At 36.7% G+C, this 245,040-nt stretch overlaps 13 protein-coding genes across 15 annotated transcripts; 8 read left to right on the forward strand and 5 right to left on the reverse strand.

Moving 5' to 3' along the window:
• Nucleotides 1-6,464: 6,464 nt before the first annotated feature.
• Nucleotides 6,465-37,124, forward strand: LOC137393956 (uncharacterized protein DDB_G0286591-like). Its single transcript, XM_068080670.1, has 11 exons — nucleotides 6,465-6,582; nucleotides 6,897-6,966; nucleotides 9,434-11,607; nucleotides 11,894-12,008; nucleotides 12,811-13,007; nucleotides 16,809-16,931; nucleotides 27,293-27,373; nucleotides 27,548-27,700; nucleotides 34,549-34,739; nucleotides 35,056-35,149; nucleotides 36,925-37,124. The coding sequence occupies exons 1-11, from the start codon at nucleotides 6,465-6,467 to the stop codon at nucleotides 37,008-37,010; spliced, it is 3,402 nt and encodes a 1,133-aa protein (XP_067936771.1). The 3' UTR covers nucleotides 37,011-37,124.
• A 3,065-nt stretch (nucleotides 37,125-40,189) lies between these two features.
• LOC137393957 (uncharacterized) lies at nucleotides 40,190-43,914 on the forward strand. The gene is made up of 4 exons (XM_068080671.1): nucleotides 40,190-40,227; nucleotides 40,730-41,042; nucleotides 41,359-41,452; nucleotides 43,726-43,914. Exons 1-4 carry the CDS (start codon nucleotides 40,190-40,192, stop codon nucleotides 43,809-43,811), a joined length of 531 nt encoding a protein of 176 aa, XP_067936772.1. The 3' UTR covers nucleotides 43,812-43,914.
• Nucleotides 43,915-46,142: 2,228 nt separating this feature from the next.
• LOC137395299 (uncharacterized) lies at nucleotides 46,143-52,631 on the forward strand. The gene is made up of 11 exons (XM_068082189.1): nucleotides 46,143-46,281; nucleotides 46,593-46,772; nucleotides 46,938-47,009; nucleotides 47,239-47,268; nucleotides 47,375-47,568; nucleotides 47,877-47,974; nucleotides 48,258-48,515; nucleotides 48,679-48,806; nucleotides 50,188-50,349; nucleotides 50,495-50,645; nucleotides 51,156-52,631. The coding sequence occupies exons 2-11, from the start codon at nucleotides 46,648-46,650 to the stop codon at nucleotides 52,296-52,298; spliced, it is 2,361 nt and encodes a 786-aa protein (XP_067938290.1). The 5' UTR covers nucleotides 46,143-46,281; nucleotides 46,593-46,647; the 3' UTR covers nucleotides 52,299-52,631.
• Nucleotides 52,632-52,803: 172 nt separating this feature from the next.
• Nucleotides 52,804-67,478, reverse strand: LOC137395300 (uncharacterized). Its single transcript, XM_068082190.1, has 4 exons — nucleotides 67,280-67,478; nucleotides 57,212-57,484; nucleotides 54,276-55,269; nucleotides 52,804-53,008 (listed from the first exon to the last, which is right to left on the reverse strand). The coding sequence occupies exons 1-4, from the start codon at nucleotides 67,293-67,295 to the stop codon at nucleotides 52,972-52,974; spliced, it is 1,320 nt and encodes a 439-aa protein (XP_067938291.1). The 5' UTR covers nucleotides 67,296-67,478; the 3' UTR covers nucleotides 52,804-52,971.
• A 612-nt stretch (nucleotides 67,479-68,090) lies between these two features.
• Nucleotides 68,091-78,287, forward strand: LOC137392746 (protein PBDC1-like). 2 transcript variants are annotated; one of them, XM_068079067.1, is made up of 6 exons: nucleotides 68,091-68,190; nucleotides 74,298-74,363; nucleotides 74,619-74,678; nucleotides 74,771-74,911; nucleotides 75,415-75,526; nucleotides 77,953-78,287. In XM_068079067.1, exons 1-6 carry the CDS (start codon nucleotides 68,131-68,133, stop codon nucleotides 78,042-78,044), a joined length of 531 nt encoding a protein of 176 aa, XP_067935168.1. In that variant the 5' UTR covers nucleotides 68,091-68,130; the 3' UTR covers nucleotides 78,045-78,287. The 2 variants fall into 2 exon arrangements, with proteins under 2 accessions (XP_067935168.1, XP_067935169.1); XM_068079068.1 differs by lacking the exon at nucleotides 68,091-68,190 and adding an exon at nucleotides 71,517-71,657 and having other exon boundaries at nucleotides 77,953-78,285.
• On the reverse strand, nucleotides 77,952-89,866 carry LOC137392744 (uncharacterized). Its single transcript, XM_068079066.1, has 9 exons — nucleotides 89,788-89,866; nucleotides 87,835-88,851; nucleotides 87,412-87,497; nucleotides 86,198-86,448; nucleotides 85,831-85,907; nucleotides 82,747-82,867; nucleotides 82,186-82,309; nucleotides 80,606-81,045; nucleotides 77,952-78,534 (listed from the first exon to the last, which is right to left on the reverse strand). Exons 2-9 carry the CDS (start codon nucleotides 88,812-88,814, stop codon nucleotides 78,415-78,417), a joined length of 2,199 nt encoding a protein of 732 aa, XP_067935167.1. The 5' UTR covers nucleotides 88,815-88,851; nucleotides 89,788-89,866; the 3' UTR covers nucleotides 77,952-78,414.
• A 276-nt stretch (nucleotides 89,867-90,142) lies between these two features.
• On the forward strand, nucleotides 90,143-116,934 carry LOC137392981 (programmed cell death protein 4-like). Its single transcript, XM_068079358.1, has 10 exons — nucleotides 90,143-90,561; nucleotides 90,948-91,051; nucleotides 93,210-93,323; nucleotides 96,062-96,283; nucleotides 102,348-102,445; nucleotides 107,270-107,384; nucleotides 113,612-113,719; nucleotides 113,824-114,074; nucleotides 116,222-116,334; nucleotides 116,516-116,934. Exons 1-9 carry the CDS (start codon nucleotides 90,312-90,314, stop codon nucleotides 116,298-116,300), a joined length of 1,341 nt encoding a protein of 446 aa, XP_067935459.1. The 5' UTR covers nucleotides 90,143-90,311; the 3' UTR covers nucleotides 116,301-116,334; nucleotides 116,516-116,934.
• A 2,630-nt stretch (nucleotides 116,935-119,564) lies between these two features.
• On the forward strand, nucleotides 119,565-123,345 carry LOC137395145 (neuronal calcium sensor 2-like). Its single transcript, XM_068081967.1, has 4 exons — nucleotides 119,565-119,754; nucleotides 122,037-122,192; nucleotides 122,521-122,637; nucleotides 123,136-123,345. Exons 1-4 carry the CDS (start codon nucleotides 119,635-119,637, stop codon nucleotides 123,343-123,345), a joined length of 603 nt encoding a protein of 200 aa, XP_067938068.1. The 5' UTR covers nucleotides 119,565-119,634.
• Nucleotides 123,346-123,370: 25 nt separating this feature from the next.
• On the reverse strand, nucleotides 123,371-135,279 carry LOC137395144 (copper homeostasis protein cutC homolog). Of its 2 annotated transcripts, XM_068081965.1 has the most exons (10): nucleotides 135,100-135,278; nucleotides 131,545-131,672; nucleotides 131,350-131,409; nucleotides 130,939-131,107; nucleotides 129,770-129,810; nucleotides 129,607-129,654; nucleotides 128,694-128,827; nucleotides 125,920-125,947; nucleotides 124,956-125,072; nucleotides 123,371-123,821 (listed from the first exon to the last, which is right to left on the reverse strand). In XM_068081965.1, exons 2-10 carry the CDS (start codon nucleotides 131,594-131,596, stop codon nucleotides 123,709-123,711), a joined length of 762 nt encoding a protein of 253 aa, XP_067938066.1. In that variant the 5' UTR covers nucleotides 131,597-131,672; nucleotides 135,100-135,278; the 3' UTR covers nucleotides 123,371-123,708. The 2 variants fall into 2 exon arrangements, with proteins under 2 accessions (XP_067938066.1, XP_067938065.1); XM_068081964.1 differs by lacking the exons at nucleotides 123,371-123,821; nucleotides 124,956-125,072; nucleotides 125,920-125,947; ... (4 more) ...; nucleotides 131,350-131,409; nucleotides 131,545-131,672 and adding an exon at nucleotides 132,238-134,405 and having other exon boundaries at nucleotides 135,100-135,279.
• Nucleotides 135,280-135,373: 94 nt separating this feature from the next.
• On the forward strand, nucleotides 135,374-152,753 carry LOC137395119 (eukaryotic translation initiation factor 3 subunit B-like). The gene is made up of 14 exons (XM_068081923.1): nucleotides 135,374-135,529; nucleotides 135,830-136,025; nucleotides 136,352-136,529; nucleotides 138,986-139,114; nucleotides 141,049-141,350; nucleotides 142,439-142,505; nucleotides 143,973-144,019; nucleotides 144,259-144,493; nucleotides 146,701-146,893; nucleotides 147,033-147,253; nucleotides 147,634-147,759; nucleotides 148,025-148,102; nucleotides 148,662-148,770; nucleotides 152,323-152,753. Exons 1-14 carry the CDS (start codon nucleotides 135,394-135,396, stop codon nucleotides 152,418-152,420), a joined length of 2,115 nt encoding a protein of 704 aa, XP_067938024.1. The 5' UTR covers nucleotides 135,374-135,393; the 3' UTR covers nucleotides 152,421-152,753.
• A 16,125-nt stretch (nucleotides 152,754-168,878) lies between these two features.
• On the reverse strand, nucleotides 168,879-185,891 carry LOC137392729 (caspase-2-like). Its single transcript, XM_068079048.1, has 8 exons — nucleotides 185,327-185,891; nucleotides 185,057-185,128; nucleotides 178,358-178,560; nucleotides 175,075-175,248; nucleotides 170,645-170,867; nucleotides 169,814-169,951; nucleotides 169,384-169,493; nucleotides 168,879-169,287 (listed from the first exon to the last, which is right to left on the reverse strand). Exons 1-8 carry the CDS (start codon nucleotides 185,838-185,840, stop codon nucleotides 169,126-169,128), a joined length of 1,596 nt encoding a protein of 531 aa, XP_067935149.1. The 5' UTR covers nucleotides 185,841-185,891; the 3' UTR covers nucleotides 168,879-169,125.
• Nucleotides 185,878-199,973, reverse strand: LOC137393958 (leucine-rich repeat protein lrrA-like). The gene is made up of 10 exons (XM_068080672.1): nucleotides 199,771-199,973; nucleotides 199,203-199,343; nucleotides 194,887-195,027; nucleotides 194,662-194,802; nucleotides 194,436-194,576; nucleotides 194,210-194,350; nucleotides 193,985-194,125; nucleotides 191,084-191,221; nucleotides 185,972-187,290; nucleotides 185,878-185,921 (listed from the first exon to the last, which is right to left on the reverse strand). Exons 1-10 carry the CDS (start codon nucleotides 199,971-199,973, stop codon nucleotides 185,878-185,880), a joined length of 2,550 nt encoding a protein of 849 aa, XP_067936773.1.
• A 32,056-nt stretch (nucleotides 199,974-232,029) lies between these two features.
• LOC137393959 (uncharacterized) lies at nucleotides 232,030-235,825 on the forward strand. The gene is made up of 5 exons (XM_068080673.1): nucleotides 232,030-232,471; nucleotides 232,663-232,894; nucleotides 233,327-233,991; nucleotides 234,441-234,684; nucleotides 235,750-235,825. The coding sequence occupies exons 1-5, from the start codon at nucleotides 232,030-232,032 to the stop codon at nucleotides 235,823-235,825; spliced, it is 1,659 nt and encodes a 552-aa protein (XP_067936774.1).
• Nucleotides 235,826-245,040: the final 9,215 nt, after the last annotated feature.

A 245,040-nucleotide genomic window follows, 5' to 3' on the forward strand; every position in this document is an offset into this window, starting at 1 on the left:
TTAAACTTTACATTAGAAGCATTTAATTTGAAACAAGCCATTTGTGCTTTTGATTTATATTATAGTTTGTATATGTACATGTATCTACTAATAAATAAGTAAATATATGGACTTGTGACAGTGCTCTGATAACTTGAACGCTCTGATAATTCGTACACTTTTGCTCGGTCCCTTGAAGTTCGAGTTATCCATGTTTGACTGTACTTTGAAATCGGCAAAGATGAAACGATTTCAGTACTCCTACGTTGGTGATGAAACCGTCGACAATGCCATAGACTGGTGAAATGTGCACGTTATTTTTTTCGCGAAATGCGCACGACTTAATCGTTCTATTCTCTGTCGCCCGCCGTTTCAATTTCCGGTCTTAACTGTTATTAAACCAAGCTTTTCAAGCGTTTTGTGACGATTTTCATCCTAATCTGTCTATTTGTGTATAATCCGATCAGATGGGTAAGTTTTTAGAGAATTTCGATAATTTACAAAGACTTGGTAACATATTTAAATAGGCCTATATGTGTTTTGTATCGTTATTATACTTTAACTAATCTACAAAATGATGGTTAAATTTGTTGATGAAATTTTAATACAAGGGTTCGTCTCATTGTTGATGAATAATTTTCGTAAGTTATGTGCACATGCATTTATCATAAAAACTCCCAAACTTTGCATCCGCTCGTTTTTGCATCCGCTCGTTTGGTCGTGGGATAATGAGACCTACCTTAGAGTATGCTTCTCACTTGTTGAATCATTCCTGACAAAATCAAGTTACAAAGCTTGAAAATTTCCAGAATAAGACCCTACGATTCATTTTCAATATCAAAGGTGTCATCTCTTTTACTGAACTAAGAAAATATACTGATATTCAATTATCAAAAGGGGTAGTACGGATAGGCAGGTTCAAACCTCTTTTTAAATGTTAAAGTGAAGGCATTGCGCCTTCTTTTAAATATTCTCAAAGGAGGCTGCATCACACTCATCAAAAGCAGAACACCTATGTGGCCACATACTTGGACAAATGCTTTTACACTTTTTGGCCTAGAACTCTGAGCGATTTTAAGACAGAAGCTCTGATACCCATCTGAATAATCCTATGAACAATTAAATACATATATGTCCATTTATATAACATGTAGTAATTTTGCGAAACCGTAACTCGTTTTTGTTGTAATTGCGTTTCCAAAACTTTTACGCACTCAGTGGAAAACGTTCTAATCTAATATATACCACATTATCATTTTGTTAAAGCAGTTTTATTGGTAAACTTTGTACAATACTAGCATCTACTAGTATGTACGTATACGACAACAGTACATTACGTACAAATGTTGCGAACAGTAAAATGTGTTGTTGTAAATTTTCTATCGCAACTTATTTTAAGGTGATTTTGTGATAAGTTTTACAATAAATCACTATGAAAAGTCATATAATTGTGTGTATTTATTGTATGCATATGCAATCTAACAATAGATTTTCAAATGTTTAACATGAAACAAAAATTAAATTGTACAAGCACAATTTATCTGATTTATCTTATGCATAGCAGGCAGAGGTTTAACTTTGATAAGTGATTTCAAGCTGCAGCTGTGCATCCTCACAATGAACAGCAAAAATATTCAATGTCTTAAACTGACTTTGTTGTTTCAAATTTTGTGAACTAACATTGAAATATACATTATTTTTATAGCGCTTATGTTAACGGTGAATCAGCAACTAAATGCTTCTGCAGCACTAATTTCTAGTTAAGCTGGCCCATGACTACCTTACAATGTCAATATTGCATTCACGTGTTTGTGACATCTTAATCAACATTGTATATAATATAATGCATGGCATTGTTGTTAAACGTTATATCGCAGTAATACATGTAAGTTATTGTGCAGTGAAGTCAAATATTGCATACATAGCAGTATCAACTAATGACTACTAAAATTACAAGATACTGCAGTTACATAGTATATAAGAGTTATGTTCTCTTGAAGGGTTAACAATGTTGATAGTTTATGAATTTAACTAATAGCATTCAATTATGACTAATAGCCTGTCGACAACAGCGGCTCTGCCCATTATCTTTTTGATTAAACTTCCAATTTTTTCCAATTCAAATATTGAAAAGCTACAAACAAATCCTAACAATTTACCAATTGAAAAATTACATTTTTCTTGTAATTTTTTTCAATCTAGATTATTTTTTTATTCGGCCAACCATGCACCGATCAAAAATAGCTTTTGTGGTGTTCCCTATTTGTCAACATCACTGCCGTGATTTGATCGTACTGACACAAAGCATATATTCTGTCAGATAGTTCAAGCAGTTGTGTATATCAGAGTGCACCACTCTTCGACTTATATATTTCTCCGATGCACTAAAGCGTTACCTCTTCTACTGCATCTTCATTAATAGGCTGTCGAGCATCATCAAGATCAAAGCCATGAAATTGCTCAGGCTCATATGCAATTCCTGTATCATTGTCATCCAACAAACTAGAGTGATCATCTTCCTCTAAATAGCACTCTATATTTCTATGAAACGTAGCATCTATCAAATATGCACAATATTCCACATAGCAACACCAATATGGAACTGCAGTTTTGTATTAGATCATGATTACAGTTATGCGTAAATTTATACACTTGAAATAGATGATGGGATCACTGACCAACACCATTCTATGCTAAGGTGACACTCAGAAGGTTAAAACTTTATGAAATAGAACAACAAAAGTATGTCTATTTGTTTGTTCAAGCCATTGCGTGTTGGGGCAAGAATTCTTATAGGAATACAGCATATTTTATTTAATTCCGATGTATATCCCAAAAAAATTCATGATAAATACATCAGGTTATTATAGCATTAAAACAAATGCTTCATATAAAGCTATGTAAAAAAGCTCAATGTTCAAAAATAAAATATATGCGGAAAAACAAATTAAATGAAACAAAATGATAATCAATATTTTTTGTTATTGTCATATTTCCTTCACATTAAAGACTAAGATTGAGATGTAGAATGAAAAAATATTTATAAAATAACAAATGTAAGAACCAAACATACACAAGTTATATCTATTTATAAAGTTCGTGTCTGCCATTGATTTTCTTTCTCATGGTAACTATTAGGCTACTTAAATAGTTGAGTTGAATCTGAAATATTTGCGCTTGTTTTTCTATTATTAGTTATTTTTAAAATGTATACACTATTACGAGAGTTCAGTTTTGTTCCAGCCCAGACATGTGCAGCTAGAGCTCTATAAATACAGCAGTTGTAGCTTGCAGCTACAGTTGTAGCTTAGGATGAGTCATCCCCTATCTTTTGATTACCTAACCAGCTGGCCTTGTTCAGTGTTGAGTTAGCTAGTGTTAACTGTGGTTCAGTTGCTAATAAAGCTGTCTAATTAAAATGTTACATATGTGTATTGCTTCCTACTACAAACTGTAACAATTTTAATTCTAAAGAAGCAAAATTTGACTTGAAACAAAAATTACAGTATGGTTATCTGGTATCAAAAGGTTCATCATGTTTTACTCTGCTGTGTTGCCGGTTCAAAATATGTAGAAATGTGATTACAATGTCCTACAAGCTCAAAAACGAACAGTTAATCACAGCCATCACGAAAATGGCCGTAGGTTGGAATCCCTTATTTTGATGACGTATTCAACTTGAGTGGTTATTATTTTGACACGTGATGTTATCACATGAAATAAAAGGCTCAATATAAAATGTTTCGTAGAATTAGTTTTGCTACAAACACTTCAGGTTCTACCAGAAAGCCCTTATCAAATATAAATGCTGGCTACTTTAAAGTTTCATTTCAGCAATTAGCAATAGATAAAACTTAAACTGAAAATAACATAATCTAATCATGTGACCCATATTTTCCGCCAGATGGCGTGAACAATTTCTGCGGCATTTTTCGACCATCACAGGTGACCAACAGGCTCCTCATGTTTATCAGAAGATGATATGCACCTCCTCGAACAAAGGTTAGAAATTAAACTGGTTTTTAGGCTAGGTTTTGTGATATCACTGATAAAAGTGACAGCATTACAATGATAATAAATAGACGCGTAAGGACAATAGATACAGTTTTATTGAATGCGTTAAGTTTATTTATTAAACTATTTCGGGGAATGAGGTTGCATGAAAGTGTGAACAGAAGCACATCATGTTCAACTATGTCACACTTGAGCCATTTTAAGAGGGATGCCAATATATAGCCGTTTTCGCGATGGCTGCGATTAACTGTTCGTTTTTGAGCTTTCAAGAGCTTGTAATCACATTCCCATATATGTTGAACCTACAACACAGCAGAGTAAGACATGGTGAACATTTTGATACCAAATAACTGTAACGTGAATTTTTTTTCAAGTCAACCTTCAACTTTTTGGTACAATCTGCTTTAACTTTTGACGGTTTAAACATGAAGCAGATCTCAGCAACTGAATTAACTTCATATGTAGATGGCTGAATGTCTCAAGTAGAACGGTTGAAGTGTGCTTGGGTTAGTACAATGCAGGGTTGTGATGCATTAGTGCTCCACCGCTTCATCATTTTGCTCTGCACAGTAATTTTGCTGTTCATTGCTACTTTCTAATTCCCTGCAGACATTGTTACTGCAAGTTACTGCAACTTCCCTCCTATTGCAAATAGCCCGTTGGGATCTGCTGCGCATTTGCTTCCATGATGATTTGTCACATAACATTTGCTTCCAGTAATTCGTGCATACCAACATTTTTCAAAACTTAAAACTGTACGAGGTCTGATTTAAAAGTTCCCGGAATGGACTTGTATACACTTGCATATTTGCATGATGGAAAAACCCATTGCAGCGTTTGCTGGAAAACACCCCCGGAGTGTTGTCCCAAAATTTCAGGTTGCTATGACAACAGTGTATTTGCATTAAGTTTTGTGTAAAATTAGGTAAAACAAGGATATTATGACCTTCGAAATAAAGTTTGATCGTTCCTGAAAGCTTCCTTAAAATCGTTGCAAGCGTGCATCCTGAGCTCTTTTTGGTCATCATTTAGCAAACGTGGCACAAACTTTGCTGCGACTTGTCTCATGTTTAAATTGTCAGTTAAAACTTTTTGAACAGTTTCAAAACCAAATCCAGTCTCTCCAGATATCTCTAATGGTTAAACGTCGGTCTGCCATAATTAGTTACCTCACATTGTCGATTTACGAGCAGGTTCTTGACGACGCTGGTCTGCCAGACCTCGCGCCATCTTCAGTGCTGTCTCTACCTTCACAAAAACGTTTGTACCACTCAAAATTTGTGTTTTCTTTAGAGCAGCATTTCCAAAAGCAATAGTTAACATTTCAACTGTCTGAGTATTTTTTTTCCCAAATTTCACGCAAAATTTAATTCAAATACGCCGTTCCGGTTTATTAGACATGACGATAAATTTTTTGAAAGAAGCGATCAATGCACCTAACAGACTTTGACATATCGTCAGCTCATATGAGAATGCTTTGTCATAGCAACCTGAAATTTTGTGACAACACTCCAGAGATGTTTCCCAGCAAACGCTGCAGTGGACTGTTCCATCGAGCGAATATGCAAGTGTATACAACTCTATTTTGGGAACTTTTGGATCAGACTTTGTAAGTGTGCTGTAACTGTGTACTAGTAGGAAGTTTATAGTGTGGGTCAACTGACACTGCTGGCTTTTCAAGCATCTGTACTACATTGTACAAAACTGTCAGATGCTATGTTTAGCAAGCTCATGACCGTGCACTCTAACTCCCATATAATTTCAGAATAGGTAGTTTGACATTATCATCATTTGGATGAAATTAGGGTTTTTGTATTATATTCTCATAAGCTTTATATATTAAAACCGTGATTAATTCTCATTTCAACCATATACTACATACTCATTGAGGTATATTTGTTAGCCCACATTCACTCGAGTTGAAGCAGCATTTACCTCTCACAATTGGGGGGTGGTTGCATCAAAGTCAACTCAATGCATGATTCTGTGATGAGTTTTCGGTGTAATTCCAAGGTTACTTCATCTAGCGCTGCAATGTATTCTAGCAACACTCTCTTTGTATATCCAGCTCTGGATGTAGTGCGCAAGTGGGTAATACCGCCACTGCACCAATAATGCTTACCGCGCATTTAAAAATGGTTTTACTGCGTGTACAACATATACAACGCAGTAGTCAAAATGTGCAATGCAGTTGTACTGCATCTTCATGACATGATTACAGTCACACTGCTAATGCAACTACATAGAAATCCAGTCCAAAATTTACTGGAACTGTAGCCTAATGCATTATGCATGTGGGCATTATTAATGTGTCGTTGTGATTTTGTCGTAATTCTCACAACTCTTGTACAATATGGTAATATATTGTACAAGTATATAAATTAAGCAAAATGCGTTTTCTTATTATACAAGATTCTATATAGGCCAATAATTTTTTAATAACGTTTTTCAGCTCTTATGAAATATTGGAGATGGCTTTAAGTAGAAATGCTGTCGTGTTAGAGAGGATCATCGAAGCGAGCGAAGTTAACAGCATACAGGAGTTGTTCTCAGGGGATAATGTCTTGCTTAAATTCAAAGTTCCTAAAAGTAAGTCATTTTGAACAAGTTAGATTGTGGTATTAGTTTCTACTTAGCACAATTTGTCTTAAAGATTAGATATATCAATTGCAGCATTCTATGCGTTTCCGCTTTCTCTAGGCTTCATGGTATGCAAGTAACAGCTAGTAGCTTGTCAATTTGTCTTAAGGTAAAGTTATAGTTCTTTAATGCATAAAGTTCATTATAATTCCGAATTTTGTTGGCTTAAAGTTTATTATGAAGTGTGTGAAACTTGAGACATAAAATTTTGTTGAACTTCATTTGGTTGGCTATATGTATTTACTACAAGTATGTTTCTTTAGAGAAATGGAAAACTCGCTTTTGTAAAAAGAAGATTGCACAAGAACTGGAGGAAGAACCTTTGCGCACGGGGTTTGTTTTGCAAGTTCTTATATAGTATAGCAAAGTGGTTGACAGCAGAATTGGCACATTATTCCCTGGGTGGTGAATACCAGTGGTATTTACTGTCTTGGGAAAAAGGTTTTTAGTATGAAAAACTGGGGACAAAGTATAAATAAATAAATTATATATTAAAAATTTATTGATATTTCGAACAATTTTATAACTTTGTTTCTAGTAATAATATGCATGTATTGTAATATATGTAATGTATAATAGATATTCATGGTGAAACATTAACTTTCAAATTCCATGTAAATATTAAAACACGTAACTTCCGAAATCGAACTAACTCAGATGAAAAAATAGTGCAATAAAATGATAACTGTAGCCTCGTGTATGGTGATTACACAGATAGTATACCATAGTCTCTCTCACCGTCATATGTCATGGAAGCCGGGAAGTTTTTTGCGCCTGTTTTTCTAATTCTATCTCGCCCTGGATAAATGATATTTCATCTCAGAAATTACGATGGCCTATTGTGTAAAACATATCAGCATTCCTAACTGATCAAAGACAATTATTACATTGTCTTTGAAATAGCTACCCGTATTGAGCTGAATTTAGCATAGGTATGCTCACTCATAAATAAAGTCTCAGCTCAATAGGAACTCACAGACTAAGGTCAATCTATCTAACTTCTTAATCCACTCAGAATATCAATCCAAATTGTGCCCAGACAAGTATTTTCCAATACAGTAATACTTCAACTTACGAGTGCTCCAACGTACGAGAAACTTAAGATACGAGCCAGCTTTCTAGCAAGTTTTAGCACTAACATACGAGCCATGTTTGAGATACGAGCACTTGAGTGAGTTGCCAAGTATGCCGGAGGTGTTTTATTAGAACAGCATCACTCTGTATTTTTCAACTGCTCAGGTTATACTGTTGTACCGTGTTTTTTTGTGCACGATTTTCTGTGCAGAATTATGTGAATTAAAAGTACTGTGCGTAGACCGAAAGTTTGCCAGTAAAATGAAAGATAATACAAAGAAAAAGCAAATGATAACAGTCGATATTAAACGGAAAAGTATTGAAAAATATGCGAAATGTGTATGCGTGATTCAGATAGCTCGGCAATATGACAGAAATACATTCATAATTATCAAACAGAAGGATTATATTCAGGGCATTTAGTTCGCAAAAGGACTAGCCATAATTTCTAAACGGTGCAGCAATCTTCACGACCTCTGATGGCATTGGACAAACAATTGGCCGGTGACAGCGTAACTGAAACGATGCAATGTGAAAAGGCCGGCGCTATCTATCCAAACTGTTTAATAGACATTCGGACAAGTTGGCTAGTGATCGTGTGTTAACCATTTGTGACGACACCTGTGTTCGTCCTAATCGCAACATGTTGCAAGGGCGACAAAGGCAAACGTCCTTAGATAGGTTTATCTTAAAACGGCCGGCTAGTCGTGAAAGCGAAAAAAAGGAAAGATTTCTCGCTAACCAGTGAGAAATTTCTAACTATGAACGCCGAAGAAATTTTAATTACATTTAGTTGAAAATGAAAGTTTGCTTTTAGGTTTGCTTCTAAGTTTGTCTTTTAACACTTTGATAAAATTTAAATTTATCAAAGTCAACTGTTGTAACGAAGGATAACTTATATCTCCCTCCCTGGCAAATGCGAGTGTTAACTGCTATTGTATGTATTTAATTTTACATTTTAATTAATCACATTTCCTTGCATTATTTTTTATTTGTTGCTTTTTGAAAGCATGTAGTACGTAAGGACAATAGCCAACATGTTCTTTCTGTTACAACATCTTGTTTTGAGTGTTTTATTTGCCTTTTTTAGAGTATGGAAACCAATCAATATATATTTAATTGTTCTATATATAAATTAATTGTACCAACATGCGAGTAAATTGACATACGAGCTCAGTCTCGGAACGCATTAAGCTCGTAAGTTGAAGTATGACTGTAATAGCTTATGCCTGGTAGCAATAAACTGTATGCATGAACTAAATCGTTTGAAATCATCAAAAATATTTACTCAATTCTCAATATAATTCAAATTTTTTATTTTATTCCACTTATTGCCATTTTTTTCTCGCTTTTTCCCAATTTTTTCTTGCTTTTTCTCCACTTATGTTTGGATATTCCTGCTGTGCTTGCAAAAAGTATTTTTCCTGTTCAAAATGCCAACCCTGGTTGACAGTCCTTTTTGATGTCTGCTAATCAAAATATTTACTCAGCCCCATATTAAAGCATTACATTGGTGCTTGCATAACTTGGGAAAGCTGTGTAAAAGTTGCATCTCCCAATGCAGCCTGTCAAATCCCATCGGTTGTCAATACTTGCAAGGTGAGAATCTTGCAATGAGTGCTAGTAGCATATTACATTTTCAAGTTTAGAAGTCTATAGCCTTGATAGGGTAGATATTTTTGTGTACATTTACATATATATGACATACAAAGTTTTTTTTTCTCAGGTCCAGGGAGAGTGATGATGAGCATATGACATCTGCGGATTGCATTGACAGTTTAGAGTGGAAGACTATTGAGTCATCCTGCACAGACACTCTATTATCCAGTACTAAATATGGAGATCAAGCATTGAGAGACAGAACTAATAACTTTCAAATTTATACACGATTTTCCACACCTATTGCTGATAAGGCTACTGAATCGCATACTCAGCGGGATGGAATTAGAGATGAAAGTCAGGGTGTGGATCATTCTGAAAAGACTATGGCAGCTAGCAGCTCACCGCACGCGCAGGCCCTGCAGACAAATTCAGATTCCAATGAGCTATCACATTTGATTCCTCCTACTAGACAAACTATTTCAGAAAAGCATTGTTCTTTAAGCCAGTTAGATGAATCCTCTTCGATGGTTTCAGGTTTTGTTACAGAAACTGTACGCAACCGTAGCAATAACTGTCTGCAGAATGGAAGAGATGATGGCTTTGAAAACAATGGTCTGCCCAATCAATATGCTGTGGGATCGATGAACCCTTCCAAAACCCTTTCTGTTTCTAGTGATTTCCAGGATTTGTCTAGTGTTAAGAATAACCGAACAACTGACACAAGTGTAAACAGCACATGCATGTCCAAGGGGAATGACAATTCTTTCAATGGTCAACATGGAAATCAATTACTGAATGCCACATATACACCTGGTGAAACGCGTGTAGGTCATGCGTACAGAGAAGGAAACCTTAGTCGCAGGTCAGACACAATAACGGATATCTCTCACATCACTTCATGTGCTGTGGAAAGTGAAAGTGGAAGTAATTTGTATGCTTCAAAAGATAACCACAAAGATGATTCTCACGCTGCCCATGGCAACTTGAAAAATAATCCATACACAGTAGAGGACAATTCCCAGGAAAGCTCACACACAAAGGAAAATACATCCAAAGGCATTTTACATTCTGCCAGCATTGTTGGCAATGATCATACATATAATAGGGTTTACTCCAGCGATAGTCTGCATGTCGTAGATGCTGATAACGCTCAAGGTGAGATGTACGCAGGAGAAGACAACCACATGGACAATTTTTATACTACAAAAGAAAACTTAAATGAAGGTACTTACAGGGTCGATGACAATTCCCAGGACAGCTCTCACAGAAAAGAAAGCGTGTCCAAAGACAGTTTACTTGCAGCAAGGGATGCTGGCAATGGTGATACATTAACAACAGAGGACATTTCCAATAGTAGCTTGCATATGGCTAATGCTCAAGGTGAGACATACACTGCAAAAATCAAGCACAAAGATGGTTTTCATACCCCGATGGGCAACTTAAAAGAGTCTACATACAGAATAGAGAAAAATTCACAAGACGGTTCATACATGAATGAAGATATCTCCAAAAGTAGTTCACTTGTTACAAGGGATGTTTGCAGTGATGGTCCATGCAGCAGAGGGTTTAACTCTAAGGGCAGTTTGCATGTCGTAAACGATAACTCTAGTGATGGGATGTACGCAAGAGAAAACAGCTACAAAGATGGTTCTAACTTGAAAAATGGCACATACAGAGTACAAGACGATTTCCAAGACAGTTCGTACACAAATAAAGATACATCAAGAGGTAGTTCCCTTGCAGCAAAAATTATTTACAATGATAGTACATATACAGCAGAGCATAACTCAAGCAGTCCATTGTCCATAGCAGATAATGATAATATCAATCATGAGAGGTACACAGCTGAGGATATGTGTAAAGGAAAAGCTAGGGCTGCAACGAATGATTCCCTTCAAGTCACTTATGCTCAAAATATGAGAACTAATTTTCTTAACATGTCTTCAGCGACAAACTCTCTCAATCACAATTATGCAACAGAAAGCTCTTCTGACAACTCAGATAATCATGTCGGTGAAGACAAACTAGTTGGCACAAGAAAGCGTGTTAAAAGGTTATTCTTTACAAGTGATGCTAGCTCTGCTTACACAACAAACAGTGATGATGAAGGTAGAGGCAAACATGCGAATTTGAATGGTATTCATAGTGGTGCAGCCCGCAAAGAGGTAGCAAACAACTCTCAGGTTGACTATCACCCTAACTCAAGTAATTGTAGTGCTGGTAGTGGCTCAGCCATGCGTGAAACCTCTGGACCTTTTTCCAAATTTGCTGGAGACTCTCCATCTGCAAGATTTACAGGTGCTGACACACTTTTATACACTGAGTTATACATATATATTTAGGGTTTTTCTCATTGTCCTACCATATAGTTACTTTGCAATGAAACAATTTTTCGTTTGTCGAAGCGGATTTGTCACAAAATAAAGTGGCAATAAGATTAATTACATTGACTTTTGGAATAGTTAGCTACGATGAACTGCAAACAGTATCCATGATGAACCGATTGTTAAGTTTTCTTGGTATATTGTTATCAACACCTTTCGTGCATCAGATGAACAGTGCACCCTCTCTCGTCCATTTTCAGATGATTACGAGAGCGCAAGCAAGGTGTTTGTTACAGAAAAGAGTGTTGTTGAAGAAAAGTCTCAAGTTGAAAAAAACAAATCAGTTTTGCTTCGTCGGAAATCCGAATTATTAAGGTAGGTGTAGTAGCAGATTTGATTCAGACATAATAGCCATGCTGATAATTGAATAAAACTGGACACACAGCAAATAGGGCTCCTCTGTGAGCCAGTGGCCAGCTAGCTAGAGATGGTGTCTCATTAAAAACATCCAACAAAAGACAATGGCAATCCACCGTTGAAACCGTGAAGAATAGTCATAGTTATAGGAAGGGGAGAACCATGATCCTCTACATTTTCACAAGACATGGTAATGAGAGAGAGAAAATTGAATGCCTGATTTGACTCTATTTTTATCCAAACCGCCCTTATGTTTTTATCATTATCCATTGCATTTATATCCATTATTCCAAGCAAATTCATGCCATGAGAACGAGCTACAATGCTTGTCTTACTACAAACATGATGGTTGCGACATTGTTAAGGAAGGCGACTAGATTTGCATATGTTAGCTTTGCCTCTACATTGCGTGGTATTGCTTTTGCATTTGCCGGTCACCCTCTGGCATATATAAGGCTGTGCTTATGTTCATAAATTTTTCAAAACAAATATTAAATCTGTACCTCAAAAGTTTTTAAGAATGACACTTTTTTCCTTCCACACTAGTTTAGTTGCCTCGTGGATAGCAAGCTGTTTATGTTCAAGTAGGAAAAGAGCTAACGGTAACAGTAATCTAGAACTAGGAATCCTTTAGTCGTGAAGGATAGCATCACTTCAGACTTGCCCTATACTAACACACGTTTGAAAATAACTTGTCTGTATCACTTTTATTTTGCTAACTGGACAAACATGACTGCGACTGGCTTGGCAACTCTCACAGGTTTAAGAGGACGAAACCGTCATCTAAAAAAAAAACAGGAAAAAGTCATTATTCAGTGTACGATCCAGATCTTTCATCCCCTAATGCTTCACCAAAGCATTACGCAGAGACAACTCATTCAAACAAAACTCCAAAGCCGTCACGACTGAAGCACGTGGGGCTAAAAGGAGAAGTCACATACAAAAGCCCGAAAATCTGTGAGTTGATAAACAGTTTGTCATCTGGAAATTTTAGATTTATAAATGCTAACCTAATCAATTTGTTTCAGGCTATACAGTAGACGCTTCTATAATGTAAATATTCTGTTCCAAGAACGTTTACGGTATCAGGAATCTATGTTATAAGAACAGTAAAATACATGTAAATTGTCTAATCCGTGCCAAGACTTTTCCAAACTCACCCCTCGGACAGTTCAAGAAGGAAAAACTTTACTCAACTCTTTAAATTTGTGGGCTGTACAGTAACTGCAGAAATATTGGTTTGCATAAACAACTTTTCTCTTTTTTATGATCAATCTCACTGGTTTTATAGACCATGATTGCGGTAAATTTACAACAAATTAATAGGGACTGCACATTTTCGACGTTCATTTACAATGATTAGCTTATTTTTTCTGAACAGCAGTTTATGCTGCAAAGTATTACCAATAACAAAAATGTTGTGTCTATAATAAGACAAAACAACAAAATCTTTTTACTATATAAAAAGCAGCTCTACCTATTCATCGTCTATCACTAACCAGTGTTCAAGGTTAGGATAAAGATAATTTTTTGACGATACTCCAACTCGTGACATTCAGACTGGTAGACCGAGGCTGTAACACCTGAACCAATCGATCGCCTTTGTATATATGAACAGCTGCGCAGCTATCCTATTCGCCTTTTTGTTGACACATTTAACGATCTACAACGACAAACTAAAATGTCACGAAAACTATATATAACGCTATACAGAAGGCGTCTTTTCTCTTGCAATTGCGGCAAAATAAGCTAACGATCAAATTGAATTTGAAAACTCGCTCGACTTGACACTTTACATTACAGGGAATTTTTTACATTGTAGGAAACAACAGCGTAACAAAAAGTTTTTACGTTATTTGGAATTTACGTTATGAGATGTATACGTTATAGGAAAGCCTACTGTATTGATTTTTTTAGCTCAAGTTCTCCACAGAAAGTTTTACTTATGTTCTCACTAGATGAATGCCCGGCATTGCACTGGTAATAAAAAATGTTTTTGTATAGATATTTTATTTTTATTCAACATTTACCATGCTAATTTTTAAACTGAGTTGTTTGTTTATTTTTGTGTGTGCTATTCGTTTAATTACCGTATATCCCAGCACATAAGTCGAGTCTGGACAGCTAAAGTTTTTTACCAAGCTAAGGGGTTCAGCATATACCCGCATAACTCTGATTGAAAGCAAGTAAAATGACATGCTAACTTAATTTTAACAACTACAATTCGAATATTTATTAACTCAACTTTATTAATGAAAGTATAACATAACAAGAATGGTTACCACTATAATTAACTCTTTGGCCACCAAATAAATTTTTATGGAAACAAATATTCGGTAAACCAATTATTGACATTGATTATTGACATGAAGTTGTCATAATATTTGACCAAATTAACTTAAAACCTTTATTTGAATGCCATGGTGCTCTATTTTTCAACCCTTTCCTTAAAATGGCGCCTCATTACAGGTGACGTTCAAATAAATGGTGGCATTTTATTTTTCAAACACTTCGTCAAAATGCTGAGAAGATAAATTTAACCCTTTCACGGGCGAATCAAGTGTCGCTTATATTTTTTACTCTCCTTCGGGCTGTGCCACATTAGCCCTTTTTGAAGCAAGAAATTTGCTAACTTTTCTCCAACTTGTCATAGACATTGATATAAATATACATAAGGAAGCTGATACATATCTCTATCAGTTGATATATATTTCTTACAGTTAACCTACGATGATCTTATAGGCCTAACCTGCGTTGCAATTTGTTAAAGCAGTAAAGTTCTTTATTTCAATTTAAATCTGAAGGCATATTTTCATTCGTTAACTGTATTTAATAAGGCTGCACAAAAGCTCATTGCGTTCATCGATATGTTTGCTACAGTTTGCAGCCAAAACTGGTTTTTTAATGTGCAATAGAACAGGAGCACGAGCGTTCATCCATTGTACGCTGGGTTCAGATTATTGCAATCATGCTGTCAAATAACATGTTATCAATCTGCAATTGTTATAATAATATTAATTTATCAAATGCTACGAATACATATTCAAAAACAAGTGACATAAGCTAACCATAATTATAATACATGCAGCAACAAAAATTAACCTTTTTAAACAAATATTAAAATTTTTAAAACATCATTTGCTCGGCGAGTTGAGTTTTGATTGTTGCTTCTGTTTGGAATCATTTCATGTTCTCCTGAATGTTCAATATCTTCCATAATGTCTTCGGATCTCAACACATCACCTGCACAGCCGAGCTAGTCGATATTAAAGTGCAAACAGTTTTTTAGCAATTTTTCAACTTTTAACTGATGCCATTTTGAATAGAAACTTCTACCATAAATAAAGAGAAACCTCGTGTAATCAGTGTAGAAATCTTTTTCCATCATAAATGCGAACACTTTTTCCTACATACCTCGAAATATCAAGACCGCATTAAAAAGGAACTACTATTAGCCTGATACAGTTACTAATTATCTCTATGGTGTTGCTATCAAAGTTTTTAGCAAAAAGACCGAGAGATTTTGAGTTGAAAATCCGACTTCGATACGAACAGAAACAAAAAATGAAGTAATTGTTATTGATGTGATCGAGTCATTATTATTATGGTTTTGTGGACACTTTTTTACTGATCACTTGCTATTATGTGAATGTCAAATAGTATCGGTCAAATTGGAGTGGCGAACAAATAGAAGGGCGTTCAAATACAAGTTTTACGGTAAATAGCATAATTGTACATCATCTGATACCATAAAAAGGCCACAAATGTGTTGCAAAATCAGTTCGGACACATTTTTGTCCTCTTCACACTATCATGGTGGAAAACATCTATCGTAGTTAACTATTTAAGCATGTTCCGAGTCTGACGAGTTATTACTATAGCTTACAGTAGTATTGTTACTGTTAAAAATACATACTCATTTTCACTACTGTTATTACCCAATAGATAATCATCAAAAGTTCATTGATCTACAATTTGTGAAACCTATGTAGCTGTAATGCTTCTGATCATCGCGAAAAATAAATAGCTATAAAAATGTGCTTTTGAAAAGCGAAATGAAGGACAGCGTGAGATGCAAACATGTTTTTAATGACGCAACGCAAGCAGATGATTGTTTCCTTTAAATTAAGCGAAAACAAGATACGCTAATTATACAATTACTCGCCAATCAGAAACGTTCTGTAGCTCGCAAAAACCGCTTTATTTCCTCAACTTTTTGCACTGATGGGTACATGTTATGATTTATAGGATCATCTTATATGCGAGTTCCTATAAATCACCTCATTTTAGGACTGTTTTTTTAGGGTCGGCTTATATTCGGGGACATGCGAAAAGTTAGTGTTATATGTACACAAATATTTATAGCATTTGGGAAGTCTGGGCGCATATTTTGTCTGTATTTTATCGATATAACTGGACCTATGACAGACCACCAAACCAACAAACAAACATAGATTTATACATATAGATGCGCTTTAGTCTTGTGTTATTTGCTAATATCACCACTTTGAGTTTCATAAAAAGACTTGGCTCTTTCTGAAAAGATAAACTGTATTACAAAAAAGTAAAATGGTTTTTAAAGGCAAGGCTGACAAATTAACAATTTTATTGTGTAAATATTGTTGAAATTTTCACGCGCTGACTTCCCCATGGTCAGGCATCACGTAGATTTAAGCTTCACAATTGTATCTATTGTTTTGGCATTTATTCTTTTGATACATGCGTACACTCAGTTTACATTGTATGTATATTTGCTAGTAAAACCCAACACTGCTTCTGATGAAGAGCTGAAAGGCTTGCGCAGGAGCAAGCGTACGAGACTGCCTTGTCTGCGTCACTTCGTTGGAGAAAGGCCAATCTACGAGCGTGACAAGCAAACGGGTCTGTATTCCGGCCTTATATTTTTCATTCAATTTTTACATGCTTTATTCTTCACCATTTTCCTTGCCTTTTTTTGTACCCAAATAGTTTCTAGTTTTCATACAGGCTTGGCTACTGTAGTTATGCCAGTTGCTCAACAAATGATAGCTCGTGAAGTCAATTGCTGTGTTTCCTTCGAATGGCTTCCATGCCTAATCATAGAAACGGTAAAATCTGAACACATTTGACACCATTTCGCTTCGCTAAGTTTTTGCGCAGGAATTTGCTGTGAGGGTACTATTCCACATTCTAAAAATGCTCACTGCTGATGGATCCAAATCAATAATCTCAGCCAAGCTCTCCCCAGTAGAGGTGAAAAAGATTTTAGCACACCAATGGTCCTAGACTCTTCCTAGACTTAACTCTTCTAGCCTCTAAAGTAGACCTGTATACTAAGTAGTAAATTCTGTTGATGTCTTGTAATAAGGCTGGCTCGTTCCGACTTAGTGTAACTAGTTGACTACGCATTAAAGATGTGGTTGCGTCAAATTTGAGTTGATCTTAAAAGAAAGCATTTTTTTGTCTATCAGTTGATATGTTGTTTGTTGTGTTAGGCGATCTCATTGCCAAGATATTTGAAGATTAAAATCGAAAAAATCTGATCGTGGTAAAAATGCTCAGGCCAAAAAAATCATGCCCAGACTTGCCAAAAATGATGTCACGCGTGATATATCTGTCAATATATTTCGTATTCACATCGGCTATTTGCGATAAAAGTCTAGTCCTACGCGGCTCTATTGGCATATATTTTATTTTGTATTTGCTCATGTTGGCTAGAATAAAATTTTAAATCCAGCTACAGATACACTATTACCAATGTCTCAAACAAGGAAAATTAAAAACTTGTCATATTAGCTTCTTCTAAATGCTGTGTAAACATCTCAGTACCGACTACCAATTCTACCGGTGATTTTGTCAAGCAAACTATGTAGAATAAGGTATTGTATCGGCACAGTTCCGTCGCTAGCCACACTAACGATATACAGATGGTTCCCAACCTACGAACGAGTTACATTCCAAACGATTGTTCGTAAGGTGAATTTGTTCATAAGTTGCTTCAGTGCTATATTTTGTATTATAATTTATGTTTAAGGCCTATATAAGTATATTGAAGGTTTGTATAAGTATGTTTAAGGCTTGTATAAGTAACCTGTATTGGTTTGTACTGAAAAAATAATTTAATAAATTGGAGATAATACTTTGTTGGACGCCGGGCCATGACACTGCATTTCTTATTTATTGTATGTCTTGTCCTTTTTATTATATTGTTGTTTTAATCGTTATGCTATCACTTATCATTGTCTTATTTTTTGTATATGTTGTCCGTTTATTATATCGTTGTTTCACTCGTTATGCTATTGTTATATCTGATATACCGTCATAACGCTATCGCTTATCGTCACTTATATTGTTGTCATAGCAACGCACTAACGGTCCTACTTATTCACCTTGTTAGCCGGTGTTCTTACCGTTTGCCGTTAGCCGGAACTGTTGATATTATTGTATATATAGGAATGCGCTCATTTAGTTGAGCAGAGCAGATAGCCGTACGCTCCTCGGTTAGTGAAATTTCCTTCACTAATTAAAAGCTGAATGAAACTACACACACACACTCTCTTCTCTTTATTTATTAGTCTAGATCGTGCCAAGTAAAGGCCGGCAAATCCCTTTACAATACGTACAGTAAAAATAATAAAGTTCTTTGCGCACTGGAGATACGTTCACGCACCTATGCACTGCAACGAACTGGGCAGAGAAATGTGGATGCTGGGTGGTGCTTCTGAGTAGTGTAAAGGTCTGGCCCCGGTAGCTGAGCCAGCTTTACTTTCAGGCAGGCTTGCCGACTCAATCCGTCGGCGTTCCCGTGTTTGATCCCGGGTCGGTGCTCCAATTGATAGGTGAATTCCGACAGGATCTCCAACCACCGGGCCACCTGAGCCGACGGTTCCCTTCTTCGGCACAGCCATCTCAAGGAGGCATGGTCCGTTCGGAGTAGGAAGCGCTGCCCATACAAGTAAGGTCAGAAGTGTTTGACGGCCTTTACCACCGCCAGGAGTTCCTTACGGGTTACACAATAGTTCTGCTCTGCGGGGCTGAGTGTTTTACTGTAGTAAGCTACTACTGTCTCCCTACCATTCTGGTTCTGAGACAACACTGCCCCCACTCCCACATTGCTGGCGTCGGTATCCAGGATATACTGGCTCTTGGGGTTGGGATAGCCCAAGACCGGTGCCGTGACCAACCCACGTCGGAGTGCCTCGAACGCCACTTGCTCCTCGTTACCCCACTGCCATGCTTTCCCCTTTCCTGTCAAAACAGTGAGCGGTTTGGCGGTAGTGGCGTAGTCCTTCAAATACTGCTGATAATACCCAGTGGTTCCCAAAAATGCTTGTAATTCCTTCACATTTCGTAGGACTCGCCATTCTGCCACTGCCTTGACCTCTGGATCCGTCGATACTCCTTCCGGGCTTACTACATGTCCGAGATATCTCACCTTCTCCTGGAGGAGCTCACACTTTGAGTGTTTTAGCTTCAGCCTGGCAGTTGCCAGTCTCTGGAAGACTTCCTCCAGGCGAGCCAGGTGAGTCTGGAAGTCGGGGGGCGATGACGATAATGTCATCCAGGTAGAGCAAGAGAGTTTTCCAGTGGAGTCCTTGCAGCACCGATTCCATCAATCTCTGAAAAGTGGCGGGGCCGACGTAGCAAGTACGACGAACAGCAAGCCGACGAACGGCAGTACTTTCTACTTCCATAGTCCACTCCGGGTTGCGAAAGCAGATCTTTCCTGGGCTTCCTGGTCCATTGGCACTTGCCAGTACCCGCTGGTCAGGTCTAGCGTGCTAAAAAATCGACTTCCCGCCAGGGCATCCAAGCTCTCGTCGATTCTTGGGATTGGATATGCGTCCTGTTGTGTGATGGCATTTAGTTGCCGGTAGTCAACGCAGAACAGCCACTCGCCATCCTTTTTTCGAACCATCACCACTGGTGAGCTCCAAGCCCCATTTGCAGGTTCGATCAGGCCCTTTTCCAACAAGTCGGTCACCTGTCTGTCTGCCTCCGCCTCCTTGAGGGGTCCCAACCTATGGGGAGGTTGTCTAATGGGTCTGGCTCCTTCTATCAGTGGTATGCTATGCTTCACCAGATCAGTTCGCCCTACATCGCCCTCGTATTTACTGAATACGTTCTGGTATTTAGCCAGCAGGGCGGCTAATTTCCGTCTTTCCTGGTCGTGGGAGCAACCTCGGACGGCCTGATTGTAGAGCTCAACTAGATGCTAAGGCACTGCTCTCCCGGCTTGTACAGCTGCACACCCTACTCCGGCCACCTTGGTGTCGAAGTCTTCTTGTTCCGCCCAGAGCTCGGCGCGCACATCCTCTGCCCTGATGGCGGTGTACAAGCCTATCACTTGTCCAGCCGCCAGTTCGATGGGGTGGTTGCCCGGGTTCAGGCATTGTACGGCCACATTGCCCTGGTCTCCGGGCTGATTCAGGCTACGCGCCACGGGAAGGTGCGGGTCGGATCCCTCTATTATGCCTACGTGTACATAATTTCTGGCTGATATTTTTCCCACCACCGTTATCTCAGACAATGGTGGAATGGTGACCTTCTTCCAGGTGTGTACTTTCGACACCATCAACCTGCCGTATTTATCGGTGCAGGTGAGTTTTCTATCCCCGATGGAGATGACTGGTTGATCGAATTCCATGTGGCATCAGTGCGAGATCAGAAAGGGCATCCCCAGAATGGCGTCCTCGCTGATTTGACTCACAATGAAAGTCTCCTCAATCGGCACATCGCGGACTCTCTCGGTTAGTCAGATTAGTCCGTAGAATTGGAGCTTACTTCTGTCCGTCATAAGTCCATACCGGTCATTTTCCTCCAGTTGGGCTTTGATCCTTTCCGGCATCCTGTCAAATATCTTAGACAACAGGTTCGTGTTGCAGCCGGTGTCTATGAGAAAGAGCAGGTCCTGTCTTTCCACTTTCCCTGGCAGGAAGTAACTGGATTTGTGGGGCTTTTCCAAGACCCCGATCCTTGGTAACTCCCCCATTCCGCAGGCGTCGTTATGCGCCTCTTCAGAATATCTCTTTCGTGGCAGACCCCGAAGCCTGTCCGGTGGTGGACTCTCTTCGAGCTGGTCCGCCAAGCTTTCCTCGGGAGTAGCTGGCTTTGTGCTCTCCCCGTACCAGCCTGTCGGACCCGACCCCGGACTCAGGCGTTGGCCTGGGTCTCCACCCCGGAACGGGTCGACTTGGTTCGACTCTCGTCCTTCTTTCAACCCTGATCCTGGGGGGTAGTAGGCTCGATTCCAGCCCCCCATTCCTGGATCTGCGATCCCCTGCTCTCTGGAAGTGCTCCACCATGGCTGGTTCCTCTTCCACTCCCGATCCGGAGGGTCTAGATCTCCTGAGAAGCTCAGCTCCGGATGAGCTGGCTCTCGCTCCCAATCTACCCCATCCAAATCTCTGGGAAGGATCAGCGCCGGCTGGGCCTTCTTCCCCCGACCTGGGTCGTTCTGATTCCTGGAAGCGTTCGACCGAGGCTAACTTTTCCCTCCTTCCCGATCTGTGCTTAGGTCTCTCGAAAGCTCCAGCTGATGCTGGATCGGCTCCCTGTTCCGACCTTCGCGGCCCTGATCTCTTAGAGTAGTTCCTCCCGATCGTACTCTCCTCCCGATCGTACTCTCCTCTAGACTGCCGACATTTCCCGATGTCGCTTTTCGTTTAGCCCGCCTTTGGATCTGTCGGGTCACCTGTGGGGGCTCCCGATGATCCATCTCTTTATCACCTTCGTCTTCGTCTAGGCCCTTTAGGCTCTGGTACGGGTTGTATGTGTGAATCCTCCCCACCGGAGGCCTCTGCGTGAGAGCTACCGAGTTTGCGGGATGGAGCCAGCCTTCCGGGTCCACCTCCGCCTTCCTTCGGCCTGCCTCTCTCCTCTTTTTGCGATTATTAGTTCTTGGCGCTCTATTGCAACCAGCAGGTTGCCCTACTGCTGCGGGTGGTAGGCGTTTCCCTGGTTCTGTCCCTGGGTGGCGCGGCTACTGGGTTGGTTCTTGGGGCAGTTCCTCTTCCAGTGACCTGCCTGATCACACTCCCAACACTTCTTCACTCCTTTTTTCCGGGTCACCTGTCGGGGAAAACTTTGTGGTTGGCCGATTTGTCTTTTCAGATCCGCCATCTCCTTTTTTAGACCTTCCATTGTGGTCAGGAGTACACCTAGTGGGTCAGGGGCAGTTCGGACAACTACGGCCTGCTCTACATCCGCCTGCTCCTCCATGGCCTGTTCGGACTCCTCTGGCTGAACTGCCCTTATCCCGGACCTCATCGGGTGGTTCCGCCGGATGGTCATATCGGGCCGTATCTGTAGGTACTCATTTCCTGCTCTCACGGCGGTCTCCAGGGTGGGGGTGGGTACTGCCAAAAGGTGTCTTTGTAGATACACGTTACCTAGCGACCCGCAGAATGTGTCCACCGCCATCTCCTCTCTCATGCGATCGGACAACTCCTCGAACGCAATGCTCGTGAGCCTTTCTATTCGAGTGGCATGCTCGAATAACGTAGTGTGGGGTTCCTTCCTCAGGCCTTGTAGCTCCGATCTCGCTTCCTTGGGGTCATGCCGAACCTTGCTCGGAGGGTGTTAAACACCGTCTGCAGTGTGTGCCCATGTCCACATTCCTTGGCCTGCTCTTTCAGCCTTCCTCGAATGTGTAACAGGGCGGATCTGGCTCTCCAGTCGTTGGCGATAGCCACATCATTGAACTGCCTTATGAAGGCCTCCACATCACCATTCCCATCGTATTCAGGAGCCTTGAATGTTCCTCGGGGTACCGGTTGTCCCTGATTTTTCTGCACCTCTTGGTTTACAATCCTTCTCTCCAACGCATTCGTCAATCGCTCTACACCCTCTAGTCCTTCCCTTTGGGGGACTCCCGGTCGTTCCGCGCTGCGAGTGCGTCTTGCCATGATTGTGCCTTGCTAGTTCTCTTTGTGGGTTGATTATATCCCACTGCTGCCACCAGTGTAAAGGTCTGGCCCCGGTAGCTGAGCCAGCTTTACTTTCCTAACAAGGCGGTCCAGTCTGAACACTGGGCCTTTCCCTCGTCGGCCTGCCTGACACACCTAGTGGTCTGGTCAGGCCGCAGTTGGTTGCCCTCAGTTCAGGCTCACTTGGAATGCTAACACGGCCTGCTCTCTGAGACCCTATCTTGGCTAGTCTAGGTCCCGGCTAGCTTACTGGAGGGCCTGATCTCCAATGCTATCGCATTTCTGATCAGGTCTGGTCGTAACGCAGCCAACCCCTAGCCTTCCTTAGGTGTTTCCCAAAGCAGTTCGTACTTGAAGCCACATCAGTTCTGGCAGAAGGATCCTTACTAAGCCAACCAGGCAGGCATCAAACGTAGTCAGTTCGTAAGAATAAATGTAGTCTATTTAATGTATATAAGCACATATGCAACACAGTGTTAACTGCATCGAATTCACAAGAAAAATCCCTCTGAGTTGGCCTGTGCCTTCTCCTTATATACGGTTTTACTCCGCCCACTTATATAATAATTATGTAACACCAATTGTATCGTGGCAGGCCTGTGAGGCAGGCCTAGATAATAATATATAAGAGTATGCTGGCAGGCCTGTGAAGCAAGCCCAAAAACACAGTATTACATAACAGGGTCTGAAGAAGTACACACAAGAGTATTACATAACTAGACAAAGGAAGCACACCCAAAGCCACCACAAGGAATATCGTTGTCCAAAGAATACGGCCAGTGTTTGTCCAGTCCTCCACAGTAGTGCCTACGCACAGACCTGTTCGTATGTACTTTTGTTCGTAACTCAAATGTTCGTAAGTAGGGAACCGTCTGTAGTCTCCCAAAAGCCCCGCCCACATTATGCCCGTCGCCTGACCTGGGGGTGGGGCTGTATATCATTGCCCACGCCGAAAACTAGTTTCTTACTACCGTAAGTAAAATAAGCAAGCTGCGTCTTTGAAAAGAATATACATAGGGATTAGAGTTTTAAGGATGAGAAATCTGCTGCAAACTGGATTTGAACTCACATTCTCCAGTTCTGCGGACATCCATATACCGTATCCAATTCACTACAATATTCTGCAAATCATGTTTTGCATTATCTTCAACAATATAATTTTATTATATAATTTTCACAAGCAAAAAGATTTTCATCTCGTCATAAAGCTTTTATTAAAAATATCAAGTCATGGCCACTCATATAGTTTTAGCTGATACAATAAGACAAATTCATCTACTACAGCAAACTCAAACAAAACATCATGGTTTATGCAGCACACATTCAAGTCTCTGTTTCCCATTTATGGCAGTTTCCACACTGACAAAGCTGCTTCGGCGGGTGGGACCACATAAAAACATCCTTTTTTCAATCAAACAAATGCAATAAATATATGTCATTCATAGATATGTCATTCTAACGCTTATCTACTGAAAGCTTTCAAAATTGGGAGTTATATAGATTTCGAGTATAATTTTAAAAACGAATAAGTGTTTAACAAAGGCATAAGTACGCCAAGCCAACGATTCGAAGCTTTGGTTTTGGAAGTTAAAGATTTGCATTGATCAATCGATTTTCTTCACTTTCTACAAGTGAGAAGGGAACATCTAAAGTCAAATCATAAATCTAATTTTCTAGATAAAACTGTCACAGAAAATTTGAAGCAAATGTAGCTAGGTGAACCGATAAATTATAAAACGATGATTAGTGATAGCAAAAAGTTATAATTTTATTAATTAGTACATGTATTAATGAGTACTAAACATATTACCTTTAGTATATTCATCAGTCTAAGCCATTGTATTGCTAGATGCCATGGATTAAAAAGAAGCCGTCAAGAACTCACTGCACATACGTATCTCGCATGCGCAGGAAATTACATTTTAGCCTCAAATAGGGAAATATGATCTGAATGTAAACTCAACAGTATATCTATAGGAGACTCAAAGTAAAAGATAAATTTATCTCCATTCTCCTATCTTCCTCCGTAGCACTTTAACCACCTGATGCCCAGAAAACTCGGAGTCACCTTCGCAGTAACTTCACAGCAATTTTTGCAATTCTGTTGTTCGCCAATAAAACGAGTCGATCGAGTAATTCATTAAAGTAACGATGTTAATTAATTTAGTAATCATCGATGCCCATGCGACTTAATAATAGAGTAAAATCCCTAAATTTGAGATCACAGACAACGCGTTTTACGAGTGATAACATTTATTACGACCTATATAAAAATTTCGTGCTGATGATTGGCTAATGAAGCGACCTTATTTTTATCGCTCATGGACTCTTTTCAGATGTATCACTAATTACGTCACGAACCAAGCACCTGCTCGAATCTGAGCTTTTTAAAAGATGGCCTCATTCAAACGCATATATCTCTGGACAGGATTGGTCTACAAAGACAAAAATGACATAAAATTGTAGCTTTCATTGGTCTTAATTTCATTAAATCGACCTTTTTGACGCAACCACATCATTAATTGAAAAGTGACCATGACACAAAAGCGAATCTACTTTAACAAGTTTTGTTTTGAAGGATACATCTTGGAAAGATCTATAGTGCAAATCGGAATCGTCGAAACGGTAGGGTGCGAATTCGATGGCAGCGAGTAACTTCAAACCTATTTGAAGCATAAAATCGCAGTGAATATGTACTTGAGCGATTATACATGCAGTTTCTTGAATTTGATTATGAACTGTTCAGCCTTTCAGTGGCAGTCACTTACACAACCATAAATACACTTTAATTCAAATAATTTTAGCTTTTCTAATTTTATGACTATTTTGGTGTAGAGGTAGCCTATGCATTATAATTGTTGCAATGTATGACTATTTATTTGGCGACGCGATCTGTGGACTCACACTTTAATAGCTATGACGATTTATGAGAATCCATCACATAAAGTAGTACAAAGTGCCTTCAAAATTTGGAGCTAGCAGTTGTGAAAACATAAAGGCGACAATTTTTTATTATTCAAAAGCCAAACACGTTAACCCTAGGACTTTTATGTATTCGCCTCATCTAACTTTCGCGTGTTCGCGGAGTCATCCTCTCGCGAAACTAAACTATCATAACGAACGAGCGAAAACGCGAAATTAAATGGCTTTGTTCATTGATTGTCCAAGAAACAAATAGCAGCAAGCGATCAAATTGCATCATCGATATCGCCCACACAATTCTACCTGCGATTCACAATTACAAACTAGTCCCAAATTGAAAAGTTTTTCCTACCAGTGAACTGGACTTGGGGAATCTAATTATGTTTGTTCCACTGCATTTATTTTCACATCACTATATTTTCGCACTCATCAGAGCTGCGAAATTAAGTTGCAGCGAAATTTTACTCTGTATGCTACTCACGAAACTAAATACTAGCAAAATATAAGTGTCTTAGGGTAATGGACATCTGCAAAAGCATTAAAGCTTCAGATGGATAACACAGGATAAAGATATTCTGTTAGGAGCTGGCTAGTACATCTGCACTGGGAATATTAGTCTTGCTAATGGTTCATGGTTTCTCATAACGCTTTCACCTGTGCTGGTTGTATCTTGACTAAGGAAGTTTCTCGTTCAAGGTCCTTATCAACAATTATTTTGCATTCTTATTAGAAGTGAAAAATTCATTGCTATAGCGCCTTATCAATTTCAACAACTTTTCAAAACAGCAATACTGTGCTTTTTCTTTGTAAACAGTGAGAGCAATTGGCACTCACATCATCAGTGCCTGCATCGAATCAAAACATTAACTTGTATACCCATTGCAAAGTGGTCTTCACTCACAGAGGATGAATAACAGTTTGCTAGCTAAATTGTGTGGTTGGCTCAGAACAGTTCTGGCAATTAACAATGGATCCAATTGCCCAGCATGAATAGTGAAGCGTTCAGTCTGAAATGTCTTGCGTTAACCCCTTGGTCAGTTAAGCTTGTACTATCTTATGTAGCATGGCTATGCAGTACGCTTTGTTAGTCTATCGTTACCATGCGTTGTGGTACAAAGCTAAGCAACCAAAGTCGCTGATGCAATAACAATATATAAGCACCGCAGCTCGCTGGTCCATTAATCGCAAGTGTATTTGAATATTCTGTACTGTCCGTCATTGATCATTTTCACCTGCTTCATGGTCTGTGCCAAAAGATACACTCTTCAGCAAGCACTCTGTGTAGCTTCGCTCGGGAAAATCTTTTTTCACAAGCGGAGCTACACAGAGCGAAAAAGGAAACAATACGGCTGATAGATTATAAAAACTAAAAAAGAAAGCTAATTTGTTTGAATCTTTTTGTGTTTATTTCAGGTGCTTCTATCATAGTTGGTTTAGAGAAAAAGGACCCAGCAGAGGATTCTATTATCACATTTTTCACGTCTAAACTCAATGGTAATGTGCACCTAATAATAGCTTGATGACATTTATGCCAATCTATACTATATATGTATATATAAATACACACATGAACGATACATGGATTCTAAAAATTATATAGATATTATAATAAAAGTATGTATATATGTATGGTTTTTCACATGGAATTTTACTTGTTCAATCTTACAGTTAAGGGTGCCAAAAGGAGGAAGGCCGGCAACAAAAGAGAGAAAACGAAGAAGAAGCGTCTCTCTTTGCCTGCAAAAATAGACAGTGACGTTTCAATGTCTGATGACGAGATGAGGGTGCGCGATCTCAAAACAGGCAAGGATGTTGATAGAGGTCAGTTATGCCACATTTCTATTTTCACATTCATTTATTAAAATAACTTTTAAGCCATGTTCAGGTAAAATAATCTGCTCATACTGTGCTGTTAAATGGCCTTTTTTGTGGAATGACCACATTTCAAGTTATTTTAAAAGTTGACTCGCAACAAAATTCACCTTACAGCTATTTGGTAGCAAACGATTCACCATGTCTTACTCTGTTGTGTTGTAAGTGCTAAATATGTGGAAATGCGATTACAAGCTCTTAAAAGCTCAAAAACAAAAAGCCGCCGTAGATTGGAATCTCTTTACTTCGATGACGTAACCACGAAATTTGGTTATCGTCTTGTCACGCATGTTCTCACGTGAATTAAAAGGCCAATGAAAAGTTCAATATAAAACTTATCGTAGTACTAGTTTATGACAAACACTTCGGATTTTACCGAAGACCCCGTATCAAATATAGATGCTCGCTACTTTACAGTTTTGTTTCGGCATTATTCACTCGCCAAGTCGTAATCTGATCATGTGACCCAATACTGCGCAAATAATTTTTGCAGCACTTTTCGATTATCACAGGTGACCAACAGGCTCGTCATGATTATCAGACAATGATATGTACTCCTTCGAGCTAAGGTTAAAAAGTTTAACGATTTTTTACGGTGAGTTATAAGATATCACTGCTAAAAGTGACAGCATTACAATGACGATAAAACAGACGCGTAAGAACAATAGACATAGTTTTATTGAATGCGTGAAGTATATTCATGAAAATATTTAGACTAATAAGGTTGCAAGAAAGTGTAAACAGAAACCATCTCTCACAACTACATCACATTTGAGCCGTTTTGGAAAGGGAATCCAAACTACGGCGGTCTCGTGTGGCTGCGATTTTCTGTTCATTTTTTAGCTTTTAAGAGCTTGTAATCACCTTTCCGCATATTTTGCACCTACAACACAACAGAGTAAGACATGGTGAATCTTTTCATATCAAATAACGGTAATGTGAATTTTGTTGCAAGTCAACCTTTAAGCATAAGTTTTTGTTGCAATTGGTTAAAATTTACATGCATCTTTTGTTTGTACTGTATGTTGAACACCGTACTTTTCGGACTATTAACCGCACCCTTATATAAGCGCATCTGCTTTATTTTCAAAAATACGATAATAAAACAATACATAGGCCGCACCTTTGTACAGACCGCAGAACTCGGACGGTGATTTTTAACACGGCAGCAATTTTGCTAGTTAAAACGGAACAGTGCCATTAGACACTGTTTCGTATTAACCGATGCCTTTTAACCTAGTCCCTAACGGAACAGTACTGTTAGGCATTGTTTCGCTTTTTCTTTCACCGCTAGAGGCGCACCAACCGGAGATTCTGGTTAATGCGCCCTAGCGGTGAAAAAAGCCACCACAGAATAGCCGCGCCCTTATATAAGCCGCATGGCTCAAAACACCAGAAAAAAGTGGCGGCTAATAGTCCAAAAAGTGTGGTATATACAGTACAAACAACTATGGTTTTGTCAGGACATTATCCCATGACCAAACACGCGCGGAGCGAATGTTTGAGTAGTTTTATGATAAATGCATGTGCACACAACTCACAAAAATTATTCATCAACAACGTCGCAAACCCTTGTACCGAAATCTCATCAACAAATTTAACCATTTTTTCAGTGGATTCGTTTAAGTATAATAACGTTACGAAACACATAAAACCTATTTAAATATGTTACCAAGTTTTTGTAAATTGTCGACAATATCTTAAAACTGACCCATCTGATCGGATTATACATAAATAGACAGATTAATTTGGCCGAAAATCGTTATTAAACCTTGCCAAGCCTTATTTTTATCAAAATTAAGACCAGCAAACGAAACGCCGAGTGACAGAGAATAGAACCATTAAGTCGTGCGCATTTCACGAAAAAATAACGTGCACATTTCACCAGTCTATAGCATTGTCGAATTGCCGAAGGTTTCTGTAATTAACGTAGAAGAACTGAAATATAATCGTTTCTTTTTTGCCGATTTCAAAATAACTGACATTTTGGACACTTTTGAGTACTTTGGTATTCTAACTGATGTCTAAAGCAGTGAAAGTAAAGGAAATGACGATGGTATTTTTTTCTAACGATTCTTATGAGACTATTGCAATATTTAATTATAAGTTTAGATGACCATTGAAGTGTTATAGTCACACTAACAACATCGATGATGGGCAATATGTTACTGTTATTATTTTTTCTAAATAGTTTTATTAAATAGATTTTCTAAAAATCTATATAAATATCACAACTTCTTGATATTGGTAGCTATGACGTTTTGAAATGTAAAAAAAATTGTGCATTGGTTTTCTATTATTACTGTATTACTATATTAATAATATTGGTTATTCTAATAATATCAGTGCATTTTACTTCTAATATTGCATTTCTCCTATTGCAGGGCAGAGATATAAACATATAATCTTTTTCTTTCATTATTGCTGTTATACATAATAACACCCACACCCATTACATTACAGCTACCAATGCAGTTATCCTATTGCACTGCAGTGCCATTTGACTGCTAATATTGCATTTCTCAACCATCAGTATTCTTTCTTTTTTCCAATATCACTTTGGTCGTGGGCTGTTGTATGACAGGGGAATTCTAGTGTATGTATGTCAAATATATACAGTAGAAACAACTATGGTTTACTAGAAACAACTAGAAACAACGACATTTAATGATGTATAAAAAGAACTAGTTGAATGCCCTGGAAATAAAGTTTTTGCACCGAAAATTTATTTAACATATACAGTATTTGCCATTGTCTGACTGAGGGGAGAGAAAATGTAGATGCCATTCCTACTCGAAATAGCACGACACACAACAGTCCATGTGAAATGTTTGTAGATTGTAGTCTTTAGTGATTAACTTTAGGGTTTGTTGCATTCAAAATTTGAATGAAAGCCGAACTGGAAGTTGAAGACATGTAAATTGAAACTTTTAAAAGGAAAACACTTCTAGTTAGTACTTAGTTATAAAAATTATTTTCAATTAAATTAGGTAAATGTTGAAACTGTACATAAAGAAAAGAGGCAAAGTCTTGTTCGTGACACACTCAATGATTGAGGCACGCGAGCTGTCCAGAGCTAGGAGTGTTGGGGAAAAAGATTGCATCTCACAGGAATCGAAGCAGCACATTTGTATGCATGGATGCAAAACCAAGCGCTTTGAATGTTAGCAGGACGTTCCGAGTTCAAACCCAGTGTGAAGTGGTTTATTGTTGCTAGAGTTGAATCACCATAACTGGACGAACCGACAGACACTCACATCTATATATATTTCTCAAAGTCCGTCTGTTGGAAATCCGGCTATAGCTATTATTAGAACAGCTGAGCTGGACAACAATACAGACTCAAAGTCATGGCTTACCGTCATTGGAAGCCTAACCTTATTAACTAGCTTAGTGGAGTTTTCCATTGGCAATATGCTACTAGCTTGAAAGGTACAGTTGTTTGACAAAGTTTTAAAACCTTTACAGTTGTTTTTATTTTTCTCTTAATTTATTTCAACTACACGACACACTTTTCTCATGATATATAGTTTGAAAGTTATAATGGCAAATGTTGTTATATGTTAAATATAAATCAACTTTCTGTCCAAAGACTCTTCTATTACGCGGGCAACGCCGGGTGGCACAGCTAGGTTATATATATACTAGTTGTACTACCTGGTGTTGCCCGGGTAATAAAAAAGTCTTTTGACAGAAAATTGATTCGTGTTTAACATATGTAACAACATTTGCCAGACTAACTTTCAAACTACATATCATGGGGAAAGTGTTCCGTGTAGTTGAAATAATTTAGGAAAAATAAAAACAACTGTAAAGGTTTTCAAACTTTGTCAAACAACTGTGACTTTCAAACTTCATATCATGAGGAAAATTTTTTGTGCAGGTCAAATAAATTAATGAAAATGAAACAACTATAGGTTTTGATGTAAATGGGAAATAATTAGCAATAGCTAAATTAAATCTGTTTTACTATGATTACAATAAAAGATGATTCGATAATACAACAATTAATACGAACTGAGAAAACAAAATAAAAATCCAGAATATGTTGGATTAATAATAACAATTCTTGCATAGAAGTGTGTGTTTATAAAAACAGGTTACGGTTCCACCAGAAGCTGTTCATCAAAACTTTGAATACGACGATACTCGTATTTCTCGATACTGGTACAAATGTAAAAATGGGATATCGTACTGTCTTTGTCTGACCAAATGGGGAGAGAATGTCGAGGCTCTTCCTACGGAGATACTATAATTGTTCGTGTGAAAAAAATTGGCCTTGACCCCAGATATAGTAATTGAACCTTATGAAAAATATTTCTAAACAAGGGCATCGCAATATACGAAATATGATAACGTGTTTGATCAAGATGCCTTATGTAGCTCAGTGGTACAGCGCCTGGATTAAAAACTTGAGGGTGCATTCGTAGTGAGTTCTAATCCCTCAGAATGCGGAATTTTAAGCTCAAAGATTTTAATAGCTACTTACCCACATACGACCAACTTTGAGAAATATATAAAGTGGAACCTCGGTTCTCGAACATAATCCGTTCCAGAAGGTAGTTCGAAAACCGAATTGTTCGAAATCCGAAACAATTTTTCCCATTAGAATAAATATATGTAACTTTTAATCTGTTCCAAGGCAAAAAAACAACTTTAGTAAAGTATTTTTTTAACATTTTACACCATAAACTGTACAATGTACTGCATACTATAAATAAAAACCGGTAGATATAGATTGTGTTTGATTTTAATAAAAGGTTTTCTATTTATGATGATGGAAAAAGAGAACAAAAATAAACATTAAAAGCAAAACATTATATGTTTTGCTCTTAAAACATCAAAAACATTAAAGGTTAAGATACAGTACCAAAAATTGCAGAAATTGATAATGAGACAGGAAAATTTGCAACAGATCAGTTACATCAAAAGTCGTAGAAAAAATAAAATATTAACAGCAATGGCATGTTTACTTCACATCCTTAAAGAAGAATCCTCCTCCAAAACAGTTTAGGGTAATTCGACTGGAGGGGTTATCTCCCTAGCAAATCTCTTCAGTAGAGAAGACGTCGTCCCAGATGGTTCTTCCCTTTTTGTAAAGAATTTATGAAGCGTAAATTGCTTCTCCATTTGTTAACGAATGTTTCCATGCTGTTTCTGGAGCTGTTCCAATTCCAATGCGCATGCTCCGGTTTGGTCGAGAACGGAATTTATGTTTGAGATCCGAGACGAACAAATCTCAAAATCTTTGTTCGCAAACTGAGTTGGTCGAGAATAAGTGCTGTACATATTGAAAATTAGTAACAAAATAGTATGATGACCTTAGTAACTGTAGTTACCTACAGTAACTTCATTAATTTAGTGAATTTATTAATTATGATCTGCATTAAAATGTAACGTTACAATGTCTATGAGTAGTACTACATACTGAAAAAAGTTTTTACCTTCAAGACAACTGTATGAATAACAAAAACTGCACTTCAAATAAGTTTACCTTACTAAACACACTAAGTTTTAGTATGTATTTTTAACTGTTTTATGAAATTTCAACTTATCATCACTAAAATTGTATCACTCATCAGTTTCTATCTTCGCTTTCACTATAATTTTTAGCGGACCTGTCTGAAACATTTTTCAACTTAATTCGGCAAAAAACCTGAATGATGCCGTTTTCGCAATGAAGTGAATTTTTGTTAGCGGCTAAGAGAATTTGTCTAACCACTATAAGTTCTGTATGAAGAGATCGCAACTCCAACTTTGCTTCTGATTTTAAAGGAAAAATGTTACCGTTTTACACACCAGAATTCCTGAACTGAGATAAATCAGTCTTCTTGTTTTTTTCAGGCATCGTGAAAACGTTTTCGCAAACAGCATTTCGATGTCTTTGGCATTTTGACGGACGTAATAAGCACACCAGCCCCAAAATTTGAACTCGGTTGAAAATTTTGTCGAATTTGTATGGTAAAAAAAGATTTGTTTTGTGAAGTGAAAAAATCATTATGTTCCACTTTGTAAGGTAAAAAATTGTATATCAGGGCAATTGTATCCTGAGAGTACACTGTACCTAGATTATTGTTTACAAAATGCTAGCGTTTTTTTATAAACCCCTCAACCCCATTTATGCAGGCGCCGATAATGTATGGCGGATCTAGCGCAAGATCTAACCTTCAATGGTAAACTCCACCCCTGCACTGCCAGAATATTTTACTTTTTCGACATCTACATACTTTTTGAAAGAGTGATAAATTATTATCATATTCGAGCAAAAGAGTTGCAAGCGTATGTTGTCCTTCATCTGCCTCTGTAATGATTTAGCTTTGTTAAATTGGATAACAGACCAAGTCATTTACCGGTTTTTGCGCATTCGATCTATAGGAGGTATGTAAGGTTTGATCTATAGGAGGTATGTAAGGTTTGATCTATAGGAGGTATGTAAGGTTTGATCTATAGGAGGTGTGTATGGTTTGATCTATAGGAGGTATGTAAGGTTTGATCTATAGGAGGTATTTAAGGTTTGATCTATAGGAGGTATGTAAGGTTTGATCTATAGGAGGTGTGTATGGTTTGATCTATAGGAGGTATGTAAGATTTGATCTATAGGAGGTATTTAAGGTTTGATCTATAGGCGGTATGTAAGGTTTGATCTATAGGAGGTATCTAAGGTTTGATCTACAGGAGGTATGTAAGGTTTGAACACCTGCAATTTATTGGTCATTTGTCCCAAACAACAAACTTGCATGATTTGACCCAAAGCCATGTTAAAGTTCCTGCCACTATTTTACCAACTCTGTTTCTAGTGCTCACATCCAGTGTTGACAAAGCTCCCTTATTCTGTCTGGATGGGACTATAGCAAGCGAAGACGATCCAGTAAAGATATGTAAATTATTGGACGGTAGCAACAGTGGAAATGACAAGACATCATTCGGCGCCATCACATTGGCCGCATCAGCCGAAAAACCGAGTTCTTTTCTAAGAGGTTATTCTCTGGTATGTTCAGCAATATTCCCCAGCACTCCAATATCTAACACCTTACGCACCAGAGTGTGGTAGTTAACTGACATGTTGTAATAGTCATGGCTCCAGCTGATAAGTATTCTTTTCAAGTGCTGGTATCTTATGGGGAATAGTATTTATTAATGAGTTTATTTCATTACTATAAAAAGTGTGTAACCTTACTCTATACTTCAACATTTCTATATAATGAAATCATTTTATTAGCATATCCATTTACGTAATATTGACCAGAAGTTTTTAAATAAATTGAACTTTCTGAAAATTAGCTAAGTATTTTGTATAATTTTAGACTTTTTACCTGCAAGAAGGCATGGTGATACTCTGCATTAATGGAGCATACAAGAAGTTTCTAAAGAGTGGTGGTTGCTTCATTGTTCCTGATGGTAAGTTTATTATTGGAATAAATATATGAACACTTATAAAGTTTGCTATCCTCATATATCTATACACAGTCGACGCTCCTATAACATATACCTCCTATAACGTAAATTCCAGATAACGTAAATAATTTATGTGAAGTTTTTGCTTCCTACTACGTAAAAAATTCCATATAACGTAAAGCCTCAAGTCGGTGCAACTTCTCAAATTCGATTTGAATAACAAGAATCTTGTAGTTAGCATAAAACGTAATTTTATCTCTTGGCGCACTTAAGAGGGAACACGATATACGTCTCGATTATATATACAAGTACCGTAGCAGTCTGATTCAGCGACACATGCACAGAGAATGAGTAGCCCCGCTATTCGGAAATACTTGAAGACGATCAATTGATGCAGATGCTAGTGTTGGTCTGAAAGCTATCTTTTATCATAACCTTAAACCCTAGAGACAACTAGATGGACGGACAGATGGACACCGCTCTTATTATAGTAAAAAAGTATTTTGTTTGTCTTCATAGCAGGTGTATAAAATATTTTTTATTACTTTTCTATTGCAGAATAAACTTTGCTGTCTATCAAAAAAAACTAATCGTTGCAAATTGGAGTCAGAGGCGGGTGCTCTCCTTAACGCATCTTAAAATTACTGTAATCATGAACCCTAAACCAAACTAGTCTTAAGAAAAACAAGAAAAGTTGTTGATACAAACCAATAATACTATAGTTACTGTACATTCAACAAATCAAAAGGTTGTGTCTGATTTTTTTTAGTAAGGCTAAAGTGTTGAGTATGGATAGATCTTGTAACAGATTAGGCGATTTACATGTAAGTTACTGTTCTTATAACGGAAAATTCCAATAACGTAAATGTTCTTGGAACAGACTATTTACGTTGGAGGAGCGTCTACTGTATATATATATAATCTCATATGCAGTAGCATTCATTTAGTATGACATATTATTCATCGTTTGATGATCGCTTTAGCTGCGCTGAACTTCAAGCAGTAGGTATAAAATCTTCTACAAATTGGTATATAAACCAAATTTTATATATGTACATGTATCGACATACATTATTAATCACTAGTTCATTTTGTGAGCCCAAAGTTGTGTGTTGTACAGAGCTATGTAATTGAGGGCCCATCATCATGTTTTGTTAAAATTCTAACAATATTGAAATAAGTAAAATTAACAGTCTAGTTGAAAATGTGGTTGTCATGCTACACCTTACCTTATTGGTTTTAATAACTTGATGTCTTATGCAGTACTTAGCTTGACTCTAACAAAGGATAATAAGAGAAATAAATGGGACATATTTTAATCACACCATCTTTGTCCTTTTTAATGTTTATTTTGCACTCGCCTGAGCAGTGCAATCAGCTCAGCTATTTGACAGCTGTCGAGTTGCTCGCATACCATGGAAGATGCATACAAACTGTTTTGGTTTTTATTAGAAGATAACCAGACATAATTATTATAAAATAATAAGTATTATTCTATGAAATTTATAACTGATAAACCAGTCAAGGTCAAATGCCAAATGGTATGTCATTGGCGTAACTGTTTACGAAGGTTACTTAGTTCTAAGATATATTTCCTAGGATTTAGCATGCATTTATTGGGTAACCAGGAGTCTGATAGTTTTCAAGAGTTATTTATGGAGTAATCTATACATGACATTGATTACGTTGACTAGTAATTTTTACTGTATATAAAATATTTAATGCATGTAATAGTAAAGGACTTATTCAGTGCATGACAGCATTTATTTTTGTTGTAGGCAACTCTTATGAGCTGAAGAATGTTGGCAAAGTTCCAGCCAAGCTAGTCTTCTTCACTCTGAAAGATGATGACTCCCTCACATAATATCAATCGCATGCACTTTAAGAACTTCATGTCATACATTTATTTTCTAATATAATTATTATATTTTACATTTGTTTCTATACGTGGCAGGATCAACGAAATACCTCCTCAGAAATAAACTTCATTTTTTGTTTGTTACATATCTTTTTATGTCAATTGAACATGTATTAAATAGAAAAATGTACTTACAAATCAGTATTGAAATATAGTTACGTATCAGCAGACATTGTACCTATTTAATTATGTGTGTGGATATTATTGCACTTTCATTACAACCTATAGAGATAAAGAGCTAACAATACTGCCTTGCGAAGTTTCCAACCATTGTAGAGAAATGAGTTGAGCCTACCATCTAGTCTTGCAATCTTATTTCATATACAAATATGTACATAAACATGAAGCAAAGCCTTGATCATTCTGCAATGATTGTCATTTCAGAACAAGATCAATCCAATAATCTATCTGTCCATTGCAATTCTAAAATCTGCTAATGCGATTAGACCAACATCCTGGAAGTGACGTTTTCAGCGGCAACTAGGGAGATATTTTAGCAATAGATACCTAGTTCACGCCGTATAAGTAAGTACTAGTAAGTTTACATATTAATATACACCTAACTCTGATGTCAAACTAAGAAAAGATACACAAACAAGATGCGCCGACATTGTCAAGTATAAAAACCACCTTTAAACAAAATCTCGCTGGGCTTTCACTCTCAACTTTCATCCCCAAAGGCTCGACAAAAAAAGCACGTTTTAGGGGTGTTTTTTGGTGGCCAGACACTAGTGTTTTCATAAAAAAGGTATGTTTTTTTAGCTTGGTGCAGTGAATGGGGGCCAAGCCTGTCTTATTGAGTTCCACACAGTGGAAAGGGGTATTCATGACCTTGTTTTAAATAGGGTAAATCCCTGTTCTTATTAGGTAGGAGCAGTGATTGAGCCAAAAAGGGAGCAGTTAGTCTGTGGTGATAAAGGGCAATTTTTTATTAATGTGTAAGTCAGCGGAAAGGGTGCATTTTATCTCAGACTACCCCTTGAGGATGAAAAGTGAGTGAAACTCCTGGGCAAAATCTATTTTGGGCAAAGTTGTGTGCGATATTTGTCAATCTCTGATGAAAATCTTGCCAAGGTATTTCTGATTCATAATGTGTATCACCTTGGTACTTATCAAAGCAATTCTAGCTGGTACTAACTTTTTAAATCATCCAGTCAGCCAATTTGCCCTTTCTCCATAACAAACAATTGTAGGCACATACCACAGAAACTCTAATGCAATGGTGAATGGGAATTGTTGATACAGAAGTTAAAACAAAAAAAATTGGCCTTGACCCCAGATATAGTAATTGAACCTTATGAAAAATATTTCTAAACAAGGGCATCGCAATATACGAAATATGATAACGTGTGTGATCAAGATGCCTTATGTAGCTCAGTGGTACAGCGCCTGGATTAAAAACTTGAGGGTGCATTCGTAGTGAGTTCTAATCCCTCAGAATGCGGAATTTTAAGCTCAAAGATTTTAATAGCTACTTACCCACATACGACCAACTTTGAGAAATATATACAGTGGAACCTCGGTTCTCGAACATAATCCGTTCCAGAAGGTAGTTCGAAAACCGAATTGTTCGAAATCCGAAACAATTTTTCCCATTAGAATAAATATATGTAACTTTTAATCTGTTCCAAGGCAAAAAAACAACTTTAGTAAAGTATTTTTTTAACATTTTACACCATAAACTGTACAATGTACTGCATACTATAAATAAAAACCGGTAGATATAGATTGTGTTTGATTTTAATAAAAGGTTTTCTATTTATGATGATGGAAAAAGAGAACAAAAATAAACATTAAAAGCAAAACATTATATGTTTTGCTCTTAAAACATCAAAAACATTAAAGGTTAAGATACAGTACCAAAAATTGCAGAAATTGATAATGAGACAGGAAAATTTGCAACAGATCAGTTACATCAAAAGTCGTAGAAAAAATAAAGTATTAACAGCAATGGCATGTTTACTTCACATCCTTAAAGAAGAATCCTCCTCCAAAACAGTTTAGGGTAACTCGACTGGAGGGGTTATCTCCCTAGCAAATCTCTTCAGTAGAGAAGACGTCGTCCCAGATGGTTCTTCCCTTTTTGTAAAGAATTTATGAAGCGTAAATTGCTTCTCCATTTGTTAACGAATGTTTCCATGCTGTTTCTGGAGCTGTTCCAATTCCAATGCGCATGCTCCGGTTTGGTCGAGAACGGAATTTATGTTTGAAATCCGAGACGAACAAATCTCAAAATCTTTGTTCGCAAACTGAGTTGGTCGAGAATAAGTGCTGTACATATTGAAAATTAGTAACAAAATAGTATGATGACCTTAGTAACTGTAGTTACCTACAGTAACTTCATTAATTTAGTGAATTTATTAATTATGATCTGCATTAAAATGTAACGTTACAATGTCTATGAGTAGTACTACATACTGAAAAAAGTTTTTACCTTCAAGACAACTGTATGAATAACAAAAACTGCACTTCAAATAAGTTTACCTTACTAAACACACAAAGTTTTAGTATGTATTTTTAACTGTTTTACGAAATTTCAACTTATCATCACTAAAATTGTATCACTCATCAGTTTCTGTCTTCGCATTCACTATAATTTTTAGTGGACCTGTCTGAAACATTTTTCAACTTAATTCGGCAAAAAACCTGAATGATGCTGTTTTCGCAATGAAGTGAATTTTTGTTAGCGGCTAAGAGAATTTGTCTAACCACTATAAGTTCTGTATGAAGAGATCGCAACTCCAACTTTGCTTCTGATTTTAAAGGAAAAATGTTACCGTTTTACACACCAGAATTCCTGAACTGAGATAAATCAGTCATCTTGTTTTTTTCAGGCATCGTGAAAACGTTTTCGCGAACAGCATTTCGATGTCTTTGGCATTTTGACGGACGTAATAAGCACACCAGCCCCAAAATTTGAACTCGGCTGAAAATTTTGTCGAATTTGTATGGTAAAAAAAGATTTGTTTTGTGAAGTGAAAAAATCATTATGTTCCACTTTGTAAGGTAAAAAATTGTATATCAGGGTAATTGTATCCTGAGAGTACACTGTAGCTAGATTATTGTTTACAAAATGCTAGCGTTTTTTTATAAACCCCTCAACCCCATTTATGCAGGCGCCGATAATGTATGGCGGATCTAGCGCAAGATCTAACCTTCAATGGTAAACTCCACCCCTGCACTGCCAGAATATTTTACTTTTTCGACATCTACATACTTTTTGAAAGAGTGATAAATTATTATCATATTCGAGCAAAAGAGTTGCAAGCGTATGTTGTCCTTCATCTGCCTCTGTAATGATTTAGCTTTGTTAAATTGGATAACAGACCAAGTCATTTACCGGTTTTTGCGCATTCGATCTATAGGAGGTATGTAAGGTTTGATCTATAGGAGGTATGTAAGGTTTGATCTATAGGAGGTATGTAAGGTTTGATCTATAGGAGGTGTGTATGGTTTGATCTATAGGAGGTATGTAAGGTTTGATCTATAGGAGGTATTTAAGGTTTGATCTATAGGAGGTATGTAAGGATTGATCTATAGGAGGTGTGTATGGTTTGATCTATAGGAGGTATGTAAGGTTTGATCTATAGGAGGTATTTAAGGTTTGATCTATAGGAGGTATGTAAGGTTTGATCTATAGGAGGTATCTAAGGTTTGATCTACAGGAGGTATGTAAGGTTTGAACACCTGCAATTTATTGGTCATTTGTCCCAAACAACAAACTTGCATGATTTGACCCAAAGCCATGTTAAAGTTCCTGCCACTATTTTACCAACTCTGTTTCTAGTGCTCACATCCAGTGTTGACAAAGCTCCCTTATTCTGTCTGGATGGGACTATAGCAAGCGAAGACGATCCAGTAAAGATATGTAAATTATTGGACGGTAGCAACAGTGGAAATGACAAGACATCATTCGGCGCCATCACATTGGCCGCATCAGCCGAAAAACCGAGTTCTTTTCTAAGAGGTTATTCTCTGGTATGTTCAGCAATATTCCCCAGCACTCCAATATCTAACACCTTACGCACCAGAGTGTGGTAGTTAACTGACATGTTGTAATAGTCATGGCTCCAGCTGATAAGTATTCTTTTCAAGTGCTGGTATCTTATGGGGAATAGTATTTATTAATGAGTTTATTTCATTACTATAAAAAGTGTGTAACCTTACTCTATACTTCAACATTTCTATATAATGAAATCATTTTATTAGCATATCCATTTACGTAATATTGACCAGAAGTTTTTAAATAAATTGAACTTTCTGAAAATTAGCTAAGTATTTTGTATAATTTTAGACTTTTTACCTGCAAGAAGGCATGGTGATACTCTGCATTAATGGAGCATACAAGAAGTTTCTAAAGAGTGGTGGTTGCTTCATTGTTCCTGATGGTAAGTTTATTATTGGAATAAATATATGAACACTTATAAAGTTTGCTATCCTCATATATCTATACACAGTCGACGCTCCTATAACATATACCTCCTATAACGTAAATTCCAGATAACGTAAATAATTTATGTGAAGTTTTTGCTTCCTACTACGTAAAAAATTCCATATAACGTAAAGCCTCAAGTCGGTGCAACTTCTCAAATTCGATTTGAATAACAAGAATCTTGTAGTTAGCATAAAACGTAATTTTATCTCTTGGCGCACTAAGAGGGAACATGATCTACGTCTCGATTATATATACAAGTACCGTAGCAGTCTGATTCAGCGACACATGCACAGAGAATGAGTAGCCCCGCTATTCGGAAATACTTGAAGACGATCAACTGCTGCAGATGTTAGTGTTGGTCTGACAGCTATCTTTTATCATAACCTTAAACCCTAGAGACAACTAGATGGACGGACAGATGGACACCGCTCTTATTATAGTGAAAATGTATTTTGTTGTCTTCATGGCTGGTGTATAAAATATTTTTTATTACTTTTCTATTGCTGGATAAACTTTGCTGTCTATCAAAAAAAACTAATCGTTATAAATAGAAGTCAGAGGCGGGTGCTCTCCTTAACGCATCTTAAAATTACTGTAATCATGAACCCTAAACCAAACTAGTCTTAAGAAAAACAAGAAAAGTTGTTGATACAAACCAATAATACTACAGTTACTGTACATTCAACAAATCAAAAGGTTGTGTCTGGTTTTTTGTAGTAAGGCTAAAGGGTTGAGTATGGATAGATCTTGTAACAGATTAGGCGATTTACATGTAATTTACTGTTCTTATAACGGCAAATCCCAATAACGTAAATGTTTTTGGAACAGACTATTTACGTTGGAGGAGCGTCTACTGTATATATATATATATATATATATATATATATAATCTCATATGCAGTAGCATTCATTTAGTATGACATATTATTCATCGTTTGATGATCGCTTTAGCTGCGCTGAACTTCAAGCAGTAGGTATAAAATCTTCTACAAATTGGTATATAAACCAAATTTTATATATGTACATGTATTGACATACATTATTAATCACTAGTTCATTTTGTGAGCCCAAAGTTGTGTGTTGTACAGAGCTATGTAATTGAGGGCCCATCATCATGTTTTGTTAAAATTCTAACAATATTGAAATAAGTAAAATTAACAGTCTAGTTGAAAATATGGTTGTCATGCTACACCTTACCTTATTGGTTTTAATAACTTGATGTCTTATGCAGTGCTTAGCTTGACTCTAACAGAGGATAATAAGAGAAATAGATGGGACATATTTTAATCACACCATCTTTGTCCTTTTTAAAGTTTATTTTGCACTCGCCTGAGCAGTGCAAACAGCTCAGCTATTTGACAGCTGTCGAGTCGCTCGCATACCATGGGAGGTGCATACAAACTGTTTTGGTTTTTATTAGAAGATAACCAGACATAATTATTATAAAATAATAAGTATCATTCTATGAAATTTATAACTGACAAACCGGTCAAGGTCAAATGCCAAATGGTATGTCATTGGCGTAACTGTTTACGAAGGTTACTGGGCTCTAAAGCCTGGTTTCCATATGACAGCGCAATGATCGCGCGCGGCCCAGTGATCGTGCGCAATGCATTTTTTGGGCCGCGAGGCAGTGTTTCCATATCGCGCATAAGCTCCATGCTTGCATTGGACAGGGTGGATATTTTCCTTACTTTTTCGTAGGAGAGACATATTTCTTCGGAAAAACAGACCTCCGTTGCGAAATTACGCTGTCATATAAAAATCAGGCTTACTCTTTCGTACGGGAGACCGATTTCTTCGGAACAAAGCCCTTCGCTGGAATTGTGGGATAGGTTGATAAGGTCTAGCGGTGTATTGTGGGATACATAATCGCACGCACCCATCGCAAGGATCCATTCTGTTGGATACTTGCGATCAGCGTACGCACGTCGCGCAACCGTGTGTTGACGTTTCCATATCACAACTGGCCTACGCACGACGTCGTGCGCCTTGTTGCGCGCCTTGTGCTGTCATATGGAAACCAGGCTTAAGACATATTTCCTAGGATTCAGCATGCATTTATTGGGTAACCAGAAGTCTGATAGTTGTCAAGAGTTATTTATGGAATAATCTATATATTACATTGATTACAATGACTATTAATTTTTACTGTATATAAAATATTTAATGCATGTAATAGTAAAGGACTTATTCAGTGCATGACAGCATTTATTTTTGTTGTAGGCAACTCTTATGAGCTGAAGAATGTTGGCAAAGTTCCAGCCAAGCTAGTCTTCTTCACTCTGAAAGATGATGACTCCCTCACATAGTATCTATCGCATGCACTTTAAGAACTTCATGTCATACATTTATTTTCTAATATAATTATTATATTTTACATTTGTTTCTATACATGGTAGGATCAACGAAATACCTACTCAGAAATAAACTTCATTTTTCGTTTGTTACTTATCTTTTTATGTCAATTGAACATGTATTAAATAGAAAAATGTACTTACAAATCAGTATTGAAATATAATTAGGTATCAGCAGACATTGTACCTATTTATTGTGTGTGTATATTATTGCACTTTCATTATAACATATAGAGATGAAGAGCTACCAATACTGCCTTGCGAAGTTTCCAACCATTGTAGAGAAATGAGTTGAGCCTGCCATCTAGTCTTGCAATCTTATTTTATTTACAAATATGTACATAAACATGAAGCAAAGCCTTGATCATTCTGCAATGATTGTCATTTCAGAACAAGATCAATCCAATAATCTGTCCATTGCAATTCTAAAATCTTCTAATGCGATTAGACCAACATCCTGGAAGTTACGTTTTCATTGGCAACTAGGGAGATATTTTAGCAATAGATACCTAGTTCATGCCGTATAAGTCAGTACTAGTAAGTTTACATTTTAATATACACGTAACTCCGATGTCAAACTAAGAAAAGATACACAAACAAGCTGCGTAGACATTGTCAAGTATAAAAACCACCTTTAAACAAAATCTCGCTGGGCTTTCACTCTCAACTTTCATCCCCAAGGCTCAACAGAAAAGCGCGTTTTAGGGGTGTTTTTTGGTGGCCAGACACTAGTGTTTTCATAAAAAAAGGTATGTTTTTTAGCTTGGTGCAGTGAATGGGGGCCAAACCTGTCTTATTGAGTTCCACACAGTGGAAAGGGGTATTCATGACCTTGTACTAAGTAGAGTAAATCCCTCTTCTTATTAGGTAGCAGCAGTGATTGAGCCAAAAAGGGAGCAATTAGTCTGTGGTGATAAGGGGCAATTTTTTATTAATGTGTAAGTCAGCGGAAAGGGTGCATTTTATCTCAGACTACCCCTTGAGGATGAAAAGAGAGTAAAACTCCTGGGCAAAATCTATTATGGGCAAAATTGTGTGCGATATTTGTCTAGGGCTGATGAAAATCTTGCTAAGGTATTTCTGATTCATAACGTGTATCACTTTTGTACTTATCAAAGCAATTCTAGCTGGTACTAACTTTTTAAATCATCCAGTCAGCCAATTTGCCCTTTCTCCGTAACAAACAATTGTAGGCACATACCACAGAAACTCTTTAATGCAATGGTGAATGAGAATTGTTGATACAGAAGTTAAAACAAACTGGCACCAGCTAAATAAGGGTTATAGAACTAGAAAAATAAGCTATATAAGAAAAAAGTGCCTGCTAGTTAAAAGAAATGCACTGACTAATGTCATATTTACAATTGGTAGAACCATTGAAGAGTTGCGGTATATCAACCAACCAATAAACATGTTTAGCTTTCATGTGCTAAGCCTAGATAAACTAGATGAGACTTATTATACTGTTTCTCATCTGCATTAGCCAGCATTCTCATCTGCTGTAGCTAGTATTCTCTAACGTTTTATTAATGTGGAGTTTGGTTGCCAATTCCAACTTTACACAAGATATTGCTAGCATAATTATCAGCACACCAGTTGTATCACTACAACCAATCTTGACAGTACATAACTGCCAGACGTAGTTGATTGTGAACACTTTGTTTTCCCTCATGTTCTTTAACATAAAACCAGTTGCATTTATGCAAAGGAAATATAGCTATGCAACAAATGCAAAGCTTAATAAGGGTTTTGTGGAGGATCTTCTTGGTCGGCAGGAAGAATCCTTAGAAGCTGCCTTTCAAAGCCAGTTGGGGTTTGGTCAGTAGGGCATCAAAATTAGACACCACCACACATTCACTCGGCAGCAGAAATTCTATAAATAAAACAATCAGGTAAGCTTAATGAACAAGCCAACATCTATTTTCAGAGATACTCAACAGCGATGTACCACTTTACTAGGACCTGATTGACTCAATTCAATATAAAAAAGGACAACGCATGTGTAAAACGGATTATTTGCTGGGCATGCTGAATTTAAAAACTATGAGAGACCGTGTCAGCGATTATCTACAAAGCTGCTAGTAAAACCATCAATACTAAGCCTTTTGCAAAGCGCCTAGTTCCGTCAACGGAATGCTGAAAACAACCTTTCTTACTTACACGAACTGACCGAGTGAATTTCGCGGCATCGTAGACTGTGAAAGTGCTCTAAATAATTATCGTACAATAGCGACATTTTCGGAAGAAATAGTCCTAGTTAATAAAATGTTCACGTTCAGTCGATATGCGACGAGAAGAGCAGGTGCGTTTCTTAGCAACCAATAAATCATCCTTGGCTTCTTGGTCGGCACTGAGTTGAATACATTATTCTTCTGGAGTGCCAATAAGATTAACAATATACAGTGTAGCAACTTTTCAGACCAAGGTAAGACGTTTACACGCTATTGTTATTAAATTATTTGGTGTTGTTTTTATACTTTAAGTTACTTATGACTAATAATAAACAATTTCTATTCCGATCTATTACTTACTGCTAAGTACTTTCACTAATTGTCATATTTGAACTGACCAAGCTACATGGCAAAAGAGACACTACGTTTTATATGATATTTTGATTTAGTTAAACAAAAACAGAATTTAAATGCAGCAATTTAGACTAATGTATATGCTCTAAAACTATAGTAAAACTTGGTATTTTATAAGTTTACATACAATACATTGTTGTCTGGCTTGTAGTTGCCAAGCTTAAGTGAGCTGGACTCTCAAAGAGTATAGTAAAAATATTTCAACAATGACCAGTTTATCTCTTACACCAAAAGATGGTTTTTTCCGATCATCAGTGCCAGAATGGGGTACTAATCGACAGGTAGAAAAAGTGCCATTATGGAGTGCCAAATCACCTACATGGCATCTGAGGTAATCTTGAAAATGCTGTTTACAGCTTTTGTAACAACAGTGTATTTTGAAATACCTTGACTTTATTTGCTTTTTAATAAGAAATACATTGTATGCCGTATTGCATCTTTTGACTCAATTGAGTTGAACTAGAACTCAAGCTGAAGTTTCTGGATTTGCTTTTAGCGGAGAGCCAATTAACCAGTACTATGAGTTGACTCAACTGAAGAAAAGCAATGTGAGGATAAATGATCAGCTGTAAGTTTTTATCATACTTTATAATATTAAATAATAAGTTTTGTCTCTTAAATGCATTGTGACCAGTTAAATTATTATATGACATAATTACAGTATTACATCAGTTCACATTATCTTTTTGTTTTTGATAAACTAGCAAATATCTATATGTCAACACAAAATGCTAAAGCACGGTAGTTTATCACCGAGTAGCCATTTTTATGTAAAAAGGTGTTCCAATTTGTTGCAGATTACCAAAGCCACAAGAAAGCACACTCGGGTTAGTATTATTACACTTACGTAATCAAGTGACGCTGTATTTTATTGGACCCTCAACAAAATTCAGCTAGATTTTATTTTAAGGATGTGACTGATTGATATTGTAGAGATAGAATGATACAAGAGCCTTTTCCATCTGAACATCCTTATGCATCACATGTGCCAAGACTCAAAATGTTTCCTTCTTATTCAAACATGGCGGAAGAGCCAAAAAGAGGTGTGACCGCATTGGAGAATCAGCCATTGTCATCAGAAACACCTGCTTCAAATTATGACGTCCTTATCAAGTATAAAACCAAAGGTTAGCAGAATAAAATTTATTATTATATTTGTAAAAATCTGCTGATTTTGATACAGGCAATCAGGCATAATATTATCAGAAATATAATCATTTTGTGGAAATAATTAGCAGTCTGTCAATACAAATTGCGTCATACTTGTTTATCACATAGACATCACAAGAAGCATTATTGATTTTAGTTTATTTGTTTAGTGTTCTCCATTTACTGCCTGAGGCGGTTGAGTTTACAAAAACAATTTGTCTGGTGGCTTCTATTCATAAACTATTCAAAGCCTAACTGTGGCTAGCTTCTTTTATCAATATATTAGGAGCTGGCGATCGACATGAAGTGCAATCACTTCCACCTGAAAGCTTGAAGCGAGGATTAAGCTGGCATGGGGAGCAAGGCTTTCACCATACTTTTAAGGTTATTGTTATATCTGCTTATCATGTTCATTAAAATCAAAAATATTTTATGTTTTAAAATTTATAAAAATTTTAATCTCAAAAACGTTTCCTATTTTTTTGAACCTACTGGTTAATGCATTAGTGCAAAAATTATGTTCTTTCATAACAAATGTGGCAATGTTTTATACACCCATGTTTTAAATTCTTTACCTGAAAAAACTTGCAAAGCGAAATGTCCATCCCAATGCCTAGATGCACGTTGAATATGCTAAATTTATTACAGATCATTTTTTATTTTCTAGTCACCTGGGTTGAAAGGTCAATCCTTTTACCCAACTCCGCCTTCACTGGTAACACCAAACCTTCAGAACAGAGAAGGTACTGTGCATGCCATTTCGGACAAGAATGCGAATGCTACGAGAAACCTGGAGCGGCAGCAGTGGAAGACTACTTATGATCTTAACCATTCGGGTATTGGACCTCGGAACCAATACAAACTAGACAACCTTGAAGACAAAGAAGTGCATAAGAGCACGTACGGATGGGAAGATGATAATATCGTAAGCACAAAATGCTCAATTTACTTTTGCATCGTAAAACAATAATCTTTCTGTAAAGCTTGTATATGGTAGCTTGCTAACAAAACATTAATTTTTATGATGTCAGCTTTTGAATGCTCTTGCTGTGATTCTGAATAATATTGATGTGTATTGGCTGTTACAGTACCCTTGGTTCACAAATACTTATGAGCCAGCCCGCCCTCAGAATGGTAGAATTGCTGACACTCAGAACCCCAACTATGGTGTACCATCATCTCGTGGAGCCGCTCAGCCTGACACAGGATATATTCGGTAAGCACTGGTTGTCACTTATTGGAAATTTTACATAAATGTGAAAACATGCAATAGGAAGCTAATTTTTCCTCTAAAATCATTCTGATGATATAAAAATTAGTAATCAGATTCCACTATTGATTAAATGCAGGAATCAAACATACAGCATTTCTGTAAGAGTTATCAGCCTATTCTTATACCCATAATATGCACGTCTGATGATACTTCAAAGGCAATCTTTTTGAAGTGAAATTCTGTTCGCAAACACTGTGTATTGTATCGCCGGCAAATTTAAAATATTATTTTGTCATAAAACTCGGTTCTATTTTAAAGTATGCCATTCTGAGTAAATTTGTAAGAGATCATTGGGCATAATGAACAAGTATTGATAACTGCAGCTCGCAAGTTGACATATAGAAAGAATCAGATATAATAAACTTTAGACAGCTTGATTACTTAAAATGTGCCGACAAAACATGTTTTTTAAACTTTTATGTTTTTGTGTTTGTTTAAAACGCAACTTTTTGTATCTGTATTTTTGCGAAACGTGCTAATTAAAAAACTTTTGCAAATAAAGATTTTTGCAGCTAACCTTTTGCAAATTTTTGTATTCGTTCATATTATTCCCCTTTATTAGCAACGTGTGGTAATCAACTAAACCTAAAGGCTCAATTGTAGATACAATTAGGATAGAATCAGGCCTGGTTAGGAGACTACAATAAACTGCTTCAACATTATTATGCATGTAAAAGTGTTTTATTTGCATTTGAGCTTTTAACAGGCTTTTATGTAGCTATCGCTATTCCTGAGTTATTAAAGCCAGTTTTGTGTCAAGCCCTCTGAATAAGTGACTCTTACCATTTGATGGCGCAGTTCTGGAAACTTATATATTACAAGTATTTGTAAGAATATAACAGCCGCCACCATGACCATATATTTTTGTCTCTATATATCTTTTTGTCACTATATTTACATATAGTGACAAAAAGACAAATTCAGGTAAATTTGGATTAACAACCTTTGGTATAGGCATACATATCGAAAAAGGATTCCCTTTAAAATAATTTAAAAAAGAAATTGTGGTTGATAAGATCTACAATTAGAGAGCTAGCATTCAGCACTAAATGATCCCAACTAATAGCATTGTTATCTACACAGCTGTTCATAGCTGAGTAGCGGCAAACTCAGGTTGTCATGCAACAGTTGTTAAGAAATATTTGTTTCAAATATAAAATGCACATGTTGATGTATGACTAATATTTTACATCCTGTTAAAAAAAATCACGTATTCCATTTTTTGCAAAAAAGCCAACATCAATCAAAAGAGAAGAGGATTAGTTACTTAACGGAATTTCACTCCCTGTTTATAGAAAAAAATCATACATTCCGAATTTTGCAGAAAACCAACATTAAACGAAAGAGAAGAGGATCGGTTACTCAATGGAAAAGAGTATGCCAATTTACCTTCTTCTCAAGAGGGTAAAGATGAACAGTGGAAGGAGTGGTCAACTATGCATCATCCTGAAGACAGATTTAAAGTATTGATAGAACGACAAATGAGGTACATTGAGCAATCATGCCTTGGCACAGGAGCTTGCGAACTTGAAGTGTTAATCAGAATGCTATCATTAGTCCTTGCTCATTAATCAGCATCTAATGTATTATTGCTGATAGAAATAAAAAACCTAAATTTTATTGTTTTTAAGAGATGCTCCCAATCCGTTGCCAGTCGTGGAACGAGGCACTGATGTCCTACATGAAAGACAGACATCCTACATGGATGTGTTAGCTGAAGAAGATCATGATAAAAAACAGCAAGCTGAAGCTGACAACCGCTGGAAAAATCTGGAAGCATTGGTAGGCAGGATATGTCAATAATTTGATGCATTGATATGTAAAACAGCTTATTATTGTAAAAAAATTAAGGCTTCTAACATAAATCTGATTGTTTCGTATGTTAGGAAATGTTATATATCATTGTAATACCATGACTATTCCGAGCTAACATATGGTAGAGCAACTTGTAAATTTCAAAAATGCCATAATACATACCTTGATCAAGAAGTAACTGAAAAGAGATGTTGCCGTAACAGTTCTTAAGATATCCATCTTCTTTGTTCTATCGGAAAACTGTTTATTTCTAATTAAAATCCAAGAAAATATGTTGAAATGTAAAATAGAATATATAATTACATTATAAAAACATATTGTATGACATAATGAAGCTCTTAATACGTATGGGACACTATGCGGGGAGGCTGCACATTTTTGAGTTACAAAGACTAGCATGGCTTGAATTTTGCCAACGTTTTTTAGCTTTTTAGATTCGCCTACAAGATGTAAAACATTAATAAATATTCTGTTTAGGGGCCTGGCCATTCACTAAGTGTGCTGAAACGTAAGGAAGAGATTTGTACACCAGAAGAGAAGGTTGGTGCATTCTATGGCCACGAAGGAAAGTATAATGAAGAACGAGCGGGATTATACCAAACTAGCTATGATCCAAATAAGTTATCTTTCAAGCTGAACAAGGATCCAACCAAGCTTGGTATTCGCAACAATGTGGATTCTGCAGGAAATGCTATACAGTATCCAAGTAATCTTAACCTTGAAGCTGATCTGGTACGTTCAGACATCCGGACTGATCCAAGAAGTGTGCCAATGCTCAGTGAGCGACCAGATATATTTGAAGTATTTGAGCCGTTCCAACGAGACAGGCATGTCAGGGAGCAACAGCTTCAACCTACTTTGGTTGATGCGCGTAGAAGAGTACAAGAAGGAGGAGTTGTCAACACGGAATCCACTATGGGATCATCATACAACACGAAAAAGTTCCTTCAAGAGAACTCACTGTTGCCTCATGCAAGATCTGAGCCACTCGCATTGATGTCTAAAGAGAATCAGAACTTAGGAAATGTTCGCATTAATGCTAAAAAGCATGTCAAGTTCAATGAGCAAGTGAGCGTAGGTGAGGGTGCAGGAAACACTCCTTTACTAGTAACGAAAACTCATATTGAAACTCCAAAGCAGAGGATGGTGCAAGTACCAGTAATGAGGAGAGAGAAAGCAAGTTTGGATCAGCAATCGATAGAAAGATCCATGACTCCATTTCGAACCTCTTCGGCAACAAAGCTACCTGGAGGTGAGGATACATTTCAAAGCTTTGATCAGATGAAGCCCGATCTATTTGCGAGCAAATCGAGTAACCTTGGAATTGGAGCAACTTCCTTTGATCAGTTCAAGTCATCATATATGAAAGACACTGAAAGCAAATTCCAGCTGCCACAGGATATGCGATATAGCTGGGAACCAGGATGTGGCGTACCACGACCACAAACATCTCTACTTAAAATACAAAATAGCTTTAGCAAAACAGGAACCTACAATTCATTGAGAACCAGCTTTCCAGAAGCCAATCCAAATCTTATAGAGAATGTGACAAAAGGAAGGAAGCACAACTTTGGAGCTCTAAACGCGCAGGTCCTGCGAGGAGCTCTTATTAATGCCTAAAGGCGGTGTGTATTGACTAGGCACATGCTTAGTATATTATGGATAGGGACACATTTCAAATGTTGATTTTACTAATGGGTATTTATAGTCTGGCTCCATCATTATTGCACTTGATTTGGCAAACATTTCGAAGGGTCCTGGAATATAATTCTTTAGGCACACATAGATAATGTCACGATGCGCTGCAAACAATTTATGTATATATCATAGTAATATTTTTGTCTCTCTGGTTTTGTTTTAGCTTTATATGCAACTGTCATTGCTCAATCTGTCTCGATGCATAGCTGCTTTATCCCTGATCATTGCTCAAACAAATCTCTAAGTTCTTTGATGTTATAAATATATGAATATATTTATGTAGACAGTTTCCAGTACTAGTTACATTACATTAAATTTCATGATAAACTATCGACTGTTGACCCTGTCAGAGGTTACTACCAAGCTTATAAAATACAGAAGCAGAAAATATGTATATTTCAGGCAAATTACCTTATTATCAAGCATAATCGTGATAAATATGTTATTGTAAGATACCCGAGAGAGCTTAAAATATAAAATTCTAAAATCATTCTCAAAATATGGCAAGAGATGAATCCAAATGAAGAAACTGTGATCCCAACCGACCAAATGTTATATTGCAAGCGACGCCGCAGCAATAAACTTGGGAGAAAGCTCATCCGCTCTCGCCTTGATCCATATCAGATATTTCGCTGTAACATATCAGTAAACACGACATATCAGTAAACACGACATGTCAGTAAACATGACATGTCAGTAAACATGACATATCAGTAAACACGACATATCAATAAACACGACATACCGGCAATCATGACATATCGGTAAACATGACATATCTATAAACACGACATATCAGTAAACATGACATACCAGTAATCATGACATATCAGTTAACACGACATATCAGTAAACACGACATACCGGCAATCATGACATATCGGTAAACATGACATATCTATAAACACGACATATCGGTAAACACGACATATCAGTAAACACGACATATCAGTAAACACGCCATATCAGTAAACACGACATATCAGTAAACACGCCATATCAGTAAACACGACATATCAGTAAACACGACATAACAGTAAACACGCCATATCAGTGAACATGACATATAGGCAAACCTGTACACACCATCACCTGAGCTTGCTAATATTCCAACTTATGACGTAAAATTGGAGCAAATATTTGATTCTATATCCGAACTACCTTTGACATGACATTTAAAAAGTCACTATGCAGAGGAAAGTAAATACTGGAAAGCTATATAAGCAGTTTGTTCAAACTTTACTGAGTCCATGCTAGAGTAAGTTGTACTTTGTTCATCTGTTTCCGAAATAAAGTATCAGAAAAAAAACTCTTCACTGATTACTACTTCCATTAATTCAGTTTTTACACGTAATATAGTTTTGTACAAAGTTTAATAAAATAAACTTGTTTTAATGCTATGAGTTATTACTTGCAGTAGTTAACCTAGAGTTTAAAATGTGGAATGAATTAAACTAATCAGTGTGTCGCATAGAGATCTTTGCTCAAGCATAGAACGGTTTGAATATAAAGAAGCTGATCTCGGAATGAATTATCTTCATATATATTAATTCATATGGTCTCAGTTGGGCTGCTTTAAAATAGTGCCGTATCCATTCTAGAGAAAGGAAATTTGCTCCATTGTGACATTGTTTGTTAATAAGTTGCAAGTTTCTGGTTTGAATAACATTGAAAAGCTAAATATGCCATTCAAAAACTATAAATGGCAAAAGTACAATGTTAATTAATTAATAATTGAAATGTCTAAAAGGTCATATACCAGTTTGTTTTAACGCTTTTCTGCTGCTATCAAGGATGCTGTTTCATTCATTGACTATGAAGTAAATTCAAAAGTAAAAGAACATGGAAAAAAATGAATAACATGTATGATACTTTGAAATACTCGTTCAGGAACCATACCTTTGATATGGACTGCCTCCATGTTGATTTTCTGATGAACAATAATTGGTACTTTCTCCAACTTCCTCTCGAGAAAATGTTGAGGAGGCGGCGACATTAAAATCACTCCTGCTGGCGGCAGCAGCAGGAGTGCTGTTGCCGTCCTTTTTTTCCTCTTCTTCGTCTTCATCATCACTAAATGTAACCATGAACTTCAAGTCTGGCTTCTTCACGGCACCGTTAGGTCCGGCTCGAATGCTCTCCTCTACCACCCGCTCCAACAAAGACCTGAGGTTGAGTTTAGGTGCGCATTCAGCAGATTCGTGTTCATCTTCGCTTTTCATGAATATCATCTCTGCTAAATTCAGAGTTTTTCCACCAGCCATCTTCTCACATTCTTTAGCCAACGACTGGCCAAATGTCTTCTGCGACAGCGGTGAAGCTGTTGAATAACCAGTACTAACGAAACTAGTTGGCGACGAGAGATGATCAGAAGAGCTTGACATAGAGGCACTACGACGCCGATCAGACGACGAGCTCGGAGAGCTTCCAATTTTCAGAAGCATGCTGTCAGGAACTGATTGCGGAGATCGTTTCCCATTGGTGTTAGATGTTGCCAATCGTGGGTGACGCTCAGCCATATGGGCTGTGTGGGAGAGCTTGAGCTTGAAAGCCAAACCACAGATGGTGCAAATATGAATATAGAGAAGATCGTGAAGAGGTAAGTGCTCTTGCAAAGCTACAGGGTCACTAAACAGTCTACTGCAGTGAATACAACAAGGTTGTGACTTGTGCTCAAACACGTGTTGTTCAAAAATAGCTTTGAGATGCACTTCACACTGATATCCACAATATGAGCAGTGCAACTTCCTGTCACTTGAGTGTGGTAGGACATCGAACCCGCATTGCATGAAGCCTGGAGAAGTATTTACATTGCACTGGTATTGTTGGGGGTGGGGCAGCACAAGCCCTGTCTGAATGCTTGAACCTCTTGTATGAGATTCTTGAGTACTTTCTACAAGAACATAAAATGTGTTCAAACCAAAGAATTATCATCAAATTATGATTATATAAATATTATTGAGTATATATAAATTAAAATATTAATAATAATAATTAACAATCATATTTAATTAATAATAATTTCAATATACTAATTAATAATAAATTTACAATATTAGTAAATTATTTATATAAATTATAGTTGCATTTTATCCAGTATATTGCAGAGTGAAAACAAAGGTTTACAGCTGCCAATCAGTTAATTATGCTGCTGAAGAGATCCACTACCAATCATGTAATTTTAAGCAGATTCTTAAAAATCCAGAATACAAATATGTTTGTAAAGATGATAAACTTGATTGGCGAATTCAACTAAGTAAAGTGGCATATCTTGCTTTTTAAAAAACCATGTCGATACTATAGTGAAAGTTGGCAGACTGACAATATAAGATGACGTTTGTAAATAACGTATGAATTTCCCTTTCCGACTTAAATACCAGGCAGCATCTGTCTGGAGCTAGTTCATGCAAGACACAGCAAATATCGACTGTTTGATTGTGTGTGAGCAATCGCTCGAAGATCGAGTACGTCTGCTTGCTAACTGCCAGCAGAGGTTGTGTGTGTTTTAAGAGTATTGGTACAACGAACAATAGCTCTGTGATCTTGGCTGAACATGTCTGAGTGTTGCGACAAAGGAACCTCGACGGCTGGAGACGTGACCAGTTGCAGAAATCAATTTAAGGTGGGCTGTCATTCCTGTCACTACCAGTAGCATTTTTTAAGAATTCAAGTCCACACTGTTGTGTGAAGGTTAGGCGTTCTAGACCAATAGGCTGTGACTTTATGATTATTGGATACTGAACTAGGATAATTTATACAGTCAAGCCACAAAACTCAATGTTAATTTGTTTTGAGATTTTCTCCGAATATTAAAATACCAATCACTGAAGCAAATATTGTCAACTGAATACAGTAAAACCTTGAATTTACAAATTTGTCAAATTTGAGCGAGCAATTGTCTAACCAAGAGGAGTAATTTCCAACGCACGACATCCAAAATTTTTCTAAACATTAATGTTTTGCAACTAAAAGCAAATCAGCTGGTAGAAAGTGGTAATCCAACACGTGCAATGAGCTCCACTTTCAGTGTTTTATATAAGCTGCAAAAGCGGAGTGCAAAGACGCCCTATCACGAAGCAATTAGAGAATACTAACCTAGCGGTTGTAAGTTAAAGTTAGTTACACCAAGAATTAATATCATTCACTGTCTCATCAAACTTGCACATTTATAATGTTTAGGTGGTAAAAATGAGCTGAATTGACCAAAATTGTGAATAGAATTGGACACAAGCATTGCAGCAAGATGAGCAGGTAAAGCAATTTCAGCTCAGTTATTAAAACGAGCAAATCAATCCTTTTCTTCGACACCAATAAAAATATCAACTATTGACCTTGATAACCTTCAAGTGCAAATTACTTAATATCTCGAATAAAAAACATTTAAAAAAGAAGACAAGTTGAAAGAACATTATTGACATATTAATCACCTCCACAAGGGGCATATTAATCACCTGCACAAGGGGCATATTAATCACCTGCACAAGGAGCATATTAATCACCTGCACAAGGGGCATATTAATCACCTGCACAAGGGGCATATTAATCACCTGCACAAGGAGCATATTAATCACCTGCACAAGGAGCATATTAATCACCTGCACAAGGAGCATATTAATCACCTGCACAAGGAGCATATTAATCACCTGCACAAGGGGCATATTAACCACCTGCACAAGGGGCATATTAATCACCTGCACAAGGGGCATATTAATCACCTGCACAAGGGGCATATTAATCACCTGCACAAGGAGCATATTAATCACCTGCACAAGGAGCATATTAATCACCTGCACAAGGAGCATATTAATCACCTGCACAAGGAGCATATTAATCACCTGCACAAGGAGCACAGCTAGCTGTCTTAGCAACTGACAAGTCCAGAGGAACTGAAGAGTCGGAAGGCTTGGCAGGCTTAACACTCAAGTCCAAAGGTTCAGCAGCAACAGCAGGGGCAGCAGCGGCAGCAGGAGGAACAACAGAGAAAGGATGCATCGTAGAGTTAGGTCGATGGAGAGCCTCCTTGAATGGATCCTCTCTTCCGAATGGAAACGATCTTAACTGCTGCGGCCCTCTTAACCATGAGTGAAAATTGGCTGGGTTCATAGTGCCTAACAAATAGATATTGTGGTATTTGATGAGGCACAAGGCCCAGGAACACTAAATATCGGTGTTAAAGTCACTCATAAAAATAATCTCTTATTTCCTGTTGTCTGGATGTTTAACAACACATTAAAAATATCTAAATATCCATGTCGTACTATCATGCTGGCCTCCGAGAAACAATGTTGAAACCTTGAATACAAATTTTGCTACTGATAGAAACTTGAATGTATCTTTTGACAAACCGTGTAAGTTTTTGTGAAATAGCAAGTGGGTGTGACTAAAGAATATCTCTACTTTTTAGTGTTGGTACATATATAATGCCGGTGTAATTATGGCAACTGAAAACAGGCTATCAAGGGTGTTACTATTATTATAATATTATGTAATTATCTATGATAATTTTTCATCACTATATAAAAACACAAAACAGTAGAACAAACAAGTTTTAAATGAATGACATCATATGAATTAATTACATTAATTAAACTGTTAAAAGGTGAACATATTTTTCGGTGACCCTGAAAAATTAGAATGAGGAATGACTGAAATTGTTGAATCATTTAATGTTACTAAAAATTATTCAAAGGCTGTTGAACACTTTGGCATATGAGGATGAGATGGAAATGTGTTTTTGTCGGGGCCTTGATTACCTGACCACTGCACTGTGACCTTGACGCTTCTCGACCATCTTAAGCTGCTCGTAATCACCCAACATGTGCAATGAGCTCCACCTTCATTGTTATATACAAGCTGCAAAAGCAGAGTGCAAAGACACCCTATCACAAAACAATTTTCAGAAAGTTCTGCCTATGCAAACCAGTCCTCTACCAAAAATAGCAAGTAAATTGGAAAAACACGGACACATATATACGTAAATTGCCTAGTTTTGTTTAAGAATGGAGTAAACGAATATGAAAAATCTGTAATTGATGGAATATTATCCTCTCTCAATCTTACACTTTTTTGCACAATGTCTGGTATTATGTGTTAAACCAATGTGATGCACTGTTAAAAAGACCTTCATTTGTCTGGGTGGCAAACTGCATTTAATGGACATTAGTATCTAAAGACTACTAGTTAGCCATTTAAGACTGTTAGTAAGAATGGCCATTTCATGTGATCAATACATAGCACTTTGTCTATATGATACCCTAAACATCTTGATGTTAAATACAGAAAAATGTGCACCAGTATGGCCATTAAAGGACAGTTCCCGCAGAAGTTCATTTTAATCACTCGTCGACTTTCGATGACCGTCGAAAGGAACCTTCTACAACAGTCGAAAAGAATTTTCGACAGTTGTCGAAAGGAAGCTCACAACTTGCGAGTTCTGAGACTTATATATATAGATGAAATGTCTCAAAATACACTGTCCGTGCATGACAAAACCTCAAATGTTGAATTGCTGAAGGAAACACTACAGCTAATGACCATGAATGTGACTACCAATGACGCATATATTTCCGACACTGAATGCAAACTGAAGGTGACCAAGCACAGCTGGCGTAACATCCTGCTATTGAACACTACAAAAATTGCTGCCAAACTCGTGAACACATAATAAAACACAGTCAGACCCCTACATACGAGTGCCCCAACATATGAGAAACTCGAGCTACAAGCTGACTTTGGAGCAAATTTTTTCCTTGAGATATGAGTAATCTTTGAGATACGAGCACACGGGCTGGTTTCTCGATGGCCACTAAATGGCCAAGCATGTGAGAAGTCATTTTCGAAAACAGCATTGCTCAGTCTTTCTTCTATCAGTTTGAAAATTTTTTAAAGGTTGGCTAAAAGCTACAGTGAACGCGAGGTAAAACATGGCTAAATGAAAACAATTACTTAAAACCAAACGTCAAAATTAAGTAAGTTTTGTGAAATATTAAAACCTCGCTTCAAGTGTGTATTTAGTAAGCTATATTCATTCAAGTTAAATTAAAAGTTTCTATTACGTATGGTCACAACAGTTAAGTGTACAGAACCACAGCGTCTGTCTCAAAGGTAAAAACTCCATAAAGTAGTGTACATAGTGATGTTACATTTTATTGCAGACCATAACCACCAATAAGAATAACAACCAAATAAGTATGTTTTTGTTAACACATGGACTGATTTACAACAATTAAAAACACGTTTTTCCAAGGTAATATCCTGTCTAGGTATTTTTTCATAGTATGCTAACAGATTAATTTGTACTTAGATATTTTATATAGGAAATAGAGCCTTGAGATGCGAGTAAATTGACATATGCGCTCAGTATGACCGTGTTAGGTTGCTTCAATTATCATGGTTGGTTTCAAAAAATTAAATGTAAAGCTACATGCTGCTAAGGCTTGGTATAATGAATGGGTCAACAACTGCAAAATGCTCATGAATTTTATGTACTTGTTCAAGGTCATTTATAAAGGTTAGTAAGTACTGCTATGATTAGAGTTCATATCGAAAGTATTAATATTAATTTTATCAATGATATAGTCAATTGTGAGGGAGTGAATTAGGGAAACTAAGTCCTAGTATATTAAAGATGTGGTTGCGTCAAAAATGTCGATTTAATGAAATTAAGACCCATAAAAGGCTAAAACATCAGCTACAATTTGGTGCCATTTTCGTCTTTGTAGACCAACCCTGTCCAGAGATATATGCGTTTGAATAAAGCCCTCTTTTAGAAAGCTCACGTTCCAGCGGGTGCTTCTTTCGTGACGTCACTAGTGATGCATCTGAAAAGAAACCACGACCGATAAACATAAGGTCGCTTCATTAGCACGAAATTTTTTATATAGGTCGTAATAAATGTTATCACTCGTAAAATGCGTTGTCTGTGATCTCAACTTTAGGGATTTTACTCTATTATTAAATCGCATGGACATCGATATTTACTAAATTAATTAACATCGTTACTTTGATGATTTACTCGATCGACACGTTTTATTGGCAAACAACATAATTGTAAAAATCGCTGTGAAGTTACTGCGAAGGTGACTCGGAGTTTTCTGGGCATCGGGTGGTTAAAGTTCTACGGAGGAAGACCGGAGAATGGAGGTAAATTTATCTTTTACTTTGAGTCTCCTATAGAGTTTCCTGTTGAGTTTACATTCAGATTATATTTCCCTGTTTGAGGCTAAAATGTAATTTCCTGCGCATGCGAGATACGTATGTACAGTGAGTTCTTGACGGCTTCTCTTTAATCCATGGCATCTAGCAATACAATGGCTTAGATTAATGAATATACTAAAGGTAATATTTTAGTACTCATTAATACATGTATTAATTAATAAAATTATAACTTTTTGCTATCACTAATCATCGTTTTATATATTTTATCGGTTCACCTAGCTGCATTTACTTCAAATTTTCTGTGGCAGTTTTATCTAGTAAATTGGATTTATGATTTGACTTTAGATGTTCACTTCTCACTTGTAGAAAGTGAAGAAAATCGATTGATCAATGCAAATCTTTAACTTTCAGAACCAAAGCTTCGAATCGTTGGCTTGGCGTACTTGTGCCTTTGTTAAACATTTATTCGTTTTTAAAATTACACTCGCAATCTATCTAACTCCCAATTTGAAAGCTTTCAGTAGATACGCGTTAGAATGAAATATCTATGAATGACATATATTTATTGCATTTGTTTTATTGAAAATAGGATGTTTATGTGGTCCCACCCGCCGAAGCAGCTTTGTCAGTGTGGAAACTGCCATAAATGGGAAAGAGAGACTTGAATGTGTGCTGCATAAACCATGATGTTTTGTTTGAGTTTGTTGCAGTAGATGAATTTGTCTTATTGTATCAGCTAAAACCATAGATATATATACCTAGATTGGCCAATAATAGCTAGTCCCATTGGTGGCCTTGTCAGACTTAAATGCCATGACGCAACGTCACTGTATTGTACCTTACGCTTGACTGACCGCAAGATTCATCATTAGTTTACAATGGCTGAAGCTGAGAAGAGTGTGTCAGCTGCTACTAAGGTGAGTTTTTTACTACTTTTAATATCAAAGATAGGCTTGGAACTCCTAAATATTAGCTGTAAGGCTTTATAGTAAAAACTAGAACAGTTTTCATACCAATAGTGGACATATTTTCCCCATATTTGACACTTTGAAAAAATTATTGAAGACAATCAAATCAGCAGACATCATTGTTTGTCAAGTTACTATCAACTTCAACTTGTTTGATTCATTAACTGATTGACTCTCTCTTGGAAGGTTTCCTTAACTTTGCCCAAGGAGCTGCTTGTGTAATACTGCTACTTTGTGATGCTTGAGTCATTAATTTGGATACCATCTTGCTATAAATCACTAAGTCAGAATGGAATTCATATTCATTGCTATTTTGGCAGCGATCTCACCATTATTCATCAAGCTCACAGACATCTGAGAGGACTAGTAAGAATTGCTGCGTTGCTTTTGGATGTTCCAATTATCCAAGAAAATGCTCAGAGAAAAGCTTCCACAGGTAGGACAATATAACAAACATTCACCCTGCTAATCGTTGGGAGAATTCATGAACATACTACATAAGCATGGCTTGGAGCATGGTTATCTTTGGCTATAATCAGGCTTAAAAGTTTCCATTATTGGACAAGGTTAATGCTACACTTCTCAAAGGCAAAAAGTCAATAATCCAATGAGCAAAAAACACCACTAATTGTATGTATCTTTTATTACTTGTTAAGTTTTCCTACTGCTGCTGATCGCAAGGATGCCTGGATTAAAGCAGTGAGACGAGAACAGTGGGCCCCAAGTAAATCTTCTGTACTTTGTTCAGACCACTTCACTAGTGAAAGCTACCAAGTATCACCTGGTATTGGGAAAAAAGCTAGATTGAAGGCCAATACCATACCAACATTAGAGTTTGTCTTTTAAGGCATTGATAAAATTCAAATTTATCAAAGTCAACTGTTGTAATGAAGGATAACTTATATCTCCCTCTCTGGCAAATGCTAGCGTTAGCTGCTATTGTATGTATTTAATTTTACATTTTAAATAATCACATTTCCTTGTATTATTTTTTGATTGTTGCCTTTTGAAAGCATGTGGTAAATTATGACAATAACCAACATCTTCTTTCTGTTACAATATCTTGTTTTGAGTGTTTTATTTGCATTTTTAGAGTATGGAAACCAAGCAATATACATGTATATTTAATTGTTCGATATATAAATAAATTGCACCAACATGCGAGTATATTAACATACGAGCTCAGTCTCGGAACGCATTAAGCTCGTAAGTTGAAGTATGACTGTATAAGTTTTTAGCTTTTAAGAGCTTGTAATCACCTTCTCATATATTTCACACCTACAACACAACAGAGTAAGACATGGTGAATCTTATGATACCAAATAACTGCAATGTGAATTTTGTTGCAAGTCAACCTTTAACTTGCTTTTGCATATTGTACAAATAACTTGGTATTGTCCTTTCGTGGCTGGCTTCTTAGTGGTGGCAATTAGTGCTAGCCTGGCAAAGTTTTTCATCAATCCAGCACTACTAAGCAACACTCTTGTCGCTTTCTCGCTGTGGTTGCAAACCTCAATCACCACAGGCGAAGACAAAGTCAAGCCACCCTGATTCTTAACTGTAATTAGGGAATTCGTTGCTTGGTTTACATCAACGTTGGTAACATCCACGATGCTAGTGATACAATCATTACACTTCAGCTTTGGTGACCTAGCCAGCTGTAAAATAATCATTCTGTCTCATTTTTGACTTCAGACATACTTGCATACTCATCATATTTAGTCATGTTTAGTTCAGCATATTAGTCTATTTACCTAGCCAAGGTCTGGCTCTTTGAGTGGGTGGGCTATTTCCCCTCCCCTCTCCATTCCCCTTCTCTCTTTTCCCCTTCTAACTTATTCTTTGGAGAAGGGGAAAAGAGAGAATGGGGATAAGAGAGCGTTGCAAATAAAGCCATGATGGCTCATGATTTGTGTGCAACAATTCATAGCTTTTATAGTTTTAATCTATGGTGGTTATCAGATATTATCACAGAATTGCTTTAGTTTACTGGATTATGTATACAAGAAGGTTTTTATGTGAAAATAAATGTAATTTTGTAACCTTCTTCCCATTAGATTCATTGTAAACAGCAGTGCAGTCAAGCGTGAGGTACAATACAGTGACGTTGCGTCGTGCTATTTAGGTCTGACAGGCTTTTTCCCTATTGGCCAATCTAGGTATATATATCTATGGCTAAAACTATGTGAGTGGCAACGACTTGATATTTTTAATAAAAGCTTTATGCCAAAATGAAAATTTTTTTGCTTGTAAAAATTATGTAATAAAATTATATTGTTGAAGATAATGCAAAACATGATTTGCAGAATATTGTAGTGAATTGGATACGGTATATGGATGTCCGCAGAACTGGAGAATGTGAGTTCATCCAGTTTGCAGCAGACTTCTCATCCTTAAAACTCTATCCCTATGCATATTCTTTTCAAAGACGCAGTTTGCTTATTTTACTTACGGTAGTAAGAAACTAGTATTTGGTGTGGGCAATGATATACAGCCCCGCCCCAAAGATAGGCGACGGACATAATGTGGGCGGGGCTTTTGGGAGGCTGTATATCGTTAGTGTGTTTAGCGGCGGAACTGTGCCGATACAAAAACCTTATTCTACATAGTTTGCTTGACAGAATTACCATAGACCGGTAGAATTGGTAGTCGGTACTCAAATGTTTACACAGCATTTGGAGAAAGTGAGTAAGACAAATTTTCAATCTTCGTTATTTGAAGCTATTGAAACATTCATAATAATGTATCTGTAGCAGGATTAAAAATTTTATTCTAGCCAACATGAGCAAATACAAAATAAAATATATGCCAATAGAGCCGCGTAGGACTAGACTTTTATCGCAAATAGCTGATGTGAATACGAGACATATTGACAGATAAATCACGCGTGACATCAATTTGGGCAAACCTGGGCATGTTTTTTTGGCCTGAGCGTTTTTATGGCGATCAGATTTTTTTGATTTTAATCTTCAAATATCTTGGCAATGAGATCGCCTAACACAACAAACAACATATCAACTGATAGAGGAGAAAAAATTCTTTCTTTTAAGATCAACTCAAATTTGACGCAACCACATCTTTACCAGGGAGCAGTTCGGCATTTAAATTTGGCACATCTGACTTGAAGTGCATAAAATAAGCAACAGCGAGTGAGGGCTGTTACTACTGTTTGGCATCAAATTTTGTGATTATTGTCTGGTTTAATTGCGCATATATTTGATTTTGCAGTTTAATTATGGGGATTGATTATAGTTGCTAAAGAAGCAAGCATACAAATAGCACAGCAAACCAAGTTAGCCAGGTTGCAGTAAAAAAGAATCTACTGCAGCAAGTCAATTTTATAAAAGAGTTTTTCATGCATAAACCAGCTGTAACCTTTTATTGCTTTTCAGTCCGCTACCTTACATTTTGATGTTTTCTTTTGTTACAAGAGCTGTTTATCCAAATCACCCCTACTGTGTGTTAGTTGCTTTGACTTTTTAGAGGTTGTTGAATAATTTGCAAATGATCAGGCCGATAAACAACTAATCGAGTAATAATTGATAGTAATACGTAATTGACTTATTAAATCCCTGGATACGATTCTTATTCCGAAACATATTTACAACTGTTTCCATACTTTGATGAAAGATTTGCAATTTCATACCTATATCTGCATTGATTTAATGAAGTTTGCAGTTTACAAGTTTGTTTTATTTATAATTTGATTGGTGTGTATTATTTTTTTAGCTTTCGCTTGAACAATTTGAATGCAGGTATACCTTATAGTCACAAGATTCCAGTGATATCTACAAAGCACACCAATTTTACCTGCTCAAGTTACTCAATGTCAAATTTTGTAGTTTCGAAAATAATAAAATCTATTACACACCATTCTAGCATACCTCGACTGAGCAAAACATACATTAGATAAGTTCACCAGGTCTTTATGTTATGTATGTCTTTATGTATGTCGTTATGTTTGGAACTGGATGAATGCCCGGCATTGCCCGGATAATAAAAAATCTTTGCACAGAAAATTTATTTTTATTGAATATGTAGTGTAACAACAGTTACCCATTTTAATTTTCCAACTTCATATCATGAGAAAAGTGTTTTGTGCAGTTTAAATTAAGAAAAAAAACAGCTGTAAAGGTTTTCAAACGTTGCCAAACAACTGTAACTTTTAAACTTCATACCATGAGGAAATTTACATGAATTTATATTTCGCAAGAATTGATAGAAATAACAATGGTTTGAATCGCAACATAGTGCTCTCATCTAGTGCAACATTCATCATAATTTGTTTAAGTTCATGGTCTTCGCTCATAACGCTTATTGGTATATACTAAAGTGCAGTCACATGCGCATTCATTAAACTATAAATCTGCCATTGGCAACTCTATCACACAAATGATGCACATCTTTTGATTAAAAAGGCAACAGAAATAATCTAAATTGCAAGACTAAGCTTTTGACTAAGTGCTTAAAAATAAAGCGAAACATATCTCACAAATTTTTATTCACAAGCAGTTAAATGCAAACTTTTCCTAATGCCATTCAATGCAGAGGTCGGCGATGTAGTTCATTGTAGTGAAATGTATTCAATTGAGCTACCACGCCAAAGCTAAACGTTTGCAACAAAAGTGTGTCCATCACTCAGTTATATAAAACTGATGTTATTATAAGTGCAAGTACTGATATTACATATTTATATGACTAGCTGACTACTAAAACAAAGTTTGTAAAAACAATAATGAATAATTTCGACATCTGATAAGATTTACATATTAACATATGACATTTAATCCAGAAAAGTGTATCCACATGCAGGTGGGCAGGTCGACACCAGATTTTAAACTTTTTATGAACGGAATTTTTATACCACAGGCGAATGGTCTGAAATATTTGGGGGTTTTCATACAAAGCGACATCAAGTGGCACGAGCATATTTTAAACATTACTAAGAAAAGTAATAAGGCACTCGGACTTATCCGACGCTGCCTTTTTAATGCAAGCATATCAACAAAAATTGTCGCCTATAACACAATTGTTCGACCATTACTCGAATATGCCTGTCAGGTATGGTCACCGCACGCAAAAGGCTTAACTGACAAATTAGAAACAATTCAAAGACGGGGGGTTCGATGGATTTTCAGACTCGGGCCTATGGATAGTGTCACAGAGTGCATGCGTGTAAATAACATCCAAGAACTAAAAGATAGAAGAGAAGATTTGGATTTGAAATTTTTAAAAAGAATTGAGTTTGGTCTATATGAACTAGACCTCAATAACTATATCTCTTTTAACCCATCCCACCAAACCCGTCATGGAGTAGTCCACCCACATTTTAGGATAGACCAATATAAGCACTCTTTTTATAATAGAATGGCACCGAATGTTGTGGGTCAGGGCGTTGATGACTCCCTCAGTTTTTAATGCGATCTTAGTGTTGCAGCAAATTAGGTTTTAGCGTTCTTATCAATCATTTTATCTCAAATTTTATGTTCATATAATGCCCTCGGGCGTATTGGACAGATTCGAATATATATATATATATACATTACATTTAGTATCACACATCGCGCTGAGTAATTTTTTGTAGCTACTTAAACACGCTACCGACTGTTGTAATTTGTTCCACACTAAGCTTTCACACGTGCAAGCGTTATGTTACTTATGCCACTATAGTTAAACATTTAGGTTATTTTGTCACAATACGTTAGTGGTGAATTTCTTTGGTAGAATAAGTAATTCGTGGTATGTCCACAATCCATCAATAACATAAACGCTGCCTACCGTTGGTTTTAATCATCCGTCTTTACCAAAAATGTTTTCCTAAAGAAAACGAGGCTGGGATCAATAAGTTTTGTCATTTAGAAGGACACTTGTATACGTTTTTTTACAGCGACCTTGATGCAAGGTAGTCGTTTTGGAAGCGATTAAAAACACGCTCAGTCTCATTTACTGTTTTTAGCTCTTAGCCCTCGAATCTAACTTGCTGCTAACTAGCCGTTCTTGTAATAAGATCTGTACGTCAACTAGCGTTTATAGTCGGTAGGACACATGTTTGAAATAGACGTAAATAGTTCGATAAAACCTTTGGATTGGGCATTACGATTTTTCATGCCGGTATACCAGACAGAATTGATCGCTGATTATGTTTGCTGGTAGCTTTATGGAATTAAACCAGCGCTGATTATAGTACATACAGCGCTTTACGCTGCTAAGCACTGCCCATTTTTCAAACCGAGTTAGGAACTGCGGGCTAGAAACTCACAAACCGTGATCATTTTTAGATCTGACCTTGATTACCGTATAACTACGTACGCATAATGAAGAGGTGTGTGTGTGATACATGTACTGTGATATGAGAAAGACACTGCGTTTGATGAACGATAAGCACTCAGGATAATCGGGACGGGTATAACTGGAGTGTCTCAGAACCTACATGCAACCTCAGAACCTCTATGCATGCATAGAGGTTCTGAGGTTGCATGCAGGTTCTGAGACACTCCAGTTATACCCGTCCGGATAATCGCGCTTGGAATTAAATCAAAAAATCATCTCCCCCTTCTAAACGATCGACATCAAGAGGGATAATTCCTTGTCATTCCCTATACGTACATACATGTGCGTGCTTAGCAAGTATGGCAGCCCCCAGCTCGTGTCCCGCTGAAATTGCTCAACACCTTGGCATCAATTCTTTGGTAATGTAATATTTATTTAATACTTGTGTGTTTTAAAACAAAGCATTTACTAATTGATAACTAGTGTTTTTTACAATCCTTGTGACAAAATAGTTTCCACGATGGTCATAATATGCCTAGAGTAAAATTCATAAAACCAATTCGTTACATGTATTGAATAACCTTTGTATCATAAACGCTGAAGTAAATCCGATAAAAATGTAAGCGATCTGTTGTCAATTCATGACTGATTCTTGCCCAGACACTGAGTCCTAGTCTTGGTAAAGTCAATGATAGACAGCCCCACGCACTGGGGGCTGTAGACCTATATCATTGGTAAAGTTGTCGATTCATCGTATGACTTTGTTAGAGCTGGATGGGTCTCTTCCCTGCCGAGGGTTCTCATTAACAAACGCTGTTGCTGACTTCTTTGTTGACGCGGGATCATATCAAGTTTAAGGGCCAGATAAGTTTTAAAAAATTACGAGAAGATACAAGTGTTCTGGATCTGGATGATGTTTAGTCCCTAGAGCCTCATGAGAAGCAAGAAAGGGACCCTCCGATCGCTAGCTTTTTTTTTGTTTTTTTTTTTTTGTTAGTCCGCTACAATCACCCCAGTACGGATCTCCCAAGATGTCCTGAGGACGAATCCCTGCAAAAACTGACCAGAGTCACAGGAGAGGGCGTTTAGATTGTTAGAACGTGTGGTCATGTAGTGAGTAGATGCGTTCATTTTGGTCAGTGTGTCATGGATGGATGGAAACGTATCTTTGTTTGATACGATATTAATGTACAAAGACAATCTCTGTTGCTGTCTTCTGTGTTTTAAGGACTTAAAGCCACACATGAATTTTTCTTCTGAGACGGACACCTCTCTGCCTTTAATATTTTTAATGAACCTCACAGCTTTATTTTCTATGCGTTCCAGCATGTCGGAATGCGTGGCTGTATGAGGGTCCCAGACCTCGGCTGCGTATTCAAGAACAGGTCGACACAGCTGCTTATAAGCAATCAATTTCACTGCGACTGGGGCATCACTAATAGTATTTTTTAACAATCCAAGGATGCGTAATGCTTTCATACAAATACATTCAATATGTGTATTCCACTTGTTGTCTTTTGAAAGGTACACACCAAGGTATTTTACAGTGTCACATGTGATTAAAGGGGTGTTCCCGAGATGGTAATTTATGGGGTATTTGTCTGTAAGCGATGTTTTCCCGAATGAAACAATAGTGCTCTTTTTGGCGTTAAATAACATACCATTGGACTGTCCCCATTGAAATAGGTTATCGAGGTCAGTTTGTAACAGTGTCATGTCGTTTGAGTTTGTAATAAGGTGATATACTAGAGTATCATCGGCAAAGAGGCGTATAGAACTATTGGTAACACAGTCAACTATATCATTTATAAACAAGATGAACAGAGTAGGGCCTAGTACGCTCCCCTGCGGGACTCCTGATGTGACCTGTACTGGATCCGACATCCCACCTCCTACCAGAACTCGCTGAGACCTACCTTGGAGGAAGGATGCTATCCAACGTATAAGTATGGGATTTATACCGAAGCCTATAAGCTTAGTTAGGAGTTTGCTATGATTTACTACATCGAACGCTTTAGAGAAATCTAAAATGGCTGCGTGTACAATGGATCCGAAGTCATTAAATTTGGGTATGTCATGGTTTACTGTTATCAGTTGGGTACAACACGAGAGACTTTTTCTGAAGCCGTGCTGGTTTGAGGAAATTTTGTTTGTAAGCTGCGCATTTAGCTGGTGAACGATTATATGTTCCAATAATTTACAGCATATATAAGTTAGAGAAATGGGGCGATAATTGGATGGTGAAGTTCGACTACCTTGTTTATAAATAGGAGTCACGTGGGCAATTTTCCATTCTTCGGGCAAGGTACCTGTTTGAAGTGAATAGTCAAATATGCTCGTCAAAATAGCGGCTGTTCCTTTGGGGTCTAGAGTGAGTTGATTTTTTCCAATCTTGTCTGGGCCTGCGGCCTTACCAGTTTTCAGGTTATCTATTAATTTTAATACTACGTTGGTTGAGATCGAAATATTTTAGGGATCGGCAATAAATGGCAGTGTAGGTAGAGGGGAAGGTTTCGAGAAGACGCTCTGAAAAAAAGAATTTAGTATATTAGCAGTTTCATAATCATTTTCAGCCAATACTCTATTGTCTTGTTCCATCGACACAATTTTGTTTGCATTTCCTTTTAATTCTTTTATATATCTATAGAAGGGTTTGGTGTCACCCTCCACCAGTGGATTGTATAGTCTATTGGTCATGTAGTCTTTTTTGAGGTTTTTAAATAACTTTTTGTTACTTCGACGTAGTTGTTTGTATTTATTAAGTAATTCACTGTCTCCTTTTTTCTTATACAAGGAGTATAACTTACGTTGCTTGTTGCATGCACGCTTTGCAGATTTATTAAACCAGAGTGGTTCGTTTGGCCTTTTAGGCTGTCTTTGTCTGGTAGGAACATGATCATTTATTGCATTATGTAAGCCAAGTTTAAAAATGTTCCAAACGTTGTCTATGGTACCTCCAATGCCTATACACTCCGTTACCCGTTTGTGAATTTCAGCTAGTGACTTCTCAAAATTGGGCAAGTCAACTTGCTTGAACAGTCTAATAGGAGGTAGGTCTACATTGTTTTGAAGTTCCGCTGTCTGCGAAGTGGATATGTTTATTTCGATCATATAGTGGTCACTAAGACCAGGCTGTATGACGCTTGTATTCGTTATTCGGTAAGACAGGTCTGTACATACTAAGTCTAATGTGTTTCCAGCCACATGAGTGGGATCAGTTATTAGCTGGTCAAGTTGTAAGTCAAACAAATTGTCAAGGAAGTCTTTGTAGTGGGACCGGTTTGCCCCAACTATAACTTTTTGTTTCCAGTCTATGCCTGGTAAATTGAAATCACCAATGACTAGTAATTTGTTTGCTGGGTATGTTTGTTTGAGCTTATGTATGTGAGAGAAAAGATCATCAATACTGTTTTTGGTAGGTCGGTAGTAACATAATAAAGTACGAAATTGTTTTTCATGTTCTTCTTCTCTCCTGTTGAGTCCTTACAGGAGAGAAGAAGAGAGGGTATGCATAAACTGTTTGTAAGATGTGCTGCCGAGGGCATAGAACCACCATTCAAATGCGAAAACATAGGATACAATACCCGCCAAAAATCAAACACCTATACTCCATATATAAGAACTAATGTATTCTATCAGTCCTTTTGGCCCCGTACACTAAGAGAGTTAAGATCCTGATAAGATGATGTAAATATATATATATGTTTATTATACAGACCTGCCAGCCCAAGAGTGGGGCAATGCGTGAGATTTGGTTTTGGGGCAATTGATGTATCAATGATAGTGTATATAAAATTGTGGAAATTGGGGCAAAAATCTCACGCATTTTCATTTTTTCTTTGGGGTGATTGCGTGAGTCTCACGCCCAATGCGTGAGAGTTGGCAGGTATGTGTATATATAAATAAATAGAAAAACACAATATAATTTTTAAGAAAATCTTATTTTGAAACCACTTATTAGTGTAAACACACCGAGTTCCCACGCCCCTTACGCACTTGCTGTGCGGTCTAAGTGGGAAAATATAATAATAATAATAATATAATAATAAGTTTTCCCATGATATCGGTGATTCCTCTAGAGCCTTTGATTTCTGGTATAAACCTTAACACTTGTTTTTTAAACTGCTACAAACTAGTTATTTCTCCCTTGTTACTTGGATCTCAGACTGCAGCTGTGTACTTTAGATGAGACATACAAAGATATTTATATCCTAAGAGTTTAGCCCTCTGAGACGCCCAATGATGTGCATGCTTGATCATGCCTAGTTGCCTCTTCACTGTTGTAATTTAGACTGTATGCTTATTGAATCTCAAATTCTCTTGTGGTGACATTCCTAGGTACCGGCTTTCTGCTACTTGCTTCAGCACATTGCCTCTGAGCTCGTATACTGGCATAGAATCCTTGAGGGGGTGGGGGGCAGTTGTTGAATGCTAAGATTTTGCTTTTGTTGACATTGAATTCCCCATCTTGCAGCCCATGTTCCAAGCTTAGATAGGTTTTTGCTGGAATAATGTAACATCTAGGGTGGGTGAGACTTCCGGATAGAAAAGAGTATAATCAACAAATAGAGCTACGAAACAGTCTATACTTTCTGGTTATTCGTTTATGATTAGTAAAAATAATACTGGTTCAACAGATCCTTATGGAACACCAGATGAAACCAGGAGAGAGCTAGACATAAAGCCATCCAGTTGTCTCGTTGTGATCAATTGACTCATTGTGATCTACCAAATATAGAAGGCTGAGGATCCACTCAATAGTTAATCATCTATTTCTTCAATCTTCTTAAACTTATCCATCAGTAGAGCATGTGGCACTGTGTTGAAAGCTTTTGAGAAGTCTAAAACTGCTGCGTGGATACTTTTAAGTTGATCAACAGAACTGAGGATGTTGTTGAGCATTGCACATATCTGCGTCTCACAAGGTAGTCCTCTCCTAAGTCCATAGTAGAGGCATTTCTCTACTTTTTGCGAGCAGATTTCTTTGTACGTTGTACTGTAAGATCTCTCATGGGATGCCAGTTAGTGAGATACATGTAGGTCAATAGTTATTTACTTCGTCTGTGAACCCAGATTTGTGTATACGCGTGACATTGGCTATTTTCCATGCTAACGGCAATTTCCCTTGCTCTAGAGATTTAAAAAAATCTTAGTGAGACAGCTTGTGTGGTGTCAATCATTAGGTCTTGTTTTTTAATGCCATTGGGGCCAGGAGCTTTATCAGGTTCAAGGTCTTGTATCAGTTTTATCCCGCCTTCTACATCTGTTTTTGGAAGATTAGCAACATGAGAGATTGTCTAGTCTGCTAATGAGTGATCCTTGTTAACCTTTTCGCAGGTGAGTTTTTTGGGGCTATTTGGGATATTTAGTCATTTAATTGCAGCCATCACAAACATTTCATAGATTGGAATCCCTTTCCAACACGGCTCAAATGGGACGTAGTTGAACACGATGGCTTCTGTTTACGCTTTCATGCAACCTTGTTCGTCGAAATATTTTCACAAATATGCTTCACGCATTCAATAAAACCATGTCTATTGTTCTTACGTGTCTATTTCATCATCATTGTAATGCTGTCACTTTGAACACTGATATCTCAAAACCTACCGTAAAAATTTGTTCAATTTTTTAACCTTAGCTCGAAGGAGTGCATATTATCTTCTGATAAAAATGAGGAGCCTGTTGGTCAGCTGGGATAGTCGAAAAATGCTGCAGAAAATGTTCGCGTCATTTGGCAGGAAGTATGGGTCACATGATCAGATTACGACTAGATGATTAGACCAGGCTGAAACGAAACTGTAAAGTAGCGAGCATCTATATTTGATACGGGCTTTCCGGTGGAAACGGAAGTATTTGTGTCATAAACTAGATGAGACGTTTTATATTGAGCCTTTTATTGGCCTTTAATTTCACGTGATAACATCACGTGTCAAAACAATAACCACAACGTTTGAGTACGTCATCAAAGTAAAGAGATTCTAAACTAAAGAATTTTCGCGATGGCTGCGATTAATTAACTGTTCGTTTTTGAGGTTTTAAGAGCTTGTAATCACATTTCCACATATTTTGCACCTACAAAACAGCAAAGTAAGACATGGTGAACCTTTTGATACCAAATAACTGTAATGTGAATTTTGTTGGAAGTAAACCTTTAATGTTATTTTACTTTATAGCAGAAAGAAGAATTTTTGTTGATTTTTTTAGTAAATTCCAATTTTACTGGTTTTCTCCAGCCGTTTGGAAAATATTGAGCTTTTCACAAGAAAATTGCAACCCTGCTAATAAGTGTCTATTCTAACTATCGTACTTTCCTTACAATGATTGGTCTGCCATGAAAGCTGGTTACAATAGATCTAATAATCTTCTTGGCTGTATTCCATTATCGTATTCGGAGAGCAAAAATATGCAGCCTTTCTGGGCCTGCACCTTTGATTTTCTAATATATGGATTAAGCAAGTGAGTACACGAGTTCATTTAGTATTAGTTCTATGATGTCTGCAGTTACATGCAACAATCTTGATTTTAGAACTCAACTGAACTCGCATCAACTGCCAGTGTCCTATCTAGGCCTGCCAATGAATTTGGAAACAGTGTGAGTATGTTTTTGTAGTCTTTTTTACAAACCAGATTAAGTTCTTCTCGATGATCTATATGACTGCGAGCAGTTTTGGATAGTCTATCCAACAGTGAATGTTTGGCCGAAAGGTAAAAGTTCTCAGTTGAGTTCTACCATGTAACCTTACAAAATGTCGGTTGAAATTTTGTTTCTCTTTGATTTGTCTTCATTAGTTTACTGTTCATGCTGAATTTGCTTCTTCTTGAATTTGTTTTCCTTTTTTCATTGTAGACTGATATCGAAATGCAATGGGCGATGAAGTCATCTGCTCATGCGGAAACATATTTCAACGTAAGCAGCTGGTTTACATTATGTCTCCGTTTGGAGTAGTATGCCACTAAAAATGGATCTGGTGTAAAAAGACATTCTTCTTGATGTTGTAGATTCTCACCTCGACCGAACCAAAATTTTTGAAGCTGACAAAATGTGACGATGAAATATACAACCGGTTTAGACAAGAATTCCCAGATGAAAAGATAGACCAGCTGAACATTGATAATATAAAGTCCGACAAAGGAAAAGAGGTAAATTTTTTATGAAATTATTTTTCAGTTGCAATCTATCACCCATCTGATCAAATGATAGATTGTTTCATTAAGGTAAAGGTTATTTCAGATATTGACGAATCAACTACATTAATTACGAATGATCACACTGGCGAGTAGAAGGCGTTACGATTAATAACTGAATTTTCTATAACATGTTTTTTTTATCGACAACTGATGAGCAATCAGTTAACAATTAAGAAAGCGGTAATGAATGCGATGTATAATAATAATTCGTTATAGTATTTGATGGCATGATCAAATTAAATTCTAGTGCTTTTGTTTGTTAGTCAGTCGATAGGGCAAAATTGTTTAGAGTTATCAGTTAAAGGTGAATTGGCTAATGGAGAACTCAGTGATGCATATCAATGTGGCAAGTTACCTCAGTCAATAATGATTGACTGCCTCAATTCTCTCTAGCATTAATGTTAGTTTTATTTTACTTGGTGGTTTGTATTTGCATGCGTAATTTGTGCATTTAGAAATGGCGACCATTCTGTGAGGCATTCAAGGATCAAGTTGATGAATACAACTTTTTGTCACTTATCAGAACTGATTGCACAGGAGACTATACAGAAGAGAATACTTTTGTTGGTAAGCATCTGTATTGCCAATCCCTTTTCAGTTTTGCTGATTTTATTTTCATGCACCGTACTTTTCGGACTATTAACCACACCTTTATATAAGCCGCATTTGCTTTATTTTCAAAAAACAATAATAAAACAATACATTAGCCGCACCTTTGCATAAGCCGCAGAACTCAGGACGGTGATTTTTAGCACAGCAGCAAATTTTGCTAGTTAAAATGAACCAGTGCCGTTAGGCACGGTTCCGTATTAACCGACCCTTTTTAACCCAGTGCCTAATGGAACATTACCGTTAAGCGTTGTTTCATTTTTTCTTTCACCGCTATTACGAGGCGAACTAACCGGAGATTCCTGTTGATGCGCCCTAGCGGTGAAAGAAAAAAGCCACAGAATAGCCGTACCCTTATATAAGGCTCATGGCTCAAAACATCAGAAAAATGTAGCGGCTAATAGTCCCAAAAGTACGGTACATATTTACCCTTTCTTCAGTGTCTATATTCTTAATATTGACTGTTCTTATCCACAAATCACGTGCAAAATATGGACTTGAGGATGTGTTTAATCTTTGAAAAAGCTAAGGAGGCTTATACCATTTGCAACTCACCTAAGTAGAGTAGCTAGTAAAACTTACTATTTGATGAAGATCCTTACAAGTGATGTACTGTTGTAATGCCTCCTTCATATTGCGACACATTCAGGTTGTTACTTAGGACCAGAGCTGTGCTCAAGTACTTTTTTTTAGTTCAAGTAGAGTAAGCGAGTGCTCAAAACAAAATCGAGTACAAGTACAAGTATACACATGTTTTTGCCTTCCGAGTACAAGTAGAGTATCATAACTTGGTTCCGAGTACAAGTAGAGTTATCTCTCAAATTTCAAGTTCAAGTAGAGTTTTCCTTCTGAATTTCAAGTACAAGTATAGAGTACATTAATCAAATATCAAGTGCTTTTTATTAAATTAACGTAAAACGAACAAACAAGTAAAACAGCCAAATTAACCAGTACAGGTAGGCCTATATATATATAATATGATAATGATTAGGGTATGATAATAATATGATAAAATCATATGATAATATAAAAGTATGATGTCCAACTATCCCCGGGTTCTAGTTTTCTTTATTTATACTAGGCCCTGCAGCCTGCTGCATTTGCAGAAAATGAGGTTCTCCAGAACGGCATCGATCATTGAGGCGTGATGTGGCCTCATCAAGATGCCAGACACTTCTCACAGACACTTAACTATCATACCATGTTACTTGCACAACATTTCAGTAGTCTATGTGACCTTGGATTGACATTTCAATAAGAAAAAGCCCTTGTTCCAACATACATTACACACGTACAGAGTACAAACAGAGAAATTGTGGTGCTGAACAAAGCTGGTAGTACACAATACAAATTGGATCACAGTTTAGGTAAAGTAAAGAGAAATATTGTGTCAACAGGGAGTTGACAATTCCCTGGTGCAAGTAAGAGTAGAGTATATTTGATGTAGAGTAGAGTATTTTGATGTAGAGTAAAGTAGAGTATTTAAGTTTGCAAGTAGATTCCGAGTACTTTCTTCCCAAGGGAGTACAAGTAGAGTATATTTATCCCATATTATGGCCCCTTCGAGTAGAGTAGAGAGTAGTTGAAATCGGTACTCGAGTAGTACTTGTACTCGAATTTGTACTCGAGTAGCACAGCTATGCTTAGGACGAGACAATAACTCCAAATTTAGACAATTATCAAGTTTAGACAGATGAGTCTTTTACTATTATGTACGTCTGCCAAAGGCAATGTTACGAGATGAGTGTTTATGCTAGAAGTTGATTTACACTAAATGATGCCATGCAGAGAAGTTTTCCAATTAACACTCATGAGATAATTTTTAGTGAATAGCGCTGCTGTATGCATAATCTCACCATAAAACCACGTGTCCTATGTATTTTTATTGCTTTGAATCTAGTATTGGTGCATTTGCTTTTCAAGAGTATTGTATGTGCATGAGTGAAATTTATAATGGAGCAGTTAATGTAAAGCTATTTCAATTTTTTGAGTGAAGGATTATTTTTAGCCAACAGTTATATTTTATACTATTGCTTGAAAATGCTGCTCTTTTCATTATTACAGTTTGATTTATAAAACTATCAACTAATTATTAACTAATTCTAATTTTCAAAACAGCATAGCAAGACCTTGTTTTAATGAGCATCATCAACTGAGCGGTCCGCTAAAGCATAGACACATCACCATGTTGTGTTTTCCTAGTTGATCATTTGATTTCGTTGAATGTTAAAGGTTATACTCAGTTCTTAATACTGAGTATAACCTTTAAGTATTTGCATGTTTAATTAATTCTCAATTTTTTTGCTTTATTAAATGTTTATAAATACTGTTACCCTTTGTCATGTCACGAGAATGTTAGAACGTATTGACTATTTTTGTTTCAGGGCCAAAAATTCAGTTTTTAGCAATTGAAATTGCACGGAACAGAGAAGGACTAAATAGTGGGCTCAGAGCCAAATTTGGCAAGAAGACGTGATCCTATCAATACAGCTAATGTATATTCTGTGCAATTGTCGTGTATTGCTGAGATATATCCGTGCTGAGATATTTCCGTGCTGAGAACATTCAAGGTGACAGTGTTTGTATTGTATTTTTATATAAGCTTTCACCATCAAGTTGGTAGTGATTATGAGAATGCCAATTCTCGCATTTGAATACATAAATAATTTAAATATTAAAAAATAAACAGCACTTTGGATTTAATCACATTTTGTCACATTTATCTCCTCAGTACCATAAATGCACAAATCGACTTGAAATGAACCTATCAAACGCTGACACGCACCAACATTCAATGTAGGGGAGACCAGATTCATTTGACGAAAATTTGACGTTCAAATTTATCGCTAGAAATTTATGACACCAAATAGTGTGGGAACCATTTTGAGATTGTCAATGCTTGCGGCGAGCTGCATTTGCCACTGCTTATTGCTTTGAATTTCCTGCTTTACCTTCACCACGTTCTCCTGCAACAAACAAAACTACCAGCTTAGTTTATGCATTGACAAAGCTGTATCTATTAATATCCTCATGCAACATTATTTAATAGTGATGCAAATGTAAAAACCTCAGCAATAAAACCAATTTTATTTACTGGCTTTAATCTGCAGTTATAGCTAGAGGAGCCGCTGTCAGTTATTCTAGACATACATGGCTTCTGAGTACAGTTTGCTTTGTGTCTGATAACCATATAAACACCTCAAAATATCATACACTAGTATGCTTGCCAGTCTCATGCACTTTGAGAGATCCTCATGAGTAACAGTACATGTATATGGAGAATTATCCGTAAAGCGGTAAGGTGTTTGAGGGGTGTAGTGATAACGCTCTTGCTTTTAAATCCGATGGCCAGGATATCACACCCAACTCCCATGCGAGCAGCCGTTTTCCTAACGCTCATAGCATGGCTTCGGACAGACAGACACTGCCTTATTATAGCAAAGACTAGATGAACGCTCAACGTTGCCCAGGTAATAAAAAATACAGACAAAATGTTTGTTTTTATTTAACATACAACATTTACTATTCTTAACTTTTAAACTTCATATCATGAGAAAAGCAGTTTTTTGTGCAGGTCAAACAAGTTGGGAAAAAATATGAAACAACTAAAGGTTTTCAAACTTGCAATCAACTAACTTTTAAAATTCATTTAGTAAAAAAAGGGTTTTGTTGAAACAAATTAGGAGGAAAAATAAAGCTGTAAAGATGTTTAAATGTAAAATCGTTAGCAAGTCATGGCTAAACGCAATCCGTTTTGCTCCAATTACCATGAAGAATTATTACCTTGAAAAATTATTTGGTGTACAATATGATTTTAGTTCGTTTCGGTGTTGGCATCATAAGGCGAAAATATCGTTTAGACGCAGAGAGTGGTATAGAAACCCGTAGTAATTATCTAATGCAATCATCTCCTGGTAAAGGTAATCAAAATCATTAAAAATAGTAACAAAACAATGTTAACCTTGGTAACTATAGTTACCTACAATAACGTTAGTGCATTTGGTGGTTATGATCTGCAAGAAAATATAACAGTACAATTTAGTACATGGAGAGTTCTTACTTTCGAGACAGACATGTAATATAAATGCTGAATTTAACTTGAATGAATTTAGCTTACAAAACACATAATTAAAGGAAGTTTTAGTATGTATATTAGTATAATTCAAACTTTCAACTACAATTTTATCACTTACCTGTTTGTGAATCTGTTTTACCATAACGGATAAAAATGAACACAGATAGCGGCAAAGTAACATCGACATAATTGTTATTTTGTTGTAATCTGTACAACCGCCGCCAAATTTTAATTTCGAGAAATTATTGTTGATATCGTATTGAGGAAAACAAATTCACCCTAGTATGGCGAGGATGAAAAAACACCTTACCTTGTTTCAGTCAGACGAAAAATATTTTATAATAGATGGACATCGTAACCCGTGGGTGCAATGTATCAATTAATACGTCATTTATCATGTGAAATCGAGAAAAGGGTATACGGTAAATGATAATAGCGATAGAATTCTAAAGACTAGCTCATAGGTTAAATGCGTGGTTAGAAACTTGCAGTCGCAATTTTTGTGAGTTCAAATCCAGCAGGAAGCAAGCTTTTTATTCCAAGATTTTAATAGCTATAGCTGGACAGACGGACAGACAATGAGATTTATATGGATTTATAATTTTAGAGCTTGTCAATTTACATCACTGTAACACATTTTTTGGGCAGTTCACCGACTCATGGTTTGCAAATTACAGCAGCTGATGGAAATGAAAATTTTGAAAACTATAAAATAGAATGGCAAATTTGGCAAGGAAACTTTTGTAAAAAAACTGAGGGCGCTTGAAACATCCGCCCACAGAGGCACCACAAGTAGAAACACGCTTAATCAGCACATAGCGGTTGTGATCTATTGCTAACAAGATTCAAGTCCAGTTAGCTATATTACATTCCAGTTGGCATTGCTATATTACATGCAGACACTACTATAACGAAAGGAAGCAAACGTGAAAGGACTAAAATAGATGTCGCAACCCACACACCTGCACTGTGATAAGTTCCTTGCTTAGCTGGCTATTCGTATCTTTCAGTAGCCTGAGATTCTCCTTTAATACCTGCACCTCGAGTTCACGCTGGCTATGTCTATAGAGGAATGACTCCATGTGACTGTTTATGTCTAGTGACACATCCATCGAAGGCCCATCCAGAGATGGGCCAACCATTTTGTTAACGCAATGTTCGCAACACTCCGGCTCACCCTTGCGCTTATTATTTTCATCCTCCTTTGCCACCTTTGTTCCTGACTTGCTTACAGGAGGTTCTTGCTGTTTTCTTAGCTCAGATTCCAGATTCTTGAGATGAACTCGGCCTGCTAAGTGTTCCTTTCTATTGTGCCGGCTACTGAAACGCTGGTCACATATGTGGCAGAAAAGGGTATATTCTTCCTCGACATATCCGAGGTCCTCATCCATCGTACTACCTACTGTAAAAACATGGACCACTATTGCCTCAAAGGCTATCATGCTTAACAAAAGACAGACAAGCAATGTAATTATATCGTGGTAGCTTCTTCTAACAATGTGATGACTTACTAATGCTTTGTTCATAGTAGGAAGGCAGGACATTAAAATTTACTGTGGAAAAATAGCTGTATTTGTAGCCATCACCGACCGAACTTACTGCGCATGATATAGCCAGCACAATTTATATTATGAGAAGATAACTCCGCATATCTCCAGCTAGTACATTGTCAGAAAAAAAATTAGTAACTCGAATGCAGTTGCAACCATCGTATGTAACAGCAAATACAGCTTTAAAAGTATTCTATTATTTGGTCCGATCCACAGAAAGAAGATGTAATGATAAATACTTAAGGTAAATACACACAGCATTAAAAATGTATTATAATAAAATACGCCAACAGTTTAATGTAAAACAACTAGATTATATGTAATAAACTGAACAAATGAAATGATAATCAATAAAATGGAATTTTTATTGTCACTTCATCTTCACAACAAAGACAAGTAAACTATGGAGTAGTCTTGGAGATGGATGGTGTGAAGGTCGACGTGGCAATAGAAATAGTGAGCTTGTTGAATGTAGGTCATGCAAGGAAGCTTTTAATTCAAATAACGTATCTTTTGGTTTTATATATTGGAAATTTTTATTACATTTTAGCTTTAATTGTCACAGAAAACCCTCTACTTTCAGGACTTAGACCTTCACGTGACAACTACTAGAAACTTTCAGAGAGTTTTTAATTTTTAAACAGATGATTTAACGAATATTTGCTCATGCTTTTCTTTTATTTGTTGGTTTAATTCTACAAGGACAGCCTTTTTACCTCTACTAAACTTCAAGAGACTCCATAATATTTGAAAGGAAAAGAGGCATAAAACACTGTTCAATACTATTGAAACATTGTACAACCTAACTAAGGGAAGGAAAACTGTACATATATACCACTTTACAAAACAGCCATGTGTTTAGAAACTTTGGACTTCGCAACTTGAAAATAATTTCATATCTCGAGACAGAGAGCTGCTGAAATTTTTTCTCGTAATAAAAAAGTGTGCATGTAGAGGAGATGAATGAGTTGACTGTATTGTTGATAACTTACACTTGGCAGAAGTCTCGTCACGCTTCCGCTTCAAGAGCGTCTTGTATTCCTCTGTCTGCTGATACTCTCTGAGCTCGTTGTTAAACCTGGTCTGGTCCTGGTCAGCGAGCTTTTGATATTCTTTCTGAAATAAAAAAGAGCGGTGAAGGAAACTCAGACAATTATTTCAAGAGTACTATGCATCTCAACAGTATCGATAGGCTTTGATTGTTGCTTAATCAACATAATGATCGAAACTTTCATTCTTGTCGCTATTATAGAAAAAGCTATGTCTCATGTAATCTTGGCTGCATAAACATCATTACTTCATAAAGCCTGATAAAGCTGATTAGCCTTCAATTAATGCACTTTATTGGTGGTAAAACATATACCACAAAAATGGTGAAAGTGGAAAAGCTACATTCCAATTATGAATAGCTCAAACGTGGATATAGTAAAATACATGTAAAGGATTACTTATACACTTAATATGTTCACAACATATGTTTTAACTTAAGACAATCATGAGTCGAAATATATTTGATTGGCAGAAATCGTTGCAACGATAAAATGGACTCATACCTTGAGTTCTGAATCGAGGGCAGTCCAGTCCTTGCCCATAATTACGGTTGCTTCACTGAAGGTGTAAGCAGGATTCTCTATCATCAGCTCTTTGCGCCGTTTCTTAGCAAACAAAAGATACCTGCAATAATGAAACTCTTATCTTGACAAACCAAAAGAATGCTAAAAAAACTTTAGATTTGAATTGAAATGGCAATCCTAAAGAATAGAAAACATGCTGACAGTGCAGAAGAGATTTAGACAAATCACAAGCATTAAAATACAGCAGGGCTTGTTATGCACAAACTGCTTAAAACAATAAACATTTTTAACCATTCAAAGTCGACATTATTTACTGGCTTTTTAGTTTATATAGGCCTGTATATGTTTAGTTTGTATATACATGTTTAGTTTGTATATATATATATACCATATATATATATATATATACATATCAGAAACCCTCTTTTTGAATGCCACTCTCATTTGTAAGCCACCTCTATTTGACCGTCACTATAGGAGAAGGGTTGCACAATACAGTGCCATCCTTTAATTGAACACCACCTCCATTTGACCCCATGTCTATTTGAATGTCACTATAGGAGAAGGGTTGAAAAATACAGTGTCACCCTTTAATTAAACGCCACTTCTAATTGACTGCCACGTCTATTTGACCGCCACTATAGGAGAAGGGTTGAACAATACAGTCCCATACTCTCAGAAAACACCACCTTTATTTGAAGGCCACCTCTATTTTACCGCCGTTATAGGAGAAGAGTTGAAAAATACAACGCCACCCTTTAATTAAACGCCCGCCACCTCTGTTTGACCGCCACTTTGACATTTATTGATCTTTACGAACCGGTAATAGTGAGTGATCAGCAGAAGTGTCCACAATTGGTACTAATAATGACTCGGTTACATCAATTCTTTCGATGTTGCTATGGAGGTTGCCTTGGCTTTAGTAATGGCGTAACTGAGAAGATCGATAGTTACAATCATTATAACTACACTCTGATTCAAAGTCACTAAGGTCTAAATCCAATCCATTGTCTTCAGATTCATTCATAATATGGTTTACAATTTGACCTGGATACTTTCAATCGTTTCGACGAATGAGAATACTCTTCAGGAACACCGTACGACGTGATAGCAGCCATTGTTAATGTATATCGAAGCGGTTTTCTAACTCCAAAGCTTTATGGTCTTTTCTTTAAAACGACACCATCAAAATTACTGATAACTGTATCCAGCTAATAGGTTTTACCCAAGTAGCACCTTGTTTAACTGGGTCTGATACTTTGACGCATATGAAAAACGGTCACCTTGCCTGAAGTGGAGTGCAAAATAAAGGCGACATTAGCATCGCTTCACCCATAAAAACGTTAAATTTGTCTTCTCAAAATTCAGACAAGTCGGAAAATACAGCGCCACCCTCTATTTGCAAGTCACTTCTAATAAAGCCCCACTACAGGGCACCCTCGAGTTACGATGACACTGCTATACAATTTTTGAGCCTTGCGATGTAGAACACGATGTTTTTCCACCCTCGCCATACAACGTTTTTCGCCATATGATATCAACAAAAATATCTCTCAAAATTCAAATTTAGCAGTCGGTGCGCTAAATATGTCGGAATAACGAAGATACTGATATCCCTCCCACAACATATGAAAAAGATACGATTCTTGCTTTCTGCCAGTTCAGCTTAATTCGTTATATGTTATAGCGAAAACGAAACCAGAAACAGAATGGTGATAAATTTTAGCCAACGACAATGTTGAAGTTTAGTAAAATACATACTAAAACTTAGCTTCAGGTATAAGTTTAGTAAGCTAAATTCATTAAAGTCAAATTCAATGTTTATGTTATACGTCTGTCTCGAAGGTAAGACCTCTCTACGGTATGTACTATATGTATGTCTATACTGCCACATAATACATTGTAATGCTACATTTTATTGCAAATCATAAACACTAAATAAACTAAAGTTACGGTAGCAACCTGTAGTTACTAAAGTTAACATACTATTTTGTTACTAATTTTTAATATGTACAGTACGTACATAAAATTTTGATGATTTTTACAAGGAAATGTTTGCATTAGATAATTACTATGAGGTTCTAAACCCTTCGATATGCCATTCTCGCCTTACGATGCCAACACTGGAACAAATTAAAATCGAATGGCGAAGGTCCACTATGTAATGGAATGGTTGAAAAATGCAGCGCAATGACATTCAAATAGAGGTTTTACAGGTATACATGTATGTTTTTAGATTACATATAGTGTAGATATTTGAACATAAGACGGCCACAGAAACTCCAACATAGTTCCAATACCACTCAATTTCAACTTATGCTTAAAGTTGGAGTTTCTTCATTTTAAAGATTACATTATAAATCAACAAATATACCTATTAAAGCAACTACCTTGGAGCGATCCCCTGAGCTTCTCATCTAAATGTCACGGACCCTTTTATAAACATCATAATATATATGTTTATAACAATGCATTGTAAATTGAATTGTTTTATTTTCCATGGATCTTAGTATATCACTGAAATTGAAGAGGGAGAGAGAGAATTACATGTTTGCAGGTTACAGGTTTTGTACTACTAACCAGACATCAGGTACTATCCAGCGATTGATGCACATAGGTGATAAAAATCTGGACCCAAAAACCTAACAAGACAACGCGACCACCCCGCGGGAATTGCATTAGCCTCGAAACCCAGGCTAGCACATCCCCAACAGAGCTCGATCATTAAACCCTGCCCATATGATAGCCGTCGCCTATCCTTTTAGGGTTTTATATCATTGATCCAACCACTATAAGACAGAAATAGCTGTAAATAACTAGCTAGAAAAACCAATACTGGCACCAGGCTGTGGACCCCCTCAAAACCTCCTGTGGACCCCTAGGGATCCATTGACCACCAGTTGGGAACCACTGTATTAAAGGATAAAAGAATGGCAAACCAGAGCCTTACAGATATTTGGTGGTTTAAAGAACGTAAAATCTATGCACAGTCGTAATACGAAAATATTTGAAAACCTAATATGAAAAAAAATGAGGAGAGGCCAAGTTTCAAAATGAGCTTACGCTGTCTTGGGAGCCTTGATGCGAAATCTGTCAGATTTTCTTTTCTTGCCTTTAGGCCATCCACCACGCCGACGAGGCTACAAGTTTCCAAAAATACCATAAATAAACTAGTCAAAGTTCACGGAACAAATTTTTCAGACAAAATACAATTTTTACGTTTTATCACAAATGGCTAGCCTCACTACGCAAAGTTGCACTAAATATACATCGGTGTGTTCAGCATTCATACCTATACCATACCCAAAACCTCGTCATACCCACCACGCTTCATAGCATTAATATGGAACTACGAAGAAGTTATGAAGCATCAGCATGCTCCATTATTATTTACCATAGTTGAACACGAGTCTTATATTTGAGATCATACCACAGATATCAGGCCTTTAGGTTTGGCTACGGGGATCTCGACAGGAGTTTCAGAGGTCAGGCTGATTTGTTGTAAACAGTTTTGGGAATCATTTGAGGACGGGACAAGACAGGCGGAACTAGCATTTGAGGTGGGTATAACACGTGGTACATTGAGCGAACTCTCATCATCAATAGGCTCAAGCATCTCTGCTGGTTCATCACTACGGACTGAATCAAGTATTGGCAAAGCAGTTCTGTAGTATGTTGACTCTACAAACATAGTTTACACACGAAGGAATGATCATAAGAGAAATTCGAACGGTGAAAAGATGGAATCATTACTTTTTAAAGCACCTGTTCTGCAGACTACAGTACAGAATTACCAGATTAGAAATTGTTATTTCAGACGTCCTACTCAATCAGTAACTTGAATCAAGTTTTTTTTAAAACAATGATGTAAGCGCTGTCAGCGGGTTATGCTGCCTTTGAGTGCACACTTGAACAATCTAGACTGATATTCTATATACTGCTTTTACAAGACTAAGGCATTATACATAAATGAAATAGCGTTTCAATATATGTAACTAGATTCCATGTTAGTGGAGAAAATAATTCCCTTGGTCCATACAGCCAGCTGAGCTAGATTAAATAAACAAGCCATTACCACAGCTTCAAACCACACAAATATTAATATGAACAGACGTTGAACACTAACCGATTTTAAAGAAGTTAAGAATATAAGATTTGAAAGGTCAGAGCAGTACAAAAATTGGTGATGGAAGTAGATACAAATTGTCATGCCTTCGAGGATGAACTCAACTAGTATGAAAGTATACATAGCCATGCGTAGCTTTCTGTTAATTGCAGTAGTAAAAGACTAATTTTTGAATTGTGGATATAATTTTACCGCAGTAAAAATGACTTCCATTTTTCTTTGAATAAGCGAACAAAAAGCAAGCATCTAATATTTATCATTAATTTATAATCTTTACTATAATAACAGCTGTTTCCACCAGAAACAACGGTTGAAAGTTGTGAAAAATGACTGCATCATAGAGGATTCGAACTTGCAACATTCAGCTCGGCTGACTGAAACTCCAACATCTGCGTCAATTAACCACCTGCAAGCGTGTCTGAATAATTGTATGTATAATTATTACACTTGACAACCTCTCACAGCGCAATGGACTGCTGGGGAACTAGCTTATATATAAACTAAAAACACAACCTCACCTAAAATAGCTGACTCTTCAGGGGCAGACTGTTGTGACAAGGATGCTGTGGTGGGACTGTCTTCACTAGGCTGTATGCGAAATGTCCTGAAGATATTGTACAACATGTCATTACTGTTATTAATTTACTGCTGTGGTACAATGCCAAACATTGCGCATAAACCTTTGTAAACTTACAATACTGGCTCAAGCACGGCTAGTAAACTAAGCCAATCAGGCACATTTCATTAAATACATAAAATTTTTGTTAGGATTAACCGCATGAGTCTTTTTACAACAAAAACCAAAAGGCTTTGCATCAGGGCTGTAAATCAATTCTAGTCGTAGTATATTTCATTTATACATGTTTGTCCAATATTTCAGATTTGCTGTTTACTAAAATAGATGACCCTATACCCAAAATGATGAAACAACGAAAGCTCACCTTCCATCACTATCGACTAATTCAATACCGCCATCATCTGTCGTAACGGCATTAACGAAGTGCAATGGTTCCTCAGGATAAATCTTTGAGTCTTGTTCATTATTAGACGATAGTTGAGGTAGCTCATCCACATGATCTACTCGAGAAGTGTTGTGGTCATCCTTATTTACACTAGCAGCATGGTTTTGGTCAATACCACCAGCTTGAACAATAGATGTATTATTGTTATTTACTATGCAATGCTTAAAAAGATTGCTAGAGATTTTGTTTGGTACATCTATAGCCTTTTCAATGGTTCTTGCGCATGGTGTAGGATGACGAACAATTGCACTTGGAACAGTCATCGCAAGAGGTTTATTCCAAAGATTATCAGGCGTTGTAATGATGCAAACAGGAGCACTTGTTGCAGGACTACAAATAGTTTTACCATCTACAGAGGCTATTGAAGTGTCACTGTTAGATAAGCCTAAAGAATTATCTTCCATATCCACAGAATTGTGTAAACTGGTGGCAGAAGATTTATTTATTAGGGAGTTTGAGTAAACGTTGTCAGAAAAATTGGTAGACACCTTGGATAGCCGACCAGAGTTAGAGATGATTGTGTTTCTATTGTAGGGTAGATGTTCTACTTCTTTAGGAACATCTTCAGCGTGGACAGGAATATGTTCTACTTGTTTGTTTGAACATATAGAAAAAAGTTGATCTACGGAGTCTAGTTCTTCTGTTTCTATAACTGTGCTTTGTAGTTCCATTTCTTGATCATGTGGAAGATTGTCCACGACCACAACATTCGAATCGTTATACCCGCTATAATGCAAGCATGAATCCAAAGTTCCTCCCTCACTTTCATCATAGACTTCTCGGCTATTAGCAGGAAATGCTTCCGTTATGAAAGAACCATTATGCAAAACTGCACTCTTTGGTCGCTGTTTTTGTTGCTTAGTGGAGAAGTTTATATGGACCATTTTACGGTTCATCATGGTTGTTCTGTGGCTTTTTTGAAGTAAGCGAAATGTCCTAAAGAAATTTTACAAAATGTCATTACCTCCACTCTGTATTGGAATTTGCTACAAATCATTAACAATTTCCAAAAGTTGAACAAATGTATGAGAAAGAAATATGTTATTGGATTTCTGTATATATTCATGAGCTATATTGTTCTGATTACACATTAGCAGTAGATTTTTATTCTGTCATTGAGTATGGAAATGGGAAATATAAAAACAAGCTATGTAGAATTGCCTGTAAAAATATATTAAGTTTTACTTCAAAATGACGTCACATACAATGTTTAGATTTAAGAAGATGAGAACAAATATGTAGGTACTCAACAGATGATTTTAATGTTTAGATTTGCATGATAAAAGCATCTCAAAATTGTTATCGAGATGAAGTAGAAACGTTGACATTAGGATATTGATCAACAACAACAGTAAAGCAGCACAATAACAAAATAATTAACGACGATTAACTACACACATTAATGAAACTATATTACGGGAAATCACTGTCTTCTAACAATTGAGTGGCTTTATACTTTTATTTATAATATTACACAACATCAGTCATGGAGGTTTTATAAACGTGCATTCCATGTAAAATACTTTCATATTACAAGTCATTTAGAAAAAACTGAAGGCCGCGAGAATCTAATATTATATTAATATCATGCAGCTTTTTATTGTTAAACGGTCTGATCAGAACGTTGCTTCTGAACTGAACGTGAGTTACTAGATACGACGATAACAAAGTTCAAATATTTTTTTATAAACGTAAATAAGGATTTGTCTATGTTGTGAACATTATCACAGGCATTATTTATATAAATATGTGTATTTTTCCAACGTGAACTTTATTGCGCGAGTAGTCATTTCGCTCCAACGCAACAGTTACATAATACAGACTGGCATCAGATAAAATAACTGCTGTTTTACGACTTGCCGCCTAACTCACACTGTTCGTTTTGTCCTGCTTCTCGCAGGGGGTTTTACCTAGTTAACCTTGTTAGACCGCGCACATGGGATTGGCTACGACCAAGACAATCCGAGATCAAAATGTCTAATTTTTTCTTCGTAGCTCTATGTTTATGCACGTGCTTGATTAAATCAATCGACACCGAAACCTTTTTCGCATAAACTATGTATTGGCGATGAAGAACATCTTACCGGTGCTTTATCTATAACTAGAAAACAGAAGTACATACGTGGTGTAGTAACACATTAACGACATTATTACGATTGGTATGAGGCCGCATATGATTGTTTACGCTTTCGCGAATTTTTATTACTAAAACACTTGGGATGTGACCATTGTATGTATCACGTGACTCGAAAGATCATAACAAACTTCGAGAACAACGTGGACACAATTGTTTTTTGCAAATTTTATGCAATTGCTGGTTTCACATATTTGTGAATTAGTCTTATTTCATACTAGGGCGTAGAAACTAATACAGTTGTGCATCAAGCGTTCTAAAAATGTCAGCTGAAGGTGATTCCATTAATCAGGCTGGTGATGGACCCGTGCAAGAAAATGGCGGCCCTGGCGTGCTCACTGCTTCGGAATTAGCAGAAGGAGACGTTGGAGCTCGCAGGGTTATTACTGGGGCAAAAGCTTTGCGTAGGAGCCCTTCCAAAGAAAATGCATACGCAGTTGCTTTGAAAAAAGCATTAACCAAAGATCGCCATCAAAGTCGATCCGGCAAGGGCAGAGGTGCACCAAAGAAAGGTATTCGAACTGATAATAATTTTTATGTGCACTACTTTTCAAGATTTATTTGCTTTTAAATGATTTTTGTTTAATCATGTGAATCTTGACGCCCTTTGGTGTTGTCACGGTTGATTGAAGTCCTTAATTCCATAACTTTGCAGACTGTATACCCTTCATTATTGCACCAACTTTTATGAGTTTCGGATCTTGCTATAAAATTTTATAGCGTTCTAGTGAATTGTCTACCGAAGACATAAACCTAATTTTTAGTCGGTTAATATACTTTGATAACAGAGGCAACTTTTTTCATTATGCATTTGAAGTGGTATCTTCTAGTCATTCTACTAGCAAGGTTTTCCGATCAGTTTCGTCGACATACAAGAAATCTTTACTTTTTCTTCAAGGTGGTGCTGGCGGTAAGGGTACATGGGGTAAACCTGGTGATGAACTGGGAGTCGACTCGACCACTACAGATATTCATGATCCAAACTATGATTCTGATGGCCAGGTAGTTTATGGAGATCATTTCATTATTTAATAACATGACATGTACTTTTTTGCAATTTTTAGCTATACACAGCATTTAGCACAATTGAAATTGCATAGCCAATCTGCTTCAGTTGATTGTTGGTGATTTTATTATGGCGTATGTACTGATTTGATTCAGGATGCAGGAAAATGACGAGTTCAGCTTGTGTACCTTAAATTGCATTCAGTTTTATGTAAAAATTTGAGAATCTTGAAAACACTGCATGATGTGAAATTGACATGAAGTGGCACTTGTGAAAGTAACCAGACAACGTTGTTCAATGCAGAAAGTTAGAGTGACTAAGCCATTATGTACACGATGTAATGGTAACATACATCTGCGTGATCTCTTTATGGTAACGTTTGATGTGTCATGAGACTCACTTTGCGGCCACTTATGTAAAATGTATTGGTGTATAGCTTAAAGTGTGCCACAGTTTATTCTCTTTAATATGGTTGCCATTGCTTCTCATCTACATTCAGAATTTTAGCTCAATGATGCCTGATTGATCACTTAACACAAAGGGATGGGAATTAATTACTTTAGCTAGATAGAAAAAATGCATTGAAAAAGGTGATGACGTTGTAGAAAAACAAAACAAGTATGTTTCTATCTAAATTTAAGGTAAATTTATGACAAAATTTAAATTTTGTCGTAATTTTTTTTAATTGAAAAAATCATAAAATTTGGATTTTTAAAACATAAAAATCCATAAACCGCTATAGTCACCGTCACATGATTTTAACCCGTAGATTCTCTTCTGACTCTCATGTGCTACTGTGGAACATTTTTGCAGAATGTGGAAAATAGTGCTAGCTGTTGGCTGTATTTAAACCATAATTGACACGAACGGCTTTCATCATTTCTTTAGTTAGATCAGACACGTTAATTCCGATTTTGTACTCAAAGTAAAGATTGGTCCACTAACTTTCAAAGTCATGAAGGCTTTTTTTACAGCGTTTCAATATCGGTCTCTAAAACAACACAATCGACACAACAAGTTCGCCCATAAATATGTGACGCATGCTAGCTTTTTAGGAGCGGAAGTTGAGGATGTTTAGTCCGATTTAGAATAATAGAAATGGTTGTATTAAAACCCGTTATTATTTAAATTCGGTGTTCGAAATAATCGCAGTCTTTCATGAAAGACTTTCATAAATAATTTCAGTCTTTTATGTTTTGCACGTAGCCCTATAACCTTTTGATCGGTATTCATAAATCAACAAAAAATGATGTTTTTCGTTGCTTGACAAAAAACATAATAAGACAGGCATCAGGAATTATTGAGTGAGTTTGACAAAATTCTGGATATTTATAAACTCACTGTCATATTCAAACTTTAGTTTTTAAAATTTAATTTTCTGTTTTGTGTTAGTGTTTTAGACGTGCCAATTGCGCAGAACTTTATCTTGCGAATTAAAAATATTTTTCCATCCATCTTCATTTTTAGTTATTTCAAACTTGTTGCCCTTGACCTCCTACAGTTTTTGGTTAAACTCAGCTAACCACCACAGATTGCTTGGCATGACAGTCTATCGGACCTACATATTAATATTTGTTATTCATTCAGCTATCATCTTTTTACTCCAACGTTCTCTTGTTACCATCTGCAATATTTAACTTTTTTTTGATGAAGTAACAAAGCATCTTAATAATCAATACTAAAAATAATTATTGAACATTCAATTTTGCCGTCTACCAAAGAGTTTGGCATTTTAACTTTAGTAATATAATGTTTGAGTTTGTAAAATTAAATGCTATCAGATTTGTTTTGTAGAGTTGCGTGTCTACATTTTCCTAGTTAATTATATGTTAGTTAAGACCCTGAATAATACAATAACCATTTAGTTACTTGTTAGCATGATGCCCGTATGTCTCGACTACAGGTCATAGGTTTTAAATAATTGCAAAAAGCATATTTTGGTAAGTTGAAATGTTATAATTCATTGCATTCTTTTACTACTAGTGAGAATGACTGCTAATAGATAGTGCATAGGTTATACCCATAGACCTATTAACTATACTATAGTTAATATAGTTAATAGTATAGTATAATAGTTAATAGGTCTATGGCTTATGCCACTCAAGTCAAAGAGCTGATCCTAATAAAGACTGTGTTTTACTATTGTACTTCTAGGAGGAATACAGGATGAAGACAGTCCGACCTGTAATGGATGATGAACAGTTCAAACAGTTCCTCGAAGACATGTTTCATGAGTACTTTGAACATGGTGACACTTACGAAGTCATCGTACGTACTTACAAAGCTCTGTGCTTCTTTCAGTTAAAGAGTTTTTGTTCATAATAACTTATTACTCCAGTACTGCTGCCTTGGACACATATTGTAAAGGCTAGACTTTTACAGAATGTTCTGAATTACGGTCAACATAGGAATTCTAATAGCACAACTATCAGAGTGTAAGCGCAGGCATCTGTCTAGCTGGTCTCTGTATGATTATGTTTCCGATACGACTGCTGCAACCTTGACTAGGTGATTCCTCTTCTTTTCCAGGTGGATAACAGTTGATAACTATTGCTACATGCTTCGGTGTAACATGTTAACACATTGTGAATAATGCTTATTTATTCGCTTTGAATGCAGGTTTTTGTTATAAGAAGACCTGTAAATGTTTGCTACTACCAAGCGCTAGAGTGTCAGGGTGCATCCATCAAAACAGTTATTTGACGCACCTTAGCTAAAAAATTAACTGATTGTCGACGGACCACATTCGATAAACTGACTCATTTTCTTATGTTGATCAACTGTTATCCAGTATCACGTAATGGAAACTTACTGATTTGTACCTATTGACTTTTTTTCTCACTTTGCGTATTTTCCATCCAACTATACATGTAGTACGTGTAGTTGATATTTTATTGTGCAGTTTTTGAATCAGTTTTAATGACACCCAATTAACACTGTCAGCTATTTATCGGACACATAAAAGCGGCTAGCAGATTCGATTTGTGAATGATCGCCGTACTTGTGTGGAGCTTGCTGCCTCAGAAGTCATTGAATCCTTGCATTGAAATCAGTTGCATGCCTATAACTATTCTTCGAAGTTGTATTTATTTGCTAGTTAAACTGAATGTATGTATTTGAGAGCTTGCATGACTTCTAGTCGGTTTGCACCAATGACAATGACAACGACTAGTCTTAGCAATAGTTATGTTCAAATGATGATCGTTTCAGCGTGCCTAAATTGGATTTACTTCGACACTATTTCTAAATATTTATGCCGTAAGCAGTAGTACTAAAAGCTTTTACATGTAGACCAAGGACATTTGTCATTGTTTTGTTTAACTTATGTGTATTTTGGAATGTAAATGATCTCACAGTACAGGTGTTTTTTAATGCTGTTACCCGCTATCGGAGTGCATCGGCTAATAATTTAGGTTTAGCTAAATTCTATGACAAGCATTTTCCAATGAAGCGATAACGTCTGACAGCGCTATGAATGATATGTTTGACGCATTTTTCTTCATTATTAATGTTTATGTTGGTAATAATTTTCACCTGAACTTGAGGATGTACGGCTTTGTTTTAATACAGTCTGACAACAGAGTCATTGCAACGGAGCGATAATGCCCTTCTATAATGATAACTGTTCCACACATGTGAGCTGTTTTTAAACATTCCTGTGAATATTTGCTTTAATGTCCAAGCTTACAAGTAGCACAATATATGAAAGCTGAAAAAGCAGTAGTGTTGGAAAATCTTCAAAAAATATATATAATTATCGCAATAAATGAATTTGTCTGTAGATCACTGGCTAATAGCAACAACTTAATTCAGGTAAATAATGTAGTTTTCATTAATTACAGTAGCCAACCATGCAAACCTATTCTCAAATTCCTTGCAACTTCCTGTGGCATTTAGCGTATTGAAGTTACTCTGGATTAGTATAACGTTGTTTTTTTAATATCATTTGTACCTGTATTTGCTAGCGTTCAGAGAGTTGGAAGTGTTGCAATAATCATTTGTAATAACATAAATCTAGCAAGCTTCATGGTATTTTATAAAAAATTTCAATGATGAATTGTACCACTGGCAAGCAAGTTTTAACATGAAACTTCATTGTTTTTACTTGAATGAAACCATGCTAGGTGAGTGTGGAAATGTTCTGAATTGGATATGAGATGGTATAATTGTTAGACAATTGAGAATGAAAATCCTAAATTTCGATTGATTTACTGGCAGATTTTTAATCAATCGAAACGGCTCTGGTTTCTCAGGGAATCAAGTTTTAGCAAAATACAGCTGGCCGTCGGCTAGTGTACACTGTAGCCAACCATGCAATAATTTTATGATAATTCTGTTGACTATTACTAGATTGATAAAATTATAGCCATTCGCTAACATCATGCTAGCGTGTAGGGATAATTATTTAGTCGATACAAATTGGCACAATAAAATTTAAATATATATATTATATATATATAAATTAAAATAAAAAATAAAATTTCAAGTTAATATTGCTGAGAAATGTTGTTCATGAAAAACATTTGGGCTATGAGTATTATCTGTCAGTTGCCAAAAAGTAGTCGTACTATTCATAAATAAATAAAGCAGCCCAATATCATTATTTATTTATCACCATTTATTTGTTCGCGATAAAAATTTGTAATATATTATCTCTTAATTTTGTATTCGTTCATTTAATTTCGTAATTTTCATGCTCTTTTTTAAACATGGTACAGGGCATTGAGCAAAAGAATTTATGATATATTTCTTCACGAGGGCAGGCATGTTTAGCACAGGCAGTTGGTTGTTGGTACACGTAATTGGTTACTGACAGATATAAGTTAGTTCGCCTCACCAACAAGTCATCTCATGTGTGTTTCTGAGATTCTCATCACACTCAGAGCACTCTTCAATGCAAAAATGCTAGCAAAGAAACCTAAGCGAAAAGTGCGAGCAAAAATTTGCTAGAGTGGCGAGGTGTTTATACCATGATTTGTGGTTGAAGTAGCTATGGTTGTTGACAGGAGTCACTGAAGGAACTGAATGCTAAAAAGAGCTACCATAAGATAATTCAGGTGCTCATCAATCTAGCCTTAGATCGCAAGGCCACGGTTAGAGAGCTCTCCTCGGTCCTCATCTCTGATATGTACGGTAACCTCCTTTCGCAAGAAGACGTCAGTCGAAGCTTCTCCGGCGTTCTCGCTGAGCTGCCCGACCTGACTCTAGATGCACCCGAGGCACCAGTGGTGAGTCTGGCTTCAATTAGATTTACCAGTAACTAGTTGTGGAGTATCTTTTCAGTGAGAGGGAAACTCAGGTCAGTGAGAGGGAAACTCAGGTCAGTGAGAGGGAACTCAGGTCAACGAAGGGAGTGAATCTCGTTTCCTTCTAGCGATAGTTGCATGAAATGATGCGGTCAGATGGTTAAACAAGGTTACGTTCAAAAGGAGTTGCAGTTTTAATTGCATGCGCGTAACATTTCTACACGCTTGTGTAGTTTGATGCATTTATTTTAGCTGCTATATCTGTCAAAACCCTCATTACGCTTTACAAACATCAGATATATATTCTGTATTTTAGCGGAAAACGTTTCACTGAATAGCTATGTTGACTTGAATTTTTCATTCCGTAACTAAAACTTTATGACAAGTTCAACAGCTTTTGTCTAATACTGAACCTCACAATAACTATGAGGAGTCGTCAGTTAGGTGTAGGCCATTATAGAACTGCTGCAGATAGTGAACATTCCTGAACAAGCATGGCTTGAGTTATGTGACAAGTGTCGCATGTGGCATCTAATCCAAGCAAGGTTTGGCTTTGGACAGTTACAGTTAGTCTTTTATTCAGACTTCGGACCAAACTAGTTCAAGTCATGGTACACACCAAATGTTTATTAAAGACATTTAGTGTGCTTTCTCCAGACGCGTATTTTCATGGAAGTTGTATTACTCCAATGCATACCTGAAGAATGGCCTTGTGTAGCAACTTTTATCAATTGCCATGGCAACAATTTGGCAAATTTCGCCAGGCAATCCTTTTAGAAGTACAGTCAAACATGGATAACTCGCCCACGGATAGCTCGAACACATGGTTAATTCGAACGGTTTCTTTGGTCCGTTCCCACATAATGATAAATTGCTATAGATAACTCGAACTCAACACTGTTAACTCGAACTGTTTTTTGCCCAACGGCTACCGAAACGGTTGTTTTCGCTTTAGAAAATCACTTTATTCCAAGCCATAGTGGTAAACCTCAACTTTTAGTAATTCATAAGCGTCGTTATTACCACCATCGGCAAAATATTTTTGTCAACGACTTTTCTAAAGGTTTGGTGAAATTTGATTTATACCAAACATCCGCTTAGCGATCGCCCTTCGGAATCAAGGAAAGTGGTATTCGTTAAGAGCAACACTCCGAGGCAGTTCAATTAGAAGTTTTACGAGGTTTTACGGTACATTGTATATCACTCTATCACTCGAGCTTTTTGAATGGATACTTATTGAATGTACATGTATTCTGTGTTTAGGTCAAACGATGAATAGTTTTCCGACATTGATTCAGTGTTGAATCAATGTCGGAATGTTGAATGTTTAAAACGTCTTAAAAATTGTTGTAATTAAACGTATACGTTGTCTTGTACCTTTCGGAAGCAAGTTAAAGTAAGGTAATCTTTGCATAAACTTCAAAAAAAATCGGCAAAATTGATCGTGGGTAAAACGCTCAAAAGAAAAAGATGTCTTTTCTTTTGAGCATTTCAACAACGATCAAGTTTTGCCAATGTCAATGTAAAAAACGTCCTGGCAATAACATCACCTCAAACAACAAACCAATCTCAAGTGATAGAAAAATCTCTACTTTTTAATAAAAGCGTTTTAAACTTTACATTAGAAGCATTTAATTTGAAACAAGCCATTTGTGCTTTTGATTTATATTATAGTTTGTATATGTACATGTATCTACTAATAAATAAGTAAATACATGGACTTGTGACAGTGCTCTGATAACTTGAATGCTCTGATAATTCGAACACTTTCGCTCGGTTTCGTGAAGTTCGAGTTATCCATGTTTGACTGTAATTCCTTAAAGGTTGACTTGCAACAAAATTCACATTACCGTTATTTGATATGAAAAGATTCACCATGTCTTACTCTGTTGTGTTGTAGGTGCAAAATATGTGGAAAGGTGATTACAAGCTCTTAAAAGCTCAAAAACGAACAGAAAATCGCAGCCACACGAGACCGCCGTAGTTTGGATTCCCTTTTCAAAACGGCTCAAACGTGATGTAGTTGTGAGAGATGGTTTCTGTTTACACTTTCCTGCAACCTTATTCGTCGAAATATTTTCACAAATATACTTCACGGATTCAATAAAACCATGTGTATTGTTCTTACGCGTCTGTTTTATCGTCATTGTAATGCTGTTTATTTTAGCAGCGATATCTTATAACTTACCGTAAAAATCCTTTAATTTTTTAACCTTAGCTCGAAGGAGTACATATCATTGTCTGATAATCATGACGAGCCTGTTGGTCACCTGTGATACTCGAAAAGTGCTGCAGAAATTATTTACAAAGTATTGGGTCACATGATCAGATTACGACTTGCCGATTAGACCAAGCCGAAACAAAACTGTAAAGTAGCGAGCATCTATATTTGATACGGGATCTTTGGTAAAACCCGAAGTGTTTGTCATAAACTATTGCTACGATAGGTTTTATATTGAGCTTTTTATTGGCCTTTCAATTCATGTGAGGACATCACGCAACAATACAATAACCAAACTGTAATGACAACGTCAGAGAAATAAAGCGATTCCAATCTACGGCAGCTTTTCATTTTTGAGCTTTTAAGAGCTTGTAATCACATTTCCACATATTTGGCACCTACATGTACAACACAACAGAGTAAGACATGGTGAATATTTTAATACCAAATAACTGTAATGTGAATTTTGTTGCAAGTCACACGTTCTGGACCAGATGGTCCAATGTGTTCAAAACATGACAACACATAATCCATGTAGCAAGTAAAAAAAGAAGAAAGTGGACTCGGTACAACAACAATATTGGCAGTAGCAGAGAAAGTTTGGGATTGATTGTAGTTGGGATTTTCTGTTGTTTTTAAGTTTTGTAGCTGCCACTTTCTGTTTATCGTAACATTCCACTTAGGCATCCTCTGCAATGCACAACTGGAAATGCATTGCATAGTTCAGCCAAATTGTAAAAGTATATTATTTAGTTGAAATTTAATCTGATAGCCCAAGGATTAAACAGTAGCAGGTCTTTTAACGAGTTAAGTTTTGCTACTTCTAAAATGCAAACAAATCTTTCGTATATAGAAAAGTAATACCAGTTTTGTTCTAACCAACGCATACTCTATTTAGACATATTTCTTATTTGCACGCTCTATATCGTGTAAGCCGGTTTTATGGCAGGTCAGTGACAGGTCCTGCAAGTCCTTTGACCCATTATATGATTCCAGTCAAGTCAATACCCTTCATTTCTAAGGTTATTGTTGCCTTACTGATTTGTATAATGAGGTGTTGGCTTGCTGTGGCTCGCAGTTGGAATGTTATAGCGTAGTTTCATAACAAAAACAAGTCTGTTATTTAAACATGCGCATACTGGGTGAATTATCTTTAAAGAAATTGATTCCATTGACTTGAAGTGTCCTGCTGCTCCCTTGAATACTGTAAATATTATAGTTTTATGTATAGGAGTGAGCAAATTCATCACTTGAGAGACAACTTCATGTCATGCGCTTCTTTGTTGAGCAGCATGCATTTCTCTCCTATTTTGTTCTACCAAAATACCTTACATCTTTGTATTTATGATATTTCTGTTCCTTGTACCGACTCTCAAGTGACCTCAAGCTTCGTTCTTCTGTAGTCACCAGTAATAATCCCAACTTTATCACATCACACCGAGTATTATCACCGTGTTTATAAATATCCTTGGTTTTGCGCTGCGATCTAAACATATAATTGAGCTTTTGTGCTAATCTATATTCTATATATATATGTCTCAAAGTATGTTCGTATGTGAATTTGTACGCATTCCCGCTATAGATATAATGTAGCTATAGCGCACGTTGATTATTTTACCGATGCAGCCACGCGTTATGACGCCTCTGTTAAGAAATATTTTTATAAAGTTCAATTACTATATCTGGGGTCAAGGCCAAATCTTTCCGAGCAGACAATTACATTGTCTCCATAGGAAGAGTCTCCGTAGAGTATGAGTGTCTTTGTATTCAAAGTTTTGATGGATAACTTCTGGTGGCACAGTAACCTTTGTTACACGCACTCACTCACTCTTCTATGCAAGAATTGTTACTATTAATTCTACATATTCAGGATTTTTGTTTTGTTTTCTCAGTTTGTATTAATTGTATCATTACTGTAGCAAAACCAACTTAATTTAGCTATTACTTGATAATTATTTCACATTTACATCTTAACCTTTTTATAGTCGTTTTATTTTTTTAATTTATTTGACCTGCCCCAAACATTTTCCTCATAATATGAGGAAATATGAGTTTAAAAGTTGTTTGACAAAGTTTGAAAGTTTTTACAATTGTTTTTGTTTCCTATTAAATTATTTCAACTAACACTTTTTTCATGATATGCAGTTTGAAAGTTAGAATGGCAAATGTTATATGTTAAATACAAATCAATTTTCTGACCAAAGACTTTTTTATTACCCGGGCAACGCCGGGTGGCACAGCTAGTCGATAATATATTGAGAGCTGTTGTGCGACTTGGCGCCTTTTTACCGTTCAACAATGTTTTAAATATTGTTGTATCTAGTATAAAATGATTAACCGCACATTCTCTAGCTATTAGCAGAATGCGGGTTTACAAAAGCATTCTATAATCCCTTCTTGCAACACATTCAAGTAACCGCTCACCAATAAACCATGTTGTAGAATTTAAAGTCATTTTTGTAGAAATTATTTGATCAATTATTGAGTTAGTTTTGTTAATGTGGTTTGTACTTATTCATAAATGTGTGGTCCAATTACCAGTCTGTAAAAAGGATCATTTTTTTGCCATGTTCAGTTGTCCTATGATTAATGAGCTCGACTTTTGGAAATAACAAAACCAAAAGCTTCCGATAGAAAAGTGACAATATGATTATTTCATAACAAAAATGAACTAGTAAAAGATTGGATTTGACTCGTCACTGTCTCCTCAAATCGATCAAAGCCACTCACAATTAGTTGCATGTAAATTGCTTACAAAATTCGATGGCTACACTATTGCATATCCTGCTTTCATATTGTAATTAATACTATAGTATATGTCATGAGGATGCCGTGTGCTTTGGAGCTCCCAGGAATTAAAGTTCAAGGTTAAAGACTTAGCTCTTGAGTTTAATTGTTTTTACATTAAATTAGGGTAACTGTGTTCAAAGAACAAATAGTCAATCTTATTTCTTTATTAATAAAACTTGGAAACAATAGTTTTTGTCATAAGTTGATGTTAGATTGGTACTTGAACACGGGGTCAGACTACTTTTAATACTCTGGCAGCTCTGTTTAAAGCAGTTGAAATTGTTACGTAATAGATTATAAGGAATGGTAAGGACATTTTGCTTGATGTATTATTCGTTTTAGGGTAACCAACGGTTGGGTAATTAACATCCTCACCATTTTTTACATTTTATTTTATGGTAATTACTAATTGTTGTTTATGTAACTGACTCATAAAGATTGGCAGTATTTTTGTATTTTATGTCGCAGTCACTGTTTGGCGAATTAATTTTTACAAAACTATGCACGATTATGCACATGTTGTTTTCACTTTCCTTTGGTCAGTAATTGACGGCATATCTCATTGCAGAAAAGTTTTTTGACAATAAAAATTAAACACAAATGGAGGAAATTGACATAAAAATTATATACAAGTTATAAATAAACAGTAAATAACGCTAGTTATTATTCAATATTATAATTACATAGTGGTATATGCGCAACCACGCCGCAGTTGAACAACTATGAGCACGCCTAATATTTTTATACTGGCCTACATTTTTTGCGAAAGTTCAAACTCTACTGATAATATAGTTTAACTAAAACAGGAAAATTGCTGAACATACTAAATTATTGGCTATTTTTGATTATCAATCCCATTGATTTATCGCTGATGACCAAGTCAAGGTGCTGCATTAAGGTCTATTGGTGCTTGGTCGGAAAAATATTAATATAACTGCTGATGACTTGGTCAATTCAAGAGTTTTGTATTGATGAAAATGTGACACCCTATTAATGTGTAAGTACAGATAAGTATTATTGCTTTGTGTATTGCAGATTGTTGGACAATTCATTGCACGAGCCATCGCTGATGATTGCCTTCCTCCAAAGTTTGTCAGCAGTTTCAAGGGAGCTGTCGAGTCAGCGGAGGCAACGTTAGTTCATTAATTCCATTATCTTAGACCGGGTTAAACACTTACAAAATGCATTACCACCAGTACTGTGGGTATCTGTCTAGGTTACACATACCAACACTACTTTATAACGGGTTTTTTGACTAATAGATTGACCAATCAGAATCAGGCTTAGTCAGGTTAAAGCTGCGACATCTTTGCTAAATTTCTATTTTTACTGAAATACAGTAGATGCTACTATAACGTATACATCCTATAACGTATACCTCCTATGACGTATACCTCTTATAAATTAACGTAAAAAAATTATGTGCAGTTTTTGTTTCCTACTACATAAAAAACTCCATATAACGTAAAGTGTCAAGTCGGGCAAGTTTTTAAATTCGATTTGAACGTTAATCTATCTCGCTGCACTTGCAAAAAAAAACTACATGCGTATTGCGTTATACTTATTATATATACGACTTTTGCAACAATCTAGTTTGTCAAGATAGACGGCCAGATGTGTCGACAAAACAGAGAATAGGATAGCTGCGCATTGTTCATAAATACAAGGCGATCAATTGGTGCAGGTGTTACAGCGTCGATCTACCAATCTGAATGTCACGAGTTGGAGTATCGTTGAAAGTTCTCTTGTATCCTAACTCTGACCCTTGGATACTAACAGACAACAGGTGATACCGCTTTTTTGTAAAATATTTTGTTGTTTTGTTGTAGACGTATAAAATACTTGTTATTAGTTTTACTTGGCAGAGTATACTGCTGTTATATATGCTGTTTAAAAAATAAGCAAATCGTTGTAAATGAACATCGAAGATGTGCGTTCGCCATCAAGTTATTTTAGTAGAATTGCTGCGATCATGGTCTATAAAACCAGTGAGCTTGATCATAAAAAGGAGAAAAGTTGTCGATGCAAACTTATAATGCTGCAGTTACGGTACAGCCTAAAAATGAAAAGTCTGTCTAGTTTTTCCTATTTGTATGCCCAAAGGGCATACAAATAGGAAAAACTCAAGATCTTTACAAACTTGGGGTCTGTTTGGAAAGATCTTGGAACAGATTAGGCAGTTTACATGTATTTTACTGTTCTTATAACATAAGATCTTGGAACATATTAGGCAGTTTACATGTATTTTACTGTTCTTATAATGTAAGATATTGTAACAGATTAGGCAGTTTACATGTATTACTGTTCTTATAACATAAGATCTTGGAACAGATTAGGCAGTTTACATGCATTTTACTGTTCTTATAACATAAGATCTTGGAACAGATTAGGCAGTTTACATGTATTTTACTGTTCTTATAACATAAGATCCCTATAACGTTAACATTACAGGAGCCCTTCTACATTCTAGGAGCACGCGCTGTACTGTCATAATTTGTGCAACTATTTGTCCTGCAATATTTTGGCTCAAAGTAAAACGCTAGACATTAATAATAAAAATCAGACTAATATAAAAATAAACTTAAATTGATATAACCAGCTGACAAATTTTGAATAAAGATTTCAAGAGCAGTTCCATTTTACACTAACGACCTTCAGATACAGTCAAACATGGATAACTCGCCCACGGATAGCTCGAACACATGGTTAACTCGAACGGTTTCTTTGGTCCGTTCCCACGTAATGATAAATTGCTATAGATAACTCGAACTCAACACTGTTAACTCGAACTGTTTTTTGCCCAACGGCTACCGAAACGGTTGTTATCGCTTTAGAAAATCACTTTATTCCAAGCCATAGAGGTAAACCTCAACTTTTCGTAATTCATAAGCGTCGTTATTACCACCATCGGCAAAATATTTTTGTCAACGACTTTTCTAAAGGTTTGGTGAAATTTGATTTATACCAAACATCCGCTTAGCGATCGCCCTTCGGAAGCAAGGTAAAGTGAGGTAATCTTTGCATAAACTTCAAGAAAAATCGGCAAAATTGATCGTGGGTAAAACGCTCAAAAGAAAAAGATGTCTTTTCTTTTGAGCATTTCAAGAGCGATCAAGTTTTGCCAATGTCAATCTAAAAAACGCCCTGGCAAATAACATCACCTCAAACAACAAACCAATCTCAAGTGATAGAAAAATCTCTATACTTTTTGATAAAATCATTTTAAACTTTACATTAGAAGCATTTAATTTGAAACAAGTCATTTGGGCTTTTGATTTATATTATAGTTTGTATATGTACATGTATCTACTAATAAATCAGTAAATACATGGACTTGTGACAGTGCTCTGATAACATGAACGCTCTGATAATTCGAACACTTTCGCTCGGTCCCGTGAAGTTTGAGTTATCCATGTTTGACTGTATCTGTTACAAGTGAAAGTATCTTTATCATAGTTAGTAGATTGCCTGAAGCTCTGTCCCATTTGAAAACAAATCTCAAATAAAGTCAGCTGGCCCTGAAAAGGCATAAAAGGAAATCAAGATTACGTTCGCTGACAATAGCTTGTTTCACCAATGGCAGACGTTCGTTCAAACACAACATATTGTCACTGTCTCGGCTACACAAATAATGCATGTCATTGGTTAGCCTTTCTTGACAAACTGTTGTTTTGCGGAGTTGTTCCCCCGTCCGCGAGCGATCAATACAACAGCTTGTCACAAGACGTACTGCACCTGATGCATCGGGTGCACTTATAGGGAGTTGTTCTCTTCCGTCTACGCGGCTTGGTTGCGATGTTATGACGGTCGTTCCATTAGTAATCTTAATGAATTTCGCGTAAAAGTTTATGCAGAAAAAAATAAGATTACAACGTTTAACCAAATGCCAGTCTCTGTTGTACACGTTAGTAGAATTTAAGAATAAAATAAATTGAAAATAAAATCTATAAGAACAAACAAAACTGACTGATACAAAAATAGAATTAAAACTGACTGAGCGCACAAATAACGACATGTTTAGTCGCTGTTGTTGTTGTCTAAGTTCTCAAGTTCTACTAAAGTTTACCGCAGAGACTGGTCGCTGGTTAAACGTTCTAATCTTATTTTTTCTACATAAATTTTTGCGCAAAATTTGTTAAGATTACCAATGGAGCGACCGACATAACATCGCAGCCAAGCCGCGTAGACGGACGAGAACAACTCCCTATAAGTGCAGCTGATGCATCAGGTGCAGTACGTCTTGTGACAAGCTGTTGTGTTGCTCGCCCGCGGACGGGGGAACAACTCCGCAAAAACAACAGTTTGTCAAGACAGGCTAGTCATTGGTGTGCATAGCCGCCCCATTAGGCTACATATCTTGCTTTACAACTATGGATGCAATGAATGTCTGTACACATATATACGTCGGAATAAAATAGCTATAGCTACAATTGTAATCAAACAATTCTTTTAGTGATTTTGCAGTTTTTAATCACATACGAAAGCATGATAAACATACCTGTAAACCATAAATTTGGAGTCTCGCTCCCTGCACCAGGGATAATTGTCAAGCTTATTTAAAATTATTAAAAAGGAAAGTAGTATGAAGCATTGTGTACTATTTTGAGAGCTGCATACATACAGTATGTTCTGAATTACAAAACGGCCATTTTTTGAGAAACTCTATTGATTGTATCAAACTACATGTAATGCCGTATATTTGCTCATAATATATTTATCATCATCTTTTTTCAAATGTTTGAATAATTTGGATGTTGACGATCTCAAGGGATTGTAAGTAAGACTTGACTGTATCGGTTTGTGTAAATGTTCTGCGGACAGCGGTGACTATGACTCTGTCGTATGCATGAGCAGTCATTTTTGGTTGCACAATCAAGTCTGTGTTTCGTGCCATGTGATAAACACTTGTTCATAGCATTTGCAATCCATTTCTTGCAAGCTTGCTTCCCTTCCCCAAGTCTTTTTCTTCTTTAATGGCTAAGTGAGCCGGCAGCTAAGTCAGCCGGCAGCTAAGTCAGCGGGCAACTATAGAATGCATAGTCAGCAGTGTTCGAGCATACCATCACGCAAGCTATAAATTTACTTTTACCATGAACAGAAAGTGAAAGGGTTATTGCTTCATGAATATTTGAACGGTTATCTGTAGGCCTCTGTCACTAACTCACAGAGTTTATGTTGTTAGTGGAAACCCTGGCAGCTGTTACTGATAAGCGTGTGCCCCTCTTTCATTGATTCAACTTTCCATGATCCTAGAGTTTGGCTACCAGCCAAATTTGTTCTACATAACAATCAGGCTGGCCTTGTTCGTCTCATACACGCCTTCAAATATAGATAATGCGTTGAGGGATGCTTTTTTATTAAGTTGATTATATATTCATAGCCGACTAACACTATTTAATAACACATATTAATAGATTTGTTAGCCTAGTTTCCTCTAGCCATAAAAGCTGCAGTACTGGTATGTAGAAATAGCACGCAACTGTCAGTTGTATTTTAGAGTCTCTATTGACAGATTCATACACAATAAAATAATCTAGCCTTTTATGAACCTGTGACAGTTCAGGCATTTGTTTTTTTTTCTGCTACTACTACCAGGACTGAAATAACCTACAAGTTTGACAGGATTTGTCTCATGTTTACTAAGTACCCACTTTAAGTTATTTTTCGATTCGAAGGTTAAGTGAAGTTGTCTCCTTATGTCAGTCTTTTGCAATATGGTATGTGCAAGCACTGTTTACTATAGGTAGTGGAAGCCCAGCACCGACATCGATCTCACAAGCAGTTGATAGGATGCATAGGTTGTTTTATGCTGTGAGGTTTTCAAACTAGTAGATTTTGGCAAATTATTTGTGAAAGCTTAGTGCAAACTACATATATGTACCTTTAGTCAACGGTATCACTAAAAAATGGATCTGAGCTATGAATTTGTCATGAAATTCTGATCATGTGTTGTTCAGGTTGGCTTTGGAGAAAGCTGAGGTGTTACTCAGTCTCAAACATGGCATTGTGAGGCTTGACAATGTTTGGGGCGTGGGAGGAGGCCTTCGACCTGTAAAGACTCTCATAAAAAAGGTGAGGCTAGTAGTGAAACAGAAACCTAGTAATTTCGTACCAAACAAGTGCCATAAAACCTTTAATTAAATGCCACCTCCATTTGTACTCCACTTTGACATTCTTAGATTTTCACAAACCCATAATAGCGAGTGATTAATAGAAGTGTCCACAAAATCGTATTAATGATTAATCATTAACATCAATAACAATTGATTCTCTCATGGCCCAACTCTAATGCTTTTTCGTATTTTTTGTTAAAACTTGGAAAGTAACACCATAGAAATAATTAATAACTGTATCTGGCTACTAGTAGTTTCTTGTTTAACAGGGTCTTGATACTTCGACGTATGTAAAAAACAGTTTACATTTATGATGGTATATGTACGACTAGTTTTAGGCTGAATTTTGTGCTTAGAGCGCATGTGGCTGAAATTTTATCATTATTTGTGTGAAATGGAACGTGTAAAAGTTCTGTTCTGCTAAAAACGGTTGTCTCAATGCTAATATCGACTAGTTCAGCAGTGCAGAAAAGTTGAGGTTGGAAGACATTGTAGAAGGTATTGAACAACCAGAAGATGCTCGGTTCATCGAAAGCAACGATCAGAACACAACTGGCGAGCAAATAATGCAAATATTTTGTTTGAAAAACATTAATTTTGTTTCTGCGTGTATCATCCCACGACCAAACGAGCGGAACGAAGTGTGGGAGTTTTTATGATAAATGCATGTGCACACAACTTGCGAAAATTATTCATCAACAATGAGACGAACCCTTGTATAAAAATTTCATCAACAAATTTAACCATCGTTTTGTAGATTAGTTAAAGTATAATAACGATACAAAACACATATAGGCCCATTTAAATATGTTACCAAGTCTTGGTAAATTATCGAAATTCTCTAAAAACTTACCCATCCGATCGGATTATACACAAATAGGCAGATTAATTTGGACGAAAATTGCCACAAAACGCTTGAAAAGCTTGGTTTGATAAAAGTTAAGACCGGAAATTGAAACGGCGGTCGACAGAGAATATAACGATCAAGTCGTGCGCATTTCGCGAAAAATTAACGTGCACATTTCTCCAGTCTATGGCATTGTTTACTTGTAATCAAGTTTATTCGAAGGTTTCTGTAATAAACGTAGACCGTTTGAGGCGTTGACCGATTTATAGGTACGAAATTGTGGTACACAGTTTATCAGCTTATGTTTTTGTCTAATCACCGAAGGCTTCATTATTTAAAACGTTAGCCGAAATTCTTTACAACTTATGTACAAGTTAGGGCTGAACTACAATGCCCCTTTATGACGAGAACCTTTTTTATTTTGCTCCAGTTTGCAGAAAACATTCAGACGCGTGAACGCTCATACTTGCTTTCTGTTAAAGATCGCTGCAAAATTGTGCATTGGTTTTCTATTATTACTGTATTACTATTACTAAGTTTGGATATTCTTTTTGATACTTCTTGATATTGTTAGCTATGACATTTTTAAATGTAAACAAAATTGTTCATTGCTTTTCTATTATTGCTGTATTACTATATTAATAATATTGGTTATTCTAATAATATCAGTGCATTTTACTTCTAATATTGCATTTCTCCTATTGCAGCGGGAGAGATATAAACATATAATCTTTTCCTTTCATTATTGCTGTTTGTCATGACCAAACACTTTTTTAAATAGATTTTCTAAAAATCTATATAAATATCACTTCTTGATATTGTTAGCTATGACGTTTTGAAGTGTAAACAAAATTGTGCATTGGGTTTATACTATTACTATATTAATAATATTGGTTATTCTAATAATATCAGTGCATTTTACTTCTAATATTGGCTTACTAATATTGGCTGGCTAATACTTGCTTTCTGTTAAAAATCGCTATCAAAACCATTCTACAGTCAACGCAACCAACTCTCAAACTGTGTATAGTACCCAGTAGCTTGCCATTTTACTTATACTTTTGCATTTTTGAGTTATAATAAACATATTTCCTTATCGTTGTTGGTAAAATACATACATTACAGTAGGTTAGGCCTACAGCTTAAATTAATATTTTTTTATCGTTGTAAAACAGGTTTGAGATAGTAGTAGATTAGGTGCGATTGTTTGTGTGATTTATTATTGTATTAAACCAAGCTTTTCAAGCTATTTCTAGAACATCTCTATTTCAAACAAGTTTCATTTACACTATACTCTGTCAATTCCTGCTGAGAACTACTTTTTCAACAGCCAACAGTACCCTTTCTTTTTTCCATTATCACTTTGGTCGTGGACTGTATGACAGTGGAATTTCTAGTAAATACATGTATGTTTTATTTGTCATTTTCTCATGAATATATATTTATAGCATTTGATAGATTGTTGTTATATAACTTGTAAATTTGCAGATTTATAGCGTATTATTTGATAGCATCATTGCGGTAATCCGATCTTTCAATGAATCGATGCTCGTAACTCATCTTCTATTGCACATACAAAGCTAGTTTTGGCTGCAAACTTTAGCAAACATATCAATGAGTGCAGTGAGCTTTTATGCAACATTGTTAAATGTAGATATAACATAAAATATGTCTTCAAATTTAAAATAAAATTAAAATCTAACACTCCAACAAATTGCAAAGAAAGACACAGGCTATAATATCATCGCAGGTCAATTGAAAGCAATAGATATCAACTGGTAGAGATATTTCTTAGTTTTTCAATGCATATTTATTAAGAGTTCTTCGACATTTTGGAGGTAAGTTAGATTTATTGCGTTCAAAAGGGTTAATGTTGCTTTACCGGAAGAAGGGGGCAAAATAGAAGTGAGATTCACTTCACCCGCAAAAAGGCTAAAGTTATCTTCCTAATTTCTGATGAGCCATTTGAAAACTACATTGCCAGCCTCTATTTGATCGCCACTATTGAGAGAGGTTTCAAAAATGGAGCCATACGGCGTTCAATTAGAGGTTTAGGGAACATGTAATGTTTTTTTCTTTTCATTTAACTTACCTTAGTACGTGTTATGGTTTTTCAAATGTCTGCTAGATTGTCAGCGTTTTCTATATTGAGGGGAAGACGGAGCTGAAGTATTGTCATATTCTGATGTCGTGTTTTTAAATAATTGTTTTTCAAATAAAATAAGTTTATTGATGACTTGCTGCATGATGTATTTCTCGTCCGTGCGTATCATTCGTATTGCTACATTAATGAGTTTACAATAGGAATACCTGGCTATACTACTCCAGGTACAATACTACCCCAGGTATAATACTACACCTTGTACAATACTACACCTTGTACAATACTACACCGGGTACAATACTACACCTTGTACAATGCTACATCTTGTACAATACTACATCTTGTACAATAATACACCGGTTACAATACTACACCGGTTACTATACTACACCGTGTACAATACTTCACCGTGTACAATACTACACCTTGTACAATACTACACCGTGTACATCACTACACCTTGTACAATACTACACCGGGTACAATACTACACCTTGTACAATACTACACCTTGTACAATACTACACCTTGTACAATACTACACCGTGTACAATACTACACCGTGTACAATACTACACCGTGTACAATACTACACCTTGTACAATACTACACTGTGTACAATACTACACCTTGTACAATACTACACCTTGTACAATACTACACCGTGTACAATACTACACCGGGTACAATACTACACCGGGTACAATACTACACCTTGTACAATACTACAACTTGTACAATACTACACCGTGTACATCACTACACCTTGTACAATACTACACCGGGTACAATACTACACCTTGTGCAATACTACACCTAGTATAATACTACACCTTGTACAATACTACACCGTGTACAAGACTACACCTTGTACAAGACTACACCTTGTACAATACTACACCGTGTACAACATTACACCTTGTACAATACTACACCGGGTACGATACTACTCCAGGTATAAGCCATTGTTTGGAAAATGGATTTATTTCTATCCCTCGTTTAGCGTAGGCTTATTTAAGAGTGCACAACTGTGCTGTTATCTGCAACATCGGCAGCAATATTCGGCAGTAGAGTTGTCCCGATTCTAAATTCACCAGTTGATTCAGATACCGATCCGATATACTGATTCTTATTGAAAAATCATCCGATTCGGATACCGATTCAGATCAATTGTGTTGCATAGATAGTTTTTCATTTTATATGCAAATATAAACATAATGCAAAAAAAATATAAATATTAATCCTGCAACCAAACACGTGCAGAGCAATTGTTTGGAAGATTTATGATAAATGCATATGTGCACACAATTCACGGAAATTATTCATTAACGGCCATCGCAAACCCTTGTACCGAAATCTCATCAACATATTTAACCATTTTTCAATGGAGTCGTTTAAGTATAATAACAATACAAAACACTTATAAACCTATTTAAATATGTTACCAAGTTTTTGAAAAGTGTAGAAAATATCCTAAACCTTACCCATCTGATCGGATTATATATAAATAGACAGATTAATTCGGCCAACAATCGCCACAAAACACTTGAAAAGCTTGTTTTAATCATAATTAAGACCGGCCTATGATACGCCAATAAAGCCGTGCGACAGATAGTAGAACTATTTAGCAGTGCGTATTTTACGAGAAAAACGTGCTCATTTCACCAGTCTATGACATTGTTTAATTGCTAAGGTTTCTAATATTTTTCCGCTTTTAATATCTTGCGAAAACAATTATAAGAATAATTATTCGATTTTATAAAATTATTGTTAGATTTAATTATAAGAATAATTATTCGATTTTATCCAAAGGTTTCTGCAATAAACGTAGATCGTTTGAGGCGTAGACCGATTTACAGGTACGAAATTGTGGTACACAGTTTATCAGCCTGTTTTTTTTGTCCAATTACCGAAGGTTTTATTAAATTATTTAAAACGTTAGCCGAACTTCTTTACATCTTATGTACAAGCTAGGGCCGAACTACAATGCCCCTTTATGACGAGAACATTTTTTTATTTTGCTCCAGTTTGCAAAAAACTTCCAGACGCGTGATCGCTCATACTTGCTTTCTGTTAAAGATCGCTTATCAAAACCATTCTACATTCAACACAACCAACTTTCAAACTGTGTATGGTACACAGCAGCTTGCCATTTCACTTCTAATATTGCATTTAAGAGTTATGATAAACATATTTCCTTATTGCTGTTGTTAAATTACATACATTACAGTAGGTTAGGCCTACAGCTTTAATTATCTTATCTAACTTATCTATATTTGTTGAAATTGTTAGTTGCACTTTCTTGAAGTTGTGCTCCCTCAAATTTATTTTATGTCATCTCGAACAACTCTCATTTACACTATACTCTGCCAATTCCTCCTGACAACTACTTTTTCAACAACCAGCACTACCATTTCTTTTTTCCATTATCACTTATTCCATTATCAGGTCGTGGGCTGTATGACAGGGAATTTCTAGTGTATTTATTTGTTTGTATTTATAGAAAAATATATATATACATATTCACATACTGACATACCGTGCATATAGTAACAAAACAGTCCATGTTTCTTGTAATTTGTAAATAAAGGTAATTACTGTTTGTGGTACATCTTCTCTCTTATGCATCGACTGTTTAAATTACTTTTGTAATGCTAGTAAATAGAAATATTACACTGCGTTCTTGTCTCCCATCTTTATTACCTTGTTCGTGATTGTCTGCAATAAATCCTATCACTGTAATTAGGAAATACCACACTTTGTGATTATGTCCTAGTTAAAGCACAAAGTTTCCTCCGCTGTATTGATCAGGCTATAGACATGAAATAAATTGTGTGGCAGGTCCGAAATTCATTAGGTAAAATTAAGGAGCTTACAGAACTTTATTGATTTTTTATTAGTGTAGCAGGCTAAAATACGGTTTTCTGCTAAATAGTTGATCTGTAAAAAGTATCAGAAGTTTCAGATTTTTTAAGAAAAAATCGGACGATACCGATTCGGATACTTGACACCCATATCGGCAACGGCACCGATTCCCATAACAAAATCAAGGCAACTCTAGTTGGTAGACTTTGTGTCTTCATTTTTAGCGCTCGCTTGATTTGCCTGTTTGTAGCATGTGTGAGACTCCAGCACTTCATTTATAAGATATCAGACTCAATGCAATTTGAACAATATATAAAAAAAATTATTTATGCAACAATATGACCTCTTACCTCTGAAATGTTTTCAACAGATCGTCCTCCTCCTCAAAGAGTACCTGTCTTCAGGTGACGCTAACGAAGCGATCAGATGTCTCCTAGACTTGGAAGTCCCGCATTTTCACCATGAACTTGTTTATGAGGTTAGCAATTTTTTTAGATTCTTTGCCTCTGTTTCTCCCACTTCCATCGCAACGATTGGTCTTATCTGTTTATTTGCTTGTAATGTCATTCTGCATCGTTGTAGCTCCTCATCTTGGTGATTGAGTCTGGCAAGGAGCAAACTGCTACTGCCATGGCTGCTTTGCTCAAGGCCTTTTATGATGCCTGCTACATCACTTCGGATCAGATGGCGCAGGGTTTTGTTCGTGTCCTTGACAACCTGAATGACATTCAACTCGATGCCCCTCAAGCTGTCAATAGTTTTGACAACTTTGCTGATATCTGCTTTGCGAAGGGTATCCTTCCAAACCGCGTGCTCAAGGAGCTTCCTGGCAGGTAGGTTGCCTGTTAGACTACTGGTAGAGTATGGATGTTTGATGCAATAACTTGTTATCATTTGATGTGGTAACTTTGTCTTCCTTTAGTTAGATCTGTGGTAACTTTATGATTACATACATCATAGCGTAGCTTGTAACCTTGTCATCCCTTCCTGATCTGCTCATTGAAAGATGGTACCTTATTGAACAGCAGGAGCTGCAAGACTTACAGTGGTGTGCATAAACTTGGAATCACCAGTTAAATCTTCAAATAAGTATGTTTATATGCTGTTGTCTAAGAAATTCTTTGGAGTCAATTGACTCAACCCCATCAATATATATATCATTTGAAAGTGAAAATTCTGAAGAACAAGATGATGCCAAATATTCAAAAATATTTTCAGATTTTTATCGCTGGGGGTGGATCTACCGAAAGGCAGACATATTGCAGGCTATGAATGTTGTGAGTGAAAATTGATAAAATAGGATACAAACAAACTCTTTTACACAAATTGGTGGCCCTGAAAAGGGCCGTTGGGTTATTGTTGGTCTTCAGAAGGACTGGTAAGGTGTCTTGAGCTGAGCATTAGTATTTTATTGGCCAGCCCTTGTTCTTGATCACCATCTGACACCGTCGAGGCATGCTGTTTACCAACTTTCTGAGCTCTTCAGGAGTGATGATGTGATGCCAAGCATGAATAATCTTCTCTATGAGCTCCCGTTTTGTCTTTGGCTTATCTTTGCTGACTATCACACCAATACGCTGCCAAAGATTTTCAATGGGATTCAGGTCAAGGCTTTGTGCTGGCCAGTCTATTACCCTCACATTACTTCTGGTCATCCACTCCTTGACTCTCTTGGCACGGTGGCAGGGTGCATTGTCATCCTGGTAGTACCAGGGTTGGTCGTTGCTGGTGAACAGGCTCCGAGCACTTGGAAGCATGACATCTTCCATGGTCTTGATGTATTTGTCTCCATTCATCATGCCTTCACAAATGGAGAGTCTTCCCACACCAAAAGCTGTCATGCAACCCCATACCATGACTCCAGTAGGGTGCTTGATGGTTGGTAGCGTACAAGCCGGGCTGTACTCCTCTCCAGGTCGTCTCCTCACATAACAATTTCCAGAGTGGTTTTGGATGGTAAATGTTGACTCATCACTGAACAAGACCCTTTGCCATTGGGCTGTTGTCCAGAACCGTTTATCTTTAGCCCACTCTAGACGACGCTTTCGCTGTTTCTCAGAAACTAAGGGCTTGCGCCTTGCCTTGCAGCCTTTCAGACCATTTGCAAGCAGTCTTCTTCGCACTGTACTGGGGTGAATCTCAATATCTCCGTTGTTGTTGATCTTCTTACAAAGTTGAGTACTGTTCAGATGTCTGTCAGCGAGGGATCTTCGTACCAGGTACCGATCTTCACGGATAGTCGTCTTCTTGGGTCGTCCAGCAGAGTAGGTGGGTTTAAGACTTCCATTGGAGGTCCAAGTCTTGATTGCTGTGTAGACTGCCTTCTGAGAACAACCACATCTTCTGCTGATCAGATTGATATATAATATCTGGCATGGCATCATAATTGGCGGGAAAATAGAAAGCAAATGGAAGATCCATTCGATATAGAGTGAACAAAACAATGTGATTCCAAGTTTATGCACACCACTGTATTACTATCTTTATAAATAATCTCTCACTTTTGTATCACGCATCATCACTTTGTTGACATCATCACTTACCATATGTGTATCGCGTTATTGATTCTGTAATCCTGAGCAAAGTTCCTAAAATGCCGTAAGCCATTTCAATGATTAGCTGTGCACATAGTTATTACACCTACAAATCTCTAACAGCGCATCAAGCTGCCAGGGTAGTTGGTGAAAATAAAAAGTTAAAAATCTAGTGATAAAAAATATAATTACAAAAGTTCATATATCGAGAGTCTTTGCTAGGTTAAGTTAGTTAGATGAATTTCTGTACTGTTCGCTTACATGCTATCAAGCTTCCATAGAAAGAAGCAAGTCAGCTCTGCACATTGCCAAAACAAAAGCTCAGCTGGTAAGTCTCCATTGGCCAAATTAAGCTCATGCCAAAACTCGCTGATTTTTGGGATTTTTCTCCTCTTTATCTCATTTATACTTGTTTTTTAACATTATTTCATGAATCATTTTAACAGGGGTCGTAAACGCTACGTCTCTGAAGGCGATGGAGGTAGACTGAAAGAAAATGGCAGCAGTGGTCATGTCAGCAACTGAGTCTAAGCAACTGAGTCTGGCATCAGCTTCGCTGGTAAGAGCTGAGAGGATGCATCGTGGCACATTTGTTGATATTAACTGGTTGTTGTACTCCTACCATGTTTTCATTTTCAACCTTTTCTAGTACTAGTCGATTTCCATAGTCCTGGCTTGCTCTAATTCATCCATGAAGTTGTCTTATCCTGTCTTACAATTCAAGCTGTTTTGGTTTGTAGGACATTTCCTCTGGCAGGGAATATACGGCAGCTGTCCGACTTTCATTAATTACAAGCATTTTTCAGCATTGACTGGTGGGAGTCTCATAGTGAATGCAGTTAACGTGTGTACACATGTGGCTCCCACACTATTTCAAGTTCTATTAAAAGTCTCTATCCATATATCATTGGTTTCTTTAATGACAGCAAGAAATATTTGTGATGATAATTGTTATTCTGTAAATATGTCTTTAGTGTGAAGTTGTTTTGTTTCCCTTTTAGATTCTGTACTTTGCCAGTAATGCTTTGGCATAAAATTCCTATATTTTTGTCATGGGGAACTGATTCTCATTGATCTTGTCTATTTGCTGTACGCAGTCCATGCTAGGTTGTACATAATGTAATTTTCAATAAAACTTTGTGGTATTTAATGCTTCAAACTTTTGTGTTTATTTGTACTTAACACGTTCGTACTGATGACTTTGGATTCCATGACAACCTATCCAACAACAAACAATTACAATCTAATGGCTATCTTAAAGTGATCATTCAAGATAGAGGTTATATATTTTACTGAGACATTACTACAGGCCATGCCGTGGCTTAACATCCTGAGCTCGATAAAGTGAAAATTACCATCTTACCTTTAAATATTGAAAAGGATTTGAAAGGTGAAGTATATTTCAATAACCAGTTTTTTGTGTAATATTACGTGTATTAGCCACAGCTGACTTACTTGCTGTTAGATAGTAAAGAGGTATCCGCAAATAAATATTCCAAGAGGATAATTTCAATTCTGTATCTATTAGAATACAGTAAAATATTTTGTAGCTTTTACAAATTTATTCACACTTGTGTGCTATATTCAAAGAACGCATACCGTAATTATATGCCACAATTCATTGGAACACAGGTAATTGCTGAATCCATTGTGATCGACTAGGAGTTGTCTACAGATGGCAGCAATATAAACTGCAGCCACTTGTGTTGCCTTTTCTGTCGGTTAAAGCACATGATTTGATGACCTAGTCTATCCAAAGGTTGTAAGAAGTGAATAAAAAATAATATGCCATAAAGGGCCTCTAATTAAACCCACGGAACCCAAGATTTTAGCCGAGGAAAGTTAGCATTACGTTACCCGCTTATGCTCACTCCCTTTCAGGTGCACCTGTAGTAATGGATGAGCTCTAGACTTAGTTCTTACATCATAGCTGATTTAAGCAGCTCAATTATTGTCCTGTCGATGGTAAGTTCATTCCCTATTTAATGTGCTCTAAATGTTATTTTACGTCAAGTTTTTAACAACTTGTTCTAATCATAAACATTTTTTCAAGCATAATATAAGTGGAAAGAGTTACACGCCTCTTCATTGTTCTGTACATGTTTGATATTAGAAGTGCGCATTTGAAGTATTGTATTAGTTCTGTTTACCTGTTTATGTAATTTTTGGTGGGCGTTACAGCGTACTTGACTTCCTATGAATAGTTTTACTTTTCATCGCACTTGAAGAATGTTTTAGGTATTTTTGCTACTCCTGTGTAAGACAGCTCTAAGATCAGCCCTAGTGTATCGCATTCAAAATTGACTCCATAACCAAGAGACAAAAAACAAGAGTAGAGATTACAGAAGGAGGAACACATCTATAAAATCAACTAGGAAGATCATTCTAGTGATAACGACGTAAACGAGCAGACAAAAGTGAAAGAATACTCAGTTGAAGAAGTGCCAATTGCAGTGGCGTAGTCATATTTGTCGGAGGGAAGCAGAGGATGACATCAGAGGAGTGGTTGGAATGAGAACTGAAGACAAAAAATGGTTCGACACAATTTCTGATTATTTGAAGTGATGGGACCCCGTGAGGTAGGAGTGAAGTGACGGGAATAGCTGACCTTGCCTTTTTGGGTGGAAGAACCTGCTAAACAGCTACTCGAATAGATAGAACTAAGACTATCTTGGTAGGAAGAGTGAGAAAATTCCCTTTTTAAGAGGTGTCATAATATATGAACATAAGAAATGTGAGGCTGCCATATAGCCTATCATAAGTATACCAATCTCCTTCAGTCTCACGTCGTTTACATCACTAACAATTAATTATCTCCTTTCCCAATTCTAGTGCTTTTCTTATTTTTTCGCTAAAACTTTGAAAGCAACACCAGCTAATACGCATCCACGCTTTTGATAATCAAATCTCAAATGTGACATTCATATTTTAGTGGTGATACTCTCAATGTGAATAGAGAACTCAGAATTTTTAAATAAATCATTCTATTTAATATGGGCATAAATGAGATAGTATTATACATATTAAATATATAGAAGATGTTGTAAAAGCACTGCTTGTATTCAATTAAGTAAATTATTGTATTTTTAGCTGGAATTGCTGTAAAATATGTAGTCATAATCAGACTTTATGTAGTCTCATGTACAATATTGAATTGACCTTGCAAGGTCAGCTATACAATTTTTAGAAATGACAAGCCTACATGATAATATTTTCTCAGCCTTGTTGAGAAAAAAACTCCATCTTGCAAAAAGGAAGATGGAGAAAATCGGTGCAAAAACTATTGACGACAACCAAATATCCCAAATATAGGTGCTTACAAAGTCCTAGAAAATAGGCTAAGAAACCATGGAACCAAGTCGAAAGTAAATTGGCTGTCAATTTTCATAAGTAATCTTTACGGTTTAAAAATGATGCCAAGTCCCACTTTCCTGTAATTCCATTGCATCACCAAGTGAGCATATAACATACAGGGTTATCTACTATCAATATGCAGGCGGCGAGATAGATATTGATCATGCATTACACTTGCGATATCAAGTTTGTCAGCTGAGTGCTGTTTGGTTCTAATCGATCAGCAGACAAGTTCACTTGAAGTAACCTTGTAATGACTGCCAATAATTGCTGACTTCTCACTTGTCACTATCGAAACGCTGATTAATCAATGCATCTTTCTTCTGATTGGCTAGTAAATGCTGCGTACTGTCCAAGCTCTCAGCTAGCCTGCCTAACTATGTGTCAATTTGTACACTTTTCTGCATCCCAAACCATCCTATCTGTTAAAACCTTTCACTGATGAGCAACTGAGTGTGTTTGTTGAGAATTCTGTGATGGTCTCTGGATAGAAAGCTGCATAAATATGGGAAACAAACAGTCACGGACTCCGACACCACGGATCAGCCCAGAACAATTGGAATACCTCCTGAAGACAACAAATATTACGTCGAAAGAAATCAAACACTGGTATAGGATCTACATGGTAAGTAGGCAGTCAACAATTGACCATGTCCTGAGTTGGCGTATAATATACACAATGGTTGTTCCGGATTTTATATAAATTACAACTTAATAATGCTATTGTTAGTCCACATCTCTCTCTAGGTGCCATGTCTTGTGAGGTTGTGGACGATCATGGTCTCCACAACTTTCTATCCCTTGATTTTTCAACAATGCTAACTCTGGGTACATCAGTTTGATGAATCCATAACAGTCCTAATAGTGCTTGGTAAACTGCAGAGCAGAGCACTTGCAAACTTTGATCAAGATGTACATTAATTTGGTGACACTAACAAAATCTGACCAAGGTGATGACACTATTCATATTTGTTTATCAGTAATTGCCATGTTATAAACATAGACTTGAGTCTAAAATACTAGATCACCTCTCTAATCTGCCTGACCATCTATTACATTACATTCTTACTTTCTCAGAAAATCTGCTACACCTCACACCAAACACCAACACTTGTAAATCTACATTATAAAATAGCGTTATGGAAAAACAGTTTTTTCTTATGTTACGCATAATTTTAATTTATTACCCTTTTTTTTCTAAATTTAATATGCATTCAACAGCATTGACAGGCAATAATAAAGTTCATATATATGTATTTAGTCATAAATTACCCAAAATTTTTCAAAGCTTGCGCTTCGCAAGTAATGGAGTGGTGATCATATTGTATTGAAAACTTATTTTACTCCTTCTGTTAACGTAAAGTAAGTCTGGGTAACACTTGAATGTTACTAACGTGTTCACAACACAGAAATGTGTTTCAATTTAATCAGAATTGTAAAGTTAAATGAATGCTGTCACGCTTAATTGTCACTAGTCACCATTTGTTGCAGTTAATTACAGATGCAGACTTTCTTGCCTTCATTTCTAACACAAAATCAATTAAGTAGCTATTAACTTGCCCCAATCGATACATATTTGCATTAACATGGGCTTGGTCACGCATCAGGCCAAACACTATGGTTGTCTAGGCATTTATATTAGTCCAGAACAACCGCTGAGTATATTCACCCTGCAGCTGTACATTTCGCCTTTGAGAGGCAGCGGTGACATTTGCAAGGGGTGAACTAGGACATCGTCTAAATTTTTTATTATGGTAGAAGCGGTATTCGTTTTTTTGCTAATGATTTTGCAAAAAATTTATAACGTGATTACAGTCAAACCCTTTATAGCAAGTTAAAACATTCCAAAATACTTTCATAAGTTAAAATTGTTGGTTTTTCAAGCAAGTATTCTCATTAAAATACATCCACAAGTCGTTAAATTTTTTAAAGCCCTGCACAATCTGCTCATTGCTCTTTTGAATGAGTACTGCAAGTAAATAAATACACATAGCATTAAAATGTTGTATGAAACTTGTATTAAAACTATATTTTATGCGAAAAGAACTTAGTTAGTAAAAATAAAATATAAAACAATAAACAGAGATCTTTCTTTTTAATTCACCTCAGGAACATGTAAATGAAAGTGTAGACACTGCCATGTGAAGGTTTGGTCAGAGGTAAATGTGACGATAGAGATACACAGTGCAACTCACTCTAACTTACACTAGGTGAAGTTTACTACATATTTTGCTACATACTAACTTTGCTACATATTTTCTATTATTTTTATACTTTCTTACATTTCAGTTTTAATTTTTATTAGACTCTTTCCTAATATTTGGGAAACCGCCATTTTTTAAGAAGCTTGGACTATCTAATGATAGAGATTAGTTTAGGAGTCTAGGTAGAGTCAAATATGTATTCAAATTTTACATCAGGTTTTACTGAGGTAATTAGCGGTTTGACTGTATTTGTTTCGTGTAGTGGCTAGATTTATCAAATGTATGGTTGGTAGTATCCATCTTATTGGAAACTTTATTAACATAAAACTGAACACTAACAGTTTGGGAAATAATGCCAACTATTTAGACTGCTTTATAAATTTTAATGTAAAAGAAGCTAGTATACTGGCATAAGAAATATATATATAGCTTTTATACATTCTTCTTTCAGATATACATATATATATCCGAGTGCTATTTAGCTATATATATATAACTATATATATAGCTATATATGATTATATATACATAGGTATATATAGCCATATGTATTATATATATAATATGTATTTACTATTTACTAGTATTTAGTCATTGTGACAAAAAAAATCTTCCTAATTATCTTGAGGTTTCTTTATCTCATGAAAATTATAAAATTATTCTGGTATTACCTGTGATCCGCAAGTGTAAATACTTCTTGTAGACAGAATGCCCATCTGGACAACTCAGCAAAGAGCAGTTTTGCAAGATATATGCAGAGATCGCCCCACATAAAAACCAGAATGCTATACAGGAGCATATCTTCCGCACATATGACCAGGACAATAGCGGTCATATTGATTTCAATGAATTCATAGAGGTGGGTAAAATGTTTTGCTCTACAAACATTTCTTTATGCAGTATTATAAGTTTTGTGACATAGCTGTGTTAGGCTTTTGTTAACTATAACCTAGAACTTTTTGCCAATGCCACTGGGCGGAATCGACCGATAGAAAGGGTGTGACATTTTCTTTTGCAAGTGCCTGCTGGCAAAATACATGAAGACCACTGTTGAAATTGCAATGCGCATTTATAGAATAACACAACCCGTTTGCCTTATAGATTACTATCTGGTCTTATCGTATTAAAAAACATAATGAGAATTTGATCGCTTGACAACTTTGCGAATGGTTGTGTGACTTTGACAGGCTATAAATGTAACAAGATCTTCCAAACCAGAAGACAAACTTCGAATGGCATTCCGCTTATATGACATAGACCAAAATGGATGCATCGAGGAGCGAGAAATGGCAGAAGTGATGAGGGTAGGCTAACATTATTTTTGAAGTTGTGTGAACATGAGGACCAAAACTTGTCAACTTGAAACCCTAAAGAAATGAGACAAATCTGGTGATAAGTGAAAAATCTTTGGAAAATTTAACGAATAGTGAACATATCGATGTCTAGTGCTTGAAATACTGCACAATAGTTACAAGAGCTGAATGTATAGCATATGCATAGAGATAAACAGAGATAAGAGTTGTCAGAACAGTAATATTTGCCGAGACTGCATTTTATAGTTTTGAAAGGTCACGTGACAAGCTGTAGCTGACATCCAAACGTGAGTGGAATAAACTCTCTTTACTACCATTTTACATTATAGTTTTCACCTAATCATTGAGCAGCTACGGTTCTGAGTGAAATCATCTCATCGCTAACAGCACGCATCTGACTCTTCAAAAACTCATATTTCAATATATTTAATTCAAGCAGGTGTTTTGATACGGTATTTGTGTTGAACTAAGTGAAAAATCTTTTTGTAGGCGCTGCATGCCATGACAAGCAGGGACGGTTCCAGCACCGCTGTAGAAGAAAAGATAAAAGCGCGGGCTAAAAGAGTGTTTGACCGCGTTGATAAAAACCATGATGGTCAGGTGACAGTAGACGAGCTTGTCAACGTCTGTATGAGAGATCCTGAAATCTATAACATGGTGATTAGTTCGACAAAAACCTCTGGCAAAAAGGGAAGTTAACCTTCAAAAGCAGAAACCATTGTAATGTCTGTAGGGATTGGCATGTTTATTTGTAGTGAAGCGAAAAGAGCTCCTCAGACAGTTTTGATTTTTCAGATAAGTGAACATTAAATTAAATGTGGCAATAAATAAAGGGAATAAAACAAAGCACGCTCCAAAACAAACAAGTTTTCACCAGCTGACTAGCAGCTTTCTAACCTATGGTGACAACACACACGAGAGCGACGTTGCTTGGATACCGTCTAAATGGAAGCTTCTGCGTGGAAGAGCTATTGAGCAGACGGATGTCTGGTTAGCACCTGTAGATGAATGTGTTGAGCTCTAAACCGACATTAATAGTTAAAAGAGATGCGGTAACCTGGGTTACACCACGATCTTCCAGCATCTTGCTGCGGTCATAAGAATTCTCTGTAATTTTTGTTCATCCGCCACGCGTGTGACGTACTCCTGAGAGCATAGACTTGTTCCCATGCACACTGGAATGATTGAATAAGCCAGCTAATTGTCATGCACTCAATTGATTATTAATAAGGTTACACATTTGGCTCAAGAATCTTATCCTGCAGCTAAAGTCAGAGCTAAGCTAATTTTCAATGCAATCACTGAGATAAGTGAAATAAAGTGTATCGCAGCAAATACCTTCACCGAATTGTTTAAAAAACATCATTTCTGACTGGTAGTACTCAGATAAAAATTTTGATCAACGTACAAATTTTTATCGTTCTAACGATTACAAAAAAATTGGTAATTACCTAAGCTATGATGTTTTCTCTGAGGGACTGCACAGGGCTTTATACCACCTTCACGTGTAAACCAAAATGTTTTAGAAATTACATCATTAGGCCTACGATAATTTAAAAAAAACATCCCACTTTATTTATTAGTTGGTAACTTTGTGACCTCAGAGAACACCCGAATATCTGCTAGGCACTTAATAAATATTAACAATAAGCAACACTTTCGGCCAATCAATGAAATGTAGCGCGTGAGACAGCTTATTAGTGTTATTCTGAAACGCTACAGTAAAAACAAATGTGGTAACGAGCCCGAGGCTGAATTGTCCCAAAGCAGCTTAATATTTTCCATACAATTATGAACTCACACCACTCGCTATAATCACTTACAATAGCAAGCAGTATCTATGTAGGTCAAGATTGATTGTACGATCTAGACACAAGCAATTTCTAGATTGAGAGGACAATTGCTTATGATTGGCTTTCACGGAGTATTGGCCTCCAGCGTAGAAAAGCTTTGTTATTCTGTTCTGATCAAGACAATCTAATGCAAAATAAGTGAATGTTTGTCTGTAAGCGATTTGTTAATAAAAGAAGGGCGCAGTGAGTAATCGTACTACTGCAATAGCAGAGCCCATTTGACCAATCAGAACATAATTTTGATACAATATATAATTAGTTCTTGCCACATACCCAATTCCTTTTTTAGCCAAAGCTCTTACAATAAATAGCCTTTTAATTTTATACAATATTTTAGTAGAGATAATCCAGAACATTAATATATCTTAAATGGTTCAGCTATCAAGCTGGTAGCTTGTGTCGATACCCCACAAAGCACTAGCCATTCAGGCAATAATTAAGATCCAATCAGCCTACCATGTGTATTTTGACATTCCATCAGCGAGTCTTCATTCTTCCTCGCTGAGCAGTGAAACTCTTTGGCTGCTGTCTGCTCTAATATTCGCTCAATGTTCCGTTCGTTTATTCCACCCCCTGGATAAACAGGCATATCTTAGTTCAATTCCCACATGATTACTGAGGGTCTCTGAATCAGTTACAGACTCAATTTATGTGAACAGTGGTTTGAGCAAAAGCTATACAATTAGTGATGGCTAGGTTGAACAATTATAGCGGGAGTAGTGCAATTAGGCACAACATAGCAGCGCCTACTGACAACTAATGTGGCAGCAGGGAGACAAATTCAATTTAGAGAGTAGGCAAAAAGACTGACAAAGAAAAGTTAGATCAGCCTCCAAATCAATAAGATCATATACTAACCAGATAGAAGCTATAAATAGATGCATCATTAGCAGTTTTATTTCAGCAGAACACTGGCTCAGGGTACATAATACCACACAATGTAATATGGCTTTTATAACTTATCCTATTCAATTATTTCAGCAGGCTTCGATATTCATATCGACTTGAAAACTGACCACATATAAAATCATCCACTGAAATATATCGTCATATCGAATTATATCGTGTTATCGTGCAGCACTAATAGTAACTCAAGGTACATCATACCACACAATGTAATATGGCTTTGATAACTTATCTTATTCAATTATTTGAGCAGGATACTGGCTCAAGGTACATCATACCACACAATGTAATATGGTTTTTATAACTTATCCTATTCAATTATTTGAGCAGAATACTGGCTCAAGGTACACCATACCACGCAATGTAATATGTTTTTTATAACTTATCCTATTCAATTGTTTGAACAGAATACTGGCTCAAGGTACATCATACCACACAATGTAATATAGCTTTTACAACTTATTCTAACTGGTGCCACTTTACAGACATAAAACACCTTCTGCAACTAACTCACCTGGCATTATAATAATTCTATCATTAGCCTACAAGAGAAATATGACACACATATTAAAGAAGACACAAACATTAAAACATTAAACGTGAAACACACACATCAATAATACTGGTTTGAAAGATTGCCAGTTTCTTTAACATCATACATTAAGACAGACAGACTCAAATGACAGTGCTCATACTGAGACAGACAACTCCAAATTGTTACACTAATGAATGTAAGAAACCTGGAGAACTAGTACAACCCTATCAAACTAACCAAGTAACTACATAATGTTGAACAATATTAGCAATTGTTCAATTTGATCGAAGAATACAACTTGTGATGAATCGTGTCAGCTCGGATTGACCCAGGATAGATTAGGCCAACCCGACTCGGGTCAAGCATACAAGGAGGCGGAGCTTACCATCAAGACCTTCGTATATAAGGCAAGACCGCAAAGAGAAGAGTCACCCATTTGCTGGTGACTTATTGTAAGTTGTGCAATAAAATATAATTAAAATATATGTATGAGGCTCGAGCGCACTGAGTTGTTCTTCTGAGTTACACGTGGTGCTAGGTACACGTGGTGCTAGTGACACGTGGTGCTAGTGACACGTGGTGCTAATGACACGTGGTGCTAGTGACACGTGGTGCTAGTGACACGTGGTGCTAGTGACACGTGGTGCTAGTGACACGTGGTGCTAGTTACACGTGGTGCTAGTGACACGTGGTGCTAGTGACACGTGGTGCAAGTGGCACGTGGTGCAAGTGACACGTAGTGCTAGTGACGTGTGGCGCTAGTGACGCGTGGTGCTAGTGACGCGTGGTGCGAGTGACACGTGGTGCTAGTGACATGTGGTGCTAGTTACACGTAGTGCTAGTGAAAGAGCCCACCAGGCTCCCTATACAAACTCTCTATCTCACAGGAACTTAGTGCCAATGCTTTGAGCAGCCATCATGGTGAAACTAATGTATAACAATCACAAAGGAAGTAGGTTACTTAGGTATACTATGTACCTAATGAGACTTCACTACATGCTAGGTGGAGCTCTAACATACTGAGCTCAAACTGATGCTCGGTATGGCTGTGACAGGCTACGCTAAACATTGAAAGCCTATAAAATACTTGTCAAGTTGTAGACCAATTTTAAACCCCGATTTTATCGAGCCTTGCTGCACACTAGTAAGTAGTTCGCAAGAACTGATTATCCCTTTTTCCTCATATAACTGGGGATCTATGAAACACCCCGAAAAACGAAAAATCTGTATCTGGAAACTGCATATACATTTACACAGCACAACTCTAATCGTAGTGATTATCTAAGACCATTTACAAACATACTGTAGAGTGTAGATGATCAGGTGCCATACATATGGCTGTTTTGTTAGACAAACGAGAATAAATTGACTTTCCAAATATTGAGCTGTGAAATGCGATGCATCGGATTTCAAAGCTGTTCAATTGTCTGACAAATATTTATATTTTAATATATTTAATATTTATATGTAGAGCATAAAATACCATGTCTAAAAGGTCAAAGTTTTCATATACAGTTCATGAACTACTGTGTTTATAAGGTCAATGTATTCATATGTAGTAAATAGGAATACATTGACCTATTCAATGTATTCATACAAGTAATACATTGAATTACATGTATTACTTGTAATTCATATGATTTGCTTGCATTCCAATATATGAACAGGAAGAAGAGAAAAGACAACGATAAAAAAGTTACTATTATCTAGAATGGCTAAAACCTTAAAGGTTGACTTGCAACAAAGTTCACATTACAGTTATTTGGTATCAAAAGATTCACCATGTCTTACTCTGTTGTGTTGTAAGTGCAAAATATGTGGAAATGTGATTACAAGCTCTTGAAAGCTTAAAAACGAAAAGCCGCCATAGATTGGAATCTCTTTATTTCGATGACGTAACCACGAAATTTGGTTATCGTCTTGTCACGTATGTTCTCACGTGAATTGAAAGGCCAATAAAAAGCTCAATATAAAACTTATCATAGTACTAGTTTATGACAAACACTTCGGGTTTTATCGAAGACCCCATATCAAATATAGATGCTCGCTACTTTACAGTTTTGTTTCGGCATTATTCAATCGTACAGTCGTAATCTGATCACGTGACCCAATACTTTGCAAACAATTTTTGCAGCACTTTTCGATTATCACAGGTGACCAACAGGCTCGTCAGGATTATCAGACAATGATATGTACTCCTTCGAGCTAAGGTTAAAGTTTAATGATTTTTTACGGTAAGTTATAAGATATCAGTGCTAAAAGTGACAGCATTACAATGACGATAAAACAGACGCGTAAGAACAATAGACATAGTTTTATTGAATGCGTCAAGTATATTTGTGAAAATATTTCGATGAATGAGGTTGCAAGAAAGTGTAAACAGAAACCATCTCCCACAACTACATCATATTTGAGCCGTTTTGGAAAGAGAATCCAAACTACTGCGGTCTCGTGTGGCTGCGATTTTCTGTTCGTTTTTGAGCTTTTAAGAGCTTGTAATCACCTTTCCACATATTTTGCACCTACAACACAACAGAGTAAGACATGGTGAATCTTTTCATATCAAATAACGGTAATGTGAATTTTGTTGCAAGTCAACCTTTAACCTGAAAACAAACAAGCCTTAGTTGTTGATCAGATGATCTACACAATGAATTCATTCAAAGAAACTAGAAAACAATTAATGCAGTTCATAGACGCCATGATTGTTTACAGACATTTTTACTACAAAGCAAGACAATGTCTACCCTCACCAGCTCTATGCATTTCTTTATGACAAGGGTGCCTTCCAGTGCAGAGCTATCCAGTCCGCTGGTCAAAATTCTTTCACAGCCGAGGTTAACAATATCCTCAAGAGCTTTTTCATAGTCACCGGTCATGTCAAAGGCTACAAACAGAGCTTGTCATCACACAGACAAACCAACATATACATTCTGTTGCTTATATGTATGCATTTCAACCTCGTTACATAATTAAAAAAAAAGGTTAGTTGAGAAATTTACCATGAGAATACCAGGCAGTAGCAACGCCAATCAAGTGACGACACAATTCAGCAGCCAAACTAGTACAACCAATTTTTTGAGGGTATTTAGGGTTTAGAAGTTACCCCGTTATGTTAGGTAATGTAAGCGAACAGTGTAAGTACAGTAATCGCTCGATCAATAGTGGCTCAGCTTTCGTAGCTGCGGTAAAAATTATTTATTAAAAATTAATAAAACATAAAAACAAATCAAAACTAAAATACACAAGTCTCTCTCATACTCTGGCCTCCGCGAGCATCGTTGTGACTGCAGTCACCTCGGTTCACTATTTTTCTTAATATATTTTGTAAAGTGTAAAAGTGCAAAGTTCTTATGTCACCCTTCATCAAGCCGTTTACATGTCCTTGACTCTCAAAATTGTCCAATTACCAAAGAAAAAAAGGAATGCGCGTACGATTAATGAAAAAGTGACATTATTAGAATTTATTAATTTCTATCGCACAAATTTTCACCTATTACGAGGGATTACCGTAACTGTGATGATTAAATTCTTTAAAATACGAGTATAACTTACTATGCTATACATTAATCTAAGGAACTACACAACTAAGTGATCAACAAAGAGATATACAATACACATAGCTCTCTACATAAAATTGTATGACTGAACATAATAGATACCTACCTCGATGAAAAGTAACTTTTATAGATGAAACTCGGTCTTTAGCCAACGCTACAAAACATCGCAGAGTGAAATGAATCAAACCAAATATATACATGCATATTTTGATAGTATAGGACAACCACAACACATGAGCTTACTGAATGACACAAATAGCAGTACTCACCTATGAGCTCAGCACACCTATCCGAGTCCACTGTACCATCTCTGTAATGATACGAATCACTAATTAGAAGATACTAATAATAGATATAGTAAACCTTACTATATCTATAGTAAGGTTTACTATAGATATGATAATAATAATTGCCAAAAATCTGTATTTATGGCTGTAAATATTCCTGTCATATTGCTACTATTATTGGTAACATGCTAATGACATTAATTTACAATTAAAGATCCTTAACAGAAAAATAACTAATTTTAGTTACCGTATTTGATAGCTTACAAGAGGTATTTCTGCATACCATGGCCCCAAAGTTCAGCAGGACATTGAGGGAAAAAATATTCATAGATTTTTATACGTATTTTAGTAGGTTAAAACGAACGATTAAGAAAACTATTTAGGGAAGGAGATAACATGACTCATAAAAAAACCTTATTATTGTCAGAGTTAAGAAAATAACGTAATGAAATATAAGGGATAGTAGAGTGAGTGTAAACATAGAAAAGTAAGTCATCAAATTTTATTCGGCTTCAAAACAAAAAATTCATTTTTATTGTTATCACCACTAACTCGCCAGCTTTATCATCACCGCAGTTGTTTTTCTTCGCTTCTCAAAGTTCATTTTTTTGCAGCCGCCATGAGCCCACCATTTTTTGAGAAGTAATGGGGCGAAATATGGTAACTAGACCAAAGCTACATTTTTCAACAAAAAGCTTCAATTTTAACTAATAGCCTTTTGGCAGTTGTGTACTTTAGCAAATAGAATTTTTGGCAAAATAACCATTAACCGTTGCTTGTATCCATATTCGCAGCTGTAAAATCCAGTAACAAAAATTATTTTAGCTGTAGCGGTTTCAGTCTTACCGAATGTTAGGCTAGACTAAGACATCTGTATGACAGTTTTATGTAGAATTTCGCCTACAATTGAGTCAAAAATACTCAAAATTTTGAGCCTGCATTCTGTACACAAGATGTACACAAGATGCAGGGATGTTTTTAGACAAGTACTTCTCAGAAATACGGCACATTAATTTACAATGTAAAGCAATGATTTCGGTAACAGAACTGACATGCTTTAAACTTTCGACTGCTAAAGGCCCATTGACATAAAACATAACTAATTACTAATAACATGGCAGATCCAACATAGTTTTTGAGATGATTCCTACCTTTTAAGCAGGCCTATCACAATACCGTCTATTCCACCCTCACACATAGCTATTACATCCATCTTCATCACTTGAAACTCGTCATCTGTATATAGAAAGTCGCCACCCCTGGGTCGAATTAAGGCAAACACTGGAATGGAAACCTTCGTTTTGACAGTAAGGGCTAAACCTGCAAATATGTCAAACCTTGTCTCCCAGATGAATTATGGCTAGATGATTTTGCTAAACTGGCAAAACAGGAATCTCAGCTGAAATAAGAAGACGTTGAATAACCACCAAATACCAAACAAACCTGCGACCACTGCCATCAACACTATATGACCTAATAGATGTGACTTGCATACACAAATGATAAACTTTACTCTTGATAGCCTATTCAGTTAACCATAAGCCGCCTCAATCTTGACATACCTAAGCTGGGAGTTGTCCCTCCTTCTAATAGGTTAGCACATAACTCCAATCTAGTGGCACCTACATAACAAATGTAACATACATGAAAACCGTTGCGCAATCACTACAGAGATTATTTTAAACAAAATAAATATCTAAAACCTTAAAAAATCTGTTTAATGTTGTGGTAACATAAGAACTACTTGCTCTACTCACCACCTTTCTCTGCGGAGATAGCAGATATGATGGAGTCCACACAGACTTCCATTAAATAATGGAAGCCTCGTAAGCCAAGAGTGGTCACAAGAGCACGAGAGAGTCACTAGCTGAGCTTTTTATGGAGCCTGTAGGCAAGACAATGTACTACCATGTAATGACGTATTGATGTATTGATATTTCCAAATGTCACTCGGTTGTGCAGCTAAACTTGAAATAAGTCCTACCATGATAGGTGCGGGAGAAGATGATTCTAATGCAGTCCAAAGTAATGGAGAACTTAAAATGTCTTATTGCAAAAATTGGAAAACCAGACAGAATCACTTGAAGCACAGCACTTGCTGACTTTTGTGATGCTAAGTGACAAGCTCAATAGGAGTGAGTGTAATCGCATAACCATAACCAGTCAGAGGTGCCAAATGAGCCTTGCAAATCTTTCAGGAGGTAATGAATGTTGTTTTACTCATTATGTCGAAAAGAGAGTGAAGATTAGATGACTTGTTCCAGCCTTTTTTTATGTGGCTACATGTCACGAAAATATGTCTGAGAAACTACTTGACTTTCTCAGCACAAAGAGTAGGGGAAGGTGGAGGGAAAAGTTAGAATTGATATGATCAAAAAGCTGTCAAATCCTTGCTAAAGACAAATAGGCTGAAAAATCAGACAATGTACAAGACTGTACAGCTGCAAACATGAATGCAATGGTTTCTTGTATTTTTATACAAAGGTAAAATCACACAAATAGTAACCGGAAAAGCCAAATATCAACTAATAGATAAATTGATAAAGAAATGATTATGTCAGATTTTTTATATCTGAGACAAGCGAGTTCTTACAAAAAACAGAAAAATGTAACAAAACTTTGTTCAAACAAACTAATCACACTTGCAAAAAGGTTCAAAGACATTTTATGCTTAGGCATTACGAAATTGCTTGATCTTTTAGTACAGCATTCCCCAACAAGCTGTAAACATGCTTGAGAGCCTCTTGACAGTCATTCAGGGGTTTATACGGCCTGAAGACAAGCTTGTTGACAAGTTCAGAATAATCTTCCAACTTTTTAGCTTTGTCCCTAGTTGCAGTCGGAGCCATGTCTCCACATGAAAATAGCTGGGCTAACAATGCATCAATGCATTCCTTCGTTTTGGTGAGGATTTCATCCACCATGGATTTTTCAAATGGTTGCAGACAATTATCACACTGATCTCCATATGGGGGAAGCACCATTGTACGACATTTGGAGCATTTATACACGGGAAGGTCCTGATACTGCATCTTACTGTAGAGATTCCAATCATGTACACAAGGCTCACAACCACACTTGAAATAGTATTGTGACTCCAATTTCTTCTGACGAGTATCCAATGAATGAGTCGCGTAAAGACATCCATAATTGTCATAGATCTGTTCGGATTTTTGAATTGGTGAAAGTGCATTCATAACGCAAGTGTTTCCATTGTAAAACGTGCGAACAACCGATGGGTCACACGAATGGTTAAACATACTTAGCGTTTGATATATACCAGCTCCAATCTCCTCCAGGGTGCTCTTGCAAGGTTCATTAGCATCATATATCAGCTCAGATATTTCATGGGCATTACAGGGAAAGATATCCATATGGTGAAGGACAGCTGTGGCAAGCAACTTTGTTGCATCACCCGCTTCATGCCACTGCCTAACATCGCACATATTAGCCAATACGATAGCAGCGACTGTTCGCCATAACATGTCCTTGCAGGATCTCTCAGAATAATGGCCTTGAAGTGTAAAGATGTTTCTGTAGGTCACATGCTCTATTACATTGCCTGAAAACGCTTTCTTCACAATCGCATAACCAGCCTGAAGTGCCGAGCGTAATGCCAAATGACCCATGTTAACACCTACATTTTTAATTGATAATATGTAGTCGCATTCAAAACGATGAAACTGTTCCCAAGCATCTGTCTCACAGTCTGGCTCACAGTAGACAACATCCGCACAGGCTCTACATGGATATGGAGTATAATCGACCCTCTTCTGACAATAACAGCAATGGCTTAGATAACTTGATGGTAAACAAACTGAGCAATATGGCTTCTCCATCAGCACTATTTGCCCACTGCATATATCATCAGTAGCTTGCACAAAACGGCCAAATTCATTGTTTTCCACCACCACAGCAGATTGGCAAAGCGTAGAGCATTTATCGTTTCCACCTAACTTTGGACTAGTCTTATGGAAACTCTGTCGAGGTTTTGCAGAGAGATGTGCTAAATCATTTTTCAAAGACATTTTACAATCAGAGCTGAGATTCGACTGGTCTATAGCATTTAAAGCCATTTCTGAGGCTTTATCCAACTGATCTTTATCAACATATTGATGGCATTTTGCCTTTCTAACCAGCAGCTTGTAAAAAGAGCCATCTGGATATCCATGTTTCACAGCCATTTCGATGTCGAACAGGCACTCAATATACTTTTCTAAGCCAAACAGTGATGCACTTCTGTTTGCAAAACACACGGCAACAAGAGAGTCACTGTCAGTTAATGAGCACAGTCGCAAGGCATGGCTGTATGTTGAACAAGCTTTATCATACATTTTCCTTTGAAAATACTTATTTCCATTTGCCTTCATGTGAGCAGCTAGAGCCATATTTTTATCAGTTTTAAGCTTGGGTAACCTTAAGAGGTCGGTAGTTCCAATCAGCTCAAGAAGATAATTTATGCAATCTTCCTTGTAAGCGAGTTTTGAAAAACCACATGTGAATGTCTTCTCTAGGTTATTCGCAGATATATAATCAGATAATCTCCTGTAAGCCGTTTGGAAATGCCCTTCCATAATTTTTGTGTGCTTGTCTGTCTACCCACGCCAGCAGCCAATGTCTACATAAGAATAAACAACACAATTTATTAGTTGTATTGTAAAATGTAATCTACAGTTTCTATTGAGCAACGTTTTTGCGCAACCAAAAAGGTAAACACGAGTTCAATTGAAAGGTAGACAGGCAGCACCCAAAACTGAAAGGCTGTTTTAAAATTTTTTTTCGCCAATTAAACTAAGCCCACATTGTTTTTCAAAAACGTATTAAATCGGCTCAATTGCTGTACCAAAAATATCGGCCAAATTCACTAGGGACATTACTTCGAAAAGATAGGCATCTTGGGCAACCTAGCAGCTGACTAATTAATCGAAGATATAGGTTATTATATATATTGGTTGCGCATAAACTATGGTGACCACCAGGCCTGCCAACCCAAAAGTGGGGCAATGCGTGAGATTTGGTTTTGGGGCAATTGATGTATCAATGATAGTATATATAAAATTGTGGAAATTGGGGCAAAAATCTCACGCATTTTAATTTTTTCTTTGGGGTGATTGCGTGAGTCTCACGCCCAATGCGTGAGAGTTGGCAGGTATGGTGACCACTTCGTAATGCACCAATCCCGTCAATAAACAAAATAAGCTAAACAAAGTGTGTAAAAATAAACATGACCATGATATGGTGAACAGTGAACTTTATTGCCCTGCAGCGAGACACACGATATTAAAACAGAGCAACTAAAAATTGATATTTACTTTGGAATATCCAGTGATCCTTCATGGAATGATCCGTAATATTTCTAGCTATATTACATTTGTTTAATAACCATCCTCAAAAATGGTTCAAGGCGGCTTTGTCTTAGCTAGTCTGGGTTCCCAAATAACTTCCTTTTGTAGACAAGCTGTTGACCTACATATTGTTTGAAGATACGTGTTAGACCGTGATCATAAAGATAACATTGCAGATCAACCAGCGCAGTTTGACATCAACGCATGCGTAAGGAGTTTCCGGATCCACGAGTTTCAGCGAGAGAAAAAAGTGGCGGCAGCATGGCGGTTGGCGATGGTGGTAGAAAAGGCCACAAAAAATCTGAAAGTGATTATATTGAATCCAAAGAAGACCATTCAGATTTAGAAGAGAATTTTAGTGATCCTGAAGATTTCATCGATGATATTACGGATGAAGGCAAGTATTTTCCATTTTTAGAAGACGGCCTTTTTCTGCATTTGTGTAATCCTATGCAGCCACTGATGTAGCACGGAGTCCACGGTCCACCGTGTGTTATTATCGCTTGTATAATTTTTAATGACTCTGTCAAAAGATGGAATGAGCTCGATGAATGCACTGATCACCAGAAACTACCATTCTGACGATATTTGAGGTTTAGTTATCGTACTGCAGATTAACTTGTAATCTAGGCCTATATTGTATAAATTATTTGTGAAGTTGCTGTATATAGGCCTACCCTGTTTCACTATCTTACAGAACTCCTTCCTGATATCCTGAAGCAGAAACCGAGTCCAAGTGATTCGTTCGAGTCTGTTATTGTTTGTGATAACATTCCAAAGACTGGTAGTGAAAAACTGGAGAAGCTAACCAAACTGCTAAAAAAGCTGTTCTCCAAATTTGGTAACATAGTTACTGAGCATATACCTCTGGACTCTAGTGGACAAACCAAAGGGTATTTATTTCTTAATATACTCTATTACCTTCTTGGATTTTTTTGTGATAGCCAAATATTAAGCCCATGAGAAGAGTAACCAATATTTACTCATTTTATACATATTGCTTGGTTATGTAAGTAAAAGACAAGTATGTTGGTATATTTGAAGGTTAATCAAAATTCTTTTTCAATGATGCAATTCAGCCTTGCCATAAATTAAATTTATTTTTTGTTGCAGAGTTTATATTAATATAAATTGCAATACATAGTTGATAAAATAAGTGTCAACTTATTTTATTGGTCAATCCTTTTTCATTTTTTATTTATCATGATGATGTATACAGGTACATGTTTTTGGAATATGGATCTTTATCTGAGGCAAAAGAAGCGGCTAGAGCTCTCAATGGACATAGGCTGGACAAACATCATGTTTTTGATGTTAACTTGTTCTCAGAATTTGACAAGTACACTACCGTAGAAGCGAATTGGACTGCTCCTGAACCAACTCCTTACAAAGACCCTGTAAGTTATCTTTAATCTTGGTTGTCTCGCTTACCAATAAGTTTGAGAAACAAACATTCAAGTCATGTCTCTTCAATACCACCAATCTGTTCAGGTCCAATTTTATAGTCGCTGTCTTATCAAGTTTTCTGTACACTTGTAATAATTACATCTTAGCTTACATTGGTTGGACAAAAGTAACCGCATAACTGTTTTTTTTTTAAGTTGACATAAAAATGTACATGACTATGTGAGATTTTTACTCATACCTATCATGACAAAAGATAATACAGTAATACTTCAACTTACGAGTGTTCCAACGTACGAGAAACTTGAGATACGAGCCAGCTTTTAAGCAAGTTTTAGCACTAACATACGAGCCATGTTTGAGATACGAGCACGTGGGTCAGTTGCCAAGTATGCCGGAGGTGTTTTATGAGAACAGCATCACTCCGTATTTTTCAACTGCTCAGGTTATACTTTTGTACCGTGTTTTTTTGTGTGCGATTTTCAGTGCAGAATTATGTGAATTAAAAGTACTCTGCGTTGACCGAAAGTTTGCCAGTAAAATGAAAGATAATGCAAAGAAAAAGCGAATGATAACAGTTGATATTAAACGGAAAATTATTGAAAAATATGCAAAATGTGTATGCGTGATTGAACTAACTCAGCAATATGACAAAAATACATACACAATTATCAAACCGAAGGATTACATTCAGGGCTTTAGTTCGCAAAAGGACTGGCCATAGTTTCTAAACGGCGCAGCGATCTTCACGACCGCTGATGGAGAGACTGCTCAGGCATTGGATAAACAATTGGCCGGTGACAGCGTAACTATATGTAACGATGCTATATGAAAAGGCCGGTGCTATATAGCAAAACTAAAATAGACATTTGGACGAGTTGGCTAGTGGTCGTGCATTAACCTTTTGTGACGACACCTGTGTTCGTCCTAATTGCAACATGTTGAAAGGGCGACAAAGGCAAACGTCTTTAGATAGGATTATCTTAAAACAGCAGGCTAGTCGTGAAAGCGAAACAAAGGAAAAATTAGCTAACCAGCGAGAAACTTCAAACTACGAACGCCGAAGAATTTTCAAATACGTTAAGTTAAAAACGAAAGTTTGCTTTTAGGTTTGCTTCTAAGTTTGTCATTTAAGACTGATAAAATTCAAATTTATCAAAGTCAACTGTTGTAATGAAGGATAACTTATATCTCCCTCTCTGGCAAATGCTAGCGTTAGCTGCTATTGTATGTATTTAATTTTACATTTTAATTAACCACATTTCCTTGCATTATTTTTTAATTGTTGCTTTTTGAAAGCATTTGGTAAATTAGGGCAATCACCAACATGTTCTTTCTGTTACAATATCTTGTTTTGAGTGTTTTATTTTGCATTTTTAGAGTATGGAAACTAATCAATATATATTTAATGGTTCTATATATAAATAAATTGCACCAACATGCGAGTAAATTAACATACGAGCTCAGTCTCGGAACGCATTAAGCTCGTAAGTCGAAGTATGACTGTATTTTACCTATTCTGGCTCTATCAGATTTCTGAGTGATACAGACAACCCTAAACATAAGCATTGCTAGGTATTTCCTTGTACCTATTTAATAAATTTTCAGTGCAAATAGAAATTTCTTAGTGTCTTATATTTATATTAAATTATAGCTATCGTAAAACCTTTATTTGAACGCCATGCCACTCTATTTTTCATTTCTTCTGTAGTGGCGTTTTATTAGAGATGAAGTTCAATTGGAGGACGAAAAATAAATTGATTCCAATCTACGGCAGTTCCGGGATGGCGGCGATTAACTGTTTGTTTTTGAGCTTTTAAGAGCTTGTAATCACATTTCCACATATTTGGCGCCTACAACACAGCAGAGTAAGACATGGTGAATCTTTTGATACCAAATAACTGTAATGTGAATTTTGTTGCAAGTCAACCTTTAACGTATGGTGTTTTTCTTTAGAGCAAACTATAGCAAAATATAGACATTTTATTGATACTTCAATGATTCTTCTGGAAAACCCAGGTAGGGCTAGTTGTTTGGAATGCCTTACATGTGAACCGCAGTTTGGGATTCAATTACCAAAGAGGCCAGCTGTTGTGGCACGAATGGCTTCCAACCTTAACGTTGCTCTCTACAACTGGGTGTGCCTCCAGTCATCGAGGTTCTCTAGGCTCAGGCGTATAGCCAATATACATGCAACAGAAACATTGCTTTTGTAATGTATAGCTGTTAAAAACACGCCGAGACTGTTTGCAGTAAACAAAGCAGACATCATATGGGACCGTGGAAGGATCGCCTTCACGCCGCTGTTGCCAATTCCCATTGATCAATCTAATTGTATAATTGTAAGTGTGTCTAACCACAACAAATATCCTCACAGTTTTTACTGCTTTGTTTTTCACACTAAACTAATGCTAGCTTTTTTAGTGTTTCACTCAAAATATTTTTGCAGGGAAATTTACAGAGTTGGTTACTGAATAAGGAATGTTTGGATCAGATGAGCATCATTTATAATGGTGGTGAGACAACTAGTGTTATGCTGAATAGTGCCCCCGAGCTCACTACAGTGGAGGAGCGCAAGGTGTGTATGTGTCTCCGAGTCTTCAACTGTATGTCTGCTAAAGCTGTAGATCTAAACTGTGTGCATGACCTTTGTATTTTATCAGGCTAGCATTTTCTGCTGAGTTGCATCCACTACTATACTGCAAGTTGAACGAAGCTTTTCCTCAATATAACTTCTGCTCTAGCTTGTAAAATATCTGAATACTATTAATCTCAGCACTTGTACAAAATGCTCGGCGCCAGTGGTTAATCGGTATTTTTCTAATTTCTAAATAGTTTAGACTTAACTGGTGGTTATGCATAGTTAAATAGTTTAGACTTGACTAATTGTTATGCATAGTTAAATAGTTTAGACTTGACTGATGGTTATGCATAGTTATTGGTTTGGATTTCAACCTGTAATTATGCGGTTACGTTACATTCAAGTTACTCTACCAATATGCAAACACTTTTTGGGTTGAACTGCGTGCTTGTACAGTGTTCATGATATGTTCTAGTAGAACGTTTGATACAAGTATACAATCATTGTTTATTTATGATTTGCTGTATACAAACATGGAAAAACCAACTTGATGCATTTGCCAACATAAAACTTATTTCACTCGCAGCGCACTGCTACACTTTTAATTAACCAAATACAGTAAATGCTTCTATAACGTATGCTTCCTATAATGTGAATTCCAAATAACGTAAAATTTTATGTGAAGATTTTATTTCCTACTACGTAAAAATTCCATATAACAATAAGCGTCAAGTCGGGGCACATTCTCAAATTCGTTTTGAATGGTAACCTATTTCGCCGCACCAGCCAGAAAACAAATGACGTGCGTATAGCATTATGTTTATTATATATACACCTTCCATTACATTCTAGTTCGTCGTGATAGATCGTCAGATTTGTCGACAAAACAGAAAATATGTAGCTGCGTAATTGTTCATAATTACTTAAAGGCGATCGATTGGTGTAGGTGTTATAGCATCGGTCCTACCAATCTGAATGTCACGAGTTGAAGTATCGTCGTAAAAAATCGAAATTTATCTTTTATCCTGACCTTGACACCTGGGAACGATTAGACACCGCCCCTAGTAAAAATATTAGTTTCTTTTTCTTCATTGTAGACGTATAAAATATTTGTTATTAGTTTTACTTTGCAGAACTGACTTCGCTGTTTAGTAAAAATAAGCAAATCGTTGTGAATAAACGTCGAAGATGTGTGATCCCAATCAATTTATTGTAAAAATACCACAATCATGGCCTATAAAACCAGTGAGATTGATCAGAAAAAGGAGAAAAGTTGTCAATGCGAACCAGTAATACCGCATGTAAGATACAGCCCACAAATTAAAAGAGTTAGGTCAAGTTTTTCTTTTTTACACAACCGAAGGGGTGAGTTTTAAAAGATCTTGGAACGAATTTAGCAATTTACATGTACATGTATTTTACTATTCTTATAACAGAAATTCCTATGCTGTAAATGTTTCTAGAATGGATTATTTGCATTGTAGGGGTGCCTACTGTAGTATGTTTCTACGAAAAGTTGGTGAAAATGCTTCTATTTTATATCTGTTTTTGATGCCTAGTTTTGAGCTCAAAATTTCCATTATGATACCCAGTCAACCATTGGCTTAATATGCTGGAATACCTGATGGCATCGCCAGCAGCAGTTTGCATTGCTCAGTCATGATTCTTAATAAAGCTCCATTAATAAAAGTTTGTTAGAAATGCAACAGATATTCTGTCCATTATTGCATCTGCTGTCTGGGAAAAAGTGTAACTTCATATACCACAAATATTCATGATGGTAAACTGTGGAAGTACATCATTAATGACTCTTTTATATGTATAGCTGAAGGTGTGGATTTTGAACTAATTTTCAAATAGGTTTTGTCTTGCATTGCATTATTGAACTATAATTTTTTGATGGTTCTTAAAGTATGATTGTATCGCTACAGCACTGGACAGAGACGTATGTGAGGTGGTCGCCCCTCGGATCGTATCTGTGCACCTTCCATTCCAAGGGTATCGCTCTCTGGGGTGGAGAACATTTCAAACAGATTCAACGTTTCAGTCACACTGGCGTACAGCTGGTTGATTTCTCCCCATGCGAGCGCTATATTGTCACATTTAGTCCAATGCCAGTCTCTCGGAGTGACACTGGAGTTGCTGAGAGTGTTATAGTTTGGGACATTCAGACAGGGAACAAAAAGAGAGGATTTCCTGTGGATGGGCCTACTACTGGATGGCCATTCCTCAAGTAAACAAATCTATTTCCATTTGCCAAAATTTCAAGGTTTTTGTTGATAATTTTTAGACTTTGCCAAAGCTGTTCATTATGTAAAGTGGTGTGTGAAATAAACTGTATCCCTTTGGTGGAAAATTTAAATTTGAAGTCATATATGTACACGTATATTCCTTACAATAATCAAGTAAAAATGTATGTGGTGTGATCATATCTGTAGAGATAATCTTCAACCATTAAAAAATGAAATGTTCAGAATTTAGTCTACATACTTATCCAAAAACATAGTTTTATAGCAGTTTGATTTACATATTTGAAATGAGGACAAAATGAGGATTTTTTGATACATAATTTATGTCTATTGACTAAATTCACAACAAGTAACAATATTGTAAATGAGAATTTTAGTTTCTAAACAAAGGGCTCCAATTTATTTCGCACCCCACTGTAACCGTTAGGTTTTGTAAAGTACAAGGTTTAACATATATGAAAAGCAGAAAATTTCTTGCCTATTAGAGAAGTCATTAAAGATTTGATTTTGAACAGATAACACGCGTGTGAGTGTTAAGTATGTCTCTTTTGCATTCAAGCTTATGTATTTAAAAAAAAACTTGGAGTTCATTTTTGAATCCAAAACATTTTTAAAAATTGCTTTGTTGCTAAAATTTTGGTTTATTAAAAGTTTATCATGGAGAGTTAAATGCATAGTGGACTTGCTGCTAAATGTATGAGTGTCATCTTTTTTTGGCAAATGAAAGCCATTGTTATGGTAGTTAGTTTGAGCCGATTTGTGTGTATTGAATCCTATTCATGGTTATATTAGAACAAGATTAATGATGTCAATATATTTCAACTGATGTTTGTGATATCACCTCAGTCTCCTGTGATCATATGCAAACAGTAAACCATATGATACATAATGATGGATAAAAAGGGAGATCGTTCATTACATGCTGCTAACTTGGTCATTTCACTCATAAGATAATCAATCGCGGTATAAGTGTTTATTCATGTCTGGTTGAATAGCGTGTTGTGTGTCTATCTCACCTATTAGTTAGGTTAACCCATTGCTCATTACTTAACTTGTTTTCTGGACATTTCAGGTGGAGCTCTGATGGCAACTACTTTGCTAGACTGCAGATGGATGCTATCAGTGTTTATGAGTTACCGGTAAGATATTCCAATTAAATTTCAACGAATTTAAAAAACTTTCGCTTCAGGTTGAGTGTATTCAACCTATGTATTTGGTTGTCCGATTTAGTTGGTTACTTCGCAAGGTGATCGCAACTTCGACGTTCATGTTTCACTCGTGCAGTCAAACTTACTGTGATGCATGCAGAAAGTTTGGAAACACTAGATGAAATTTGAGGAAACATTTCTCTTGACATTTTAAGCAATTTTCAACATATGACGCCTTGTTTTCGAAATCATTGCAAAAATACATGGATGCAGTTTTCCTTCGCATGATTTGTTTTTGCTGAGCCTCATATTATCCTTTTTAAATTCTAGAAGCATAGATTCGAAGAAGACTAGTGCTGGCAAGGGTAGTAGTGACGCAAACGTAAAAGGCAATCCCTTTTTAAATTAGAACCACAAACATTAGCATGCAAACCTTTAAAAAATCGTCAGATATTGTGAGGAGGACAATAAATGTGATGCGAAGAAAAGAAAACTAAAGCCTAGTGAAAGTGTAGAGACTCACCTTGATAATAAAAACTAAAGCCTAGTAAAAGTGTAGAGACTTACCTTGATAATAAAAACTAAAGCCTAGTAAAAGTGTAGAGACTTACCTTGATAATAAAAACTAAAGCCTAGTAAAAGTGTAGAGACTCACCTTGATAATAAAAACTAAAGCCTAGTGAAAGTGTAGAGACTTACCTTGATAATAAAAACTTAAATTAAAAAGTTCTAGTTTAAAAACATAATATATAAGTTGTTCTAATTTAATGATCATATAGTCTAGCTCCGTATTTTGATTGCCGTCGTTTATATTCTGCACCTCCGAAATTGGCTATTCGCTGCCTTGAAATAAAAATGAAATGTTAACCACTTATTTTTGTTATTACTGCTATTGTCAATATCTGTAAAATTTCAAAAAAGTCATAAAACAATATAGATGAGACATTTTCTTACAATCAGCATTTGGTCATCTTTAAATTTTCTCGGTGTGGTGACAGAAAGTATTGTTCTAGTCACGTAACATAACACATCACTGTATTAGAGAATAATGATTGAAATCTGTGTTACAATGCCTGTAAACCTGTAGGTAGTCGTGTAAAGTATAAAGTTGTACCCGGCATATAAGTTTATAATCAACTTACTGACAGGGCTTACATAGGAGCCGCGGAAGGTCTGTGCGTTGTCATCAAATACTTGAAATGGATTATAATGTATTCTAATGAGAAACTTGAGATGTTTCTGAAACACTTTATTATAAGAATAATTGGATGTGTTGAACTCGTGTTGTTTGGGTGTACGTCGAGCAGAATTGTATTACAACATTTATACATCTCGCTTATTCGTGTATCAATGCATGAATACTTACATACCTACCCTATGTTGTACTTACATACCTACCTTATGTTGTACTTACATACCTACCCTATGTTGTACTTACATACCTACCTTATGTTGTAGTCGTGTGGTCTTCTTGACAAAAAGAGCTTGAAGGTGACCAATGTAAGGTGAGCCCATTGCTACTACACGTTTGTAACAAAGATGTTGACAAGGTTTTTCACGTACTTGTCATTCTTTAAGTACCATACTATTGAAATAGTGAGGACAGTATTGAAATAGCATTCTTATGAATATATGAAAAACTTGGCCACCTTTGGCCTCCATGTTCCATGTTTGTTTACATAGCTTGTATGTTATCCGTTTTATTATATTGAAACATCATATGACCGAGTGTGACACTTTGCAGAGACTTTGAGTGGTCACCTGATCAGAGTATCATATCCTATTGGGTACCAGAGGGTGAGGCCTGTCCAGCCAGGGTTAGTCTCATTGAGATACCCAGTAGGAAGGAGTTGCGCATACGTAACTTGTTCAGTGTAGCCGACTGTAAGCTGCACTGGCAAAAATCTGGTGATCATTTGTGTGTAAAGGTGGACAGATATGCCAAGAAGAAATTGGAGAATAATGAAATAAAGTACAGCGTAAGTATTGTTTTATTAGAGTGATAAAAACTCTGCATTATACAATCTAGCAAAGCATTCTGTTTACAATATCTCCAGAGTAACATATCTCCAGAGTAACACTATTCTGCTCTGTCATGTTTTGTTTAATCTTTAATCTGTGTTTTATGATAGTTTTTTCCATAGTAGCTCAGGAGGCATAACAATAGCATATTTTAATAGCCTTCCTTCTGTCAGTCAGGATTTTTCTGTCCTATGAACTGGCTGCTGAGATATTCGTCAATAAAGGTCTTATGGTATATCTACATGTATATACCCTAAGACCTCCATTGGAGCTCCATGATGCTGTATTTTTCAACCCTTCTATAGTAGGGGGTTACCGTAAAACCTCTTATTTGAACGCCACCTTTATTTGAATGCCGCCTCCAATTGACCGCCACCCTGAGAGAAGGGTTGAAAAATAAACCGCCACTCTCCAATTGAACGCCACTTCCATTTGATCACCACTTTGACATTATTCGATCTTTACGAGCCCATAATATCAACTGATCAGGAGAAAAGTGTCCACAAAATCGTATTAATAATAAATCGCTTATATCAATAACAATAAATTCTCTTGTCCAATTCCAAAGCTTTTGTTGAAACTTTAAAAGCAACACCATAGAAATAGTCAATAACGGTCTCAGGCTAGTAGTAGTTCTCTGTTTAACGCGGTCCTTCTACTTCGGAGTAGCCTACATATATAAAAACGGCCTAAATTTACGATGGTACATGGAACTTTGAAATGCCATAAAAATAACTACTAACAGTCACAGGCTAATAGTAGTTCCTTGTTTGCCTCCTAATACTTTGAAGGACATCCATGAAAAAACTGGTTTGCAAGTTTTGGACCAAAGGTTACGTTTACTAAGCTAACTTTTACTCGTTGCATTATTGCTAAATGCAGCGCGTGAAAGTTTTGCTTTGCTAAAAATTGTTTGGACGCTAATATCGACTAGTTCCGCAGTGCAGAAAAAGAGTTGAGGCCAGAAAATATTGTGGAAGGTATTGGACAACTAGAAGATGTTTGTTCCATCGAAAGCAACAATCCGAGCAAACGATGGAAATATGTTAGTTTTAAAAAACGTTAATTTTTGTTTTTGCATGTAATATAAGTATAGTTAGTTTATGTCACTCGTTCATGAATATATATTGCTGATGTTATTTGATAGATTATTACTGTATAACTTATTAATATGCAGATTTATAGCATGTTATTGAATAGCATCCTTGCGGTTATCTTAACACGGCTTGCAACGGATCGATGCTCATAGCTCCGCTTTGATTGCACATAAAAAGTTAGTTTCGGCTGCCAACTAGCAAATATATCAGTTAGTTCAATGAGCTTTTATTTAGCAATGTTAAATATAGATATGAAATAGAAATATGTCTTCAAATTTAGATTGAAATATAAATTGAAAATGTCAACAAATGGCAAAGAAGGACACAAGGACAAGGCTATAATATAATCGCTGGTCAATTGCAAGCAATAGATATCAACTGTTAGAAATGTTTCTCGATTATATTGTTTGTCGATGCGCATTTATTAAGAGATCTTTGACAGGAGTTAAGTTGAAGGTAAGTTAGCAGATTTATTGCATCCAAAAGGTTTTACATCGCTCCATCGTAAAAAAGAGCAGAATATAGGCGACATTCGCTTCGCCTATAGTAGAGCTAAATTTATCTTCCGAAAATTCTGACGAGCCGTTTGATAAATAGATTGCCAGCCTCTATTGGAACACCGTCTCCAGTTGACCGCCACTATTATAGAGGAAAGGTTATTAAATAGAGCGCCATAGCGTTCGATTAGAGGTTTTTACGGAATATTAGATGTGATGTTTAAATAGAGGGTGGTGCTCTGTTTTTTAACTAGTCGGTCAGAATTTGAGAAAATAAGTTTAACCCCTTGACGGGCTAAAATACATTTATGTCACATATATTTCGTGCTCACCCTCAGGCAGAGCTACATTGATTTCACTGTAAGAAACAAGTTACTCTGTATGGGCTAGTTTTACGTAATCCCAATGGCTTGTGTGATGCCAAGAGACAATAACTCTCGTTTCCAAAGTGATACTGCGTGTAGTAAAAGTTGAAATAGTTTCTTGGGCAAAATTGCACCTTCACTATTAAGGAACTATGCTGTTCATCTTGTCAGATTTCTTATAATTGTGGCATGTTCCTGTTTATAGGGTATGTACTACAACTTTGAGATCTTCCATGTCAAAAAGAAGCAGGTACCCATTGACACTGTTGAATGTAAGGAGGTAGTGTCTGCTTTTGCCTGGGAACCAGTTGGCTCAAAGTTTGCCTATATACATGGTGAAGCACCACGTATAAGTGTCTCCTTCTACAAGATTGGGGATGAGAAGATAACTCTTCTGAGTGAGTGGTATACTCTTGTTGTGAGGAAAAAGTTTGCTATTTATTTGTGCTGTGATGTTGGTTATTCCTAATACACTGGCTCTATTTCCATTTGACTAAAGCATTTTGAATATGTCATATGAATGAGTTTGCATTACAGAAACATTAGAGAAGCGCCAGTGTAACAGTTTGTTTTGGTGCCCTGCTGGGCAGTTCATCATACTGGCTGGTCTCAGGAATTTGAATGGTGTACTTGAGTTTGTGGACAGCTCCGATATGACTGTCATGACCTCACCGCAAGAGCACTTCATGTGCACAGATGTTGAATGGGATCCTACTGGTCGATACGTTTCGACAGCTGTCAGTTTTTGGGGCCACAAGGTACGTATTTTCTATACCTTAACTCGGCTTCATGAATTGTTTACTTGCGACGCAGTATGGCAGAATTCTTTCTAAGCAATTTAGGTCACTTACAATAGAGAAAATGAATTCTAGTCAAATACGGTGATCCAAAAATTAATATTCGCATGTGCCTTGGCTAACACAGCTATTCATTGCATCGCGAAGTGCCAGGTCGGGTTAACCTTCTCGGCTTGTCTCATGTCGATGCTAAATTAATCATGCCATAATTTGTGCGCTGGCACATACTTTCAGTGTTCAGTGTGCAGGAGATTTTTTTGGCTCACATTTAATTGAACTGAGTCAAAATTGACACCTGTTGTAGTTTTTAGTGATTGTTTACATGTGTTTTATCATATTAGATGGACAATGGATTTTGGTTATGGAACTTCCAAGGTCGGCAGATATCTAAAAATCCAATGGATGGTTTTTGTCAGTTGTTGTGGCGGCCAAGGCCGCCATCTCTTCTATCTGCCAAGCAAATTAAGGTAAGTTTGTGTTTAGCAGGTGTGGTGTCTAGCCTATATAAAACTTCACTTTTGTAAGATCTATTGTTGAACACACATCATCTATTGTGATCTAACATTTACATTTCATGGTTGAATTTTGTAAGGTGAGGATATACAGGTTTCTCTTATGCATTGGTTAGTGGTAGTAGATGTATCGTTTCCGATAACTTGGTATCAACTTATATTAACTTATTAATCATGCCCATACTACATGTAGCTATTATCATCGATATGCTTGTTGTAGGAGATCAGAAAGAACATGAAGGAATATAGCCGCACGTTTGAGGTGCAGGATCTTCGATCCAAGTCGAAGGCTTCTAAGGTGTGTGTTCACTTTACTGTTATAACACTAAAAGTCAATTATACATAGTAGTATAATTGACTACAACTCTCATTGTAGTCGATTTGAGAGATATTAAGACGCGAGATATGAGTCATCTTTGACCAAGCTGTTAGCCAATTGCCAAACAGCAAAAATTAGTTGCTGGCTTCCGATCGCATGAATATTTTTTGTTATTCATACAACACTTGTTGTTTTGCATTTGCCAGCAGCAGTAAAAAACAATGCTTGGAGGGTTACTGATCATGGTCTCTGGTATCAAAAAATTGAGAAAATCATTAAGAGGAGCTGTTCGTCACCAACAAGAGCCGTTTATGCATTACAACCTCTTGTCTTGCCGGTTGTTTACCATTGTAGCTAGCCCTAGTCATGTTGTACCTGTCTCAAATTGGAAATAAACATTAGTTAGTCGTATCTATCGTAGACTATCATTACATTGTTCAAAAATGTAACCACTTACTCCAAAGAGTATTAATATTGCATATGTTAGGATAGGCTATTATATATTAACTCAATAATTGTATCATTCTTTTGTTTCAAGGATGTTTTGGACAAGAGAAAGAAGATGAAGGATGATTTCAATGTCTACCGACAACGGGTCGCCAAGGTCATTGAACAGCAAAAAAGTCAGCGAATGGAGTTGAGAAATGGTAAGTGGTGTTTTACCATAACGGTTACTTGAAACGCAGTATGGCAGAACTCTTTCTAAGCTATTTAGGTCACTTCCAATAGAGAAAGTTAATTGTAGTCAAATACGGTGATCCAAAAGTTAAAATTTACATGTGCCTTGGCTAACACAGCTATTTATTGCATCGCGAAGTGCCAGGTCGGGTTAACCTTCTCGGCTTGTCTCATGTCGATGCTAAATTAATCATGCCATAACTTGTGCGCTGGCACATACTTTCAGTGTTCAGTGTGCAGGAGATTTGTTTGGCTCACATTTAATTGAAGACTCAAAATTGACACCTATTGTAGTTTTTAGTGATTGTTTAGATGTGTTGTATCATATTAGATGGACAAAGGATTTTGGTTATGGAACTTCCAAGGTCGGCAGATCTTGGAAGTTCAAATAGTCATTTTGGCAAATTATGGTTATTGTGTTAACTGAGAAAGCTGCAGACTTGGCTTGGATAAGTTTCTTCTTGGTTGACACTAATCTACCATAAAATCTCTAATTCAATGCCACCTCTATTTGAACGTCACCTTTATTTTAATGCCACCCCTATTTGATCACCGCCTCTCTTTGACCGCCACTATAGGAGAAGGAGTGGAAAATAGAGTGTCGCCTCCTTTTGACAATCTTTGATTTTTACGAGCCCATAATATCAAGTGATCAGTAGAAAAGTGTCCACAAAATCCTTTTAATAATGATTTGTTTACATTAATAACAATCAATTCTCTCATCGTCCAACTCCAAAGCTTTTCTTCTTTTTTTTGTTAAAACTTGGAAACCAACACCATAGAAATAATTAATAACGGTTTTAGGTTGATGGTAGCTCCTTGTTCGTTAAACTTTTTTAATTTTTTAAACGGTTTTGATACTTCGAAGTACATGTATATGAAATGGTTTACATTTATGATAGTAGATGAGCGACTAGCTTTGGGTCAAAGATTACGTTTGGCGAACAAAACCTTTACGCATTGCATTTATGCTAAATGCAATGCGTAAGTTCTGCTCTGCCAAAAAATTGTTGGCACGCTAATATCGACTAGTTCAGCAGTGCAGAAGAAGAGTTGAGGTCAGAAGACATTGTGGAAGGTATTGGACAATCAAATGTTCGTTCCAGCGAAAGCAACAATCAGAACGCGGCTATCCTAGCAAATGATGCAAATATTTTTGTTTTGAAAACGTTAATTTTTTAGTTTCTGCATGTCTTATAAGTATGGTTCGTTTATGTCACTTGTTCATGAATATACATATATTTGTAGCATTTGATAGATTATCATTATATATAACTTGTAAGTTTGCAAATTTTTTGCATCATCTGATAGCATCATTGCAATTATCTGATGTCACAAAAAGCTAGTTTTCGCTGCACACTGTAGCATACATATCAATGAGTGCAATGAACTTTTATGCAACATTGTTAAATAGAGATATAACATAAAAATGAGTCTTTAAATTTAGAATGAAATAAAAATTGAAAGTTCCAACAAATTTCAAAGTAGGACACAGGCTATAATATCATCGCAGGTTAATTGCAAGCAGTAGATATCAACTAGTGGAGATATTTCTCGGTTTGTCGATACATACTTATTAAGAGATGTTTGACCAGTTGAAGGTAAGTTAGCAGATTTTTTGCATCCGACAGGTTTAATATTGCTGTACCTTTAAAAGAGGACAAAATATAGGCGACATTCGCTTTGCTTGCCCGTAAAAAGGCTAAACTTATCTTCCCAAAATTCTGAAAGTTATTTGAAAAATACAACGTCAACCTCTATTTGAACGCCACCTCCAATGGACCATCACAGCGTTAAATTATAGGTTTTACAGTAATTAAAACTAATCTAATTTTGTCACTACGCGGGGCTATTCTTTCCTTTTGCCTAGACAGATATTGACTGGTTATATGACATCTACAGTTGTATACTCCGATTTATGATGATTTCCACTAAATTCTGGCTCAAAGGTCGTTGTGGCATATCAGTAAATTAACCACCATTTCTAGCTCAAATAATGTAGCTTGATCAGAATATTTCAGTCAGCATCAGATGTGTAGCTAAGGAAATACATACACTAATCAACTGCATCACCAGCAAAACTCCCATATTTTTTGATGTCATCGGCTGTAGTGCGATTAACAAATAAAATGAAAGAATACGTTCTGGTGAAATCCACATAGTTTAAAAACAAACACTTCGCTGTTGTACTATCCCGTCTTGCCAATGAAACAATGCTACCATCTATTATGGTAATATTTAAATGAAAAGCAATATCGAAAGATAGGTTTTCGGCAGGAATTGAGGTTAGTGTACTAGAAAAAAAGATAAACGATTGATAGTGTATGTTTCAAATGGGTTATCAAAGTGTGGGCTCATCTGCAGTTACTAAAAGTGCTAAATTAAATTCTCCCAGAAGAGGATCCTCACAATGATTATTTGAATGGGAAAAATAGGATTTGACGTTTGATTTATCTTATAGTGGATAAGATTACTAGTATTTTGGTCTTTTATAAATATATTCATATATGTCATATACAATTTTGATTTGCGATGGTTTTCTTGAATCTAAATTTGCTAGAATTCGTCGCATGAAAAACATCAACGCTGTATAAGTCGAGGATGGATTTTGAAATTTGGTATCAAGTTTTTGACTTGTGCACCAAAATTCACAATGCTCCTAAATATACATTTTTTCGACATTAAGGTTAGAGCAAATATTTGTCTCGGAACTAATTTCCAACAAACAGCATCTGAGGCCTTTTACAACAGGTTTGTAAAAGAGTACATAGTTATTCAGTTTTCCCTCAGACAGCTAGGTTCTATCTTATTCTAGGAACAAGGTGATGCTTTTTCATAATTAACACATATGGTAGAAAGCAAGTCTCAATATTTTTGGATATATTTTAAATAATCGAAGCCATCTGTCTAGCAGGGTGAGGAAGAAAGTGGTTTAAAAAAAGAAAAGATAGGGAGTAGAAGTAGATGGGCAAAAACATGCGTAAAAGTTGAGTTAATTTACAAAGATCGTGTAGTCTGAATATGACTACCTCTGCATCTCTATTGTACTCTCTACCTGCGCCCAATAAGTCTCCTGTACCATCAAGCATATATTACAATTCATCTGTATTTGATGAAAAAGCTGCAAACAGAAACTCTTGTTGTTGATTATTCCATTATTCTTTAAGGTTTTGCATATGATTTAGTTTTACACACCATTTGATAACATCCATTGGGATGTGGAGTAGATTAAATAAAATGCACTCCCATAACAATTCTTTTCTTCAACTTATGACGGCCTTGAAACATGAAGCAAATCTCATAATGGATTAGCTTTGGATGGCGAGGTTGACTACATTTATAGAAATGTTTTAACTGATTACAACAGCTTTGTAACTTTCAGGTCTATTTGAGTTCTTAAATATGGAAGACATAAATAAATTTTTGGTGGCAATCTTTGAAGAAATTTTGGGTATCGATGTTTGTCAGTCATTGGAACCAAAATGGTAGTGAAGTAACTTTGTTTTTCTTTGTATTCTTAGATATTGACACAGATGAGCTGGACAGCCACACAGATAATTTTGAGGAAGAAGTTATTGAATTCTTGGTTAAAGTAGACGAGACTGTCATCGGGGAGTAGCTGAAGACTGTTCACCCCCTTTCAGCACCTGTTTGTATCTGGTCATTGTGACTAGCAAGAACAGGTGCCAATCCACCAACCGCTGGCCATAATCGCCATCTCCGCTGAGTGCTTCCTAGCTAATCATATTTCTTGTTCTTAATTTAAAATGTATCCAATTGGAGTACAATTTCCTAAAAGCTGCATTCATGTATGCTCTTGTGCCTGTCTACTTGTAAGGCCATCCTTTCTATATAATCATTTTACATGGTGTTTCCCGCCGCCTTATCGGTTGTTCAATGATTATCCTACCAGTAGATTGAAAATACATGATTTATCTTGCTCTAACTCTAAGCTGAAGCAACATTCTCTCACCCATTGCTCCATAAGTATTGAGCATTGTTCCTCCTGAATCGCTACAGCAAGTGAATATTTCAATGAAGTCAAACTGGTGGGTATTTTAGCAATTTGTGAATTGCAATTTTAAGAGTAAAATTGTCAAGCGTTGGAAGTCTGAGTAATATTAGGCAATGACTGAAGTGCTTGGTATGTTTTTATAATAGTGTCTTTGATGTGATGTTTCTCAGAAATTTTGAACCTGTCTAATAATTATTTCTCTATGGCAACCCATTAGACAAACACTCACCATTCGTTTCGTTTGATGCTACATTGAAATCATCACTGCTCCCTTGCAGTTGTAATGTTTTTAGACTGACCAAAAATGAAAAACATCTTTTTCTGTTTATGCTGTGTTTGAACATGCTTCATGAACTAGCAATATAACCTGTGAACTATTTGAATTGCAACAACACAAACGACCTTGAATTAGGAGCTTTGCGCAACAAAAACTGCCTGGTAAAACAAACCCGACATTTTAATCAGGATGAGTATTTTCAGTTTATGATTTACAAAAATGTATTGCATCCATTTAACTGTTGCACCACTTGAGAGCAGCCTAAATTTTTCAATCAATACGAACACATTGTCAACCATTTTTGAGTATTACATTTTAGGCATACAAAGGCTATAATAATAAGGATAGTCCTAGAAGATGAATTTAAAGCAATGCTATTTGCCATGCCAAGCATCAATATATACTCGCTGCGTGATACGTAATGGGAGTATCAAAATATTGAATCCTCAGATAATATCCTTCCTCAAATCTTGAATTTCCTCTTCGCAGCATTTTGTAATAAAACTTCTTCAGAAAGGGAAACCTTTGTAGATCCACCAACAAAAATAGTCCACACCTTTTTTGGTTTTAATTGCAACATCGTGATTGAACAAGTTTTGCCAGTGTTAGGACAACCAATGACAACAACGAATGATGGTCAATCTTGTTCGTTATGCCTGGCTTCATCATGGTAATGTTGACGGAGAGAATTCAATGGTGATGTTGACAATTTGAATATAGCCGGCAGGTGGTGATACCAATTAATGGCAGTTGAAGACATTGAGTATATTCAAGTGTTCCATTGTGACAATCTTAGGGTTGAGAGATTGCAGTGTACTCGAATTTGACAAATCAAGACTTACAGGGTGGCCAGCCCATACATGCATTGAGGTAACTTTGACAATCGGCTCTCTCCAAGTTGGAGAACCTTTAGACTAACAAGATTTCTAAAACTAAAAGAACAACAAACTATTAATATATAACCAAAGATAAGTTCTGCTTCACCACATTACTAAAACCTAAGAACAACCGACTACCTATTACAGCTAGTCCGTTTTCTTGAACTTTGCTATTCCAGTGAAGCTGGTTGTTTGTAGATGTAATTTAAACTAGGGTAAACCAAATCAGCTGTTGTTTGGACTCCCATACGTTAGCGTTCAAATGTAAGCAGGAGTTAAATTAATTGCATGTAAATTACTACTCAGTGTTGTAACATGACCAACCAGAAGGTGAGCAAAAGTAGTGTGAGCTGCCGAGTGTCATGTTAGAAAATCTTTCGGAGAACACCAAGAGCAAGTGATCATCTTGCCTGCTCTTGAAAGGATGCACTACTAGTAGGCTGTTGTATGTGAAAAAAGTGATGAGTTATGTGCCACGATTGTTGGCCATTTTCGTATGCAATCATGATAAAGACGGAATCTTTGGTTGCCACAAGAAGTGCTAAAAATATTGATATTCCATTATATTTGTTAAAAACAAACTAAGGTGCAACCACCCACAAAATATAACACATGAAATCAGAATAGCTTGTGATTCCTGTTTTGTAAGATTTTCCTAATTAGTGGTTTGGTCAGGGGTCTCCAGGTTGAGTGACCCTAGCACACCTTAAATAGATTCTGTGGAAATTGACCAGGTTTGTTTCATCTATATTTATAAATCGCCGTTTGTGATATGCGAGTTGGTGAGTCCATCTATACCGATTGGTATCTAGTAATGACAAATCTGTATTGCGGATGATTTGATCCCAGAACTTTCCATTCACCAGGGAATTACCTAACCAATTAAGCTACGAGAGATTCATAGGGCGATATGAGTCGTTCTCTCGGCTAAAATGTTGGTCACTAAAGCTTGCTCGCATGACTGTTATTAGTGCCTACCTTGGAGAGTCACAAGCTAGTGTTAACTCACAAGAAGTTTTGTGAGGAATTTCAAGATGTAAAGAAGGTTATTATCTAAAAATTACATGTGCAATGAGCTTTTTAGTTGAAGTCTTTTAGCCCAATAACTTTGAGAAGGTTGATCGTCATGTGCTATTCAGTGTTTGAAGGAATTTAGTTCCTGAATAATTACAGGAACTAAAATAAAACCATTTATGTAAATTTAGTTAGCAAAAATTGGGTACAAAATACAAGGTGAAATGGCTTGAACGAACTGTTGGAAAGGGGGTATTAGCAGAAAAAGGTGAATAACCTATGATTTAAGATTTTAATAAGGTGTACAAAACACCAAATTTTTTAGAATGTGTTTTTAGGGCCCAACAGGACAACTCTAAATTTCAGCCCCAGCCGAGAACTTTCTTCCCCGAGATCACAATTCCTGGGGAAAACCCTGGCTAGCAGTTACATTAGCGTGCAGACCTGATTTAGTTCAAAAGGACAGCATAAACAGATGCAAAGAAGGCATTATTAAAGGAAAAACTGATTACTGACGATGTTAACAATATTTTTGAAGCAAAGGAATGCAGTCAATGAAGGCAATATAGCTCACCAATTTTCTAACTTACCTAACAGCTAGTTACAAGACTTAACTAATGGTCAGCTATATTGTAGAACTTACTAGATCAGTTGTTACATTGTATGACTTATCTAACAAGTAGATCAATGAGCTCACATGATTCCAAGTTGAGAAATTTCAACTTCACCAGCTTAGTGATGATGATTAGGAAATCAGAAAACCGATTATTGCTGAGATCCAGATTTTTGAGGTCGATCAGAGTTCCTAAACTGTAAAAAAGCATGTAATTCCCATCTTTATAAATGATGTACTTTTAAACTCTCTACATTAATATTGATAAAACTTTTAGCCATGGGTGCCAATTGCCAATGCCTTTCAGATGACTTATAACGAACTCTTCAAAAAGCCTTGAACAAGGCTACAATTATCAGCATACAAGTGCTGTCCTATGAAAGTTAAACGGTGACTTGCAACAAAATCCACATTACAGTTAATAGGTATCAAAAGATTCACTATGTCTTACTCTGCTGTGTTTTAGGTGTTTTATGTGAAAATGTGATTACAAGCTCTTAAAAGCTCAAAAACGAACAGTTAATCGCCTTCATCATGAAAACGCCATAGATTGGAATTCCTTTCCAAGACAGCTAAAATGGGATGCAGTTGAACCGATTGCTTCTGTTTACACTTTCATGCAACCTCTTTCGTCGTAATATTTTCACAAATATACTTCACGCATTCAATAAAACCATTTCATCATCATTTCTATTTCATCATCATTGTAATGCTGTCACTTTGAGCACTAATATTTCAAAACCTACAGTAGCCTAAAAATTAGTTTAATTTTTTAACCTTAGCTCGAAGGAGTGCATATCATCCTCTGATAAACATGACGAGCCTGTTGGTCACCTGTGATAGTCAAAAAATGCTGCAGAAACTTTTCGCACCGTTTGGCAGGAAGTAGGGGTCACATGATCAGATTACGACTAGATGATTAGACTAAGCCGAAACAAAACAGGAAAGTAGTGAGCATCCGTATTTGATACGGGCTTTTTGGTAGAACCCGAAGTGTTTGTCATAAACTAGTGCGACGAGACGTTTTATATTAAGCTTTTTATTGGCCTTTCAATTCAAGTGATAACATTACGTGTCAAAACAACCACAATGTTTGACAACGTCATCAAAATAAAGGGATTCCAAACTACGGCGTTTTTGTGATGGCTGTGATTAACTGTTCGTTTTTGAGCTTTTAAGAACCGGTAATCTCATTTCCACATATTTGGCACCTACAACACAGCAGAGTAAGACATGGCGAACCTTTTGATACCAAATAACTGTAATGTGAATTTTGTTGCAAGTAAACCTTCAAGAAAGACATACTAAACTAGATAAAACAGATGTAAGCTATTAAAACAGTATTCTAGCAGTATTCGGTTAATAAAATAAATAATGCGGTGGCCCTTAGATTATGCAATAGCGATTTTTTTTAAACTTAAAAATAGTTACCAAACAAATTTTACGAAATTTGAAAACTTATTTCATTTCAATTAAATAAGATTTTCAATTCAGATATTCTTGTCATCAGTCTGTAATAGATACAAAATTAGTTGTTCAATCTATCAGTTATGATTAAAATTATTTTCATTGAGACATTGATGAAGACCTTTTTTATTTGTTTCAAATATGATTGCTATTAGATAAGGTTAACATTTCCTGGAGGATCTTATTACTACAAATACAAAAAGAGCACTTACATAACATCGAGAGTACAATAGACACTCCTATAATGTAAACTCTAAACAACGTAAAAAATGGGTTCAAAGTTTTTGCTTCGATACTACGTAAAACTTCATATAACGTAAAGTGTCAAGCTAGTGCAAATTCTCAAACTCGATTCAAACAACGACAATCGCATAGTTAGCCTAACGGCTAACACATTGTGCTTTCTCTTTTGCTGCACTTGAGAAAAAAAGATGAATAATTTCATCTCTATTTACATGAACAAAAAACCTGGCAATTTTATTCACTGTGAAGGATTGGGAGATGTATCGACGAAGCACAGAGAATAAGTAGTCATGCAATGTTAAAAGAAATTTTCAACCTTTCTGAATTGAAATCGTCTTTTAGTTCAGAAATGTTGAAAGATGATTGATTGGTGCGGACGTTAGCGTGTCGGTATACCAAGTTGCATCTCACTAGTTGGAGGCTCATTAAAAGCCTTTATCCTAATGTCGAATCCTGGTGACCGATAGACGCACAGGTCAGAAAAGCATCGCTCTTTTACGTATAGTAAAAATTATTTTTACTCCATTTTTCCATTTTAGACATACAACATTTTTTTTATTTTTACTTTGCAGTATAGACCTCGCTTTCTATCAAAAAAGAAAAGATTGATGTAAATTGACATTGAAGGTGTGCGATCCCCTCAACTTATTGTCGAATTATCATAGTCATGGACAATAAACCAACTGAAAGTAAAACGATAAGTTGTCGAAGAAACCAATAATACTGCAGTCGTTATACAGCCATGTAATTAAAAAGTTAATTGATGCGAGTTTGGGAGGATCTTAAAATGGATTAGATAATTTACATGCATTTTACTGTTTGTATAACGTAAAATCCCTATAACGTAAACGTTTCGGGAATGGACTAATTACGTTGTAGGAGCGGCTACTGTAGTTGAAACGATATAAATTTAAATACAAACCCCTAGTAACAAACCTAATATTTAAAATAATGGTTTTAGGTTGATGGCGTAGATGAAGATAGTAATGTCAAGTAACTATGCCTTTGGAAAACTCTCAGTAGCTATTTTGGAATATGTAGGTGTTTCTACAACTCTGTAGTCAAAGAAGGTATACAAGCCCGCAGACAACTTTGATTTAAATCTCTTTGCAACAGAACCAAATGAATACACAAGATAGATGATACAATATACAAGACCAGTATAAGCTGAGTGAGACTGATAAACAGACAAGCACTAGATTTCCTTTAGCTGAATCTTTTCCTTATGTTTCGGAGAATACATAACTGTCTTTGCTTGGAGGCAATTGATTATGTCCAAGAGTGAGATAGCATAATTTATTTTTATTTTAGTTGTGGGCTAATATATTGAATTGTGATCGCTATACAATAGGCTTGCGCTCTGATTTTTTAAATGAAAATAGTGATAAAAATGAGAGCTTTGGTGAATATAAAAACATAGTAAGATTAGCATACAGTCAAACATTTTACTGATAATCACCTCTGCATATGAAATTCTTGACATGTGAAGTCAAATTTTCGTTGCAAAATTCCAGGCAATTCCCAATATATGGTATGCAATCTTTTATTGAACACTACGGCTCTGCCTGTAAATGCAAAAATAGGTGATAAAACAAAACAATTAGGTCAAAGTATAATGAAAAAAATATACATTTGGTTAATTTAAAATATATCTAAGGTAAGCTTGAGTAAGTTATGTCACATATTTCTTGGTATCACTCACTCCACCACTGATTGTATATATATTTGTAAGGTAAAGTACCAATGAAAACCTACTTGATGATTAAAGCTTTGTTAATTTAATTTTTATATATAATTTAGGGTTTCATATTTAGTTTTTGTAGTTTTACAAGATGAATTTGTTATATTGTTGTAAGTACTCACTTAAAATATTTATCACTGCTTTGACCAAAACAAACAAAACATAATATAATCAAAGCTCAACTTACAATCAACCCGATATACAAATTTTTTAACATACGGCTTAAAGTTTGAGCAAATATTTGTCTCAACCCATGAAGTCAATTCCAATAGGTGTCGTTAACAATTTCTCAAAAAATTCATCTGGAAAATAAATATAAAAACCTGTTAAAAATCAATAATAAAATATGAAAATTATGAACATTACATGTAAGTTAAAATATATCGAGCATAAGTTGGAGTAACTTACACCTATTTTTATAAACCTCTCTACCACTGAGCCTGAGCATTGTCAAGCCTGAATTTCTGTCTATATGTTTTTTTCTAAGGTGAAGTAATATTAAAACCTCAGTCCAGTAGGTATCAGTCGATTAACTTGATGTGGTTAGGTAATTACTTGAAGCAATTTTTTGTTGTTTTTGAGCTCGGCGATGAACCAAGCATGGTTGTCGTTGATTGTTGATGACGTTGATTGTTCAACTTGGTACAGTTAAGATTTTGAGTAGTTAATATACGGTAAAACACAAAAAACAGCTTTAATCCGTTCCAGGGCTGGGATGGTAAAGTCGTCATATGGTGGCGTCACCTATGTTTTCTGAAGCTTCTATTTTGGAAAAATACCTATGCAAAGAAGGCTGTTTCTGGCAATCGCTCCAAATATTTAGAAAATGAGTCATGCACCTGCCATTTACACTGTCCATAAAATAACTTGTATTAGAATGTTTTAGGTGTCTTTTGCAATAAATCAAGCAAGGTTTTTAAGACAATCGATATAGCTTTCATTATTTCTGCCGATGGCGTTCATTCTAACTCACCCTTCTTTGAATATTTCCAGATCCGTTTCCATAATCAATATCTTTTTGCCTATCCCTTTACCATCACTAGCAACATTGGGGTCATACTGTAACTAATGAAGTAGAGTTTGATATGAGCACTAAAAACACAAAGTAAATGCGATATTACTAACACTCGCACAAGATAAAAAATTAAAAACCGTGCAACCTGCTAAATTCTTCATTTAGCTTAGTGTAAACCCTGGATAGCGTCTCATATCACCCTCAGATCTTGTGGAAGGATTTCAGCTAATGAAGTATCAGCATCTTAATAATTTTTGACTACACAGTAAAGTGAGTAAATACCGTAAACAGGCACCGGAAATGCATCAAATTCTACATTGTGGCCTGAAAAAACCCTGTAGTCGAGGTTCTACTACCTATATTCTCAATCAATCAAGAACCAATTATGTCACTCATTTTGGGCACAAGTAACAATATGATTCATGTATCTTTAGTTTGCTTACAGAAAGGATGATATGTTACTATTAATAAATCAAATTCCAATAGTATCTCTTTTTTAAAAGTTGTACAAAAAATCTATGAACCATAATAATAAAGAAGAGGAAACACTAAAATATTAGTACTTGGGGATCAACGAATGTATGCTAACACGCAACTACATTGTATCATTTACATATTTCTACGACCTAACTACACCATCATACAATTAAACAAAGAGTTAAAAATTGATACATTAAAGTTCCATACTGTATTTATTGCACATGTATTAATGGTTTAGAAGTTGCTCATCTTATAGTATCAGTATAAATTTGACTAGGCTCGATTATGGCACTCTCAGGTTTTTAGGCTTAAAATTCTACCAGCTTCACCCTTTGAACTTTGAACTGAATCAGTTATCAATTTACCATTCTACTGCTGATAATGTCCTTCACCTACACAGGCCAACCTTTTTGCTACGTTGTCCTATAAACACAAATGTTGCCTTTAAAAGTTCACAATAGAAATAAAAAAGACAATGATAAGCCAAAGGACACATAACAGCAATTACTAGACTCCTTGACCGTGCTTATACATGCACGGTCATGTGCTTATACATGCATGTGTGTGTGCGCGCGCACACACACATACCTTATACACACACTTGCACTTTGCTAAATGGTGGAGTGTATGTTTATTGCAGTCAGCAAAGCATTGATAATATTTCAGTGAAGTTGTCTTCGGTCTGTAAATAATTATGCTACTTATAAGAGTTTGCATGCTTTTTTTACTATTGTAAAGCTTAGATGAATAATAACCTTAACAAGGGACAGGATGTCACAATCCTTCTCAGAAGCCTGTGTGCAGCAAAACCATTTGACTATATTGTGCAACTCAACTTGGACTGTTGCTTTCTTCCCGGTGACTATCGATCGACACAAGTCTAGCCGATTCCTGTGCAGGCAATATATTTAAAGGTTGACTTGCAACAAAATTCACATTACAGTTATTTGGTAGCAAAAGATTCACCATGTCTTATTCTGTTGTGTTGTAGGTGCAAAATATGTGGAAATGTGAGTACAAGCTCTTAAAAGCTCAAAAACGAAAAGCCGCCTTAGATTTGAATCTATTTATTTTTCTGACGTAGTCATGATAGTTTGGTTATTGTCTTGTCACGGGATGTTCTCACATGAATTGAAAGGCCAATAAAAAGCTCAATATAAACTTATCGTAGCACTAGTTTATGACAAACACTTCGGGTTTTACCAAAGACCCCGTATCAAATATAGATGCTCGCTACTTTACAGTTTCGTTTCGGCTTGATCTAATCGTCAAGTCGTAATCTGATCATGTGACCCAATACTTCGCAAATAATTTCTGCAGCACTTTTCGATTATCACAGGTGACCAACAGGCTCGTCATGATTATCAGACAATGATATGTACTCCTTCGAGGTAAGGTTAAAAAATTAAATGAATTTTCACAGTAAGTTATAAGATATCGTTGCTAAAATAAACAGCATTACAATGACGATAAAATAGACGCGTAAGAACAATAGACATGGTTTTATTGAATGCGTGAAGTATATTTGTGAAATATTTCGACGAATAAGGTTGCATGAAAGTGTAAACAGAAACCATCTCCCACAGCTACGTCACATTTGAGCCGTTTTGGAAAGAGAATCCAAACTACGGCGGTCTCGTGTGGCTGCGATAAACTGTTCATTTTTTTAGCTTTTAAGAGCTTGTAATTACATTTCCACATATTTTGCACCTACAACACAACAGAGTAAGACATGGTGAATCTTTTGATATCAAATAACTGATATGTGAATTTTGTTGCAAGTCAACCTTTAACTCCCAATGTAAAAATAGATTTAGATATGCTAAGCTAGATATAGGGATATAGTGTCAACATTGCCTCAAACATACGTATCAGAAACAAATGATAAAAATACACAGCTTGGCGCATGGGGTAAATCAAAAGCAAAATCAAGTAAAATTATTTATGCAAAATTGCTTGCAAGCACTCAGTACTATGGAATCATGTGGTGCATATAGTGCTTTAGGGTTTGTGATAACATTCTGATCAAATAATTGGTTTGATATGCATGTAGATGAATTTACGCGTGAATTTTGAAGTTGCTACTAGAGATGGCATTTGTAGTTTGAAAAGGTGTGATCGACTATCGTTAGAGTTGTCCCACCGATAGCTATCGAATTATCAATGAGCAGACAGAGTTCACCGATAGTTATCGCGTGACTTGGCAGATGGTAAAACTATCGTATTATTGAGTTACCTGATAAGAAAAAACATCACTATCCAGATGACAACACGTGCCTGAAAAGATCGAGGATTGTAGGAAGTGATGGGAAAAGGAAAAGCTGCAGAAAAAATCTGTAGAAAAAACAACAAAACTATCGGGTTATATTATTTTTTAATATTCGATAACGATCTATAAGTTTCGGATGTTTTGATAGGCTAAAAATAGGCAACATATACATATCGAGAAGACAACTACCGACTATCGCAGTCGACTATTGAGCTATCGTGCAACCCTAGTTGCTACAGATGTAATGGTACAGATGCACAGGATCAATGGCTACAAGTTGTCATTCCAAGTTTTTGGACTTTGAAGCATAAACAAACAAGGCAAAACAGAAAAGTGTCCTGGGTTTGGGGCTAAAAGAAACTCTTGAAAAATTTCTGGGATTATCAAGAGCAGATAATCACTGTTTTACTAATATTTAAATGGTGCTGCAATTAAGAATCTATGGTGAAATGTCCAAACACTTGACAATAATCAGTAGGGCTCACGTCTAAATCTTTTGAAGATTCTGAATATTCCGCGCCATCGCTATTTTGCTAGAAGAAATATTTACATATATGTACTCCTATAGAAGATATATTGGTGTCTGTTACAGAAATAAATGTGATTTGCATTATATTATGTTATGTATTATGTAACACCCCTTTTGTCATGTGACTAGAAATAATCCAGCATTGGTGAAAATACATGCATAGTGACAAGGTGGAAATTTGTGATTGCTCTAATAAACTACAAGCTATTTCGGCTCTAAAGCTGCAATAGAAATGTCAGTGAAGGTATTCGAGTTAAACAAGTCCTATGAATATGGTAAAAGTGGTGACTTCAGTGTCTGGGTGGATAAGCTAGAGTTGGTGGCTAAGCTTCAAAAAGTGGATGATCTCACAACATTCTTACCACTATTCTTGTCAGGAGCAGCATTTACTGTTTATAAACATTTAGAAGATCATGTCAAAGAAGGTGACCCTAAACTAAAGGTAGTGTTGTTGACAGCTTTTAGTGTAGACAGGTTCAATGCTTATATTCAGCTGCAAAACCGAGCTTTAAGAGATGGTGAAGCTGTGGATGTATATCTGGCAGATCTCAAATGTTTAGCAACTTTGATGGGACAATCAGAACCTGACCCGTTGCTCAAATGTGCATTCATGGCAGGATGACCTCCAGAAGTGGGGTAAGTTAGGCAGTGATGCTTACATGTTAGACTTAAAGAAAGCATATTTACAACTGCATGTTGATTGTAGTTTGCAAAGATTGCAAGCTGTTAGGTTCAATGGAACATTGTATGTCATGACTAGATTAGGTTTTGGTCTCAATGTAGCACCTAAGATTATGTCAAAAATATTGTCAACAGTGTTATCACTTGATCCTAGGGTCGCTGCTGGTACTGATCACTATATTGATGATATTTTGGTAAATAAGTCAGTAGCGCCAGTCAAAGTTGTTCGCAGCCATTTGTTAAAGTTTGGTCTAGTCACAAAGGAGCCTGTTGATTTACATGAAGCGCGAGTTCTGGGGATTCAAATGACAATCAGTGAAAAAGGAATATGTACATGGCAGCGCGACTCAGCTGTGCTAGCAGTAGAAAGCCTTAGTACAAAAAGAGATTTGTTTTCTGCGTGTGGTAAACTGATTGGTCACTCTCAGTAGCTGGCTGGCTACGAGTCGCATGCAGCTACATGAATCGGCGTGCTGCTGATGGCAAGTGGGATGATGCAATAGCAAAAGAAGTGCTGCAAATGTTAAATGAAACACTAAATAGGACATCAAGACATGACTGACCGAGTGCAGGGCAACTGGTCTGTGAACAGAGTTGAACGTTGCAAGGTCTGGTGTGATGCGAGCTCTATTGTTATTGGTGCGAGCATAGAAATAGAGGTTAGAACTGTAGAAGACGGCTGAAGAAAATTGATGACAGAATGCATATCAATGTAGCTAAACTTGAAGCAGTTCCCAAAGGATTAAACCTAGCTATAAAGTAGGGAGTAAAACGAGCTACGATTGTTACAGACTCATTATCAGTGTATAACTGGGTTAATTTCATTATCACAGAAAGCCATCGCCCCAATGTCGGTGGATTATCAGAAATGATACTCAAAAGATGGCTTGAGATTATTGCGCAATTAGTAGAAGAATATGGCACGACTCTACGAATGTCCTAGGTCAAATCAGCTGATAACCGTGCTGATGTTTTAACTAGGGTGAACCAAAGGTGGCAGAAACCATTTTGAGGAACAAAATGGTATTATCATACAGCCCAGATTATGCAAAAAATTTCAGTTGCACATAATTGAGGCATATTCTTAATTGTGTTTTACAGGGGGGGTCTTGCTCTTAGTTATGGTAGTCAGGTATCAAAATGTTTGTGACGTCATTGACTGAATCTCCTGCTTTGTTATAGGTAAACAATGAAGGAGTTATGGTTTGCTGGTTTGAGTTCAAGGTTCATTCTGAGATATTGATGCATTGTATATGTATATGTATATGTATATGTAACTTTCATAAGACATGATCACATTGGTCTGGAGTCATATTTGTTCTTGTATAAGGCATGATCACATTGGTCTGGAGTCATATATGTTCTTGTATAAGACATGATCACATTGGTGTGGAGTCATATCTGTTCTTAAATAAGATGATCACATTGGTGTGGAGTCATATCTGTTCTTGTATAAGACATGATCACATTGGTCTGGAGTTATATCTGTTCTTGTATAAGACATGATCACATTGGTGTGGAGTCATATCTGTTCTTGTATAAGGCATGTTCACATTGGTCTGGAGCCATACCTGTTCTTGTATAAGGCATGATCACATTGGTGTGGAGTCATATCTGTTCTTGTATAAGACATGATAACATTGGTGTGGAGTCATATCTGTTCTTGTATAAAACATGATCACATTGGTCTGGATTCATATCTGTTCTTGTATAAGATATGATCACATTGGTGTGGAGTCATATCTGTTCTTGTATAAGACATGATCACATTGGTGTGGAGTCATATCTCTTCTTGTATAAAACATGATCACATTGGTCTGGAGTCATATCTGTCCTTGTATAAGGCATGATCCCATTGGTCTGGAGTCATATCTGTTCTTGTATAAGACATGATCACATTGGTGTGGAGTCATATCTGTTCTTAAATAAGACAGGATCACATTGGTGTGGAGTCATATCTGTTCTCGTATAAGACATGATCACATTGGTCTGGATTCATATCTGTTCTTGTATAAGACATGATCACATTGGTCTAGAGTCATATCTGTTTTTGTATAAGGCATGATCACATTGGTCTGGAGTCATATCTGTTCTTGTATAAGACATGATAACATCGGTGTGGAGTCATATCTGTTCTCGTATAAGACATGATCACATTGGTCTAGATTCATATCTGTTCTTGTATAAGGCATGATCACATTGGTGTGGAGTCATATCTGTTCTTGTATAAGACATGATCACATTGGCGTGGAGTCACATCTCTTCTTGTATAAAACATGATCACATTGGTCTGGAGCCATACCTGTTCTTGTATAGGAATGTTTGTAGTCTTGTTTTGGCAGTCATCGGGCCAGTGATTTGTTTTCACAGATTCAAAGGGATTAGAGTTTTGTTGACGATCCGAAAAGATCTTTGATACATGAACGAAAAAACATTCACTCATTGGTCGCCCATATGTAGGCCTTGCATAGTACTTTAGAGATAATTGTTGTGTTGAAAAATGTAGTTGTAGTTTGTGGTCACAGGCCATAGTGCACATATGGTAAAATCTTTTTGATGGAATAGATTTAGCTTACTATTTTAATAGTTTGATGTAAGTTTTTAGTCCACGATGACTCTTAAAACCTTTCCACTGATGTGGCGCTCATATTTTTATCACTGGTCTGCATTTGAGCAGGTTTTCCTTTGAGGTAAATCAAATCTATCTTCTAGCAATCAGCATCAAGCTTCCATTTATGTAACTAATCACTGATGGTCCCACATATAGATTTAACTGTGTCTTCTCACGTAATTCTGTCTGGTTTTGACAGACAATTTTGCTGTCATTTATGCATTGCAGTGCGAGTCCCTCTACATGCAATAAAATATCTCTGATTTTTGTTATAAATAAGAGAGGGGACAAAATACTGTCATGCGGTAGCCTTGTGCAGGAGTGTTTAGCCTCTGATATGTGGTTGTGTACTTTGATTTTCTATCCTTTCAAAAAACTTGACATGAGTTTAATGAAGCTGTTATTCATTCCTAGTATTATAACATAATGTATATGGTGAGACTAGATGCTATCAAATATTTTTAGCAGATCAACAAAAATGCCGATGTGGCATATTTACCGGAGCAATTGCTTGGAATGACTAATCATCGGAGAAAGCTATATGCCAGTTGATTTCAATTTTGATTTCAATTTTGAATGTTGGTTCGTGCCCAGCCAATCATTTTTTGGCAACCTATATGTATGGGCTTTAATCCTATCAAGTAGTTTAACTACCACTGAGCTCAGTGGGATGGGTCTGTGGTTTGCTGCAACACTCTAATATTTCCATCTTTATCTATTGAGAAATGTAACCAAATTATTGTGTGAAAGCCAATCTGCTTGTTGATAGAATCTTGTTGAATAAACAATGAAGTTCATATGGAATTGATTTGTACTCAGTTTTAGCATTATTGGATGCATTTCATCACTATCAGCTCCTTTGTCATTTACCTTCATGGATTTGATGACATGCGACTCTTGACATTATTTATTTTTGTAAAGTGATTGTGCTGGTTTTGACTTTGGTGGTTTGATGTCTCTCAAACCACTGTTGTGAGAAGTCTGAGCTTTTCAAGTATTTGCCTTTAATTAGGTTCATTAGAAATTAGGTCCATCTTTAGTATTGGGGTTGCAGATTTAGCCTCTGAATCTTGTCTGAGCTGTCAACAGAGCTTTTTTGATTTTTTCTTAGCATTTTAGGGAAGATTGCCATTTGTGAAAGTTGACATTTGTTAGAAGGGTTTCCAGGCCTTGCAAACTTTATTAGACAGAGTTGTTAGCTCTTGCGTCCAAAATGGTTTATTATGTTGAATATGTTGAATATCAGAAACAAATAAGTTTTTATTTTCCCAGAGATTTGACAGTATTATTTGCCATATTACTTTGGGTTCCGAATGTTGTAGCTCGAGTGAAGATGCTGGAGAAAAATTATTACGGCGATTGTGAAAATCTTGCCAGGCAGCTTAGCTCAAACCATAAATGCTTTTTGCTTTAGGCTTGAACACTTTTAGATCAAGTGTGCTCTAGGCTAGTAGGTGTCCTCTTCTTGGGGCTTCCTGTCACCTTATCAGTTGTTCTATGATTAGCGGACTGAAAGTACATGATTTACCTTGCTCTACCTCTAAGCTGAAGCAAAAATGTGCTATCTAATACTCTATAAAGTGTCGACCATTATGCTTCCTAAACAACTATGGTGAGTGAATAATATAATTCCATGAAACCAAACTGGTGGGTATTTTAGCTGTTAAGGATACTTGAAAGTAAAATTGTCAAGTGTAGTTACTTTTCTGAAAAATATTAGGCCCTACACTGTAGGTATGTTTGAAAACTGGTAGCTTTGATGTGATGTTTCTCAGAAACTATGGGCATGGCTAATAGTTATTTTTATATGGCAAACATTACAGAAACACACAGCATTGTTTTTCTCTGATGGCACATACGAAGTCATCACTGCTGGCTCGCAGTTTTCACATTTTAAGGCTGATCAAAATTGAAAAACTGCAGTCTCTATTGACGTTGTACTTGAACATGTTCTATAAACTAATCAATAGTGATATAACAGGCGAACTGCAAAAGAACACAGAACAGCTTTAAATTAGCATTGCCTAACAAAACTGATTGATAATAAAAAGTCAACGTTTTAATCAGTAGAGTACTTCAAGTTGATGATATTTGATATCCATAGATGATACGACAGCTGGTGAACTCTTGCAGACTAATGTAAAAAATACCCTGAAATAAGTTCCAAAAGTGCATCTGTTTAACCGTTGTCATACTTTCCTAGTGAACCGCTTCTGTTCATTGATAAATACTGGACGCGTAGTAAAACATTTTTAAATAGTATATTTTAGGCATTCAAAATATACAATAATAAAATTAGTATTAAACAATAAAATTGAAAGCAATTCTTGCCACATGAAGCATTTATATACTGATCATGTGATATGAAAAGTTAAAATTACATATGAGGAGTATCAAAAGGCATATAATAATACTTACGAAAATATAACAACAGTCATGAAAATGGTGCACATTTTTCCAATCTTGGTTCATATCGAAGATGATTGAACTTTCAACTCTCTGGCTCAGACAACCTTGCTGTTCGTAAACCAGGAAAGAGATAAACCTTTCGGTAATTCGTCAAAGTATTCCAATACACTGGTATTTGACCACTGGCTACCTCTGGATACATTCTAGCCAGTTCCATGCTTCCTTTTCTCACTTTTTCCTTAACCTAAAAGATGAAATCAATAACAATCAAGGCAATTGTTAAAATGTTATGTTTTCATCAGTGGTTACTAAAGGTGGGAAATTTTACGAGCAAACTTACGATTTCTAGCAGAGCAAGAATATCCCGATGGCAGGCATGCTTCTTGAAGGTGGCAACTAGACATCGAATGAACAGTGAACCACCTGTTTCATGTCTCAGTGACACAAAGGCTGTAATATAAATCAACAAGTGTAGTAATATTATAGAAGATGTAAAGTCACCACTTTAACTAGTTGAAAGAATCTTCAGTGAAGAACTCACTATAGGTTGACTTTCAGCAAATACTGACAGTAAAACTGAGTAATGATTTCTATACCGGTGATATAATTTTTTCTTTCAAATTTGCATGTTTTGTTCTGTAATAAAGAAGTTTTTAGAAACCTGCCACCTGTCTATAGCGAATTCATAGTAAGATAACTACTGCAGCCAATCTTCATGGAGGACCGCTTGGAAGTCTGGCATGTGAGAGTAAGTGATGCAACAGACTTACTTTCAAAGGATGATTTGATGAAGATAAAATCATCCGGATCGAGATGCCTGACATCACTCGCAATGCTTGGAGTATCAGTAGTCAGCTGCGAGTCACGAGAATGTCTGACCGCTGACTCTACACCCAAATCTCTTCTGCCTACAAAATAATGGTGTCCTACGTGTTACCCGGTTAAAAAATCTTGAGTAGAGTACTCAGAGTTTATAGCGGGTTTACTGAACAAACCCGACATGACATGCCTTGCTGCAAGTTCTCAGGCCGAGGGTCTCAAAGCTATTTAAGCACAGTATCATTTGTGTAAACCAAGTACAGTAGAATAAGAGAGTTGTTAAAAACGATTGTGAATAAACATTAGCGTGTGATAAATTATACTGTATCACAGAGACCCTTGATGATAGAGTTACGAGAGCAAGGGACTGTCATTCTCATCTCCAGCAGTTATTGATAATAATTGACTCAGCAATGTTACATTAGAGTCTGACTTAGAGTTTAGAGATAGAAGGAAGCTGAGGAAAAGCTGCAAACATCACCCAAAGCAGGTAACCCAACATGCACGATATAAATTGAGTATTTTAGCCAGTAGCCTGTCACCCTGGGACAAGTATTTGTGTTCAAAGTAATTCCTTGCCCATTCAACTTGCCTTATTTATCACTTTACATGACCTCATCAATGTTGGACTGTCTGAGTCACCACCTTCATGAGATGTAGAACAAATGTTATAAATTTAATGAACGAACACAACAAGAAGGGGTAACCTAGAAGGTTGAAATGTTCAAATATTTAATGGTGATGAAACAGTGACTCTGGGGGTTGTACTTATTAATACATACTTCCACTGCAAGCTTGAGTGATGATGAATTTTGGTCTTCCTCTCATCCGTGAGAAATTGCCTGCAGAGAGCAAATCATGAACATCTGACAATTTGATGTCGTGTCCATCAGTACCAGAGATGCGATCATTTTCACTACCGTGGCTCATGATGACAAGTATAAATATGCCATAATCATCATGGTCTTCATTTCTTGTCTCCTCATGGATCACAGATTTCATATCCTGCACAGCAATACATAACAGTTAGCCCATAGAAGTGTACTGAATACAGTCATACCTTGACATGCAAGTGCCTCAACATACGAGAAAATTGATATACAGTAGACACTCCTATAATGTATACCTCCTATAACATAAATTCCAGATATCATAAAAAATTCTTGTAAAGTTTTTGCTTCGTACTACATAAAAATTCCATATAACATGAAGTGTCAAATCGGGCGCGTTTTCATAATCGATTTCTATGTTAATTTATCTTGCTGCACTGGGGAAGAAAAGACTACCTCCGTATAGCGTTATATCTATTACAAATAATTTTCGCGAAATTCTAGTTCGTCGGAATAGATCGTCATCTATGTCAACAAAACTGAGAATAGGGTAGCTGCGCGATTGTTCCTAAATACTAGAAGGCGATTGATCGGTGCAGGTGTTACAGCGTCGGTCTACCAATCTGAATGTCACGAGTTGGAGTATCGTTGAAAGTTATTTTTTAAATCTAACCTTAATTCCTGGATCGACAACGAACAGGTACAACCGCTTTTTATAATAAAAACATTTTGTTGTTTTGTCTTACTGTAGAAGTATAACATTTTTGTTATTAGTTTTAATTTGCAGAATAGACTTCGCTGTTTAGAAAAAAATAAGCAAATCTTTGTAATTAAACGTCGAAGATGTGCGCTCTCCATCAATTTATTGTAAATTTATCGCAATCGGTTGATAAAACCAGTGAAATTGATCGCCAAAAAGGAGAAAAATTGTGAATACAAACCAATAATACTGCAGCTACGGTATAGCCTACAAATAGAAAAATGAGTCAAATTCTTCCGTTTTGTATGACTAAAGAGGTGAGTTTGGAAAGATCTTGGAACGAATTAGGTAATATACATGTATTTTACTGTTCTTATAACGTAAATGCCCTATAATGTAAATGTTCCTGGAACGGATTATACACGTTGTAGGAGCACTTACTGTACAAGCAAAACTTCGAGTAAGTTTTTGCCTCGAGATACGAAACAACATTAAGATACAACTGTATAGGCCGCTTCTCCATGCGACGACTCAGTGGCCAAGTATGTGAGAAGATGCTTTCGAGGACAGCATCGCTCGGTCTTTCTCGTCGTATCACTTTGAAAATGGTTTTCGAAAACCTGGCTGAAAATTATGGTGACAACCCAACAAAAATTGCTAAGCCGAAAACAAATGACAAAAAATTAAAACGAAGACTGAATCAGAGTTAAGGTTTGTAAAAGACCAACTGAATGTCCGACATTTCACAGGTAATAAAAATTTTTCGCATAGAAAACTTATTTTTTATCAATTTGAGCAACATTTACCACTCTAATATTGTAATGAAGGTATTTTTTATTTCTGTGCTAATCCGGCCAATGCATATCAAATTCGAAAGCTCGATGCATAGCTAAAGCAGACTGTTGAAAAATATTTCTTACTCATGTTACACATTTGAACAAGATTTAAAACAGCTTAAAAAAGCGTTAGATAATGTAGTTGCAATTGGTTAGGTTTCTTTACCCAATGAATTTGAGTAACTTAAGCTAGTAACTCAAGCTAATCTTGAAACCATTCTATAATACGATCCGTGTATGTCCTAAGCTAAAATGGTTAGGAAAAACGATTGCACCTCACAGGAATCAAAGCCATACATGTACGAATGTGAAGCCAAGCACACTACTACTAAACCATGCAGTCACCTTGTCACGCTTGGGAATGATTGTATAATCATTATACATCATGATTTCTCACGACGCACTAAACTGCAAGCATGTATATTTTAATTGACTTATAAAAACTATTAACTGAACATACGAACGATGACAGACAAACACTTAATTATATATATATATATATTTATTTATATGTATATATAGATTAAGACATAGCTCTAAGTCAGTGTTTAGTAAGCCAACTTCATTTAAAGGTTCACTTGCAAAAAAATTTATGTTACAGTTATTTGGTATCAAAAGGTTTACCACGTCTTACTCTGCTGTGTTGTAGGTTCAAAATATGTAAAAATTTGATTACAAGCTCCTAAAAGCTCAAAAATGAAGAATTAATCGCAGCCATTACGAAAACGGCCATATAGGTTGAAATCCCTCTCAAAACGACGGTTCCCCTCTCCCTCTCAAAAAACGGTTCAAATGTGACATAGTTGAACAAGATGTGCTTGTGTTTACACTTTTATGCAACCTCATTCGTCGGAATATTTTCACAAATAAACTTCACGCATTCAATAAACCATGTCTATTGGTGGTCTATTGTCCTTACGTGTCCATTTCATCATCATTGTAATGCTGTCACTTTGAGCACTGATATCTCAATAGCCTAAAAATCAGTTTAATTTTTTAACCTTAGCTCGAAGGGGGTGCATATCATCCTCTGATAAACATGAGGAGCCTGTTGGTCACCTGGGATGGTTGAAAATATAGGAACGTTTGATGGAGGGGAAATATGGGTCACATGATCAGATTATGCCTAGATGATTAGACCAAGCTGAAATGAAACTGTAAAGTAGCGAGCATCTATATTTGATAAGGGGTTTCCGGTAAAACCCGAAGTGTTAGTCATAAACTAGTGCTATGAGACGTTTTATATTGAGCTTTTTATAATAAAAGGCTCAATGGCTAATTAGCCATTCATTTTACGTGATATCATCATGTTTCAAAACAATAACCACGTCAATAAATGAATACGTCATCAAAATAAGGGATTCCAACTTATGGCCGCTTTTTTAACTGTTCCTTTTTGAGCCTTCAAAAGCTTGTAATCACATTTCCACACATTTGGCACTTACAACACAGCAGAGTAAGACATGGTGAACCTTTTGATATCAAATAACTGTAAATTTTGTTGCAAGTCAACCATGAAGAAGTTAAATTCATAGTTAATGTCATGTTACATAGTGTCACAAAAGTATACCGAAAGCGTTATTGTCAAGTTTCTCTCACCCCACTGTTAACCACTACATATGTTTTGTAAGTAAGAGCTCCATATGGTACTGTACGTAGTAGTGTTACATTTATTGCAGATTATAACCGCTAAATAGGCTAAAGTATTTGCTACTCTGTAAGCGTAAGTAGTAATTTACAACAATTAAAAACACATCTTTTCATCGTAATATTCTGTTTTTGGGAAGTCTTTTACAGTATGGGAGCAGATTAATTCGTATTTACGAACTCAGTCCCAGAATGTATTAAGCTTGTATGTCGAGGTATGACTGTACTACTGCGTGAAACTTACGTCAAACTATCTGAAGGCATCATTTGTCAGCGCATCAAACTAAGAATAATAATGTTATAAATATAATATACCGAATCTAATGTACAACAAAACATTATTTAACAATACAATAGGTAAACCGTATACTACTGAGCCCCAAAAACTAGTTTGCTAATGATGCATATCCAATGATATAAACCTCCACAATTGAGTCACAGACCAATTCTATAGCATTTAGATGTATTCTTTTCTTAGGATCGAAACAGTCTTCTTCAATGCAAAATGGGACTGGTGAAGAAACCAGAAGTGATTATGAAAACACGAATGTCATCATTTTAGTAATCGCACTTGAGTAAAATGAATTCAACTCAGTTTTATGAAATTTTAAAATAATTAAACTTCAACTAGTTGAGAACTTTGGTCCGTAATCACTAATTCTACAATATACATATACAAGATGAAATCAAATTTGACAACGACATATTTTCTAGAACTACATTAATAAGATTATCAACTACTTACATCACCAGCAAATGAGGAAGTTGTGTGACAACAAACATTGAACAACACTGAAGATATAATTAACCATTGTGGCTCACAGATGACTCACAATGGTTAAAGGAGAATAGAGATATTTATGCTGCCATTTATTTGACTAATGTATGCAGAGGAACTCTTGAAAACTGACCAGATAAATATCATTATGCATTTAATAAATATCGAACACACTACAAATTGGTAGCGACCTCTGAAAGAGTTTTCCCATTTACTACAAAATTAATACATGTCGAAAACTATGTGAAGGGATCTACTGTAACAAATACTTGCTATTATTAATCTTATATTAGATATGTAAAAAGTACATAGAGTAAAATGTAAGTTACTAATTGTTTTTTACTTACATTACATGTAAGTAAAAAACAATTAGAATTGGTGTGTTATGCCATTGGCTGGTATTACTAATTAGTTGACAAACCTGAGCAGTCAAGTCCATCTTCACAATGGACTCAAAACCAAGACCAGTGAATAGATCACGCAGACTCCGCACATCCACTTCTGACCCGACTCGGGTGGAATATCCAGGTACAGAGAAAGTCTTGTTGTTAATAATGAGTGCTCTGCCTCTCAGGGGAGACGACATCTTATAAACCTGTCCAGTGAAGTGAACAGCCAGAGGTAAACAATGCAAATGGTAGGCTAAACAGACAATCAGTATGTAGAAAATCTTACACACTCAAGAGATGATATAGATTTATGAAATGCAAACTACACAAATTATGAGTAAGATGATGTTAAGCTACAGAAAACTTTACTAACATAACATCAAAAATATTCAAAACACACCGAATATTGTTTATCTGAAATTAAAACTTAATGACACCTTGTGCAAGTTGTGACATCTTGTGCAAGTTGTGACATCTTGTGCAAGTTGTGACATCTTGTGTAAGTTGTGACACCTTGTGCAAGTTGTGACATCTTGTGCAAGTTGTAACATCTTGTGCAAGTTGTGACATCTTGTGCAAGTTGTCATACCTTGTGCAAGTTATGACATCTAGTGCAAGTTGTGACATCTTGTGCAAGTTGTAACATCTTGTGCAAGTTGTGACATCTTGTGCAAGTTGTGACACCTTGTGCAAGTTATGACATCTTGTGCAAGTTGTGACATCTTGTGCAAGTTGTGACACCTTGTGCAAGTTTTGACATCTTGTGCAAGTTGTAACATCTTGTGCAAGTTGTAACATCTTGTGCAAGTTGTAACATCTTGTGCAAGTTGCGACATCTTGTGCAAGTTATGACACCTTGTGCAAGTTATGACATCTTGTGCAAGTTGTGACATCTTGTGACATCTTGTGCAAGTTGTGACACCTTGTGCAAGTTATGACATCTTGTGCAAGTTATGACATCTTATGCAAGTTGTGACATCTTGTACAAGTTGTGACATCTTGTGCAAGTTGTGACACCTTGTGCAAGTTATGACATCTTGTGCAAGTTGTGACATCTTGAGCAAGTTGTAACATCTTGTGCAAGTTGTAACATCTTGTGCAAGTTGTGACACCTTGTGCAAGTTATGACATCTTGTGCATGTAATGACATCTTGTGCAAGTAATGACATCTCGTGCAAGTTGTGACACCTTATGCAAGTGATGACACCTTGTGACCAGTACCCAATTTGGTTACACAATAGGAACAAATTGCTAGGCCAAATATATGACAAATTTCATAAAGCAAGTTGTATAAAAATATTGTCTAGAGAAGGTTTTTGAACATAAAGGCTGTAATATTATAAATATCTACATTTACTAAACCTTGAATTACCGTGAAACCTCCATTTGAATGCCACCTTTATTTGAATGCCACCTTTAATTGAATGCCACCTTTATTTGAATGCCACCTTTATTTGAATGCCACCTTTATTTGAATGCCACCTTTATTTGAATGCCACCTTTATTTGAATGCCACCTTTATTTGAATGCAACCTTTATTTGAATGCCACCTTTATTTGAATGCCACCTTTATTTGAATGCCACCTTTATTTGAATGCCACCTTTATTTAAATGCCACCTTTATTTGAATGCCACCTTTATTTGAATGCCACATTTAACTCTTGCGCTACCGCAAGCCGATGTATCGGCTTTCGTGGTAGTACAAGTACTGGCGGTAAGCCGATGTATCGGCTTATCAATAGGGTTTCACTTTTCTTTTCATTATGAAGCCCAAACAATAGCTAGACTAATCAAAATTTGTCTCAATAAAAAAACCTTGTTTCCAATCACATGAAACCAATAGAAAAATTTTTGGTTCAACAATTCACGGTAAAATAAGAACAGACAATTAGACAATGTATCAGCTTATAAATAGGGTTTCACTTTTTTGTTCATAACCAAGGCCACACATTAGCTAGACCAATCAAATTTTGTCTTCAACCTTGTTGCCAATCATGTGCAACAAGAATAAAAAATTTTAGTTTTGAAATTCCATTTCTAATTATTTTTCAAAACAGGAAAACCAGATCGTTATCGTCATGGCAATAAAAACTACACCACATTTGCTCAATGCAAATAAAGCGTCAGAAACCTTGCGAGAGGAGATTCATTAAACAATTTTATACTTATCTTGTAGAGAATTTTTTTCTGAATAAGATGAATTTTACAGTAAAACAATATCTGTTTTGATTCTTGAGATATTGCTTAAATACTAGCGGTATATCGGTTTTTTGAAAAATCCAATTGAATTAATTTGGGCAGAAAAATCATTCGGTCAGAATTTAATGTGGTAGTGAAAAAGTTAATAGAACACCACTCTAAGAGAAGGGGTGAAAACTACAGCACCACTTCCAATTGAAGCACTCTTTATTTGACCGCCACTATGACAGTCTTTGATATTTACGAACCAATAATAAAACATGGTCAATAGAAAAGCATCCACAAAATGGTGCCAATAATGTTATTCTAATTACAACAATACTTCCAATAACTATAATAATACTAATAATGTTACATGAAAAACAATCAATTATTTCGCTGTCGCTGTAGTGGTTGTTGTAATCACGATATACCTGAGAAGATCGACCGTTACAATCATCAGAACTACACTCTGATTGGAAGTCACTAAGGTCTAGATCTGATCCATTGTCTTCAGATTCATCCATAATGTGGTTTACAATCTATTGTGAAGACCATAAAGTGAAGTCTTCCAATGAATGATAAGAACACTCTTTAGGAACACCAAAAGACATAATAAAAACTAATGTTATGGCGTATCCGAGTCCATTTGCTAATGCCAAAACTTTTACGGCCTTTCTTTAAAACGTTAAAAGCGACACTATGGAAATAATTAATAACTCTTTTATGTGGCCAATAGTAGTTCCTTGTTTAACTCGTATGATAACTCTACTTAAATGAAAAATTCTTTAAAAAAAATGCTGAGGCTGATGGCATTAATGTCACTCTGCCCAAAGGAGTGTGAAAGATATAAGCGACATTAGCATTGCTTCGCCTGTAAAAGGGTTAAATTTATTTTACCAAAATTCTGACCAACTAGTAAAAAAACGGCGCCACCTTTTATTTGAATGTCACCTCTAATAAAACGTCACTATGGGAAAAGAACTGAAGAATAAAGCTTATAAAATATAAAAATACCTTAGAAATATTTAAGAACATAAAATAGCCTTAAAAAGATGTGATATAGATGAGTGTATGAGTTAGCCATGGCCAGTAGAATATTTTGTAGTTCGATAAGTACAGTCAATACACAATTACCTGATCAGTGTTAAGGTAGAGCTCTCTAATGCTTCTCCTTGATGTTGGAATGAGAGAAATAGTCCCCATATCAACACATTCAACACTCTCACCCTGGTCTCCATACCGGTAGTCTTCCCCATCTGATATGTCACTCACTCCATCCTCATCACCCTCTGGTCTGGTGGCAGCCTCATCATCCATGTCTTGAGAGCGCTGAACAGCTGAAATATGACCACTCATAAAACCCATCGCCTCAGCCAAGTATCCTTATCATGTCATCTAGGAACATTGTCACCGATGCATACAGAGCCAAAATATCAAGATCATGCCTTTGACCAAACTATAATTTAACTTTTAAAAATAAATTGTAGATTGCTTAAAATTGATAAAAGGATTGAAAGCTTGTACATAACAAGGATCAATTGTTGACAAGTGATGCTGGCACTAAAAGAGTCAAGGCTAATATGTCTGTTCTATGGTTTAGTGTTTTGAATGAGATACTACTAATTCAAGCTAGGGATTTGGTAAACTGGTTGCAAAGTGCCTTTCAGAAATGTTATGAACTGAAGGAGAGCCGTATTTAAAAATGCTATAATTTATATATTGAACAAATTTATTGCCAAATACAGAGTATGCGACTTTCAACACTCCTGTACTGTAAGCTCAAAGGGTAAATTAATATACGCCAAGTAAAAATTATGCTTACAAAATTCACAACAAATAGAAGCCAATAAACTAAACATGATTTGTACAGCAATTTGCTGCATTGAGCAACAACCAAACTGATCTGTGTTGTGATCAGTTATTGATGATATTAAGAGTTATTAAGCTGTCTGTCATCCTGTCCTTGGGAACTGTTTATGTTATGTTGATGTCTTATCACAGTTCACACGTTTACTTTGATTAATAAGTATTCCCACGGCCAAACGAGCGGAGCGAAGTGTGGGAGTTTTTATGATAAATGCATGTGCACACAACTTACGAAAATTATTCATCAACAATGAGACGAACCCTTGTCTAGAAATTTCATCAACAAATTCAAGCATCGTTTTGTAAAGTCGTTAAAGTATAATAGCGATACAAAACACATTTAAACCTATTTAAATATGTTACCAAGTCTTTGTAAACCGTCGGTATTATCTTAAAACTTACCCATCTGATTGGATTATGTTGTATATGCGTGTGTCTGCCTCGTGCCCGCTCGTATTGCAGGAACTTAGGTTACGTATGCCAGTTCGGTATTGAGAGGTCGCACCGCAAGTACGTGGGCCTATAGGAGTCAACTATGTGGATGACTACGAAAGCTATATAAGCATGTGACAAACGGCAGACGAGGCTTTTCCCTTGTGGATTTATTGGTGAGTGCACTTATTTAACATGGCGCAGTCGGCAGGATCGCCGATGCGTGGTTGTTAAAAGTGATTTGTGCTGTGATAATTGTGTTCAGTGTTTTACAGGTTCTATACCTCGTGGTAAGTGTTTTGTGTGTGGTTTCCGTGTTTACAGTGTTGTGGTGCTCAGTGAAATTTAGTGTTTATGGTGTAGTGGTGTTCAGTAAAGTTTAGTGTTTACGGTGTAGTGGTGTTCAGTGAAGTTTAGTGTTTACGGTGTAGTGGTGTTCAGTGAAATTTAGTGTTTACAGCGTTGTGGTGCCGAGGGAAATTTAGTGTTTACGGTGCAGTGGTGCTCGATGAAATTTGGTGGTGCTTTTAACACTGGTGTAGTGTTCGTGTTGTGTTACGCGTCAATTATGGCGTTTAATTTTAATGAGTTTCCTTCGTTAAAATTGGATAGTGGTGACGTTAATGGTTCATGGAAAAGATGGTTTGATCAGTTTTCAATTTGTCGGAGAAATGGTTAGTATGAGAATGGGAGAGGATGAAGACGGCAACCACAAATTTAGTGGCCGTACGAAACTTCTTGCGTTATTACACGCAATAGATAGTGATGGTAGAGATGCTTTAAGATCTGTTGGTTTTCGTATGTTGGATGAAAATTCTACTTACGATGAGGCAATAGCTCATTTAGTTACTATTTATGGTACTGATGAAACGGTTTACGTTGAAACGATGAAATTTGTTACTGTTTCACAAACGGCTTGTGAAAAGGGAAGTGATTATTTACTACGAGTTGAAAAACTCAGTAGAAACGTTAATTTTGGTGGTAATGAAGATGTAAGGAAAGAATTTGCTTTTGCAATAGCTGTTAATGGCTTGCGAGAAGGTTCTTTACGTAGGCAATTAATGCAGCAAACGGAGTTGAATTGGAAAATTCTAATGGATATCTTGAGGGCCAGAAAACTCGCGCGAGAATCTGACGCCATATTGGAAAGCGCTAGATAAAACCCTAGATATAAAACTAGCGAACTTAGTGTTTCGGAAAATTCGACAAAAGCTCCTAGAAATAAATCTAAAGTAAGAGGAGCCAGTCGTTATTCAAGTTCTGATTCAAGTGCTTGCGAAAATGGTGAAATTAACAGAATTTCACAAAGGCAACGTAAAAGTTATTATGATGAAGGGTCTAAGAATAATTACTCTAGAAAATGGAGTAGGAATTCAGGTTACGAATCTCCTAGATATGATCGTAGGAGCAGGTATAGAGACTCTAGCAGGTCTTCAAGAGACTCTAGCGTTGATAGATATAACCGCAATTGGCGTGCTAAGTCAAAGGATGGACACTCACCTAAGAGTGATGATGAATGCTACAACTGTGGTAGTAGAGATCATAGGCTATGTAGTTGCCCTGCAGCTAGATGTTTTGTATGCAATAGGAAAGGTCATACTAGTATTGACTGTAAGAAAGATGGCACCGAGAATACTCGGGAAAGTGAATATAGACACCGCTACAACAGAAGTAGTAGCAGGAAAAGTGACCAGAGTAGAGGCAAAAGCCCTGATAAAAGAGATAGCCATAGTACACGTTCCCACTTCCCAAGTAGAAGTATAAGGTTTTCATCTGCAGGTCCTAAATGACTAGATAATAAGATAGTAAGGACCTTGAAGGTAAATGGTAGTGAAGTTGATTTCACATTTGATACAGGTGCTGATGTTTCTACTTTGACTGTTCAGACATCAAGTAAACTTGGTTTAAAGTTGAAAGAGTCAGATCAGCACCTTAATGGTGCTGATGGCTCAAGTCTAAAAGTTCTTGGATTCAGTAGAGTAAATATAAAGAGCTCATATCGTACTACTGATGCTCCTGTATATGTGTTGGAAGGTTCTAGATGCAACCTTTTAGGAATGACAGAACTTAAAAATCTTAATTTACTCGCTGTCATTAATGGTATGTGTACGGATAATTTCGATCCTATTCAGAAATTTCCTAAAGTGTTTGAAGGCTTGGATGCTATGCCTGGTATGTTTTCCATCACATCGAGAGGTGAGGCGGAACCCGTCAGGTTGTATTCCCCAAGATCAATTGCAGCTGGGTTGAGATCTCAGGCTAAGAAAGAGCTTGGTAAAATGCTCACTGAAAAGGTTATAGAAAAAGTAGAAATACCTACTGATTGGTATAATAATTCGGGTCTAACAATAGCTCCGAAATTTGGTGATAAAATCAGAATGTGTGTGGATTTAACCAATCCAAATAAGCAGTCGTTATCCCGACTATGTTCCATAACGCTTATACTTGTATACTACGGTTTCAGATACTTTACTGAGTTATATATATCGGTGCTGATGTCTGTTGCCTCTGGTGGAGAAGGACCCGGAGACAAGGAGCGGCCTGGAGACAGGAACGGAGCGGATGGCCACAAAAGCCGACCAGCTAGGAGTACCGACCAAGTCGGCAAGGAGACTAAGAAATCTAAGGGAAAGGCCAGACAGATCTATGGCAAGGAAGGTAGATTGTTTTGCTGGTTTTGTGGTTGTTCCAAGGATCACTATGCAATTGATTGCCCTAGCAACTATTGTAGGAAGTGTGGTGGTAAGGGGCACTGGTCAAAGGAGTGCACGGTTTCAGTCTGCAGTTACTGTGGTGAGGTGCGACACCTGATGACTCAGTGTCCATCTGGAGGGGCCTCCTTCACCCGAAAGGGAAGGAAACTGCCGGAGGAAAAGAGAACCAACATTAGCTCTGACGAGAGAGCCAACACCAGCTCTGACGAGGCCTTGGCAGCGCCTAAGCCTAAGGTAGCCAACCGTGGCACCAGCTACGCGGCTGCGGCAGGTAATTCCAAGGTAAGGCAACCTGTGGTCGATAAAGTTCAGTCATTCCTGGATAACATAAGATCTGATTTTATGTCCCAGAAAGAGGTTGATGCCAAGCGGGCTGACATCAACATGAGGAAAGCGGAGGCCCTGGCTGCCTACGACAGAGCTATAGCTAAGCTAGAGGAGGAAGAAGACGACCTTCGTCGACAGGTATCGGCAGATCGTCAGATGTACGATGCCTTGGCTAGCTTACACGAGCTTACCCAGAAGGTATCAGGCTCTGCGATCGGAGGTAAGAGCACTAGAGGCAAACCGGCGAGTGCAAGTGGCAACACAGACAAGCGTCAGGACGCGCCAACTAGTAGGGCTGCTGCAACTGAGGTTCTTGGAGGCAGTAAGACAGAGAGTGGCACTGATTGCAACATCAGTGACGCCAATGAAACCAATGACTCGGACCCTAGAGCAAATAAGGATTGGTTCGATGAGGTTGAGGCTATAGAGGTAGAGCTTATTGAGACGGAGGTGGACACTGTGCAGAAGGAGCAGGAGATACCTGTGACTGCCAGTGGTAGTGAACTGGAAAGGGAGCCAGTTCACAGAGACTCTCATGAAAGTGAGAGTATGGAGGCTTTGCTTCATGCACTGCCTAAGGGGCGAAGCTAATTTGACAGGTTCTGGCAGTGACACTACAAGTGAGGAGGATCAGGGAGATCCGATTATGGACACTGATGCCGAGGGAGGAGGTTAACTCCTGAACCGTAAGTACCGGTTTCCAGGTGATGAGTTTCGGTGAGGTCGCCAATGAAGACCTGATGGACGCCGATAATTTCGGTGAAGATTCCTGAACCGGGAGAACCAGGTTGTGTTTAAGGAAGAGTTCCGATACCTCCCAAAGGAACAATCACAAATAAAAGGTATGTTCCTTTTATTTGCAAAATCTTCCCTAAATGTGTTCAGGTTTTTTGTGCTTGTTGGTTGCGTTTGGCGTGACGCCTGTTTAACCAACTTGAAAAAGAAAGGGCATGTTGTATATGCGTGTGTCTGCCTCGTGCCTGCTCGTATTGCAGGAACTTAGGTTACGTATGCCAGTTCGGTATTGAGAGGTCGCACCGCAAGTACGTGGGCCTATAGGAGTCAACTATGTGGATGACTACGAAAGCTATATAAGCATGTGACAAACGGCAGATGAGGCTTTTCCCTTGTGGATTTGATGGTGAGTGCACTTATTTAACAGATTATACACAAATAGACAGATTAATTTGGACGAAAATTGCCACAAAACACTTGAAAAGCTTGGTTTAATAAAAGTTAAAACCGAAAATTGAAACGCCAATAAAGCCGTGCGACAGATAGTAGAACTATTTAGCAGTGCGCAGTTCCCGAGAAAACCGTGCTCATTTCATCAGTCTATGGCATTTTTTACTTGTAATCGAATTTTTTTCGAAGGTTTCTGTAATAAACGTAGACCGTTTGAGGCGTAGACCGATTTACAGGTACGAAATTGTGGTACACAGTTTATCAGCCTGTGTTTTTTGTCCAATCACCGAAGGTTTCATTACTTAAAACGTTAACCGAAATTCTTTACAACTTATGTACAAGCTAGGGCCGAACTACAACGCCCCTTTATGACGAGAACATTTTTTATTTTGCTACAGTTTTAGACGTGTGAATGCTCGTACTCGCTTTCTGTTAAAGATAGATTATCAAAACCATTCTACATTCAACGCAACCAACTTTCAAACTGTGTATAGTACACAGTAGCTTGCCATTTTACTTTTAATTTTGCATTTCAGAGTTATAATAAACATATTTCTTTATTGTTGTTGAATTACATACATTACAGTAAATTAGGCCTACAGCTTTATAACACTTTTATAACAGCTTTTATTTTGCTGCAGTTTGCAGAAATCTTCCAGACGCGTGAACGCTCATAGGTTTTCTATTATTGCTGTATTACTATATTAACAATATTGGTTATTCTAATAATATCAGTGCATTTTACTTCTAATATTGGCCAACATTGCATTTCTCCTATTGCAAGGGAGAGATATAAACGTATAATATTTTCCTTTCATTATTGCTGTTTGTCATGACCAAACACTTTTTAAATAAATTTTCTAAAAATCTATATAAATACCACAACTTCTCGATATTGGTACCTATGACGTTTTGAAATGTAAACAAAATTGTGCATTGGTTTTCTATTATTACTATATTAATAACATTGATTATTCTAAGAATATCAGTGCATTTTACTTCTAATATTGGCCAATATTGCATTTCTTCTATTGCAGGGGGAAAATATAAACATCTTTTCCTTTCATTATTGCTGTTTGTTGTATATAATAACACCCACACCCAGTACATTACAGCTACCATTGCAGTTATCCTATTTCATTGCAGGGCCATTTGACTGCTAATATTGCATTTCTCAACCATCAGTACCCTTTCTTTTTTTGCCAATATCTCTGGCCATCTCTTTGGTCGTGGGCTTTATAACAGTGGAATTTCTAGTAATTAATACTCATAATTGACTTGCTTATAGTTTTAGAGTCCGAACATATACCTGTTGTTGGTGTGGTGACTTTCCTAATGTAGTCCTCCAGGTTACGCATTCCATCAGATGTCAGAGGTTTGCCTGTAAATTAACACATTATTACAATCCGAATACAAAATGGAAAAACAAACCAAGTAGATGACTGCAATCATTTCGCTGATACAATGGGCCAATTTAAATGCTGAAAGACAATATGATACTTGTGTTGACAAAATACAATAGCTATAAAGTATAAAAGCATACCAAACACATCAAATATGCAGTGAAGATTGTGCTTACATGGATACCGAAGACAAGACATTATGCCTTGATCTTCGCCACATGAGACCAGCCGAGTTCCATCTGAAGAGCGTGAAAGTTGAGGTGATAGACAGCACCAGAAAGGGTTCGTCTCCTTTTTAGGATGAGCCTTTGAAGTTAGTAGGCAATGTGGACAGAAAAAAATGCATTTCACCCTGACTGCCTTCCAGGTATCCAGTACCTTGGTTATGATTTTATCGGTGAAGACATCCAGCTGGTTCCACAAATCATTGATACTGTGTGCCTTATCAGATAGCTCTATCGTAGCGACTTGGCCCTTGATATCATGCACAAACGAAACTGCAAAGTCCATACAACTTGATTCAACAATGGCTCCATTTTTTTTCACCACCGCCTTATCAAGCGGATGAAAAAACATTTCCAAAAACATCATAACCATGCCATGAAAAGCAGGATGAGGCAATGCATAGCCTCCGAATTCTAGCTGAACTCGAAAAACCAAATTTTCATCTGGAGGTGTGAAACTCTCCATATATCCTTGAAAGTAGTAAGGGAGCAAGTAACTTTTATCATGAGAATTGAGTTGAACTGGTCCGTAAAGAAGATGAAACGACTGTAGCAGAACTAGTGCTATATCAACTTGAAGATTTGTCTTAAACTCACTTTCAGAACGAATAAGATCCTCAAGCAAACTCTTGTTTATGATCCCAGATGATTGAAACTTCTGAACAACATCATTGAGGCAAGGGATGAGTGAATGCTCTTGACTTTCTTGCTTAGCAATCGTTTGATGATCGTAGAATACCTTTATTAGGCTTGTCACTATTGAGATTTTATGGAACACGATTTGAGAAAGTGGACTCAAATCTTTATACCATAAGACTTGACCAGAGTCATGCATGTACTCCAACACATCCTCAAGCTGCTTCTGACTCAAAAAGTAGGTTTCACGAAGCTTATCGAATGTTTCAGCTCGATCCAGAAAACAACCACCTAATTGACTAATAGTAGTGGCAATCGCCATCCAATCCTTTTGAGGTTCTTCGAGGTATCGTGAACAAGCCTCGTAGAGTGAATCTTTCAATTTTTCCAACTCATAGCATTGCTCATGACCGACTTCAAATACATCACTTACACAAAATGTGGGTAGATCAACATTCTGAGCATGATTGGCTGAAAGAGATCGGGCATATGTGCGACTGTCCTCGGTCAGTATCTCATTGCGCAGAGCACTAAATGTGGAGGTAATACTTTTCTTCAAATCTCGAAACACCTTCTCAGAAAACTCATTCTTGTGAGTTAGAACTAGCTTGGGAGAAGTCAAAGTAGGCTCAGAAAGATAGAGATGGGCCAGCCAATCAAAATATGACCGCCTTACAGCTTCCTTTTCTCCAAACTCAGACTTTAGTGTTTGGTACTGTTTCATGTTGACCACCACAATTACCAGGCATTTTTTACGGAAAGTAAGATGATAAGCGGGGTGGTAGATATCGTGGCCTCCCATGTCAATAAATCGTAAGATTGTCTTAGCAGCGTTTTTGAGTAAGACCTCTTCAAAACTGAAAACCTTTGTAGATGCATCAACCGAATCAGTGAGTACCATTTGCTTCGTCTTTGATTGCAGGGTTTTGATTAAAGAAGTTTTGCCAGCGCCGGAACAGCCAATGACACTCGCAACGACAATTAATGGTCGACTTTCGGCACGTCTGGCTTCATCGCAGTAGTATTGACGTGCAGTTTCCAGATTTGATCGTGAAGATTGGAACAAAGCGGCAGGTGGAGATATCAATGAATTGCAGTTGAAGACATCGAGTGTATCCAAGTGCTCCATCATGACAATCTTAGGGTGTAGAGATTGCAATGTATTTGAATGTGACAAATCAAGTTCTTCTAGGCTGGACAACTCACAGACAGACTGAGGTAACTCTGTCAACCTGTTCCTGCTCATTTTTAAAACCTTCAGATGGACAAAATTTCTAAAACTAAAGAAAATAATTGATTAATATATAAGTAATAGAGATATAATCTGTTTCTGTAAAATAACATTTCCTAAATCAATAAATATAGCATAAAAGAGGGTATGGTCTGTTCGCTCAAAATTAAAATCTTGCATTTAACCCTTCTAGTGAAATTGCATATTAGTACAGTAGACGCTCCTATAACATAAATAATCCGTTCCAGGAACGTTTACGTCATAGGGAATTTACGTTATAAGAACATTAAAATACATGTAAATTGCCTAATCCGTTCCAAGACCTTTTCAAACTCACCCCTTCGGCTATTCAAAATATAGGAAAAACTTTACTTAACTCTTTTAATTTGTGAGCTGCACTGTAACTGCAGAATTATTGGTTTGCATCAACAAATTTTCTCCTTTTATGATCAATCACACTGGTTTTATAGACCATGATTGCAGTAAATTTACAACAAGTTGATAGGAACTGCACATTTTTGTCGTTTATTTACAACGATTTGCTTATTTTTCTAAACGGCAAAGTCTATTCTGCAAAGTAAAGCAATAATAAATATTTTGTACGGCTACAATAAGGCAAAACAACAAAATACTTTTACTATAAAAAGCAGTTCTACACCTGTTCGTCGTCTATCTGTAGCCAGGGGTTAAGGCTAAGATTAATAATTTTCAACGATACTCTGAAGACTGGTAGACCGACGCTGTAACACCTACACTTACCAATCGCTTCTGTATTTATGAACAATTGCGCAGCTATCCTATTTGCCTTTTTGTCGACACATTTAACAATCTATTACGACGAACTTTGATGTCGCGAAAGTTATATATAATAAATAATACGCTAAGCGCACGGCATTTTTTTCTTCCGCAAGTCCGACGAAATAAACTAACGTTCAAATCGATTTTGAAAACTCGCCCGATTAGACACTTAACATTATATGGAATGTTTTACGTAGCACGAAGCAAAAACTTCACATAATCTTTTTGCATTATATGGAATTTACGTTATAGAAGGTGTACGTCATAGGAATGTCTACTGTATATGTTTTGACTTCTGCATCCCATGAGCTAATGTTTAATTGTAAGCAGGAGTTGAATTAACACTATAGCTAAGTAGCATTGTAACATGAGCCACTACAAGGTGAGCAGAGTTAATGTGAAAAATTCGGTGTGTGTCATGTAAGAAGGAACTTTCTCTGGCGAGATCTAAGAGCAAGCAATCATCTCGCTCGCCTATGAGTCGAGAGAATGCTTTACCTGCACATGACAAAAAAGTGATGAGTAGGGATGAGAACTTTCTTTCTCATCACATGCCCTACAGCCATGACTGTAGGGCAATTTATTTTGCAAGCACGATCAAAGATGGAATCTTTGGTTGCCAAAAGAAATGCTAGAAATACTGATACCACATCATTATGTTAAAAAACAGATCAAGTTGTAACCACCCGCAAAACCCAACACCTAAAAACAGAATAGCTTGTGGTTTCTGTTTTGTAATATTTTCCTATTTGGTGGTTTGGCCAAGGGTCTCCAGGTTGAGGTGGCCCAAGCACGACTTGTAACAGGCAGTAAATACATTCTGCTGATATTGACTGAGTCTGTTACATCGGTTCTGTTTTAGTACCAAAATTTGAGTAGAATTAGGTCAACTAGTAACAAAACAGCTCTCAGTACTAAGAATAGTAAGAACCTCTATGCTGTTAGTCTATAGGTCAAATATTTATAGCACAATGTTCAATGACTAATACATGTACATAACGCTCACTAGTGTTCTTCATGGTATTGAATTGCATTGAATAGATGGGTTTCACATTAGTGCTGGACACGAGTACTTCTTGGCCGACGAATTTAAATTCGTCGGCCGTCGGGTAGATGGTCGACGTGGTAGATCGGGTAGATGGCTGACATTTAGAGTATCGGGTAGATGGTAGTGGTTGGCACGAGTACTTATTGGCCAACGGGTTTCTCGGGTTTGTTGATAAGGGTTTTATGTGTAAAATTTCCAAACACCAGACATATTCTAAAATTTACAATGCACTTATAATTCTATTCAGTTTATTTAATGTGTTTTACTAATTTCCAACGACCGATATTCGTGCTTGAAGCCTTAGCCCTTTAAAGTTTGAACCCCAACTGTCAGTTTTCAAGCATTGCGTAGGGTGTGTCAGAATCTCTGTCGACCAAAATTCCGGCATTTACATGGCTTTGTTTACAAAAGCCGTTTCTAAGTAACAGCGTAAATCAATCAAATTAATTTTTGCACAATATATTAGATCAGTAATTTCACTTCCATTTGTAGCAGTTTTCAAATATCTTTACCTACTTCCTTTGTTTTAATAACAATATTTATTTGAACGATATTGCAAAAAAATCGACACGACTCATTTGTTGATTGGTCATAAATGATTATGATGCAAATAAAGAATTTTATAATACTAATTATAATTTTCCAGTAAATTTTGAGTCATAGAATAATGATGAACATGCGCTCAATAGATATGATGCTATTGTAAATGTTTTTTACGAGTTTTTTTAAAATCGTACAAACTTTTATAGTTTCAGCCCAAATAATAGTAAAGTACTGTTTTTTTCTGTTTGATGACATTTGCTGTGGATTGCCTGATTTTTTTTACTAGTGTTTTTCCAAATATCATTGTATTATGAGCACGTTCAGATATAGATAATGAAGGTTTTAAAATTTCGGATCGTTGGACAGATTGCCCAGGGTTACTGAGGCGCATTGACAAAAAAGGCCAGGGTTCAAAGGGTTAACAGACGGATTATCAAACAGTGTTTAGAGCGCATAGCATAATAGACCGGGTTTTTGTCCACTCTACTCGACGGATCCGTGTACCAAAACCCGAACTCGCAAGTCAAAACCCAAACTTGCAAGATCGAAATGCTCAAAATCTCTATTGCCCGAGACTCGAGAGAAGATAAACCCGCGAGTTCAACGAGTTTTATTACCCGTGTCCAAGATTATTTTACATAATTAATGTGAGAATTTGACTTTTGGAGTTTTCTGCTTTTGCAAGGTGACTTATTTTTAATGCAGACCATTACGCGGCCTCTATGAATGGCTTTAACATATATGCTCCAATTATTACAAACTTCTACTCTGCAACTATGTTTTATAAAAAGTGTCGCTACATCTTATATCTTTAATCAATCGCCGCAATCAAAGACAAAGACACAATCACTGTGTTCATATTGCTTCATAACGTATGTCAAAGCAAGGAAATGCTCAAATTTAAAAAGTAGGGATCTGGTTAAGGAGCTTCTTCTACAGCATCTATTCTCTAAAGAATGACTTCTACGGGTGAGCCTTATATGAATAGTACCTTCCAGGACATCAACTGATATCTGCCATATCTAATTTATACTAAAAGATGAGTGTAGTATATTCAACCATGACCATTCATTCGAGTTTACTACGCATAATAACTATTATAAAATTGTGTTAAGGGATTTTAAATTAAAACATAACTGCATAGAAGTTGACTACTATTATACTTTTAGATAAAAATAGCATTAAAAGATTTCGTGAGGTTTTGCATGGTTAGCAGTTATATTTGTTACTTTCGTTCTGATAAAACAACAAGAAAAGATGGAATGAAGGTATTATTGAAGGAAAGAAACCCAGTGATTACTGATCTTAACTATATTTTTGAAGCAAAGAATACAGTCAATGAAGGAAATATAACTCACCAATTTTCCAATTTACAACTAATCACATAAAATTTCCCTAAGGGTCAGTTATATTGTAGAATTTACTTATTAACTAGTTACAGCGTATAACTTACCCAACAGGTAGATCAATGAGCTCACATGATTCCAAGTTGAGAGATTTCAACTTCACCAGCTGAGTGATGAAACTTAGAAAATCAGAAATCTGATTATTGCTGAGATCCAGATCTTCCAGTTTGATCAGAGTTCCTAAACTGTAAAAAAAACGTGTAGTTCCTTTAAACTGATGCACGTATAATCCAATGTCAGTTATCCCAAACCTCCAACCAAATTTTCCTACATAAAATACCTGCATATAAATTAATTCATTCCAACCCTCTGAAACAACCGTCTAAAAAAGAATATAACAATGGAAGAATGGATTTTTAATTGCACTAATTCACCGCTAAGACTCAGAAAGTACTGAATATTTATATAGTGGTTATGATCTGCACTAAGATGTAACATTATATACAGTATTTTAAGGAGTTCTTACATTCGAGACAGACAATAGCGGATAATGGTGGTGTGACAGAGATTTGATGGCAACACATTCAGTACGCCATACTTTGGTGACACTACATAATATTACAAGAATTAAGTTTAACTCAAATGAACTTAGTTTACTATACACACACTTGAAAACACATTTTAATCTGACATTACATTAAACTTAATTCTGTTGGTTTTCGTTTTCAGTTCCTTACTTTTCTTCTTTTTCAGACTTGGCTCTTTTTGCCTCCCTCTCTCTCTCTCCTTGAATTTTAGCTAGGCTTTTTAAAACTTTGTTAAACTGACCTGGTGAGAAAGACACGGCGATGCCGTTCTCACAGGCGGCCTCTAGTGTACTCGGCCACTTAATGACCATATCAAGAAGCGTCTCAATCGTATCGCTAAGTCAAATCATATCTCAATCAGCTCGTATCTCAAAGTCGTCTCATATTTTAGAGCCAAAATTTGCTCGAAATTTTTTTCGTATCTCAAATTTGTCGCATGTTGGGACACTCGTATGCGAAGGTATGACTGTAGATGATAAATTTGAAAATAGACTAAATGTCAGCCTAGGTTTGTAGATGATAGAAATCAGGTATATCGATATCAAGTTGTATCTTATACCTTGTGAACTAGCAAGGATATGTTGCTCATTTTAATTCCAATGCTCGTAACAAGCTTTTGCTATAAATAACATGGACAGTGGTGTTCTGGAATGTTCTCAAAGAATTTGATATGCATATTACCAAAGAAAACTTTAAGACGTACAAAACTAATGTCAACAGTGAAACACACTGAAATTACCAAAGAACAATGGTCAGCTGCTGCTGTATTTATTTCAATGCATATCAAGTGAAACTACGTTGTCAACTGTTCTCAGTGAAATCAGCATTCACTTTGGCTATGTAAAATGTACTCAGCATTCATTGTAAAATCTTATAACTTAAATAGTGATGCAAACTTTTGCTTTCTTCCATATTTTAGTCAAAACTAACTGATCATTTGCTTGTGCACAATTATAGTTTTATAAACACAAAATACAATCGACCCACGTTAGGATAGAGTGATAGACCGGCAGGAGTGGTGGGGATCTGGTTTAGCCAATTGTCCGGTTTAATTAATGCGTCTACATAAAGATCTATACTAAAGCAAATCACATTAATAAGGCCTATAATTAAACATTGAACTATATACTGTGTACCATTATATACATACAAGTACTTACAATTTGTTAGCCTGTAAGAAAAAATATTACAGTTCAGATACAAAAAAAGGAAATTAAAAATTTAGTTACTTTATAAAAATAGCCTCATGAAGGCATGGCAAAAAATAAGTCTGAAGTAAGATTAAAGTTATAATACTTTCTGCAAACAAATATTTCCTCAAAATTAATAAGCTGCAAAATTACTAAAAATAAAAAAAAGGTTAGGCAACTTCTGCAACAGGAAATTGAATGTAAAAATTTCCATTCACACAAAGTTATCTATTTTGTTTTGCTGAAAATTAAATGAGTTACATTTTAACACTAATTCAGACCTATGTTGTGTTTTTCTAACATGCATGTATAATCACCAAATGTATGTAACTGCACTCTGATCGCAGCTGCCCACATGTGTCCATCATATCTGATATCCAGACTAACAGGGTCTGTTTCAATAAGAGTTGACTGTAAAACTAGTCTGCTAACAATCAGCTAACTTGTCTGATTACATTAAAGCCATCCGTAGACTATTAATACTTGGTAAGTTAACACAAAATATTTAACAAAAAGATGAAATATTTCTCTTCAAAACCTTTATATACCAAAATGTTACCAAAGCATCAGCAAATATTTATTTCTTCCCACATAATATAGTCAGAGGTCTGCGTGTGCCAGGCAAGTAGCACCATAGCTACTTGAGTTGCAATTCTTCAACAGCAGTGATTGAAGATAAAAGATTATAAACAATATAGAGGAATATATATATAATAAAAGACTTACATGACTAGTTACTGATCAGACTCAAGAATACTATATCGAAGGTAGCAGCCGTAATAATAGATTTACATGACTAGTTACTGATTAGACTCAAGAACACTATACCGAAGGTAGCAGCAGTAATAATAGATTTACATGACTAGTTACTGATTAGACTCAAGAACACTATACCGAAGGTAGTAGCCGTAATAAAAGATTTACATGACTAGTTACTGATCAGACTCAAGAACACTATACCGAAGGTAGCAGCAGTAATAATAGATTTACATGACTAGTTACTGATTAGACTCAAGAACACTATACCGAAGGTAGCAGCCGTAATAAAAGATTTACATGACTAGTTACTGATCAGACTCAAGAACACTATACCGAAGGTAGCAGCTTCCTTATGAGTGACTATCAATATTGTGAAAGTGAAGGAACAAGGCAGTTACTAAATAAGCTCCATAAGCTTTGATACATACAAAATAAATGATGAAATAATGATAAATAAGGGATAATTACACACCTCTTGAGGAGAGAAGTTAAATGGCAGAAAGACAAATTCAGTTTCCTCAATGATTTCAAGTTCCCAATATTATCTGGAAGACCAGTACTGAACTGATTATAATGCAGGTCTAGTATCTCCAGGTTAGTCAACTGTGAAACACTATATAACAATATAAACAAGAGTTAATCATATAGTCTCTAGACACTAAAGGGATAATAAAGATTACCAGAAATAATTACATACCTTTCAGGGAGAGAAGTCAAACGGCAAGAAGAAAAATCCAGTACTCTCAATGATTTCAAGTCCCCAATACCATCTGGTAAACCAGCACTAAACTGATTACGATGAAGGCCTAGTACCTCCAGGTTAGTCAGCTGTGATACACTATATAACAATATAAACAAGAGTCAATCATATGGTTTGTAGACACCAAAGGGATATTAAAGATATACCAGAGATAATTACATACCTTTCAGGTAAAGCTGTCAAATTGCAGGATAACAAATTCAGCATTTTCAATGATTTCAAGTTCCCAATAATATCTGGTAGACCAGTTCTAAACTGATTACTACTCAGGTTGAGTATCTCCAGGTTAGTCAACTGTGACACACTATATAACAATACAAACAAGGGTTAATCACATGGTCTGTACACACTAAAGAAAAAGTAAAAATATACTGGAGATAATTACATACCTTTCAGGGAAAGAAGTCAAACGGCAGCGAGACAAATTCAGTTCCTTCAATGATTTCAAGTCCCCAATACTATCTGGTAGACCAGTACTGAACCGATTACCACGAAGGTTTAGTATCTCTAGGTTAGTCAACTGTGATACACTATATAACAATATATACAAGTGTTAATCATATATTCTCTACACAGTAAATGTATAATAAAGATTATCAAAGATAATTAGATACCTTTCAGGGAGAGTAGTCAAGAAGCAGGAACACAAATTCAGTTCTCTCAACAATTTCAAGTTCCCAATACTATCTGGTAGACCAGTACTAAACTGGTTATCACTCAGGTTGAGTAACTCCAGGTTAGTCAACTGTGATAGACTATATAACAATATGAACAAGTGTTAATCATATGGTCTCTAGACACTAAAGGAATAATAAAGATTATCAGAGATAATTAGATACCTTTCAGGAAAAGAAGTCAAATAGCAGGAAGAAAAATTCAGTTCTCTCAATGATTTCAAGTTCACAATACTATCTGGTAGACTGGTACTAAACTGGTTGTTGTTCAGGTGTAATACCTCAAGTTAGTCAACTGTGACACACTATATATATGTATGAGGTCTGATCTAAAAGTTCCCGGAATGAAGTTGTATACACTTGCATATTTCCACGATGGAAAAACCCTATGGAGCGTTTGCCGGGAAACACCTCTGGAGTGTTGTCACAAAATTTCAGGTTGCTATGACAACGCATACTCACGTGGGCCGATGATATGTCAAGACCTGTCAGGTGCTTCCGGCGATTTTTTAAAAGTTGATTTGCAACAAAATTCACATTACAGTTATTTGGTATCAAAAGATTCACCATGTCTTACTCTGCTGTGTTGTAGGTACAAAATATGTGGAAATGTGATTATAAGCTCTTGAAAGCTCAAAAACGAACAGTTAATCGCTGCCATCATGAAACTGCTTTAGATAAGAATCCCTTTCCAAAACGGCTCAAATGGGACATAGCTGAACAAGATGGCTTCTGTTTACATTTTCATGCAACCTCATTTGTCGAAACATTTTCACAAATATACTTCACGCATTTAATAAAACCATGCCTATTGTCCTTATGCGTCTATTTTATCATCATTGTAGTGCTGTCAGTTTGAGCACTGATATCTCAACACCCACTGTAAAAATCCATTTAACTTTTTAAGCTTAACTTGAAAGAGTGCATATCATCCTCTAATAAACATGAGAAGCCTGTTGGTCACCTGTGATAGTCGAAAAATGCTGCAGCAATTATTCGCGCTATTTGGCAGGAAGTATGGGTCACATGATCAGATTACGACTAGATGATTAGACCAAGCCGAAACAAAACTGTAAACTAGCGAGCGTCTATATTTGGTAAGGGCTCCTCGGTAAAACCTGAAGTGTTTGTCATAAACTAGTGCTACGGGAAGTTTTATATTGAGCCTTTTATTGGCCTTTCAATTGGCATCACGTGTCAAAACAATAACCAAATCGTTTGACTACGTCATAGAAATAAATTGATTCCAATCTATCAGGGTCGATTAACCGTTTGTTTTTGAGCTTTTAAGAGCTTGTAATAACATTTCCACATATTTTGCACCTACAACACAGCAGAGTAAGACATGGTGAATCTTTTGATACCAAATAACTGTAATGTGAAGTTTGTTGCAAGTCAACCTGTAACAAATTTATCGTCATGTCTAATCAATCGGAACAGCGCGTTTGCATTAAATTTTGTGTAACATTAGGGAAAACAAGTACTCAGACCATTGACGTGTTAAATATTGCTTTTGGAGATGCTGCTCTAAAAAAACACAAGTTTATGAGTGGCACAAACGTTTTCGTGAGGGTAGAGACAGCACTGAAGATGATGCGAGGTCTGGCAGACCAGACTTGGCAAGAACTTGCTCATCAATTGCCAGTGTGATGACACTAGTCATGGCAGATTGTCGTTAAACATTAGAAAGGTATCTGGAGAAACTGGACTTGGTTTTGGAACTGTCCAAAGAGTTTTAACTAACGATTTGAACATGAGAAGAGTCACAGCAAAGTCCGTGCCACGCTTGCTAACAGATGACCAAAAGGAGCCCAGGGTGCATGCTTGCAACGATTTCAAGGAAGCTTTAAGGAATGATAAAAACTTTTTTTGAAGGTAATAACTGGAGATGAGTCTTGGGTGTATAATAGTTAAGACCCAGAAACTAAATTCCAAAGTAGCCAGTGGAAGTCTCCGGGCTCCCAAAGACCAAAAAAGGTGAAGATGTCTCGGTCAGGTGTAAAGACCATGCTGGTTGCGTTTTTCGATATTCATGGAGTAGTACATTATGAGTACTTACCACAGGGTACTATTGTGAATCAGTGTGTTTATATTGAGATTTTGAGATGTCTTAGGGAAAGAGTTAGGCGCAAAAGACCTGAACTGTGGCACATAGGTTCATGGGTGCTGCACCGTGATAACGCACCCGTCCACACTGCATTTTCTGTGAAGCAATATTGCGCTAAAAACAATATGGCCGTTCTACCGCATCTTCCATATTCACCAGATCTGGCTCCCTGTGACTTCTGGCTATTTCCTAAGTTAGAACTTACTATGAAATGAACCAGATTTGACAGTATGGAGTCGATTCAATGTGCAACAACGAGAGAGCTAAACAGCATCAAAGCCGATGGCTTTCAGCACTGCATGGCATCATGGCAGAAGAGATGGGACAAGTGTATCGGTAGCCAAGGAAAGTAGTTTGAAGGGGATTAACTAGATAGGTTAATTGAAGCAACGCGTTTTGAGTTAGCTCCATTCCTGGAACTTTTGGATCAGACCTCGTATATGAATCTCAAAGTTAACTGTGTATCTGTCCAGGTGTCTGTTTGTCCAGTTAAAGCCATTAAAATCTTGTAATCCGCTTCTTCGTAAGTTCAAATCCGCTTCTTGCTGGATGTGGACCCAAGAAAAATGCAACCGTATGTTTCTTACCATATGCATTTAACCACTGAGCTACACAGTCCTTACAATTATTTGGCTCTTATCATATACCGTATACCCTTTTCTCGATTGCACACACTAAATGATGTATTAATTGATACATTGCGCCCATGGGTTACGATGCCCCTGTTATAAAATATTTTTTGCCTGACTATGAAATGCGATCCTTCTTCGGCCTCACAACACTATGGTAAATTTGCCTTCAATATCAACAATAACTTCTCTCGAAATTAAAATTTGGCGATTGTTGTGCTGATTATGATGAAATAAAAAATGTTGAAGTACTATTTTGCTGCTATCCATTTATAGTAAGAGTGTTAACAGTTATAGTAAAAATGGATTCGCAAACAGATTTGTGATAAAAGTTTAGTTAGAAGTTTGAAGTTTACTAAAATACATACAACAACTTTCTTCAAGTACTGTATGTTTTTAGTAAGCTAAATTCATTTAAGTCAGATTCAGCGATTATGTTACACGTCTGCCTCGACGGTAAAAACTCTGCATGTTATAGATGTAATGTTACATTTTCTTGCAGATCATAACCACAAAATGCAAATAAGTTATTGTAGGTAACTATTGCTTTTAAGGTTAACATATTGTTTGGTTACTATTTTTAATGATGATGATTTCGATGAATTTCACCAGGGGGTGATTAATAATTGATAATTACTATAGGTTTCTATACCACTCTATACGTCTATGCCGACACTAAAATCAAATAATCGTATACCAAATATTTTTTCATTGTAATCATAGCAAAAGACTATAAATTTAGCCATTACTTACTAATGATTTCACATTTACATTTAAACACCGTTACAGTTTTATGTTTCTTCCTAATTTATTTCAACAAAATACTTCTTTCATTGTGTAATTTAAAAGTTACAGCTGTTTGAAAGAGTTTTACAGTTGTTTTATTTATTTTTCTCTTAATTCATTTGAACTGCACACAAAACACTTTTCTCATGATATGAAGTTTAAAAGTTGGAATGGCAAATATTGTATATGTTAATTAAAAATAAATTTTCTGTCCAAAAACTTTTTTATTACCCGAGCAACACCTGGCATTCATCTAGTCTATATATATATAAATCTCAAAGTCCATTATTCAATCTGTCCCAGCTATAGCTATTAAAATGTAGGAATGAAACATCCACTTCATGACAGATTTGATCTCAGAACCTCCAGTACACGAAGCAATAATCTTACCAATTGAGCTACATGAGATGCAATGATTTCAGTAGGAGATATGAGCCGTAATGTAGGTTAAAATACACATAACACTCTGCTCCGCATTAGTTACCCAACGTCACTAAGGCTCACTCTCACGCCTTTCATTAGTAAGTTTAGCAATACAGATATTAGCGAGCTCAAATAAGTCATTATCAATGTGCCAGGCAGTGTGTGTCTGCCATTTGCCAGGAACGGCAAGTGGCAGACAACTACATTACCTGTCACAGCTTATAAGCTATTTTTAATACCAGTGCGAGTAAATCAAAGACAGCAAAGAAAAAATATAAAAAATAATATCGGAGATAATTACATGTACATACCTTTCAGGTAGAGCTGACAAATAGCAAGAAGACAAAGTCAGCTTTCTCAACAATTTCAAGCTCCCAATACTATCTGGTAGACCAGTATTAAACCGATTACTACTCAGGTTGAGTATCTCCAGGTTAGTCAACTGTGACACACTATTTAACAATATAAACAAGAGTTAATCATATGATCTCTAGACACTACAGGAATAATAAAGATTATCTTCAATAAAACAAACACATTAGGATAAGCAATACAGTGACTCCTCACTACTTCACCACTAAACTTTCATAGAATAAATGTATTTCTATCACAGATTTGCTAATAGTTTTAAAGTTGAAGCTAAGCATTTAGAAAAGTACCTCAAGTGTGAAATAGTCGAAGTGTGCTCGTGCATTCCACTGTAGTTATACGTGTTTATACATAATAACATATCATACTACACTTTGATCTATATAATCAAGATGGAGGGTAAACTGAGTAAGGGTCGTACAATTTTGTTCAATTAAAAGTGACTCAGCAGGAAAGTTGATAAAACTGTTTCACAAGATCTTAAAGATTTATGATTAGAAATTAACTTACCTTTTTAGCAAATTAGTCAAATGGCACTTGGACAGATTGAGCTGCTTAAGAGATGAAGGAAATGTGAAGTTATCTGGCAGCTTCGAACATGTAGGACTATATTCATCTATGTTATCAGTGAAACCACAGCTGGCCAGGTCAAGTATCTCCAGGTTAGTCAGATGAGAGAGTTCAGTGCTGTTTTTAATGAAAGATGTACACATACCACTATTGATGTTACTATATGTAATAAATGACGCAAACATACATGTACATAGTATCACTAGTAGCTCCAGTGGTGGTACATTACAGTATTAGCATTACAGTGCTGTTTTAAACCGAAACATGCATGTATACAGGTAGATATGGTATTACCATACCATACATTTGCGTTTATCTCCTTTCATGTTACTAAATGTATGCAGTCAAACTGCTATACACAAAGCAAATTTATTCAGAGATTTCCTTGTACATTAAAACAGTTGAACACTGGAGAAATTCTTATAGGAATTGACTGCAAATTGGATAGTTCATTCCACTCGAGTTCTTTTCATTTAATCTATAGTAAATACTGCAAATACTTACACAACAATAAAATGCACTTTATAAAACAATGTAAAAAGCTGGACGTGAAAAACTAAATAGTTGTAAGTATAAATTAAACTAAAGTATATCTGAATAAAAGAAGTATTACTGTTATTATAAAAATAAGGAAAATAGGTGTGAAAATAGGTGTATAAAAAAGGAAGTGTGTAAATTTGGAGGTAGAGATGCAGATAGAAGAATGTATGAACAATTTCCTCTAACATATATTAGATGAGATTTACATGATATCAACTTATAACTTGTTACAAAACTATGTCTTTAATTAGAATTATTACTAGTGTACTAACTTATACTGTATAATCAACAATATTATATATGTTGGTCTGCAAAAACGCAATGGTATGTTAAAAATTTATTTGCGTGTAGGGCAAAACATTAACTCAGTTTTACATCATATGTTGAAACATTTGTATGTTGAAACGATCGCGAGTAGAAGTTTGTATATTGAAAATGGCACAACTCTAAGAGTTGTAACTGTAATGGTGTTGATTCAACTTCAATACTTCTTAAGCAGTAGGGAAGAAGAGAGTGTGACTAAATTAATTTTATGATATTAAAAGCGATTTTGGGTGAGGTTTTTCTACAATTATTGATGCAACTGACAATATTGTAATGATATTACTTATTCATGGATAGTAATGTGTATACAATTAGTATAGTATAATTGCTATACCAGTATAAAGACTGACAAGAAGAATGTGGGCTAAAGGAGATATACACAATTTACACATATTTAGGTAATTGTTCACAAAGTGAAACATGAATGTATCACATATAACTGTACATCACTAGTTAGGAAGCGTGAGTGTATCACATACAACTGTACATCACTAGTTAGGAAGCATGAATGTATCACATACAACTGTACATCACTAGTTAGGAAGCATGAATGTATCACATACAACTGTAGTTCACTAGTTAGGAAGCATGAATGTATCACATACAACTGTACATCACTAGTTAGGAAGCATGAGTGTATCACATACAACTGTACATCACTAGTTAGGAAGAATGAATGTATCACAAATAACTTTACATCACTAGTTAGGAAGCATGAGTGTATCACATACAACTATACATCACTAGTTAGGAAGCATGAATGTATCACATACAGCTGTACATCACTAGCTAGGAAGCATGAGTGTATCACATACAACTGTACATCACTAGTTAGGAGGCATGGATGTATCACATACAACTGTACATCACTAATTAGGAAGCATGAATGTATCACAGACAACTCTACATCACTAGTCAGGAAGCATGAATGTATCACATACAACTGTACACCACTAGTTAGGAAGCATGAGTGTATCACATACAACTGTACATCACTAGTTAGGAAACATGAATGTATCCCATCCAACTGTACATCACTAGTTAGGAACTATGAGTGTATCACATACATCTGTACATCACTAGTTAGGAAGCATGAATGTATCACATACAACTGTACATCACTAATTTGGAAGAATGAATGTATCACATACAACTGTACATCACTAGTCAGGAAGCATGAGTGTATCACATACAACTGTACATCACTAGTTAAGAAGAATGAATGTATCACAAACAACTTTACATCACTAGTTAGGAAGTATGAATGTATCACATACAACTGTACATCACTAGTTAGGAAACATGAGTGTATCCCATCCAACTGTACATCACTAGTTAGGAAGTATGAGTGTATCACATACAACGGTACATCACTAGTCAGGAAGCATGAGTGTATCACATACAACTGTACATCACTAGTTAGGAAGCATGAATGTATCACAGACAACTCTACATCACTAGTCAGGAAGCATGAATGCATCACATACAACTGTACATCACTAGTTAGGAAGCATGAATGTATCACATACAACTGTACATCACTAGTCAGGAAGCATGAATGCATCACATACAACTGTACATCACTAGTTAGGAGGCATGAGTGTATCACATACAACTCTACGTCACTAGTTAAGAAACATGAATGTATCACATACAACTGTACATCACTAGTTAAGAAACATGAATGTATCACATACAACTGTACATCACTAGTTAGGAAGTATGAAATTATGCATTGATCTCTTTGTCATTTCAGCCAACATCAGAAAAGAACAGTGTGTTCTTTAGATCATATTTTAAGAGTGTCAAAGTTTTGTGAACGCCAATAAAACAATATTCTACTATCATTCAGTTGAAGTGTTTAGTGAGAAAGTAACTAGTTAATCTAATATTTCCAATAGTATGCATCTACCTTCCTATACACCGTAAATTTTCTATTTGAATGCCCCCTTTATTTGAATGCCACTGTAGGAGAAGGATTAAAAAATAGAGGTTGTTTAGTTGAATGACACCTCTATTTAATCGCCAATTTGACATTCTTCAAACTGTACAAACCCATAATCAGAAGAAAAGTTTCCACAAAATGCTGCTAATAAAAACCCTGTTACGTCTCCAGGGCTGATACTCCCCCAAAAGGCCCATTAGGCTCAGCCCAAAATCACGTTTTAGGGGAGGTTTTCAGACCCTGGGGCACTGTCAGTGAATTTGCTACTTTAGGGGGGGGGGGTTTCCACAACCAAGCCACTGAAAGGGCCCATGGAAATTATTTTTATAGCTTCTGAATCATATTGGATGTTTAGCGGGGCGTGGAACTTGGGCGCCCCCTAGGGAACTCCCAGTGTTTAAGGGGTGTATTTCAAATTGACAAAACCAATATCCAAGTCTGGGACTAGCCAGGTTCGTGTTTCTTTCAGAATATCAACCCTAGGATTACATCATTAACAATAATTCTTTTGTGGTTGCTATTCATATTGAAGTCCATTTTTTAACTCAAAAACTTAGTTTTTTCTTTAAAACCTTGAAATCGATGCCATAAAAATAATTAATAACTGTATCAGGTTAATAGTAGTTGCTTGTTTAACACAGTCTTGATACTTCAACGTATGTGAAAAACAGTTTACAACTATGATAGAATCTGTACAACTATTTTTAGACTGAAAGTTATGCTTAGCGCATGCGATCAAAATTATTTTTGCTATTTTCTCCATAAGTTTTCCAAATAGCAACGAATAAAAGTTTTGCTCTGCTAAAAAATTGCTTGGATGCCAATATCGACTAGTTCGGCACTGCTCAAAAAAGGTTGAGGTCAGCAGACACTGTGGGGGGTACTAAACAGCCAGATGATGAAATGGTTTCAAACTACACAACTGGCCTAGCAAATGATGCAAAGATTTTTGTTTCAAAAATGTTAACTTTTGTTTACCATGCATTATAAATACTGTAACAGTTTATGTCACTTGTTTTAAATACATGTATATATTTGCACCATTCTATAGATTACTATTACATAGTTTATAAATTTTCAGATTTATAGCTTATTATTTGATAGCATCATAGCGGTAGTCTGATCTTACAATGAATCGACACTCATAACTCCTCTTCTATTGCACATAAAAAGCCAGTTTTGGCTGCAAACTGTAGCAAACATATCAATGAGTGCGATGAGCTTATATGCAACATTGTTAGAGATAGTTAGAAAATAAAAATATGCATTCACATTTAAAATGAAATAAAAGATTGACGGCTCTTACAAATTGCACAGCAAGGCACAGCCTATAAGGTCATCATAGATTAATTGCAAGCAATAAAATTAATATCAACTGATATAGATATTTCTCAGCTTCCCAATGCATATTAATTCAGAGATTCACGAAAAGTTGGAGGGAAGTTATCAGATTTCTTGCATCTTAACTCATTACCAACCGACTAACTTTCATGCGATCTACTTTAAATACCAGTCATTTATCAGGATAATGCTATAATTTAACTTACTACTACAAGAAACTGAACTGAGATAAGTTACCCATTCAATTTTCAAAATAACCAGTCAATAACCATACCTCTTTCAAATGGTATAAAATTCAAATAGAGACTTTATAGTAGTTACATGTAGTCATGTGTCTCAAAGAAGGTAGTGTTGGAATAATTCTGATTTTCAAAAACCTTCACTTGCTGAATCAAAGCTAGAATTTCACAATAAAAATATAAGTAGTTTAGTTTAAATTATTGTTTTGCTATGTACAATACAAAGTTATAATAATAATATTTTTATATATAACAGTTAGTCATGAACATGAAAATCGTGAAACTTTACTTTCGAAATTTTCCTCGAGAATATCATCCTTCAAACCAAAACAGCAAATCAACATGCCTATATAACTCAAATAAACTGTCATAAACATGTTTAAAATAATTAAAATATGTTCAATAACTCTGTCCTTGACTTTTCCGGCTTCATAACCAACTCTAAGAATCAATACGATCCTATCGGAGGCGAGTGGTAACTTTAGTCTGAATACGGCTGACTACCTAAAAAGTGCATTTTTATTCGAGCATAACGATTTAAACTGGCAAAATTAAAAGTTAATAATAACATTAATTGAAACATTAAAAATAATGTTTTAATTTGATTTATGCAACCTTTAACTGTCTTACTACTTCTGAATCTGCATATTTACTTCAGGAGTAAATTGATAACAAATGATAAAATTTTAAGTCGCCATAATGATCTCCGGTTTAGGTAGACGTCGATATTAGTTTAGTATTTTAGTTATAACTATTGCCAGAGATATTATGGAAGCATAATTGTAAGTTTTTCTGAGTGGTCAGAAATTTTTCTTTATAACTAATCAAAAATTTTTGTAACTTAGAAATAATTATACACGGAATGGGTAAATTTCAAAGGCGAGATAACTCGCGTTGGTAGCCTAGCTACAATCAAAATTCACGAGTTAACTTGCGATGGTTGTAATGAGTTAAAGGGTTAACATTGCTTCACCCAAAGGAGAGTACAAAATATACGTGACATTCCCTTCAGTCGTAAAAAGGTTAAATTTAGCCCCTCAAAAATTTGACATGCTATTTAAAAAATCAATGCACCCGCTATTTGCATGCCAAATCTAATAAAACGCCACTACAGCGGAAGGGTTGGAAAACAGAGCGCCATGCCGTTCAAATAAAGGTTTTATGGTATTCTGAATATTAGCTGAATAAATACATTAAAATTTGTACTCAAGTATTGAAATGCTATAAGTTGTACTTTCGCATCTTTAACCCACAATCAAATAGTAAACAGACATAAGTATATGATATACCAGCATTTACTAACCTTAGCATGGCTAGGTTCAAGAGACTACAATTAAGACTCAGGGTCTTGAGTGATGGAAGTGTTGGAATCTTTGTAGGAGTGTGAATGCAATCATCCCGAAATGATATTGCCAGCTGTTCCAAATATTTAAACCGAGAAATGCTACAATGGGAATTAAAAACCGACATTACAAAAGGATCCATCTTTAACATGTGATGGGATAACCAAGTTCGCTTCCCTCGCCAGCATCATAGGAAGCATTCATCAGATAAACTGAAATGATAGCTGCTGCCAGAATATCAGTAACTACATCTTATTCTGTCTAGCTTGTACCTGAATTATTTTTAGACAAGTGGTTGATGCCAATGATAACCGACAACATAATCCTTGCTATACGTGTATGAGTGTACATAAAAATAAAGATGTTTGCCATAAGTACAAAAATGGAGGAAGATAATCATTTATGCTACACACATGTATCAAGATATGTGACAATCATAACTCTTCACCTCATATATTGAGGTGCCACATGGTTGTCACTTCTGTTTTACATTGCAGAAACTCTCTGTTTGAAGAGACTCAAAATCGATATTCGCTCAAGAGCGGTATCAATACTTTAACATTTTGTGTAGACAAGTCAGGTTAAAAGACTCATCGATACAGACTACAGCAGCAACGACCTAATGAATAATCTTAAATCAGCTACATGTAGATGCTTGTAACAACTTGCAGATCACCAACTACACCACTAATTAAAAAGATCTTACATGATGTCAGTCACAAAACTGTTGTGAGACACTACGGATCGATACGCTTGATCTTGTTTTCCATCGCAATCATTTTGTTATTCTTTCTAATTTTTTAGCGAATGACTGAACGTGTCAGCTATGACTAGCTTTTCTCCAGGTTTTCATGATAATTTGTACAAAGAATCACATCATACATAATTTGTATCTCTGGACACAGGGAGGAAGCTCAGCTCCAGTTCAATTAGTATTTGCACTAGAGGTTTGTGATCTGTCTTTATGTTGAAGTGTCTACCAATCAATGCTTTTTTAGATTTTAGCATATCGTTGTTCGTCTCCGTTGTTATTCTAGAGGTGAGCGCTACTGGCTTGAGTCCCTCATCTGCCTTTAAGAAAATAGCAGTGCCTAATTTAAACGAAGAAGCATCAGTAGATATCCAAGTATCAGCCTCGGAGTCGAAGGACACAATGATGGGAAGATTGCGCATTTTCTTTTAGGTTTTGAAATTCCCTTTCGATTTTTCAAATCCAGTTATTATTCTTTGTTTGAAGAAAAGACCTCAGAGTTAAATTACAACTGGATAAATTGAGAAGAACTTTTCTATCATATATATCATATATATTATATATATCTTGAGTCATTTTTGTCTTCAGGAAGAGAGCAGTGCCAAATTCAAACGAAGAAGCATCAGTAGACATCCAAGTCTCAGCCTCGGCGTTGAAGGCCGCAAAGATGGGAAAATTGGTATTTTTTAAGGTTTTGAAATTCCTTTTTGATTTTTTAATCCAGTTATTATTTTGTGTTTGAATAAGAGACCTCATAGTTGAATTACATTTGAAAAGTTAAGAAGGACGTTTCTAAATAATTCACCATACTAGTAGTACAGTAGGAACATAAGCTTATCTTTCGGCTTTTTCCTTCAGAGGGTGGGCTGTGCAAACAAAGATGTTTTATAGTCAGAGTTTTATGCTGAATTTAATTATGTCTTTACACCTGTGTTTTGGCATTTCTGAGCTAGAGAGCACTTTCAAAATGGGAAGGGGGCCACTCCAAGTTTGCTTGGAAAACCTTTCATATTAAACAAAGAAAACTATTTTATAATCTCGAAAAATAATAAATGCTTTTATTTGAGGTTAGGTGAGTCAACTCGCAGCATTTTTTAATCTATGCCAAGAATGCAGCAAGACTGCTTGTTTCCTATCTTTATGAGTTTGTGAATGAAACCCTAGTCAGAGTGACTAAAGTTCAATTTGAAGCAGCCAAACAGCATTCAAACAGATGGTTGATATTGGAAGAAGAGAAAATTCAATGTGAAATTGCTCAAAAAGTGCTAAATATTGAGCACTTTGATGAGAGTTCAGACTTGTTAAGTCATCATGCCTGTTAAAAAAATATTGCAACAAACTCGTTATGGAAAGAGCTAAGAAAAGACATGAGAAGTGACAGGAAGAATGTTACACAGCAGAAGAGGTGAGACTACATATTTATTACTTCACAAATTCATAATGATTACTCCATAATGATGGTACTTTAGTGGGAGAAAAAGAAAACATTTTCATTTTTGTCTGCACATTTCGTGAGCAGCCAAACTAACTCTTTGCAGTTTACATGACGTGTTATAGCCTACAATTTGGACATAAATGTATAGATAAATTACATGTACGATCATTCCTTGGCTTTTTGCATATGACCACACAAACTACGCTAGATATAGCACCCTGTACTATGCAGCGATGACTAACCTGAAAGTATCGCATAGCATGGTGTATGAGGCTCTTATAAAGGGGTATTTTACTTATCAATCACGACATCACTGTCCATTCAGCTCTATGGCTTGCGATCGATATATTCAGCAAACAGTTAAAAGAGACTCAAAGTCTCACGGTGAAATCATAGGGTTTATCAGGAAGTCACCGGCCTCTTAACCTGGACTCTATCTCACCCGGAACGAACAGCTGTACATACAGACACGAAAAAGATACTAGCGCTTGTTGATTCGGATGCAGCAAGTTATGAGATGCGTGAAAAGGCATGGAAGGCTGATGGAAAAATGAGAGAAGTCATGAAAGACTCATAACAGCAAGAATCGTTTGCATTTCAAACCAAGAAGTTAGTACATATTACCAGTGGTGCAAAAGCCTCCATTAAAGTGAAGCATGGATCTTGGAATGGCAAATGTGATAGGAGAGAAACAGCTTTCAGAATTTGTCCAGGAGAGGTTAAGCACCTAAGAGATTGATTTCAATGCATCCATCAAGTCAAACAAGCTCAAAACCTTCACCATATTACCATCAGCTGAGAAGAAATCAAAAGAAAAAGTCATAGAGTGTTCGCGCAGACTGTTTGAGAATTTTTGAGTGATCAGCCAACAGTGTAACTTGGATTTGAGAAAAGTGTTATCATTCTCTCTTGGCAACATCAGCTGGTCCCTGGCTAACTCTGATGGCTCTATATTGAAAGCTGATAAGTCGGCTCTGATGGCTGCTGTTGAGAAAGATGTTGATGATCAACCATCAATCTATGTTAACCAGGATCAGTTACCAGTCTTTGACGCTGTTGTGGTTGATACTATGGCCGAAATTCAGACCCTGAAAGCTCCTCCAACATTTAGCATGGCTGCAAGTCAGCTTTTGCAACGGATAGTTAGTATTGCAAGCGTGTATTATGCATGTCATGTAGATGTTGTTTGTGACACATACCCTGATATCAGCATTAAATGAGGTGAGAGAAGTCATAAAAATGTGAAAGGAAGGCAAAAGGTTGCTGTGTTTAGTTCGAACTAATCAGTGCCAAAGTGGTCTGAAAATTTAGCAGATGGCTCAAAAAGACTGCCCTAATGAAATATTTGAAGGATACATGGAGCTAGTCAACTGTGAAACAGAAACTAGATCTTGTAATAGCTTTTTCTTCAAGAATGCCACATGATCAGCTATGATCTCGATGGATCAATTGCTGTAAACCAAATAGAGAGTTTGACATCAGACCACGAAGAGGCAGATACGCGCATGTTATCACATATCGCAAAGATAATGGAAGACAAACCCAGCTAAAAGTTCTAGCCAAGTGCCAGGACACAGATGTTTTTCTACTCTGTCTATCTCTAGTGGATGAGCTGCCATCACAGGAACTCATTTACTGCTGTGGCAAGGAGCGGTTGAGATATGTAAACATAGGCTGTCTGTCTACCGTCCTCACACCCGAACGATGCAAAGCAGTGCTCGGCTCCATGCTCTAAGCGGATGTGAAAGTGTAAGTGCATTCTATTCCAAAAGGAAAAACCTTTCTTCAAGCTGCTAAAGAACAATCCTGAATTCTGTAACACACTGAAATCATAAGAAATAGATTTCGAAGTTGATAGTGCAATAAGACAATCTATTGAGACATTCATATGCAGATTATATGGTGAAGAGACAAATTCCATCAATGAAGCATGGTATAAGATCTTCTGCTCACCATCTCGCACATCACAATCAAATCTACCACCCACACTAGATGAGTTAAATCTCCATATATTTAGGGCTGCCTAACAGGCCGCGATATGGAGAAGAGCCAAGCAAACCATCATCAATGTCCCATCTCCCCAGCTACTTTGATAGTTTATGGAAGATGGAGAGCTCAAACCTAAATGGATGACACAATGACCAGCACCTCCTGATGTTCTCATGGACATGTTTTGTTGATACAAAATTGGGTGCCAGTCTCGTCGCTGTCAGTGCAACTAAACAGATCTCAAGTTTATAGACATGTGCAGATGCAGCGGCTGCACCAATAGAAATAAAGAAGATGAAGATGAAAGTGGTGATGCGGAAGACTCAGATGACTGTGAATTAGAAGATTAACTAGTATTTTAGTGGTATTGTAACCAGAGGTGTGCTTCGTGTTTGAATAGAATACATATACATATATGTCATACCGCATAACAGACTGAGAAATTGCGAATTCACTTACATAATAAAGTACATGGTTCAACATAATAAGCAATTATGATGAATATATGTATACTAAAATATTATATATACATGGTCTGAGTCTTTAAAAACATTTTAATTCTGTTTTGCAGATATGTAATGATAAAGGAGTTGCGGAATAACAAGGACAAACTGTAAAGCTGCTTCAATATCAACCGGACTGGGAATACATAATATTATACAATACAATTATAATATTACTCTAATATTTGAATCATAAATATTTTAGTGTTATCAGAATTGATTCCCACTTGAGTTATTGCTACTTATTTAGTATTTATATGCCATTTTCATTATCACATTGTTGGTAGAAGCACATAAAACATTACGGACATTTAATTAAAATAATATATTAATTACAAAGCTTAAAAATGGAAAAGCTGAGAGGTTAAAAAACCAGATATTTGAAATCAGCTCGAAATTCTGATTTAGGTGCCTCTTTTATCACATAGCCATTTAGAAGGAAATTTAGAACATCACATTTAGAAGGAATAAATCACTTTGTTTGCCAACTTTTTGATGCCCTGTACTCTAGTGTATCTTTTGAAACTTTTTACACATGTTGAAGTTAGGAGTAAGTTGTTAGCCTTTAGCTTCTTTGAGTTAGGATGGATGCTTAAATGTTGCACCTGTCTTGAATATTTGCATATTTTTTTCATTCCGGGCAATTGCAGCAGGCATTAGCCTGGCCATTACTTTACTAATATTCTGGAGATGATTTCCATGTCTTAGCCGCATATGAAGCTGTCTGGCAGATGGCCCCGTTTAGTCTTAATGATCTTCGCATTTTCCTCTGATAAATTTCCAGAGCAGAAAAAACCCTTGAAAGACGTCTTTTGCATATGTACCTACCAAAGAGTGTGATAATGGTCATTAATATCTGAGAGTCAAAGTGAAGCTTGAGCTGCCAGTATCAGCTGTATCCATCCAGCATTGAGAAAATCTTTGAGTTACCAAAAGCTGCAAAAGTTTTGTTGGTCGCTGTAAGTAGATAGTAGGCTCATTCAACTGCCTTGTTCAGCCATGTGAAGCCAATACACACAAATCTTGTTATTCCTTTCAAGAACTGCAACGAAAGGAGACAACAACTCTGTTTGCCCATCTATTCTTTCTCATTCCTCCCTTCTCCACACATAACAGCACATCTTGCAGAGAGCGCTACCTCGCTGCTGCTGCTTCCCTTGATTCAGCGTGAGCGGATGTAGTGAAAAAATTATTAAACTCGAGTTGAAATTCTGATTTCCTCATACCCAATCTATATATACATGTATATATATATATATATATATATATATATATATATATATATATATATATATATATACAGTCAAACATGGACAACTCGAACTTCACGGGACCGAGCAAGTGTTCGAATTATCAGAGCGTTCAAGTTATCAGAGCACTGTCACAAGTCCATGTATTTACTTATTTATTAGTAGATACATGTACATATACAAACTATGATATAAATCAAAGGCACAAATGGCTTGTTTCAAATTAAATGCTTCTAATGTAAAGTTTAAAACGTTTTTATCAAAAAGTATAGAGATTTTTTTATCACTTGAGATTGGTTTGTTGTTTGAGGTGATGTTATTGCCAGGACGTTTTTTAGATTGACATTGACAAAACTTGATCGTTGTTGAAATGCTCAAAAGAAAAGACATCTTTTTCTTTTAAGCGTTTTACCCACGATCAATTTTGCCGATTTTTCTTGAAGTTTATGCAAAGATTACCTTACTTTAACTGGGATTCGTTAAGAGCAACACTCCGAGGCAGTTCAATTAAAAGTTTTACGAGGTTTTACGGTACATTGTATATCACTCACGCTTTTTGAATGGATACTTATTGAATGTACATACGTATTCTGTGTTTAGGTCAAACGATGAATAGTTTTTTTTAGCTAAGACAACGTATACGTTTAATTACAACCATTTTTAAAACGTTTTAAACATTCAACATTCCGACGTTGATTCAACACGGAATCAACGTCGGAAAACTATTCGTCACGGGCTAGCCGGGTCACGCACTCAAGGATTTTCGCCACGCACATACAAAACAACATGCTGTTTTTGTTTTGTATGTGCGTGGCGAAAATCCTTGCGCGCGTGACCCGGCAAGCCCGTGCTATTCATCGTATAACAGTATAAATCAAATTTGACCAAACCTTTAGAAAAGTCGTTGACAAAAATATTTTGCCGATGGAGGTAATAACAACGCTTATGAATTACGAAAAGATGAGGCTTACCTCTATGGCTTTGAATAAAGTGATTTTCTGAAGCGATAACAACCGTTTCGGTAGCCGTTGGGCAAAAAACAGTTCGAACTAACAGTGTTGAGTTCGAGTTATCTATAGCAATTTATCATTACGTGGGAACGGACCAAAGAAACCGTTCGAATTAACCATGTGTTCGAACTATCCGTGGACGAGTTATCCATGATTGACTGTATATATTTCTCACAGTTGGCGTGTCTTTACATGTCCAGCTATAGCTATATGAATTTTGAATTAAAAGCTCACTGCGTGCTGGATTTAAACTCACATAGATTGCAACTGCAGGTTTCAAACCACACATTTAACCATTGAGCTATACAGTCCTTTGTATTCTATCGCTCTTATCATATACCGTATACCATATACTATATGCACAAGCTAAATGTGAACTTTTGATTATTAACTAATATCATCTTTGGCATGTGTTATTTTTTGAAACTGTTTAAAAACTAATTTTTTGCTACCATTACTTATTGGTTTTAAATTTGTAACTTTTAAATTTGCCATTTCAAATGTGCCGTTACACGTCTATTTCCCGTTTTTCATGAGGTTCGATTGCTAAATCGGTAAAGGCTAATACTTTTCACGCAGACAATTGCATTATCTCGAGTAGAAATAGCCTTTACATGCTCTCTCTGTTCGGTCAGACAAAGTACCAGGCAAAAATAATTTGATATCTCATTTGTACATTTGTGCCGGTATCGAGAGGTACCAGTATCGTCGTATTCAAAGTTTTGATGGATAGCGTCTGCTGAAACAGTAACCTTTTTATACACAAACATGCTTCTATGCACAAATTGTGATTATTAATTCAACATATTCAGGATTTTTATTTTGTTTTCTCAGTTCACATTAATTGTATCATTACCAAATCCTCTTTTATTGTAATTGTAGCAAAAAAAGACTATTAGCTATTACTTGCTAATTATTTCACATTTACATTTAAACATTTTATAAGTGTTTGATGTTGTTTCTTACTTTATTCGACCGGTACAAAACATTTTCCTCGTGATATGAAGTTTGAAAGTTACAGCTGTTTGACAAAATTTGAAACCTTTACAGTTGTTTTATTATTTTCTCTTAGGTTATTTACAATGCACAAAACCCTCTTTTCATGGTATGAAGTTGAAAAGCTATGGTATGAAGTTGAAAAGTTAGAATGGTAACTGTTGTTATATGTTAAATAAAAATAAACTTCCTGTACAAAGTTTGGATTCACCTAGTCATACCTAAAGTTTGAAATCCAAGTATGAAACATCATCAACCACTGCAAAGACATTCACTTTCTTTAATGCTGGTCTCCCAAAAGTGCCTTACTCAGGTTTTTGATAACATAGTCTTCTTTATCATTTAAGACATGGACTGCATTTACACGGTAGCTACACCTTTGATTACTAGTTTAATATTGCAGGGTTCCAAAAACACTCTTTTTTCTGAACACGGGCTCACACTCTTAGTCATCTTCTCTGAAATAGCTGGTACTTGAAGTTTTATTAATATAGATTGGTTGCTCTGGCAAAGAAAGGTTTCAAATTAAAAGTACCGTATAGAGTTCAGCCTAGAGCTAGAGTTCAAACTGCCACCCATCGAGGCCCAGCCCTCACATGAGTACGTGGTAGAAAAAAGGCTGGAGGAAGCGCACATCACCCTCTAAGAGGAGCAGATGGCCATCCGGCAAGAAGCCTAAGAAGAGCCTCCCGTGTATGCACCAGGAGACTAGGTCTGGCTCCTAAACAAAAGGAGAAGACGAGGAGAACGCTAAGCTGCAGGCTAAGTTGTAGGGCTTTTACAGGTCGTAAAGGTCTGATCAAACCATAGTTGACTGATAGAGCGACAGGGCTAGTCTTCAGTACAAAGTGAAAGCAGACTGAAGCCTTTCTGTACCTGCCCAGAAGGGCTCGGTCAAGCACTGGCCATCATAGAGCCCAATATGAAAGGGGCAAAGGCTAAGAGGCAGGAGGAACAGAATGAGTTAGAGCTGACCAAGCAGAGGACAAAGGCTTACACCTTCACTGCTTTCAGCAAGGAACTGGAAGACCGGCTGCAGAAGCTCCGACGGAGGCAAGAGCAAGAGAAGCAGCAGGAAATTCCAGAAGAACCAGCCCGCTAAGCCGCTCGCCAGCCCAGCATCCTAGGCTGAAAAAAGGCTCTTGCGTTCTACCGGCATAACCTCTGGCCAATCTAGAGCACTTGGCCAACAGACCGGTATGGAAAGTGGGCGTGGCTAACCATGATGACAGCCAATCAGGATTGCCACAGGCATAGTGCTGCCAGAGCCAAGTAAACAGGGGTGCTGAGGAGATTGATGACACAAGATCTTTTGTTTCTGCACCTTCAAGTGAATCAGTCTGATAACAAAGGCACAGCACTATTTCTACAGACACTATTAAATCTCTTCCAGAGCTCATTACAACGATGGCAAGTTCAGGCGAGAATCACGACTCCTTAGCTGAGATGCTGAACTTACTGGAGCCTGTGAGGACAGGAGAGGAGTTGATGGTGGGTTTACTAGACATGAAAGAAGAGATCGTGTCCACGCATCAGAGCACGGGCCCGGCTGCCCAAGAGAGTAAGGATGAGCTCTTTGGTAACTCAAAGGTGTGCTCTGGCCAGGCTGTCTCCCCGGGCTAATTTGTTACCGACAGAGAGGCTCGAGTTAAAACACACCTGGTTGACACTTAAGCCATGATCGATCAGACAATACCAGCTCACATTATGCCTTTTAAGAAGATGCCTGCAAGTTCACTCACCGAAACGCCATTAGAAATTCATGAACGCCTTGACTGATAAAAAGTGAAGAGAGCTAAGTTGGCAGAGCCTGTTCAGGTATCATGTGTGACTAAGACCGAGCCCATTCAGTTGTCAGTGCCCGTGCAGCAACCTTTACAGAAGCTGCAAATTAAGTTGGCCAAGATATGGACAGAGGAGGTAATTCATACCAAGCGCTACGTCCGCAGTGGCATATATGAGTGGGTGGAATAAGCACTGAAGGAGCCTGGCCCCTATGCCTATGTGAGACAGCACGTGGTGCAGCATTTCGGGCTGTATGGCTGCCCGTGCCATTTGATATACTTTTACCAGGACCAGTTGATAGCCCACCAAGCTACCGAGTGCGGCAGCGCAGTATCCCTGGCCCGCTGGACATCCTTTCTGCAAGTCAGAGGGTTGCCGGTCAGCCTAGAAATGCTGCCCTGCCAGCCAATGTCGATTGTGGCCAACCGCCCACTACAGAGCCAGCAGCTTGGTCCGTTACTACTCAAAGGACAGAAAAAGAACACCAGCTGAGAGCCTCATGCTGGCCTCGAGTTGCCACATCTCAGTCAAGCCCGTCATGACCGGGAGTGCTCATTTTCCTCCTAGGAAGAGACCAGAACCAGCCAAAACAGCGATGCCATCGAAACAGCTTTTGTCTACCCCTGCAGAACTGAAGGTCAAAAGCTCAAACCCCGCGCAAAGCAGATTTTTCGTTCCTAAAACTTCATCGCTATAATTGGACTTACAGATGACAAACAACAAACATTGAAATTAATAGATGTGTAGGTTAAAATCTGGATAAGGACATTCTCACCAAACTACCCTGAAGTAATAAGAAACTTGTAGGTGTAAAAAAATTATTTCAACTCTTACTGCTCTGCATGCTTTTCAGGAAAACTGTCTTGATCTCGTAGACAAAGCTCCTTAACTGAAGGGAAGACTTTACACAGCTGAGCCAGGAATTCATCAGAAATATCTCCGAATACAACCAGACACTCTAGCTTTTGCACACTGCATGGAAGTCTACAATACAGCATTGCAAGTAATACATATGGCTATAACTAGCGACTTATGTTCTGATCCTGGTATCTGGTATCAAAACATCATAGCACAGTAATTGTTGCTAGTCTTCAGTATTATATACATGTTATAGATAACATGATAGCCAAAAATTTTCAGTAAACAAAATTTTATTTAATAAAATATACTGGGAAGCAGCTATTATCGTGAGAAAATTCTATTTTTTCACGATTTTTCAATTTTTTTCAATTTTTTTAGATTTTTATTGCTCGATGACTTACCATGGCAAACATCACATAGAAAAGGAATGCCAATGGATTACATCGCACTAACCTTTCTAACAACCTCTCAAGATTGTCAATGCTTTGCCGATTTATTGCAAGATGTGTCAGATCAGGAACTAAATGGAATATTTCTGAAGGTAGCTCATGTGTTTTTGTAAGAGTTAAGTGTGTGATCACACGATTACTGAACTCTGCCTCTAACTGGTTCCGAGTGTAATATTTCCATCTCTGCAATAAGTTGTAATCGCAGTCCAATGTTCCATCTCTTCGTGGCAGCCAATCTGAGAGATCATTGATCTCATCATTGTCATCACACCATGACAAAGAATAACTTGTATCTGAAACCATTGAATCAATAAATCAAATGTAAAATATTAGCAGATGTTACAGTAGTATAGAACAAGGCTTTATGATAAAAAATGCATAAAGGTTAACTTGCAACAAATATCACATTAATTACAGTGTTTGGTATCAAAAAGTTCACCATGTCTTACTCTGCTATGTTGTAGGTGCAAAATATGTGAAAATGTGATTACAAGCTCTTGAAAGCTCAAAAATGAAACAGTTAATCGCAGCCATCACAAAAACGTAGTAGTTTGGAATCTCTTTATTTTGATGACGTACTCAAACATTGTGATTATTCTTTTGACAGTGATGTTATCATGTGAAATTAAAGGCCAATAAAAGACTCAATATAAAACGTCTTGTAGCACTAGTTTATGACAAACGCCTCGGGTTATACCGATTAGCCCGTTTCAAATATAGATGCTCATTACTTTACAGTTTCGTTTCAGCCAGGTCTAAACATCTAGTCGTAATCTGATCATGTGAACCATACTTCCTGCCAAACAGGGCGAATTAATTCTGCAGCATTTTTCGAGTACCACCGGTGACCAACAGGCTCGTCATGTTTATCAGACAATGATATGTACTCCTTCGAGCCAAGGTTAAAAAATTAAACGAATTTTCACGGTAGGTTATAAGATATCAGTGCTGAATAAAACAGCATTACAATGACGATGAAATAGACGCGTAAGAACAATAGACATGGTTTTATTGAATGCGTGAAGTATATTTGTGAAAATATTTTGACGAATGAGGTTGCGTGAAAGCGTAAACAGAAGCCATCGTGTTCAGATACGTCCCATTTGAGCCGTTTCGGAAAGGGATTCCAATCTATGGCTTTTTCGTGATGGCTGCAATTAACTGTTCGTTTTTGAGCTTTTAAGACCTGGTAATCTCATTTCCACATATTTTGCACCTGCAACACAACAGAGTAAGACATGGTGAATCTTTTAATACCAAATAACTGCTATGTGAATTTTGTTGCAAGTCAACCTTTAACAATATAGCCAAAATCTCTTTAAGATCACTATGGAGGGATATGATACACTCTGATGAAGCTCTATAAAAATGATGAGCAATACAATACATAAATTAAGGTAATGTAAACTATACCTAGTGTAGACTAGAGAAGTTACATCCTGTATATCCATAACTCTCTCTGTCACCAACTCTGAGCAAAGTTAAACTTGAAACTCTATTTAAGGTGAAATATCAATAAAAACCTATTCGCTGTGTATTACTCGAGTAACTTAATTTTTTAAATAAAATTTAGGTTTTTACATGTTTTTTCACGTAGTTTCATGTAATGTATTTGTCTCAACGATCTATGTAATTTCTTCAAGTAATTCTTTTTGTCTGAATAAAATACAATAAATGCTTTTAAGAATATTTGTTTCAACGTAGGATGTACCCAAAATAAAAACTAAATAATTGAACAGATCAGCTTTGTATGTCGAGGCTGAATGTATAGGGTGGCTATTCTTTTAGTAAACAAGCTGTTAATCAATATGATTACACTGCTTGATAATTTCATGTCAAAAGCTTTGACCCAAAGTCTGCATCAATACGCAAATGTTACACAATGTTCTTATCATTTGACTTGGTAAAATTATCTTCAAATCAATCAGGAACCAATAATGTCACTCATTTTGGGCTTAAGTTAGATGTTGATCAATCTCCTAACCAAGTCGTAAATATGGCTTGGTTAAAAGAAAGAAGATATGTAATTAATAATACATCAATTGATTTTTTCAAATCATACACCTTGATAAGGTTGTAATTAAAGAAAATGAATAAGGCTATTCCAGTAGTTGTCTCTTCCTTGAAAATTAAGACCCGCAATAATAAAGAGGAGCGAACAGTAAAATATTAGCATTTGGGATAAGCCAATCTTAGCCAACACGCAACTACAATGCATAATTTACATTTTTCTAGTCTCAAATTACACATAATAATACAATTTAACAAAATTAAGGAAATCTAATACGTAAAACTATGTTCTACTGCATATGCATTTAATTGCTTAGAAGTTCATAATTTATATATTAACAGTTATAAAGTCTATGAGGCTTGATTATGGCATTCTCACCAAGGTTTTTTAGGCTTAAGACTCTACCAGCTTCAGCTTATGAAGTTTCACTGAGCTAGTTACTGATTTAACATTCTACTTATGATAATGTCAGTCTGACACACAGATTTGTTTTATTACTTTGCCCCGTACGCACAAAGCCTGCCTTTAAAAACTTCACACAAAATAAATAAGTGAAAAAGACAATAGATGCTACCAAAACAAACGCACATATAACAATGACTAAACTCTCTGTAAATACAGGGATTATCGGTACATTGCAAATTAAAATATTATACTAATTCGTCCACATCGCTCATGGTGGGGTGTGTTTATTGCTGTCCACAATACTTTGCTAACATTTGAATGAACAGTTGTCTTGGGGTGTGCAGGAAACTACACAACTTGGAAGATATAGCATGCTGTTTTTACTATTGTAGAGCTTAGACAGATTAGGCCTATAACCTTTAGAAGGGCAGAGCGGCACAAGCTTTCTCAAAAGCCTTATAGCAACTTGGAGTATTGCCATCTTACTGTCAACTATCTATTGACACAAGTCCATCTGATTTATGTGCATGCAATATATTCAACTCGAAATTTGGAGTTAGATATGATCGTTTAAATATATTGCCAAATTTACCAAAAGCAAATGACAAAAAGATGTAACTCAGCGCACAGCGCAAAAGAGGCGAGCAGCACATGTTCAAATCACTGTGCAAAAGCTCTTTTTCCTGCCCTCTCTCCCTCACTCAGGAATAATTCCTGTGAGCAATTTAGGTCTGAGGAAGTAAAATGTTACTGAGAGGTTGTCTGTTCAGAGAAGCAAATATGCGTATAGACTGACATGGTTAGTTAACATAAAACATTTTGATGTACCGAAAGTGCGACTAAGGTTTAATGGTTTGATTGAAAAATGAATGCTTTAAAGAGTCAAAACTAATGGTGTGCCTAATATTAAATACTCTTGTGTCGTACAATTCATTGAAGATTAAAAAATTATTATAGTCAACTTTTAAGTCCCCAGGAAAATTGTTATTCATGGGAGAGATGTCCTCGTCTTCTCTTCTCGAAATCAGTATGAGCCGCTTCCCTTCTGCATTTCCAATGAGATGTTATCATATTTTTTAAATAGTATGTCATTCTAAAAGTTTTTCTATTAATTTTTTCATATTCATGAATCAATGATTTATTAAATGAACTTCATATTTCAGAAGCGTAGTTCATTAATGTCAAACAAACACTTAAACAGAAAATTCTTCTGGCAGAAAACTAGAATTCTCATTAACAATTATGGTATGGAATTTGTCTTTTGAATTCTAATTCTAATTTGGTTGTTATATAGCAGGAACTGACACTTTGAAATAAAAACCATTTAAATGTAGTAGGCCTAATGGGGTACCCATCAAATGATAGGCTGTATAAGTAGTTACAGGTAGCATTGAAAAGTGAGTTGGTTTACCTATATCAAAACTTAGTGGCCAGTCTGCTGTCCCACTATTCTATTCAGTTTAATCAATGATACACAGCCCCCACGGGGGGGGGGGGGCTGTATATCATTGGTTTAATTGATTTTGTAGAGCAATGCTAACTGACTGGTAATTGGTCAATAATCGATTAGACATTTGCGGCACCAGCAAAAGCTTAGTATCCTGAAATCTTACAGCACATACAGTGTGTTGTATATAATTAAGAGTCATCTTCTCTCACACTATACATTCGTTTACATTTCATAGTTATCTTACCGTATATGCTTAGCGGTTATCTTATCTTTTATATTTGTGGTTGACGCATGTGCACGGATCGTTTTCCGGCAGTTACTGAGTACACGCGCTTATATTAAATACTCGTACTTGTGTTATCGCAGCATATTCGATATTTACTAATAAAGATATATACAATAGACACACAAATACAACATGGTAGCAGCAGTGGAGCCTACAATATTCGGTTGACATTTTGTTAAACGTTTACATTGAATAGCGATACTGTAAAATAAATAGTTATTTCGTCACCGTTGTGGATGCTTACGGACGTTCATACGAGAATAATAGAAAGAGATATTTACGATGGCAGAAGAAACTCAAGATGTATCGGCATCGGCCATCAGATATCGACCTCCTCCGCTGAGTATGCCAGAAAAGTTTGACTTTGATGATCCAGGCAGTTGGGCACGATGGTCAGCTCGGTGGAAGCGCTATAGGGAGGCGAGTGGCCTCAAAAACCAGCCAGAGACCGACCAAATAAACTCTTTGCTTTATGTCCTTGGTGATCAAGCTGAAGATATAGTGCTGAGCAGGAACATTACAGAAGACACTCATAACAATGTACTAGGAGCATTTGATACATATTTTGGACTGAGGAGAAATTTGATTGCCGAGAGGGCAAAGTTCAATCGTCTCAGCCAAGGGAGTGACTCTGTGGACGTGTTTATTAATAAACTCCATCGACAAGCAGAATATTGTGACTACAAGGCACTTAAGCAAGAACTGATCAGAGACCGCTTAGTAGTAGGAGTACATGATGATGAGTTGTCGGAGAAACTCCAGGCTATGCCCGATCTGACTCTAGACGTCGCTACACTCACAGTGAGACAATATGAGGCTGCAAAGCAAGCTCAAACAATAGTAAGAGGAAACCGTAGCGGTGAAGTGGACTCGATACGGAGACAAACAAAATATCAGAGTGACAAAAGGCAACATTCGGCATCAATGGTAGCTAAATCAGAGAATAACAATAGCTATAGCAGTAGCAACGAATGCGCCAGATGTGGTAGTAGGCCTGGGCATCCTAGAAGTAAATGCCCAGCTATCAGCAAGAATTGCCTGAAATGTGGCATTATGGGACATTTTGCTCGAAAATGCAGAAGCGTAACAGCGCATAAGCCAGTAGCAGAGGTAGAGCAGGAAGAGCTCACCGATTTATTTCTAGGCGTTATTGAGGTAAACGAGGCATCTTCAAAGCCATGGACAGCACAGGTAACCACTAAGCTACCAGATACTAAGCCAGTTGACATTACATTTAAACTAGACAGTGGGGCTGCAGTCACTGTCTGTTCACCCAAGGAAATACCCTCTGATGTAACAATGTTGAAAAGTGACAAACGTTTAGTAGGTCCTGGAAATGCAGAGATACCATATTTAGGATTTGTAAATGCTGTGCTGTGTCATAAAAAATTTTCTGTAAAAGAGGACATTTTTGTGGTCAACAACCAGAGAGTCAATCTATTGAGTAAACGTGCCTGTGCAGCTTTGTCTTTGCTTTCATGTTCAGTAGATGAAACTGATGTGAATAGGTCTGAGTTGAAGTTAGACAAATTCTTGCCAGTTTTTGAGGGCCTGGGCCAAATGAAGGATGCATTTTACGATATCAAACTTGTTGACAATGCTGTACCATATGCTATAACTGTTTCTAGACCAGTACCAATACCATTGTTGGATGAAACTAGGCTCGAATTGGAGAGGATGGTAAACCTGGGTGTGGTTGAGAGGGTCACTGGGCCGACCGAGTGGTGCTCACCGATGGTAGTGATCCCCAAGAGCAACGGTCGAGTAAGAATATGTTCAGATGTAACTCAATTAAATAGATATGTCAAACGCGAAGTGTATCCAATGGCCACGGTAGATGACAGCTTATCACAAATAAGTGGGAAAGTATTCTCAAAACTGGATGCCAATAGTGGCTTTTGGCAGATCCCTTTGACTCCAGCATCCTGTGAACTAACCACCTTTCTCACTCCTTTCGGGAGATTCATGTACAAAAAACTACCATTTGGATTGTGTTCATCTCCAGAAATATTCTACAGAGAGATGTTACGTATACTGGGAAACACGGAAGGCGTAATCGTCCACATGGATGACATATTAGTCTATGGGAAGAATAAATGTGAACACGACAAGAGACTAAACGATGTACTGCAGAAGATCAAAAGTGCTGGAATGACACTTAACCGCAGTAAGTGTGAATTTGGGAAAGCTAGCGTTACATTCTTAGGCCACAGAGTAGACTCAGACGGCATTCACGCTAGTGAGGAGCGAATTCAAAGCATACTCAATTTCCATACGCCGACCTCAACACGCGACATTCAGAGTTTTTTAGGATTGGTAAACCAATCAGCAAAATTTAGCCCGAACATTGCTAAGCTTAGCGAGCCACTTAGAGAGCTGTTGAAAAAAGATGCACCATGGATCTGGGACAAACCACAAGAAGATGCTCTACAAGCACTCAAGCAGGAGTTCGCCAAACCACCTGTGTTGGTTCCTTATGACCTCAAGAAAAGGACTATTATTTCAACAGATGCGTCTAATAAAGGCCTGGGAGTTGTCATGACGCAAATACAAGAGGACAACTCCGAGCGTCTAGTAGCAGCAGCTAGCAGGTCGCTGACGTCAGCAGAAGAAGGATATGCTACAATTGAAAAGGAAGCGTTAGGTGTTACATGGGGGTTAGAGAAGTTTTCTAGATATCTACTAGGGCTACAAGACTTTGAAGTACACACGGATCATAAACCATTAGTGTCACTGTTGGGATCTAAACCTATACACAAGCTACCACCCAGGATATTACGATTCAAGCTCAAACTTATGCGGTACAAGTTCCACATAGTATACGTTCCAGGAAAGCAAAACAGCTCAGCAGATGCATTATCAAGGTATCCGTCAGAAAAGCCAACAGTTCGTGAGATGCTTGCAACAGATGAAATAGAAGCATTTGCCAGGTCATATAGTCTCCCAGCTACAGATATTAGGCTGGAAAAGTTGTCAGCAGCTCAAAAGTCAGATGAAGTGCTACAGATCATACGAGAATATGTCGAGAAAGGATGGCCTGCATACTTATCAAACACCGATTCAGTCATAAAGCCGTACTTCGAAAAAAGAGGCCTTATTACACTCCACCCCGCACACGACCTTCTTTTATACCAAGATAGAATCATCATTCCGCAACTAGAAAGAATGGAGATCCTGGAAAGGATTCATGAAGGGCATTTAGGAGTTTCTAAATGTACCCAGAGAGCAAAAAGAGCAGTGTGGTGGCCTTCACTGAACAAAGCTATAGAAGAAATGATTAGCCACTGCTCTGTCTGCAGAAACAGAGCACCCGAAGTGAGAGAACCTTTGAGGCCTCTAGACACCCCAAGACATCCATGGCAAGTATTGGCTTCAGATTTGTTCCATCACAAGGGACGAGATTATCTTTTAGTAGTAGATTTGTACTCCAGATATCCGGAAATAACTGCCCTGCAATCCACCACATCAAAGGAAATAGTTAAACACCTCAAAAGCTTTTTTGCTCGACATGGAATACCGGAGTTGCTAATTTCAGACAATGCTGGTCAATATACCTCGGAAGAGTTTCGCGAGTTTACCCACAAATACCAGTTTCGCTCAGTGACTTCATCCCCACGGTACCCAAGAGCTAACGGGGCAGCTGAGAGGATGGTACAGACGATGAAAAACATTCTGGATAAGTCGGCAGACCCATTTCTAGGCTTATTGGCATACAGAACTTCTCCACTGTCCACAGGCTTTTCTCCAGCTGAACTCATGATGAACAGGACACTTAGGTCAACAATACCGTCAGCAAATGGTGAGTTCAACGTAACTAACCATCAACAGCACTACATTAGAAATCAGATGTACAAACAACAAATGAAGCAGAACCATGATGCAAGGCACAGAGTTAAAGAGCTTTCAACATTGGCTCCAGGAGACCAAGTATTTATACGTGACATGCATCGCCAAGGAATTGTACAACAAGGACATCCAGGCACCCGCAGCTACACAGTTAATTCTAATGGCAACATTCTAAGACGTAATCGGTCAGCATTAGTGTATACTCCTCCACCTGCTCAGAAAGGTGACCTGCCAGAGGCATCACCAACTCGGTCCCCGTCAGCCATCTCACCCGCACCCAGGCCATCAGATTCTCCAATGAGAAAATCATGTCGTGTAATTCATAAGCCACGCAGACTGATTGAGGAATGTTAGTCATATTAATTATTTTGCATTTTTAGGATTAGATGTCAAGTCAAACTGTGAGAGCTAGCTTGGGAAGGAGATGTTGTATATAATTAAGAGTCATCTTCTCTCACACTATACATTCGTTTACATTTCATAGTTATCTTACCGTATATGCTTAGCGGTTATCTTATCTTTTATATTTGTGGTTGACGCATGTGCACGGATCGTTTTCCGGCAGTTACTGAGTACACGCGCTTATATTAAATACTCGTACTTGTGTTATCGCAGCATATTCGATATTTACTAATAAAGATATATACAATAGACACACAAATACAACACAGTGCATCAAGCGTGTGCGCTGACCATTTGGTCACATAATCCGTCTGATATGCGTGAACGCATTTGAGATGTAAAGCAATTAAATTTTGTGAGTCAACAAAACCTCGTTACGAGGTGGTGACCTTATATACAATTAAATAAAAATATTGCAAAACAATTATATATGATAGCTTAATAAACTCAAAAAACCAGGTATGGTTACAGTAAAGATAACGAACCAGAAGCTACAGCGCAATACCTAAATATATAACAGCTTAAAATTGGCGTTCACGGCAAAGAGGTAGTACTGCACTATAAAACGACACAACTAGCTTACCCATGATATCTCGATTCATCAGAAGTTGAATTCAATACTTTTTTTGAACCTGTAGTTACAGCAGAAAATGATTAACTACATCCGTAACCTATCCTATCAGCTGTAGAACACGGGTGAAGCGTCCTGGTAACGACACCGAAGACACGGATAAAGCGTCCTGGCAACGACACGGAGAACCCGGATAAAGTACGCTTGAAAAACATAGATGTAGCGGTCTATAATTGTCTTGCATACTACCGCCTTACCGCCTGTCGTTCACTACATTCTCCCAACTCGCCGGCCGTTTCGTAACAAGCTGCAACATCGAAACTAATCGTGCGCTCTTACGATTTGGTTGCTAATAGCAAACGTCGAAAAAGTTTTTTGTACCTGAAATGTAATCCGTCAAGACATGAAAGCATGTTGTACACAAACATTTATTCAAACTTTATTATTAATACTGAGAAAACAGATTGATTTCCTGTCTCAATTTTGTTGTATATGTATTACTGTTAACAATGATATACAGCCCCAATTTGGGCTGTATATCATTGCTGTTAATTAGAAACTTATAGTGAATCAATTGAAAAAATAATGTTATCTGGCAATCATAATTAAGGACAATTGGCCCTTGCGCATCAACGAGTAATCTAAAAAAGGCGTGTGAAGACGGCAACTAGGTAGTTTGGTCGAAACTAAGCCAACGTGTTAGCGACTCTATTAATCTCTATTCTTAGCCGGCTTCCTACCCGGTTCCACTATATCATCCGGGGAACAAGAGTGCCTTTCGATAGGAGGGCAAAGTAGTCGCAGCTCCACGACTAATGGAATTTCCTTCGGAATTAAACTAACGAAAAACCACACTCATTTCTCTTACATTTATGCAACATTTATTACAATCTAGATCGTATCTGACTAAAGGCCGGCAAAATCCTTTACAGTATCAGAAAAAGAAGTCAATGTATAGAAACTAACCATTACAGTAAAACATAAAGCATAATCACTTCACTATTAACCACACAGTAGGATATTGATTATCAGTTTGAAAGTGAAAGAAAAATTCATTCTATTATTGCTATACACTGTATGTATGTTTAATATTAAACAATATTGTAAAATTATTGATTCTTTAAAATTCTCCCTCGAGATTAATTCTACACTTGTATTTTCCTTTCAAGATAGAAGATTTAGGCATCTGGTCTCATTAAATTACAAGTAATATATCAATACGAATCTATTATGCATCATAGCACAAACACACCACCCAACTAGATTGTGAAAGACTGCAAAAGCCGTTGCCAGAGCTCATAATTATTATCATCTACCTCAGAGGGCGTCTTGTACACCTCGTAGTTGTTACATTCGCTTAGAAGCTTAGGTGGTCCAGTTCTCGGCCAAGTAGTTGATGTGTTACTACTTTTAACAACAGTATTCCCATCTCTCACTAGACCTGTATTAACATAGAGAGTTACAAATTTAGGAGACCAAGTTTTCGTCGGAACCTGCGTATTTGAGTCAGCTTTTTCACTGACTGAACGACTCCCTCTTGTGTGCCGTTTTCTGTGATTGACGGCTTTGGTCTCAGATCAGCCTTGTTTCTTCTTACTGCTGTTTGTGTATTTTTGTTCAAGACAGCTTTGAGAATTTTTCGATAAGTTGATATAGGTATCACATGTTCCTGATATCATTTGATCTTTTTTATCAGATCTTCCTCAGCAACACTGGGGTCCTAACTGCTAAATCTGACAGATCTTTACTAGATCGGTTGTAATATTCATGTGTTTGTAACGTCAGATTAACATTCTGCTTCAGAATCTCAATGGTCTGTATCAGTGTGTGCCGGAAGCATTCAATGAGTGATTCGATCGAACATTCTCTGAGCTAGTAAAGAATGCATTTCAGCTGTAGGTTATTTTGATACCCCAGCAAAACCGAATATATATCTTTTGCTCTCCCCATCAGTCATTAGATGATTTCACCGATGACTCTGCTTTACCATTTGATTGCTGGTGAGCAAAAAATGATACAGTGTTTATAAATCCCGATTCTTTGGTGAAAAATTGAAACTTCTCGGAAGCAAATCACGGTAAACCTCTAATTGAACGCCATGCCGCTCTATTTTTCAACCCTTCCTCTATAGTAGCGGTCAAGTGGAGGTGGCCTGCAAGAAGAGACTGGCAGTGTAATTTTCAAATGGCTCATCAGAATTTTTGGGAAGATAAATTTAGCCCTATTTCTGGCGAAACAAATATTGCTGATGTTGTGCTCTCTTTTTGTGGTGGAGCAATATTAAACCATATATTTCCAATAAATCTGCTAACTTACCTCTAACTTGTCAAAGTTCTCTGAATAGATATGCATAGAGGAAATGAAAAATATCTCTATCAGTTGATATCTATTGCTTGCAATTGACCTGCGATGATATTATAGCCTGTGTACTTTGCAATTCGTTGGTAGTTTCAATTTTTATTTCATTCTAAATTTGAAAACATATTTTTATTTTATATCTGTATTTAACAGGGTCGGATAAAAGCTCATTGCTCTCATTGATATGTTTGCTACAGTTATCAGCAAAAACTAGCTTTCAATGTGCAATAGAAGTGGAGACATGAGCATTGATCCATTGTAAGCCGTGTTAAGATAGCCGCAAGGATGCTATTAAATAAAATGCTATAAATCTACAAATTTATAAGTTATATAAGGATGATGTAACAAATGCTACAAATATATATTCATGAGCAATAACATAAACGAATCACACTTATATTACATGCAGAAACAAAAATTAACGTTTTTAAAACAAAAATATTTTCATCGTTTGCTCACATAGCTGCATTCTGATTGTTGCTTTCAATGGAACGAACATCTTGTAGTTGTCCATTACATTCCACAATATCTTCTGGCCTCAACTCTTTTTCTGCACTGCAGAACTAGTCGATATTAGCATCCAAACAATTATTTGGCAGACCAAAACTTTTACGCATTGCATTTAGCACAAATGCAACGTGCAAAAGTTTGCTTGCTAAACGTAACCTATGGTTCAAAACTTTCAAATCTTTTTATATGCCTGCTCTTTGAAGTATTAAGACCACGTTGAACAATGAACTGCTATCAGCCTGAGACAGATATTAACTATTTCTATGGTGTTGCTTTCAAAGTTCATCCACTATCGTAAATTTAAACCGTTATTTTATGTAGGCATATGACTTCGAAGTATCAAGACCGTGTTAAACAAAAAACTACTATTAGCCTGAGACCGTTATTGACTATTTCTATTGTGTTGATTTCAAAGTGTTAACAAAAAATAGCTAAAAGCTTGGAAGTTGGACAATAAGAGAATTGATCGTTTTTAATGTAAACGATAAATTATTAATACGATTTTGTGGACACTTTTCTACTGATCACTTGATATTATGGGTTCGTGAAGATCAAAAATCTTCAAAGTTGCGTTCAAATGGAGGTGGCGTTCAAATAGAGGATGGCGCTCTATTTTTCAACTCTTTTCTTGTAGTGGCAGTCAAATAGAGGTAGCGTTCAAATAGAGGTTTTACGGTATATGACCAAAATATGACAGTGAATCCACCATAAGGTTGTACTTTTCTCTGTTCAGCTTTCGGCTGACTCTTCTTGTCCGAGTCAGAGATTTCTCAAGCTTTCGATTATGCTCTAAATGGGCTCCTTATGTGTTAATCCTTTTTTAAAGATCGAAATATTTTGTGCCACAACTCCTACTTTTTGTAGAGCATTTGGTGCATATTCGGTAATAGCTGTCATTAAACAATTCTCATAGTCTGGGAGCAGATTAACTCAAATGTGAGTTGGTATTCCCTTATTCAACTTTTAAACTATGATGCATGCAAGGAATTTCTCAACATTTATATAATGTCTGTTTGCATGTTGCACTTTGTAACATCATTATTTATATACTTTCATGTTTAAATTACATACTCATCAACAGGCAGAGGTGCAATAAACAAGTCTATCACTGTTGACATTGTGACAAGGAATTTCAGACACTGATTGGATAATTGCAACAATACGTCACAATCCGCCAGTTTGCTTAGTAATGGCGGCCCAAGATGGTAGCATGCTAGCCTGGGCATGGCTCTTGTGGGGGATTAGGAGAGAGAGGCTGGGACACAGCAACACGCGGGGAAGACAACTCTAAAAGTCGACTTCTGAAGTCGCTAATACCACAATCATTATTTCTGAAGGAGTATCATGTGACAGTCTATCCCTGAAAGGCATTCTCGGAAATGGCAGGAAGTGGCAACAGAACAACATAGAACGCATAATTCTAGTAAAGAAAAGCTTATCTAATAATCTAAGTTTTGTTTTATTTATGATTTACGCAAGAATTATGTATTATTTTTAATCTGAATTGGCAGCAAACAAACGCTGGTTATTAAATATGAAATTTTGGTTGCATAATAAATCAATCACGGGAGTTATATTATTTCATATGCTTAATTGATTGTTTGATTTAATTATAATAAAAAATTAAATCTATTAAATAAAATCGTTTCACAATAACAATACAAACATAGCAAACGAATAGCAATAGAACAACAAAAATGGATCGCACGCTGCTAGTAAAGAAAAGTTTATCTAGTAAAAGTAATCTCAGTTTTATTTTACTCGTGGTACACGCGAGTATTATGATTGATATTTATTATAAAAAATAATTATTACTCTATAATATTTTAATTTGGATTGGCAGCAAACAAAGCTGGTAGGTAATTATGAAATGTTGGTTGGATAATAAATCAATCTCGGGAGCTATAGTATTTTAATTTAATGCATTTTTTTATCAGAGAAATGTGATGAAACTGCAAACGTTGAACTACTGCCTTTTACTAGATCGAGTCACGTGACAGTGACGATAGACTTTTAAACGCTCCACGTCTAATATATCATGAGATCTGAATCTAATGACACGCTCCCATTAGTATCAGTCTGAGCGTCATATGTAACATATGTCGCTAGTTTTGCAGAAGTTGTCTTACCTTTTTTTTGCTACGTGTCCTAGGCTATCTCTCCCAATCCCCCACGACAGCCATGCCCAGGCTAGTAGCATGCGCTGTCTGTGTGTGTTTGTGTGTTACTAATTTCAAGAGTGTCATAATATGATGTAAGCTAACATTGTTTAGCTATGGTCATTTGGTGGGTTAACTATGGTCATTAGTTGTGGTGTATCACATCCTATTTCATCGTGTTGTTTTTATCATCCTGTGTGAAATGTGTCCTCAGTTAATATCCCAGTGTTGTCAAGAACAGTCTACTTGTATTCATTCAATATATACTGTACTCAAGCATAATACATTGGGTTTCTATATACGCATCCTCGTAGGCAGGATACGGATACCACAGACAAAATTGTTCAGAGAATAGTAAAATATCACAAAGGATATATTCAAGTCAAATATCAAGTATGACGACTGGAGTGAGACATCCTGACCCGCTGGATTTCACCAATGCTCAGGAAAACTGGAGCGATTGGATCAAACGATTCCAAAGATCCAGACAAGCCAGTGCAATAAATGAAAAAAGTGCTAGTAGACAAGTAGACACTTTAATCTATGTAATGGGAGACGAAGCAGATAAGGTTTTTGCGCAACTGACAATATTAACACCATCTACAGAAGAAGCAACAGCCAACCCAAGTAAGCTGTATGACAATACAGTTGAAGAGTTCAACAATTACTTCAATCTAACCAGCAATACGCTTCATTATCAGATTATTCTTGGCAGCTGTGTGCAAGTTATGAGACAAACGAATGAACAATTTATCTGTGAATTGTATGAGATAATCAGTGAGTGTGGATTCAGTCCAGAAAAACAAAATATTATGCTAAAAATGAGATTACTGGCTGGAATGGAGGATAAAGCTCTTTCGAAAGAGTTGCAACTTGATGCAGATGTAACTGTGGACACCATCAAGGCAAAAATGAGAGCAAAAGAGACTATTTTACGAAATCAGCAATTGGAGTTAGATGGAGAAAAACAGTGGCTTCTCTCCAATGGCAAAGCAACCCGACTACCCAAAAGTCCCTGGGGAGGGGTCTCAGCACGGGTGAATCTGACAAGAGCAGAAGCAGTGCTGAACCTGAATGCACAGGATGCAGACGCAAAGTGACTTTATCAAAAACTGTAAATACTGTGGAGAGTCTCATGCAATAATACGGAAAGAGATGTAAAAACTGTAAGAGATTCAATCATTTCTATTCTGTTTGTCAGTCAAATCCAAGAAAAATACATGCTGTAGATGTTTCTAATGAGCACGAATATTATATTATATTGAGCATTATATTTATTATATAATGCTCAATATTTGAATCTAGATACATTATGTCTTTTTGTACATGAAACAAAAGCTGCTGAATGTAATTCTAAATGGTTGATTAAACTCAGAGCAAATAACCAGACATTTGAGGCTAAGGTTGATACGGGGGGGGGGGGGGGCAGAGGTTTCAGTGATGTCTCGTACCACTGCTAAGAGTTTGGGCGTAACAAGTGTTGAAAAATCCACTGCAGTTGTCACAGGCTATGCTGGAAAATCAGTTCCACTTGTGGGCACTGTAGAGATTGCCATTTCGGTTGTGCATGCTGGCAGACTCAAAAAATGCAAGGAAGTGTTTTATGTGGTTGAGCAGAACTTCCAAACACTGTTAGGAATGCCTGCAATAAATGCTATGCAGCTGATAGCCAACATAGGCCAAGTAGGTACTCAAGCTCAGTCAGGTGCGAGTGTGATTGATAAATATGAGCATGTGTTCAATGGTCTAGGTAAGTACCCTAAACCTATTACGCTTCAACTCAAAGACGGCGCAGTTCCTAAAGCATCACCACTGAGAATGGTGCCAGACAAGGCACGTAGCAAATTAGAAGCTGAACTTAAACAGATGAAAACAGAACAATGTATAGTTTGAGACAACAATGCATCAGAGTGGCTCAGTCCATCAGTAATAGTGAACAAGCCTGATGGCTCCATCCGCTGTGTTTAGACCCTCAGTACTTGAACTCGCAGCTGGTAAGAACGCAGCGCTGCTTATCCACTCAATCAGAATTATTTTCACGCATCCATGGGTTCAAATAATTTTCATGTCTAGATGGAAAGCAAGGTTTTCGCCAGCTCGTTCTTGATGAAAAGTCATCTAAGCTGACATGTTTTTTAACACCATTTCGGAAATTTAAATACCTGAGATTGCCGATGGGCATCACTAATGCACCTGAAATTTTTCATCAACTGATGGTGGACTTGTTGAAAGGTGTTGCCGGTGTAGATGTGTACATTGATGATGTGCTGATTCATGCAAAAAATTTAGATGAACATGATGCAAGGTTGGAAGCTGTTTTGGAGTACCTTGCAGAAGCTGGCATTACTTTGAACAAAGCAAAAAGTGTTTTTGTCAAAAAAGGATTGTTTTTCTGGGCCATGAGCTATCTGGGGAAGGTATCTGTGCACACAAGGACACAATAGACACTATACAAAATATGATGGTCCTACAAAACAAACAGGCTGTTCAATCTTTTCTTGGCTTTGTGGGATATCTGGCTAAGTTCATAAACAATCTTTCGGAAATGACCATGCCTCTGAGACAGTTGCGCAAAAAGGGTGTCCAATTCATGTGGCAAAAGCCACAGCAGGATGCATTTGACCAAATAGAAAATGCTGTTTTTATGCACCTCTGCTATCCTACTATGACACAAGCAAGCCAATTGTGGTTTCACCGGACAGTAGCGCACATAGCTTAGGGGCTGTTTTGATTTAAGGTATGCTGCCAAGTCTCTCACTGAGACACAACAAAGATATTCTCAAATTGAAAAAGAACTTTTAGCAATTGTGTTTGCATGCAAGCGATTCAAATACTATTCATGGGGTAAGGACACTGTTACTGTTGAGACTGATCATCAACCTCTATTAGGATTGCTAACTAAGCCTATCAGTAAGCTGTCTCCTAGGTTAGCTGAAATGCGGTTGGAAATACTGACCTATCCAGTTACACTAGAGCTCAAGTACACACCAGGCAAAGACATGACAGTAGCTGATTTGCTATCTCGCACGTGCCCACAAGGCACTGATGCTTATGATGATTTAGGTGCGAACCCATTTTTGCAAGTGTGCCAGGTGATAATTAGCAATGATTATGCAATGAGGAAATACACTGGGGCTACTCAGTGCGACAATGAGCTTTTTGTAGTGCTCAAATACAATAGACAACGGTGGCCAAATGCTCGTAAATCTTTGTCCAGTCTGGCGCTGCTTCTGTATTACAATTATAGATATGAGCTGTCAGAGGTTAATGCCTTGGTAATGTATGGTTCAAAAGTTGTCATTCCTGCATCCCTTAGAGCCGAAGTGCTGCAGAAATTGCATGCGTCTCATCAGGGGATAACCAAGATGTTGCAGAGGGCAAAGGGTAGTGTTTCTTGGCCAGGTATGAAAAAACTGTGGAAGATAAGTGTATGTCGTGTGATGCATGTTTGTGCACTACTAGAGAAAGTAAAAAAGCACCACTGATCCCAATGGAAATACCACAATACCCATTCCAATCGCTGGGTGTTGATTTGTTCTATGTAAATGGAAATAGTTACCTTATGGCAGTAGATTACTTGATTAAATGGCCCATTGTTAAGGCCCTGAGACAGGCAACATCTACTAGGTGTGTGATAGAGTCTTTGAGCGAGATTTTCGCTGATTGGGGTACTCCAGAGAAATTGATAAGTGATAATGCCAGTCAGTTTACGTGCTTAGAGTTCCAACAGTTTTGCTCACAATATTGTGTAATGCACAGGACCAGCTCTCCATTACATGCATCTGGTAATGGCCAAGTTGAGTGCACTATAGGTACAGTCAAGGCAATAATGAAAAAGTGCATGAATGCAGGTGACAATTGGGTCGATGGGTTGTTGGCTATTAGGAACACTCCCATAGCAAATGGCTTGCGATCACCCACTCAGCATTTGCAAGGTAGGGTGCTACGGGATAAAATTCCAGATGCTGCTAAACAATATGCAGGGCAGCCATATGACCTACTGAAGCTACGAGAGCAGTTGGCTGAACAAAAAGAGCAAGACAAGTTTTACTTTGACAGTCGGGCTGGAAACGAAAAGATGCAGTTAAACAAGAGGCAAGATTGTTATTTTAAATGGCCAAAGGACCGTGGGTTAGAGAAAAAGTAGGTAGTCAGGTAAGCGAGCGTTCATATCTGGTCATAAAGGCATGTGAACAGAGTACAGGAGAAATAGAAAAGATACTCATAAAGCAAGAAAGGTAAGTGAGAGTGACGTGTCTAGTGATGCAGGTGAGGTTTAATATGGATGGTGAGGAGGTAAGTGCTAAGGAGATGCCAGTAGTTGTGCCACCAGAAAATATAGCTGCCCGAGATCCCCTTCGTTCTCCGCGCCCGCAGCGTGAACATAGGCTGCCATCCAAATATAAGGATACAATTGCTTACTTCAAATAGCTGGTACTTGCTCTGAAAAATGCTGTGAATCATGAAAAATCCTGCACAATTTCGTATGACTTTTTGAATTATGATACTACTTGTCTAGCTACATATGCATGAAGTTTTCTGTCATATATATTATATACTTGTAGTGGTAGTAAGCATACAGCATGAATCATTTCATGTTTTAGCTTAGCATATATTATGGCTAATATGGCTTATTGCTACTATGCATGGAGTTTGCTAGCATATATTATATCTGTAGTAGAGTAGATCGCAAGCAGCATGAATAAGTTCATGCTTTATTTTAGCTTCATTTTGTCTTTAGCTTACAGACGTTGTTGTTTAGTTATTGTTTGGAATGGGTGAATATTGCTTTTGAATTTTTTCACAACGCAAACAACCACAACTCTTATTTTGGATAAAAAAGAGATGTCTGTTAGATTGCCATCATAAAGCTTAAGTCAAGCTAACTTTGCGCTATCTATTCTAATATAACTAAGTATTCTAATACAAGTAATGCTTTTGTTTAGCTATTTATTACATAGCCATAGCTCAGGCTTATATAAACTAGGTCTGGTAGGCAATAGTACAATACATACGATGAGAGTGAATAAACCACATCTTGTGTTATTATTCATACAGGTAACATTTATTACTGTTATACTTTCCTTGTTGTCTCTACATGTTAATGCAATACATACTATGAGAGTGAATAAACCACATCTTGTGTTATTATTCCTACAGGAACATAACAGAAGTTATTGGCGACAAGGATAGGATATTCTTGAGCAGTACAACTGAGATTCTTACAAGAATATAACCCGGAACCTATACAGCATTCTCAAGTGTATACAAGTATGTCTTCGGAAGTGGATAAGTTAATTGAAGTAATTACAGCTCAAAACCAAAAGATGGAAGAGCAACAACAAGCTTATCTGGAAGAAACTAGGAAACTCATGGAACTACTGGTGAAAGGTCAAACCGAGACAGCAGGTAAGCTAGCACCATCGGCAGCCTTACCCAAGTTTTCAGAGTATGATCCAGCTACCGAACTATTGACTGATTACATGAATCGATATGACACTTTTGTAGCAGCTCACTCTATACCTGAAGAGAGAAAAGCTAGCGTGTTCTTAATTAATCAGCCACCTGTTCTCTACAAACAGATCAGCAACATGGCTGGCCAACTGGAGACTCCAAAACTTATAAATGAAGTTACCATGGAAGAAATAGATAATTTTTAAAAAAAACAATATGATCCCACACGATTTTTAGTATGCGAGCGTTATAAATTCTGGAGTACTATGAAAAGGAAACCTGGAGAAACTATTCATGAATTAGCGAATAGAATTAGACAGGAAGCAACCACATGTGATTTTTCTAATATTAATGATCCATTAGATGAAGCTATGAGAACACGGTTTGCTTGCTCAGTAAATAATGAAGCAGTTCTCAAAGCACTGTTCAAAGTAAAAAAAACTGAGCTATCTTGCAAAAGAGCTATTGAAATTGCGACAGAAACAGAGGATGCAGCTAAGATAGCTAAGGAAACCGTATATGGAGAGCAATAAAAAGTCAACAAGGTGCAACCAGATCATAGAACTAAGACACCAACAGGAACTTCAAACTGCAAAAAAGCAAGACAGACAACTTTCAATTGCTCCAGATGCAATAAAACTACACATACTGCTAAGGAATGTCCATACAGATCTGCTACATGTAATTTTTGCCAGAAGTTAGGACATCTAGGAGTTGCCTGCCGAAAAAGAAAAGCAACTACTAATAAAAGGCCTATAGCACAGAAATCTACACCAAAACAACAGCTTAAAACTATTCGAAGAATACATATGGAACAACTTCAAAAGAGTATTGAGATAGAAGAACAGATCGTAGAGATGGAGTTAGATACAGGAGCCTGTGACAACTTCGTCACTGAGGAAGTCTGGTGTAAACTTGGAAAGCCTGTACTCTCTACAACAACGACAAACTACGAATCTGCTTCAAAACATCCGATTGAAGTAATTGGACAGTGTCAGCTGAATACTAAAACCGTAAAGGGAAATCATATTGCTTGAAACTTTGTAGTTAGCCGGGTTCCAAATCTCAACCTGATAAGAAGAGGAGCAATCAAACTATTGGGGATATCAATAGACAACCTGCTCAGTCAACAAACTACTATGACTTGTAAAGTAGTAGACCAGGAAACCGCTGACAAAAGTCTACAACAATCTTGCGAGCAACTCTGCAATGAATTTCCTGATCTATTTAACAATGATCTAGGCTGTCTAAAGGATTACGAGCTAGACAAAAGATTCAAAGCAGATGCAAAACCAGTGTTTCACAAAACTCGACCTGTCCCATTTGCTATTCAAGATGAATTAAATCTATCCTACGGAACTGGAATTCAAAGAGGAATTTGGAGACCAGTACAGTTTAATCAATATGGTACGACTGTAGTTCCGGTCAGGAAAGCGCAACTTTCTAACAGTCATCAAAAATCGATCAGAGTATGTAGAGACTACTCACAAACAGTCAATCCACAATTAGAGACTCACCGACAGCCTATACCTCTACCCAAAGACCTGATGAACAAGTTAGGAGGAGGATACGGATATACTAAAATTGATCTAGCTGATGCATACAACCAAATCCTCTGGGACCAAACAGTCAGAAAAAGCTTGCTCTTAGCACTCAAAAAGGTGTACAACTACAGATGAGATTTCCGTTTGGAATCAGTTTAGCACCTGGATAGTTTCAGGAGATAATGGAACAATTGGCAGCTGATCTACCAGTGGTAGCTGTATATTTAGATGGTATACTGGTTAGTGGTACTGATGCTACAAGTCATTTACAGAATTTGCGACAACTACTTGCAAGACTGAATGAGAAAGGTTTACAATGTTGTAAAGAAGAATGCCATTTTGCTCAACCCTCGGTAGAATATCTTGGTCACAACCTTTCAGCAAAAGGAATTTCTAAAGGACTAAAAGCAGATGCTGTTAAACAGATGCTTGCACCTACTAACATAAACAGTTTACGTTCATTCCTTGGATTAGTACAGTTCTACAGGAAATTCCTACCTAACCTATCAACGATTACAGAACCCATACATCAGCTAACTAGAAAAAAATGTGCAGTGGAAGTGGAGTGCAGAACAGGAAACCAGTTTTCTTCAGCTAAAGCAACTGCTGACTGCTGTCACAGTTCTTACACATTTCAACTCGAAGCTGCCTATAGGAATAGCATGTGATGCTTCCGAAAAAGGAATTGGAGCTGTCTTATTTTACAGATATGAGGATAATAGTGAAAGACCTATTATGCATGCTTCTAAAACATTGACGGTGACCCAAAGAAAATATGGTCAGATTCAAAAAGAGGCACTAGCTATCATATTTGCATTGAAGAAGTTTCACCAATTTCTCTATGGCAGAAAATTCACCATCGTTACTGACCCCTGAACATTGACATCAATGTTTGCACCTAACAAAGGAACTCCTGCACTTGCTGCTAACCGATTAGCAAGATGGGCTCTCTTACTCAGTCAATATGAATATGAAATTGAATATAGAAAGACTAACAAACATGGGAATGCAGATGCTCTTAGTCGGCTACCTGTTGGACCAGATGTTGATTTTGACGGAGAGGAAGACAATGCTGACGTAGACATTATTTGCACTATTAAAACTATTGGAGCTCAACTTAACCCTACAGATCCAGGAGTAATAGTCAAGGAATCTTCTAAAGACATTGTTATCTCTACAGTCATGAGATATACAACAGAAGGGTGGCCACATCGAGACGAAGCAACTCCAGCTACTTTTGAAATCAAAGAATTTAAAAATTTAGAAAACTCACTATCTGTGTGTAATGGTTGTCTACTCTATGGAAACAGAGTAGTAATTCCTACCAGCTTACAAAAAGAAGTACTGAAGATATTGCATCTCGGACATTTTGGGATACAAAGGATGAAGCAGCTAGCACGCACAGCAGTATACTGGCCTAGAATGGATGCTGACATTGCGGAGACAAGCAAGTTGTGTACATCGTGTGCTGAAAATCAGAGACTATCTTCAAAGTATCCTGTACATCCGTGGATGCTACCAGAGAAACTATGGAGTCGTCTACATTTAGATCATGCTATCAACTTTATGGGAAGTAACTGGCTAGTTCTCACAGATACTTACACTAAATATCCTTGCATTCACAGGACCAGTTCTACATCGACAAAATCAACTACTGATCTTTTAGAACAAGATTTTTCACACTTTGGCTATCCACACACATTAGTTACAGACAATGCTACTACCTTTAAATCAGAAGAGTTTCAACAGTGATGCAAAGAAAGAGGAATTACACATTTATCAGGAGCTCCTTATCATCCTGCAACAAATGGAGCTGCTGAGAGAATGGTGCAATCGTTTAAACAAGCTTTGAAGAAGTCTACCCTACCACCTAATGCAGCATTATTAGAATTCCTGATGCATTATAGAAGAACACCTTTAGAGACTGGATATTCACCAAGCCAACTGCTACATGGAAGGCAAATCCGATGCAAAATTAACACAATTATTCCATCACCAGCCCATTCGGGTCATGGAAAACAATCTAAAAATACACAGCCTCTGAATGACACAGTAAACAAGATTCACAGCTATCAAGTTGGAAATCCATGCTATGCGTTATACTGTGGCCCTAGAAGATCTAATCAGCTTCGATGGGTTCCAGCATTAGTGACTAAAGTCTATGGCCAGTGAAGTGTTAATGTTAGAGTATGGCCACGCGGACCTACATGGAGGAGACATGTAGAATAACTACAACCTAGATTTAGCACAGAAGAAGACCTACACCCTGGAGATATATTTCAAACATCAGATAAAAATAGTGACAGGCTACCTATCCCGGTACCTCCCAAAGAACCAGTGCATCAACCAAAGAGACCAAATCCTAGACATCCTCTACACAGTGATTATGGACCAGATAATCCACGTAGATCATCTAGAAGGAGACAGCAAACACAATTTTATCCATAACGTTTCGCCTGTTCATATTATCTCCAGACTAGTGAGGAGGTGTTAGATTGCCATCATAAAGCTTAAGTCAAGCTAACTTTGCGCTATCTATTCTAATATAGCTAAATATTCTAATACAAGTAATGCTTTTGTTTAGCTATTTAATACATAGCCATAGCTCAGGCTTATATAAACTAGGTCTGGAAGGCAGTAGTGCAATACATACTATGAGAGTGAATAAACCACATCTTGTGTTATTATTCGCACAGGTAACATTTATTACTGTTATACTTTCCTTGTTGTCTCTACATATTAATGCAATACATACTATGAGAGTGAATAAACCACATCTTGTGTTATTATTCCTACAGGAACATAACAATGTCATAATATGATGTTAGCTAACATTGTTTAGCTATGGTCATTTGGTGGGTTAACTATGGTCATTAGTTGTGGTGTATCACATCCTATTTCATCGTGTTGTTTTTATCATCCTGTGTAGAACGTGTCCTCAATTAATATCCCAGTGTTGTCAAGAACAATCTACTTGTATTCATTCAATATATACTGTACTCAAGCATAATACATTGGGTTTCTATATACGCACCAATTTGACAATGTGATTTAATAGTTCTATCACCTCAACAAATAAAAATTATACCTGAGCGTGTTAACCATTATAAGGTCAACCATTTGGAACTATTTACAGCACAGGTGTCCTTTAGCGGAGTTATTGCCGAAGCCGAGACCGGGCCGTAGTCTACACACACAAAAAAACAACAAAGGTCCACGTATTTATGAGCACAAACAAAAGTATCCACCCAAATATCTCACCAATCCGAGGAGCAGCACACACAAAAACTAAACCAATTGACTGAGCCACCCATCACGTCAAAATATTCCAAGTTTCAAGTCATGTCTTGCACAACTCATCTTATGGTTTGTCAAAACTTGTCCCAAAGTCCCTATTAATTTGAGACTGTCCAATATATGTTTTAGAAATGGTCGCCGCTAGCCTAGCCTAACGTCCTGATTCAACATCTTAGTAACTATTGGGGCATTGATGAGTGCTCTCGATCTTTTTGAGTCTCTCTTAAGCATGCAAGAACCAATCAAAATCGGGTTAACACTATTGTAAACAAAACTTGAGAGGGACTCAAAAGGATCGGGTGCACTCAGCAATGCCCCGATAGTTACTAAGATGTTGAATCAGGACGTTAGGCTAGGCTAGCAACGACCATTTTTAAACAGATATTGGACAGTCTCAAATTAATAGGGACTTTGGGACAAGTTTTGACAAACCATAAGGTGAGTTGTGCAAGACATGACTTGAAACTTGGAATATTTTGACATGATGGGTGGCTCAGTCGATTGGTTTAGTTTTTGTGTGTGCTGTTCATCGGATTGGTGAGATATTTGGTTGGATACTTTTGTTTTTGCTCATAACTACGTGGACCTTTGTTGTTTTTGTCTGTGTGTAGACTACGGCCCAGTCTCGGCTTCGGCAATATCCCCGCTAAAGGACACCTGTGATCTACAGCTATTGCTGGAAGTAAGCAGAACTAATTATTTTCATGATCAAACCAAAGACCTCGTTCATTCACGATGATAGCCATTATTAATTCATTGTCATTGAGTATCAAGAACGATGTCTATATTAATATGATGATTCAATCACTGTTGACTGACAATTTATTCCAAGCAACTAGCAGATGTCATCACAGACTAGATTTTACATGTGATGTGGTAAATATTACATTGTAACCTGTTGTTTTGTTCATTTGAATTTCATGATCGTGATGATCTATTTATCAATCAAGGCCAATCAAAATGATTTGAACTGAGGACCTAACATGAGGAAATGCTCAGACTCAACTCAATTAGCTATTAACCTTTTTTTACTGTTTTCTTGTCATATGATCTGCCTACGTGATTCCAGTAGTATATTATATGAATCAGATAGGATGTTGTTGTTAATGGCACTAACCATAACTGGCCATATCTCCAACCCTGACCCTAGTTTGTGTTTTGGGATAGACAAAACAAGGTTGGCTCTCCAACTGAAATGTTTTTAGAGCGCTCACCGATTTGATGAACAGAAGTGATGAGCTTCAAAATGTGCTCTCTATAAGTTTCTTCTATGGATGAACTTAATGTAACAAGGTTCAAGCACATCAACCTTGTTACATTAAGTGCATCCATAGCTGAAACTTATAGAGAGCACATTCTGAACAACAAGTAGGTTTCATGACTTATCATGTGAGACACAGCGTCGTAGCTTCCTGACTGCCTATCCCTACCAACTTCCTCACTGAAAACTACCAAAGTTTAAATACTGAAGTATTGAATAAGATAACACTGGAGTTCATTCTGCAGCCACGTTACCAACTGCTGTTGCATTTTGATGACCTCCCTAGTATGCTCTCAAACTACAAACTGCATTCTTTTTAAACGTTTATCAATGTTTTCCTAGCTAAACAGGCTGAAAGAAAACTGGATATAGAGACTGACTGGGGAATTATAGACTAGGCTAATTCCTTAATTTATGTTTTATTTTCATAGCCAAGTACATCTACACCCCTGAGTATTGAGGCCTCAGATTCCTGTCAAGACTCATATGAGTCTCATCCCAAACGATCAAAGACAGGCTCTAGTCAAATATTAGATCCGTTATGCGTCATACGTGGTGGTGACGCAAAGTCAAAGAGGGTTACTCGGAAGGGAAAACACATCTATGGCAAGCTGTGTAAGGCACAGACTATCAATGCTGGTGAATTTTTTATTCTTCATCTGCATCAAATAATAAACTTTTTGATGCTTTTAGTGCTCAAGAAGCAGCCAAATTTAACAAATTTCTTTTCCTCGCAGGCATGTTCATGTTCGCAGGCACCATATACATTATTATAGTGTGGAAAGTTCTTAAATGTATATGAATGCGTTGAATGAAACATTTATTATTGGTGTATTTCAGTTGCAGTTTTTGACTTTGTTACAGACCTTAATCCGAAACTCCCAAACACAGTAAAAGAGGGGCTGAAACATTATAGAATGGTTATATTTGCTCCAAGTTGTAAGACTATATTTGGTGTTATTTTAGACTGTGTTCTGTCAATGCAAGACCTCATGTGTTGGGAGGTGCTCTTGCCAGAAGCAAGGATTACCTTGCCCTGACCTCTGCGCCTGCTCTATGGATAGCTGTTCAAACCGGAATGTAGAAAATGATTTTGTCTCAGACACTAAAAGGTTAGTGTGTTTGTCTGGCAGGTTTTACACTATTATGCATCATAATAGTAGTAGAGACTACCGTAGCCAGGTGTGTGTGTGTGTGTGTGTGCGTGCGTGCGTGCGTGCGTGCGTGCGTGTGTGTGTTTGTGTGTGGTATGACCCATCAGGCTGAATGACATTTATTTCCTATACTGTATGTTACAATAAAGCTAACCTGAGTGTATCCATAATATGCTTAACCAAGCATTGAGAAAGATTCCACCAATGCCCCAAACACTAGTTTTTAAGTGTTGTCACATTCGTTGCTCATCACTGTTGTTGATATTTAGAAGGTTTGCTATCCTCAAAACATTAATTGTCAGCAAAGTGAAATTGTTATCAGGAGTGAAGGTGCTATTATGTATGTTATTTTATTTGCAGATGAAGCCGATTGATCATGAAACATCAAACGAGTGAAAGTGTATGTTTCCATCGGAGTTATCTCAGGAGATGTAAAGGAACTATAATTATTTAATAAAACAAAATCAAATGTTTTAATCAAATGTTCATTTGTTACAACAAATATTATCAAGTGTTCTATGAACAGTTTTTGGTCCTGAACTCTCTCCCTGAATTGGTTTTAGTTCTTTTAACAAGCAAGCCTAATGGCAAAAAGGTACCACAACTCCGAAAAGGGTAACACAACTCCAAATAATATTTCAAGAGCTGCCAACAGCAGCATAACTGTTGTACAGGGTGCAAGGCTCAATTTTATCACTACTAGGTCTAAAACTACTGATTCAATTAAAAAAACTGCATAAGTTGAGAAAGGGAATAACAATTATTTTTATGACAAATAGGGTTATCCTGTTCTCTGACTATTAGGGCTTGTTGAAACCCAATGGTATTCATAACTACATAATTGTGTTTGGCAAACAGGGTCCAGAATGTTGTCACATCATTTGATGTCTCACTGTGCTTCACTTGAAAAAAGCCATATTTTGTGTCAGACTTTGCTTCACCTAGATCCCTGAGTCCATCATCCAGAGTTAGCATTAGGAAATGGTTTCTCTGAATAATCTTGTTAAGATTAAATGGATCTAGACAAACACGTAGAGACTCATTTCTTTTCATGATATTGACATTATTAAGTATCCACTGAGTAGGATACTCACCTGATGCTAAGATTTCCTTCTTTATGCAGCTTTCTAGTTTTGCTTTCAACTCAGTCATCATGGTAAATGTTGTCTTCCTGTTGTGGCTCTGTTTTGGTACAGTTTCCTTGTTTATGTGGTATTCTCTTGGCAAACACTTTATTTTTTCAAGCACACTAGAATAGCTGGTTGGTATTTCATGCAGGTTATATACGCTAAACAAATTCACCTATACATTTGTGATAGATATTGATTGATCGACATTGATCTATCGATATTGATAGATTTGATAAACAAAAATCAAATGGCAACAAGATTTCATTGTGGGTTTTGTGTACCAGAAAGTGCAGATTTTTTTCCATCTTTTTACCTTCACATTCACCCAAAGTTTTTTTTGCTGAGCTATCAAATTCTTTCAAGTTTCTAGTTTCTATCTAACAGCGGGCTTTCCCAGATCTGCCAGATCAAAAAAAGACTGCTGTTTCAAGATATAACAGGATGCACCTGTGTCAAGCTGAAACCTGATGTACTACTATTGACTCTAGTATGTTGAATGGTGAATGTTGCCTTCATGTTGTGCTTCTGTTTTGGTACAGTTTTCTTTGTCTATGTTCATGTCGATGTAATGTTCTCTTGTTCTCCTAGAGTCTATTTTTTCAAACCATCAG

The sequence above is a fragment of the Watersipora subatra genome, chromosome 4, assembly GCF_963576615.1.
Source record: "Watersipora subatra chromosome 4, tzWatSuba1.1, whole genome shotgun sequence".
NCBI classification, from domain to species: domain Eukaryota; kingdom Metazoa; phylum Bryozoa; class Gymnolaemata; order Cheilostomatida; family Watersiporidae; genus Watersipora; species Watersipora subatra.

What these genes read in the sequence shown, in the direction of transcription:
- LOC137393956 (XM_068080670.1), top strand. Translation starts at nt 6,465, where the DNA reads ATGGCTTTAAGTAGAAATGCTGTCGTGTTAGAGAGGATCATCGAAGCG. An exon ending in CGAGCGTGACAAGCAAACGG is followed by an intron (nt 16,932 to 27,292) that starts GTCTGTATTCCG and finishes TGTTTATTTCAG; the next exon opens with GTGCTTCTATCATAGTTGGT. An exon ending in TTTCACGTCTAAACTCAATG is followed by an intron (nt 27,374 to 27,547) that starts GTAATGTGCACC and finishes TCAATCTTACAG; the next exon opens with TTAAGGGTGCCAAAAGGAGG.
- LOC137393957 (XM_068080671.1), top strand. Translation starts at nt 40,190, where the DNA reads ATGTATGGCGGATCTAGCGCAAGATCTAACCTTCAATG. An exon ending in GCAAGATCTAACCTTCAATG is followed by an intron (nt 40,228 to 40,729) that starts GTAAACTCCACC and finishes TTTGATCTACAG; the next exon opens with GAGGTATGTAAGGTTTGAAC. An exon ending in TTCTAAGAGGTTATTCTCTG is followed by an intron (nt 41,043 to 41,358) that starts GTATGTTCAGCA and finishes GTATAATTTTAG; the next exon opens with ACTTTTTACCTGCAAGAAGG.
- LOC137395299 (XM_068082189.1), top strand. Translation starts at nt 46,648, where the DNA reads ATGACCAGTTTATCTCTTACACCAAAAGATGGTTTTTTCCGATCATCA. An exon ending in CCTGACACAGGATATATTCG is followed by an intron (nt 48,807 to 50,187) that starts GTAAGCACTGGT and finishes CGAATTTTGCAG; the next exon opens with AAAACCAACATTAAACGAAA. An exon ending in GGAAAAATCTGGAAGCATTG is followed by an intron (nt 50,646 to 51,155) that starts GTAGGCAGGATA and finishes TATTCTGTTTAG; the next exon opens with GGGCCTGGCCATTCACTAAG.
- LOC137395300 (XM_068082190.1), bottom strand. An exon ending in TAGCTGTGCTCCTTGTGCAG is followed by an intron (nt 55,270 to 57,211) that starts GTGATTAATATG and finishes ATGTTCTTGTAG; the next exon opens with AAAGTACTCAAGAATCTCAT. An exon ending in GGAGGCAGTCCATATCAAAG is followed by an intron (nt 53,009 to 54,275) that starts GTATGGTTCCTG and finishes GATATGTTACAG; the next exon opens with CGAAATATCTGATATGGATC.
- LOC137392746 (XM_068079067.1), top strand. Translation starts at nt 68,131, where the DNA reads ATGGCAGCCCCCAGCTCGTGTCCCGCTGAAATTGCTCAACACCTTGGC. An exon ending in ACCTTGGCATCAATTCTTTG is followed by an intron (nt 68,191 to 74,297) that starts GTAATGTAATAT and finishes TCTTGATTTTAG; the next exon opens with AACTCAACTGAACTCGCATC. An exon ending in AGAAGAGAATACTTTTGTTG is followed by an intron (nt 75,527 to 77,952) that starts GTAAGCATCTGT and finishes TTTTTGTTTCAG; the next exon opens with GGCCAAAAATTCAGTTTTTA.
- LOC137392744 (XM_068079066.1), bottom strand. Translation starts at nt 88,814, where the DNA reads ATGATGAACCGTAAAATGGTCCATATAAACTTCTCCACTAAGCAACAA. An exon ending in ATCAAGGCTCCCAAGACAGC is followed by an intron (nt 82,868 to 85,830) that starts GTAAGCTCATTT and finishes TCATTATTGCAG; the next exon opens with GTATCTTTTGTTTGCTAAGA. An exon ending in AGGAACTTATCACAGTGCAG is followed by an intron (nt 78,535 to 80,605) that starts GTGTGTGGGTTG and finishes TGTTTGTTGCAG; the next exon opens with GAGAACGTGGTGAAGGTAAA.
- LOC137392981 (XM_068079358.1), top strand. Translation starts at nt 90,312, where the DNA reads ATGTCAGCTGAAGGTGATTCCATTAATCAGGCTGGTGATGGACCCGTG. An exon ending in CAGAGGTGCACCAAAGAAAG is followed by an intron (nt 90,562 to 90,947) that starts GTATTCGAACTG and finishes TTTTTCTTCAAG; the next exon opens with GTGGTGCTGGCGGTAAGGGT. An exon ending in CTCAAGGAGCTTCCTGGCAG is followed by an intron (nt 114,075 to 116,221) that starts GTAGGTTGCCTG and finishes TCATTTTAACAG; the next exon opens with GGGTCGTAAACGCTACGTCT.
- LOC137395145 (XM_068081967.1), top strand. Translation starts at nt 119,635, where the DNA reads ATGGGAAACAAACAGTCACGGACTCCGACACCACGGATCAGCCCAGAA. An exon ending in ATTTCAATGAATTCATAGAG is followed by an intron (nt 122,193 to 122,520) that starts GTGGGTAAAATG and finishes TGACTTTGACAG; the next exon opens with GCTATAAATGTAACAAGATC. An exon ending in AAATGGCAGAAGTGATGAGG is followed by an intron (nt 122,638 to 123,135) that starts GTAGGCTAACAT and finishes ATCTTTTTGTAG; the next exon opens with GCGCTGCATGCCATGACAAG.
- LOC137395144 (XM_068081964.1), bottom strand. Translation starts at nt 134,361, where the DNA reads ATGGAAGGGCATTTCCAAACGGCTTACAGGAGATTATCTGATTATATA.
- LOC137395119 (XM_068081923.1), top strand. Translation starts at nt 135,394, where the DNA reads ATGGCGGTTGGCGATGGTGGTAGAAAAGGCCACAAAAAATCTGAAAGT. An exon ending in TCTAGTGGACAAACCAAAGG is followed by an intron (nt 136,026 to 136,351) that starts GTATTTATTTCT and finishes TGATGTATACAG; the next exon opens with GTACATGTTTTTGGAATATG. An exon ending in CTACAGTGGAGGAGCGCAAG is followed by an intron (nt 139,115 to 141,048) that starts GTGTGTATGTGT and finishes GTATCGCTACAG; the next exon opens with CACTGGACAGAGACGTATGT.
- LOC137392729 (XM_068079048.1), bottom strand. Translation starts at nt 185,840, where the DNA reads ATGGAGAGTTTCACACCTCCAGATGAAAATTTGGTTTTTCGAGTTCAG. An exon ending in TCTACCTTAACACTGATCAG is followed by an intron (nt 175,249 to 178,357) that starts GTAATTGTGTAT and finishes TTCACTGGACAG; the next exon opens with GTTTATAAGATGTCGTCTCC. An exon ending in CACTCAAGCTTGCAGTGGAA is followed by an intron (nt 169,952 to 170,644) that starts GTATGTATTAAT and finishes ATTATTTTGTAG; the next exon opens with GCAGAAGAGATTTGGGTGTA.
- LOC137393958 (XM_068080672.1), bottom strand. Translation starts at nt 199,973, where the DNA reads ATGTGTACATCTTTCATTAAAAACAGCACTGAACTCTCTCATCTGACT. An exon ending in TTGACTACTCTCCCTGAAAG is followed by an intron (nt 194,803 to 194,886) that starts GTATCTAATTAT and finishes ATTGTTATATAG; the next exon opens with TGTATCACAGTTGACTAACC. An exon ending in TTGACTTCTCTCCCTGAAAG is followed by an intron (nt 194,126 to 194,209) that starts GTATGTAATTAT and finishes ATTGTTATATAG; the next exon opens with TGTTTCACAGTTGACTAACC.
- LOC137393959 (XM_068080673.1), top strand. Translation starts at nt 232,030, where the DNA reads ATGTCTCGTACCACTGCTAAGAGTTTGGGCGTAACAAGTGTTGAAAAA. An exon ending in TTAGATGAACATGATGCAAG is followed by an intron (nt 232,895 to 233,326) that starts GTTGGAAGCTGT and finishes TTTTGATTTAAG; the next exon opens with GTATGCTGCCAAGTCTCTCA. An exon ending in GGGTAGTGTTTCTTGGCCAG is followed by an intron (nt 233,992 to 234,440) that starts GTATGAAAAAAC and finishes GCATGAATGCAG; the next exon opens with GTGACAATTGGGTCGATGGG.